This window comes from Sceloporus occidentalis, unplaced genomic scaffold (genome assembly GCF_023333645.1).
Source record: "Sceloporus occidentalis isolate IW3139 unplaced genomic scaffold, rSceOcc1.0.p SCAF_43, whole genome shotgun sequence".
In the NCBI taxonomy this organism is placed as follows: Eukaryota; Metazoa; Chordata; class Lepidosauria; order Squamata; family Phrynosomatidae; genus Sceloporus; species Sceloporus occidentalis.
This window is the reverse complement of record NW_028317023.1, coordinates 98,058-386,415: the sequence shown is the minus strand read 5'-3', so window position 1 is coordinate 386,415 and position 288,358 is coordinate 98,058. Positions and strand designations below refer to the sequence as shown.

The window sequence follows — 288,358 nt, the reverse complement described above, 5'->3', positions numbered from 1 at the left end:
GTCTAACATCTTACTTTAGCTTTAAAGACTAAATTGGCATCAAAAAGAATGCATTTATCGTAATCCAGTTTGGTTAAAAAAAATAGCATGCACTTGTATTACAGATGAGCACATATCTAAAAAATGTGAGAAGTATTATTTATGCTTTATAAGGTCTTCCATTTCAAATTAGGCAGTTTCTAGATTAAGCCTCTGAAACATTAGTTCGCTGACTGGGAAATCTGTGGGCAAATAAAAAAAACAAATACTACAAAAGTCGAAAAGTTGATTTTCTCATGCGGTTTCCTTTGTCACCAAAAATTAGGATGCATGCCTACCATATAGATGCTGAACTAAATTTATGCTTATAGTGCTTAAGTGTTACTTTTTTTATTTTATTTTTACAAAACCAGGCAAGCTACTTGCATTCCTTTATTCTGAAAATCAAATCCATTACTTATGATAGAGGTAGGTCTCATAAATAGTTTTGCTTATTCTAAAAAAATACACCTACTCTGAACAAGGGGTGAAGACGAGACAACTTCCATAACTACATACCTCCCTACAATTTCGGTTTTTGTCAGGCATTGCCATGCTATCCCAGGTAGCTACACCACTGTCCCGCAGGCAGTGGGAAGTGGGGATCATGGGCAGTTGGGAAGATCCCCTGCCCAGGGAGCTGTAAAATCCATAGAGGTCTATGCTTCTGCAGCACAAATCTCCAATACCACCCACAAAGCCTCTCTGAAGCTGAATGCCACAAGGTCGGTGAGCGGATGGCCATGCCTCTGGTTCCTATACGCTTCTGGCACCATCCATGGCCACTCCTAGCAGTGGCCCCACATACCCCAACCTCTTGCCATACACCTCAACACAGGTGTCCTGATTGTAACACCTGAAATGCTGGAGAGTATGGGCTACCATGTTAAGCTCTAAATGTAATTGCATTTTAATTAAAATACATTTATATGACTTAAAACAGGTTTTAAACATGGCTGTCATGTTGCCAACCACACTTTTGGTCTAAATTCCTTAGGTAAGTGTGCATTGCATGATGGGAAATCTGATGAGCACATGGGTGCAGAGCTGAGCAGGCTGTACATTACAGCTGTTATAATCCCTTTTCTTTGATGGCTTTAATATCAGCTCACTCTAATCTACCTCTCAATGAAGTGTTTGTCACTGCTTTTTATCTCACAAATGTTTTATTGTTTTTTGGGGATATTTGGCTAAGCAGCTGTAAAGTTTTTACAAAGTTGGTCACAGCTTTTTGTCATTATTTAAAATGTAGACATTGTTTTATCTGAAACACTTAAAACAGCATTGTAATGAAGCTTTTGGACACTGTATTGACAAATATCTATTTCCTAAAATTGCATATTTCTGGATTGTTTTATATCACATAACAGTATTAAAGAATTTAACAGTTCCAATTAGGGTTGGGTGCCTCGGAGTTTTACCGTGACAGTTCTGGAATGAAGAGGTGAGTCCCGAGTCCAGGATTTACGTGACCTTGCGGTACTAGCACAGCAGCTCGCAGCTGTGAGCTACATTGAAGACTGGCTGAGGCTTCATTGAGGGTAAGTGAATTGCATAGTGTCTGTCTGTCTGGGGTATGTTAGTGTCTCTGTGTGTCTAGATATGTCTTCTGGGTATGTTAATGTAAGTGTCTGGTTATTTAAGTGTGTGTCTGTACGCGTGTGTGTGTGTATGTGTATGCATGTTAGTGTCTCTTGTATCTCCTCTCATTCCTCCTTTCTCTCATCTCCCGTCTCAGATGTTAGTGTGTTTTTGGATACTTTAGTGGGATACTTTGAATCCTTTTAGTCTCTCTCTGGGTATGTTAGCACCTGTGTGTGTCTGACTATGTGTGTGTGTGGGTATGTATGTCTGGGTATGTTAGTGTCTGTGTCTATGTGTGGGTGTGTTTGTATCTCAGGGCTAGATCCAGAGCCTGATCTTGGGAGGGGCACTCACACTAACTAGCACCATCAGACACTAATGCACCCAGAAACTCAGACCAACACAACCAGACACATTAACTCACAGGCACACTGACACTAACACAACGACACACATTAACCTATCCGCACTAACACACAGGCATATAGACATTCATAGACACACACCCATACTTTAACACACGTGTAAAGGGAAACTCATTCTAACACACTCATTCAAAGACTCACACTAATGCCCACTGCCAGACACTCACACTAACATATACATACACACTAACATACTCAGACACTCACACTAACACATAACCACCCAGACACTTACACCAACACAACCACTGACATAGGTGACACAGACACACACACTAAGGAACACACACACACTAACATACTCCTACACACACAGACATGCACACTAGCATAGCCAGACACACACACTTTAACATACCCACACACTCAGTCACACACAAATACGCACGCACACACACTAAGCTACCCACACACACACATAATCAGACATATACTAACAAACTCAAACACCGACACACACTAATAAAAACACAAACTAACATACCCAGACACAGACTAACATACCCAGAAACCCACAAATAAGCAGACATACACAAACATACTCAAACACAGACACACATTCACATAAAAAACACAAAAATGAACATAAATTAATTAACACAAATTAACACAGACATATCATTTTGTAGATAAGGTATTGAGAATGTTTGTGAAAGGTAAATATATTTTTAAATAAATACATTTTTACATTTAATTTATCATTTTTGATTTTTTAATTCATGTTATGTGAAATATCCACCGTTGTGTTAACTACTAAAATAACAAAATTAGGTCACAAAACAACTTTTATATCTATTTGTATTATTTATGCTGACAGGACCAAATACCTCAATAATAATTCACATAATGTTGGAAGACCATTTTTGATCACTTTTTAAAGAGCCCTTTTGAATAACCACTTACATCCAAACATTTTTTAGAACATGAACCAGAAACTGTAATTTATGGCTTTGCTGATTTAGACTTAGAGATCTTTCACATGTGTGTAACTATGATTATTTGAGGTCTTTTTTTAAATTTCCCACAAGTTTGTTATTTCAGTTTTGATTTATACACTGGTTTATCATGTGACTTTTGACTAATCGAGGAAAAAAATACATCTTATACTATCAAGATAAATGTACACAAATCTACCCTTACTGAAAATCTGAGTAAACTATTTAGTCTGTCACATAGAACCCACTCCTGCAACAAAAAGAAACACACAAAACTGTTCACTGTGCATTCATTCAAATGTATATCAGGGTCAGTCATTAAAAAGATAAGCTGGAAAGAGATATCAGCTTGAGAATCAACCTTAACAGTAATTTTGTGGCAACGGAAAAATAGAGAATGCTAAAAAATCATCAATATATTTGTGTGTTGTGAATTGAAAGCACATTTATCTATTAATATGTGATATGTGGAGGACCGGAATGGCAATGGTCAGACAGCCTTGGCACTTTAAAGTGGCAGCTGTCTGATGACATCAGTGCAGCCAACAGATGGATATGCACAACCACACGCTATGATTTGTCGCTGGAGCACAAAATTTCACCCAATATTAGAAAAAAGAAGGAACACCCCCCCCCAGAGAAAGGAAGGAGAGTAGGGCAGGGCACAGGGCAGATACTGGCAGACAGAATTCCCTCCCCCATGTTAAAAAAAAAGCAATAATTCATACCAGAGTGAAAAAGCATGTTGAGGCAGGGCACAGGGCAAGCCCAGCCAGACAGACACATCTCCCCTAATATTAGAAAAAAAAAGAATTGATCCCCCAGAATAAGGATGGAGATTGAGTCACAAAGGCAGGGCACGGGGCAGGCACTAGCACACAGACACATCTAGTCTAGATCTAGACTAAATCACCTCCCCCATATTAGAAATAAAAATAAGAAGTGATCCGTAGAGTAAAGAAGGACATTGCTGCGTAGAGGCAGGGCATGGACTGCCAAACACACACATCTGGATTGTACAGGACAGGTGTTTCTTAACGTGGGTGCCTGTGCCTTAGAGTGTGCGTGTTAGTGTGTGTTCAGTCTCTCATTTCCTCCAGTGAACGTTTTGTGGACTGGAATGCCAATTCACATCCACCAGAACGTCAATGGAGGACAGGAGAGAGTCCTTATATGACGATGTACCAGAGTTTGCACTGAGTGCCGTTAACACAATGCTGGCTGCTGCTGACCGAGGGGACTCCAAGCTGTCAATAGAGAGCCTGATCTCCCATGCAGCCACCGGAGAAGCCCCTGCTGCTGCAAAAAGTGTATGACGTACAGGTCCTAAAAGTAATCTTGTCACACTTTTTTTTAATGACAACTGATGGTCCAAGCACTTCATCCAGTAACATCCAGTTAGTGACAATTGACGTGTCAGGATTTAGGTTCCCTTTCTGCATCCAAACGGTGAATGCCTTGACATCGAGGCATTACAGCAACACTGAGATTGGCATCAGGGGCCAAGTCTGGCCCCTCCCTGGGGCGTTAACGTCTGTTTTAAAAGATGGTGTCGCTGAAATGCCTCGATAGCGAGGCATTCTGTGACACCGAACTCCCACCCCAGGACGCGCCATGACCCCTCTAGAGAGCGGTCACAACTCGCCACTGCAAGTGATTTTTCCAACATGGCAGCGTGTCCTTTCAAAAAATCAAAGAGTTGAAAAAGTTTCAAAAAGGGTCTCTCCAGTCCTTGCTGAGAACTGTGGCTCCAATTGCAGGTTGAATACAGGTACTGCATTCATTCAAGCAAGTGAAAGGAGCCCAGCTTTCTAATCACAATGTGATTAGTAAAATAAATGCTATAAAAATAGTTTAAAATTTTTTTTTTTTTAAATGGTAACATGTAAAAATAATTTTTCACTGATGTCAATATCAGGGGAATCTTCCAGTTTAAAAAAAGGTAAATAAAATTAAAAAAGGCCAAAATATATATAGTCCTAAAATTATCACTTTATCTTAAAACAACACTCGCATGTAAAGAGCTAAAATACTGGCATGTTAAATGCCCATGTGGTGTCTACTTTTAAAAAAAATTTGATTTGATGGGGTATACCACATGTCTAATTTCCAAAAAAAAGCTATAAATTTATACATGAAGTTAAATGTGTGTGAAAAAGTGTGAAAACCACAAAGACTGGTGGTAGAATTAGTGCATGGAAAGAGTTAAAAATACTAACATTTGGAATACCCTGGGGTGTCCAGTCTTCAAAAATATATGATTTGATGGGGTAAATTTTATTGGCCAGCTTCAAGGATACTGGAAATAGCACATGGGAGAATAATTACCAGATTTGGAAAAAAATTGTTTGAAAAACGCTACTTGTACTTATTGCCCCATAACTTGCAGAAAAAAGCAAAAAAACATAAAAACATTGGGTATTTCAAAACTCAGGACAAATAGTAGAATCTATCTAGCAGGTTTTTTCATTAACTTTTATAGATGAGTAAAAGATTTTTCAAGAAATTGCCATTTTTTCTAATTTTTTCATCATATTTTAGACTTTTTTTTTATGGTAAATGATATGATACAATCAAAATAATGACATCTAAAGAAAGCCCTTCTTGTCCTGAAAAAAAACCAATAAATAACTTGTGTGGGTTCAGTAAATGAGAAAGAATAACATTACAGCTAAACACGGGAACCGTAGAAATGTTAAAACAGCCATTGTCACAAAGGGTACAACAAATAAAATCAGCCATTGTCACAAAGGGGTTAAATTGAAAAACAGTGCAAAATTAATAAATCAATCATTAGATAAAAAGGGGAAAAAATGCTGCAGTCACAGTAAATCAATAACATGAACTATAGACTACAGCTTCTCCGATCTACCCCATCACATTACATTTTCTACACTACACTATTGAGTATGGTACATGTGCCTCAATCTCCGCTTTAACACTGTCTTACACCCCAACTCTCATCAGTCTGTGGCTGCTACTGACAAGTTAAAATGTTGTAACCACACTTATATATCTAATGCTTCTCCCTTCTTATAAATGCTGATTGGCCAGAGAGAAAAAAAGTAAACTCCACAGGTTGTTGTCAATCAAAGCCATAACCATCAATGAGACCATTCACCAATTTTTTGGCTACTTCAACCTATCAGTAATTTATTTGTACCCTTATACACAGTCTCTTCCCACTTTACATCAGTGGATATAGAAGCATAAGGTGATTATTGTTGACCTTATTTGCATGTGCCTACCCAGAATCCCTTGTGGTTGTGGCAGCACAATGATATTTATGAGGGAAAAACAAGCCTTCTGACTTGTCTGGTGTCTGTAGATGAGTGTTTAATGATGCTTCTACTACCCACTTTACATCATGAAAGCGTGCCAAAACGTGGCAATTTTGGAGATTTTGCCATAAATATGTTTTGTGGGGTTCCTCAAAACAAATGCATGAAACTGGCAAATTTGTTAAAAATGAAGTTCGTACTAATCAGAATGCCCAAGTCTAATAGCAAAGTATAGAAAACCTAACACTTAAGGATAACCTAAGCTATTTGTTATTTTGTTCCATCTCTGTTTGTGGATATTGAAATTCAATGTCAAGCTAATGACTTTATAAAGTATACAAGGTTTATACGACAAAGTGTTATAGACAAGCCAATGGCTCAATGCCCTCTAGCTAATATTGGCCTTCAAATAGCATCATAACTATTTAGTTTGCTGTGTCCTGGTATTAAGGAAAGCTAACCTGTCACTTGAGGAATGTCTGTCTGTTATAATTTATAATCTTAAGGAATTCGAGTGTGAAGAACACTAACATTTTTCTTTACATTTCTAAGAATTCCATTGACATGATTTTTGTATCCAGTTATAACATGATCTTCATATTTATTCTTGTATTAGTTATGTAATGGTAGAACATAAAGAAACACTGCTTCCTGAATATCTGATGTATCTGAAATCCATACATACAAAAATGCCCAATTTTCCGTTCTTTATTCTTAAAATTCTTTGTATGCCAAACACCATCCTTCATACCTGTGGGTGAGTAAAATGTAAATTATTTTAGCTATTAATTATAAGGGTAAATAAACGCTCCAGCCTTCATATGCACTTTTAATGCATATGATAGCTCACTGTCACCTTGATACATTTTTATATCTGGCACCCCAGTTCCTTAGCTTGTCAGGGATGCATTCAACTGAACACATCACCTAATTGGTAGTGTACTCTTGGGGTATACTTACTGACACCCATCTCCAGAACTGGCTCACATGAAAGTACCAGAGGGTCTAATGCGACCCCCCTCTGTATGCTACAATATTTCAAGAAAGTAAGTACTAGTATACTTAGTACAGTATGTATTCAGCCTTGGTAGTACTCTTTGGGTGTTGGACTTCCCATTAAAAAAGTGTAACAAAGATGTAAGAATGGTTTGGTAAACCAAACTAATTTCCCCCAGAAGAGGACTAGTTCTAATTTAAAAACTTTAAGTACTGCCCCTAAAGTGAGGCTGCTAAATGTATTTTTGGTTGATCATCACATTGATGGACTTTCCCCTGGGGTGAATGTTGCCAACCATCCATTCTAAAGAACTTGGCTTCAAGCTGTCTATTCCATGCAATTCTGCATGGCATGATACATTGAAATAATCATTAAGCTAGTCTGGTCCTCTCTCAATGAGCTTTCTATGCAGCCAGCATGCATTGGTGTTGTGCTTGCTAAATACTTATAGAACTGTTATTTGATTGGACCTTTTGGATAGCCACTGGTACGACAGGCTGACATTTTGTAAATGTGAGTTGATTTGTGTGTTTAACAGTTTTCTTTACACACAAGTTATTTGATTTCTGAGGATGGTTATAAGTGAGCAACTGGGACTTTGATTGAGATACTCTGCAGGCAAAGCAAGACAGAAGTGGGGGTGCAACAGAGAATAACCTAGGAAGAGATACTATTTGGAATGGATAATTCTAGACAGGATGAAATGCTTCATAAGTAGATCTAAGAGGCGTTTTTTGAGAGGAGAGTAGACATACAACAATTATGTAGTTCCCACATGAAACTTAACTGTATTAGCACTACATTAAAGGGTTTGTATAATTTGGATTTTGTGTAGATTGTCTCCCACAGAAGAGCAGACATCCATATCGTGCGAAGGGAAAATCAAAGAGTTAACAACACAGTTGTTTTGGTTTGTGTTTATTAGCCTTTGTTCTCTAGTTCCGTGACTCACATGTGTATCTAACGCACATACCACTTAGACATCACAATCATTACACAGCTATATTATACTTGGAGAGAACATTACTATTTGATGTGGTAATTTTGTAGTTTAATTGAAAAAATCAAAACCTTCCTGTTATGTTTGTTTGACAGTGCCTTGCTTGAACATTGTTTTTCCTTTTCTGAATGAAGAAATAGCAAGATGGAAAGTTGTGCTTAAGGGGCATGCAAATAAATTCTTTCTGTGTATTTTTGTCATCTTGTTTGTGTAAAATGGCAAATATTAATAGGATTACCAATGCATATGTGACATCTAAAAGTTTCTCTTGTATTGAATGCATGGAGCTCTCCACTGGCATGGAGTTCTCCTAGGCTACATGAAAAGAACACAAAAATTATCCAGTCAATGTACAAATGTTACCTAAACATCTGACTGAATGCTATGGTACCACAACAAAGAAAATCGGGGCGCTTATGCAAAGTGGAAGAAAAATCAGAAAAGTGCACTTCGATTTTCCTCCTGATGAAGCCAAAGTGTAGTGAAACACATTGAGGACATTAGAGGACACTATCTGCAATTTTGCACACTATTTATTGATTTGTGTTTATTTATTTTTTGCACTTTATAGAAGTATCCTACTAAAGTATCCTGCATTTTATTGAAGAACTTTATTTAAGAACTTCATAGTTGATTGTTATCATTGTGCTATTTGCACAAATCTTTCTTGAGGCAAGTGATCATGTGATATACAGTATTTTTATTATTTATTTGTGAAGATACTCTGCCATTGGTGTTTCTTTTTCTTATGTTTTTAGTTATTACACTATGTTTTTTTTCCTTGTTGTGGTCTCATACAAGCATTGGAGAATGCTTCTTCTGGGCTGCGTTTGGGAAGTATATCAATATAAATATACATTTATTTAGTGGTCATTTTCTCATGGAATACTTCCTCCAAATCCTTTCTTCCAGAGCTACATCTTCTAGCAAATTCATACAAAGCATGTATTAACAGCCAGCAGTGTTCACTTGACAGAATATCAAGCTCAATCTGTTAGAAGTAAGGACTCCCTTGACTACAATGTTTCCCCTTTAGGCAGCCTTCAATACCTCTAGGCCAATTTGCACTTGCCTTCTAGATGATCCCTCAATAAATGATATACTCTTTCAGTTACACCAAGTATTTTAAGCAACTTGTTACAATGAGAAATGTATTTTGATGTTCTATACTCTTCCAAGCCTTTATTTGGAACTTTTAGGCTCCTGCTACCTGGATCCCTTCCTTTGCGGCCACAACTACCTGCTGATTTCACTGGGTGTTCTCACCGACGTCAGTGGGTATTCCTGCCAACGACACGGGACATCTCCCCACTTCTAGGGGAAATGGGCAAGGATTGGGGAGTGTGAGGACCCTACTCCCATAACCTGAGGATTCTGGTGTCGAAACCCAGAGAGTTCCCAGGTACATATTTCTTGATGTATAGTATCCTTTTTCCGGTGTACTCTTGATGTTGGCTGATCCCAAAATGTATGCTTTCTGCAAAGGTATTATGCTGTATTATGGTATAGTCAAAACATAAAGATGGTGTTTAACTAATCTCCTCACATAAACCATGTGTTATTCTGTGAAATATTGGCTCTTATAGAAGAAGCTCAAGTTTGGCTCTTAATAAGTCAGTTTGGTGAAAAGATGAATCCACTGCAAATTCCTTGATTAGTACATCCCTAATATATGACCTGCCTTAACAACTCACTTTGCTGTATCTAGTGATCTTTGGTATCTATGCACTCAGGATAAATGACACACTTTTACCTGGAAGCACTTGGGATATCTAGGGGTTTTTAAACCACATCTGGTGGTTTTATTTTTTAACGAGGCCTATATAACACTTTTAACACAAACACAGATTTTGACAGCAGATAAGAACCATGTGGCCCATCTAGTCTGCCCATTTTTTCTTAGGGAAGATTACACATATAACTCAATTTTAGTTCAAAAAAACCTGCACCTTTTAAAAAATGAGGTTTTCTTTCCTTTCTATATATTAAGGCTTCAGAATTTTAACAATGCAAGTTTTGTGATTTCACGTGAACATCAAGGTATCAAATGGTAATATTTATACCGCTCCTGCAAGCCAGGTACTGTATGTTCAAATTAGTAAAGTTGAAAGGGATTGACAATGCAAACATTGATTATTAATGCATGTTTTAATATTTATTAAAAATGAAACCATTTTGGACACTTTGATCACAGTGTTAACCTGTTGATGTTTTGTTTTCTTTTATATTTTTCTTAGAACCTTTGCTGTATCATTCTGAAAGCATATTATTCCTAATCTTTCTCTTCACCATGGGTGATGATGTAGCACAGATTCTTATAATCAAGGTTACCAGCAACATCTGGACGGAAAGCGTTAAACATCTGGCTGATCTATAAAAGAAACATAAAATACAATTTTTATATAATTTCAGCATTTTGTATTCTGCAATACAATGTGGGACACATGTGTGGCACTGGGAAAAATTACATTGCATGGTTCAAAGAAATCCGGGTCTGGCAGCATTTTATTGAGTATCCTATCTATTTTACCATCTGTTATGGGAACCGAGTAATTCTTTTTGGCCCTTCGTCTATAAGAGATCCAAAAGTGCCTTGAACGCATATAATGTGTAACTGTATTTGGACTTTGCCTGCTTCTGAGCTGCTCAGAATAATTGATTCATGTTTGAATGCCAATATTCTGTTTTTTTAAAGAAAACAGATACATTGTCAAATTTTGAATTTTCTATTAACATACACTCCAAACTCAATCCCTAAACCAATTTCCAATCAATTCATACCACTGGTTCTATTTTGTTCACTGCCCAGATAAGTACCATTAACTGGTTTTTAATGGCAGCCACAACCACTAAGCAAGTTCAATAAGGGCATGGATTCATTCTTCATGTGTAACTTTTTAGCTATGGTTCATTACTGTTCTTTTTTGCTGATATATATCTCCAAGTTCAATTTTTTACCCTAAATTGAGAACTTTTGACCTTTCATTGCTTTCAGAGACTTTACTGGTCATACAAATATTAGTAAAATTTACCTCTTCCTGACTGAATCTGTCTGCTTGAGTTGTCAGCATTTCTCTGATGCTATTAAACAAATATATTAAAACATTAAAACAAAAATATAAATACAAAAGTTATACATTCTTAGCATTGTACTATAAAAGTATAAAACAATGAGCTGATGTTGAACTAAACCTCCCATAATTATCAACTAGGTAATAAAGAGGGAAGTTATAGCTCTGCATTGGAGTGCGTGTTGTCTATAACTCGTTTAGAATATCCAAAAACCATTTCAGTAGGGTCCAAGGAGTAGCTTATTGAAAGCATTGGTTTCCTGATCACCATTAATAATAAAAAAAAAAAATAGTAAACAGCAATATTTTAGGATTCTACTGAGTCATAGTCAGGGTTAGACCCTCTATGATTGCGTGTTTTCTCATAATTCACAAAATAAAGGAGTCTTAAATAAGTATTCATTGGTCTTTGTTTTACCAGCCAGTGGCCTAAGTTGGTTTGCGGATAATTTGGCTAGTGTAAAACCATGCCAAGTCACACTATTCCCCCATTCCACTGATTATGGAAATTACATGGTCTTGTTCCACAGATAAATAATATACATAAGAAAATGCATCGTACTAAACAGAGTCTTCAAGACCCTGAACATTATTTGATTAGGTAGCTTAATAAAGTTATTGAAGTAATATAATAAAAAGTATTTAAACCTACTAATCTGCTTTTATATGGCCTTTTCCATCAGGGTCAAAAATCTTGAAAGCATTCAGAATTGTTTCCTCTGGGTCGGTGCCTAGAATGCACACATTTTAATTCATAAAACATCTGTAAACATTCATATGATTCTGAAGGTAAAGCAAGCAAATTCAATATTTAACAATCTGCCTCTTTATTGGATTATATTACTGTTACAAATTGTATTTTAAACCATATAAAAATTAACATTTCTCAGATAATATGTCCAATCTCACCATAGTTGAGAGTTTATGTGAGTTATTTGCTAACTAATATTGTTTCTTGGTAAAAAGAACATTTATATATAGAGAGAGAGATTGTTTATAGTCCTTAAATGTGTGAACCCAAAGATGGACTGTCATTCCTAAGAAGGGCCAAATTGAATATGCCCATCTTGAGACATGCCCAATGCTCCTTAATGTACATGATTCCTGGCAATTCTTGTTTACATGTATTTGAGTTCTAAAGAAAAAACTATACAAACATTACTATCCAGATACTGTTTAAAAGCTTGTAACAGCCACGAAGATTGATAGATTGCAGTTATATATAAAGCAATTCTGGTGCAAAGTGATGTAATCAACATTTAATGGTTGCCATTGTTATTGCCCCATCTTTACCATTTTTCACCAAGATTGCTCTTGAGTCAAGAACCTACAAGTAAATTACAGGTAGAGGTCAACTTTACACATCTGGCTGCTCTGGAATGCCAATGCAATCTTGCTTGGAAAGTTCAAGGATGGCTAACCATGATGGGCATCACAGGGCACTGTAGCTGGCTTGCCAAATTTAACCTATCCATGTGAAGCAGCCATGAACAATTCTGAAAGGCTTTACCATTTTTACTTCATTGTTCAATATTCATTCTTTGAAGCAAATGCTTTTTACTTGAATTTACTCCTTCAGTATTCAAGTGAATCATTTAGGTTTCACTTGAGTAGACTGTCAATAAGGGAAATAAAAATCTCCTGAAACATACTTAAGGGCAAAAAGATACATTATTGTAGTTTGAAGATTGTGTTCTCCAAGCCTTATAGCTTCTTTCCTTTTCAATCAATATCTCTTTACACTTAAATTTCTATTGTCAATCATACTGCCAGTGGCAAGCACCAGACCTTTCAAAAAGCTTAAGCTGCGCATGTAAGTATAGAATGTTCTACAATTGTCTCTAGTCATCTCTTTGAGCTTTTGTCTGCAACAACAATCTTGCATAACCCATCTGTTATTGATTGTTTGGTAAATAAAGTGGTCCAGTTGACGTCCCATATTTATTTCCTATAGAAGCTGGAAATGCATTTTGCTATCACTCAATAGACAACAAAAAGTGCCAAGTGGCTCATATTAAATAAATATAGCTTTTGGTACATGTAACAAACAAAATGTGAGGATGTTATTCTTAGAAATGGTAGAGTGGAAAAATATAATACGCTACCAGATCAGTTATGAAATAACAATTCAGACTTGTAAAACTGCAAAAGTATTCCAGATTCAATAACCTATTATTGTAATTATTATGTAATCTGTGTATATTTTATGTATTTTATGTCATTATGACATAATTAATATTTTAATTAATTTTATCATTTTCTTATCATATTGGCACATCTTATTACAGTGTTGTTTTATTATTTAAAGAATCCACTAAGTTTGAAGTTTTGCATTAAAATACTTTAGTCCCATAGTAAAATTGTCCTACTGGACACCTTTTATGAACAATACACTAGTTTATTGCAGTTGCACACTTGCAAAGTGCCAGCTGCATGGAAGTAAGTCTCTGGTGGGTTGACTTAGACCATTTTCCCATATTATCTAGAAAATTAGAAATTGCATTAACAACACAAATTATTCATTGTATTTTGATATTAAAAATAATCTTTATTTCTATGGAATCTGGGATTCCTACATCCAAGCGGGCCCTTACATTATACCTTAAGGCAAATTCTCTCTGGCACCTTTAAGAAGGAGGTGCCTCCTCGCATAGTGGCATTTTGGGTGAGTATGTGATGATGCCAGCTTGTAGCCCACCGGGTATCTGCCCGGTTTGCCAGATGCTAGTACGGCCCTGTCAATGACTGATCATTTTGAAAAATATTTTAACCACTTGCATCTAAATTAATAATCAATGGGGAAATAAGAATCTGCAAAGGGTTAGATGTATTCCCTCTCATAATTATCAATAATAAGAAATGTTGCCATTACCCTTTACCCATGAAAAAAATAAAATGGATTTTGTGTTATTTCAACCAAAGATTGAATCTGGCTTTGCGTGCATTTAAAATGTATGTGTTTAATTTAACTTTTCCTGTTTTATAAAAAAAAGGTTTTTGATTTCCTCTGAAATGATTAGGAACTCACTATGAGCTCTGAATTTTTGTAGCATCTGTAGTAATTAGAATACTCTAACATGACAAGAGCTTTCCTCTTTTTCCTAAATATAAGATTTTTGAAAAGAAAATTAACTCCAGCTAAAGAAACGTGTTTTATTTTCAACTTCAAAGCACAAAGCTTTCCTATGAATTAGGTTAACCACCTAAACAAAAAGAAGAGAAATATGTCTCACATATATAACTAGCTGTATATGTAATATAGTCATTGTGACTGAAAATTAGCAAGGACCTGACACATTGGGCACTTGGACAATACCCTGGTGGTGCTAGTGAAAAATCTAGTAATACATTCTAGTAAGTCCTCTCCTGCTCTCTCCCACCAATCACAGCAGGCTTTCAGTCTGTAAACCCTTGAAGGGATTTTCTATCTAAGGGGTGGATTTACAAAGGGCTGAGTTTCACTGAAAATACAAGTACCGAGTATGGGTTAATTGGTAATAGTTTATACTCGAGAAAGGACCATTATTACAATTATATTTAAAAAAAATATGGGCTCATAAATGCACATTTAACAAATATACAATGAAAAAGACTGCCCATCTTTTACATATTTAGGTCTTGAGGTTCTGTACTACTCCTATTGCCATTGTCCTTAAATTATGAGATTGGTATGATGTAAATAGTAGTGATTTTGCATTCATCCTTTACACATATACACAGGGATTGCGAACATTACAATTTAGGATAGATGAGGATAATTAATTGGAAGATAATCATGTGAAGTTCCTCTTTAATAAACAATCAATGAGTGTTTAGTAAGAGTCTGACATTATTCACTATTTAAATATGATGAACTGGATTGGAAGGACGTCACTGCAATGCTGCCATTTTGGCAGAAGTTGCCGGGTTATGTCCTCAGAGATGCAGACCAGAAGAGAGGGAAGATCATAGATGCAGAAAAAGATGCGGAAGAAGATGCAGAAGCAGAATTGGTCGACTGAAGCGGAAGTGGTTGGCAGAGAAGGTAGGCAAACATTTAGAGAGCGTGAGAGAGAGTATACGTGGATGAGAGTGTGAGAGAGAGTGAGTGCGAGTGTGAGAGAGATGTGGGCACCAGGCAACAAATTTCTTTCCCAAATGAAAAAATCTCCCGAATCTCTGGCTGAACGGAATGGGCAGGGAATAATAATCATTGCCTGACAACGAATGGGCCAAAAACAAGAACTGTGCGAGCAGCCGGACATGAAGCTGCTGCAGAGGGTAGAAGTAAGTGGGGAGGGAGGGGATATGTATGTATGTATGTATGTTTGTGTATATATATATATATATATATGTATGTCTATGTGTGTGTGCATGGATGTGTAAGTGTGTGTGCATATGGATGTGTAATTATGCATGCGCATGGCTGTGTTATTGTGTGTGTGAGAGCATGGAAGAGCATGGAGGTTAAATTTTGTGTGTGTGTGTGTGTGAGAATTGATGTGTAAGTGTGTGTGAGCATGACTGTGTAAGTGGGGTGAGATGGAGTTTGTGTTTGAATGTATACGTGTGTGTTAGTGAGTATGAGAAGGTGTGTCTGATTTGTGCGTGTTTACATATGTGTGTCAGAGTGTATGTTGAAAGGGGGGCAAAGAAAACATACAAGCTGTTTCAGGCCAATGATGGCAGATACCAGCTGTTTGGGATAAAGATGACACATATAAGCTGTTTGGGTGTACTGACAAGCAGGGGGCAAAGATGGCACAGACAGGCTGTTTGGGGGTTAGGATGAAACTGATAAGCTGCTTGGTGGCAAAGGCACTAAAGCTGTTTGGAACAAAGGCAGTAGGCACAAGCTGTTTAGGGCAAATGTGGCAATGTGGCACACATTGCTTGGTGAAGTTGGAGGCCTAGGGGAAATTTGTGCACCTGGGCCCTGTGGTTTTTAGTTATGTCCCTGGCCCTCATTTTTATTGATTTGTACGAACAATTTTCATTAAAAAAAAAAGTTCCCACCTAAACTAATGACAAGTCTAATCCATAGGTTATAGGGCTTATTTCATGGGAGAATGGAGTGCGAGTTCTTGGGAGGGTGCTTGTCATATTTAGATTTTTTTGGAATCTGGTTTTCCTAAAACTATTTCCAATCACTATCTCTTTGGAGTTATGGGGTTCAAAGCTCAGAAGGAAAAAGGTGAGATTCAGATGTGATAATCTTGGAGTGATTCAGGCTACTAATAACATATCAGCCTCTTTTCTTCCTGTGCTTAGGTACTTATGTGTTTGCTTTTTAGGTGCTTTCAACTAGATGTATGCATTAGGGAAGTTCATATTTCGGGTGTGGCTAATGGTGTGGCTGACACTTAACAGGAAGGCCTGGATGGAATGAGAATTCAGGGTCGGACAACAACAAGGTTGTAGTAGTTCTGTGGTATCTGGGACATTCCTTTACTAAGAGTATATCTATGCAGCATTCACATCTGAGGGGGTGATAATTCTATGTTTATTCGCAAGGACTGTGTGCACCTAAATAACATTGTTACTTGATAGGCATTTGAGTTTGGAAAGTGGCGGTATGGAAGAGCCATCATTCTTAAGGTGTCACACACTCTGGCTTTGGCAGGGGGTCCATTGGTTGGAAAGTCATCTAAGGTATGGCAAAATCTAGAAATTATGGTGGTTGTGGGCTAAGTCCCTAGGGAGCCAATATACCAATTCCGACCCACCTGCTGGTGTTGAGTGGCAGCTTGTGGACAATGTTGGCATGTGTTACTGTGTAAGGTTGTGCATTTTTCACGGGGACACCCTCCATCATTTGGTAAAACTGGGAAGCTAACCCTTGGTTTTTTAACCAAGCTAACCTTTGGTTTTTTGGGTTAGAGTTGATGGGTAAAAAAATGTTGTGGACCCAGGGCACCTTTTATGTTAGTTATTATAAGTGCAAAATAAAGTGTCTCGTGCCCAGTAATTGACAATACGCATCCTGTGGTAGGCAGTGTCAGGATCATGTAGCTCTGTGAATGTTTTCTTTCTTTAAATCCTTTAAAACTTTTATTTTAATAAGACAACAATACCTCAACAGGCTATTTAGTCAATAGGAACAAGCCTGCTTAACTACATTCTTTGTTTGATTGTACAAAGGTGCACTTGCAATCCTAGCATAATTTGTCATACCTGCTTCAATTGCTAATAGGCTAGCATGTATGTTCAAAAGCATGTTAGCTGATCTATACATTATTACATATAGTTTGGAGGACCATAAATACCTTTCAGTTTTTCACCAAACATGGTAAGAAAGACAGTAAAGTTAATGGGCCCAGGTGCCTCTTTAACCATGTCATCGAGCTCTTCACTCTTAACATTGATACGGCCTGGATAATAAAAAAACAAAACTTATGACATGTGTCTTCTAGCATATGAGCAGCATGTAAGATACATATAGATGTCCTAATTGACTGATCTTACACAATGTAATATGACACATAACAAGTCATAGCTATTAGTAATAAGCTCTTTGGCTACTATAATGCTGGCAGTTGCTTTTCATTAAACGGAAAATGTAAATAAAATAGTATGTATCAAAAGCATTATTAAACACCAATCAAGCCACAAGGCTTGTTTTTCCCCCAGAAATCTTGTGGTGCTGCCACAACCACAAGGGATTCTGGGCAGGTGTATGCATAAGGTTAACAATGATCACCTTTCGCCTCTATATCCACTTTATATGATAGTATGTCTCAGGTAAAAAGCAATCTTAAATTGTAAATGTAGCATAATAATGGTGTCTTGGTTAGTAGTTAGAGATAATAGAGAATACTTCTCAGATGAGTAGTACACCTTCTCGGTAAAATACAACTTCCCTACATTACATCTAAACCTCTAACTCTCTAGTTTTAGACTATGGCCTCATGTTCTAACATTTTTCTCTGAAATAAACTTCCATCCTGTACTTTGTTAAATCCCTTTATGTATTTAAATATTTCTATTACATATCTTCCCTCTTTGCTTTTCTCCAAGAGATACATATTAAGATACCTTAGTCTTTCCATACAGTGGACATTTGCTCTCAAGTGGATATAGATTTGAAAAGTGATCATTGTTAACCTTATTTGCACATGCCTACGCAGAATCCCATGTGGTTGCACCACCAACATCACAAGATTTCTGAGGGGAAAAAAAGCCTTCTGGCTTGTCTGGTGGGTGTAGATTACTGGTTAATAATGCTTCCGCAACCCCCTTAGTCTTTCTGATAATTCTTATTCTACAAACAATTTATTATTTACGATTCTCTGAACTCTCTAGTATGTAACTGTCCTTCTGGGGATGGAGGTCTCCAGAACTATAAACAATACTCTAGATGACGTCTGACCAGAGATCTGTAAAGGAACAGAACCACTCTCTTTCTCATTTTCAAACTATTTTTATATTTCTATGAGAGGGCATACCCTAAACACATTACCATGTAATGACATACTACATCTATAAAAGTAACACTTGTTATATTGTATAAAAATGTTAAGCCGCAGAACAAATACATGCAAACACCTGTCCCTGGTTGAAATATCTAGTGCTTGAGTACTTAGACATAAGAGTCACTCTTCATAGAACATTCAACAGACGTTGATATAATTTCTTCATGCAGCCTGGATATGTTTGCACTAGAATTATAAATTATTCTTTCTATGAAACATAAACTAATCTTGTATGAACTTAGAATAAGTAATTCCCTTAACATTGCAGAAATAAAAGTTGTAAGCTGCCAGTTATCCAAGATCAGTACTTCGCTATAAAATAAGATGCTGATAGAATGTAATAGAAGTTCTGTGTTTCTGTGTAAGGAAAGAGGTTTCTAGCTCATAAACAAAAGCATCACATTAAATCAGCTTGGCAGACTTCCCTCTTGGCTCACTGAGTTTGACATATCTCCTTTGACTAACGCAGCTTTAGTTTAAGTATAATAGTTTGCTACATACTTGAGCATGTGAATTTGATTTAGATATCACTTTATTTTACCCAAAGCAGCAAATGTGTCTCTCAGGTCTCCTTTATCAATGAAGCCATCTCTGTTCTGGTCCATGATAGTAAAGGCCTAACGACAGTAAAAGAGCAGAGCGTTAGTTCTTCGGCTCTGCTGCGTCTTCCTTCGTCTTTGATCATCTCTTACACTCTGACACATTTCACTTTCAGTTACAAATAAGCAACAAACAAAGCCATTATGAATTAAACACTTTAAGAATGCTAATATATTTTGACAAGGGGTTTAATTAAAATATAATTAACCCTCCTAAAGTTCCCTTGACTATATTAATACAAGGCACAATATTCTGTTGGATGAATTCCAGCACGTTCAGCTCCAGCCAATATAAACCCTCAAGGGATGCAGGCATCTCCTAGCTCCAAGGCAACCAAGTACACTATTTAGTGTTTATTCTAAAAAAATTATATAGAATATGAATTTTATTGAACCTCGAACATCTATTTTGTCAGGCTATTTGTAAAATGTGTCTTTGACATACGATCACATACATGAAGCAAATGACCAGATTAGTTTTCCATTTAACCTGTCATTTCTCTTACTAAATGGGTTAAAAAAAACACAATTTGAAATGTGAAAGTCATCTCTGCTTGTAAAACATGGCAGCTAACTTGGCTTGCAAACAGAGCTGGACTTTCAGATTTCACTTAATGCAGCCAATTTAATATTTTAAGCAAAACTAGTGGTATTTTTGTGGAGATACAATCGTTCTACTTCAATACATCACAAAGCAGGTAGATGGTTAAGGGAACTGGATGCTGCTCCTGTCCAAAGCACTAACTCTATCTACCCTGCCCCTTCTCTAACCACAACCTCGATTCTGGCAACTTAAATGTTGGGAGTATGTGATGTAAGTATGTGTAGGTAGTAGGTAATCTAGTGGGCACTTTGCCCATGATACCTGACCAAAGTGGGACAGGGGGTGTATTTTTTTTCTCAAAGGCACTATGCTAAGTTTCAATCCTATCCACATATAATTTCAAGTCAGCTCAGTTTCACAACCTTTTTTTCTTAAACAGTTGACTGTTAACTACTTTTGATGAATGGCTACCTCACATGCCATAATGACTTCTGACAATGAGAATGTCCACAATGGAAGGCTAGTTCAGCATTAAGTATACTCGCATATCTGTATTTTTGGCAGAGACATTTTAATAGTATATGCTGCATTAGTTGGTAACTGGTGGAAATGTCAATAGGAATAGCCATAAACCAATGGTAACTGATGGAAATGTCAATAGGAATAGCCATAAAGCTATTTTTTTAATATGTGTGTGGTCTTATGTAGCAAATAATGTGTAATATTTTCTGTTATCAGAATATGTCTAAATATCTAAGCTTCTTAATGAAACCAAGTAAGCTAAAAATGCACAGTAAAGTTGTAATAAACAAAGGTTTATTAGGTGCTGCACATTTAATTACAGTTCTACATCAATGTGTTTAGATTTGTATGCTGTATCAGGACTGTGTAAACCATGTTTAGGTAATGGGGTCAACTTAAGCTATGCTATATATTGGCATATTGAGTGACCCCTTAGTATGGTATCCTTTCTAGGATTAGCTGCCACATACAGAATGACATCTGAACAGGTCATAGCAATATATTAAAAGATTTTACCTCTTTAAACTCTTGAATCTGGCTTTGATCAAACATGGAAAATACATTGGAACTTCCACCTTCCACCTTCTTTTTCGCCTTCTTAGGTGACTAAAAGAAGAAATCATGTTATTCCTATATATAATACATATTGAGAAAGGTACATAACTATATGACAATAAATACACTACCTAAATAAAGGCATTTTATGGTTCCAGAGATGTCTCCTCAAGCACATAATGTTTACAGAAGACAGACCAAAATACTTTGGAGCCTCTGAAGTATTTGTCCAATTCAAGTGTGTTTATTTTTCTAATAACTGTTTAAAAAAGTACATTTATGTACAAAGAAAATAAACACTTTTTCCCAAACAAAAATCTATTTTTCTCACAAGTCTTTCTGTATTGGTAATACCCAAATTACCAAGGAGTCCAGGGGCTACTACACATACCTATCTTTGCATCTCTCCAGATATCTTATCCTAGAAAAGCATATTAATAACCTTGAATTTGAAAACACAAATTGTACATGTAAATATTAAAAATAAACTCAAGATATCCCCACTAAATGGAATATTTATTTCCTTAAATATTAATATGATGTTGTGTCCAAATTTCACAACTGTGTCGTTAAAATTCCAAAGAAAACCTTTAGAGGCTCTTAGACCTTTAGAAGAGTTACACAAGAAGATAATGACACCATCGAACAGCCACACACTCATGTCAAGAACACCCACGTTTTGTGTTTTCAGGTGGCTTAGCTTAGTACTTTATGTCAACAATATTATCTTTTAAAATAAATAATTAACTGATTACACTGCTTTGTAGGTCTTCCGCACACTATTAAAATAATTACAACATAAATACATATTTACAGCCGTCATAACTCCATCACAAACAACAATTTAAATGAGTGCAATTAAATTGGTTATGTTATCCCTAAAAGGACTGTCCTAATATTTTGAACCATAAGATAGGGCTTGTTAATTTTAAAAAATGACATCTGGGATCACAAATATAAAGGGAGCAGGACATAATAAATGATTGATGAGGGTGTGTATTTTCTTTCTGATGGAGCCTGATAGTCTGCCCTAATTATTCTTAATCTCTAGATGACGGATTATGTGGTTAGCAAAGATGGTTTGTGTTTAACTTTTATGAGTTATTGTTTTCCAGAAACTAGAATTATATAGAATTATAATTTGCAATAGTTTGGTGTCCAAAGGGAGGAGTTCTGCAGAATATCTGTTACCTAGTTAAAAAAAAGTCTAAAAATTAACATGAGCCAGATGTGTCTGTGTCTTACATTCATCAGCAGAACAGAACAAATTATTTGTTTATATTGCCGAGTTAATTCTAGAATGTTTTAATGTGTTCTATTTTTAGTAATAATAATTCTAATACTATGTTTGGGACTAACGTGCGAAGATACTGACATACATGAACTCATTCAGGTTTTCAAAAACACATCAAAGAATACAAAGTATTCCACTAACATTTAAAGTTACAATTTAGAACCCTAAAGCTGTACATTTTGAAGGACAACGTAGGCCTTTAAATAAAAGCAAGATTTAATCAAACTATATTATTCCTATTTCAAATGTTTTTACAAGGGCATGGTGATGTCTTAACTCAGGTGGTACATTCCAGACAGTTTATCAGAAGAGCATCTATTTTCAGACATATGAATCACTGCCCCAAAATCCCTTTGCATACACAGCTCACACCAAAGTGTCGCCAAGCTCAATAAACCCTCCCTGGGCTCACTGGAATATAAAAATAGAGAAATACTTTTATGTCATCCTCAGTTACATTCCAGTGTTCTTGTTAAAACAACACAGCCTCCTCTCGTTTGCCTCTCCGGTACATTTTGTGTGGTCTTTCATTGCACACGTCATTACTGTTTGTCAGTATCCCCAAGCTCAAACTAAACGTGTAATTATTTTCACTCTGCTGCTTTTGTCCCGGTTAATCCTTTGAAAGTAGATTTACCAAGTATTTGAAATATTACGATGCCTTTAACATTTTCTGTAATATTAAAGAATCCCTTCAGACATCAGAAAGAACAAATTCCCAACAGAGTTCATTTGACATAATTACTACTTGAACATTTCTAGAGGATTAAAAAATAATTATCAGCTTTTTCCACATCCTTCTAAGGCACTTATTTCATACTTGGAGTATTTTTATTATTCACTTCGATCCATCTATATGTGTCAGAGGCTATAAAGAAAATGGAATAAATAAAAAAATAATATATCAAACAGGAGAGACGCATACAGTTGGATTTCTACATGGTACTCTATATTTGTAAATTGAATCATCAATCGATGATGTATTTTGACAAGCATGTAAGCAATATCATGAAAATATATAATAGTTTTTCATCTATACCCATACCAGTTACTGGCCATATATATAAAGGGAAGTTATACAGAAAAAATTTAAATGTAAAGCAGCCACCATGCATGGAATGTTCCAGATTATTGCAGTACTGTTTTATACCAGGACAAAAAAAGTCTAAAATATCCTCACATGTGCTGTTTATTTATTAACACAGTGCAGCACAGTACAATGGACAAACAGGATATAATACACAGTGCTTTATTACAATTTGGATATGCAGAAACAAGAGGTTGGAGGATCCCAACACAAAATGCGGTAGCCTCGATTCGCCCCTTCTCTTCTACAGCTCCTTTTCCATCACAGTGATTGAGAACACAATGTTCTGTGTAATGTTCTTCAGCCATAGTCGGTCAGAGAGCAGGAGAGGAGAGATGTGTACCATCAGATCAACCTACTATCCACCAGACAACCAGGTAAAAGGATCCCACAGGAAGCAGCATCTGGGCCCCCAAATATGCTGTCACAATCCCATCTCTTGTGACCCCTTGTCAGGGACCACAAGCATGGCGACCTGAGCATGGCAAACTGTACTTACTGTCTTCACCATGTCCCGGGCCTCGAACTCTGATTATGTTATTGTTTTGCCAATTGCACCTCATCTGATTATTCGGATTTCAATCTTTGGGTTGGACTGTGATTATTCTTTAGATTACCCTTCGTTACTGTGCTATTCCTCGGCTTGCCTGACCTCATCTGCCAGTCTCCCCAGATTTGGCTGCCATCTGCCAGTCTCCACAAACACCACTGCCGTCTGTCAGTCTCGCCAGACACTGCTGTCGGCTGCCAGTCTCCCCGACACTACTGCCATCTGCCAGTCTCCACAAACACCACAGCTGTCTGTCAGTCTCCCCAGACACTGCTGTCGGCTGCCAGTCTCCCCGACACTACTGCCATCTGCCAGTCTCCCCTGTCATTCTTCCCCTGACTCTGCTGCCGTCTGCCAGTTCCCCAGTCTGTTGTCAAGCCTAAAGCTGCAGTAGACAGCTCTCTGCATCCAGGTGGATCTACACCTGCCTACCTCATGCAGGGTTCTGATCCCAAACCTGTCCCTGCACAAAGACTCCTACCAGACCCGGTAACCATAGTTGTAACACCCCTACAGATATAGGGTATGATGGCTTATGGACATACTGCACTATTTTTCGCTTTTTCTTCATTTTACATATCTCCATCCCCTGGTTATATTGGAAGACCCTTACAGCCATCATACCCTCAAGTGTGACCACCAAACCCATCCCAAAGATTCTACCTTCAAGCCAGATAGGAGAGATTCCTGGCACGGTTTGTGTTGCTGCCTACACCTCTGTTCAAAGACTACTCCCAGCGCTGAACCATTTATGTGCTCTAGAGTGTATGCTCCTTGAAGGATCTCAAAATTATACAATACCCAATTTACAAAAGAAATACATTATAAAATAATGAACTGTGTATACCAAAGACAGAGCTTAAATACAAAGTCTGCATATTCATTGTGGGAAAATACAGATAATTTCCTAGAAAGTTGTGTAGAAAATAAAAATTGCACAGTCTATTGAAATGCGAGACTATGCTTTCATAACAACAGCCCCTGCTAAGCACATTGTGAACGGCATTGTTCTGTGACTGTCTGTTACGGGTAATTAAAAAGTCTAAGCAAGCTGTCCACTTACTTGGTGATATTTTTTAAAGGTTAGGCATCAGTAGGTTATATTGTGGAACATTATACAAACAGGATCTTAGCTTTTCAAGGTTATTTGCTCTAGGGCACTATAAAACCTGCTGACACGTAACTGAATTGGACGCAGCTTGCAATATTTACTGTTTTTCAGATTCGTAAAATAAAATTCCACCAAGCAACTAGCACCACCTCACAGACAGACTGCTTTATTAAGTCATTATTTATAATTATAGGCAACGTATCTAGAACTAAGTTACAATTGTACATGACGTGTTTGTGAATTAGTACAATAATCATGGAAACCTGACCATACATAATAGGTGTTAATATATGTAATCATATCATGCTGACATAGAAAGACATAAACCTTTCTGCTTGTCATTGTTCTTAAATTAAATTTTCGTAACTCCTAAAAGTTGTACTAAACATATCTGTTAAAACTGCTAATTTAAAGAAGAAAGGGATAAATACATTAGTGAGCCAAATAAGATGAACAATTTTCTATATACACCGCTTCGTTATGTATTATAAATAGAGCCTGACTAAAAACAGCAAAAACCCCCACTGGAAAAAATCGGTGACATCACAACAGGTAGAATTTGGTCTTGAAAGCTTGCAATTAAACTCTCAGTTAGCCAATAAATGGTATTATCTTAACTATACTCATTAAATTGTAATTGCGGAGGGCAGAAATTGGCTAATTTTATTAAGCTAATCACACAAATGTTAATATTAATAAATAAAGCACATATACCAGTTATATTTAATGTGCTATAATGTTTTATACATATATCAGTATATAATACCAAAAGTTGGGAAATCTTTTTGAAATATAATAGCACATCAAATGGTGGCCGGTTAATAATGCTGACTGCATTTTGCTTGAACTCTGACATATAACATTAGCAAGCGTTGTATGGTAATTCAGTCTATAATGTGTGAAAAAGTGTTCTAATTTAGGTATCATGGCAATTTAAAGATGTTTAAATATAATAATGTATTTCAAATGGTAAAAAGCAAAAATTTGTATTTAGGCATTCGATCAGCTCCTGAGATAATTATCCTGAGAAACTACTCTGCTTTAGAATAAGGTAAGTTAACTAGTTTTTTTTAAAAACAACAGTTATTAATAAAAATCCATTAAAAAGACAGTATTGATTACTTTTATTTTGATGGATCAATTTAAAATCTTAATTGCATCCTGTGAATTTCTTGTTAGTATAATCGTCAGTTAAGTAACAACCACCAAAGAGACTTAAACACATATAATAAATTCTATTTTTCTATAGAACCAAAAAATCCCTACCATGTTGTTGTTCTTCACTCGACCCTCTCAGTGTCAAATCTATGGCCAGCCTAGACAAAGAGGCATTGCCTTTTTATAATGTGGCTCAGGATTAAATATGTTTGTTCCAAGTTTAGACAATAGATGTAAGGTCGGAAGAGCTCTGCAATTAGATCCCAGAATTATTTCAAGCATCCGTCCCTGCTGGCCTATGATTTTAACAGGAATATTGGTTGATTGTGAGGAAGCAGAGTTAAAGATTGCTTGGCACTCACTGGCTGCATGTGTTGTATGGTATGTAGGCAAAATGTCAAAGTGTCATGCATGTTGGATTTATACTACATGATCAGTGGCCCGTGGGATCATGCATTGCAGCATTGTACTCTAGAAAATCTCTGTCCTGTAGGTGTCTTGGAGTTATATTAAAAGGACATTGTTATAGCTGTACTGGTTCCAGAGAATATGTTGAGGGTTGTTTATAAACAGCAAATGGAAAAAAGAGCAATCAGCAGGAACAGTTAACCATTTGGGATGGTGATTGTACCAGTTTCACTTTATACATAGTCCTCAATTGGGTGTATTCACTGTGAGGATGGGCCCTGAAAAAGGTATTTTCCAAGGTTTTTTGTTTTCCAAGGTTTTCACCATTTCAGTGCTATTGTGTTGGACACTGTTATCCCTTGTGGTACCCAAAGTGTGTTTAGGTGGACCAGAGCTCATCAGCCGCTCTCCCAATCTCTTACCTCGGCGGCCACCATCCTCTATGGTAATCCATGCTGAGCCATCCCCTGACCTACCAACCGAAACATGGACTAATAACATGCCGGTGACCCTGATCTGTTCTTGGTTATTTGGCATAGGGGCTACTGTTTCCCTGCAGTTACTGTCCTAGTGGGCCTAGACCGCGATATAACCCTGTACTTACCTTGTTAGGTAACCATTGTTAGGCCCAAAGCAAGCTGAGTTCTGTGGTCTTCCAGGAGAGATATCTGTAGTTTGACCGCTGTTCTGTACAATTCCAATCCAAAATGTTGCATAGGACACCTCAGTGTAGCTATTGGCATTGGACACCAGTTGCTTCATGGCAATTCACTAAATGCTGCCCAAATATAAATGTTACAGACAACAATGCCCTGGTTAAAACAGACACAGCAACTGTATTACATTCCTATAATAGCAATGCAGCCCCATTTGCCACACTTGCACAGCTGTGCTGTGGTTAATCACCGTAAACACCAACCACTTCCCTCTAGAAATATTGACTTAAATAATCAGCAAATACAAATTTTGGTTCATTGTTAAGTTGTAAGACTTCATTCTTTGTGGAAAACTTGAATATGTTTCAGAATAAAATGGAAGCAGAGTCCCTACTTCTTTGTAGGGGCAAGTTTTCATTTATCAAGTCTGTACGGTTGTTTCCTTTGGATCATGTTATTAATGGGTCATGTTTCAGCAGACAATCCAACCATACACACCAACCCAGAATATAGCACAGTCATTCTGCCTGTTAGGTAGGGTATTAGCTTTCAGTGCCAGCCCGTGCCAGAACTAACTCACAAATTATCGTGGAAACAATACATTTTTGTTCTATTCTAACACATGTAAAATATGTGCGCAGTGCCCAGATAATTTTCAAATCAATTTAACAGGAATTTTGTCCAGCACAGAATATAATTACCTTAATATTAACTTTCCTCATTCTCCGATATTCTACATCCTTCGAAAATGAAGAAAAATGTAGAATGCCCACCAGGGAGACCCATAGTTTTGGGTTTCAACCCCATCACATCAGGAGTATAAGATAGCCATATTACTGCAACTCTTTATCAGAATTCAACCATCATACTTCAAAAGGCACGTCAGACATGCTGAGAGCTATCACAAACATTATATGGAAAGATAGTTATATTTTGTTAACCAGCGATGTTAGCACCCTATACGCAATAATCGAACTTGTACTAGAATGTGAGGCAGTAAAATGTATTTTATGGAGGGATGACACATTAGACCCCTTGAATTACAATACATTGTGGAAGGATTCACAGTTATATTTAAAGAAGAAAGACATGCCATGGGTACCATGCCCCCAGCTATGCTAACTTATTTATGGCACACCGGGAAGAACACTTTTGTATAGCTGGCAGACCTGGCCACCTATCAAGGGAATAGATGACCATACACCATTAACATGTTTATATATACACCTTAATCAGAACAACTGGGGTGTCTAACTGGTATCCCTATATCAATAGTAAGGTGGACTTCCTAGATCTAAAACTCTATATAGAAGAAAATAAAATTAAAACCCCATCCTACTTCAATAATGTAGATGTAAATAGTTACGTCCAATATGATAGCTGCCATTTCAGCCCCTGGTTGCCCAAGAGTCAATTCCATAGAATGAAAAGGAACTGCAGTGACTTACAACAATATGATCTTAATGCAAGAAATTTGTTTATAAAAAGGACACATACAACAATCCGTGAGCAAACTTTTCAATGAAGTAAGAACATACAATAGAAAGGACCCACTGAAAATCATAATTATAAAAAGAACACCAACACATACACAGAGCCCCCTCCCTATTATTTTAATTTTGATGCAGAACAACAAGTAGAGAAAATATTGAACAAGCACTTAAACGTATTACTTAAGGATGTAGCCCTAACAAAAAAATCCTACCAAGTAGACCAAGAATAATATATAGGGGTACCAAAGATTTAGGTACTTAATTCGTTTTTTCATGTACTAATGTTGGCTACATTGCAAGATCACAACGTGGATTACCAGATACTAATTCTCTTTTTATATTTTTTTACTTTTCTGAACGTTCACATATACTGGCTTTTTGCCATTACTTGGTTATAGTGCTTTATTTCTACAGATTGATAATACAGCCACCGTATTCTAGAACAATAATGTAATGTAAGTTATACTCTAAAGACACAACGTTTAAGATTTTTTACTAAAATATTTAGTGAGTATATAAGAGCTCAATTTCCCAATTTTTCTTCTATTTTAAAATCGGAAGGGATACTGCCTTAAGGTCCTTGGAATTATAGAACGGTCAAAGCCCATGCAAGCAACAATAAGGACCACACAGGCAGGATTGTCTAACTGCAATACATTAAATCACAAGCTTCTGAGACTGATTACCAGAATATTTTATGCTATTTCATTCTGCAAAATCTACATCCTTCATTTACAATTGCTGTTTTATTCAGCACTACTGTATATGTTCAAAACATTAGGTATTAACATGTGCTCTAGAAATATAAAACATAATTTTCATCCCTCAATTCTTTGAAATTTTACGCTCTTCTCAATTGTCCTATTAAATGCATTATGGTAGTGATTTCCTTCAAAGGTATCAGAGCATTTACTTTCAATAACGTTCAATTTATCCCATTACATATTCACTCAAGGTACTTACAACTGTGGACTTTTATTTAGTACTTCCATATACATGACCAATTTTCCTTATTTCCTTAAGAATAACATCATAAAATGCCTTATAATACACAGGGTATATTGCTTAGAACAACTAAGTGACTTCGTTTCATATAAATATTATTCTCTCATGGAACATAATGGTTGTCAAAAATATATTTTAAAGAGACAATAGATTATTACAGTAATGTGCTATGTTTGGTTAAAAGGCATAAATTGTGACTATTAAATATATTGTGTGTGTGCGTAGATTATATATACAAATTAACGTATTTTGTAAGTAAAGCAAATATTTTTTAGTGAAAGCAGAAAGTAAACATCGTGTTTTACAAATTATACTAAATGCAGTTCTTTGAGAACACCACAATCACTGACTCCGTTTACGTCCCAAAACGAGACATCTGAGACATCTTAAAACGTTTCTACAATTGGTGAAGATTTTAGGGTTTTTTCCACTTCTACCCATATGTTGGTTTTTGCTGTACTGTCAATGAGGGAGACTAGTTATCATATATATAACTAACATTGCTTAAAAGTGTTCACGAAAACTCAATATGTGCAACAAAAATGTTGAGTTAGCCCAAACAATTCCATGTATGCTGTTTTATGTAACAGGTATTCACTATTCACTGTCAATCCTAGTTTTCTCATACACTTTTAATGTATGTACTAAAAAACTGTGTAAATTGTTGGCAATTTATGAAATGGTGCCTTTCACGGTCCATTTATGCTCCCATTGCAGGTTGGTGATGGTTCTTTATTGGGTTAAATTTCATGGAATATAACGCCTATGTTAATCTAGATGCTACTTTAAAATAATTTCACTTACTGATAACTGTAGCATTTCTACTTTAGAGAGGGTGCTTTTAGGTGGCATAACCAACCAGTAGAAAAGGTAGAGTTGGGGGAATGCTTGCTGCATGGAACAGGTATAAAGCTATCGTAATCATAACACAAAGCTGAATGAGATTTTTGAAGCAGGTAGAAAGATGCCCAGAGTTGCTAAATGGTTCTCCTCTGCTGCCGATTACTATGCTTCTATGTGTCATAGGATATCATTTGGTAAAATGACACAATTACACTAATTTAACCTTCCAAAACCTATATTTTAATGCAAAAAAAACCTACACATTAACACCATGGCCAATTTCGTCTCAGGAGAAATCAATTACTTCTTTTTACCTCACATTACATTATATTTATAGAGCAGAGAAAATTCTATAGCGTACTATTGGCGGAACTGAAAATTAACAATAACATTAACCCACATTAACTTAAATTATAGTGTTGTAGAAGGAAAAAAAAAAGGCTGGGTTCTTATGAGATTACAATCTATGAGGAGACACAAGATGGAGGACTGTATTGGTGAGCATGATTTTTAAAGTAGGGAGGGTGATGTGGAGAAGACAGTGGTGTTGAGATTCTGAAGATGGTTTCTTTCAGGCTGTAGGTTGTGGGTATTAGGAGAATAGATTGTATACGTCTCAAAACATGTGGGTTTTTAGCAATTTAAACTAACGAAGTGTAGGCATTAAAAAAGAGTAAAAACTGATTTAAACTTTAACCCCTGCAATAATGGCCAATGAATCTGATGAATAAATTGTTAAATTGTCCACGTTGAACTATTTTAGATTCTGCTGTGATTGTGCTGAGTGGTTATGTTATGTTTTATGGTGGGTAAAATTAGTTTAGACCTGTTTACAAAATTTTAGACTTGCTTTTTATCATCTAGAAAATCTAACTAAAAAGTGTCAATTTAATATATGCTAAAATGTTAAGCATTCATTCAATCATTTCGGTGAGGTTGTTTCCCCCTCTTAATTTAAACTTAAACACTTTACTGTTTATGCTATAGTCCCACAGTAGTTATACAGACATTGTGATCAAGGTATGGATAGTTGGATACATTATGAAAGGACCCTGTAGAGCTACCAATATGTATAGTTACATTCAAGGGAGTCTGTAAGTGAAATTTAAGAGGGTTCTGATATTAAATCAGTGCATATTAATTGAATGCATATTAAGTCAATGCTTTAAAAACACTGTACTGCTAAGATGGTGTTCATTTGGTTTGTTTTTCAAATTGCAAAGAGGTAGCTGAATCGCAAAACCTTAATTTTTTTACCACTGTTAATTCTGTTTAATCAGTAGGTCACATTGAGTCAGCTAAGTAAAGATTACTTGAAGAGCACTACAAGGGGATCGTCACGTGACATTCACATTATCTGCATGCTGTACTTATAATTTTATTGCAAACAAGGTTACAGAACCTCAACAAGACCTCTGTATTTCAGTAAACAATTACAGATTTAATTTGCAGCATATGGCAAAAGGTTGGCCAGAGCTCATTAGCATGCTAAATAAGTCTTACTGGGCTAATGCCAATGTCACCACTAAAACTGATACATATCCATACCCATATATATAGTGCAGACAAAAAATCATAAATTCTCTGCTTCTTTTCTTGCCTCTTCTGTCTAATTTCTTTGTCCGCTTACCCCCTGTATCAGCTCTGTTATCCAGCTATTTCTGCAAAAGAGCAAAGCGGCCTAGAGTGGCAGGTCCAGGGGGTTCTCTGCAGCAGAACTGGGGCGGTAGATCACCCTCTTAGGCGATCAGGTCCCCCAGTATGCTGCTGCTCAATGGGCCTGTTACAGGGAAGATCTTTGATCTCCTCAGCCGGCTCATTTATACTATGGAGACTGCCAACTCAACACAGTTCCATAGTCTGCATTAGAAGCCGATACGTACCTTCAGACATATGATGTCATATCCAGGTAACCCGTGTCTTAATGGCACGGGTCCCAGAGAGGGACTGTCCCTCCTACACAGGAACACCCAAACACGCACACACAATATATATATATAGTTATATATATACATATATACACTACTGTTCAAACATTTCGGGTCACTTAGAAATGTCCTCCTTTATGAAAGAAAAAAAATAAATATATATATATATATATAGTTTCCTTGTTCCTTCTATCTAATGATAATAAATGCAAGCAAAAAACACTCAATTCATCAATAGGCCCATGCATTCTTATAATGGATATCATTTTACTGTGCACTGTTCTATGAGTAATAATCAGAAAGCTCTATTACCTTATAGGGTATTCTGTAGCACAGCTTACACGCACATTTCTTTACTAATGCTGTGTAGGTTTCCTCAATGTGTCAGTCCTGAGCATTGCGATCTATCAACAACTATTACTGCTGAAATCAGGAACACACCGAGCCCTCCATCTAAAATTGGAATCTGTTATCTGTATCGTGTACCTGTTATTACTTTATACTGACAGATGTTATTTGTCAGTTCCGCCACTGCAGTACAGACTGGACTATATCTGATTACAAAATTCTGAAAAATATATAATAACGCAAACCAGCCTTTATAGAAAAAAAAGAAAAGAAAGTATTTCCAACTTTCTTTTTTTTTTCATTGCTAGACACCAGAAAATCCTTGAATGGAGTTGGGATGAAATTATATGGATTATTTTAGAGAAGATGATCTGTAGCGGTTTGGTATTTCCCTTCAAACTATAACTGTTAAATAAAACAGAATGATATCAGAGGCTAGAGATTTTTACAGGCAACAGCTCTGTGATCATTCAGGATGTGCCCATGTTAGGAGCTGGATTAAGGCATGATCAAAAGGGAGGATAGCCATTAAGGTCAAGGACTAAAGAGCAAAACCACCCTTTCATTCTTCTAATAACAATACAGGTTGAAAGCTAGCCAAACACTCCATCATTATTTGATTCTCACATTAGAGAGCTGTCCAGACACAGAGATCTAATTTCAGTACTTTCCTTTAATAAACCACACTCCCAATGGAGACTGCTAGATGCTATTAGATCATTTACATTTCACTTTTAGACACTAAGCACAATATTTACTCTTGCAAAGGTCAGGTTAGGGATTCTGTTGAGACTTCATTGCCTTGTCGCCTTGAATTGTCGCAGGAAATCATAGAACTAGGATTCCTTTCTAGAGACCGAGTCACGTAAATGAAGTTGAGCATTTTTAATGCACTACATGAAATGCCGTGTTTGTGCTAACAAAAAATGTGAAAAAAAGGATTTGAAATGTATTGACTGTGAGATCCAGCAACATAACTTAATGTGTAAATGAAATAAACATTTCCACTGGTAAATAATTCACATTTTCTTAATAGTAAAGACAACATAAAGAAACACTCCTTTTTTGCCATGATAAAATGATTTGCTGTAAGTTCTTTTATAGCATATGTATACATATATACAGTATATATATTTACTATATATATATATATATATATAGTTGTTGCTGTCTACAAAGTTCTTCGAGTATCTGTTGCAGAGATAAAGTGTCTGCTAATTATTTTTTTAATTGAGAAACATGGACATATTCTTGGGATGAGAGAGCTGGTTGGTGTGTGACCAAAAGTCTTCTCAAAGATGTGTACAGATACCTTCAAAAGCAATATTCTGATGAAAGTATGGTTTTTTAACTGACTCGCTGCTGCTTTATCCCCCTACTTACTTCACAAACCACAGCTTTGGACTCAAGCTTTGCCTCACCTACTGTAAAAAATCATTTAACATACATTAGGAAGCAACATCTTTAAGTACAGCTTGGTGAGCTGACTGCCCCTTTAATACTTTGGCCCTCACATACATCTGAAGGGTATTAGGCAGGCAAGGCTATTCATCTCCAAAGTGTAAATTTAAAGTTTGCTCTGGTCCATTTCATGGGTAAACAAGGGCCAAACAAACAAAATATTTTCAGCCTAATAAATAAAGGAGAAATCGTATGTATAACCATTCACAAAAGGGATATATTGGGCGTGTCTGGGTGATTTCTTGTAAAATCCTGTAAATCTTGTAGCTATTAACAGGTTTAGCTTATTAGAAGACACTAAATTAATTACTTATTGTGAAGATGTGGCTAGGGGGGCATGGCTTGGCCAAAACATTAGCTATTTATGTAATTGAGTATTTAGAAGGTGAATTCATTTTATTTTTTTAATTGTTCCCCTTTTGCCACTATGTGGGCACTTTTGAAAGGGACAGCCCTTTTAAAAATCTACTGCTCCATACAGAAGTTTTAAAAATGATGTAATAATGATGTAATAAGCACCCGTGATATTCCCAGACATGCAAGGGTAATGGGAAGCGAGACAAAGAGTTTTCTTTCCAGCCCCATGTTTTACAGCTGGCCAGCTGAGAAGCCCTGAAATGTGCTGAACATTGCTTAATGTTTTCTACATCTTTCAAATGACCTAGTGACTCATTAACCAATATCCTTCAGGGATGCCAGAAATTATTGTAATTTATAGAGATTCTTAATTGTATTATGTTAACAAAGGTTTATCAGTAACCATTACTATAAATGATATTCAGGACATTCTGTTCCTTTCAGGATAACATTTAGCAAATGTGTGAACTTTAACACTAAATGAGATAAAACATTTTCGCATAAATATAGTTGATTCCATAATTTAATAAATAAGCATGCTGGGAAATAGCTACCAATTCTAATGAAGGATAGAGTGTAGACCACTTGCAGCCAGTGCAGTGGTGGCTTAGGGGGCTAGGGGCCAAATTCTTCAGGAGCACAGTGGGGTCAAGTACCGAGATGTTACATGACCCCATGGTTATAGCATAGTGTGTAAGCAGCCATGAGGAAAGGCTCCAGGCAAGGTAGTCTATGGAGATGCCATAGACTGAGTGTGTATAGGTGTGTGTTAGTGTGAGTGTATTAGAGTGCGTATGTATGTGTTAGAGTGTGTGTTAACATAAGTATGCTAATGTGCGCCTGTTCTGCACTTGCCATTAGCCCCCCCAGGGAACAAGGTACCATTCCTCCCCTTCCAAGGTTATAGGTGGTCCCTGGCCTCCATTAGGCTGTATGATTATACTGCTTCCATCCTCTGGAATCTCTTAGCTCTGAAAACTTGTGTTTGTTATACCCTGTGTACTCAATAAAGCCCTGTATAATTTGCTGGTTCTATAAATGATAAATAGTAATCAGTAGTCTACAGCCAGTAAATGCTTTAACACCAACCTCCCCAATTATCAAGTTTATTCTTTTCAACAAAAAACTCTCACAAACAACCACCACTCAATAATAGGTGGTAATTTCTGGTATAAATCTGCTTCAATAAGGCAAAGCTTGCACAGAAGACATAAATTTGTGTGCGTACTAAGCCTAAAAAAATGTTTTAAGTTCAGATTCTAATACTGAGAAAGTCCAAGATACTATTGATTTGCATGAATGTGCACAAGTTAAATTGGCTTTAGATATCTATGCTGTCTTCAGGATTTCTATGGTCTGGGTCTAGAATCTAAAATAGAATCTAAAATAGGGTTGAGTTGTTTAGTGCTGGGACACTAACGCAATCTTTCAATCTAATTTTTGTCCGATTATCTGTAAAGGAAAGATTATTGATACATATTAATACAATATTGATACAAGTGGTGGAGGTGAGAGTAAAACTCCTTTCTGATATTCTAGTGGAACCCCCCTCAAATTTAGGTAAAGCAGAACATATGGTGCTTAATAATCCAAAGCATGACAATAAGATCGTTATTCACAATTCAGATAAAGGTGGCTCTGTAGTTGTATAAAATAGACAGGATTATATTGGAGAGGCCTGGAGACAGCTGGGTGATACCAAATCTTATGAACAGTGAAAAAGTAACCCTCTTGCTAATTTTAAGGATTTGATTGATGGTAGGTTAGAGGCAGATATTTTTGATAACAATGTGGCAGAATTGTTAATAGTAGAACATCCCTGTTCTTTACCATGTGCCTAAGGTCCATAAATCATCCCCCCCCCCTGCAGACTAATTGTTTCACCACCACTGTTGATTTCTTTCTTTACATCTGATAGATATGGGTCACCTTTGGTCAAACATTTAAAATGTAGAGTGGTAAGAAAGTTTCATGTGGTGGACATGGCCTCACTATATATCTTGTATATCCCACCATCTCAGCATTTAGGCTGTTGTGTGGCTGCTCTAAATATTCCAGTGATACTATGGAATTCTTGTTGAGAGCAATACATTTTTTGCTTACACAATTATTTATTTGTTTCAGGGGGTATATTTTCTCCAAAGATGTGGGACAGCAGTGGGTGCTAAATTTGTTCCTCCTATGTCAACCTGTTTTTGAGTTGTTGGCAGTCGTCCCACATCTTTGGAGAGAGGACCCATTTTAGATAATCTATTGTCATGTACAGAAGATATATTGACAATGTATTATTTATTTGGCAAGTACCTAAAGTGTAAGGACCCTTGTTTAAATCACGTATGATTTGAACATCACTAAGACAGTCTATTTGGATGTTATTCTGTGAGGACAGGGACAAGAAATTATAACTGAAGTGCAGTGGCGACTCTAGAAACAATATATAGGGGGGGCACACAAGATACCACAGTCAAACTGGGGGGGCATTAATAATTTCCACCATTAAATCATACCACTGAAAACACACACACACACACACACATATATATATATATATATATATATATATATATATTGCCAAAAGTAATGTGCTATGGAATGATACTTTTGTTATTGGACAATACAATACTTGATCATTCAACATGGGAAGCCTGAAGCTTAGTACGACTAATCCTTGAAATCCTTTAAACAACACAATACCTTAACTTTTCCACTAAATGATTTCAGGGCCTAATATTAGTCCTTGCTGCCGATATATATATAAATATATATATAAATATTAGACCCTGCTGCCGATAGCAGGTATAGATCAACACATTAACACACAAACCCAGCTTTGCATGTATAGATCAATTGAAATTCACTTGTGATCTCAGCACTGAAGGTATATATCAAATAAACAGAATCAGACATACAAATCCTGTATTTGCAGGTATACAATAATAATATATGAAATGTAGCATTGCAGGTATAGATCAAATCAATACATGGAAACAGCATTGCAGGTATTAATCAACTGAACAAGACATACAAACCCTGTATTTGCAGGTATACATAAATAATGTATGGAAACATAGCATAGCAGATATGGATCTACAGAAGAACACACAAACCAAGCTTTGCAGGTACATATCAATTGGAATTCACATAAAAACACGGCATTAAAGGTATATTTAAAACCCCCTAAATTACAGGCATAGATCACAGGTTGCACACCCCAACCACGCTGCCCACATAGAACCTGGCCAGCACCCAGATAACACACATAAGATTTGCCATCTTTGTCCCATATACACCCTGCCTGTGCCATCTTGGTCCCCAAGGCTCAAACATCCTGCTAGTGCCATCTTTGCCCTTCCACAATTATACATCTATGATACACACAAACACATTAACTCATGCTCTCCCTCATTCAGACAAATCATCCACATATTAACTCATGCTCTCCCTCATTCAGACAATTCATCCATTTTAAGAAACTACACCCCTTGGAGCTTCAAATGAGGGGCTACATGTATTTCTAGGACAAAAGTTGAGTGCACAAATAATGATGGAATATGTCACTTTGGCTTGAAAATATGTTTTTTCTAACCATAACGACATGTTCATTTGTGTCTTGCGCACTCCAGGTTTGTACTAGAAACACATGCAGCCCCTCATTTGATGCGCCAAGGGATGTCGTTTTTGCAAATGTGTACTTTTTGTGCCATAATTTAACTTCCCACGTGAGCAGTAATGCCACGTCAAGGCTTCAACCCTAATTACTGATCATTCACACGCCTTTCATATCTCCATTCACTCACAGAAGCACACGCCATTCTTTCCATACATTCACTCACAGAAGCACACACCATTCTTTTCCCTTACAATCCCAAAGAAATGATGGTAAAGGGAGAAAAAAAATCACTTTTACATCAAAAATAAGTTTTGCACTAAAAATGCAAGGCGCTCCAGGGATGAGATGGTTACTCACGTACCGCACAGGCTAAATGGCTGATTTTAATAATATTTGCAGTTCATCAGGATTTCAAAATTGCCTCCCTCTACCGTTGGCTAAATTTAACCCCATGATCAAAGGGATCATAGGATTAAAAATTAGTATCGGCCATTTTTTAAAAGGGAATGTGACTTTTTATAGCTATATGATCGCTGTGGTAACATTGGCTACCACAGTGATCATTTAGATAGAATACTTAAACATTTTTTTTTTTTTAAAGTTAAAGTAGTTTATGTTTAAATAATTTAATTTGGGGGTCTCTAGGCAATTTTGATCTTTTTTTATCTGCCTTTAGAGACCCCCAAATCATTTTTTTTACATTTTTTTTTTTTTACTTAATATTTTTTATTCTTTTACAATCTATATACCATTGGAAAGGTGAGGCGATTACCTTTCCAATGGTATATGTTGGGGGTATGTAGCTGCTTAGATGCCTGAGATACAATTGTCAGTTGTTAATAAAGTTGCGCGGTGACGTCATCGCGTCTTTGCGCGAGACGTCACCGGGCAGATCGGGTGGCCCTGGTGATGCCCTTCTGTGTGAGGGGCAGATCGCCGGGGTAGGTGGTGATGGAGGTCCACAGACCTCCATCAAGGTAAGATAGTGCTAGTGACGGCATGGTGCCGTCGTTAGCACCTGACTGGGACTGCTAGCGACGGCACCATGCCGTCGTTAGCAGTCAAGGACTGTCCTGGGTGATTACAAATTCGGCGGGGGGGCAACAGGGGGGGCAAGGAATAACCTAGGGGGGGCAATTGCCCCCCCTTGCCCCCCTGTAGCGACGCCACTGCTGAAGTGTATCGCAAAACAATAGCAGGTAATACTTTAATACATGGCACCTCGTGTCATCCCCCATCACTTTCATTTTGGTGTACCAAAGGGTTAGTTTATGCGTCTAAAACCTAATTGCTCTAATTGGTAATTGCTAACAGATTCATGGGGATAATCTGACCAAACGCTTAACTGCAAGAAGGTAGCCTAAAAATAAAATGAACACAGCTAGTGGAATTGTGGGTAATTTGAATAGACAAAACTGAGTACTTATCATGTGGGTAAAAAGACCACTGTCCCATAGATGAGAAAATTAACTTTATACTAGAATTATACTAGAACTATACCCTAGAAATTCATATGATGTTTAACATTATTAAAACTAGCCTCCCTCTCCTGGCTACAGATAATAAATGACAACATATAGTTAAGCAGGATTGTAGGTTATTTACTATGGGGAAGCCAACCCTGGGCAGCTTTCTCTCACAGAGGACAGAGTGGCAGCATATCTCGGGGGGGGGGGGTGGCAGCATATCTCGGGGGGGTGGCAGCATATCTCAGGGGTGGGGGGACAGAGTGGCAGCATATCTATTAAAAAACTTTTTCTTTAAAAAAGCACCAAACTTTTAGGGTGCAGCCTATATTCGGGTGCAGCCTATATCCGAGCCAATACGGTATATATGGCTCTTTATGTTTGCATTAATTTATCTGATCATCGTTATATTGAGTGGCAATTTATTGGTCATTGAAATCTAAACAACATTAACATGATTATTTATTGTTGTCCATATGTATAGCGTCAGCTTTTTATATCTATGTAAAATTCATGTATATTGGATTGATTCTTATGAACTATGAATGCATTTATATTGTTACTTTAGTGCTACAGTACACCAGGACTTCAGCACTTTATTTTTTTTACATATGTGTTTTTTTTATAGTAATTATCACTTTGGTAACAATGTTGCGTGGATTGTGTGTAGTTCCTTGACAAGGCACTTTTATGGGTGTGCCATTGGTTTAAACCCAATACCTAAATCTAAGTAAGAAGAACTAAACACGTCAGGTGACGCTGATGTATATGGTATATTGCGGCTAAATCCATACAACTCTGCTTATTTTATAATATGATTTCTGTGCAAGCTTGGACTTCTTTAAGCAACTTTATACTGGGAATTACCACCGATTCTTGATTGGAGGTAGTCGTTTGTGATTTGGATTGTTATGAAGCACCAAGAGTGAATTTCCCATGGATTGGCAGAGGATACTATGCTTCTGAGAGACTAAGTTGCTGCACTTCTTTTTGTATAATAAGTGAACAAAAAGCTCTTATCATTTTTAATTGGGGAAAGGTTCATATCCCTATGGGAGAATTTCATATCACCAGTACAGAGTTTAACATCGCCAGTGTGGTGTTTCAACTCACTAGAGAAAAGTTTTGTATAACACGAGGAGCTGCAGAGAATTTCATATCAACAGTGACATTTCTATAAGTTATATAAAAGGATGATAAAGTTCAAGATAAAACTACCAGGCCCATATGGATTGTTGTTAATTGTGTTTAATTATAAAGAAATTGAAATGGAGAAACATGTGACCAAAGCACTGAGGATTCCTTAAAAACTTCACTAACTAGTCTGGTTGCAGCTGTCTAAAGTGAAATATTAAGTAAGTGCTAGAATAGCTTGCAATTATTTCCACTGGACTTACTAGCTAGATAAATATATAAAAAAAAGAATTTGGCATATAAAAGTTATCCCTTACTAATTATATGCTTTTTTTGTTTCCATTTCTAACCTGACAATTGTAGCTCAACTAGAAGCTGTCAACAAGAAATTGTTAACTAGCCTAAAACATACATTGAAAAGGGTGTTAATAACTAATTGTTTGACCTTTGACATTTTAGACTCTAGAAATGTAAGATGAGACTCTGCTGACTTCAGATTAAAGCCTTCCCAATCTGTAATGCATAACTCACACCATTGGCATTTTGAGTCCAAGTCAAAACACTTACTCTAAATACCCCAAGTGAATACAAGCTCGGAATTGAATGTATGTAAACCCTATAAACATCCATCATTTGGGCAGCATTGCAAATTATAAAAATATATTCAAATGGTGGATGCCAAAAAAAGCAAGTAAAGTGGCTCATAATAAACCCTCTTGCAACTAAATAGTACATGGAATACAAAGGGTAAGCAAAGCCTGTCAGAGGGTAGTAGGAGTGTGGTGGAAGGTCCATGGGAATCCCACAAACAGGAGCTGCCCAGGTATTAAAAATGCCCTTGTACGTAACCTTGGGGTAAATAATGCTAACAACTCCCAAACTGGTTCATTTGTCAGTTAAGCAAATATAGGATTAGCCCTAGTTTTATATTTTCTTTGCCTAACCATAAATATATATATATATATAGTTTCCATAAAGCATTACATCCTAAAGAATGGAACGTATTCACCAGGCATTTTGAGTCACAGGAAATATTGTTTATTTTCAAGCAGAGTTAAAGCACAGAGGAAACATTCTAACAGTCTGCATGCATATATAATATGCATATTTAAAATAAAATACAGCTCTACTGAGTTTACGGTTTATTGCAAAAATATCATATTTAACATCTCAGACCGTTTGAATTGTTTGCTACCTGATGATGTGCAGGTCTCTTTAACCCTGAAGCAGTTAATTTACTGAAATGTATCCATTTGCTAAGTGATTACAATTTTCCCTAAAGGAAACTTCAGTTAATTTAGTTAGTGACTCATATGCCAGTCTGCCAATTATAACACACACGATTATGAACACATAGAAACCTCTCGCTGTTTTCACGGTAAATCGCCGTCTACAGTGGAAGCAAACATTTCTTTTATTTTGCAGTTTCTTAGAATCCCTTTATGTCAAAGTAGCTAGGAAAACAATTGCCCACATATGCTAAAGCTTTCCAATAAATTATAACTGTCATGTCAATCAAAAACACATAGTTATTAGGAAAGAAAACAACATTTAGAAGATCTTAGAGAGTATTCAGTTTGTTTAGATGCTAATCAACTTTACTAGCCTTTTTGTCCCAAAGTAACCTATAGTATTGTCTTAAAAAAACAAGGTAGAACTAAGACGCATTTTGTTATTCATTTAATAAACCAACGTTCCTAGTTTTAGCTCAATATTTTAAATATATTATAAGATGCATCTTAGCAATGATTTGCTACAGGAATGGAAACCATTATCCACTCTTTTTTATCTACAGTAAACACTAGGTGGCAACCCTTTAGCAATGTACTGACCTTTCAAGAACAGACACAAGAATGCTGAACAGGGCCTACTGAAGACTGTTTTACCATAACTTGTAAATGTGCAGAATGGGAATGCTTATCTCATGAATGGGTAACCTTGCATTTCTCCACCTGCTGATGAACTACAAATTTCATAAGCCCTCTCTCATATCAGGGTCTCCAAAATACCATGTTGTATGAGGTTCTATGGGAATGCAGATATGTAGGTGTTTTTTTCTACAATTTATGGTCCTTCTCACTTCTTACATCAATACTATAGATATTAAGGAAAGGATAACACCAAAATAAATTAATATTCATAATTGTATCTACACTTGTATTTGTGAAAATAAGGTATGTAAAATCTACCAGCATTGCATGGTGGCACCAGCAAGTCAATGTCCACTTTAGGTAGTTGTGGCATAACACCACACATGTCGTTTCCTCTTTGCAGCAAAATAAGCTTTTCAAAGTGGTTACAACTTTTCAATTTGTTGGAAACAGATGATAAAAATGGTTCTGTTTGAGTCGATTAATATATACTTTTTGTTAGAATTAAGGATCCATTTAATTTCCATTCAACATGAGACAGAAGATACCAAGATCGAAGAAACTTAGCTAGTTACAAACATGTGTAGCAATAAGTAATCAATGAAAACTACATTACATATCTTTAAAAGCCATTACTAGGAAAAATCAATTACTTTTACGTAAACTTTTCTTCTATACGACCCAAATGATTTCTTTAAAAAGTATTGATTTCAACACTAATTAACTACTTTTCCAAAGAATTATCACTAAAAGAAAGTAAAAAAAGGTACATGTCTATGCACATCAATATGTAAGTATAACCTATTTGCCTCAAGTGATGCTCTGTTTTGTTTGCAGTAGGGGTTTCACCTTATTAAATTGTGATTAAGGGTAGTACTCTATAGCTTACTAGCTCAGGCATATTTATACGTGGAGGTTCTGGAAACATATCACCAAAGACTAAAAACTGCACATGGGAGTTGTTTTGTTTCTGCATCCATAGAAGCCATATGGTCCGTATGGTCCACTTACTAGGAAGCATCTTAAGATTTTTCAGAACGACACAAGTAAACATCTCATCCCAATCATAAGAGTCAACATGTCAACATGATTATACATAACATGTGAAAGGAAAAACTATTCATTTTCATACACCTGGATCTAGACAGTTCAGGGAGGAACACTTGAACATATGGAAAAAGGCTAAATGTGCTTTTTATAGAAAGAGAATTTGTATCCTATTGAGTCACAAATGCCAATAAAATCCATATTCAATACAATTATAGACTATTTTATGATAAGATCAATGAGTGTTACTCTAGCAGGTAATATTAACTGGCCATTACAGCTACATACATGTAAGGGATTGAAGTTTGAACCTACTAATCATTTGATTAATTTTAAATGTCAGTATTACTAAGTACATAAGATCTGAGACAATTATAGAGTAGTTGTTTAGATCTGCCACACATCGTACTGACTTGCCAAGCACAAGGCTTGTCTACGCAGTTACTAAAAATCTCTTATCATTTCTTGATACCTGTAAGTTGGGCTTTATTGAAACAAAACTGAAATCTCAGTCACAGAACAATGGGATCCAGACATGGAGCCCTTGAGGAACTACAATAAGTTGTAAATATCCAAACATCGGATACGGGGAGCATTACCTTACTGTCTCATGACCAACACTTAAAAAAGCCTATTGACCAATGGTTGCTGTATGAATACGGTTTTTCACTCGTGTACCAAAGGTGGCATGGGAGCACATTTTAATTCACTGGCAAAAAGGCATGGCTTAGGCTAATATACTCTTTTACAAAGACAAAGATCAGGTGGAACAGTTTCAAGTCAACAGTCCAGAGAACAGAGAATAATTATACTGTAGTGCCACGTTCTCCGGAACAATCATGCACCATTGTCACTCTCACACCCATACTTAGGAGCAAGCATCTAAACTGAAACTTTAATTGATTGAGAGAAGCTTACTGGGTTGGCAATTTATATGCATATTGAAATCAGACATGTAAAATGTCTACCACTCCTGCTGACTAACTCCTAGTTTAGTGAGTACACACTTAACTCTCTATTCACCTGTGCAAAACGTTAACAAGATTGAAACTAGCAAAAAGTCTCCTGCCTCAATAGCTCTTAAGTCTTTTTGAATAATTTTTATACTATTGTGATAGGAGAAGAAAATAAATAAAAATAAAATCCTTATAGTATAGTATAAATTAGCTATTCAAAAGCTTTTTAACTTGCTCTACCAAATTTATAGATTTTAGAACAGCATTAAACATATCGTTCCTAGTAATGAAATGTGGAGTTGGTATTCCATTATTTACAAGGCTAGTTTTTATACTCAGTCCAGCCCGGGCAGGCATTGATAAGCTGAGGCTTCTTAGAATGTTTTTGCATTGTTTTTATGCAATTAAATCTTCCTAGAAAAAAGGAAATGACAGATATGCTAAGATTTGTTTTCTCAACATACTAGAGTACCATTAAGGTTCAGCACTTTTCACACAAAATCAGGTAACCTTTTAATACAAACATACCTAAGTATTAATTTTAAAAAAACTTGCATTCAATGTAGGATATTCAGGATGTCAATTAGCACCAGTAGTTAAATAAAAATAATATAAACTCCATCTGGCAGGTTTGTGGCTGACACTTTTAGCATCAAGTGGGAGAATTAATTTTGATTCGTATCTCTGACATCTGCTCTCAAAAGTACTTATTGTAAGTGTTTCTAAAATAACACCAATATCCAAGGACCTAAGTCAAGTGAAGATTCCATTCTTCATTTCAGTTAGCTTTTTCTAATATTAGCTTTGGCGCCTATCGTGTAGAACAGTGATGAACAAGGCAACCCTGTTGTTCAACATGGAATTTGGAATAGAGACAGTAACCCAACTATAGTTGATAGAACCCAACTATATATCAGTCTAAAACGTAAGAAGATCCAAATCTTAGCACAAGTAGGGGGCACTTTGCCCACCCAAAAGGACAATTTAATTAGAATGCGAAAGTGAAAAACTCAAAGCACACTCCTTTAAAACAAGATCTTATTTATTCATGCAAGTATATTGCAAATGTACATTTGTCCAAAGTGTGGCCATCATGCAGATGCAATAGGAGGAAAGGAAAAAAAATCACAGGATTCAAGGACCCGGCAGATCTTTGCCCTGTAGCACCTCCTGTATACCATGGCAAGAAAATGTAAGTGATATTGACCTTTACAAATTATTTGATTTTCTGCGTTAATCATTCATAAAATGTGATCTGATCTTCTAAGTCACATGTATAGACAAACAATGATTTCTTTATTGAACACACCCATTAAACATTCACAATTCTGGTGGAAGAGCCACTAAGGGAAAACTCTGGGTCATGAGCCTGGCATTGCGGCACACCCCACTGCCCGCACACTTTACGATGAAAAAAGCATGTGTCCTGTGACATCAGTGGGACCTCCTACCCACATCCCGTAAGGTGGGGCTGTGGGTAGCAGGAGCCAAAAAGCATGGCTTCCAATAGCTGCAGATCAGACCTACATGATGTTCAGGAGGAATTTTGGACCATTCTTTCTTAGAGCACTTATTTAGTGATATTTGATGAGACATCCTCGGTGAAACAGCACCAATTTCTGATAAGGTGCCTATTTTTCCTTTGGATTTAAATCTTTCCTTTTAACCTGTTCAGAGCTGTACACATATATCGGAAACTGTAACAGGACTGTGAATGCAACATAATAATGCTTCATAACATGCAACTATCTCTAATATGAAGCATTTTGTCCAAAACTCTGCAACAAAAGTATATCTTTACCAAAATGACAGGCTAAGTGATCATTTAGTAAATGGAACTGCTAAAATGAACAAGGATTACTAATTGAAAGGAATCTTGTTTTATTGGGTGCATTGAAGCTGTTGTGAATCATTGACTTGACCTTTGAAAAATATCTAAATGTCAATTAAAGGATGCTGCTATATATTCGTCTGATTCTTGGCTATAGAATTTCCTTAAAGGGTTTGTAAATTGCCCGTGGAGTTTGGTACCTTTAAGTGGCACTATTTGACTGCAGTTCAAATCTTTAACGTTTGTACAGCTCATTGCAACTGTTGACTTAATAATACTTTGACATGCCAAATAGATTTTGCCAGGTACACTCAAAGGTCATTGTTCCTTATTTACTTTTACTGAAATGCATTTAATAAAATCAGAGGGTGGTGCTAACCTTCAGAAGAGTCACACCAGACTGACAAGTACAGCCTTGACAAGTTGCAGATAAATAATATCTGCGCAACCTGTCTGTAGATTCATACATGCTGATCGACAAGTTCTGAGCATTATCTAGGTTAACATAACTAGTCAAAATGATGACCCAATATTAAGTAAACTGTTTATACTGTAAAAATTACCCACAAAATACTTTAATTTGTCTAGTTGCAGAGCAAATGGAACACATCTTCAAAGGAAACCAAGGTGGTAAATAAAGACGTAAGGCGACATACTAATTAAACAGAGTTAATATGAGACCTACCAGTTTGTTTACTTAGTGCTGGGCCAAGTTTAATTCAGTTACTTGGTTGTTGAAACTGGGATAGAAGTTTTTATGAATTTGTAAAGTTGATATCACCAGTACATATATTCTAGCCAAGTACATAAGAGAAATTTGATGCAAACTGAGTAGTAACTGGTAAGAAAAAGTTCACTCTGAGTCAGAGGAATCAGATAGGTCCACTCATAGACAGAGAAAGAGATAACAAGGAAAAACTGAAGCTACTTGTAACTATAAAATGCCTGAAAATGATAGAAAATGATTAAATAGGTTAATAGACAGTTTATATTATTATTATTTTCAGTCACGCACTATGAATTACATTTATTTTAAAAGTAGTACAACCAGAGGTACTACAATGGGTACCAACAGATTTTTCTAGGGTGCAGCTAAGCAAAAATCAACAGTTAACAGTTGATTATTGGATTTAATCTAAATCATTTTTCTATAGAGCCTGTTCATAAAGAAACTGGTGGAAAGTGTAAGGCAGGTTTATATTTTTTGGGGGATTTTGGGTTAGTTCAGCACACTTGTATAGCATTTAACCTATTTGATTAATCACTATTCATGTAGTATATAATACAAGCCTTGCTTGCTGAGCCTTATATAAGACCATTGAGATATCTTATTAATGATATTGTTGGGTGTGTTTCATATTCTGTCATTGTTCACTTCTTCTTAAAAATAATTATGAGATATTCATTCAAGAATTCTAAACAAATTTCAAGAGGTTTTTTTTTTGCCACGTAAACTTCTACCAGTTTTGTCAATTGCTAATCAGGATAACCCAACCTTACCAAAAGTCAAGTTACTGAATCAGAAAATCTCCACTTAACTTAAGGGGGCAACAATGAAAAGGGGAGGGGGGCACAAACACTTATCAAATTGACCGTTCACCTAAAACTCATTTTGACATTAATTAATGTATTAAGTAATTTGTATCCTGCAGCCCATGAACCAGTTTTGTAGCCCTTCTTTAAACGTTCTCCAAAGTATCTACGGTATATGCTTCTAGAGATACATTGTCTACCCACCTTTAAGTCCTCTGAAATCCTTACCCATAACTCCATTTTCTCAGATGTTGAGGATAATATATGTCTTAATAATATTTATAATAGTTCCCCTGCAAGAAGATCCTTGATAACTCATGTACCAAGTTGAAAGACTTTGCACTAATTCCAGATATTCTAGGTTTTATCATTTTTATTAGATTCACATCCATAATAAAGCCTAGAATAAACTGTCTTCAAGGATTCTTCATGAATTATTATGAAAAAAACAATGATAGTGTGCCCATCAAGTTGAGAGACTGTCTTTTAATACCAGATATTGTATATTTGTCTATAATATTTTGATTAACTTTCCACTAATTATGGTCACCATGGGATCCCTGATAAGTGAGTTCCAGAATATACAAAATTCCTTTGGTCAAACTTTCTGTTAAATAATCACACCTGGGAAGTTTGTTACTGAGCTGACCCTGAGACTTTTAAAACATTAACCTTTCAATAGCCTATCCAGCATATTCTATGTAACAGAAATCTGTTAACCAAATGGCTGTAATACCTGTACACTTGGAAGCCTTGACTTGTCATTATTTAAAGATACACTTAATTGAGTCACCTGCATTCAAGCAAGGATATCAACCATAACATACTCACAAGAAGAAGGTGCCTGCTCCAGATTGTGTGGCCCTGATAATCTGCCTCTTTACCCTGAGACTGGGGCAAAAACCATGAGACAGATTCAAATCCCAGGTGTGTAGGTATGTCACCATTTAAATGGAGACAGAAAAACAAATATAGACAGAAACATGCTGCTTTCTACAGAGGGATGCTTGAAATCTTTAGTTTTATAATATGATTTTCCCAACTTAAAGAACATAAGTAAACAAATGTTTTATCTTTCATGAAATAACATACTGTATATAAATGCTCATATAAGTTGACTTGCCAAAACTGAAAACACTAAAATGGTAGGAAACAAAGTGATAAATGAAGTTCCATTTATGATGGTCTTAATTTGGTGTTTCAAGCAGCGCGGTACAAATAAAGATGTAAATTGTACGGGAGAAAACAAGTGATTAGTCATATTCAATAATACCCATTAACTTTTCTTCTTGCTGTACAGTCTTTATACAATACTGATTCATGTAAACACTCAAATATCATTTCTCTTTATCAATTATCTGTTTAGTGCATGTGATATATATATATATATATATATATATATATATATATATATATATATATATATAAATACACATACAAACAGTACTCTTTCATGCGTTCTCCAATCAACCATATATTTATTTAGATCACAACAGCAAAAACTCTGCACATCTGTTTGTTCAATTTTGGGTCTATTTTAGCTTTCTCTCCAGCAGGCATGGGAAAGTGTATTTTCTGTTTTTTTTTTTCTTTTTCTGACATCTGCAATAAACATGTTCATTGCCTCAGACAGAGAATGAGCAGCCAACAACAGGAGTGAGTAACCCCAGACCTTATTACAGTAATTGATGACAGAGGCCACTTCCGCCAAGAAGTCTGGAAAGCAACAACAATTGAAATATTTAATGACACATTACAGTGAAGCGCAAAGCACATAGGAGATGAATAAAAAGGGGATTTGTGGGGAATTTGGCAACTCATACCTAGAACATGAGATCCAGAAGCTAATGTTCATGCACTTTATTTTAACACTGGATATTATTAGATATTGACTTATGTTACCGAATCCTCAGAATCATATAAATTCCTTTGTACTTAAGACACATGGGAAGAGATAGAGGTAGAGACCAGATATGGCAAATACCATAATGTTAGTAGGATTAACCAAATATTTCTCTTTTATTCTCTTTATGATTAAGGGAATTAAAATATTTATTTCAAAGAATATTTTCCCATTGAGCTAGCATAAATGGCTATCTAACATTTTACCTCTGTCAGCTTGATAGTTTGAAGACTCAGCTTCTTGTTATAAAGATTTATTTATATATAATAGTATAACTTTCCATGAAGCTGTAGTTTTGTTGTAAAGAGGGAGCATTTTCTCCATGTTGCATTACTTAGTAGTTATTTATTAGTAGTGGCAAAGGCGTAAAAGGATTAGGTTGGTAGTCTAATAGGAGTGCAGTTTGTGTTTTCAATTGGAAGATTTCAAATTGGTTGTATTTTTACTGTCAATTAAACTATTGGAACCTGTGGCATATTCTAGCCAGCCTAGGCCTAGGGTAGCAAATTCAGGAGTACTTCCACAAAAGAGCAAATCCAGGGCATGCCCTACTGGGACAGCCTCCGCCCCTTTTGAGGAAGCGCTCCAGGAGGCCTGGTTAACGGAGCTGATACAGGGGAGAAGTGGACGAAAAAAGATGACAAAAAAAACAAAAAAGATACAGGAGAAGAAGTGGATCTGTGTAAAAGGAGACAGGGACATGGAAATAGTCTGCGGAGAAGGAGAGACATTTAGAGAGAGTTTAAAAGAGTTTAAGAGATAATATGTTAGGGAGAGTAAGTCAGAGTGAAAGAGCATGCATCAGGGATATTCTAGTGTGCATCAGGGAAGCGAGAGAAACAACCGCATTTACAGGAGACTCCTGTAAGAATAAGCAGCAATCCATGGAGTTATTTTCTGTACCAAGCTGCAAAATAGTGTTTGGGAAAGAGACAGATCCGATTAACTCAACATCAGACAGCACAAATTATGAATATGATTAATTTAGACTTAGCTTCTTGATTCATTTTTATGTTAGGCAAAAAATTAGCATGTTCACTTTAATTATCTTTGCTGTTACAATTACTGCACTTGCACAGCTCTCTTTTCAGTTAGCCTGCCAAAAACCATGGTTTTGGACTAACTAGACAGAAAAACTGATCCGTATCAAGTTTTTCCTGACCTTGCTTTATTTTAATATCAATATATTTTCAGTAGCAGTAGTTCCATAAATAGTTTGTAGAGATAGGTTTAAAGTAGATTGTCTACAGATTATTTGCAATCATTGCTACCAAAACATTAAATATTAAACATAATATTATGAGTAAACAGATAATGATTAAGCATAATAATATTATTAAACAGATAATTATTTTTATATCATGTCTCCATGCATAAAATAAAATAGTCTCACTGCTCATGCAGTCTTAAAGATAAAGTGGAAGGAAAGTGGCCACAACAACCCTACTTTAATGTAAAATGAGTATAGGAGTCCCTTTTACAATGACTCCAGCGAATTTTACTACATGCAAATTGGTGCATGTATTCTTAAGTGATTGGAAACTTCGGTCTCTTTTGTTTTCTCCCCCTAGTCCCAACTACTTACGGCACACGCTCCATAGCACTCTAACTGAAGTCACGGTAACATTAGTATGAGTAGCTTTTGCTAATCACGTGCACCAGTTTTCATGCAGTAACAGGCATTGGAGTGCATGCCAAAAGGACTCCAATATGCATTTAAAAAAATTATTTGAGAACAATTTTGGGGACCATACTTTACAATCTAAATAGAAAGACTGTACTAACAGAATTACTAAAATCTTGCTATGAACATGACGACCTCTCTTTATACAGGCTCCATGTGTGGGATTGTTATACAGGCCTGGATTGGCCATTTGGCACACCAGACAAATGCCCAGTGGGGGATGGCCATCATTGCCCCATACCTGACCTACTGTTTCAGCGTGCATCCAACAGCTGGATATGGGGGCTGCAAGCATAAAAACAAGTAGCCAGTTCTATGGTGTCCTCGGGTCCCAGATTACCCACTCACGGTAATAATCACTCAGTGAGGCGAAACGCATTAGGTGTATTTTATTTATAATGTGCTAATTGTAAAAATATTATGTCCATTGACCTTTTTATGCTAATATATTCTAAGATTGCATTGTAGTTGAATAAATTGTATACCTGTGATTATTTACACTCCTATTACTTCTTAAGCGTTCGCACCAGTTGCAATTATCCATTGTGTTTCGCTTTTCTTCAATGTTTTCTGGTGCTTGCTTAGTCTCTCCTCTTTCTTACTTTCTACATTCTTTACTCCCCTTATTCCGGGTGCAAGCTTATACTGTAACTCACATTTAGTATGCCTGCCAAATGACCTGATTTTTTGTGGGACAGTCCTAATTTTGTGCAACGATAAGCCACCAGCTCCCAGAAAGTAACTCTCAACAGCATGTAGTTTAGTGGACATTAGTAATGACAAATGAAGTAATAATAATTATTATTATATTAAAATGTTTATTTTTTTAGTGCTAAAATATACTATCATGGAGCTAATTTGCATATGATCTGCATATTGTGTTTTGCATATGGTGTGATGCATGCTGGTCGTAGCTCACCGCCAGTCTATTGAAAGGCTCTTGGAGGCTGGTGGTGATTGTTTCCTCAATAAAGTTAGTTCCTGGTTTACCTCAATACAAGTCCTGTCTTCTTATTGGGGTAAGCCTCAGTGCTACCCTTGTCAGGGTGGGAAAGCACTGTATTGCTATGCTTCTGTATACTACAGTGCCACCGAGGCTCCCAAAGAGCTATGTTTCCTGCTGTCTTGGACGCTAGTCCTGCCTGACGGTTGAAGTTTCATGTTCCCTGTGGCCATGGGGAGAAGGAAGGATCTTCTGGTGGGTTACCCAGTTGGGGTACAGGTCGCTCCTGTCACATATACATTTAATACTTTTTTTCTCACTCAATTTGGACAAGCCAACATTTCTCCTATCCCTTCTGTTTTCTTTGGTCAACCAAAGGGAGAAGGATGCTGCACACAAAATAATGTTATGCTGCATGAAAATGTTCATCACACATGTATTTATGAATCATAATCAGTCTTTGCACCCATGGTTGGTAGATCTTCCAACTGTTCTGATTTTTGTGGTAAAGTCTCAATTTTGTTGTCCTATTCCGCTTGTTCACACATTTGCAACCAGAATCACACAAGTGATGCTACAAAAAATGGATGCATACATTTGATGCAATACATTCGTCAAAGTAAGTATACCTATATGGTAGTTAGGAAACGTGGTCACCCTAGCGGCCACACATATGCATCCGTCAGCCAAATCTACACCATCATGTGGCTGCTGGTCTTAAAGTGCCAGGGGCGCCTCATAATCGCTAGTTTGTCGCTGGACACTTTCAACCTTTCAACTAAGCCTTTGGTTTACAAATTACCAAATTAATAACATATATAAAACTTTATAAAATGCTTAGGATGACATGTTGCTTGTCTTTACTAGAACGTAATTTTCTTTGGAAAGTTTTATGTGTACACTTTGAGTGTCGGTGTCATGGGTTAAACCTCAACCTTACTTGGACCAAATACTGTAACACTAGAAACCTGCCCTTATCTACTGGGACAAACTCCCATGGAAAATAAATATTTCAATAAGGCAGGCAATATTACCTACACCCCTGTGGCATTTTATTCCTAATTTGATCTGGGATCAGTAGACATTGCTATTTATTTATAACAAGCAGATGTATAACTTTAGATAATATGTTTAGGACTCATGAATTTATAAGAATCTGTATAAAAGGCCACAGCCAGTTCTAAAGGTTTACAATTACCTTCACATCATTAAAGAACCAGTACGTGTATACAGTGTGTTATACCGCATTATATTTAACCTGTGCACTCCACAATCCAAGCAAAGACCACAAATTACTGCATATAGACCTACAACAAAAGTGTTAGTAAAAGGGAACTACACGCCATTTAACTGCATTTCTGTCTCCTTAAAATTTATCATCTGTGAATCTATTGAAAAAACATTTTCTAGGAAATAAATCCCTGGTTGTCTGCTTTTGCGTGTTCTTTACTTATCCTTGTATTGATTTCTGTCCTGGAGATTTAAGCCTCTCAATTTGTTTTATGAGCAGACTGCTGCAAACCTGACAAGAATAGACGGTGATAGATATTTTCCGGTGTCATTTTATACAGAGATAAAAAGCATTTTTTTCATATTAGTCTTGCCGTTACATCATCATAGAATAGTGTTTCTGACAGAAGTCAAGAAATGATTTGCTCATCTAACTCTCTTGGCTGAAGTAAGTTGTCTTCCTTTTCACATTATATTAATGTGTAACATAATAGATCCTGAACCATGTATATTATTACCAGTAGGTTTAAGAGTAAATGTGTAAATGTTCTTTTTGTATCAGTCTGACCATTGTTTCTTTTGATTCAATTAAGTTCTAAAGTGCAGGCCCACCACATACCCCTTCTGCAGTGTATTTAAACAGTCGATAATGTCTTAGCATAAATTGATTTTTTATGAACCAGCACCCTGACAGAAATGTAAATGCTATGTAAAGGTTACAAGAGTTAAAGGAATTCATTGAAAACAAATATGTGCAGGTATTCTTTAGGATTCTATTGGATTTTTTCTCTGTTAATCCTCCCCCAGCTGCCTATTACTGAAAGCAAGGAGCATACTGTGGTTTCCATTTTGCACATGCTCAGTAGAACTTCTATCCTAGTCAATGAGAGAATAACCAGCCGCTTACAGGTATGCTATGTGAACATTGCTTACATGCACGTGGTTGGCAGCTGTTGGATTCATTCAGTGGGATTGCTGCTTAAACGCTACAAGGAGTTTACCTCCTAATTCTTTCTGAAGTCAGTAGAGGCAACCAGGTGAGTACTTAACCCCTTAAGGACCAGGCAGTTTTTTATTTTTGTACCCTTCTTGACCAAGGCTGTTTTAACACTTTTGCAGTGCTCATGTTTAGCTGTAATTTTCTCCTCACCCATTTAGTGTACCCACAGTTATATATTGTTTTTGTCAGTATAAGGAGGGCTTTCTTCGGGGTCCAATTTTTGGTCATATCATCTAAGTTACTATAAAAAAAAATAATAAAATATGGTAAACAATTGAAAAAAGCACTTTTTCTCACTTTTATTTGAAAAATATTTTACTCATCTACAAAAACCAGATAAATGGATTCTACTATTTGTCGTGAGTTTAGAAATACCCAATGGTTTTATGTTTTCTGTTTTTTCAAGTTATAAGGCAATCAGTACAATTAGCGTTTTGCTATTTCACAACCATTCTGACCCAAGTGCTATTTGGGACATCTTTGAAGCCGGCCACAATTTTCAAACCATATATTTTTAAAAATGCTGGTATTTTAACCGTTTTCCTTCACAAATTCTACCACTACCCTTTTCCAAAGTTTGTGGCAGTATTTTATTCACACAAAATGTACTTCATGTATGTACTTATAGCTCCTGTCAATCAACACCACAATATGTGTTCAGCAACATCTCCTGAGTACAGTGATACCATCCATGCATGGGCTTGTCTGGTTGTTTGGGGAATAAATGGCCAAACTTGGGAGGTGTTTTTCAGTCTGCGTCTATGCCCTATTCGGGACATCTTTGAACCCGGCCAAGTCAATTTACCCCATCAAACCATAAATTTTTTTTTAAAGTAGACTCCCCTTGGGTCATTGAAATGCTAGTATTTAAATCTTTCCATGTCAGGATTTTTTTTTTAAAAAGATACAGCGCTCATTTTAGCACTTGCTCATAAATATAAACTTTATTTTTTTTACTTCTTTAGTGTTTTTTGAACTTCTTTAGTGTTGATTGTACATGCAACTCAAAGTAAAATTGAAGCACAACTACTGAGAGACTTGGCAAAATAACATTTTGCAAGTTTTACAAAAAAAGGAACATGTGGATGATAAACTGGTTCCAGGGTATTACACTACAAAACCTTTAGTGTTCTGGGACCAGCTGAAAAGAGTAAAAAAATGTACGTTTATCATGTATCTTTTCACAATTGTATTATACACTCAAAACATGAAATATACCAGCACCTCGAATATACACCAGCAGCACCAAAGTCTTCATACTTTCCTCAATCACATACACATTAGAACACAACAAACAAAAAAATATATGGTGCGCTCCAATAGAAAATAATAATTTATCCAATTATAAAAAGTAGCTTGGTCTCAAATATCCAAAATATCAGGACATAAACATAAAAGAAAAAAGTTACAGATATGGTGTAATATTGCAAAAATACGACTGTGAAATGAAATATTACAATGCACTCATATTTAAGTTGGAGTGAAAAATATGAAGAAGTTGATCCCAGATCTCTGTAGCAAGTTGAGGGTTAAAAGAAATACTCAGGTCAGCAGATGGTATCTTAAAACCAATAATATAATACAAGTACCATCCGTGGTTCCAAAAGTATAGCCAAATATATGTGGACACAAAGCAAAATAAATATCAGAAATTACAATAAAAACTAATATAAAATCTCTTTGAGCTTCCTCCAGGCGTTTATTGTATTACACCTATTCATCTGTTAAAACAGAACTGGGATTTAATTTAGCCATACATTATCATAATCTCAATGTGCACAATTTTCAAATAATTTCTTCATAATATGATATAATTAATTTCAACCGCTTGTTAGGGCCTCACGAGAATAAAAAAATCATCTGTTGGTTGCACAAGACAAGTAGCTAATTTTGGGTTAGTTCTCAAATCTGAATTGAATGCATGTTAAGAATGGTAAATACTACAGCTGGTAGTTGTGTAATGGGACCATAATTCCCATCAACACAGAACTGCCCAATGCAGGCATAAAAAAATATTGATTAAATGCAGCAACGTAACTGAATACAGTTTAAGATAAATTTATTTTGAAAAACGCTTGCAAACTTTGAATCCCCCCACCAGAGAGTACTAATGTTATTCAATACTTTTAGTTTGCCAGAGATTCCTGCCTGTCTACTGTTAGCCAGCCTGCTAGGTCTTGTGTATATGTTTGTAACACTAAACATATGTGCAAAGACATTGAGAACCTGCATTGCTAATAGAGCATTATAGAGGCATGTACTGCATGATGCAGAAAAATAAAGGCTGCAAGATATGTCATTCCTCTCATGGCTATGGTGAAGAAACAAATCTATTATTTTGTTTATTACATACTTACTACATACTTATATACCCTCACTGGCCACTTTATTAGGTATACCTTGCTAGTACTGGGCTGGACCCCTTTTTGCCTTTAGAGCTGCCTTCATTCTTCGAGGCATACTTTCTACAAGGCGCTGTTAACATTCCTCAGAGATTTTGGTCCATATGGACATGATGGCATCTCGCTGTTGCTGCAGCTTTGTCGGCTGCACATCCATGATGCGAATTTCCCGTTCCACCACATCTCAAAGGTGCTCTACTGGCTTGAGATCTGGTGACTGTGGAGGCCACAGTGAACGCGTTGTCATGTTCAAGAAACCAGTTTGAGATGATGTGAGCTTTGTGACACGGTGCATTATCCTGCTGATAGTAACCGTCAGAAGATGGGCACACTGTGGTCATAAAGGGATGGATATGGTCAGCAATAATACTCAGGTAAACTGTCGTGTTTAAACTATGCTCCATTGGTATGTCCCCCACACCATTACACCACCACCACAAGCATGAACCGTTGACACAAGGCAGGATGGATACATGCTTTCACGCTGTTTATGCCAAAGTCTGACCCTGCCATCTGAATGTGGCAGCTGTAATCGATACTCATCAGACCAGGCAACGTTCTTCCAGTCTTCCATTGTCCAATTTTGGTGAGCCAATTTTAGCCACAGTTTTCTGTTCTTAGCTGACAGGAGTGGCACCCGGTCTTCTGCTGCTGTAGCTCATCTGCTTCAACGTGTGCGTCCAGAGATGTTATTCTGCATATCTTGTTTGGAGTGGTTATTTGAGTTACTGTTGTCTTTCTGTCATCTCGAACCAGTCTGCCCATTCTCCTCTGACATCAACAAGGCATTTAGGTCCACACAACTGCCGCTCACTGGATATTTACTCTTTTTCGGACCACTCTCTGTAAACCCTAGAGATGGTTTTGCATGAAAATCCCAGTAGATCAGCAGTTCCCTAAATACTCAGACCAGCCCTTCTGGCACCAACAACCATGCCACGTTCAAAGTCACTTTCTTCCCCATTCTGATGCTTGGTTTGAACTTCAGCAAGTTGTCTTGACCAGGTCTACATGCCTAAATATATTTAGTTGCTTCCATGTGATTGGCTAATTAGCAAGCAATTGAACAGGTGTACCTAATAAAGTGGCCAGTGAGTATATATATTTTATTTATTTATTTATTTATTTTTAAATTATTATTCTTATTTTGCTGGACATTGTTTCACATAATATTTTCCCAAGTCTTCACTTATTCTTCTCATGTACTTTATTGACCACGTCTGACCTCATTGTAGAAGGAGTTTGAGTCATGCATTTACCCTGGGGACATGAAAATGTCTCCTTTAAATGGGTATTAAATCCATTTGTCAAAAGTGCAATAAAATGCTTTCTCACTATTTGCTCCGTTATTAAACTAAAATATGCAATTTCAAGATGATATGATTCAATGATGATCAACACATTAAAAGTAAATGCAATTTGTTGCAAATGGGATGCACAGTTTTCTAAAGCAGCAGCAAATAGCCTAGAATGAATTTACAATGCCTTTTGGTCTTTGTGAATACAATTCCAGACAGGGGTGTAAGGGCTAACAGGAGAGGCTTAGGTTGGACAGAGAGGGAAATTCAACTTTTTAGCTAGGGGGAGGGAGCTTTAGTAAATTTGTTACTGACAATTTACTGTGAAATGTATGGTGGGAGGAGGACAGCAGAACCTTGGACCCACAAGGTACAAAACAGCTAACCATAATTCACTGGGTTGTTTTTTTTTTCATTTTAATGGATTGTAAGAAAGCTTTCTGTACATATTTATTAAACACAATATCAATCTATGAGACAAATTAACATTTTTCATAACCTTCTCCTTTCAAAGTCATGCCCATTAATATTATCAGCCCCAAAATGCCTAGACATTCAGAAATAGCCATCCACCTGTCCAGCTACTATAATTATATTCTAATTTTTGCTCAAGAACCAAATTGTATATAGATAAATAGCTAAAATGAAACTTCTACAATCATATATTTGGCCAGTATAGTTAAAAGCACTGTTCACAAAATTTAAATGGCTCCTTTTATTCTTTCATTTTTTCTGTAGTTCCCCTGTATATGTTTAAGACTTTGAAGAAATCAACCATCTGACTGGTTAACAAACTTCTCACGTGTCTGCCCTGGAATAACCCTAGAATTATTTCCCATTAAAAGTATGATCTTGGCAACACAATGTATGGTGTATTACATATGCACAAATCTAGCAAGAAATGTGATATAGCAAGAGATGTGATATATGTATGGCATTTCAGTGTGTTCTTAGTGGGTACAGCACAGAAAATATATGTGTAAGAGCGCTACCAGTGCTCAGTGGACAAGAATCTGATGTCAGACTTCTTAAATAGTTAAACAAGTTTCACTAAATGTAGTAATTCCGACAGGTCTGTTAATAGCAATTTAAATATCTCTATAATCAAGAATAAAACTGAGAAAGCTGTCAAAGCATACATAAATCCAGGGCTGTTCTGGCAAAATCAAGACTAAATGCAATTAATAGTTAAATTGTGGGTTAAAACTACCAGTATAGTGTTGGTTAGTCATTGTTGCAGTAGGTATTGATGATGAGTGTAGTTGTTGTAGTTTGGAGAAGGGAGATTGATGGCTGATATAAACCCTGAATGTCACCAAATGCTACTGCTGGAAGGATTAACTAAACAACCAGTCAGTAATTTGTATAACAGAAATCGCTTTGTTATATTCTAACTATAATGTGTTAGTTCATACAGTACAAACACTAATGCAGAGGCAGATATATAATCCACAACTATGCAATGTCTATACACTCCACCACTGACATGTTTAGAGAAATGGCACCAGGATAATTTATGAAACAGGACACCTTAGTTTTGTTTTGGGGTTTTTTTTAAAAAAGGACCTTCTGTCTTCATGCCCTCACTTCTAGCGAAAACCTCACATTATGTTCTCATTTACTTCCTCTCAGTCTCCTAATGCATCCCACTTGTGTAAACTGGTGAAAACTAATGTTTTGGCAGATTTGACACACAGAGGTCATACATAATTTCCTAAAGTTCACTTCTCATAAATAGGCCTACTGTAATGTCCTCTCTTGCCTAGATGAGATTTGAAACTTTGGGATTACATATTGTCTTTTCTGCCAATTTTCCTTCAAATGTAATTTTTTAGAGCTGGATTGTATATTTTCATATCGGAGTAACTGTGTTCGTACAAGCACAGTTAAAGGGCTGAGTCTTCCTTCCCACAATGTTGTTAAGCCATTATACACAGGCAAATATAGAAAGTCTGGTGTTCACAGCATTTGATAAATACTAGTATTCAATTAAATTGAAAATAAGCAATCAATCCTGGGCTATAAATAAAAAGGATACGTTTGGTGCAAAAGTTATTTTTTGGAAAGTGTCAGTAATCTCAATCATTAATAAATAAGCTTTTTTTTTTTTTATAAATAATGATACAAACAGTGGTAATCTGCTGTTATGTTACTGCCATTTGCTCCAATATTACAGTATCCTAAATAATACACTTTTACAAGCCCACTTTTTTTGTTGAGCAACATACTGGTTGTTGTGGTAGTAAATATTCTTCTTTACTGGTCATTGCTGTTGGAAGTATCTTCCAGTACTGGCCATAATAGGAGGAAGAATTACTCATTAGCCGCCGTTGCTTCAGGAAGTGTTCTGTTTGTAGGTTTAATAGTTTTTTTTCAGTACCAGCAATATTCAAATATCACTACATTGGCTTTTGCTCATTTGTTACATGAGATGCCAATAACATGAAAGAAAACATTTATTAAAATAAAACATAGAACTGGTTTGTGAATCAATTAATTACTCTTATTATATAATAAAATAGTTATTCATCGTGACACATAATAATTAGTTGCACTAATCACACAATTAATTTTCATAACATACAAAGAAAATCAGTTTTAATACATTAAACCAAATTGCTATGAACTGTTATTCTTTTTCTTGCTTTCTGTGATAGTTAATACCATTACATAAGTTATGGTGGGTAAAAGGTGATGGAACCCTTACACTTAAATTTAAGGGATAGTAGAAGTATTATTAAACACTCATCTACAGACACCAGTCAAGCCAGATGGCTTGTTTTTTCCCTCAGAAATCTCATGGTGCTTTGACAACCACAAGGGATTCTGGGTAGGCGCATGCAAATAAGGTTAACAATGATCACCTTTGCTACCCCAAGCCTCAACTATTAAGCCAGTATCACAACCTCATGCTGACGAGTCCCATGAAGGACGAAACAGCTGTCCATGAGTGGTGATCTGGCTATTGTACCTCTTCCCGAGTTCTGTCTAAAGGCTGTCTTGTACAGCGGGCAATTACTTTCAAGGGATCCATGTATAAAGTGGATATAGAGGCAAAGGTGATAATTGTTAACCCTGTGATAGTTAAGAAATATATACAAATAATTACTTACATTAATTTAAAGGAAGCAATTTTACTTTTATATATAGATCAAAGTAATAAGAATTATTTACTGGACATCCTTGATTTTGGCGACAAAAATTTCAGGCTACATATTAACTTAAAAATACACATAATGTATTGATTTTACTGTAGGTAAAATAACTTTCTCCTTTGATGATTTCCCTGTGAAAATGTCGCTAAGGCTTAATTTATTATGTTTATTGTTTTAGACGTTAAACTGTATTTTAGCTGGCAATGCGGTAAGGTTAAAGATAATTTTATGTTTATATATGTAATAAGAATGCCTCTTGTCTAGTTGTCGTTTGAACCAGCTACTTGAAAATGCACACAAGGGGAGGTGTAGAGATCTAATATATTATAAGATATGGGAAATGAGAGTAAACATTTTAAGAATGTTGTCCCAAGACTGGGTGAGTGCAGTCATCCTGCATCAGGCCCTGTCCCACTCCACTACTGCATCCTGGACTCCTGAACTCCATCTTTGGGCGCTCTGGGTCATTACAGTCGTGTGTATGGACCCAGTTCCTGACATATCAGAGAGACATAGCTGTAGACTGCAGACTGAGACAAACATAACAAACGGGTGGGGTACACCTTATAAAGGAAACAGGAGCTGAAGCAAAGAGCAGAACTGGAAGCAAGGAATCAGAAGCACTAAACAGAGCATAAGGAAATACAGGAACGGATTGTAGCGAAAAAAGAAAAAACAGATATATGCAGCTCCGCAGCCTGGATGGGGCATGACAAAACCTACTGGTGTTAACAAGGCCAGTTCTACCATATTGGCCACCTGGGTGCCTGTTTAGGGTGCTGAACTGTCTGGGGCACCACTGCCAGGCACTTTGAGGCATGGACTCCACTAGACTTCTGTGGTATCTGACACCAAGACATTAGCAGCAAATCCTTTAGGTCCTGTAAGTTGCGAGGTGGGGCCTCCATGGATGCATCCTGGTGCCACGTGTTCTCCAGGTAAGCGAAGCACACACCTAGCCATCCACGTAATGTAAAGAAAAAGTGATTCATCAGACTAGCCACCTTCTTCCATTGCTCTGTGGTTCAGTTCTTATGCCTGTGTCCCCATTGTAAGCGTTATCGGCAGTGGACAGGGGTCAGCATGGGCACCCTGACTGGTCTGCGGCTATGTAACCCTTATTTGCAACAAACTGTGATGCACTGTGTGTTCTGACACCTATCTATCAGAACCAGCATGAACTTTTTCAGCAATTTAAGCTACAGTAGCGTGTCTGTTGAATTTAACTACACGGGCCAGCCTTCGCCCCCATGACCCTGTCCCCGGTTCACCGCTTATCCTTCCTTGGACCACTTTTGTTAGGTACTGAACACTGGAGACACCACACAAGAGCTACAGTTTTGGAGATGCTCTGACCCAGTAGTCTAGCCTTCACAATTTGACCCTTACGGTTGCCCATTTTTCCTAATTCACATCAACTTTGAAGACGAAACTTTCACTTGCTGCCTAATATATCCCACCCACCATGACAGGTACCATGATAACAAGATTATCAGTGTTAATCACTTGACCTGTCAGTAGTCATAATGTTACGGTTCATTGTTGTGTGTGTGTGTATATATATATATATATCGTATTTGCTCGATTATAAGACGACCCCGATTATAAGACGACCCCCCAAAATCTGAATATTAATTTATGAAAAAAAGAAAAAGCCTGAATATAAGACGACCCTATAGGAAAATAGTTTTACCAGTAAATGCGAATTCATGTAAACTATGTGAGCAATTGTTTGTTAATAAAAGCTATGATTGAGAAAAATATTTTGTTTTTGTTTTTATTTCCTTTTTTCAACCTGCCCCCCCCAGTTATGCACATCTGCCCCCAGGCTTGCCACTCTGCCCCAGAAATGCCTTATACCCTCTAAATGCCACTGTGCCCCATGATACGCCTTTTAACTCTCTATATGCCACTGTGCCCCATGATATGCCTTTTGACCCCCCTATGTGTCACTCTGCCTCCAGAATTGCCTTATACGGCATATTATGGGGCAGAGTGGCATATAGGGAGGTATAAGGCATTTCAGGAGGCAGAGTGGCGCATAGAGGGTTAAAAGGCATTTCTGGAGGCAGAGTGGCATTAAGGGGGTTAAAAGGCATTTCACAGAGCACTCTGCCTCCAGAAATGCCTTATGCGCCCCCCATTTAACACTCCCTCCCTCCTCCAAACTTACCGGTGCTTCTGAGTCCCGGTGCTAAGTCCGAGCAGCGTGTAGAGCTCTATGCGCTTGAGCGGAGGTTGTCTACGTGAATCGCGTAGAGCTCTACACGCTGCCCGGACTAAGCACCGGGGACTCAGAAGCACTGGTAAGTTGGGGGGGGCATAACACAGGAGGATCCAGGTCCCCTGAATCTGATTCCCCGGTGCTTAGTCCGGGCAGCGTGTAGAGCTCTATGCGATTCGCGTAGAGCTGTACACGCTGCCCGGACTAAGCACCGGGGACTCAGAAGCACTGGTAAGTTGGGGGGCATAGCACAGGAGGAAGATCCAGGTCCCCTGCATCGCTGCGGGGGATCTGGATCTTAGTCTCATAGTCACACCCATTTGAGGTCTGATTATAAGACGACTCCGTTTATAAGACGAGGGGTATTTTTCAGAGCATTTGCTCTAGAAAAAACCTCATCTTATAATCGGGCAAATACGGTATATATATATATATATATATATATATATATATATATATATATATATATATATATATATACAGCTCTACTATTATTTTCTATTTCTATAACTTTAACTTTACTTCCTATTAAACTATATTTCCTACACACTCAACTCCTGTTTCTCTCAACATCTAGAAAATTATAGTCCGGTATTAGCATTCCCTTCTACAAAAGTAGATTACTTGATCAAAGCTATTTGCCTGTACTAATCAACACTTTGAGCTACACAATACAAGCCACTTATTTTCGTTTAGTTTTCATCACCGTTCTATTTTTAAACTAGATTCCTCCTCTAAGACAATTACCTTCATAAGCTGAAAAACGTGCATGTAATACCAGCCATAAAATATATAATGGCGGAGTGTTTGAGAATTCAGAATTCAACTACTGTTAAAATGTTTATTTGCCAATTCTATTTGTATTTGTATTCATCTCTGTGTGGTGCGCACTTAGGTATTTGCATCATTGCCAAATGTTTAATACAATAGTGAATCTACATTAAGGTGTGATAAACTGTGTTTTCCTGTGTGGTCCATGGCATCCACACTAAGATCAGTTACCACCCATGAATCCTCCTTAGTACACAATTGGCCTCTTGTCTTGGGTGCTGCTTGTTAATTCTCTGATGGTCCTATGAAAACCACAAACTAATGCTAACACCATACACTAACACACAAACACTCATGCGAACACCATATACAAACACACCCTCTAATATATTACAGTAAAACACTCACACAGGCTAACACCATATGCTCACACGCCTGCTGGGCACCCCGGATTTAAACATGGTTTGATGCTACCATCTTGGTTATAAACCATTAAACTGACACGATTTACAAATTACATACACAGCTGGTAGTTGTAAACCTTTCAGTTAAAGGACAACTCCCACCATAGTTTTATATCATTTTGCTATTGTCCTGTAATTGCAAGGAATATCCATGTTCAAGATTTTAACAAGTCACGCTCATTTTTCAGGGTACAAACTACATCCACTTCTTCAAAAAAACCTACAAATGTTGTAACATTAATTCTCGACTTTACACAGGAAAGAACCCAATATAAATATGTCAGATTTTTACTGAAGTCAGTAAATGGCTATTTTGCGAAATGTTCTGTCTGTTTGATGAATTAAAAGTTGACCCACAAGTAATTAAGTTATGGTCAGTCGTAAGAATTTCTAACAAAATGTCCCCTGTGAAATTTTATGACCTTTTCTATAACTAGTAGAGAAAGGAAAATCATAGAAAAGCTATTACAGTACATTCCATTAAACCAAAAGGACATTGGGAAAGAAATAAATGAATTTCTGCTATTATACAATGTTTGTTAGATCTGAAACAGTTGAAAGGGTACATTTTATTTAAGACCTTCTTTGTGTGACTGTAATGCCAAATTTAAACACATTTTTCTCCTACTAAAACAAATGTGAATTTGCTTAAAATGGCTCTCTGATGCCCACTTTAACTCTTTAGCCGTTGAAAGCAATTGGAGAATTACAACATAACGGGTTGAACAATAATTAGTGATTGGAAGAATAGACTAGAATAGAATATTGTGGCCTTTAGTCACTATGCAAGTCCTAGAATCGTTAACACACTTAAGAGAACTGTAAATTGCATACATGTCAAAATCACAATCTCAAATAATAACTATCAATCTTACAAGGCAAAACAGCACAATAAAACATAGGATGTATGTATATATATATATATATATATATATATATATAGTATACATAACCAAGTCAACAGGCTAACTAAACATTGATTACAATATTGCATTTTATATTAGAAGCTTTGTTACCTAGTGTCAGGGTACCAGTGAATCAGGACGGAGGCAAAAAGGTACTGGTCAAAATGTTTATTAAAATAAAATAATAACAGGAATCCAAAACATAAGACAAGCGGGTGGTCATAGAACAAGCCAAGGTCAGGAGCCAGAACGGGTAGTCATACGAGCCAAGGTCAGGAGTCCAGAAATCCACGTAGTTCAAAAGCAGGCAGGAGTCAGCACCAGAATGGGAGTCAGACAGGCCGGGTCATACACAAGAATCAAACACTGGCAGGAAGCACGCACTCACAGGTCCAGAACCACGAAAGGGCAACCAGCAACTGAACTAGCTGGTTAATATAGTCACAGCCTGCAGGAAGAGGAGGGGTTAACTAGGACATAAAGTTGGAAGAGGAAGGGGGCGTGGCCTAACAAACAGAGAGCCATGAGGAGGAAAGCCAGTGCAGGTAGGCCGAAACCCTGACAGTACCTCTCCCCTAACGACCCCTCCCCCGGGGGGAGGGACCAGGTTTAGAGGGGAAATGCGTATGAAAGGCTCGTACCAGTCTAGGGGCATGAACATCCTGGGCAGGCACCCAAGATCGTTCCTCAGGTCCGTATCCTTTCCAATGAACTAAATACTGCAGGCGACCCCTGGACACACGAGAATCGATGATAGACTGAACTTCATATTCATCATGACCATTAACCGGAATCGGGCGAGGGCGAGGAGCTGAAGCAGTGAATCGGTTGCAAACAAGTGGTTTCAGCAGCGAGACATGGAAGACATTCGGAATACGCATGTTGGGAGGAAGATCTAAGGCATAAGCCACCGGATTAACCTTGCGCAGAATACGGTAGGGACCCACAAAACGAGGGGCCAGTTTGTGAGAGGGAACCCGGAGGTTCAGATTGCGAGAGGATAACCAAACCCTCTCCCCGACCTGGTAGGAAGGAGCCGGAAGCCGTTTGCGGTCAGCCTGGAGCTTGTACCGTCGTGCTGATAACTGGAGTGAGTCCTTGATCCGTGCCCACATGGATCGGAGTCCGCGTAGACGGTCCTCGAGAGCAGGGATGCTCTGGGGTGGAAAGCTATCGGGTAGCATGGTAGGTTGCATCCCGTAGTTTACCAGGAAAGGCGAGAGACCAGAGGCGGTGGATACATGGCTATTATGAGCAAACTCCGCCCAAGGCAACAGGTCAGACCAGTTGTTCTGATGATCCGAAATATAACATCGAAGGTACTGCTCCAAGCCTTGGTTCGAGCGCTCTGCGGCTCCATTAGATTGTGGGTGGTAGGCCGAGGAAAAGGAAAGGCGTATCCCCAACTGGAGACAAAAGGCACGCCAAAAGCGAGACACAAACTGACTCCCTCTATCCGAGACTATTTCTTTAGGTATTCCGTGCAGCCTAAAGATCTCCCTCGTAAAGACGTTTGCCAATTCTTGCGCAGATGGGAGTTTCTTAAGTGGGATACAGTGGCACATCTTGGCGAACCGATCCACTACCATCAGAATGACAGTATTGTTCTGGGAGGGAGGAAGTTCCACAATGAAGTCCATGGAAATGTGTGTCCAGGGTCTTTCGCCATTGGGAATAGGTTGCAGTAAACCCACAGGAAGATGCCTGAGATCTTTACTTTGAGCGCAGGTCTGGCAGGAGGCAACAAATTCCTTAATATCATTACGGATCTTGGGCCACCAGAACTGATGGGTGATACCCCAAATCATTTGATTCTTACCAGGGTGGCCCGCGGCCTTAGAACAATGGTAAGTGCGCAACAAGGAATGTCGGAGGGGAACAGGTACGTAGCACTTGCCAGGCGGTGTGCACGGTGGAGCCTGATTTTGTGCAGCCAGGATTTTCTCCCCCAATGAGGAGGTCAGACTGGTACGGATGCTTGCCAGGATGCGATCGGGAGGAATAATCGGTGTCGGAGGCACTTCTTCTCTGGAAGAGGAAGTGAATTGTCGAGATAAAGCATCCGCACGTACGTTTTTCGAGCCCGGGAGGTAAGATACCAAAAAATTAAACCTGGAAAGGATAAGGCCCACCGAGCTTGCCGAGGAGTCAATCTTTTGGCCTCGGAGAGGTAGGTCAAATTCTTGTGATCTGTTAAAATCAAAACAGGTGTCGTGGTCCCCTCAAGGAGATGACGCCATTCCTTGAGTGCTAGAATTATAGCCAGAAGTTCCCTATCACCAATCTCGTAGTTGCATTCGGCTGGAGAGAGTTTTTTTGAGAAGAAGCCACACGGGTGTAGTGGGCCTTCAGGTTTAGGACGTTAAGACAGAAGGGCGCCCACTCCTGTCTCAGACGCATCTACCTCCAGGATGAATGGTAGTGTCGGGTCTGGGTGGACCAAGACGGGAGCGGACGCGAATGCTTTTTTCAAATCCTCAAACGCCTGAATCGCAACCAGAGGCCATCGTAAAGGATCACCATCTTTTCGGGTGAGGTCAGTAATGGGTTTGACTAAATCAGAGAAGTTGCGTATGAATTTGCGGTAATAATTAGCAAAACTGAGGAAGCGTAGGACAGACCGAAGACCAACAGGACGAGGCCAATTAAGTACCGCAGAAACCTTTTGAGGGTCCATAGAAAAGCCCTTATCGGAAATAATATAGCCCAAAAATGCAACCTGGTTTTTATGGAACTCGCATTTCTCCAACTTACAGTATAAACCATTCTCTCTGAGGCGTTGGAGGACACGTTTGACGTCACTGATATGGGTCTCGAGAGAAGGCGAGTGTATGAGTATATCGTCAAGGTATACAACAACACACTCCTGTAGCATATCTCTGAGTACGTCATTGATAAACTCCTGGAAGACAGCAGGGGCATTGCATAAGCCAAAAGGCATAACCAGATATTCATAGTGCCCACTTCTGGTATTAAATGCTGTCTTCCATTCGTGTCCTTGCTTAATGCGTACCAAATTGTAGGCCCCACGTAAATCCAACTTGGTGAACAGCTTGGCCCCTTTTAACCGATCAAAAAGCTCAGTGATCAACGGTATTGGATATGCATTTTTGATCGTAATTTTATTCAGACCTCTGTAATCAATACAGGGCCTAAGTTCACCCCCCTTCTTTTTTACAAAGAAAAAGCCGGCACCAGCGGGGGAAGTGGATTTACGTATAAATCCCCTAGCCAGGGCATCGGAGACATAATCCTCCATGGCCTTATTCTCAGCAACTGACAATGGGTAGACTCGACCACGAGGAGGAGCAGCGCCTGGCTGGAGTTCTATGGCGCAATCATAGGACCTATGGGGAGGTAGGGAACCAGCCCGAACTTTGTCAAAGACATCAGCATAGTCCTTGTATCCTTGTGGCAACACCCGGGTAGCATCAGTACAAAGGACCTTGATAACTTCGCAAAGACACTCCTTTTGGCAAGAAGGCGACCAGGCTAACACCTCAGACTGCCGCCAGTCGAGGGTAGGATTATGTTTTTGTAACCACGGATAGCCCAACACCACAGGAAAGTAAGGAGAGGAGATCATCTGGAACTGGATCTTCTCCTGATGGAGAGCCCCGATGGACATGGAGAGAGGAATAGTCTCCTTGGTAATGAGCGAAGGCTGTAGAGGCCTACCATCAATAGCCTGGACGGCCAAGGGCTTCTCCCTGTTAATAACAGGTATACAATGGTTAGCCACAAAGGAGGTGTCAATAAAGGCATCAGCAGCACCTGAGTCTATGAGCGCTTTAGTAACAATCGAAGGCACTGGCCATGACAAAACAACCGTAACTAGAGGCTTGTTTTTGAAAATGTTAGGGGACCGGGTAAGCCCACCTAGAGTGTGTCCCCGACCGGACCCTAGGTGCGAGCGTTTCCCGGGCGAGTTGGGCAGGAACGTAGCAAATGCCCACTTTGGCCACAGTAAAGACATAGGCCCTCCCTCCTACGGTACGCTCTCTCGGCCTCAGAGAGCCGGGTAGCCCCCAACTGCATGGGCTCAACGCCCTCCGGCAGGACATCCACAGGAGGCGCGGGAGGAGAGGGAGGAACGGGTGGGTTCAAAAAGGTTGGCGCCAACCTAAAAGGATGCCTCCTCAGGCATTCCTTGAAAGAGGGTCTCTCCCTAAGCCTCGTATCAATAAGGGTCAGGAAGGTGATTAAGGCTTTGAGGTCAGTAGGGAGATCCCTAGCTGCTACTTCATCCTTAATGGAATCGCTCAGACCATGGAAGAAAGCAGCCACTAGAGCCTCATTGTTCCACCCGACCTCTGCTGCCCAGGTACGGAACTCAATCGCATAATCAGACACAGTCCTAGTCCCCTGGCGAATGGACATAAGGTGTTTGGCAGCAGAGGTAGCGCGGGCCGGAATGTCGAAGACTCTACGGAAAGAAACCACAAACTCTGCATAATTTTGCACAACAGGCCGATTCGCCTCCCAAAGTGGATTAGCCCATGCTAGAGCTTTGTCGGTTAGTAGTGAGATCAGGAAACCAACCCTGGCCCGCTCGGTCGGAAAAGCCTGAGGCACCAATTCGAGATATATGCCAACCTGGTTCAAAAAGCCACGGCACTGGGTGGGGTCCCCTCCATAGCGTTGGGGCAGAGGAGCAGTACCACTCATGCCTCTGGGAGCCAGTGGTTCAGCTGCAACAGCTGGTGCAGGAACAACATAAGGAGCTGGAGCTATAGGTCGTGCAGGTGGTGGTTCCAAATGCGCTGTACGGTTAAGGAGTGTCTGTACTGCAGCAGCCAACTGGTCCAACCTGTGATCCTGTTGGTCTAACCGGGTGAAGACTGTAGGAACAGGAAGAGTACCAGTACCATCAGGATTCATGGCCCTTTCGTAATGTCAGGGTACCAGTGAATCAGGACGGAGGTAAAAAGGCACTGGTCAAAATGTTTATTAAAATAAAATAATAACAGGAATCCAAAACATAAGACAAGCGGGTGGTCATAGAACAAGCCACGGTCAGGAGCCAGAACGGGTAGTCATACGAGCCAAGGTCAGGAGTCCAGAAATCCACGTAGTTCAAAAGCAGGCAGGAGTCAGCACCAGAATGGGAGTCAGACAGGCCGGGTCATACACAAGAATCAAACACTGGCAGGAAGCACGCACTCACAGGTCCAGAACCACGAAAGGGCAACCAGCAACTGAACTAGCTGGTTAATATAGTCACAGCCTGCAGGAAGAGGAGGGGTTAACTAGGACATAAAGTTGGAAGAGGAAGGGGGCGCAGCCTAACAAACAGAGAGCCATGAGGAGGAAAGCCAGTGCAGGTAGGCCGAAACCCTGACACCTAGTCCTCAAGTTAGCACGATATCTTGTGTCCAAGAGTGGAAAAACCAGGGAAAGGTAGGCACTTTCCTCCCTGGAGGCAAGTATAGCCAACCGGCCCCTGTGGCCCCTTGTGTCTCACCCTCCAGTAACTAACACTAGCACACACACACTTACACACTAACACTAGAACTTCCTCACTTCATCAGTCTTATTTTTCTTATCAGCCTTTTTTTGATAGCTGGTCACATACAGTGGAGTGGCCACTCTATTACCGATAGTGGGCCCATCCTCTTTCAAGAACTGGCTCAGGGGGCATTTGCTCCACTGCCCCATGGGCCAGCCAACCCCTGGGGAGACATCAAAGCATCCCCTCCCAGTTCCCAATTCCCGGCCCCAAAGCTGAAGGCATACTCACTCCACACCCTTACCTTGATGCTCAGCATGCTTCATCAATTCCTCACAGTCTCTCACACTCACTATGCCACATACCCAGATGTGACATCACTTCCTGGCATGATTTGCTTAAGATAACGTTTTCTGTAAAGGAAGGCTTGCAGCTTTGGGGGACAGAGCACCAAAATTGGGACTGTCCCACACGAACCAGGATAGCTGCAAGGTATGCATTTCCTATTCCTCATTTCTATAGTTATAATAACTTGGCACTGGGAGAGTTTTGGAGAAGCATGGAATACTGTAAATGGTTTGATAGCTCCTGACAGTGTTCCTTGCTCGATTTTGGGTCTACAATATAGCGGGCCTAAAGTTTAAACATTTATGGCAAGGATCACTTTAGAGCTCCATGTAACCTGGCATGATATTTGCATTCTTACGTGTTCGTGTTCCAGACGCCAACATGACAGGAAGTGTTTTGTTCTTCTTTTAATAGCCTCGTCTGATTATACTTTGCTGAATAATTAGTGAACACCTATTCTCCAGGCACTTTGGATTAAGACTGTGTATTTTAAATAACACCTTTAAGTGGGAAATGCCACACATAAACCATATTTCCATGTCTGCCTGACAAAATAAATTGTTTTTTGTCTGCTTTTAATTTAGGATGCTTGTAATAATAAACATACCTTCTTAAATAATTATATACTGGAACAGTAGTTAAAAAAACATTTGTGCATTAGATCATTTGTACAGATGGGTGCTCCATAACATAGTCATAAATACTGCACATACAAAAGTAATATTACATCACTATATCAGCAGTAAAAACAAACAATAAGCTCTTCCACCCAAGGGCTCAGTAGGGTCACGTAATGTAAAGTGATGTCACATGACCTTATACTAGTAGTATTAGTAAAACAGACAATGTGAATCCACTGATTGAACTCAATTGTACAGTTCTTAGCCTGTAACTTTGTCTTCATTAAAAGGGTGTATTGTTGGCCACTGTCCCCAGAAATGGCAGTGTTTAGAATTGTCTTGAATCCTTGTCTTTGAGAAGAAGGAGAAAGAAAATACATCACATTACAGCAGTGGCAAATAAGTCTATAGTGCAAAAGTGGATTCATCCTGAACATTTTTTATTGCCTCTATTCAAATCTAAATGTGTAAACATCTTTAGGATGGACTGGGCAGTAGCCACATATCTCACAAAGGAAACTGCTACCAAAATTTGTGGTGCACATAGACTGACACTTCAGTATTGAGTGTGAGTACAAATCAAGTCGATATTCCAGCTTACTGCCTTATATTGCTTTACAGTCCTGCAAGGCTAGTTACAGTTAAACTTCCTAGCTCTCAGATAAGAGCCTTTACCCATAACACATTAGTAAGGATTAGGAGACTATACAATTATTACCAAAATATAGGTAACGGTTAATATGGTTTTCTTATTCTCAGTTTGAAGTTCACCTGTTGTTTCAATGTTAAAACAAAAAGCGGAATTGGTTCTTCTCTTCTCACACGTCACTAACTTTCCTACGCTGTGGCATACTGGAGAACTCCATTTGCTTGAACTATCATCTTCAGGAGAAATCTTGCTTCCCTGGATGTCCTGGTTAGTTTCTTCTTTCTCTGGTTTGGCCACACCTACTCCATGGCCACTTTCCTCTGCTCTGTACCAAGTTCTCAATAAAATACATTATTACAGAATGTTATAAAGTAGACTTATAACACATATATGCCCATATGTAGATAATGTGTAGTTGCTGCTTTATGTATAAATTGTGGTGCTTACATCTCTCTGCATTTATTATTTATATGACTGCACTGTTGTAAGCACATATTTGATGATACTTAAAGGGACACTTAAAGGGACATCATATGTACAAATGATAGCTAAGTGGTCCCTTTAATTGTCTGTGTGGTCCTCATAGCTAATGCATGGAGGGATTCAGCACAATCCTCCATTATGCATTTGCCCTTTTCTTCCCCCTACAGTTATTTGCCATAAGGAAGATGTACTTAGCTGAACCATCCCAGTACTGGCTCTCCGAGAATTCTAGGAGAAGGTATAATAAAACGCATATTCAATGGGAGAGTGTTACTGCCACTGATTGGTTGCTTCAAGAAGTGGCGCAAAATGTTTGACCATGGAGCTTCCACTAAAGGTAAGTTTTCATTTTTAGGTCTAATGCATATTAAAGCACTGACAAACTAATTTAATACATTCATTGTTCAGGCGGTTGTCTGGGACACTGGAGTTTCAATTTACAGAGGGCTACATCTTATACCCAAGATTTCGCAGGGCAGATGAATCATCTCCTGACCACTGACCCCTGTGGAAACTTTGAAAAAGCTTTGGCAACATTGTTGTTAATGCCTCCTTACACTTGTACACAAAATTTACACGGGCAAACAAAATATGTTTTTAGGATTATTTTTATATGCTGCCAAGACAATAACTGCATGAATTTAATATTGTACAGACAGTGAGAAAACCAGTGACTTTAATGAACCAGAATGTTCCACACATTATCTTAACATACATAGATATAGACAGTATAAATAGACAGTATAAATAAATAGCAAACAGAATGTAAGCACAAAGTTTTTTTAAATGTGTTTGTATCAGAAAAAAAATCCCACAGGCCAAAATACAATTAAAATTGATAAATGCTGTTTCAATGCACTAAAAGCTTTCATTTATTGTTGATGATGCAAAATGTCATGAAAAACCGGCATTAATGTCATGACAAGCCACACATTTTTAAATCTATTTAACTTTTTGTTAATGTTTTTTTCCCCCAGTGTGGAATGTTAATGCACTAAAAGGTATTACTATTTGTAGTGTATTCTTTTTAGCTAGAGGATCATTACATTTAAAAAAAGAGAGACGCATGCAGCTCTCACCCCTGCTTTTCGCTCTGGCTATGGAGCCTATAGCAATAGCCATAAGATCCAACCCCAATATACAGGGTTTCCAATGCCAATATATGGACATAAAAGTGGAACTGTATGTTGATGACATCATCCTAACCTTAATCTCAGCCATCTCCTTAAACTGTCCCACCAAGATGAAGAACAGATGAAGGTTTGTGCTTTTGCCGCAGGTATGGTCATCAGGTATAAGCCTTACTATGGCAATTGGGTACTCATATGCCACAGATCAGCTTACAGCTCTCTGCCTAGCGGAGCATTCCCTCTCGTATGAAGCACAACCTCCATGCTAGTAGTGCAGGGTCATGGTGGCAGTTGCAAATCAGGATTTATGTAGTTTCCTATGATAGCATTGCAGAACGTTGGACAATGTCTATAAATTAAAGACTGTCCCACAAATATCACAACAGGTGGCAACAGTGCACAAAGCTCATGTTAGAACAATGTAAAGTACATCTGTAATGAACACACAAACAAAAAGCCCCCCACGAAACTAGGAATTATACACAGGACCAGAATTCCCAATATGCACATGGCTAATCCTGTCTAGAGCACAAACTGCATTGGCAAAATGGCCAGGATTCTGCTAACTCAAGCATAAGTTTCCCTTTTTTTTTTTACAATCTCTATCTACTTCTTGTTCATTTGATGTTTCATCAAATGTTTTAGGGACACAGAGGTAGGTTGGACTAAAGCTCACAAAATCATATTACTGTTATTACTTTTGGTTTATGGGGTAGTATAAAAAATGACTAGCATGAGTTCAATTTTTAACTTGGCACCTACTACTGGGAGAGAATGCCCAAATTTCAGCATTGTCATTCTCCATTATTCAAGTGTAACTGGAGGTCACATCGGAAACCATTAATCTAACTGAGCCTGTGATCTGTATGGCAAAGTAGGTATCGCTAAATAGATAATAAAAGTATCTTTCTGAAAATGCTATTTTAATTTCAATTACAACAGATACAGTCGATTTTAGTGACAAATATACACACGGTCAAGTATGTTCTACTTTATCCCCCACTCCATTACCAAAATCCTATTTCCAAAGTAGTGAAAATTCATTATACAAATACACACACATACATATTTCAGTGTGTGGAAAGGACCGTGGAACCACACCCACTAAATCATGGTTTTGAAGAAGAATGGATTTAACTCATTAAAACAGAAATAACTATAATAACAGGTAATCCTGGGTTTATTAAGGTTTTGTGTTGATGAAATGAGCAGACACCTAAAGTTTGGGATGGTTTTATTCTAGGATTAGGAAAATTATAGGATTATATTATCACTTAAAAATTTATGTCAAGATGTATTTAAATGAAGGCAGATTCCAAGAAATAGCATTAATTCATTAATGTATGTTTTAAAATTTTATAGGTTACAAAAAAATATTTAAATGTAACAATTCAGTCCTGTACCTTTTTAATGGGCAACTTTTACAAAAACTATACCAATATATAAAACACCAGAAAAAATCTTGGGTCTAATATGCACTCATGTAATAATATTTTATGTTTAATTTAAATAATAATGTTATTTTGTACTTATAAACACCTCCAAGTATCCTTAAAAAGACCAAAATGTATTATACATGAAAACTTACAGTAATAAAGAATGTGTCCATCTTTATTACAAATGCTTTTTTTAATGCAGAGTCCTCCTACTGGCCCCAGGAATCGAGCCTCAATCATACTCATCCTTGCATGTCTATTACAAGTATAATGCAAACTGGAATGTTCTGGACAAGCAAGTGCTTCTGTGGGTTTTAAACACAGGAAAGAAGTTTAACACGTTGCTCCACTCTCCCCTAATCACGTTAATATTTTATAATTATCAAAACAGTTTAAAAAACTAAATAGACATACCGTATTGGCTCGAATATAGGCCGTACTCCCCCCCGCACACTTTAAGTCTTTAAAGTGGGGGTGCGGCCTATATTCGGGGTCTAGCGCCCGATGCCCGGGACATGCAGTCCCGGGCGCCGGGCAGGCAGCGGGGTTAGGATACAGATCCCCCGCAGCGGTGCAGGTTACCTGCATCCTACTCCCCGATACGCTTAGGCAGCCTCCCCTTCCAGCACTTTCCACGGGGGGGGTGCCGGCACGGGAGGTTGTCTAAGCGCATCGTGCGGATGGTCACCGGCTGCGGAGGATGTTTACCTGCATCGCTGGCATCTCGGAGGGGGAGGAGGAGGACAGTGGCAGCATATCTCGGGGGGGAGGACAGTGGCAGCATATCTCGGGGGGGGAGGAGGACAGTGGCAGCATATCTCGGGGGGGGGAGGAGGACAGTGGCAGCATATCTCGGGGGGGGGGAGACAGAGTGGCAGCATGTTTTTTTGGTGCTTTTTTAAAGAAAAAAACTTTTTCTTTAAAAAAGCACCAAACTTTTAGGGTGCGGCCTATATACGGGGGCGGCCTATATCCGAGCCAATACGGTAAATACAGATAATTCATAAAACATGTTACACAAACAATGGTATGATTCGCTTTTCTGCCTGGTCCCCAGATAGCTACCTACTTTATTTTCTCTCTCCCAGAGACTGGGCTCTGTCAAGTGGTTGTTTTTGAGGATAATTAAAAGTTTAATTTAACTTAAAAAATAAAAAAAATGGTAGAATGGGAGTCACAATTTTGGGAACAGATTTGCAGGGCAATTTAAGATGTCGTTGGGCATAGGGAAGAGGTTGAAACACGTGTCTCTCACTTCCTTAACCCCTTAAGGACCATGCTGTTTTTTTTATTATTTGTGCCTGTGACGGGAGGACCCCGACTGGGTACACCTGCCAAAGAGTGCTTCCTTCTGCTGAGAAACCAGCAGTGAACCCATTCAGCAAAACTAGCGCTGGCGAAACCAAAGCGGGACAGCAAAATAATGGAACCGTGCTGGCACTGTGGCTAGCCAGAGCTTAGATACACTGTGCTAATATGGTCAATAAGTTGTTGATGGTTGATCATGGAGCAGAGGCCCCTGCTGCAGTTTTTGGTGTTGCTGAATGCCAACATCGAAGCATTACAGCAACACGGTTTAAGCAAAGCTGATTTAATGGTCGTTAAGGGGTTAAATGTATCCATTTTTAAAGTTATGTTTTTTAAAAGTCCACTAAACTTTTACAAGGACGCACTGTTGGGCAATCTAGTAAGCTGTTGCCTGTTCTCAGTCGCTTCAAACCATTTTCTATGTAATTTCACACTTCTGGGATTTCTTGGGGTCCCAAGAGTCCAAATTTAAAAGTCTGCTTGGGTTTTTGTCCTGCGTTATTTTCTTGATGAAAAACGCCAGGAAAAACGCCAAGAAAACTGCCACTGCATTTTCCTGCGTTTTGGCGTTTTTTCTGGCGTTTTAGCCTTTCTGTGGAAATTGCTTTTTTGACCTTAGGCAGTTTTTCCAGCCTTTACACGTTAGAATTGTCACCCAGCTAAAAGGGATTAGGATAAATGGCAAGTATCTGCCCCCTCCTGATGTCATTTCCTTGGTAGAGTTCTACTTAAACACGCCCCGGCGGACCCTTTTGTCTCTTTTCTGTGGTTTGTAAGGCATGCTTTATTCCGAATGTCTGCTCCTCTAGGAAGATTGGCCCCAAATAATGGTGCAAATTGTTTGCTGTTGCTTTTGGCACGCAGGATCCAGTTGGGTATGTTTGTTTGTAATGGCATGTTTGTTCCAAATGGTGTAAAATTCAATATGAACTTTGTTTTGTGTGAAACTGTTTGTTTCCAGCCTATTTCTCGTAGGACACACAGATACTGGGTCCATCCTCTGCATCGTAACTGTGGAAAAAAACGCCATAAAAAACCCACATGGCTTTTTCATGGCGTTTTTTCTCTCCCATAGACTTCTATTGGAGAAAAACGCCAAGATTTCCTTGCAAAAAACGCTGCGATTCTGAAAAACTGCCACAGAGCCCAAAAAAGCAGAAAAACGCCTAAGAGGACTGAAAAAACGCCAAACAGAAAAACGCCAAGCGGATATGGCATTGTGCGATTTCCTATTGAAGAACAGCTAACATCTGGCCGCAGTGTTTTTTCACAAAAAAACGCCGTGTGGCTGAATTGGCGTTATTATGGGCATTTTTAGCGAAAAAAACCCAAGTGGAAACCTAGCCTAAAGGGGATCTTTCATGTTTTCTTTTTTTATGTATAAATAGCATCATATTAAAAAAAACCATGCCAGTTTTGGCTTCTGGAAAAGAGAACTCATAACATCTCTATGAAAGAAAAATGTTCACATAAAGGAAAATCTCAGTACAAACATGAAGTGTTAAATGCCTAAAATATTTAGCTTTCATTTCTTTCTGTGTTGGGATATAATTAGAACACATGCCCTAGAGGTCTCCCACAATTTAGGTCAGTATGGATAGAAAGGTTGTTAACTTTCTCTGCTCTTTCCCCAAAGTGCCTCAAATCATTGCCTACTGGGTGAAAAGCTAATTAATTTTGCATGTTTCATCTGGACAAATGTGTCGGATGAACAAGACCAAAACATATTATCTACTTATATTCAATGCATTCCATTTATTAATTATGAAGCTAATTATTGCTAATACATTAGCAGGCTTGTTGATAAAAGAAACACTTGGCAGTCTGTAGTACTAAGAAAATGTTTATTGGAAGAGAACAAAAAATTTAATTTCTTTCTGTTGTCTCAGAGGTGGGGCTGGACTGCTTTATATTCCAGAGAAAGAACAGGCATGCATTCAGTTGTCTTTAAAATCTGCCCTTTTATAGTTAACCATTTCAAAACAAAGGCTAGATATTGAGTGTGTTAAGAAAAATTAAAGAAGTTATACGTTTCTAGCATATACAAATTGTATTAATCACAAAAAAACAGGTCATGGGCAGAGGTCCTTAGTGACCGTATTCTTGCCAAGGTCTGGATTTCAGTAATTAACAAGTAGTTGCTGAGCAATGTGCTAAGTGCATCCTAATAAGAACTGATGTTATTGTATTAGCCCAAGACAAAATGGAGTCTTTAGTCAAAGTTAACATTTTTTATAATATTATATAATTGGTCCAACATAGAAAAAACAAAGATACACAAGCTGTTGGTACATCAAATGTCTTTTATATTAACCCAATATCTGTATATCAATTTGAGACAGTAAAAGTAAAGATATGAGTATAAGTTTTTATTACTTGCAAAATCTTTGGTGCAGAGATTAGGAACAATTGTTCATGTCCATTCGCCCCTTAAAATAAAATTGTGCCATCACTCAACAGTGAATAGTGCCACAAACCTCCTTCATTTAACGGAGAACATGAACTGATGGTCCTCATACATTTAATTTGTGTTGTCTCAGTCTGTGGTTACTGTAAAGGCCCAAATACCTAGACAGTTCCTGGTCATCTTATGTGATCTACTGTCAACATTTCTGCTACACTCAAAAAATCTACAGGAAAAGTCAAGAATACATTTTAAAAAAAACAACAGTTGTTTACACTTGATCACAGAAAAATGTTCTTAAATGAAGATTACATCAGACAGCTACAGATCTTGAGTGGGTTTAATGGACTCTTGTTCTATGTATAACATTCTTAATGAAGAGCCCTTCCCACTGTGCCAAATAGCTTCTTGTCGAACTGTAATCACGTATACTCTCTTAGTTCTTAGAAAACAGATACAAAATAAACTTCATGGTGTATTTTTCAGACTGTATTTGTCCAAAGGGGGTCTATAGATTGATAAAATGATAGAAAAAAATCAAGAACAAAAGGTAGGATAAATTTCCATGTGTCCATCAATGGTGTTGCTTATCCATCCAGCATTCATGTTTCTACTGGGCTCCAGATAAAAAGACTCAAATTGAAATTCTGCATAGGCTTATCATATAATGCAAAGCATTGAAGGAAAAGTATAAAACCTTATCACACTTTAAAAAATATATCCTGCGATTATTTGGTTGACCAAGGATGAGCTACGTGTACAAAAAAAGGTGGTTAGCCTGGCAAACGTTCCTACTAATGCCTTGAAGTTTCAGTATAGGTAAATAAGCTGCTCTGCAAGTAACCTAGAAGGATTTTTAACAGTTTAAGTTTATTTTAAAAAACGCTGCCATACTGTGGATACTTGAGAAAGAGCTAAAAACTGTAGTTTATTTCTTGTCAAGTACCAATGATGAACTAGGGTGACATTTCCTTCTGTGACCTGAAATGGAATTTACTTTTATGGGTCATGGAATGCACGAAAATATCTGTAACAAGCATTAAAATAAGAATGCGGCCAACTACTCTGGAAGAAGTTGCCATTTTTTTCCAGATGTGTTCTCTTTTAATACCATGACAATCAGTGCTTGACCTGCATGATCTCGCGTTCTTACCTGTCAGGATATAATGATGTAACCACAACTTCAGAAAGGATGTCAAACGAGAAAGGGGGTGAATTGTGACAATGTAGATTTGAATTTGCAACAAAACACCTCATAATCTGACAGCTGGATCAAAAGGTAGACCTGTGAATCAAAAATGCACAAACTATAGGTTGAATATCTTGGGCCTTATGGGCTATTATACACATAGAGGAAGGGTTTTTTCATTGGCACTTTTTTTTTTTTCTCTCTCTCAGGTAGTTCGTTTTTGGTGAGAATTGACCCATCTCCGTAGCATCTGTGATCACTGTCAATACCTCCAGATCAAGATTTGTGTTGCCATCCAACTTTACATTTCCTCCTGTCACATACAGCAGAGACACTGGCGCAGGGTAGGACAGTGTCCCCCCCAGAGAAAGCCCGGCAGTCTCAGAAGAGTTCTTCTCCCTCCAACCGGTTTCCCCTTGGGTTAAGCCTTTTCGGTTGAAGCAGCTGTGGGACTTTATGATAATCTTCCAAGATCAGGGACTAACTCTGAGGATGCACACACAGGTAAATAGAACAGGTCCTAAGCCAGGAGTCTGTGACCACGGAAGTTGGAGCTGGAGTTCATAATAGTCAAGTAACAAGCCGAAATTCAGGATAGTCAGGGTCAAGCCGGGTCAAACACAGAAGCAGAGGAGCAATAAAACGCACTAAGATAGGATACACTATGGTAAAACATAGGTACAACCATCAGAGGCAAAGTGTAGTGGTTCTCCGATGACTTTTATAGAAAACAGGAAAAGAAGAGGTGCCAATTAGCTGAGGGCCGCCCCTTGTCCCCTGAATGCTTCTATTAAAATACAATACGTTTTAGCTATTTAGGTTCAAACTGATGAAAAAGGTAAAACAGATAGATCTGGCTTGCAGTCTGGCAAGGGGTGGCAAATTGGATACTGTAGCCTGTGTAAATCCACCAGGGTGCTAAGCCTATAAGCACCAGTAAGGGCACAAAACACATTAAGCTGTATCCCACCTGTATACTCCTTATTCATCTGTTCCGGTTTTACTTTATTAAATACACAAAGCGAAGCGAGTGCAGATTCTTTTTTACTTATTTATCAAACTGATTTTTTTTTTGCATAAGCCTTATTTTTTGTGACCCATCCCAGCATTAGCTTCCTTTAAAATGACATTGCGCCATCACAGCTCATCTCCTTCCACGTTAAGTTTTACCCTCTAAGCCAGATACCATTTTGGTAAGACACGGTTCCATTACATTTTTAATTAGTAATAGGCCATATGATTGACCCCAATTTTGCCAATATCAGCTGGCTGCAGTGCATGACCAATGGTATTAATGTATAAGAGAAAACTATATATATGTATATATATATATTATTTGTGGTGGTGTTAATAGGAGAAAACTGCAAAAACACAAATTTTGCATTCCTGTTCTGTGCAGGATATTGTTTTCAGGATAATATGGTATACAGTCCTATAAGCTACTGAAACATCTAACATAATTGTTCATGTACTGATTGTTGTTGCTTCACTGCTGCAACACTGTAAAAAAAATCTGTTTCATCATAAATATTGTTAATAAATACCCATAAAGTAAGGTATATCATATTAATCTTGCCTTGAATTAAGCATGTTTTAACAGCTCTTCGAGATATTACATTACCGTAAAAATGATGGACTGCGTACAGCTGATTGAGTGGAGATGCTGAGAGTACCGACTAGATGAGCAATATCTGTCATTCATGAGATACTTTAAAGTCGACACATTAACATGATGCTTATACAGAAAACAGCAATTAAGTAAATAATTTAAAAGCCGATTTCTGCTGACTGAAAATTCCGGCCAATAAATACTTTAATGCATTACTTTGTTTTATATTATAGCTTGTTTATATACTAATACTCAATCACCAGCGAAAATGTAATCACAGATTTATGACAGGGATTTACGCGTAGCAGTAATTCATTATTACAGCCATCACATGAATAACAAAAGCAACATCTTATGTGAATGATCAGTTCTTGTTTCTGTTTCTCACAAGTTAAAAACTTTTTTTTTTCCAAAAAATGTGTTTAAAAATGAGATTTTGGATAGTAGTTTAGAATTCCCAATAATTCCTTCAGCTTCCTTGTGTAAATGATGCCTTATTTATTTAGTATGCATACATTTACGTCTTTTAGGTGCAGAAAACAAGATGCCAAAATGCCATTAATAAAAATAACCTAAATTCTACTAAATATAAAAATATTTGAAATGTTTGCACCAAATTTGTGTTTCAGGAGGTTGGCACAAGGCCACCTGCTGAATAGACGCTCCTTTCCGCGTGCAGCCGTGCAAATCCAACAGGTGGCTTCACACGTTAAAGCATGTGATCTGCTGCACAAGATGCAATAAAGGTATGCGGCGGTGCTATCAATGGCTAGTTCTGGCCAAGATCCAATCAACCAGTCCTGGTTAAGAGTGAGCAGCCAGGGTTATTTATAAAGTATTGAGAACAACCATCTCAACTAAATCGGGAGGTATGGTCTTATGGGTTGTGTGCCCTTCTTTCTAAGCATGGTTATTGTATGCTGTGGAACCCCAAGGCCCTGAGAAACTAGGAACCTGGAGCAATCTCCCCAACTTCGCACAATGTACAAGATATGCCCACTCAAGCCATCAACGCTGCTTACTAATACATCTTCGTTGCCTATTCCCATTCCACTAATAATATTTCTCAAACACAGGGGGGGGGAAAGCATCACCTCACTGATGTCCAGCATCTCACATAATCAACTTGCCAACAATTTCACTAAAAGCCATTTAAAAAGAGAATTACACTTGCTTTTCAATGTGAAAATGTAGCAATTGAAAACATTAAAAATAATGTCCCAAAACTAAATGTTAATAAAAAATAATGACCTAAAGCCAAAATGAACCAAAGCTTTCTGAGTATACGTGTTTTTCTTTACACAGATTAAAAGTTACATTTTATTAAACTTAAACTTATTTATTGTGCCATCACAAAATATTTTCAATGTCCAGATACTTACGTGCAGAGGCCAGTTATCCATTGCCGTTTACATACAAGTCAGTTAGTATATTCAGTATTCACAGAGCTTAACAAATCCTTAATTATAGAGTTCTATATAATAAATATCCCCCTGTGGGTGATAATATTATATATGTAAAAAAACTACCATCAAGAGATGCTAAAAAATATAAATACTATAAAATATAAATACTAAAAAAACACCAAAAACACTTTGCTGCCCCAATACCACAGTGTTTAAAGAAAAGTTAAAAAAAAAAAAAAAAAAAAAAGTAGTGCTGCATGCAAGGAAAAAAATACTTATTACTTGTGGAAATCCGCGTACTCCCTGGATGCTGTTTGTACTGAACGGTTGGCCATAGCTATTTTTCACACATACCTTGACTTTCCCAATTCCCGAAAATTATACTTTTTTGGGAGTTTTGCTGTAGGATCCGTTAAAATCTTTATAACATTCCATGTCGTCATGAAAAAATTGACACAAAAACCTATCATCATATCGGTACGGAACGTCATGAAGAAAGCAGCGGTGTGAGCTCCTGTTGCAGGGAACTTCTGTACACCCTTTCCATGCCAGAAGACTTCCTTTATGAATGGGTGCATTGCCTTCTCAATTTAAAGTGAGTGCTGCTGATAACTCACAGACGGATGAGGAGTCTTAGAAAAGTAAAAAAAAAAAATAAAAGTTAAAAAGTTTGCCACTAGCTGGTACAGGGGATCAGACAATATGGCACAGCCAATCTCTCCTCAAATATATATAGTGTATTATCATTTAACCCTTTATTTTCTGTGCTCTGTTGTGAAGTGACATGAGCATGCCATGTAGCCTTCCCTGTTTTCTCACCAAAAACATATACTTTTGCAGGGGTTTTGTGCGCTAAACAGTCCCAAATGAGACATAGGCTTCAGAAAATAAGATTTGAAAATGCCAGGTTTGGAAAAAGGAATGGACATGTTCGATTCTGTACCTAGCAACTTCCAAAAAATATTTCCAATTCAATTAAATTTTTGTAATATTTTAGTCAACTGAACTGGTTTGGGGACCACTTTCATAGTAAAATATTAGAAATAGTGTGTGTGGTTATTCACATTATTTGAATTTATTATTCATACTAACTGTTGGGACTATATATCCAAAACAGTATCAAAAGAAAGCTCTATCTGTTCTTGAAGAAACAATATATACCGTATTTGCTCGATTATAAGACGAGGTTTTTTTCAGAGCAAATGCTCTGAAAAATACCCCTCGTCTTCTAATCGGGGTCGTCTTCTAATCAGACCTCAAATAGAGTCTGATTAGGAGACTAAGATCCAGATCCCCCGCACCGCTGCAGGGGACCTGGATCCTCCTGTCTCACCCCCCCCCCCCCATCATACACACTTACCGGTGCTTCCTGCTGTATTGCCGGGGCAGCGGGTTGACGTCTACGCGATCCGCGTAGACAACGTCCGCTGCAGCCGGAAGGAGGTGTGGCTAGCAGCGGGGGTTGTCTGCGTCCGTCGCGTAGACCTTCCCCGACTGTCAGAGATCTCTGATCTCTGACAGCCGGGGAAAGTATACGCGACGGACGCATACAAACCCCCGCTGCCAACTCCACCTCCTTCCGGCTGCAGCAGAAGGCGACGTCAACCCGCTGCCCCGGCTGGAAGCACCGGTAAGAGAGGGCTGAGAGGGGAGAGAGGAGAGAGGAGAGGAGAGGGGAGGGGGGGGGGGGGAGAGAGTGTGTGTGTGTGTGTTAGTTAAATGGGGGCATAGGGCATTTCTGGAGTGGCGTTAAGGGGGCATTTAATAGAGCACTCTGCCTCCTGAAATGCCTTATACCTCCCTATATGCCACTCTGCCCCATAATATGCCTTTTAACCCCCTAAATGCCAGAGTGGCATATAGGGGTATAAGGCATTTCTGGAGGCAGAGTGCTCTATACAATGCCTTTTAACTCCCTTAATGCCACTCTGCCTCCTGAAATGCCTTATACCTCCCTATATGCCACTCTGCCCCATAATATGCATTTTAACCCCCTAAATGCCAGAATGGGATATAGGGGTATAAGGCATTTCTGGAGGCAGAGTGGCATATAGGGGGTCAAAAGGCATACCATGGGGCACAGTGGCATATAGAGGGTTAAAAGGCATATCATGGGCCACAGTGCCATATTGGTGTGGCAAGCCTGGGGGCAGATGTGCGTAACTGGGGGACAGGCTGGAAAATACAAGAAATAAAAACAAAAAAAATATTTTTCTCAATCATAGCTTTTATTAAAAAAAATAGTTTACATGAATTAACATTTACTGGTAAAACTTTTTTCCTTTAGGGTCGTCTTATATTCAGGCTTTTTCTTTTTTCCTAAGTTAATATTCAGATTTTGGGGGGTCGTCTTATAATCAGGGTCGTCTTATAATCGAGCAAATACGGTAATTTGTGTGGGCGCATGAAACATTAAAAAGGAAAATAATGGTTAAGGGAAACCTAGTGTACAGATGCTGAAAAAAGCCTCTGGTTTTTGGGCACAAAACACCCTCGGAAAAGAAGGGGTTAAACACTCCATCTTCCCTTGGACTAACGTTGGTTTTATTATTGTCTTCTCAGAGTACAATAACTAAGGAAACGTATCGCATATTCACCAGAAAACCTGGGAGCAGCATCCAGAACTGTTCAAAATATAACTGATTTGTAATAATTTGAATCGTTTCTTCAAAATACAATCTGGTGAAAAGATCTTGAACAAAATAATAAAAAAAAGTAAAATAAGTAAGTATATGCAGGAAAATAACATAACTAGCAGTCCTGTGGTTAAAATGGTTTCCCTTTTCTGTTTTCTAATGAGCAAACCAGCCTCGATGGGAACTCGGATCGGATGAAGAGGAGAGATGCTTGGAGAATCAAAAATTTGCTAAACACTCACAAATGTAACTTATTTCAGTATTATTATTTATTATATAACACCGACGATTTACACAGCGACGATACTCAAAGGATACCGACAGACTAAGACAAACCTATACGTTGGGTAAAGAGGCATTTCCCCGCAAGGTTTTGGTATATGTGAGCATAAGTGAACATACTGCATAACTTGGCAACTCACTGAACTATTGTACACTTTATTAAACTGCAATTTAAACCGTTTATTTACCCTTTAAGAGAAAATTTGTATCAGCAGTTTCTAGTCAAATGTGTGTCAGCAGATTCTAGTTAATTAGTTTGAAGTATAAAATAAAGATTTTGCGTGCATTGGGGGAGAAATGAAAAGTTACTCCAGATTCCATATGAGAGAACAACATAAGAGGAGCTAATACAATATTTTGGCATTTCGCTTCCTTAGCCAACACTTGTAATTAAATAAATGAAGGTACAACTTAACATGTATGTTTAATACTCCTTCATACAAATCAACCGTGCTGCTCCCAATAACATGTAACAGTAATAACACCGATCCATCCATGCGCTAATTCAATATCAAAGTGATTAATGCCACGATAATTACATATTCATTAGATCACAATAATAACGTCTGCGGAGCAAGCGCCAAAATCAGCTCCACTGTGACAGACAAGTACACAAAGGGGTCTATTCACTAAAGGGAGAATTGACATGAAGTTGTATTTCACATCCTTCACACTATACATTATAATGGGCCAGCCCTACTCAGCTTCTGAAACGCATGACAGGCCCTGTATAATGTATAGGTAAAATCCGTGAGAGCCCTTCAGTGTTACCAATTGAACTACATACTATTATACAGGACCAGCTGGAGAAGCCTAGTGTCGGCCTCTTATAAGTAATAGCGCAATGAAGGAGTTGAGACCAAGACTCTCCTGTTAGCTCTCCGTTTAGTGAATAAACCCCAGGGTTTCTAATAATTTAATTAAATGATGATTATAATATAACCTGTTTAGTGAGGCGGAGGCAGTCATTAGAACGTGTTATAACCCGCGCAGCCAGCAGGAAACGGGAGGACGGTTAGATAACCATTACCACAGACGATTCCGTAACGAGCTCGACATAAGCCGGGATAAAGTTATTAAAACCATCGTAAAACATAACAATTTAACGCAATGTACAGACTTCGCGTTTATCGCTCTATACTTTTTACGAGGCAGGGCTTTAAATATTAAGCAGGTTTCGAACAGTGCTGTGCAGCCATTTATCGTCTTTTTAAAACGTACTTCTCTTCTTGCGGAGAAAGCGGGTGTCCTTTTTAACCATAGCGGTGCCGCCTTATAGCGAACCCGCCGCACTGGAGTTGAAGCCACGCCCACTGACTGGCTCCCGCCTGTTAAGTTCTCCTCACGTGAAGCGAAGTAACAGTGAAAGAAAACAAACCTCCCCCGGAGTCCCACCTGTCAGCGTGTAAAGCTGAGGCTGCATAATTATGCGTCTGAAGCTATTAGCTCCTCTTATAGTAAATAAAGCGGAGTGTTCGGCTCCGAGATGCGTCACCTCTCTGCCCTGTCACCCGTCACATAACGATACCCCCCAAGCCTTGTGACTTGGCTCCCTGGGGAGAGCTTCCCTCCTCCCGTCTGCTTCCCGCTGACCTCAGTTGGTCTCTGAATTTATACAAAAATGAAATGAATGAGCATCGCTTAACCCTATCGAGTCCGGCCACTTCCCCAACCAGCCCCGCTTATCTCTAAAATCAATATAGGGGTACAGAGTCGAGCCTTGCAAAGGAAATAAGTACATTTGCTTAAGGTGATATCGTTATTGGGATTAGATTGCAAGTTTCGGGGACTAGCAAGGCGGATTCTTAAGGAATATTGAGAGCTCAGCAGTCTTCTGACGCGGTTTTATATTTACCAAATGTATATAAAGACTGAAAACGGGACTACCGCATCCGGCTTGCCGATATATTAGAGAATGTTTCGTTAAAAGAATTTAAATATTTTTTATGAATTCGCTCCGGATATAACTTCCTGCCCGGGATGCGGTGAATTCACCCGGAAAATATTGTATAGAAACTCAGTGTAGGTTTTGCTGCACAAGTGTCTGTCTCTTATTAACGGGTTAATGTTATTTAATAAAACGCTGAGAATTTCATCAAAACTATGTTTCTCATGAAATGACGTTTATTAGATAAATAAGGCAGACGGCGCGGCGGGGAGAGCAGTTTTAGCGGAGGTGTCGGGCAGCATACGGCCCGGGCTGCAAGCACCGAGCAGCGGCCGCCTCTCGAGTGAGCAGCGAGCGGGAGAAATGGCAGCCAATCGCCGGCTAAAATGGAGGGAGTTTGTGTGAGAAGTAAGCCGGGCAGGCCCCGCTCCGTGCCGGCAGAGGGTGGGTGTGGAGATCCGCTCCGTGTTTTGCTCTTGCTCCCTCCCTCCTTCCCTCCTTCGTTTCCCCCTCCTCCGCCGCTTTGCTCGTGAACTCCAGCCCCCTCTCTATCAGCCTCTCACTCCGTCTCAATATGTCTCAAGATGGCGGCCAATGCGGGATCGATGTTTCAATATTGGAAGCGCTTTGATTTACAGCAGCTGCAGGTCAGCTCCGTTTTCTTACTTTTTCTTCCTCGCCACCCTCTCCCGCTCTCCCTCAGCCTCCTATCCGTGTGCTCCGAACCCCTCTCCGCCGTTCCTGACCGGGGCAAAACCGCCGCTTTTCTGGCCGCTCTCATTGATAACGTTTTATCAGAAATTGATCCTCTTTGTTCAATTCATCGATCAGCCAAGATGGCGCCGGCTCTGTGGCGCCGCTCTCCTTCTCTCCCTGCTCCCTCTCTCCTATGCTCCCCTCAGCTCTTACCGGGCGCTTCTCCCGCCGAAGCCCCTCTTTTCCCGACACCTTTTGTAGACCTCTCCAAGTTTATTATTTTATTGGACTTTTTTTTGCTTCTTCTTTTATTGAACTTGTCTAATCGGCCGGTTGTTTTGCATGATGATGCTGGTGGCGCTGTGGTGCCAGGCTCAGCTCCTCCATCGTCTCCCCCTCCTCTCTCCCCACACACACAGCACAGGCAGCAGCCGCAAGCAGCCCGGCTCCTGCTCCCGGACCCTTCCCGGAGAAACTTCGATTCATATTATGATTTTAATTGCGGGGAAATAAAATTAAACACGAACACGTCTGTTACTCAGCCTTATTACGGGCGCTGCATCCTCTCTGAAGCACTCAGCAGGCATCTGTCTTCTTAGGGGTTGTTTCCCTCCTTGGATCTTTTTTTTTTAATCTTTTTGTAAATAATTTTGTGAGGAACTTCTGAAGGATCCGCTTATTAAAAATGTCCGTTTTGTTCCAATTGTAGTAATTATTCTATTGCTGTTTTTTGGTGGGGTTTTCCGTGCTGCTGTTTTGTAGAAAGCAATGTTATTTATAAGGTTGGTAAAAAGTTTGAGGAAATGACTAAAATTTAGGGGAAAAATCCTTTTCTGCTAATATGATCTCTAGCGTTAGATCGGTTTGTCTGGCTGTTGACCCTTCTTTTCTGCTTTGATCTTGTCGTTGTATCCACTCCTCGGGCTGCCTCCTCAGCTTTTTGCAGAGGTAAACTTCAAAAGAGCGTTTCTTTCACACGGCAAATAAAATGTCATTTATTTCTTTGCATAAATGGTATTTTCACAACTTTCTGCTTTTGGTTTGCGTGATTACTGTAAACGTTGAAACTCTTATTCCGAGAAATGCCCTGAATTGCTGTCGTGTTTTTGCTTTCTCTCTACCTGTATAAACCTTAAAGCCGCCTGAATGTTCAGAATACAGGAAGGTTTTATGATGAAGCTTTATTTTTTTCGCCTTTTTTTCTGCGTTTACCGTAGAAGTAGGTTATCGTGTCGCTGGCTCTTTGTTGCTACCGTTTCTGCTTTATTTGTCCCTAATCTGTAGAGCTGTGAGGCACTGCCATTATATGGATTATTGTAACGGGGGTTTACGATACATTTTGGCTTTCTTGTTGGAGATGGGAGAGAGCCTGCAGTGTATGTGATCCAAAGAGGTGACCCAGTTTCCCCAGACATAAAGCACTTGGCGTCCCTTAATGCGAGAGTCGTGCTGAATACAGCCAGCCTGAGAGTTAACTGTCTGATCCCTTGCATTGTTCTAGGAAGGTGTTAATTCAGTGAACGCTTTCTTTACGCCGCTCAGTTCTTTTTACCCTAAGAATGAGGAACATAGTTCTTTGGGGATTCTTGAGATCGCTTTATCAGATGAAAATGTATTTTACATAAAATTAATTAAGGCACTGACATCTTTTTCTTTGAGGGAAAGAGTACCCTTTGCATAGATTTGCATACAATTATAAGGCTTCAAAAGTGCGTATCTCTATTACTTTCATGTCTCCCTGAGCGTTGTCGGGTCTTAGCCGAGCCTGGAAGTTATTTCTATATTTTTAATGTTTCCTTATTCTTTCTTCCTTTTAACGCTTGTCTTCCTCAAGCAGCTTGCTTGTTGTGAGCAGTGCTGTGTCTGCCTGTATCTGTATGAAAGGCTTAAGCTCAAGTAGAGATCTTAGCTATGGAGTCATGGTTAAGATCAATAGACGTTCTCATGAACTTACAGGGGGCAGAAAAATATTCTTGGCTGCCTCTAGATTTTTTTTCCCCCCCTGCTTGCATCCAGACAGTTTATATAGGACCAAAACAAAATGGCAATTTTCTTTTTTTTTTTGTGCTCTACCAGATCATGATCCGCGCTGCATGATTTTACTGAAAAAAAATAAAAAGCCATCCCAAGCTTTAGATTTTGAAGGGCGTTTGACAGCTTTTTGTTAATTTGTTTGCCAGCCTTGTGTCTGACAGAATGCTTTATATTGATATGCGTACAGAGGTTTTATTTTTTTTTATATGACAGTGAATGCTTTGTTGTAGATACTGAATATTTTTGGTCTGTGGTTTAGGGAAATTTGCATTACAGATTAGCGGAATGCAAACGCATACATGAAACGGTTTATTCAATGTGCCGTTGTAGTACTCTGTCTATACTTTGTGTTTAATAAAATGAAACTACTACTAATCGTGGCCTCCTTCATTCTTGCACTTTAGCGACAAAGAGAAGCAGAGGTCATGTATTAATGCGTTCTTTGAATGAAATATTATTTATGCTTTTCTTGGTGGGTGGGAAAATGTGCTAATGCTTTGCAGGCATCCAAACACTTTTTAACGTTCAAGAAACGTAATTTAAAAACTATAGTGTTTCAGACAATGCCCAATAATTCTCAATACACGGAGGTGCGCGAGGGTCAACATTCAGCGTGTTTTTCTTTGTGTTTTTTTTTTATGTAAATGAATGCACTTTTTGTGTCTGTCGGTGTGTATTATTTTAAGAAGGTTCTGGGTTGCTTTAAGTCTTCCATACAGAATTCATTGTTGTGTCTTTGTTAAATTGAAACTCATTAATCATGGTCTGGATTTGCAAAGTCATAGGTCATGGATTTCATATGATCGCTCCAGACTTGTCACACTGCAAGCTTTATGTGCTTGGTTTTGCTGAAAAAAGGCAATCAAACACTTCTAATAGGATCAGAAGTCAAGACTTCTGCTGTCCGTTCATTAGAGTTTACAAAAATTAGATGCAAATTACAGAACAGACACTTTTGTACAAAAATTTGTTACCTTAATCATTGATAACTTTTCAAGTAGCTTTCTAGCTATAGATTGTGCTACTAGTTTTAACATTTTAAGAATACCTTGTGGAATACTTAAAAATAAAGTCCAGATGCACTTCTCCCGAGTGGGATGTTATTAAATTAGTAACAATATGTTAAAATAATTCCAGACGATAGGGCTTCCTGCGCAAGTTTGGCCAAAAGTACCTGCAGTTTAAGACCTGCGTAACATAAATTATAGCTCTATAGATGTTCTTGCAGTGAGTGTTACGGAAATATGGGGCAGTTCTGCTGCCCTTGTCGGTGGCTGTATGCGTTTACCGAGCTGCCATTTGTAAACTGTCACCTAGTTCTGCAGCGCTGTACGTTTAAATCAGGTTAAAAACAGGCTCATGGACAGTCTGATAAATTAACACCACAAGGGCTCTTCTTGGTTCAAAAAGTCTTTAAAGCCCCAAATCATACAAGGGCATTAAAACGTTGTTTTAGCGCTAATTTATAAGTGTGAAGATAATTTATTAGTGTAGCAAATATATAGATCCCGTAACTGTATTTGTGTAACATTCTCGTTTGGCATGGTTGTTGAGGATCGGCCCGTTAGGGCTTCCAAACCGGGGCCCTTGTTCATTGGCTTACTTTCTCCATATCCAGCCCTGAATCTCTTTTTAGGTGCTGCTCCAGTTGGACAAATCATTAATTGCGCTCCCTACAGATAAACCATAGCAGACCATCGCGCAACTCCGAGGAACTCGTTGGGGCTCTACAAATAGATGTGTGGCATGCAAAGCCGTGCAAATTAATATTTTGCTGCTGTTCGTACATGTAATGGCCTTCTGCTGTTCAGAGACTAGTCATGAGCGCCGTGTGTGTGTGTTTTTCCTCATTCTACTTCATGGACACGTCCGGTTTTACAGTCAGTATTACTGATATATTATAAAAAATAGTGGGACACACAAATACAAGTGTGCATTTTGCATAACGTTTGGCACCCGACTCCCTAACTGGGCTGCGATGAAGTAGGTGCTACGTGTGTGTAGTCAGTGCTACAAATATAGAGGTTCAAGACAAGTCATAGAGGAAAGTTAGAAACATTAACCACAAGACACCTTTCTGTTCTTTCATCTGTCCTTGTATTGGGTAATAGGGAGCATTGAAAGAAAAGTTGGCAGGCCGGTGATCTTTAGGTCATTGCTGACTTTCTGATAAGCGCAACGGTTGAGAATGCTTTATTGACATTGTCGAAACAGATATAACTTACTGAAGCTGCAGCCTTGCTGGTTGGTATTGCAGTGTCTTCACGTTATTTCTAGTGTGGCTGTCGGTGGTTGCAGCCGGATACAACGGTGTTTACCTGTCTTCTTAAACATTCAACGGAATCTCAGCGGCTCCCTGAAGCACTGCAGTGTGTGTGTGTGTGTGTGTGTGTGTGTGTGTGTGTGTGTGTGTGTGTGTGTGTGTGTGTGTGTGTGTGTGTGTGTGTGTGTGTTGCGGTGGGTCTGCATGATACTGCTGAAAGACTTGGTTGTCTCTGTGTGAATGGAGAGGAAATTATGCTTTTAGTAGAATCCTTATGAAAACTCCCTAAAGTGTTTATTTTTTATTTTTTTTTTATTTTTTTTCATTAACCAGTTACAAATATTTAAATTTAATCTGGTATAAGGAACATAATCATTTTGCTCTTAAATACATGTTAAATTCAAACACAAAATTAAGATGGTATGTGAACCTAGAAATATTCTGGAAACCTTTCAAAAGATTTGCTTGCTGCTGCATTTGAGCTTTATCTTTCATAACACCTACATCAGACGCATTATGCCTAAATGAACTCGTTCCACTATCCATAAAAATGTTTAATAATTAATCACTTACATTTATTGCATAGATGGCTTTTTTATGGGTATTTTCTTTCCTAAAGCTGTGATTTCATAGTTTTTGTTTTTTTTTTTGGTTTTTTTTTTTTGTTAATGTATGCAAGATCCTGTGAAAAAGTATTAGTGAGCGTATTTAATTCCATCTGCCCGTTATTTTTATTTGATAATTGGGGCCCACATTTTATTTTTCTGTTTAATAAACACAGGACCTTCCAAAAACTGATATTTTTTGTCTTGTTTCAACCCAATGTAGTTTGTTAGTATTTTGTCTGAATGTTGGCCCTCTAATGTACCCATACAAATGATACATCTTCTGAGGACAACTAGAGTTTTTCGATTAAGCTATATTTAAACGTACAACACAAAATTCATTAGGTTTAAAAGCTGGACTAGAGTAGAAGACGCATTTCATGCAATTTTGCTTGGTGTTTCTTTTAGAAGATAAAAGTAACCCCAAGTTATGTTAAGCAATCCCTCGTATATCTTTCCTTTTTTTTTCTTACTACTTTAGAAATAAATGTTTGGAATTTTCTTGTGTGCTTTTTGAAGCGTTTTTGCATTTAAACTTTTTAAATTACAGGAAATTGATTAGATAATGCTGGTGGCGCTGCTCCTGAGGCACTTGTCCCAGCTACTATGGGGTGAACTTTTAAAATAAATTTCTCCAAACAATTACACTGATTGCCAAACAAAACACACAAGCTGAAAGAGTTTTAACTCCTTCAGTCCCAGGGTTTTTTTTGCGTTATGCCGGTTCAGCGATTATTCTCCTTTCCTGTGAATAGCGTACCCATGTAAACTATATATTGGTTTTTGAAGAAGAAAGCGAGAGCTTTCTTTTGATATCATAGTTAGATAATTAGCTGAAAATTTAGGATGAGAAATTTAGTAAAAATTTGCAAAAATTTTAAAACAACCCTAATTTTTTTAAATACATTTTCCCTCTGAATCCGCACAAAATTAGGTAATGTAATGGAAAATCCCCTCCAAGTTTATCAATTCAGGTGTCCTGATTACAGAAATATCTAATTTATATAGATTTTCCATACTTTCCCAGCACTTATAGGGAACATACAATAAGGTGTACACTATTTGTAGAATGTTTATGCTTATGGCTTAACGGGTTTGGGGGTTGTGAACGGGATCAGGAGGGTTATTCTTTTTTAGATGTTGTGTTAGGGCAATGGGATGTAAAGGTGTTTTTTTGTATTTTTTGTTTTTTTCTTTAAATGCACTGTTATCAGTGCAGTATGGTTAGAGGTCCTCCTTTGGGACCTCTTGAACATGTTGGTAATGTCTGCACAGATCACACTGTAATCTCTATGCAAGTCTGTGGGGACTCAATGTCTGTGATCTGTGCCTCCATCGGAGCGATCGGATATCCCAGCAGGGTCTGGACAGACCTTGCAGGGGATCTCCTGTCCTCCAATGACCTTCCGCATGACGTCAGCAGTTATGCGATCAGGCATTTAAAAATGTAACGGTTTGTTACGTGAGATCGGGCAGCAGCTGCTGGCTTCTGCTGACAGAGGGGAGTCCAGGCTGTCAAACGACAGCCTGATCTCCCGTGTAGCCGCTGCAAGAAGGTAAAGACGTACTGGTACGTCCATAGGGGACTGAAGGGGTTAAAGCAACTGGTTCTGAAAGCCTTAAAAGAACAGTTAGCTGGTCTCTTCTCGCAAGAATTTGTGAATTTAAAAGCCAGCTTCATAATAATATATAATCAATTATCAAACGCACTTTACACTTGAAGTTCTACTCCAGCCCTATTTGTATGTTAATATTGTAGTCTGTTTTCCGTGCACACTGGTGTAATTCACTTCATGCAGATAGGTGCCGGCATTCTTTAGTTATTGGCGTTTCTCTCATTTTACTCCTCCCCGGCGCGTACCACAATATGCATCTTGCACATGACCAGCAGAACTCCCATTCTAGCCAATGGGAGCCAAGCTCCTATTGAAATGTGGTTAATGCAGCCAATCACGTGAATGCTTTCAATGTTTTGCTTACATACATATGATTGGCTTATTTAGTGGCTTCAGTGGAAGTGTTACTAAGCACGTGCAATAAGCTTACAGACCAATGATTCCGGTTTTCAGTGGAGGGGAAACATCATGCACAAGTCTCGTTTTCATTGCATTGCTTAGTTATTGTAGTTAGAACAATTTTTGTGTGGCCTAAAATGTATCAGTCTGCAAAATACATGACCACATGTACTACAGCATAGAAATACAATTTTGGAGACTAGACTGCAGTATTTTAACTCAAACGTGTGCCCCGTTGTAAGCCAGAAAAGAGTATTTGATTGAATATTTTGATATACCTGGAACACATCTGCACAGGGTTAGCAGGAACATTTGCTTGAATTTGAGATGTTCCTCTGCCGTGTATTATAGTGAAATTGTTAGTTTTACACTTAGACATGTCTATCTTACCAATTATGGTGTTTTTCTCCAAAGTCCCAGAGATAAACCATTCCCCTCTACCCCTTGATAGCGTGTGAAGGGGGGCTCACAAGGCGGTGTGACCAATGACTTCCCACGATTGTCATAAAATTTTATGTACGTAAGGTTTAGAGCACAAGGTCCTTCTCAGGAAATGGGACTACTTTGCATTTGTGGGCTGTGAGAGCCTTCCATAATCACATGAAACACGTTTTAGGTAAACAAGCTTTTAGCATTGCTGTCTTGTTTTAAGATGGCTACAGGAGCAGCATATATTTAGGGCAGGGCTTGACAAATTTGTTGTGAATCTAGGCGCCAGCTAAAAAAGTTAGGAGCCAGGATTTTTTTTAAAACTAACAGTTGGTCAGGCGTGATCTGATCATCATCGGCCCACTTACTAAACTCATAGCGTTTGACCTGGAAGCACCCTGGACTTTCAGGTCATTGCTGTTTGTTTTTTTTTTGTTTGTTTTTTTTTTAACTCTTTCAATGCTGATGTTCAATTGGAGCAAAGCATTGACTGATATTTAGTCCCCACAAGCTTGTGGGGACAAATGTTAACCCCTGCAATGCCACAAATGTCAATCTCATGGAGCGATCAGGCAGCAGGGGGGTGTTGGGGCTGGTCTCCACACTCATGGAGAACCCTCTCCCCTGTCCCTGAAGCTGCCTCTGGCAGCTGGGACGCAATTGCTGGTCTATAGACCAGCCTTTGCAGGGGGAGTCTTTGACTGCTGTAGGCTTCCATGCCAACAGGAGTCATCAAAGGGCTTGTGGGGGCTCGTTTTTGCTGTTGCTGGTCTGCCTGGACTTCCAGGCAGACCAACAGCAGCAGAGCCCCGTACAAAACTGGAATTAACCCTTAAAATGCAGCGATCGCGGCATTGAAGGGGTTAATGCTGCACTCATGGAGCGATCAGGCAGCTGGGGGGTGTTGGGTCAGGTCCCCACACTTGTGTGGGGACCTAATCAACACACAACCCCCTTCCCTGAAGCTGCCTGTGGCACCTGAAAACACGATTGCTGGTTTTCCTGCAACCGCGTTTTCAGCCTACAGGATCACTCCGTGGGAGGGATCACAGGCTCGGGGGCGGGCTCGGAGTAGCTGTGCAGACAACAGCAGCAGCGCCCCTGCATGGTGATGCGGGGGCAATTTTTTGTGGCTGTAAGAGGCTGCCAAACACCTAGGCGCCAGGACAAAATTCTGTCGCCATGGCGACCTGGGGCCTGGCATTTGTCGAGCCCTGATTTAGGGTTTAGGATGTCTCCATGCTCCTACCTATTCATGTTCAGAAGGTGTGGTGAAGAACCAGAAGAATGTGTTTTGACTCTTTCTTGCAGAGTCCTGTATTTTCCCAGCTTGGCTTCCGTGGCTGTGCCATAATGAGTTATTTGCTACGAGGAACTATGTAACTTTGCCTTGTTTAGTGCTATTCCTGTGCTCTACTACAGTGTGTGGCTAAACCCCGTAAGAGCCAAATTAAGTGTCATTCAACCACCTAGTGCTTTTGTACTCGACTTTAGAAAGTCTTTAGGAAGTGTATGATAGAAGCCCTGTGTTCCTGACATTGATTGGGGGCCGTGACGTTTAGCAGATAGGCCGTTAGCCATCTTAATAAAAACATGGCCTTGGCTAATTTGTTCTGTGCACAGCTTTACTGGATTCTTCTTTAGGGCAGGCAGAGGTTGGTAACCATTGTAATTGAAGTTAAATATGAACTAGATCATGCAGGGGAACAAGATGCTTTTCTCTCTAACCTGTTTAGTTCCCATACATTTTAAAAGGTGTTCTTGTTAAAGGTCACTTATTAAAATCATACATTGCGTGATCTGCTCTGCAGACATTGAAATTTGCGACTGTAAGTTGGCCGACCTCCACGTGCGCTGGAATTTCCTCAGGAAATATTCATAGCTATCTTTAATTTGGAAGCTTGCGGTCTTGTTATTTAATATTGTATCGCTAAAATAGAAGATAATGGTAGATAAGCGTAACAGAACTCTGTGTCTGTATCATGAATTTTGGTCGTTTGTCATGCTAAAAATTAATGTATTATATGGCCCATTTCCTAGAGCTGGGGGGAGGCCAGTTTCATAATTTTGCAATAGTCATAGTTGGGTGACAAACTTATAAACATCTTACACTTTATTCACATCACTTAATGCACGTAAGCACACGTTTTTATTTTAAAATGAATGTGCCTGTCTGTTTTATTTGCTTTTTGGGGGTTCCCCTGTGATATGATTATTAAACATAGAACTAGGAACGCCAGTTGTAGTACAGCTTGTTCTAAAATTACTGAAGGTGATTCGGGGTCCATTTACCAGGTATATTAATCCTGATTAGTATTCAGCCTGTGACCGGTTTATCAATATCCGCAGCCTATCAGTGACTACAGTTATACTGATCTGCCGAGATTGGGGAAATTACTGCAGAAATATTGGTCGTGCTTTGATGCAGCTTATTTTATAAATGATTTTGTTCCCTGCGGAATATATTGACAATGGTCAGAGTTACACTATTAGTTCTACTGACCATGGAGAAATTGTAATGTTGGTAACAATGTACCTGTATCAGTATTATGTCATACGCCAACAGGAGAGTTCCTTGAAAGTAATTTACATAATTTCTATATATCTTCAAAACCAGTTATGAATGTTCTTAGAATTCTTACGTGTTTTATTGAATTGAAAATGTGATGTCCACATCATTCAGAATGTTAACCTGGATCTTTGGTTCAAGCTGATCGGTTTCCTCTTTACATTTCACTTTCTATTTTTCCTTAAAAGCAATGTTTTGTTCTACCAGTGTTTCATAGAAGTCCAGTCTGTCTTCCAAGCTTGACCAGAAACCAGTCTGTCCTAACAAAGGTCTTGCTCTCATTCCCAGCACCTGCCTACAGCAATGTAGGTGAAAGCTTCTTGGACGTATCTGTGGCATGTGAACTCAAGACATTCTGCTACATAAAATAGGGGTTTTACAAGATTTTTTATACGTGTTTTGTTAAGTTTCTCTTTCTGTAATCTCTCTTCACACCTTCCCAAAATAAATATTCAAATTTTTTCATTGCCCTCAACCATATTTGTTTTTTTTCTCCCCCCAGCCCTGTTTGTGTGCACCTTTTTTTATAGCGCAATGTTTTAAGCGACCACCAATCTTCAGTAATACATTTTGTCTTCATGGATTTTTTGAAATGATTCCCAGATTCCTTTCCTTACCTTTGTTCATTCTCATAAATGCTTAACAGTCACATATTTTAATTAGGTATTTATGAGCCCTGCAAAATGCTGAGTCCATAAGCCTATTTAACAAGTGTTGTGTAAATTGACATGGGAGGGGGAGAGAAGGAATACTGTGAATGCAAAAGTGTTAGGAATTTGAATTTCATATCCGCATTACCTACTCCCGATGTCAAGTCATAACCCATATCTCGTTCTGTAGGTCAGTGCGGAATACCTGTATATAATGGCGTTATCAAAATACTTTTTGTGCCCTTTTCTTAATGGATACAGAAAGTTATTCTTTTGATGCCATTATCTTATGGAATAGACTCCAAATAATATTTTGTATTGATCTCTGTGGTCACATCCCTGGCTGCAAAAAGAAAAAGAAAATAAAATTATAAAAAGTAGCATCTATCTGGAAAAACTCCTTGTTTATGGTGCGTGTCGCTGTCTTAGTCATGTGTGATAGATACATATATGTGTGTGTGTGTGTATATATATCTATGTATGTAGTGTGCATGGACTCTGGTGCAGCCACTCTTTAGACATTAACTTTTATCTTAACTTCTCCCCCACCTGCCTCTGTTGAAGCCGGGAAGCATTCCTATGTATGCTTCCTGCACGTGTTCAGTAGCGTGCTCGTAGAAGTTAATGGAAGTTGAGCTAACTTTATTATTGGTGAGAGGGGCAGCACCTGGTATGTATGCCAGCATCAGTCTTAACACCCGCTCATTTGATTGGCTGCAATGGGAGTTCAGCTCCTGTGGACCAGCATTGGGCTTCTACAGAGCTTACATTCAGCCAGGGGAGGAGTTGGCTGACAGAAGATGTCTGCACCTATTCACATGCAATAAAAATGGATTCCGGTATGTGTTAAAGCTCATTTCTGTAAGGCCAAATTGTTAATGTCCTGTGTGCTCAGTGCTGCAGGATAACATAGTACTATATAAATAAAAAATTTAGTGCATGAGGCTTTTTTTTTTTTTTAGTCATACCTTTTTCTTGGTATACCTTTAACTGCCTTCTATGCATTTTGTAACAAATTACCTGCTTAGTGTCATTTATTTTCTGTCAAGTAGAAATCCAGCTAGGATTAGACATCTTGTTTTGTTGCACCAACAGCACATAATTGAATGAATTAGCGCTGCTTTTATAAAATAGTGTGAATTGACATTTGTATAACAAGTTGAATTTAAGAAATGGAATTAGAACTTCCGCCTTTAATGAAACTTTTTGCAGTGCTTCTGTTTATGGAGTCGCTTCAGGACTTCTCCTTCCACAAAGTCAGAGGGCTTTTAAAAGCCATTCTGCGCTACATGTAGGGGAGGTAATGCCATTTGCACGTTTGCTCACAGCTAGCATATGTATAGGGCTAAGCTGTTTATGGCTGTTTAGACCTGCGACTGTAAATGCTAAATCATAAACAGCTTGTTCAGTAAAGAGCACGGGGGGTATTGATTTCACCAGCCTCTTTGCACCACAGAGTGATTTTACTTAGGACCCACTCGCTGACATTCCCACTGGCTCTTGACATGGGATCTCTCGGGAAAATGCGTGTACTTGGCAATGAAGAAAAACTCGCTTCTCTCCAACCAGACGATCACCCAACTGCTGTACGGTGACTGTGAAAAGCAAACACTGTGTGTTGCTCAATAGAATGGCTGGGAAAGCATCGATGATGTCTACCGATGAAAATAAAATGGCTAGTGGGACAAGAAACCTACTATGGAATAAAACTTTTAACACAACTTGTTCCTGCTTTTTCGAGATCCCAATTCTTTCAATGCTGTTTTCTGAATATGCCATATTGTTTTCCATGCACACTAGCCCATTTATAGTGGGGTGCTGGGGTCTGCAAAGAAGGGGCAGCAGCCCCGCAGAGAAATCCTATACATGGCACAGGGGAGCGATTCTGTTTAATTGAAAAGATGGCTCTTCCTTTTAATCTGTTTTAATGCAGAAGTGATGCTGTTCTGCCACTGTCTGTATATTGTAGTTGTAATCTTCTGATCTATATGTGAAAGTGTCATGGTTTGGATATTCCGCTTATTTGTTCATAATCAGTTATACAGTTTATGGCATTGACTAGCTTTCTTCATAGGTACGCTGTTTAATGGACCACCTAATAATGTCCCTGACACCACTCCTATAGAAGAATGTATATTAAAGTACTCTGAACACTTTAAAATGTATTCTTCTATAACGGGTGGAAATCTTTTTTTTTTTTTTTTTTTTTTTTTTTTTCCCCCCTCCATGATCCAATTTATTTTTTTGTGCCACCGATTGGCTGTTTATGTTGTCAAAGGTTTCCAGGCACAGGAGCAATTAGTCTTGTAAATGTGTAGAATTTGTCCTCAAACTAAAGACATTTAGAAATGTATAATTTGTAAGGTTGGGGAAGTCCACTTACATAAAGTTTGGAATAAATACAGAGTAACATTAAATGCTTGCTACACCTTGAAAGTTATAAAATAAAAGGCTTACGCTTTCTTAAAATATATACCTTGTGTCCCTTTATTACTCCCCCCGCTTTCTTATGATTTTGGAACATTCCTTCCCAATCCTGGCAGTGCCGGGTAATCTGTGCAGTAAATTCGTCTTTGTTCTATTTCATATTCCAGTATTAGGAAAATAAACTTTCACGTAATTTGCTGAATTAGGGTAAGAAATTCAAACCGTATAAAACAAAGGCTTTTATCAGACACTTGCTTTGTATGTGAACCTTCTGCTTGGGTTTATTTTCTCTCCTCTACAGCAAAGGGTCATGAAGTTTCCAGTGGAAACTTTTATCAGTTTTGTTAGTCTTTGTTTTAGAAGTGTTTGCAAGCAATCTTTTTTTAGAAATCTGTATTTATCCTTCTTCAAGGACACCGTGTGTGAGAAAGAGGGCAGGGTAAGAAAGAGACTGAAAGCAAACGTCTGGAGCTTCCTTGTCAACGAATAGGTTCCAAAAATATTTTGGATGTTTTAATTCGGAATTTTCATGCAGCAAATTGCTTTTACCGGGGTTTGTCAAATTTGGTTTGTTTCTAGGCGCTCCCCCCCATACTAACAGTTAATAATGCATAATAAGTGCAGGAGTGCTCCTTTAAATTATACCTTTATATTTTGTTGGTATACCTTAAACTGCCACTAAGGTGCACATTGTACTTTCGTACGCTCCCCTGCAAAACCCTAGGTTTGTCAAGCCCTGGCTTATACCCTTAGTCTGGGGATACATATACCACATATACCACATATCCTCTTAACACATTACATGCAATAAGCAGTTCATTTGGCACACTCTGGAGTGTTAAGTCTGCACTCGCTCTTTGAAGTGATTTTAGAAATCTTTTTAAGTCCATTGCAATTTAAGTATGTTTAACACCATTGTTTCTCTAGCATGCAGAGATGAGCTGGCCCTGTATAATGCATTATTTTATAAGTAAGAATACTTTAAACGAATCTCACTGTTTAATGGTCCAGCCTGCAGCAGTAGCTCTCTGGTTAATATAGGCATAGGTATTACTGGTTAACAAAATAAGAATTGATGTTTCTTTGCAGGTGGATTTAGACAGTCTGGGATTGGGCAGGCAAGTAGCAAATGAGATTCAATACAGACAAATGTAAAGTTATGCATTATGAGAAAAAAAAATGAAACACATACCTTAAATGTTATATCCCTGGGAAAAACTACCAATGAGAATGATTCAGGAATTATCGTATAAAACAGACTTGGCAATAAGATATCGGCGTGTATAAAATGGGGTATTGACGGGAGGAGAATATAATCTTGCTTCTTTGTAAATCAATCGTAAGACCTTACCTTGAATATACAGTGCAATTCTGGACACTGGTCCTTTAAAAAGGAGATTATAGAACTAGAAAGTGCAAAGGAAGGCTGCAACATTAGTAAGGGGATTGGGAAAGAGACTAAATGGGGGGGGGGTGTATTCTTAACATTGTAAAAATATATGCAGGACCAATATAAATAGGTCTCCAGTGACCTGTTCATTAACAGAAATGTACAAAGGACAAGAGGTCATCCTCAGACTGGAAGAGTGGAGATTTCATAGACGACAAAGGGATTCTTTACAGTAAGGACAATAAAGATATGGAATTCACTGCCAAGAGGTGATGCTATCAAATACAATGGATGCCTCCAATCAGGGTTTGGATAGCTTTTTATGATTGTAGAATATATTTGCTGCCTTTTTAGGTCCTAAGCCAGAAGGATAGGTAGAAGAGTTGAACGCTTGTAGTTCCGTTCCACAGCCTTGTGTATTTGATTTGGAATTGATATCATAAGCTGCTCAGCAGTCTGCAGAAATTCATGCTTTCTTAAAAGCAAATTCCATCTTTACAAATAATGAACTGAACATTCACAGGAGACGCTTCAGAAACAAAGCTTCATAGTGCCATCCCTAGTCTAGAATGATTGTAATTGAAAGTAGAATCCGGCTTTTTGGGATAGGTTTTCCAAAAAGCTGCAAACATGCTTTAGAGTGAATGACATGTTTTTAGAAGGGATTCTGTGTGATAAACAATTTGGTAAATGGCAGTGTTTTTATCAAACAGCGGTAGGTATAAGTGTGGGTATCGCTGTCATGTTGCGATGCTACTGGCTGTTCTGATAGTTGGTACGCTGCCTATGACTGGGAAAATAGAATACAAAGTGGTGTGTGTGTCGTATGTGAATTTGCGTGGATTGTACAGAAGAGGAACCTTGTATCGAATGTTTAATGGAAAAGTCATTGTTGGATCACTTCTTGATGTTGCCGGTTTCAGGGATATGGATACAAGTCCCTCATTCCAGCTTCATGACCCACTTCTGCCCCCCCCCCATCAACTTTAGTCGTTAAACCTTTTGGTTTTGGAGACCGCATTGGGAGCACGTGCTATACCCTCAGCCGGGAAGCAGCCCCATTAGGACGAATGCGGCTTTGCTCGTGCGCGTTGGCCCTCTTTGCGTGAAAGGATCATGTTTTCCAGTTGTGACATGATTAGGAACTCAATTGTTGTCCTTGTTTCCCTTCTCACAATCGCAGTTATATTTTTACAAGCGTCTCTGTCACTTTACAAAGAAATTTCTTTCTTATGAACGATGTATAATAACATTTAATGAATTCTTGCAGAGACCTGCCGAAACTCTTACACCAATAAAATGATTTTTACTTAATCATATCTTAACGAAGCAATCCGTCTTTACCTTATAATTCCTGATTTAGTTCTTGTAACATCGGTGCCATAACATGAACGTGATTCACTCTCAAATCCTTTAACCAAATTAACTTTATGGTTCGCGCTTATAAGTGGCATTATTGGGAAAACCTTTGCAACTCCAATTAAACGACGCTGGTTTATATATGTATAATGATTTTTCTTTAAATAAATGTGTAATTCTGACACCTCCATATGTTGCCAGCATGTAACTTGTGTTGCAGTAAACTTTCTACCATTTTTAATCTTCTTTCCAACAGCCTTGCTGCTGCCATTCTCCTCCACAGTCAGATTCTTGCCAGTGATTGGCTGCTTGAACAAGCCAATCAGTGACAGGAAAGTGGCCATAATTGACATAAATAGGATTATCTGCGAATGGCGGTCTGGGCAGTGCTTTGCACATAGAGGGATTTAAAATGCATTTAAAAGAAGGTTGGAAAAAAATATGAAAGTAAAGTATGTACTATAATTACAGATACAAGAGCTTTATGATCTGAGGTGTATGTGGATTTATAGTGATAAGAGACATCATTTTCTTTCTGTTGCGCAGTTTATGGATTTGATACATTAAGCATAGCACGATAAGTGTTGCTATTAACGCAGGCCCGTCGCTTGATTAAACTGGGGTCTGTTGTGTAGATTTAAAGTTACAGGAGCTCACGTTTACTTTCCGTTCTGCTTACTATAATTAAAAAAAGGCCTCAATGATCTTAACACATGATTCAACTGACAAGCACTAATTGCTGTGTATCAAGCCAAGAGACGATGAATGTTGTCAAAAACCACAAGTCAGACAAACTGATTCTGCTTTTAGTCTGACACCATGTTCCCATGTACAAACCAGTTTTTACTGGATATTTTCCAGCGTCGAAACGAAATTGGATTTTAATTCCTTTTATGCTTTGTTGTTTTGTGTTGTAAATGAGAGGGATGCTCGTTAAAAAAGAAAGGAATTAAACACTCAGATATCAGTTTTATATATGTGTATGTAATTATTTAGTCTTGATGTAACAGAATAGGAACTGATCTCTCACTTTTTCCCAAATCATACGCTTTGATTTAGTACATTCAATAAACATGTCTTAAAAAAGTGCAGAATGAGCAATACATATTTATTATAACCAACCTCATGGGAACAACTGTCTTAACCTCGGGTTCCAGGATTTTCGTGGTTATTCCTCTTTGTCGAGGGAGCACACCAGCCCCGTTTTCATGTTAAATGCATATTGATCAAGGCAGGTTGAAGGCACATATAAGAGAACATTAAGAAAATAATAAAATCAAATATGGGGTCTGTAAAGTTGTGCAATAGGGAATAAGATACAAATAATAAAACAAACTTGGCAGTTAGAAAGTATGAACATGGGATCTGCCTTACCGGATTGTGGATGGATATATGTTGTACGTTCTTTACCATTTTATGTATGTTACCTTATCTTAAGATATGTTGTATACAGAAGATTACATATGTATAAACTTTATTTTGTAAAGAAAAAAAGAGGAAAATAAAGATTTAAAAATTAAAAAAATGCATATTGATCATCAATAAGCCTGAAGAAGAGACCGAGGTAGTCTCAAAAGCCTGCGATCCATTATACGTCGGTGAGCCAGTAAAGGTGTCATCTTTCCCAAATTTGTGTTCTAGTTAATGTAAGCTAAGCTTCTATTGAAAGCAATGAGCAGTGGCAACCAATCACATGCATGGGGATCTGAACATATGTTTTGCTAGCATACATGTGAGCATGTGCACAAAGTTTATATGCTAATAGCCGTGGTAAAGGCAGCAAGGGGAGAATTTAAATCGGAATAATTTCTATTTTTTTTTTTCTAAATCCAAAAAGTGAATAATCAGTGCTCTGTTTTGCGTGCAGTGAATTCTTGCTAAATGGACATCACCATGCATTCGCTTTCAAACTACATATACCCATATTCACACAAGTGTATACAGCATATGATGTAGGCTTCATTTTCAGGAGTTTTGTTTTCTTTCCCTTTTTACGTTAATACCTTTTTTTGCGTTTAAAAGAAATTCCATGAAACCAGCATGAATTCCATCAGAGATTCCCTTAGTGCCCTTCGATCCAGATACGGATGTCAAGGGATAGTGTGAACAGGACTGAATTTTCCATAAGACAGACTGGAATATTTTAGGGATGCTTGATGTTGACACCACCAATTGCACCACAGTTTACAAAGCTCCCCCCCCCGAACATTTTCTGCCTTTAAAGTACCGTATTTGCTCGATTATAAGACGAGGTTTTTTTCAGAGCAAATGCTCTGAAAAATACCCCTCGTCTTCTAATCGGGGTCGTCTTCTAATCAGACCTCAAATAGAGGTCTGATTATGAGACTAAGATCCAGATCCCCCGCACCGCTGCAGGGGACCTGGATCCTCCTGTCTCCCCCCCACACACTTACTTACCGGTGCTTCCTGCTGTATTGCCGGGGCAGCGGGTTGACGTCTACGCGATCCGCGTAGACAACGTCCGCTGCAGCCGGAAGGAGGTGTGGCTAGCAGCGGGGGTTGTCTGCGTCCGTCGCGGATACCTTCCCCGACTGTCAGAAATCAGAGTTCCCCGCACAGGTGCCGGAACTCTGATCTCTGACAGCCGGGAAAGGTATCCGCGACGGACGCAGACAACCCCCCGCTGCCAACTCCACCTCCTTCCGGCTGCAGCGGAAGGAGACGTCAACCCGCTGCCCCGGCAATACAGCAGGAATTTGGAAGCACCGGTAAGTGTGTGTGCGTGTGTGTGTTAAATGGGGGACATAGGGCATTTCTGGAATGCCTTATACCCCTATATGCCACTCTGGCACTTAGGGGGTTAAAAGGCATATTATGGGGCAGAGTGGCATATAGGGAGTTATAAGGCATTTCAGGAAGCAGAGTGGCGTTAAGGGGGCATTTAATAGAGCACTCTGCCTCCTGAAATGCCTTATAGAGTGCTCTATACAATGCCTTTTAACTCCCTTAATGCCACTGCCTCCTGGAATGCCTTATACCTCCCTATATGCCACTCTGCCCCATAATATGCATTTTAACCCCCTAAATGCCAGAATGGGATATAGGGGTATAAGGCATTTCTGGAGGCAGAGTGGCACATAGGGGGTCAAAAGGCATACCATGGGGCACAGTGGCATATAGAGGGTTAAAAGGCATATCATGGGCCACAGTGCCATATTGGTGTGGCAAGCCTGGGGGCAGATGTGCGTAACTGGGGGACAGGTTGGAAAATACAAGAAATAAAAACAAAAAAAATATTTTTCTCAATCATAGCTTTTATTAAAAAAAATAGTTTACATGAATTAACATTTACTGGTAAAACTTTTTTCCTTTAGGGTCGTCTTATATTCAGGCTTTTTCTTTTTTTCCTAAGTTAATATTCAGATTTTGGGGGGTCGTCTTATAATCAGGGTCGTCTTATAATCGAGCAAATACGGTATTTTTCCATCTGGGGATCTCTTCATGTAGATATTTTTCTCTCTTGCTCTAGACCACTTGTAATTGCTGCATTTTGTGACTTTAGCATTATTCCCCCATAGTATAGGACATTCAGTTACTTGTTATCCCTAATAAATCATTGCTGCTTAAACTGCCAAATATAATTATTTTGTGTGTATTTTCCTTAAGCTTCTTGAAGGGTTGCGTTTTTTTTAATTTTTTTTATTAAATATATAAAAAAAATTTCTGTATAGTGTGAAAAAATAAATCTGCAGACATAAGCTTGATTTATATACATGCTAGCTATAAAGTGTAATGATAAACTTTGAAGGAAAATGTTGTCTAGTAATGATAGTCGTATACTGTGTGTTCAGTGTGTAGGGGAAATAATATTCTCTAGTGGTAATTTCTGTGTTAAAGTGAATATTGAGCAGGGGAACAATCCATTCATTTGCGCTTTTACAGCAGAATTGTGATTTGTGAATTTCTATACCAGTGCTTTACAATCACTAACCTTAAAAATGCCTTCTTAAAGGGCAAGAATCACAAATGTTTAATGCGTGCCATTGACGGTAAAAAAAAAAAATATTGTGTACATTTGTAAAACTTTTTTTCTTAAATTGATTTTTTTATTGTTATAAATCAGATGTACTTATTTCCTGGGAATATGTGTATTTATAGTTTTTTTTTGTTGTTTTGTTCCCCCCCCCCCCTTTTTACACTTATGCGTTTTTGCAATACCCACCTATCTGTGTTACTCTAAAGTATTGGATGGTAGAATTGCAGCATTCTGATCAAATGGCTAATCTACCAGCCACTAAATGAGCCAAATGGATGGACCATTGGACTGAAAAACAGTTTTTTGTTTTTTTGTCAATGGAAATTGTCATTAAATAGTAAGCGAGCAATGAGTGTTGGCAAACGGGGTATCCACTTAACGTGTGGGTAATCTGGTGGAGTGCCAAATTTGTGTGCTTTATTGGAAGGCACTGTAAAGTATTTTTGAATCTTGCAGCTGCTGTGGACATCGTTGTTTTAATCCTTTAACCTGTCTGTCAGCTTTACATGCACTTACAGATTTACTTTTGTAATGCAACATGTTTGAGACACTTGTATTTTTAGTAAATAACATAGCATGTAGAATGTGTTCCTGGCTTGATAGCAAAAGAAAAAAAAGTTTGAATAATTATAATATTGTCAATTTAAGCAGGGGTCTTTAACCGAGATCCCTGGCTTTTGCTGATCTCCTTCTCAGGTACTTTAGAAGTGATCCTATGAAGAACCCTGAGATGAACTAGTCTTCGTGAATGAAAATAGTCCCATTCTAAGAAGTAGGGGAGACGAAAACATAACTCATTTGTAGGGACTTAATATCAGCTCTTCCTACACAATAAAGCAGATAAATGCTATACTGAGTGGAGCTAAGAGAGCGATGGTTTATTGGGATAATGCAGGACAATGGGGAGGTAATAAACAGGCAACAAATTAAAGGTTTGAAACAAAAAATGGACAGGGGTATTAAGGAACCATTAATAGGGGGGACTCCCTCTCCTGGGGAAGGCCACCAATCATGAAGTCCTGGCATGTCTCTCCTGATGGACACCATCACTCTCACTCTCCAATCACGACTTAAATAAATCTTATAAGCTTATAAATCTTCTTTCAGAGGCCTTTTATATTCTTTGGATCTTTTAGTTATTTACGCTTGAGTGCATTTGTGATTTCTGAAAGGGTGGTGGAAGCATTTACACTTACAGCTTTCCTGGACTGTTGATGCCATCTGTAGCCTTCCGTACAACTACATCCGGTGTATACTGTCATTACTTATTTTTTTATAAACATACCCATAGTAAACAAGCCAGTTCTTAGGTCTGCTGCTGCTCTCTTATAATATGCAAATAATGTGACCCTGCTGGGTGCCTCTCGGCACTCTCCTCACCATGCCCCTGCCGGGAAGCAAAGGGTGCCAGATTCACGATGGTAGAAAATAGGCAGTGGCTCCACAAGGTGAGAGGGGGGAGGGAGTCGGGGGAAGTAGTGTGTGTATGTATGCTGTAGTGTCTGGGCCGGTATGTTTATAGTGCTAGTCCGTGTGTGTATAGTATGTAGCATCTGTGGGTGTTTTTTGTGTGTGTGTACTATAGTATCAGTGTATAGTGCCACATTTAGTCTGTGTGTCCATAACGTTAGTGTGTAATCTTATATATGTGTAGTGTTAAACAGTGTGTGTGCGCGTGGATGTGTAGCGTTGGTGTTTGTTACTGTATGACATTAGCATGAGTGCGTATGCATATAGTGTTAGTGTGTGTATACGTGTATGGTGTTCGCATGTGTGTACATGAGTGTAGAATTTTAGCATCTGTGTTTTACTGTAAGGAAGGGGTCGAGAAAAATGGCTTGGATCTCAGAGCCAGCTTTATGTGACCTCGCTGGAAGCTTCACGACACTCGCTACACCACGCCACTGCAGGAGAGCATGGGGTGCGAGATTCATGATGGCAGCCCTGCTAAACCCTAGGCACCAGGAAGTGGTTTCTAGTCGCCATGTTGACGTGGAGCCCGGCTTTTGTAGAGCCTTGCTGTAAGGTGTTGGTGCTTGTGAGCATAAGATGTTAGTGTGTGTCTGTTACTGTGGTAGTGTGTAAATGTATGTTAGTGTATAGCAAGGCTTGACAAACCCTGGGTGCCAAAAAACTAATAAAATAAACTTTTTTTGGCTGGCTCATAGATCCAGACTACATTTCCTGACCCCTAATATATAGAATAGATATTCGTTTGAAAAGTGATTTAATTGTTTACAATGCTGGCAAGATCTTCTAGTGGTCACTTTTCTAAAGAACGGGTCCATAAGATTGTATTGAAGAATGATTAAAAACATCCTGAGACACTTAAAACAAAAAAAAACTACCAACTTCCAGAACAGGTAAACAAGTACTGTCCAGAGAAATGCAAGGCAGTTGGCAAATACTGAACGTTATATATAATATCTAAACGTCCTGGGGGAGTAGAGTATTTATTCAGGGAAGATAATACAGGAAAAAAGGAATGTTTCATCAATCTAAGAAGGGGTGTGAGGTTACTACTTCTATGAAAAGGTCTTAAATTGTTTTCTGTTCTCACCAAGCTACCTCGAAGCTTGCATTGTGCTAATAAATCTTGACGTGGAACTAGAGTCCTGGTGATCTGTGCCAAGTTGGCAGTAATTGGAGCTGAACAGGATGTCCGTTTTGACAGGAAGCAAACACACAACTGTTGTCAGTAGTAGTCTGCCTTCAGGTCTGCGTCTTAGATTCTCCCATACCACGGAAAAAGGAGAAGTCAAAGAGTGTAAGGAAAGCAAACACGTCACGACTCTAAATGAAGGTCTCCACCAAAAAGCACAATAAGCGTGACAAAACAAATCTTAAAAAAAAAAAGATGAATTAAAATATATTTAAAACCTTGATAGATTTTTCTAAGCTTCTATTACTAGCTAGCACTAGCTTCCTGCAGACCACAGGTTTTGGCATCGAGATCTTGTAATAAAATTCAGCAACGGCGTGCACCCGTGGTGGGCGAACTGCAGTTTGTTGCCATGCCGCCTAAACCCATGCGATTGGAATTCTGATGATCTGGCACGGGGTTCATCTCTGCACGGAGACTGGAATCTGGCAACGCAGTTCCAGCGGCCGCCCTCCCTTCAGAAGAGCACTTAGTAAAATCATTATTAGCACTTGTCCCGGGGAGGCAGGAGTTTGCCGTATGTACTGATAAGATTAGCTGTGGAGCAAGGTTGGCTCAATTAGACCAGCCGTACAGAAAACAGGTAGTTATGGTTTTTGGGCACTGTCCTGCTGTCCCAGGTAGCTAGCAATGCTAGCATCGCAAGTTTCAAAAATGTGGGCCACCTGCCCTGCTTGCTTCCGGCAAACTGAGCACTTACTCATCTAGGAGTGGGTATGCTGTATTCCTGTATGCAGAGATTTAAAGTAGAACCCCCCCCCCCTGGTTTATTTAAGTAAGTTTTTGTTACTTGGAGAGGAGCAGAAAAAAAGCACAATACAGTTTTTTGCATGGGTGTCACAACTACAGTAGAATGTCACCTTTCCCTGGCTTTGGACACTACAGGGCAGTGCCAGCCTGAGCCGATATCTGAAGCGTTATACCCGACACCTGGGTATTGTTGCAAATACTGATGCAGTTTCGTATTTTTGTGGCAGTTTGATGTGATTAGCGGCATAAATAATTTGGGATTGCATCTCCTACTGTGTCAAATATAATGGAATCAGGTGCTGTTCCCTGATCTAAAACGCTTCAAGGTCATGAGAATTAGCTCCCAAATAGTAGGGTAACTTAGAACTGTAGTAAAAAAAAAATAAAAAAAAGAAAGTATTGTACTACTTATGTAACTTTTTGCGACAAATATTGCATTCAACCATAAGACATAAAAAAGAAAATTATGGTGGGAGTTCTCCTTGCAAAAAAATATAAAAAAAAAAAATGGCCATGTGTTCACTCTAAATATACTTTATATGTTTGTGAACCTCATTTGATAAGAGAGACAGGTGCTTGCAAAACCGTTACGAGTTCCTTTTGATCTTAATGTTTGATACGTTTTTTTAACTAAAATCTTTTTTAGAAACATTTGGTTTTGAGCGTTTGCCACTTGTTATCATTACTCTGTTTGCCGAGGTTCAGCAGTCAGTGGAAACCCTGAACTACTCACAGGTGTTGTTAGCCATCCACCTAGAGTAGCACATTTCTTGGATTGAAAGAAATCTCAGGGGAAAAGTAGCCAATATCCAACTGAACTGCCTTGCATTGATGGTGGGTCGCCTTACCTGGCCGTAATGGTGGTATATAGTTAAGCAAATGAAGATTTAATTGCTTGGAACTAACAGCAAATACACTATGAAGTGTTTCATTCATCCAGTAGAGTATTTGAGAGATCAGGCACTGATGTTGGATGAGAAGGCCTGGCTCGCCCCGTGCGCCTCAGCGCTCGGTGACCCCGCTCTGGGACATTACGTGGTCTTCCACTTCGTGGCTGAGTTGCTGCTGTTCCTAAACGCTTCCACTTTCCAATAATTTCACTTACAGTTGACCGTTGATGGTTCATCCAGCAGGGATGGAATTTCACAAAGGTGGCATCCTATCGGGCACAGAACAACCCATTTTTTCACAAATGTTTGTAAATGCAGACTGCAGGGCTAGGTGATTGATTTTATACACCTGTGACAATGGGTCTGATTGAAACGCCTAAAACCAATAATTAAGACGTCTGTCCCAATAATTTTGTCTATATAGAGTAAATTTTGTAAGTATACAAACACAGTTTTATTTCATCTGTATAATGCAAGATATGTCAAATGATCACAAAGGCAACCAAAAACGCGCTTCATCCATCTCACATGGACTTATTCGTAGGTTTGGCTTCCAGTGGAGTTAAATACTCCGATCAGAACCAGGCACATGTCTGTAACTTAAATTATGTGTCAACAATCACAAGCATGATTTAAATTACATAGATATTGGTACATAAGGCTAAGTACACTAAGTATTAAAACTGTATATGATCACAATGAAACGCTGTGTACTAAATACAATGAGATTGTGTGTGATGCTGTCAGCGGGACGCTTGGCACTCCCTATTGGAAGGAGATCTACGCCTAGGAAATCGTGAAAGATATGCAAACCATAAGCCATCCAATTCATGGCTGTGTGATCGTTCTGCATACTGCGGATTACACGGATGAAACTAAAGCTATGTTTTATACCTCGGCTCCGTGATTTCTACCTACTTAAGGTGTTTTCTGTTTATTCCAAGCAATCGAATCTTCGTTCAGTTTTATAGTTTATTTCTGTAACCCTCTTAAAGTTTATTACTTCAGTCTGACTTTGCGTTACAAATTTAATTTGTAAAGTCCAGTTCTAGAGATGTGTGGGGATCTCTATTAGAGACTTTAACCCCTTCGTGACAAAGGCTGATTTTACTTTTTGTACCCTTCGTGACAATGGCCGTTTTAACATTTCTGCGCTGCTCGTGTTTAGCTGTAATTTTCTTCTTTCCCGTTTACTGAACCCACACACATTAGATATTGTTTTTTTCAGGACAAGAAGGGCTTTCTTTAGATGACATTGTTTTGATTGTATCATATTATTTACTATTAAAAAAAGTATAAAATATGGTGAAAATTTTTGAAAAAAATGACTGTTTCTAACTTTTAGTTGAAAAATCTTTTACTCCTCTATAAAAGGTAATAAAAAAACCTGCTAAATAGATTCTACTATTTGTCCTGAGTTTAGAAATACCCAATGTTTTTATGTTTTTTTGCTTTTTTCAAAAAACACCCCAATATGTGTTTAGCAACATCTCCTGAGTACAGCGATACCTCACATGAATGATTTTGCCTGGCTGTTTGGGGGCAAAAGGGCCACATTTGGGGCATGCACATTTTTCAATGTTGCACTTTGGCATTTGGGGATCCACTGCCCATGCCCTATTTGGTACATCTTTGAGCCGGGCCATTTCAGTGTGCCCAATAAAGCTATATATTTTTGAAAACTAGACACCCCAGGGTATTTCAAATGCTAGTATTTTAACTCTTTCCATGCACCATATCTACCACCAGTCTTTGTCAAACTTTGTGATAGTCATTTTTTTCCATTTGTTTTGTCACACACATTTTACTTCAGGTATGAATTAAAAAGTTCTCGTATATGTCACTATCACAAAACACCCCAATATGTGTTCAGCAACATCTCCTGAGCGCAGTGATACCCCACATGAATGATTTTGCCTGGCTGTTCGGGGGCAAAAGAGCCACATTTGGGGCATGCACATTTTTCAATGTTGAACTTTGGCATTTGGGGATCCACTGCCCGTGCCCTATTTGGTACATCTTTGAGCCGGGCCATTTCAGTATGCCCAACAAAACCATATATTTTTGAAAACTAGACACCCCAGGGTATTTTAAATGCTGGTATTTTAACTCTTTGCATGCACACATTTTACCACCAGCATTTTTTTAAAGTTTGCAGTAGTATTTTTGTGTGTGTATTTTTCCCACACACACCTACTTTATGTATGAATTTACAGCTCCTGGTATATGCCGCTGTCACACGACACCCCAATATGTGTTCAGCAACATCTCCTGAGTACAGTGATACCCCACATGCATGGGTTTGTCATTTTTGGGGGGAACTAAAAGGCCACATTTGGTACGTGTGCATTTTTCTAATTGGAAATTAGATGTGTGGCCATCCTTCCCCCCCGTGTTAATTGGGACCTTGTTGAACCCGGCCAATTCAATTTACCCCATCAAATCATACATTTTTTAAAAGTAGACACCCCATGGGCATTTAATATGCCAGTATTTTAACTCTTTCCATGCGAGAATTGTTTTAAGCTAATATGCTAATTTTAGGACTTGCTCACAAAAATATATTTTTTATATATATATTTTTTTTTTTTGCCTTTTTATTTTTTTTTTTTAACATTTTTTTTCAACTTGAAGGTTCCCCTGATAGTGACATCAGTGGGAAATTATTTTTACATTTTACTGTTTTTTTACTATTTTTTTTCTAATTATTATTAATTTTATTTTATTTTTAATTTATTTTTTCTAATCACACTGTGATTAGAAAGCTGAGCTCCATTGACTTGCATGGTTGAATGCAGTACCTATATTCAACCTGCAAGTGGAGCCAGAGTTCTCTAGAGGGTCTGGAGACCGTCTAGCGAACTTTTTAGACTTTATTGTTTCTGTATTGAATTTTCCCGGACCGCCGCCATCTTGCAGATGGCGAAGATCACCGGCAGCTGCGGCTGTGACCGCTCTCCGGAGCGGTCACAGCCCATCCAAAGGTAAGCGTTTGGTGTCGCTGGATGCCTCCTGATCGAGGCATTCCAGCGACACCATTTAAGTTTAGGAGGCGATCGTTGATCGCCTCCTAAACGCTTTTAAAACGGGCGTCCGCCGCCATACAAAGTATGGCGGATGTTGACGCCCCGGGGAGGGGCCAGAGATGGCCCCTTTGTGCCGATAATGGCGTTGCTGAATGCCTCGAGGTCGAGGCATTACAGCAACGCCGTTTCGGTGCAGAAAGCGAAAATAGATCGCTTTCTGCACCCGTTTAATGACGTGCCGGTCCTGGCACGTCATTTGTCGTTATCGACATGAATTTCCGTGACGTGCCCGGACCGGCAATTGTCATCAAGGGGTTAAACAACTTTAGCTTCTCTAGAATAAACAAAAGCCTTGGCTATTTAGGTCCAGGCTGTGTTTTCGGAAGATGTGGCGCATCTACACAGTATTTTACGGCTGCCGTACCTTGGACGGTGAGCTCGATGAGAACATCAGTCGTCGGGCGCTTGGTTTGGTTGGAAAAAGCAGATTGTAGCTTCAAAATTGAAGCTGCCTCTCCGAAGTTACACACTTTTTACAGAAAAAAATACCTGTTATCTTCACATTTTAGTGGTGCTTTGAGATGATCAGCTTACACATTAAGCGCCTATACCATAGCTCTGGTCCTGCGCATGAAGAGGCTACAGAGTATACCTTTATAATGCAGGTGCGGAGACGAGCCGCAAGACAACTGTGAAAGAAATGACTTATGTAGAGGTACATTTTACAATTACAGTCACAAGAATTAATATGACGGAGTACAGTAGAGCTGAAGATAAGAGTAATAGAGTGAATAATTCCAGACAGTCATTAAGTACTTGGCAGATTCATATGCCAGTCAAAAGCCTGAGTAAACAGATGGTTTATGTGCTTGTTTTAAATGATTCTAGTGAATAGACTCGCAGACTGTAACATAGAAATTGGATCCTGAGGACTGGAGCAGCCTGGTTAACCGCTCCGAGAACCAAACCTTTCCCCTACTTAGAATGATGGCTTTGTTAAAATAACATAAAAAACACAAAGCACTCTTATTAGTTTGTCAGATCTAAAAATGAAATTACTACAGGGAATAAAGGTTACAAGCAGATCTTGGGTGTGCGTGGGCAACTATAGTCCAAAGTCTAGTAGATCAGCTAGATCCCCACTGGGGGTGATGCTAACTCTTCAGTGCTTGGTGTAAGGATTAAATAACGTGTCGTATTCATGGTGATATTAGCTTTTTCCTGAGTTTCCTATCGATCAATAAGTAGTCATCCATTTCTCTTCGTCTGATCCCATATGCTGCCCGATCCATGCGTGCAGAGCCCAGATCCTGTGTAGAAAATGGCTGAAAGATTTGGCAATTATCCCCCAAGCTTTATTTGGTTTACTAGGTGTCGTACTGAGCCAGATCAAAGTATTTCATATATACCTTTTGTATTCTATAACCAAAAAGAAATAGGAGATGATGTGTATGGATTCCCAAAGATTCAAAATGTCGCAATACTGTTAAAATTCGACAAACATTTTTACTTTTTTTAGATGTCGCTTTTTTATTTTTTTTACTTGACTGGCCTACTTTTTAGTATTCTTTTCTTGAATATATTAAATCTGGTTCTAACACGAAATATATTACCAGTGCATTAAAAGCGCATTTTCATTAAATTCTATTGATTTTTTTTTTATTATTATTTGTTAGTATATTTCAATGTAAGCCCCCCTCCACCCAAAGCAGATGGCTTATGACCCTTTAGATTATTTAACCCTACTTTTGCATAGATTCAATTGGGCCAAATATCGGTGGTCTCCTGTGCCTGCCTGTGAATAGTGAGAACAACTTAAAACTGGAAACAAAATAATGCCACAAAATGTACCATTGTCCCCTTTGTAAATGCATCAAATGACCATCAAGATTCCAAGGATCTTTCTTGGCAAAGACTCTTCTTTTATCCATCTGTGTTTTGTCCGTCCGCTTATACATTGTGTGTTCATTTTGATAGGAGGGATGCTGTAAGCTTATACATAATGTCGGCTAAGAGTCTTGTGTAACACTATAGTATATGTTGGAACTTTATGGTTATAATACTTTTGTGTAGACTATATGAGCAGTGGAGTAAATGATGATTATATCTGATTTGTCTATTTTTTAAAATTTTATATTTTTTTATATTCTTTTTTTCTACTCGCCTTTGTTTCTTGATTCTTTAATTTTATGATGTCTCGTTTCTTTAATTTTGTACGATAACTTATATTTGATTATTTCCTTACAGAGAGAACTTGATACCACAGCAACAGTATTAGCAAACAGACAAGATGAAAGCGAACAGTCTAGGAAAAAACTCATTGATCAAAGTAGAGAATTCAAGAAAAACACTCCTGAGGTAAGTAATGTGTTGGTTATGTTAATGCTTTGTAAGGTTTTCAATGTAAGCCTGTTCCCTCCCGTTGTAGACTCTGGGATGGTCTTTGTTCTGAAATCTGGGATATAAAGTTTTTGGGGTTTTTTAGGTGAAAAAATGCCCTGAAAATAATATATTGAAAATTCTGCTTGGTATCTGGAGGGTAGTGTTTTCTTTTTATTTATTTTTTTTATATTTTTTGCAGCATGAAACAAGAATGAAAGATTCAGGGTCCTTAGCTTTGTGAAATAAAGACGATTTTCTTAACCCTAGAGAAAATTATGAAATGATCATTTTTATCGACGCCGATATGCTGCAAAATCAGTTTAAAGTCTATTAAAATCCAGGTGTAAGACAGAAATTACTAAAAATCTACACTGACGTAGGCCTAGCATCAGAACAGACCTGTGTGAAATTGTGGTATTTGTAGGTTTTGGGTTTTTTTGTCTTCCTTCCCACCATGTTGTACAGATGTTTGTACCTCGTTTTCAAGATTTTATTTATTTATTTTTTTTGAGAACCCACACCTTTTCTCTGCCCTATCCGTGGTTTTTACAGCCTATTTACCATAATCTTGGCCACGCTGCACGCGGACCACCACATCCATCTGTAGCCAATGCTTTCCAGGACACTTGCGATGGCCACTATTGCCCATGGATTTTCCGGCCTCATGGACGGCTATGAAGGGCTCACCTTAGACTCAATGGTCTGCCTCTAATTTAGGCAAGGAGTCAACCTAAAATGAAGACACCGGTGTAATCTGAACACAAGACAGGCTCTCATGTAATGTAATAACGCATGTAATAAGCAGCCTAGTGCCTCCTTAAGAAGTTGTGGCCGTTTTTCTCAGGATTTCCACTGATGTCTTGTGTTCTCTGAAGCTTAATGTTTTAAATACCTGTTAGCCATAGTTTCCGCCAGCTCAGTGAAGACGATGTTGAGAGATGGCAATGTGTTTGCGAGACCGCTAGCAGTGAACAAGTTAATATAATTAGTACCCTGGAGACGCACGCATTTTGCCCTTGGATGCACAAACTGTTTTTAGCAACAGCAGCTGGTTTCATGTTTGCACAGTTAAACCGAATATATTTTGGTGGATTGCCTCTGAGCCATTTCTTAGTAATCGCTTCTCAATCATGTAAAAAGGTACCGTCTTTTAAGAAGGGACAGCAGGAAATGATTTGCTTTGTATAGCGCCATCATGTTCCGCAGCACTGTACAATGCGGGATAGTGTATATTTCATGTTAAAATAGAAGGTATAAGGTTCACTCGGTATTGTATGGGTAAACTTAGAGATGACCTCAGATATATTTAATCCTATTATGCATATGTTGCTGTTTCTGTAAAGTCTCACATCTTGATCAGTGCTTGGTCTCATCTTAGACTCAGGATAACCACATGCCATGCGTGTGTAAATGTCCTCACTGTATTAACCTTTACAGCTGCTGAAAGGCTGTTTCACTTATCTACTACTCTTTGAAGTGGGACTCATGGTGAGTTTTTCTAGGTTTAGGCGTATGAGTGAGGCTGCACAAAAAAGACAATTTCAGGAGATGACAACGGAGAAAGGTGGTAAATGTATTGGCGTAACATACATGTACATAATCAACACATCCGGTTAACGAGCTTTAGTGGGTTAATTCCCTAAACCATCATGGTGAGCTATTTCCACTTACAGACTTCAGTATCCATTGAAGGGCTGGTTTGAAGCTGCATAATGTTTAGTTAAATCAGGCACGTCCAAAGTCTGGCCCAAGGGCCAATTGTGGCCCCCGTTCCGGACTGATAAGGCCCCACAGATAAATTGCCGAAATATAGATCTGGTTTTTTTGATATTAAAGGCAGAGTGATTTAACACCTGTTTAGATTTGTCATCCAAGTCACAAAATGACAAGTATGCCGTTTTCAATAAACTTTGCATAAAATAGTTAATTTGCATTTAATTTTAATGGTTCAAAGAATGTCAGGCAAAATGGTCGGCCCTCGCACATGTTCACTTCATCAAATCTGGCACTCTTCGAAAAAAGTTTGGACATGCCTGAGTTAAATGAAACCCACGAGAGGTCGGGATTACACAGGTGAAAAAACAGGCGGTACTGTAACGCAAGTGATGTATTTTTGCTTATTTACAGCAGTTGGTACATACCGTATTGGCTCGGATATAGGCCGCACTTTTTCCCCCCACTTTAAGTCTTTAAAGTGGGGGTGCGGCCTATATTCGGGGTCTAGCGCCCGACGCCCGGGACATGCAGTCCCGGGCGCCGGGCAGGCAGCGGGGTTAGGATACAGATCCCCCGCAGCGGTGCAGGGGACCTGCATCCTACTCCCCGATACGCTCAGACAGCCTCCCCTGCCAGCACTTCCCACGGGGGGGGGTGCCAGCACAGGAGGTTGTCTAAGCGCATCGTGCGGTTGTCTAACCGCACGATGCGTTTTACCTCTGGCCCCCCGCCTGACTTACCGGAGCAGACTCCCGGGTGTCTTGCGGGGCCGGCGGGGGACATGTACGCAATACGCGTATACAACTTCCGGTTGTATCTTCTAGATAACAAACTGTACAATGCGGGAACACTGAAGGGGCAATGTATTTCTCTATGAAGCTTTATGATGAACATATCAACGCAAACAATGCTGTGCATGCTTTCCTACTAGCAGTTGTAAATCAAAGACTAAAATTATACCCAAGATTCTTTCTTAGCAGTCTTACCAGTCATAAAACTCTGCTGCTTACGTATGATGTACATTATAATATATATCGCACGCACATGTGTTTGCCTCCTGTTTACGCAGGATAATTCTGTACGTCTGTGCTTTGCACACTCAGTAAAATAAAGCAGTGTATGAAGGTTTGTCTGCGGTTCCTCCTGGGTTTTTTTTTTTCTCCCATCGTTTCATTTTCTTTTTACACTTTAGGATTCCTTGTGCATTAACACATCCAGAGGGCTGATGAATATATGGAAAAATGGATTTGTGCTTTTACACGGTGTCTACAATGTGACAATAAATCTCGTTTTTTCCTTTTAAAACGTCTAGATGTATGATTTATGGCCGCCTAACGTTTTTACTAAATTCATGGTAGGTGTTTTAGTTGGCAACAGAAGTATCAAGAGATTTTGTAAACCTTTTAGTACCCTGCTTTTTCAAGGGCCTGTAGTCTAGTCTGATATATAGAGAAAAATATTACACACTGTCTGGTTTAACCCGTTAAAATGCTTGCGGGGTAAAGTCTTAATTTATGTTTGTGATTTCCCGTTTTACTGAAGATAATTGTAAGGTTCTTTTTCCTGTAAACCCTGTTTCTTTGTTAGTTGAAAGCGGCCATTTTCATATCATTTTTCAATCATTTTTATTAGGTTTAGTGGGTCATCAAAGAAATCTGTATTGAATACAGAATAGTGCGTAATGGCAACACAACCCAAACCCCTGTCTGCATTGCGGATTGTATTAACAGATATGCAGAAATGTATAGTAAGACGGCCTCTGAACAGACCCAGCCTGAAACATCTAACCGTGTATGTCTGAAATACACTGAATCACCTGGGTATAACATAAAACAGAAAAGAGGTAACAAGGAAGAAAAGGAAAATAAAGAGGATATATTCTATGATAGCAGCTGATCATACCTGCTCCCCCTGCATGGCAGTTACAGGGCGCGCTCTAATTCAAGGGACGCTTTCAACCAGATTCTGTCTCTCGGGATAGTCATTCCCTGGGGCTGGGAAATTCAAGTGTGTGAGCACGATTTATTTGCCGTAAGAGCCATATTTTTTTCAATGAACCCAGGGTATTTGTGGAGTGAATCATCTCCGTGATACTATGCTCTTCTGGGGTGTTGAGTATATCTGACAAGAAGAGAGGCAATGCACTTCCGATTTCTCATTAAGTTTGGAATACATGCAACATGACCTGAGTTAACCCCGATATCGGACCCCAGTGATATAGTAAAAATCTTAAACATTCCCCCCCCCCCCCCCCAAAGAGGTTGAATTTGCGGACAAGACCACCGCAAATGGGTCATGCTGCATATCCCCCCCCCACACACACACACACACTTTCTTCCGCATTAGTCATCTGCCCTTGAACATTTTGGATATATGTTGTGGGTGAACATTCCACCTGCACATCCTTTTTCTTTTGATTCTCAGTCAAGTTTAATGACACCCCTCATAGCCGCCTCTGCCATCCGCCGCAGCTCAATGGATAATTCCCACTGAATCGTATGGCTCGGATTATAGGCATAGAATAACTCCAATACAGCGGAGTAAAGGCTCCTATAAGGCATGTTAGCAGTGAATCTGTTTTAGTTTATAAACTCCCTATAACATTGCTGCAAATATTCCAATTTGAAGATAAAGCCGATCTTCATGAAATGCACTCATTTTGATTGCTGGCCCGGTATAGACCCTTCTGTTAAATTCCCATGTTTTTTTTACCGGTTACACGCCTTGGTGCTGGTCCGCAGTTTAGTTTTTCCCCTCTGTAGGCATTCCCTGCGCTGGCTTCTCTCCCTTTTCCTGTCCATTTAACTGTAAATAGATTTCAGTTCAGTTTCATTCACTTTGATTGCCCGCATGAGAAATTCACTAATGTAGTTGTGGATATCCACACTCAGCAGGCCTCCTATTGTAAAACCAGCAGTGCTTTTCAAAACTTTCAGCTATGCTGGAATTGAAACCAGAGCTATTTATATGGTCACTGGAGAGCCTATTCATACTGACAGCTTGAATGGGGTGTATCACACTTAATATGTTCAATATGTACGTATATTTATATACACAGTATACAGACCTGCTTCCCACATCAATATCAGTTGTTTAGCAGCGTATTTTGGACAAGCGGTGATTTAGTGCGGTTTGCCTGTTCTGCGGCCTCTGTTTTCAAGTTATTGATGAATAATTTTGATGTCTTGTAAGCCTTATTTACAGATTCGGTGTCTAGCCTTTCGGTGGGTTTGTTCTGCCCTGCTGATTGGACCGTTTCATTGGCTGTAGTGGCTTTGCACCAAAAAAAATAATAAATAAGAAGATAAAATTCATATTATATATAGTCCTGGTTTCAGTGGGAAGCTCCATACTTCAGGCACTGTCCCAGGTAGCTGCCCTAATGTGCCACTTTTGCAGGCAGGGGGCCATAGGCCTATTGGGGACATCGCTAGTTGTTTAATCGGGTAAGGTGGGTGAATGGCCCTGCCTCCACCCCCCCCTGATTCTGGGATTGGCCCCTCTTCTTCTTGCCACACCCCAATCACAGGTGTCCTGGATTAAGGGGTGTATTTACATGACCACGTTTGTGTTGTCTTTTTCCTCGCAGTTCTTCAAGCTCTAGGTACACCAGTGAGAGCAAGCTCTTGTGGGCAGGTTTATACGTTAATTCTGGCACTGGGTCACGCATGACTTACACGGGTTCCTTGTTACACGGAGTGCCGCGTGATGTCACTTCCTGCTGCACATCATCAGGAGAGCTGTATGTGGATGCTGCCGACTCCAGAGTGAGGAAAGTGATTTTCAGCTAAGTGCTATAAGAAATGGGCTACTTGGATGGGTTGGCCCTATGAGCCCTGCCCTCCTCTGTAAGGATATAAACAGGACCGTGACTGGACATGGTCACTAAAAAAAAAAGCTGATGGGCTATTGTAAATAATTCACAAATAGAGAAAAAACCTGAAGCTGTATTTTGCAGACATTTTCATCACTTGCTCCCTTGCTATGTCTCTAATTGCTTATAATTACTGTATCGTACATGAGTAGGCGTAATTTTCTGGTGAACTAACCATTCTGTTCAGTCTCATTATACACAGCTCGAGCCGCTTATAATCAGATTCTTACGTCGCTCGTCAGAGTTCAACAGGGATAATTTTTCTTTGGTTAACAGTAAATGCACAGGGGCTAATCCCTTTCTTGCGATTTTGTTTGAGTTGTTACTTGGACGAAGCTGAGGGTAGATAAATATCACTACATAAAATAAAATGGCCTGTTTCAAGGAAAGCTTACCCTAAAAATATCCACAAAAATGCACAAAATATTTGGTTGTTACTTTTTATATCTAATTAAATGCATTTTTAAAATAATTTTACCATAGTTTGAAAATGATTCCCCCGACAGCCCTTTTAATTCCTACTTCATAGTCAAGCTCACACTTATGGAGTTCCCTTATAACATTTTATTTGTTAATATTTTTGTTATATAGTATTCATAGTATTTATGCCACTTTGTGTTCCACTGGATACATAATGTTCTTACAGAAGTATCAGAGTTGTGAGCAGCCAGTAGTGAATAGGATCAAGACCTCCCAATTATACCAGGACTGTTTTAGGCAGCCCTGTCATCACTTTATCACACAACAAAACCTGCCATAACATATAGGCTGTTCTGGCGCTCTTCCGGTTAGCTTTTGTGGGCAGTGAGGATCATTGGCCAGTTGGGAGATCTGGTTTTCAGTGGCCAGCCCAATGAGCTGTGGAGGCCTTTGTTGCAGCTCCTACTCGACCTCTGCAAGGAGGCTCTTTGCGTAAGGTGGGTAGGTGGCCCACTTCCATTGATGTCCTGTTCCCCCCCCCCCCCCCCCACCCCCCTACAGACAAGTATCTTAATTTGGACACCTGAATGGTTGAGGGGGTATAAATGAATCCACCTGACTCTGTGTGATAGGCTATGGGCTTCGCAGTCGTCTATATTATTTGCCTCTAAGGCCATCCGTAGTTTGTAACATGAATGGACCGTGTACGTGTCAGTGTTTCAATTTTAAAATAATGAGGTTGTGGATTACTTATTGCGTGTAATTATTTGCCACGTAGAGAGGTAATACAGCATTCTTTAGATTTCCTTGGAAGTTGTTGGCATGTTATCCATTCACTAAAGCTAGTTTGGAAAAATCAACCAGTCTGTTTTCTGTGTGAGCCGTTGGCGGAGAACGTAAAGGAAAGGCATTATCTTATATGAAATAAACCACTTAATTTGTTCTGCAATAAAACAGCTTGTAAAGGTTCAGGTAATCAGGCTGCCATTATCTTTCAAAACATGCCAAATTGGATTGTCACAGATCAAGTATGTTACGTTCCATTTGAGAAAAAATGTGTGTGTGTGTGTGTGTATATGTATGTATGTATGTATGTGTAATATATATATATATATATATATATATATATATATATATATATATATACACTCAAAATAATAAAGGGAACACTAAGATTACACATCCTAGATCTGAATGAATGAACTAATCGTATGACATACTTTCGTCTTTACATAGTTGAATGTGCTAACAAAATTACACACAAATTCTCAATGGAAATCAAATTTATCAACCCATGGAGGTCTGGATATGGAGTCGCACTCAATCAAAATGGAAAACCACACTACAGGCTGATCCAACTTTGATGTAATGTCCTTAACCCCTTAACGACCTTTGCCGGTTCAGGACCGTCACGGAAAAATGTTCACTTAACGACCTTTGACGGTCCTGAACTGTCAAAAAATTAAATAAGCTTAGAAAGTGATCAACGCCGTGATTAAACAGCTTTGCTGTAATGCCTCGATGTCGTGGCATTCAGTAACGCCGAGATCGGCATCGGGGGCCATGTCTGGCCCCTCCCTGGGGCGTCAACATCCGCTATTGTATGGCGGCGGACGCCCGTTTTAAAAGTGTTTAGGAGGCGATCAACTTAAATGGTGTCGCTGGAATGCCTCGATCAGGAGGCATCCAGTGACACCAAACACTTACTTCTGGATGGACTGTGACCGCTCCGATGGCAGCTGCCCTGTAAAAAAAACAATCAAGTTTTAAAAGTTTGCTAGATGGTCTCCAGACCCTCTAGAGAACTCTGGCTCCACTTGCAGGTTGAATACAGGTACTGCATTCAACCATGCAAGTCAATGGAGCCCAGCTTTCTAATCACGTGCTCAGTGTGAACCTACTTTCATCTGTGAAGTGGCGAATATGCCAATCCTGGTGTTCTCTGGCAAATGCTAAACGTCCTGCACGGTGTTGGGCTGTAAGCACAACCCCCACCTGTGGATGTCGGGCCCTCATACCACCCTCATGGAGTCTGTTTCTGACCGTTTGAGTGGACACATGCACATATGTGGCCTGCTGGAGGTCATTTTGCAGGGCTCTGGCAGTGCTCCTCCTTGCACAAAGGCGGAGGTAGCGGTCCTGCTGCTGGGTTGTTGCCCTCCTACGGCCTCCTCCACGTCTCCTGATGTATTGGCCTGTCCCCTGGTAGCGCCTCCATGCTCTGGGCACTACGCTGATAGACACAGCAAACCTTCTTGCCACAGCTCGCCCATCCTGGATGAGCTGCACTACCTGAGCCACTTGTGTGGGTTGTAGACTCCGTCTCATGCTACCACTAGAGTGAAAGCACCGCCAGCATTCAAAAGTGGCCAAAACATCAGCCAGGAAGCATAGGAACTGAGAAGTGGTCTGTGGTCACCACCTGCAGAACCACTCCTTTATTGGGGGTGTCTTGCTAATTGCCTATAATTTCCACCTGTTGTCTGTTCCATTTGCACAACAGCATGTGAAATTGATTGTCCATCAGTGTTGCTTCCTGAGTGGACAGTGTGATTTCACAGAAGTGTGATTGACTTCGAGTTACATTGTGTTGTTTAAGTGTTCCCTTTATTAATTTGAGCAGTGTACTTATATAATATAACGTGTGTGTGTTAAGGAGTCGAGAATAAGGTTTGAAGTTTTATCGAGGCTAAAGGACCTGAACGTGGGTCAAAAAGTCTCATAAAATCATTATAAATGGTACTACATGTTAAACGCTAATCTCAATTAAATCAAAAGGTGCAAATTCTGAAATGGTTTCTTACAGCCAAAAGCACAACCTCTAATCGTACGTCTGCTTTGTTTCAATCCACTTTAACTTGTATAAGCTTTGTTACCTGCATTTTAAAGTGTGACTGTTACAGTAACCTAAGAAGGAAGGAGTGCAGTTAGTCTTTTTTTTTGTTTTTTGTCTTTTTCTAAAACAGAATAAATGTGTATAGAGCACACACTCTTATACTTTTTTATACTTCTGTCTGTTGCCAAGTCACATGTAACTGCGGCATTCTATATGTCTATATCATATGTAATAATGGCCCTCTATATCTGAATGTCTGTCTTTGGATCTAGCTGTTGATCCATAGTATTGACGTTCTTATATTTCTGTTATCCCTCTTGTGCTGTGCCATTCTATATACTTGGATGTTTATTCTTTAGTCAATCTCGCTGTAGCTGACTGTATTGATTTATCAAACTTTTCTTCCAACTCTTAAATTTAAATGCATGGAAAATTGTGAATTTCTAGATTCCTGAATGAGCAACAGATCTTTATAAATATTAACCTGGAACCTGCAAGTCGCCTTAATAATTGTATCCGCAGTTCCCCATGTACTTGCATTTGGATGTTTTTCCCCAGTGCCCCTTTATTTTCCTCTGTTCTCACGTTCACCTGGCTGACACTTTTATTGGCCAAGTAATGTTCTGCTGAATGGCTGCAATAAATATTCCTAGATTAAAACACATCAACTTGCCGAGTAAAGTGCTGGGCAGAATTTATTGAGAGAACAACTTTCTTCTTAGGTTATTAGCTGGAATGCCATAATCGATAATGTATCTGTAATAGAATTTGGATATTAATTATCAATGCGGATTGTAACTAATTGCAGTTTAATGGATCGTTGGCTTCTAACACACCGTTTCATGAAAATCATTAGCCCGGTTTCCGCATGTGTGTGGATTAGTGTGTTTTACATATTCCTGAAGTATTATATATAGTTTGTGACATTTGTATATTAAACTAGTAAACTGTGGCCCAAAGATGATGCATGAAGTGGTCTTCTCTAGAATGCCTTGTAGAGGAATGCAAAAAGAAACTACTGGTTAAGCTGTTACCATGTGACTTTTACTTCTAGGGAGTACTCTAGAACACGGGTGTTCAAGGAGGGAGCCCAGTAGACTTATCTTGACTGAATTCCCATTATTTAGGAGAAAGGGAAGCCTTATATAAAATGCTTATTGAGGCAGAGGCCCAAGCCAGCCCGTCCACCTGTTATGGACATCTCCCGGCCCATTTACTCTTTAGAATTCTATCCTATCCTGAATGGTAATCACGGTATCTTTTCTCCTGTGCATCCTTTTTGGGGTGAAGTGCCAGTATATGCCATTGTGTGTTGGCACTCAGCACAGGAGGTACCAAAGGAAGAAACCTTCCTCAAAGCAAGTAGGTGTGCTGGTCTTGTTTGGAAATCCTCATAAATACAGCACTATCTGGAGGAATGTGAAGAGAAGCTGAGGGGCCTGGGTTCTGACCGGAACTCTTCTGCTACCAAAGGATTCATTTTGGAATAATATCAAATTTTGCATTTTTATGTTTAACACCCTGATTTGAGATTGCATAGAATTAATTGACAAAAAGTGTACTTTAGAATAGGCAGATTATAATTCCAAGAACTATTTTTGATATGACATTTTAGAATAAAATGTAATGTGTTTGTTAGATGGGCAGCAGCCTGTGGCGGGGCCAGAAATGTCTGAAAACCAGAAAAGCAAATGCCCAAGGTGGTCTTGTTTGACCCCCTAGAAATCTTTAACGACTAAGCGGTTCTAAGCAGCGGATCTGTTCGGGTGGACGACTCCTGCTGGGTACTAAAGTTCAGAATTGCCATTTCCAGGTCATTATACTTTCCTATATGTTATGTTAATGTATATTACAAGTAAACCGCAGTGATTTATGGATTTGTTTTGTATTTCTATATTTCTTTTTCTTTTACATCAATATAACAGGGGAATTTTACCCGCTTCTCTGTAGTTTCTGTGTGCGTAGCTTGGATTCTGTGGGTTTTAATGCTGTTGTATAATACGTTTGTATGGAAATGGTAATGCTGTCATGGGAAGTTGGAACCTGCCATTTCAAATTAGCAGAAACTGCTAAGTGAGCATTACTGACATTGTGAATATAGTAATTGGGGTTGATTTCTTGGCACGCTGCCGACGCTGACTGACTAGCGTCTCGCAAGTTAATTATAACACAGTTAACAGTAAGAGAGACCGAATGGAGTCCACGGCACTTTGTAATAAAGAAAATGCGGGAGAATTTTGTAAATGGGCCGATAATGGTGCTTAATTTCCTAAGTGACAGCTCAGAAGTGAACCCCATTGCTACTCTTTAGTTTTGATTGTGCTCACTGCCTCTCAATAATCATAACCCACATTTTTCCTTTTTAAATGACAAAAGAATTTGCATGCCGGTGAAATGGGAACAGCGTGCCGGCAAGCCCTTGGTGTGATGGTGGGGGGCACGCTTCAGTGCTTTCGAGCGCAGTAACATTAACGCACTAAAACGCAGCCGTCTCCGTGCTGGCCGACAAGGGGACACGTTCTTCATTAGAATAATGAGGCCTTGGTAATAATTGAAAGCGTTTGGCTATTGCAGTTTTATTTTTTTCTTTCAGAGCCATTTTTTTCCATATTAATGTGTTTTGGTATTAACTGGGTTGAGGGGTGGTTTAAAATAAAATAAGCCGTTTCTCAGCCTTTTAACAATCATTTTATATATATATATATGTCAAATTGTTATATTACATACTACTTATGTCCTGTCTACTCACTGTACAGCGCTACGGAGTTTGGTGCTATATAAAACAATTAATATTAATAATTAACCCATTCTGTTGATGCTACATATAAAATACCATTAACTTTTAGAGCGGAACAACAAATTGAGAAACGCTGTTTTGGGGTACATTTAAATGGAATCTGACACTTCCCCCAAATTCTACCCACCTTATGTGTATATAACGCTGCCAGCTGTCTAATTATTCCACCCCATTTAGTTTTCTCTCCCCAATTGTTGATTGTTCATGCAGCCTTTGTAAGGGTGGTTGAGAAGACAGCAGATTTTGTCAGGTCAGGAAATTGGACATCTTGGTTGTGCTGCAATGAGCCAAATGTAAACTAAATATCCCCAAAACAGTTATGAATGCCAAAAAACCACAAGCTGTAGGTAGTTTTAATAACGAAATTTATGTTAAACGCCTACAGCTTCCCCGTTTCATTCACAATCACAGAGCTATTATGTAATGAATAGCGTTCAAGATAATAGGCCATACATCGGAGGATCAGTTCTAAATGTGGAGCAATCACCATGGAAACCACAGGAATGCACCTATTTGCACCTTCTTATGAAGCAAACTTTATTAAAAAGAAAAGAAAAAAAATTATGTTGTGTTAGATTAGTGTTGGCCTTCATCCAAGTCACTCCACAGGGGTTCTTTGTGGCCCTAAAGGGAAAAGTGTAAGAATCGTGATTGGAATTCTGGAGTTTTGGCAGCACAAGTCCTATAGAGTCCGCCAGGCTTCCGCATAATACCAGCTTTCCCAGTCAATCTGTGAACGCTTAAGGATTCTGGGTTAATAAGGATTGGTTGCATCTCATGTAAAATGTAGCAGCCAGCTCCGTTTCATAAAACGCCAGAAAGCAATACACCCGTATAGATCAATATAAATTAGCACATGAAGTTAGTTGGAAGCAGTAAAACGTGAATTACATGGACACCTGACTCCAGGGATTTGTCTACCTGGATTGTGTTTGAATGAAAGCAGATGTGTTAAGACTTTTATGTAGAGCGGGGGGGGGGGGGGGAGACTGCCCAGGAGGCACAGTAAATTAAAGATGTCTGTTAATGTTAATGCATCTGTATGTGAAACAGCTGCTCCATACCTATCCGCCATTAGCGGTATGGAAGCGGAGTATAACTATAAGGTTTAAGACTTTTGGGGGTGTATGATTGCGCAAATATATGGGTCATTTAAAAACCGGGAAGGGGTGCATCCATGGAGAACAATAAAAATGTCCCGCCAGCGATTAACAAGTGATATTGGAAATAATCACTGGCTCCAGAAATGTTTTCAGATCACCGTGAATCAACATCACTATAGTAGGCATTGAAACGACCTGCTGGATAAAACATTTAGCCCCTGAAGCATACGGTACATACATCACATACTGAAAATGCTGGGAAACACTACGTGCCTTTTAGCTGACAATTTCCATTTAAGAATATGAACAATTTTAAAGTGACAGTCCCCCTGATTGAACACAGGACCCGTATTTACTAATAATAAAGGTTGGTGTTAGAATTGTCTAGGAAACACTACGTGCCTGTGTAGCATATAAAACGTGTCTGGGAAAATCTAGGTCCATTTAATTGTGGGAAAGCAATAAAGATTATATGTGGAGCATCATCACTTGTTCCCTTTTCTTCTGTTCGGTTGCAAACATAGTGTTTTAATAACCACAGTCCGGAGGAAGGCAGACACTGCGTTCCCCACAATAATTCGCCGCCTGTGGCTTCATTGCGTTTTTTGGTACCTGCCAGCGCTTCAAACAGTCCACAGGAGATGACAAGATGGATGAAAGGCAAAAAGGGTTTTATTATAAAAGTTAACCTTGACCTACATTAAGAACGGAGTGTACCCAAGGATTCGGCAGCGAGTGTTCTGTCATCTGTCCGGCTTGGATGAAGCATTACCTGGCCTTTTATTGCATTAGCGTAAATCCTATACATAGGATGAGACTGGGAGCTGAACAAGTTAGCACCCGGTCTGCATGTAATCACGGAGATTATTCTGTACGCCAGCACCTATTGTAAAAGGAAGAAATACGCCACAAATGGGATTTAGCTACAGTCGTTTTTTGTTTCCACAATTTGTGCGGTACATTCTAAGAGATTTCTGTAAATAAGTCCATGACATTGGATGTCTTGCTTGCCTTATTACGCTCCTTAGATATACTTCATATCACTTTAAGCCATGGGAGAGTGTATATGTGCCGTTTGACGAACTAGAACAGGATGAGCCGGCTTGGGCTAATTACCGGTGTTGCAGTTCTCCACTCGTAAAACATTTGGGCTTCCTTGTGCAGCGGATGAAGTCTGTTGTGGGCTACCTGGACATGACCCAGCAACGTTGGCTTAATGCTTTTCTAACATGCTGCCATGTCTCCCACCAATAGTGTCCCCACTGTAACGGGAAGAAGTGAATATACCTTTTTTTTATACGGGTCATCGGCCACGTTCATTCACAACCTGTTTAGAGAGATGTCGGCTTTAAAATCTGCCATACGCTTGTACTTTATTTTGATCACGTGACAGACAGACAGTTAAATTCCCTAATTAAAAAGTCTCCTTACAACATAGCCATTAAACTCTGGTGAAACCTTCATTCAGTCGCTAACGATTATTGAGCGAGGCGTAGCACATTCCTCACCCTCCTTACATTAAGTAATGCCCCTTCGCTGCTTCTGCCCTGGCTTGATTTTGGGAGGTGGCTTTTTATTAACAAATTAACAACCAGAGTTTAGTAATTAGATTACATGCATGTTTTTCATTCCGGCAAACTTTTTTTAGATTCATTTAATTTCTTGCAAAACCGGTGAAGTAGTTCTAGCAAAAGAAACGATACCGGAGGCTTTCCTGGGATGGCCCTGCAGACTAATACAATAATACGGTTTACTGTGCTAACACTTTGCACATCTCCCCGGTTCAAACTGTTCAAGTTGTCAGTTTTGTCTTCCCAGACCATATGTTATGATTGATTAGCCACTGCAGAGTCAAATTAATCTCACATGGAATTGTGGTCTGGCTCAACACAGGCTTAGGTAGGAGTAGTTAGCTAATTACATGCCATACTCCCTTGTTTTTGCTTATTTATAGAAAACGTCTACCACTTTTGTGTGTATGTATGTAACATTTTACTTTTTAAAGGCGCTGCACCACTTAGGCCAAATAACAATTTGTGGACTTTTATTTATTTCATTTTTTTTTCTTTTCTTAGATTTTATTTTATTTTACAATTTTGATACAAAGAATATAGTCAGTGTATCAAGAGATCTTGTTTGATAACGATTTCCTTTTATTCCTCCCTCTTAAACGCATAAAGATTTCTGTGTTAAGAAGCCTTTCCAGGTTCTACGGCAACAGCCTGTGGGTTCCTGGTTTTGTGTCGCATAAGAGACAAATTATAAATGAGCCAAACTTTAACGTGATTCTTTCTGACAAAGCTTTGTGCATTCAGCAGTACTATGAATGATGATTTTATTGTTGCGTTTAGTTATAAAACTGTTAAACTCGGTAGAATAAAAGGAACAGCAGCAAAACGGCACTTTCTGCACCCCTGATATGGAGAAGCGGCTCTGTATCGCTCCATTCTCAGCTACTCTTATATGATGCGGGCCGGCTTCATAGCCATGAATGTCCCCATTGTGAGGAAAATCGCCTTCCTTTCTACGTCTTTGTTCAATAATTTAAGGAATTTCAGAGAAAACGGTAAAATAAACCGCAAAAGCCATTATTTTCTTTATTAGCGGCATGTTGCGGCAGATAGGCCAGAATTATGTTGGGGAAACAGCATCGCTCTTCTAAGAAGGCAGCTGCTTGACGGCAATGTTACCGGAATGCAAACGCTGATAGTCATTTGGCAATTTATTTATTTTCTAGTTATATTGCTCATTATTACTAAAAACTGACTGGTCAGACCATTTCTAAAGATCCTCGCTGTATCTGAACATACAACTGCACCTAGATTGTAAGCTCTTTGATCAGAGCCCTCCTCACCTATTTCTGTAAATCTAAATTGTTATGCACTACTCGTTGTACAGCGCTTCTACAGAATCTGATGGCACTATATAATAATAATATTATATATAATATAATATATATAGTGCCCCCCCCCTCACCACAGCCTGCTATTGGCGTTAAAGAACTAGTCAAGCCGTGTAATTACGCTGGAGGTATTTGGTTTAAATTAAGGGACTATTTTACCGTGCGGGAGAGCTGTGTCATTACTAGCTGCTTTCTTATACAAAGGTTGATCAGAGCAGGCAGATTCAAAAATGATATAATCTAAGGTTCTTTTTTTTTCTTAACACAAATAAATTTTTTGCATGAAATACAGGAAATGATAGATCACCTTTTTAAGGACTGTCCTCAGTTTTTGTACAGATTGAGGCATTTTAATGTTATCTGATCTTGGTTTAAAAAAAAAGTTCTACTTAAAATAGGGGTTTATTTTGTGGTATTTTTTTAAAATATTTTTTTAGGAAAAGGATTACACTGCACGTAGCAAGTAATGTTAGCACCATCAGGGTCTTTAGAGCCAAGAATCCGGAACAGGCCCTCGCAGCTGTAGGAAGAATGTGCCTAAATATCTGATATTTTTCTGCTTTCTGTTTATTGCATCTAGAGCATAAATGTGATGCTTAAGTAGGAAGGAAAACACGACAAGAGGCTTTTAAAATAATTTATATTCATGTTGAGACTCTTTGTGGACGGTCTTAATTGAGGCCTTAGGATTAGTCGCAGTAAAATTAGTCCCAGAGTTCTAGCCGTCTACATGGCTGTGGAAGGATGACTGGGCCTTTTCTAGTGGTGCCAATTGCACGGCGTGTTTGCTAATCTTCTGGCTCCAAGCATTATGACATCATGGGAATTGAACGCTGATCACGACTAGCTGTAAGAATACAGAACATTTACAAAAAAAATTGGTAATTTGCTGCTTCCAAGCTGCACAGAGATTCTGCTGTAAAACTTTGTAAAAAGTTTGTTCCAAGATCATGTTGTAATTAGGGCTGAAACAACGAATCGATAAAATCGATAATAATCGATAACGGAAATCGTTGTCGACGATTTCCGTTATCGATTAATCGAGTGATCGATTCGTTGTTGGAGCACTCGGCTCCTTTTACTTACCTCCGCGAGCGTTCCCCGCTTCCGCTACACGCGCTGCACTCTCCGCCTTCTTCTAGTTGCGAGTGGCTCCGTTCGCACAGAGCGGTTCGCTCTGTGCGAGTGGCTCCGTTCGCACAGAGCGGTTCGCTCTGTGCGAGTGGCTCCGTTCGCACAGAGCGGTTCGCTCTGTGCGAACGGAGCCACTGGCACAGAGCGATTCGCGGGGGTGGGGGTGGGGTTTCAGGGGATGCAGGGCAGAGTGGGGGTGGGGGGGCAGGCCAGGGTAGGAGACTGAGTGCAGGGCAGAGTGGGGGTGGGGATGCAGGGCAGGGGGTGGGGATGCAGGGCAGGAGACTGGGTGCAGGGCAGAGTGGGGGTGCAGGGCAGAGTTGGAGACTGGGTGCAGGGGCACAGTGCCAGGGCTGGGTGCAAAGTGCCAGGGCTGGGTGCAAAGTGCTGGGTGCAAAGTGCCAGGGCTGGGGCAAAGTGCTGGGTGCAAAGTGCCAGGGCTGGGTGCAAAGTGCCGGGTGCAAAGTGCCAGGGCTGGGTGCAAAGTGCCAGGGCTGGGTGCAAAGTGCTGGGTGCAAAGTGCCAGGGCTGGGGCAAAGTGCTGGGTGCAAAGTGCCAGGGCTGGGTGCAAAGTGCCGGGTGCAAAGTGCCAGGGGTGGGGCAAAGTGCTGGGTGCAAAGTGCCAGGGCTGGGTGCAAAGTGCCGGGTGCAAAGTGCCGGGTGCAAAGTTTCTTGAACAGTAATAGTCCACCTCTTTTCAGAATGTTTGGGGTTATTTTGTTTCATAAATATTGTGTTTGGGTTTTTGTACTTTGAAAATATTGTTTTTTTATTACATCATAACAAAATAAGAATGTTAATGTAAATTTTAAGTTGTTTTTTAACATCCAGTTCATTAAATTATTTTAAACAAAAAATTTGCATATTGTTTTTTTTTATCCGATTAATCGATTAATCGAAAAAATAATCGGCCAACTAATCGATTATTAAAATAATCGTTAGTTGCAGCCCTAGTTGTAATATACATCAGAAGGTAAATGATTGCGTGATCTCTCGGGTGTTTTCATGCGGTTATAACCAGGTTTAGATAACCTATTGATTACCAGATAGATGAGTTGATTTAATGTAATTTCCTATGTTTATTGCCATTGTCACATCTTATTGTGTGTTTCTTTAAAAACAGATTTTGATGTATATTTGAATGTCTGCCATAAATAGGCATAAAGAGGAAGAATAAAATACGAATGAGAATAAAGGATAGGGATTCTGAAGTGAAATGCAAAAATAGGACTTGTTTAAGACATCTGCAGGTTGTCTGCAGCCATTCTGTGTGACCCCAGATTTCTTCTTTTAATTCCATCGACCCTGATTATGGAGATTACTTAAAGCACAGAATTATGGTTTAACCCCTGGGTCATCACTGTCAGACACTCTTGTTTTATCACAGTAGCTTGTTTAATGAAGATTCTGTTTGTGCGTAATTATTTAGGAATATCTATGTGACTATGATGGATAATCCCATATGTTTTAAACTTTGTCTCAGATTTATCAAGGTACTTTAGCGTTCTCTGCATGACCTTCCTGTTCTTGGCTCGTAGGTTTCCATGTGTCCTTAAGTGTTTTTGTAGTGCGTACGACTGACTGATCTCATTAGTTAAAGCTTAGTGTAGGCCATTTGCGGAGAACTGTGGGCTTACTGGAATTATCTATTGGGCTAGGTGACGGACATTTTTCTTTTCTTTCTAGAGGACCAGTTTTAACTCACTTGTTCATTATGATTACTAATATTTAATTCGGTATACTGGGCGATACTTTTTACCATTAATATATGGGACTTCGTATCCCAAGGATTTATGGCTGGCCGAGGCACTGTATCTTAGAGCGCTGACTGCCGTCCAAAGGCGTGTGATGTTTAATGGATCGAGACACGTGTGCACGCTGATGACCCCGTATCTCTTTCTGTTCACTCTCTTGGCTCATGGTGAGCCATTCATCATGCAGCTTTTGATAAATTGCATATATAAGCTCACACTGTTCCATCATGTGGCTACATGCATATTTATACCTTCTCATTTTCAGTGTATTTAGTAAGACGGGAGCATTACTCTGTCCTCTTCAGTTTATTTTACTTCTTATTCCAATTCTTAGAACCCCTTTGCTATGTGTATCCTTAAACATTCCAGTTTCTGAAAGAAAATAAAAACAAAAATGGTCTATAGAAGTCCTTTCCTTTGAAACGCACTTCATATCGCCATTAGAAAATAGCCGTGTGTGCATCTACCCCTGAAAACCGAGGGCTGATTAAAATATATTAGCATGGAATTAGATGACTACTTAAATTCTTAATGAATTTCAGACAGTTAAATATCACCAGCAGCTATGGATAAAGCTGAGTACTCAAATTTGTGCAATTTTCCTTTTTATGGCATGTCATCTCATGTAAGTGTTTTGTGACCCATGGAAGGAGTTTGAGGAGTAGCGCAATTAGATTTTATTTAGCTAAGCAGCGTGCGTGTCCTTAAAGACAGCCATTGTTATGGTGCAAAATCAATGCAAATGCAAATCTTTGTATTAACCAGTTAATGGCTAGCGAGGCAGATGAATTTGGCTCCATCATGATGATTTCTATAAAATGTTAGCGTAAGTTCAACTAGTGGATAATCATTAATACTGGGAGGGAAAAACGTGTACAGACTAAACACTTATTGTATGAAAATTACATCCTGATCTGTGAAAGGCAAGGTTCATCTTAGATGTGTTTTTAAGAAGCCACGAAATGTATGCATAACATCTGAAAAACAGTTTATCCCCAATCTGTGTATGCATTCTTTAATTTAAGTATACTTTCCACACATGCTTTGTCGTACTTCCATTAAACGCCATTGCAATAGAAGCAACTGGTGTTCATCTGACATAAGTACCGTATTTGCTCTATTATAAGACGACCCTGATTACAAGGCGACCCCCCCCCCAAATCTGAATATTAATTTAGGAAAAAAAGAAAAAGCCTGAATATAAGACGAACCTATAGGAAAAAAGTTTTACCAGTAAATGTTAATTCATCTAAACTATTTTTTTTTTTTTTAATAAAAGCTATGATTGAGAAAAATATTTTGGTTTTATTTCCTTCTATTTTCCAACCTGCCCCCCCAGTTATGCACATCTGCCCCAGAAATGCCTTATACCCCCTATATGCCACTGTGCCCCATGATATGCCTTTTAACCTTATATGCCACTGTGCCCCATGATATGCCTTTTAACCCTCTAAATGCCACTGTGCCCCATGATATGCCTTTTAACCCTATATGCCACTGTGCCCCATGATATGCCTTTTGACCCCCTATGTGCCACTCTGCCTCCAGAAATGCCTTATACCCCTATATCCCACTCTGGCATTTAGAGGGTTAAAAGGCATATTATGGGGAAGAGTGGCATATAGGGAGGTTTAAGGCATTCAGGAGGCAGAGTGGCGTATAGAGGGTTTAAAAAGGCATTTCTGGAGGCAGAGTGGCATTAAGGGGGTTAAAAGGCATTTCACAGAGCACTCTGCCTCCAGAAATGCCTTATGCCCCCCATTTAACACTCCCCAGCCCCCCCCCCCAACTTACCGGTGCTTCTGACTTCCCTGTCATGTAGCCGGGGCAGCGTGTAGATCCCACGCACTTACGCTGCAGCCGGAAGGAGGCGTGGCTAGCAGCAGGGGTTGTCTGCGTCCATCGTGCAGACCTTCCCCGACTGTCAGAGATCAGAGTTCCCCGCACCGGTGCAGCTGCGGGGGATCTGGATCTTAGTCGTCTCATAGTCAGGCCTATTTGAGGTCTGATTATAAGATGACCCCGATTATAAGATGAGGGGTATTTTTCAGAGCATTTCCTCTGAAAAAACCTCGTCTTATATTCGAGCAAATACGGTATTATTGGCTACTGCTGAATTTGAATTGGAGTGTGGCTGAGCTTGTGTAAGAAGCATACTTAAGTATGCTTCCTTGTTTCCGTAGAGGCACCACAATGAGACCGAGGTCCACACTATTTTCCATGCAGTAAAGTGCATTGGAGTTCTTGTAAAAGAAAATTAAATATTTAATGTTAAAATATGGCTTTAGTGCTTCAATGATTTCCATAAAGTTGGACACTTGTGAAGTATACATCTATGCTTGTATATGTGCTATGCCAGATAAATCTCCAACCCAAGAATTTATGGCTTTTTAAAATTCTGAATACTTTATGTCCTTAAATTAAAACTTGTTGGCTCCTAAAACACACTGTGTGTAACATTGTGTGTGTTTGCATACAGCCTTACAAATAAATCAGACATGTAAATGATTTGGCTGATCACTGTCGTATTGTCTCGATAGTATCCTGGGAAAGCCGCCTGATCAGCACTCAGGTCAGCCATCGGTAAAAAGGTTAGTCCTATTTACTGGGCATCTAATTTTTTTCATGTAATGTGCGGATGAATAGCAGTGTTGATAAAAGAGTTATTGCTTAGTTCTCTGACATTTATATCCTTGGATTCCAATAAAGAATTGAAATTATGAATAGCTGATGGTTTAAATTGATGTTTTATGTTGAACACTAGCTGTAATTTGCCCTCTGAGGATTGTTATACCGAGAAACAGATGGTTTTTCAGAGTAACAAATTGCTTGAAGTATATATATATAGAACTGGCTTTGAAATGCTTACACCTTCGATTGCAAACAGTCTGATCCTGTTTAGAAACGTTTACTGTGAAAACCAGTCTCTGATGTTTGTTCTATGATAAACATATTTTCTGACCTGGTATTGTGTTATACCAAAGAATTAATGTTTCTGGGAAAAGACTAGTTCATAGCCTCTTTCGGAGTAAACCAAGGAAAACTGATTTTGCCAGACTCTCTATGTGCTTGTTTTGAACACGTTGGAAATAACCTTGTTTTGCTGTATAACCCAACAGCGTACGCTACCAATTTTATAATAGGGGATTCTATGTAGTGGCTTTAAAATGGGGAGAATGTCACACAGCATTATGTGCATCCTTCATTAGTAAACAAGTTCATGAGTGTCTGCTTACCGCTTTGGATTAAACGGCTAGGACTATCTATCTATAAGAATATCTGCTAAAAGTTTCCTTTGTTTGTGCTCCTAATTGCTGTGGTTATGTGTATAAATCTAATTGGCACCAATGGATGCATATTAAACAAACATATCTGTAAATTGATTTGTGACCATGGTGGATTTTTGCGTCCTTGGGCATGTGCGGCAAGCTTATAATATACACTCGCTGGCCACTTTATTCGGTACACCTTGCTAGTGCTAGGTTGGACCCCCTTTTGCCTTCATTCTTTGTGGCATACTTTCTACAAGGCGCTGGAAACATTCCTCAGACATTTTGGTCCATATGGACTCGATGGCATTGCGCAGTTGCAGCAGATTGGTCGTCTGCACCTCCATGATGCCAATCTCCCGTTCCACCAAATAGCAAAGGTGCTCTCATGGATTGGGATCTGGTGACTGTGGAGGCCATTGGAGTTCAGTGTCATGTTCAAGAAACCAGTTTGAGATGATGTGAGCTTTGTTACATGGGACATTATCCTGCTGGAAGTAGCCATCAGAAGAGACACTGTGGTCATAAAGGGATGGGCATGTTCAGCAACAATACTCCGGTAGGCTGTTGCATTTAAACAATGCTCAATTGGTACTAATTACACCATTACACCCCCACACCATTACACCACCACCAGCCTGAACCATTGATACAAGGCAGGATGGATCCGTGCTTTCATGTTTGATTTCATGTTCACTGCTCAGCTTGCCAGTCTCAGACATGACAGAAGAGACATTACCTTCAGGCTCTTCTAATCACTCTCATCTCACCTATCACACAGAAAACATCACTGAATCGCACTCACTGGTCATCACTGTAAATGTGGATCTGTAGAGCTTTGCTGTTTCCCATGCATGGAATGGCTGATGGGAGGGGCCGTAAGTCAGACTGCTGTGATGTAATACACAGGGGAGGGCTTTGGAGGAACGACAGAACTCTGTTTCTAGATCACTGTAGTATTTCAATAGACTTTTGAACATAGTTTTTTTTTTTAAGAGAAAACACCATAGAGCATTAACTAAAAAAAAACAACAGATTGAGAGCTTTCTTTTACTCAGAAGTTATCTGGGGCTATTTTAAGAGTCCCTCAATGTAAGGCAGCTCCCTTAATGCCCTTCATTCGCAAACTTCAGCTAACTCTACCAAAGGCTCAATAGCCCTATTGTGGAAACACAATATTTTGCAACTCTTTGGGGAAGGGAAGCCCATGATGAAGTACAGTCGCTAGCCATCAAGGTCCCTTTGGCTTGAAGAAACTTTGATTAGAATGATAGCAATACTCTGTATTACTGCTTCACTAGGCCCTGGCGGATACAACTCTGAAGTGGTTTTCTTTTTCCTAAATCTTTGTGGAATAAAACGGGAATGCTTTGCCTCTTGAGTGTTAGAAGCTTGAGTAATCGATGTGAAAATTAGGTTTGGCAAATGCTGCTACATTAGCAGAAGCTAAAAAAAAAAAGTTTTTCCCCTCTGAAATATACAGGGCGATTGTGTGACAGCAACAACTGAAAAATATCTTTTATTTTATAAGGTCTTGCAGTAGTAGAACATTTCTAATTCCCTCCTTAGTTTGTTTTATTTGATCATTTTTAAAGCCTACCTAATATTACAATTCTGAGCTATAATCTCGTCTTTTCCCTTTATTTCTTGTTTAGCAGTAAAAAATATATAATTTTTTTTAAATATATTCAAGATAATTAAAGTATGATGGAGGTAATGAATGTTTAAGACAATAGAATACATATTGTATATAAAATATATTATGAGCAGTGAGAAACTAATCCTCAGATGCTTCTAAAAGAAATCAACTGGCAAAGAACCATGTGGTCTATCTTTTCTGCCTGTTTTTCTAGTTGTTGCAAGACAAATATGGGTGACATGTGTGCCCCAATGGAATGAAGGTGTAGAGCCCATGTTTTCACGCATAGGTATACATATATACATGCATTGTTATTGCTATAATTATTCTGTTTTAACCAATTTGCTCTTTACTGAACCAACAGAACAGTTTCATAATTTAGTAGTCAAACCAAAATAATGTAATCGGTCAATAGATCATAACGTAAACCAGGGCTCAACAAACCCCAGGCACCAGATTAATATTGGCCACAAGAAATCACCTTTGGTCAACTAATGTATTGCTGGGGGGGGGGGGGGCGCCTGCCCAGTACCTCCAAGGGCTCTGATCTCTACCCCAGCACACTGCTAGCCCTCTCTCCTTCAGTCCCAGCACATTGAGTCTGAGTGCAGGGGGAAAGATGTCCTATGCCTCACTCAGACACAATCAGCGCGTGAGGACCTCGAGGAAGCTGTTACCTTCTCCATGGACAATGCCACTCCATGGACAATGCAAGGATTTTAATATTTACTAATAAAAACATTTTTCGCAAATTTATAGGTTCCTAGAATAAACACACGTTATGGAAGAGGAAGGTGCCCCTTAACCAATGTTTAATTAAAGGCTACATGTTTTGGCCCGTCTTCAACACATTGAATACCAGAATAACATTTCAGCACAACATCCAAAAGACTAGCACTGTAGCCTTGAATTCTGTAGTGTGTGTGTGTGTGTGTGTATGTATATATGTGTGTATATATATGTGTGTGTGTATATATAATATATATATATATATATATAATGTGTGTGTGTATATTATAATTGAAACCAATGAGTAAAACTTTACACGTCCGCACTGGGGTCTAAATAGACGTCTGCATGCAGCCTTCCCCAGAGCCAGCGCTGGATCTGGCTGGAGGTGAGTACATCACATGCAGTGAGATGCTTTCAGCCAAAAGGGGAAATTGCATTGGTGGGTAGATTCTGCATGTAACTTTAAAGTGAATATGATGGCTGGATCTGGCACTTTCCCATATTCTACATACGAGTGCTGTACATTTACTTTATTCTAGGGAAAAAAAATTGCTTCGAGGATAATGAAAGCCCCACTTAATGTATATTCCATTGGGGAGTCTTTCGGCTTCATGTTCTAGGAATCGGCATGCTAATTCTTCTCATTGTTTTATCTGTGCCCTACTGTTAAGTTGCTTATGGTTCCGGCAGCTTTTGTAATGGAAGGGTGAAACAGTATCAGAACAGGCAATTGATAACGTAGCATATAAACACCAGTAACAAATGTTAATCTTTTAAATGCAACAGTAGTGGTAAAATAGATATTCGCAATAGCATTTGAACAAATACCGGTAACTACATTCTCTTCCATTAAGCAGGAGAGTTTTTCTTCTTCTAATTGATGCAGTGCTTGTAAGAGGAAGTATATTCGTGATTCACCTCTTGGGGTCTTCTCTCTGTATGAACACCACAGAGTCTGGCCAAGCTCCCCGTGTCTTCGTAACTCACTGAGTATCGCATCATCCAATTGAAGAACAAAGATCTGGATGCCTGCCTCTCATGTATCTTGAAAAGGCCTGGCTACCAAGCACACTTAGAACACATCTTGCCGTTTCATTCTCTCAGATAACAGGTGCATAAATATTTTCAAAAACAGCTCTTTTTCCAAGTGAATTAACGCATTTGTGTTTGGAAAACACCATGATGTGCATTCTATAAATAACTATTTTAAGATATTGTGTCTTAAAGGGTGCCAAATGTTGGTGAGTTAGGAGAAGCAACGTGTACATTCTATGGCAGCGACAACTGAAATCCCACACCATTCCTAATCACTAACTCACTGGCTTCAAAACACTGGCCGCCAAGCATATTCTTGATGAGTCTGTAGATTTACCTGAAGGTGCAGTGAGAGTGTAAGAGTAATAGAAGAATCCTTCTGTTTAATCATTGGTTTGAAAAATAGGTCAAGAAGAATAATCTACATCTACTCCTAGTGAATAATTAAAGCTAATGGAATTTTCACAAGATCTGGGGAGGAGAATTTCTGTAAGACTGCAAGCTTGTGTAGATCAAGGTATTTTTTATTTATTACCACAGTGAGTATAAATGTACCTGGTAAATGCATTTTAAAGCTAAACTATTCCACACTTCTATTTTTAAAGGTGGAAATGCTCTTCGGTCAAATGGGGGAACATTTCCGTATCGATTAAATTACACAGTAGTAGACGGCTTTTGGCTCAGAGGAGAAATGTTTCAGCGGACGGACATCCAATTCGAAAACACACTATAACCCCTTGTTTGACTGTACAGTTGGCAGCTACATAGTCTGGATTGGACAAAAGCATGCCACGTTAGGAGCCATGGAGAAAAAAAGTCTACAAGCTGTCTAGTAATACATTACAAAAAAATTAGGAACCAGAAGTCAAATTCTGGAAGCCATCGTTACCCAACGCCTGTGACTGGTCTATCCCTGTTATAAGCATAGCATGATATAAATTATCTACATGGCTGGATCAAAAGATCTGATACACTCTACACATACCTTCCTGCATACCGTAATAAATAATACAATGACTGGTCTGCTAAGGAGTACTTGCATAACCTATAACCCAGGGCTCGACAAATCCCAGTCGCCATGGCGACAGAGAATTTTGTCCTGGCGCCTAGGTGTTTGTCAGCCTCTTACATTCACAAACAATTGGTAACGCGGGGGCGCTGCTGCTGCTGTCTGCCCAGGAGTCTGGGCAGACCAGCACAGCCACTCCGAGCCAGCCCCCGAGCCTGTGATCACTCCCACGGAGTGATCCTGTAAGCTGAAAACGCGGTTGCAGGAAAACCAGATTGCTGGAAAACCAGCAATCGTGTTTTCAGCTGCCACAGGCAGCTTCAGGAAAGGGGGTTGAGTGTTGATTGGGTCCCCACACAAGTGTGGGGACCTGACCCAACACCCCCCAGCTGCCTGATCGCTCCATGAGAGCGACAGTGCTGCGTTAACCCCTTCAATGCCGTGATCGCGGCATTTAGGGGTTAATTCCCGTTTTGTAAGGGGCTCTGCTGCTGGTGCTGCAGGCAGACCAGCAACAGCAAAAACAAGCCCTTTGATGACTTCTGTAGGCATGGAAGCCTACAGCAGTCATCAAAGACTCCCCCTGCAATGGCTGGTCTATAGACCAGCAATTTCATCCTAGCTGCCACAGGCAGCTTCAGGGAAGGGGGTTGAGTGTTGCTTGGGGACCTGACACAACACCCCCCTGCTGCCTGATTGCTCCATGAGAGCGACAGTGCAGCGTTAACCCAGACCAGCAACAGAAAAAACGAGCCCTTTGATGATTCCTGTAGGCATTGAAGCCTACAGCAGTCATCAGAGACACTCCCCCCCCCCTATAGACCAGCAATTGCGTCCCAGCTGCCAGAGACAGCTCCATGAGAGCGACAGTGCAGCGTTAACCCCTTCAATGCCACAATTGTGTATGATACGTTCGTGGCATTGCAGGGGTTAACATTTTTCCCCACAAGCTTGTGGGGACTAAATATCAGTCAATGCTGTGCTCAAATTGAACATCAACATTGAAAGACTTAAAAATCAAAAAAATTATTTAAAAAAAAACCAGCGCTCACCTGAAAGTCCAGGGTGCTTCCAGGTCAAATGCTGTGAGTTTAGTAAGTGGGCTGATGATGATCAGATCACTCCTGACTGTGGTATACTGTTGCTTTAAGAAAGGACACTCTGGACTGTTTGTGGGGAACTCTATGGTCAGTGGCCATTTTTAAGTTGGAGTTCAGTTGACAGTTGGAAATGTTATGTTTTGGATCTGAGCTGAATAAAGAACTGCTCTGTATAACTACTATCAAGTAGTGCTGGCTCCTGCTCTCCATGTTTAATACTACATACAGAAAACACTACATGGTGTCAGAAGTGCTGAACAAGTCACTTGCCTGAGGATATTGCTACAAGGACTTTATTTACAGCTTATACAGCATCAGCATGGAGTTTTTCAAACCACCAGACCCTCTGCAGTTCACAGGAAATGTAAGTGAAAACTGGAGGAGATGGGAGCAGAGATTTTTAATTTATGCTGAAGCAGTTGAACTTTATAAGAAGGAGCAGAAGACTCAGATTGCCATAGCCCTACATGTTGTGGGTGGGGAAGGACAAGAGGTTTACAACACACTGGAATCAGCCTTGCCTGCTGAAAGAACCTTAAATTCAGTGCTGAAGTTGTTCAGGGACCACTGTAATCCAAAGAATAATGTTGTGTTTGAGCGACACCAATTTTGGACACATCCACATCTGGAGGGGCAAGGTATTGAAAGATATATGACAGAACTAAGAGTGAAGGCAAGAGACTGTGAATTTGGGGCTATACTTGATGACATGTTAAGAGACAAATTGGTTTTTAGTGTTACTGATGCCAGACTTAAAGAACGTCTGCTCAGAGAGACTGACCTCACACTTCAAAAGGCAGTAGAGATGTGTCAGGCTGCTGAAGCCACAAAAGCCCAGGTTCAAGTTATGGCTGCAAACATGTCAGCAAGCGCTTACCAGCCTATTCACTCATTGGAGTACAAATCTACTCTCTCTAAGCCAGTAGAGGCTACTAGAGGCAGCAAGTACAAACCTCACTGTGCTACAAGGGCTGAGCATCAACATAATGTGTGCCCTAAGTGTGGCAGGGTTCACCCACCTCAAAGATGCCCAGCATTTGGGTGTGTTTGTTACACATGCAACAAAAATAATCACTTTGCAAAATGCTGTAAATCCAGGAGCCAGAAGGGTGAGATAGTAAAAACAGTTGAGACTTTATTTATTGGGGCAATACTGAGAGAGAAGACTTTTAACCAAGGAAAAGGACACAAACTAAACCACTCAGCATGGTTCTCTGAGGTGCAAATCAATGGTGCACCCATTAACTTCAAGTTAGATACTGGTGCTGAGGCAAATGTGTTACCTCTCACTCTCTTCAAAAGGATTCCTGGACAGCTACCCATCAAAAAGACAAACACTACTTTAGTAGCCTATGGGGGATCCCGGATCCACCCAAAAGGCATTGTGTATCTAACCGCAGCCACTCCCACGCACACAGCAGAGCTAGAATTCTTTATCACACAATGCTCCACACTTCCATTGTTGGGAAAAGCTGCATGTCAGGAACTGGATTTGCTTCGTAAGGTCCACACAGTCTCTGCACAAACCATCCGCACAAAAGATGATCTGATAAAATGTTACCCTGATGCATTTCGGGGAATTGGGCAATTTAAAGGAACTTACCACATCTACTTAGACCCAAATGTGGCTCCAGTCGTACATGGCTGCAGGAAAATCCCATTTGCAATACTGGGAAGGCTTAAAGAGACCCTCATGCAATTAGAAAAGGATCAGATCATTGCTAAGGTACACACGCCCACCGACTGGGTCAACAGCCTTGTTGTCACAGAAAAGAAGAATGGCACTCTGAGGGTATGTTTGGACCCCCGTGACCTTAACAAAGCTATAAAGCGCCACCACTTTAATATCCCTACTGCTGAGGATGTACAGAGCCAGCTTGCTGGCAAAACCATATTTACCATCCTTGATGAAAAGGATGGTTACTGGCAGGTCAAATTAGACACAGAGTCATCAGAACTGTGTACTTTCAATTCCCCATGGGGACGCTTCAGATTTTGCAGGATGCCATTTGGGATAAAGTCAGCCAGTGAAGTATTTCAGCAGAAGAATGTGGAGATTTTTGGGGACATCCCAGGTGTGCATATAATAGCTGATGACATGATCATTGCTGCATCATCACATGAGGAACATGATCGAATCCTGAGCCAGGTGATGAACCGAGCATTAAACGAGAACATCAAGTTTAATCCGGACAAAATCCAATTCAAAGTATCAGAAGTCCGATATATGGGACATGTCATCACACCTGCAGGAGTTCAGCCTGATGCTGAGAAAGTCCAAGCAATTAGCAAAATGCCTGACCCTGAGGATAAAAAAGGTCTGCAAAGATTTTTGGGCATGGTCCGGTATCTTGCACAATATATACCGGGGGAGGCAGAGATTACAGCACCATTGAGGAAGTTACTCTGTAAAGACATTGTTTGGCAGTGGGGCCCAGAGCATGCTAAAGCAGTACAGTGCTTAAAACAGGCACTGATTGAGGCTCCAATATTGAAATTTTTTGACCCAACAAAAGCAGTGGTGATTCAGGCAGATGCATCTAAATCCGGCCTGGGGGCTTGCTTACTTCAAGATAACTGCCCCATAGCATATGCATCTAGAGCGATGACTACCACAGAGCAGAATTATGCCCAGATAGAGAAAGAACTCTTGGCAATTGTTTACGCTACTAAAAAGTTCCATCAGTTCATATTTGGCAAAACCATTACAGTGCAGTCTGACCATAAGCCTCTTGAAGCTATACTTACTAAACCACTAAGCAAAGCGCCAGCAAGACTCCAAAGAATGCTCTTACAACTGCAGAGATATGACCTGGTGATTTCTTACACTGCTGGGCGTGACATGCTTATTGCTGACACCCTTTCCAGGGCCACTGTGGATCCCCCAGATTCAGAAAAGGATATGTTATCTGAAGAAAAGGTAATTTATACACTTTCAGCATCACAAACTATTGGGACTGAGATGTTATCTTATTTACAGAAGGCCACAGCAGAAGATAAATGCTTATCGGAAATTAAACATCTTCTATATCATGGTTGGCCACAAAGAAAAAGGCAACTTCATCCAAGTCTGCAGCCATTTTGGCAATTTAAGCACTTGCTGCGCAAGGAGGATGATCTCCTTTTGCTTGGTGAAAAGATTGTGGTTCCTCAGAATGCTCGCAGAATAATCCTGGAGAGTCTGCACGAGTGCCATCAAGGTATACAGAAAACCAAAATGCGGGCTCGGATGATCCTATTCTGGCCCAGCATGTCCAGGGACATTCATCAGATGGTAGAGACCTGCAAGATTTGTGCTAGTTATCTACCTGCGAACCAAAAAGAGCCATTACTCTCGCACAAAATTCCTCATCTTCCTTGGCAAAAACTGGCAATGGACATTTTTGATTGGAAAGGGTGCTCTTTCCTTGTGATAGTGGACTATTTTTCCAAATACCCTGAAGTGTTAAAGATGTCTGATAAGTCATCAACAACCGTTATTGGCAAACTGAAAGCCACCTTTGCTAGACATGGCATCCCAACAGAAGTAATCAGTGATCATGTACCCTTCGCCAGTGCCGAGATGAAGGCATTTGCTGCAGCATGGGGGATAAAGTTTACTCACTCTAGTCCTGGGTACCCACAATCTAATGGACTAGCAGAAAGGACAGTAAAAACTATTAAACTCATGCTCCAAAAGACATGGGAATCGGGGGTGGATCCTCATATTGGGCTTTTAGAGCTACGCAACACTCCAATCACTGGAATGGCCTATTCCCCCGCACAGCTCTTAATGGGTCGGACTCTTCGAACCAAGGTACCTGTTGTGGCTGCTGCATTAAAGCCCCAGATTCCAAAGAATGCACACCGGGGATTGAGAGACATTCAGCGCAGGCAGAAAGCTTATTATGATCATGGCGCCAAGTTACTACCAGCCTTCCAAACAGGGGATGCAGTGCGTATGGAGACATCAGTTGGTTGGCAGCCTGCAAAGATATTATTTGTTGGTCCTGAGCCAAGATCTTATGTAATTGAAACACCGGATGGCAGAAAGTACAGGAGAAACCGGCGTCATCTCAGGTTGGATAATACAAATGATCAAGACCACTCAGATCCACAGGTACTTGTAACTAAAAGTAGAGCAGAGTCGACAATCACACACGATACAGACTTGGAGGCTGAAGTGCCAGGTTCAGATGGAGACCAAGGAGACCAAGTCCCTCTAGAGTCTACAGAAGCTGCTTGCAAAACATCCCGATCTGGAAGAGTAATACGCCCTCCCGAGAGACTGAAAGATTATGTTATAGGATAAAGTATATTTAGCTTCATTTTTATAGTTTCTTTACTGTTCAGTAATGTATGTTTAAAAGGGGGGATTTGAAAATAGTTTGGGAGATGTGGTATACTGTTGCTTTAAGAAAGGACACTCTGGACTGTTTGTGGGGAACTCTATGGTCAGTGGCCATTTTTAAGTTGGAGTTCAGTTGACAGTTGGAAATGTTATGTTTTGGATCTGAGCTGAATAAAGAACTGCTCTGTATAACTACTATCAAGTAGTGCTGGCTCCTGCTCTCCATGTTTAATACTACATACAGAAAACACTACACCTGACCAACTGTTATTTTTAAAAATATCTTGGCTCCTAACTTTTTTAGCTGGCGCCTAGATTCACAACAAATTTGTCGAGCCCTGTTATAACCGCAGTTCATTTTTTGTGCATCAGAGTCTTTAAGTGTCCAATAGAAAAAAGTAAGTGTTGTATATGACACTTTACAGTAGATTACGGTGGCCTAAAGTGGAACTGCTGTTGATCTTGCCTTTTGGCTTATTAAATATGGCTTATTTCACTAAAACCCCGGCTGCGTTGTTAACAACAACTGCTTCGGCTATCCAGAGCTCACCTTTATTTTTTTTTATTTTTATTTTTGGTTTTTTTTTGTTTTGGCTACCTGGGCTTAACCATCTCCAACAAAGTTGTATAATGAATTAACAAATAATTACATTATGGATCTGGTCAGAGAAGGTTCTCCAAGCAAGAATCAACTCAACTTCAATGCCTGGCCTGAAATTCTAAGCTTGTTGTGCCAGTATAGGTGTTTAACCCCTTTTTGTTACAGGGCTAGGAGGTTGTCTTGGTGCAGTGCCTTCCATTATTCCTCTGGTATGGAAATTGTTACAGAGCAGCATTAAAGCTGTCTGCAAGATAGAGATTGTTTATTTTGTCTGTCTAGACGCCTTCCCAGTCTTGCTTTATTATGCACGCATCTATTTTGCCCCATGATATTCTGGTTTTCATGCTTGCAGTAAAGTGAATCCGTGCCCCCATCTCAGTAACGTCTGTTTGCAAGTTCACACAGGTAATGAGAGCATGGGCTGTTTGTCGTCAAAGTACCGCCAGCCTCATGAATTGCTTGTGTTTGTGATGTGTGTTTGCTGAGGCTTTATTCAGTTTACTTTTCAGTAGTGATCCAATTCCGGTGCTGTGGTTAGAATCGATATACATGAACTCCCTCCCTTGGATATTTGCTTTTGTAAAATGTTTCTTGCTGTTTCACATGAAAGGATTTCTCCTTCTTCCGATCTGTACACATAACCCGCGCTCGTGAAGCTTAATGACAGTGTCGCCTGACCATAAGTGCTAATCAAAACAATTACAAGTGCCCTTCAGATCAAATAGACATATAGACGGCATTATTTGATTTAAACGGTGTGCTGCTCTATACTTTTGTCTCTGAAAATGTACCGCGCAGCAGCCGCTTCTCATCTTAACTTTTTGAGGGTTTGTATTTGCTTTCTACAGGGTTTGCCATGACTCTGAAAACATATGTCTGTACAAATACCAGCCCGACATGTGTTGATAGAACAAGCAGCGCAAAAAAGCGACGTCATTTTTAAAGTGTAATTTTTTGTATATATTCTTTCGTATATTTGTCTTAACTACTATTGTTTTTGGCGCTCCGTGTTTTCTCTATATCTTATCTCTGGTTTCTATGAGCACTTTCTTGGGGTGCATTCAGGTATTTTGCCCATTCTTTGTGTTTAGTGTTCATCTATAGTATGGTCAGTAAGAAACAAGCGTTATGCCTTAAAAGCTTTAAAAGTCATTCATCAAAGGTCTCTAAACAGAATGTCCCTTAAATGGGTTTACTGTATAGCTGGCACACATCACTGTGGACAATGTAATCCTATGGATGCTATACCCTCTCATACGTCAAGGGGACATAACATTTTCCTCCTGTGTTTGTTCTCCTGCACAGTGGTACATCATTCTTTGTGAATCAAGATCAACTGACTTTTATTTTTGATGTACTGTTTGTGAAGGATGTGTATTCAGGGAGTCTTTATGTTACATTTAGTATTGATTACTTGCAATTTTATACGATTAATGCTCCCTTGGGCTCTATTACATAGTTAATTGGGAGCTTAAATTATGCGGAGCCTCATCTGTACTGGTTGGTATAATCACTTAAAACGGGATTCTCACCCACGCTTGTGCAACCGAGTGGTGAAGTTACTGCAGAATATATGTTTATATAATGTTTACTTTCTAAAAGAAAAGTCCCAGTGAAAATGTTTTGAAGGATCCAATAAACCGATGAAAGCTTGGTTTTATTTTATTCGGACCTAGAGCCTGCAGTTGTTGTCAGTCATGTGATATGTTGGGTGATGTTCTTACTCATACGCCACATTGAGCTAATTCTTTATTGAAGAAGTCCTACTTATCGTGTGTGACATCTAAGTTGTTGGGTTCTAAAGTCTAAGGTAGTTCTAGAAGGTCAAACAAATAGGACTTGTAAATCTCCAGATCTTCTCCAGATAGCCTGGCTAGGTAATTGTAGAAGTCTCGCAATCTCGGCACTGGGTAGCGCTACCTGCTCACCAACCACTACTCTCAGCCTTGTACTACTTTTATTTCTCATTCTGAACCTCTAACCTATGGAGACCAACCTGGAAGAGACTCGGAAAGCCTCTATAGGAGAAAACCAGCACAAAACATAAGCCATACGATAACCCGATTCTTTTAGTCCTGTACAAACCAATAAGATATGTGATGCAGCTTCCATTCCTTACTCCCCCTATAATCAGCATAACTTATAACTGCCTGATTCTGTCCATAATTACAGTTTTCATGGCTTCCTTTCTTTAGACTTATTTTCTTTTTCCTTCCGTCCTCTGAGCTGGTGGCAGTAACCAAAGCACGAGACTGTGACTGAGGTCACCATTCAGTTACTTTCCCTGCATCCTTACATACAGGATTGTCCAGGGGATGGTAACCATAGATCAATAAATTAAATCAAACACTCACTAATCCTTGTGTAATCAACTAATCTTGATATTCTCTGCTTTAATTGTAACCATGGTGTCCAACCTTGTTATTGGGGGTCTGTAGCTTGCTGGGATAATATAAATTATCCAATTATTATTCTATCAAGCAGTGCCTTATGCAAAAGAGTGTTTTTTTTTATCACCCCGATAACGTGTTGTTTGCCCTTAAAGGCTGCAATTGGGTAAATGTGGCATTAGACTGGATACAAATAAAACCCTTTTCTGTGTGGGAGTTGCATAAAAACTTGAATTAAACAGACATACTTTAGCATTTTCTGTCTCGTCAAGTGCAGAGCACTACTATCTGGTTTATGAAATAGTAGAGATCAGACATCAGGGAACAAGGTTTAGTGTGAGGATTCTCCCTTTAAGTAGTTTTTATGAGTGAGCAAGAAATGTTCTTGATGGTGGGGCTAAATACAGCCAAAATGGAGGCTTGGAGCAGGGGGGGAGTCGGGTGTTGGCTTGGTCTCTAATTTAAAATGGAACTGGAAATGAGGAACCCCACTTGGGATTCAAGGCTGCCAAATTCTAAACATGGGCCGCTATTTTACAATTTGTCTGGATTAGTAACAAAAGTAATAATTTTATTGCCAAAAGCTTATTCGATGGGGATGTTTTTAGAAAGAATGGCTTCTCCTGTGAGATCAATAATGCATAAGAATGGGATGTATTCAATAGTGAAGGACTTTTCTTGGAACGTAATTCATTAATTAAACATTACTAGTTGCAACGTTCTGCTAAGGACCACAGATCTCAGACTTTGCATGTTTTTTGGTTTTTTTTAATTGTATGCGATTTAAGTCATTGTACATTTACAGTGGCAACAAATTAGGATTCTAAATTTTTTTTTCTCCTTCTTTTTAGGACTTGCGCAAGCAGGTAGCTCCTTTATTAAAGAGTTTCCAAGCAGAGGTAAGATGACTTTTTTTAATTCTATTTAATCCTTAAAGTCTGATCAAAATGTAAAAAAAAGTAGCTTCCTAATACACTAAAAATGGTAAAGGAATGACCTTGCTTCTTTGTTTTCTCCTCACAAAACGTCTTCATATGCCCACTACTTCACACAGTTGCACACATGCCTGATGAAGCAAAGTGTCATCTCTGAAGGGGTATATGTTCTGTGTCAGAGAAGGATTCACCTCAAGGGACTCCATGGAATTGTTATTAACTCTTATTATTCTGATTGATTTGAATAGAAATTGATCTATTTTTAAACCAGGAATTTGGAGCGTTGAAAAATGTACGCTATACTTTAGAAATTTATGGCAACTCCATGTGAAATCCAGGGGCGTAACTAGAAGCCTCAGGGCCCCGGTGCGAGAATCTGTTAAGGGCCCACCCCCAACCCAATATACCCCCTTTCTCACACTATCTACCCCCTCTCCCTCCCTTCTCACTTTCTACCCTCTCCCTACCCCCCTTTGTAGGTCACTTACCCAAGCCAGACGCCTCACGCTCCCAACACTGCAATCGGGGCAGCGCTGAGGCAGGCGGCGGCAGAGGAGATAGAAGGGCGCCGAGCGGTTGCTGAAAACGACCACTCGGCACACTTTGGGCCCCCCTGACTAGCAGAACTCCAGGGCCCGGTCGCAGTCGCGACCCTGGTAGTTCCGCCACTGGTGAAATCTCCTTAGACGGTTTAACACACAGAACAAAAAGTAAACTAAGGAACTTAGTTTAGTAAAAGCACCTCTGTCTTCAACCTACTGCATTGTCCACAATCCTTTCTGTAGTCCCCGCTAGGAAAAAAAAGCAGAATTTTGATTAAGACTTAGAGGTCAAATATAGTGTATCTGCTGCTGGAAAGAACTTAGGAAACTATCAAAAACACCAAAAAAACGGTTGCGGTGTAATGCTCCCCAGGCAGTCGCATCCAATGAGAGTAAACAGGTTCCAAGAGGGTCTGGCCAGTTATTGCAATGAGCAATGCAGCACAATGAAGCCCTGTAAATATAAAATATAAATATAAAAGTCTTTAAAAAATAAAATAAAAAAAATAATAAACTCCAGTGATGTCGCCATCACATCATAAGAACTAGTTCCAAGAAAATTTTAAAAAGTTAAAAATTATAAACCAAATGTATAAATAGAAGCCCAAACACCTCATGCAAACACAAAGGAATATACATTAAAAAACCTTTGTAGCCCCAGTACAACAACAAGAAAAAAAAGTGTAGAATGTAAGGAGACACTTTACGTGCTTATAGCTTCTAAGCCCAGGATGAATATTAGAATATTTAGCGTTTTTTTCTCATTTGGAAAAAAAAAAAACAGTCCTGTTGCAAAGGCTTTAACAATGCAGAGTACTGTGAATGAATTAAGTTCTCTGTTTAGTCCTGATCTTCCAGATGCATTCAATTCAGACATCCAGTGTGTGTTTGTCTTGCTAGCTAAACGTTTACTATGTATATTACCTCCTCTTGACTGTACAGGTATTGCTTTTATACAATTAAGTGGGTTACAATTTAGTGCTACCACATGAAGCTTTCAGCCGTCATTGCATACTTTTCCAAATATTCTAACTTTGAATAATTCTCTTGTGCAAGTGCATCTAATCTGAGGTAACTCAAGCCAGTTTATCTAGTGGTGGGCCTTTGAGCCAGATGTGCAGTTTAAAATAATGAGAGCAAACCTTCACTTAACAGGAGAATATAAGAGAACAACCACATACTCTTATCACTAATTTAACGCAAGTGACATGATAGCGGTAACTTAATTGGGAGGAACAATAATGCTTATCCTGACAACATTGGGTTCAGATGGCTGCTTCCATTGTATACACGCAAGGGTGGGTTTATTTAGTATAAGGGTCTCCAACAGTTAGCTCGAGAGCTACCCTTAGCTCCCTAGCTGTTACCGAGTAGGACTTGACATTTCAGGCCACCTCACTGGACTGCCTACATCCAGGACTACAGAAAGTGGGGTGTGTGTGTCCTAATATGAACTAAACTTTAAAAAGGCACATAAAAACATCAGACTATAATTGAACAAAATGCTTATACTATGTCTTGACATAAACATATGCATCGTGACATGAACATAAGTAGCTCCCATTGATGGAATGGCACACGACTCCTGAATTCAGCATCTAGAAGGCATGACAGATCTGCTGTAAGTGATGCTAATCGCTGTGTATATGACAGTCCTTCCTTAATCTGTTGCTATCTTAGTGACAGAATGAAGCAGATTCTTGTCAAGTTGTGTAACAAAACAACCCAGTTTGAGTATAAATGCTTAGTCTGGAATGTTAAACCCGGTTTTGGCGTTCAAGGCTATGACTTCCAACATACCGAGTGACGGTAATTGGGAAAAACACAAAACTCAGGAACCGACTGCATCATGCTATCTTTTTTTTCAATGGCCGGGGCAGACTATATTCACTTGGGGCAGACTATATATCTAAATGTGGAATGGAGCGGAAAGTCCCAGCTGATCACAAGGGAAATGTAAATATAAAATTTTCTTTTTTCAGTTTTTTTTTTTTTTGTGTAAACACTACTTTTCCCTGAAGGAGAGAAAAGTAATCCTTTTTATAGGGCTGCTCGGTGCATTGGTGGTGTGGAACTTCCTGATTGGCTTTCTTCATCGCTAATGTACTTCAGAAACTCAATATTTCTTTGCCATGGTGTCTGTGTCTAAATGTCAGGCCTTCGCATATCCAATGGAGGAAGTCTGCCATATTTACTTCCTGCTGTGCTAAAGGTATAGCGTGCCAGGTAGAACGTGCTCGCGGTATCAAAGGTTCCCTGTGTAAAGCCAAACACCTAATTAATAGGATTTCGTCTAGCAGGTTCACTCAATGATGGCTCTATTAAGAGCTCTCTCTGATCTACCATTCTGTTTAGAGGCCAGCTCCATAATTGAAAACATATTTTCTTCTTCTGAGCTGCAGCTGGTTTGGTTCTGCTCATGCAGAAAAGGATATAACCTTGCATAACATAGGAAATGAACGGTTGAGAGAGAAGCCAAATTCAATTTCAGTCAGATATTTCGAGGATAAGTCCATGATCTATGGAAGCAGGGGGAATGAAAAGTGTGTGTGTGGAAAGGAGTGTATTCAGCAGTCTATTAATCACGGCTGGCCTGGACTCTCGCTTAGGAGTGATTCTTCTACAAAGACTGGAGAGGATCCAGAGCCTCGGAGTTTAACCTCTTAAAAATCATCTGCTACTTGCAGCTCGATGGATATTATATTGTGATATTACACTTGGCCAAGGCTGCTAGACCCTTAAAAATATCAAAAAACGTGTGTGTGTGTGTGTGTGTGTGTGTGTATATATAAATGTATGTATATATGCATACAAATATTTTCCTTTACACCCAGATCCACAAATCTATTCAGTTAGGGGAGAATTACAAAGTATCAAGCGTATTGGCAGTAACTGGACTAGTTAATGTGACATATAATAAATATATATATATATATATGATATACTAAGCCTCTCTTTCTAGCTTGTAGGAGCTGGCACTTTAATTTTGGAGTCTCCATAGAATGCTTCAGGGTGACGTAAGGACAGTTTGCTCTTTAAGATTAGGGCTGCCTGCCGTTTATACAATGGATTGGTTACTGGGAGTAGGTAAGGTAGGTTTGTCTAACCCGGAGAAATACTGGATATTTGTGTGGGTTTTTGTTTGCGCTTTTGGTCAAATATCATTTTATCCCAGTAACGAATGGCTGTGTGCAAAAGCCACAAACATACGCTAAATGCATATGATGAATAGGAACCCTATATGTAACGTATGATACATGCACATGTGAGGAATATAGCCCTAATACGCATTAAGATTCCCTGATCTCTCTCATCGAAATCCCGTCCTGCACAATAAGTCATAAGAGATTCCATCACCACCTGCTGGCCAAATGTATTAATTCTCCATATCCGAGAGCGACTATTTGCCCAGGTAATTTTATTTAAAGGCCTACAAAACAACACAATCCGGCTGTCGTATTATAGATATGCCCTTGCGCTAAAATACTATGAGCTCCCAGACACACTAAACTCTGTATGAGAGATAATCAAGAGCCATTAATGCTTAAGATATCACCTTATCAGTGACCTGGCAATTAGTAGATATGGCTTAATCTGACAGCCCTAATCCAAGACCAGGTATCTGCAGGTTTAATCACCCTTGAAATAAATGTTTTGCATCATTAATGGCTGCTTATGGGTTCTAGGAAAAAAAGTAATTTCCTGCAGACTGTGTAAATATATGTGTATTTTTCCTGGTGTGGAAAAAAAAATGCAGTTTGTACCTAAACAGTGGTTTAGCTCCTGCATCCTTGTTTATCAATGTTTCTGTACGGTTGCGTCCTGAAGTTGTGAGTGGATCAGGGGGAATGCGCTTTGGAGCTTCCGTTGAGCTTTGGTGTTGCCGGTTGCTGGGCTGGAGTGAGTGGTGAGCGTCTCCTGCCCTCGTGTCACCCTGCGGCTGCATATACCAGCACTGAAGAAATGTGGGCTGTCTTTCATTATTATTCCCAGAGGCTCTCTGAGAGTGTTAGGAGTTGAACAATGGGTTCGGGTTGTGTGTGTGTGAGAAATGATATATACATTACCGTTCAAAATGGAACCACTTGGGGCCACTTAGATGTTTTCACGGAAAACATGGATGTTTCTAGGTGTAACACAAACCGGTAATCGCAAAAGGGTTTTCTAATGATCAGTTAGCCTCTTAAACTTGGATTAGCAACAGCATGCCATTGAGCACGGCAGTGATGGTTGCTGGTAAAAGGCCTATGAAAGCTGTTCCCAGATACAATAATCATTTACAACATTGACAACATCTACACCGTATTTGGGATCCATTTAATGGACAAAATGTGCTTTTCTTTCAAAAACAAGTGAGTGACCCCGAACTTTACGACAGTAGTCTATATCACCAAAGCTGTATTTACTAAAGGGTAATCTAGAGCGTTTGATCTCACTCATCACGTTTCTTCTTTGATTACTAGTTGGGCGCAGATAATACATAGTTACACGCATGATACAAGTCCTGCTTCTAATGCATAATTAACTCATTGAGATGAAACATTTCATTCACCTTAACTCACCCTCAGCTCATGGTTTAGTGGATAAGCCCCGTATGTATAGAAAATATGAGCACGGTTCCGTTACATAAACATAAAGATTACTGTGTGAATACAGATGAGGAGCCGAGGAACTGTGATAAATCCAGCTCGCAGACGTGTGTTTATACAAGCGTCTTTGTACAGACATCACGTATATGAATGAACTGTATCTGCGGCATCTGAGAGCGTTAATGTGAGGGCCGTCTACTGATAGGAATCCAGCAGTTACTTAATCTTATTAATTGTATACTTTGCCAAACCTTCCAGGCGTTCTTACAATATACACTGTAAGCCTTACTAAAACATGGTCATACCTAGACTTAGAAGAGTCTTCCTTAGGTGAGTTATTTCTTCCCAGCACCTGCGGTGTCAGACGAAAATAAGATTTAAGCGATTGGCAGCATGCTTGGTTTAGTCGGTCGGCACTTTTAATTTGTACTTGAAACATTAAGTGCTTGCGTCGCTGGTCTTTAATGAAAGTCTTTTTAGTGTGCCTGGCGCATGGATAAACTACAGACTGAAAAGACTCAAGCCAGGCTCATAGAATCCACACTACGAAAGAGCCATTAGCGGCATTATATCAGTTGGAATGGCCTCCTATTTCATTTAAATTAGCGTGCACCTCGTTCATTGGCGCTTAGTGGATCGCTGTAGGTTTGAAAGATGGTCATGCAGCTGTGTGCTGTCTAACTGTTAGTCGGGGACAAATATCATTGATATAGGACAAAAGGCTGTATCTATGTAACTGGATTCTTTGGGTCGTCGTCCTGTAGTGTTGATCTTTTGTGTGTCAACAAGCTGAAGATAAATGTGACCAGACCTTCACTTACAAGAAAGGCTTATTAAATTAATTACATGCCCTAATGCTAAAATTGCTCTATAATATGCATTTTCTGTAGCGCGTATCTCCTACCAAATGGAATATCCGGTCATCTCAATTTAGGATCGGATTTGGGAGAATAAAATTTAATTTTGACACTTTTGGTGCCATAGAAGAGTCTAGAGACTGACGACATGTAATTGAGAAGTTTTAATGTCATTAGCCTGCTTTCAGAGCATGCGTTTCCATTTTGGTAAAGATGTTGCCATTTCCTTCCGGTGTACAAAAAGTTTGGGTCCCTGCGTAGGAGCAGAAGTCTTCTGGGGACTTCGCTAAAATGCCAGGGGATGCCGGGCCGGGTTACACCCACAACACTAACTTTATAGGTTGCCATGTTACAACGTGCAAACAGGTCCGTATCGGTTATATTTTAAAAGGAATACCACCCCCCAAATAAACGCCAAAACAGGAGGCAGTTGTGAAAATATCTTTAAATCAGTATGGCTGACCCTGGCAATGCTGCTTCAGCTACATGATAGGGAGCACTGGAGAGAGGTGTCGTTGCATGTAATACCAGAAGAAATAACTTTTGAAACAATTTTTTGCTTTCCATCAGATATCACAATTGTTTTGTATGATTTGTGGTGTATGCGTCTGCAGACTCTTCAGCTTAAAATGAACTGGAATCCGAGCACCCTTGCTTTTTCTGTCCGGAACCTGGAGCCTCCCAGTCCCGTGTGTTTGGCAGGAAGCATAAATAACGGGTGCACTGTTTGGGGCTGCAGATTTGTAGGGGTCACCGAGGTATTTGCTAAAATGTAAAAGGAATGGAAAGAAATTAGTATTCCTATGGTTTTTTATGTCCAAACAGCAAGACGGAGCTTATTTCAAAAAAATGTACTAAAATATTCAGCAGCAAGAGAGGAATGTAGTGAAAATGTTGCAGTAGCCATTGTTACGTTGAACCTCAATATTTGCTGGATATTTAACTAAATGGTGTTTTCTACGAGTACCCCATACTTCATTATGGTGTGTGAGTAGTAGAATTTTTCTGCTAGTGGTTGGCAATAAGATATATTTTTAATGAAAGTATCTGTAGGGGTGTATTCACTAATCTGGGCAGTATAGATTGGTCAAATAGTTCTGACCTTGCTGCCAAATGCAATGTTTCTGTGAGCTTGCAGGTACGTTGAGTTAAGCATTTCGACTCACCAAGTTGATCGCAGATAGGAAAGCCTAACACCAGTCGTCATCTCCTACAAGTGATGAGTTGACCCTGTATATTTCATATTTACCTTTTCAGTGCTCATTTATTATGTGCTATGCTCAGTGACCCTTGAAGAAGCTCCTACTAAATAATTTCTGGATGACGGGTACATTTAAATGTCAACCCATCCCTTCATCATGGTCAGTATGGAGGTTTAAAGTTTGTCAGCAAATAAAAAGTCAAGATTTAGCTAGTTTTTTTTTTTGTTTTTTTGCTGCTGCTGTTTTTGTTCAGTTCTGCAAGCAAAACATTACATAAACTGGGAAGCAATTATCAGGTGGTGTTCTCCCAGAAACATGTATAAGCTTCTGGCACAGTGCAGTGGCATATTTAGGCCTTGTACTGCACTAAAAGATGGGAGGCAGATCCCTCGCGTGGTGCCGCTCCGGAGGGAGTGGAGATTGGCCGGAATGTGATGGTATGAGATGCCAGAAGGTGCAGAACCACAGATCTCAGCTGTTGCTGTGCAAGACCACCCCAGAAATGCCCCATCGCAGGGTAAATGCGGGGCTCAGAATATGATTGGGTGGGCTCACGTACCTGACTTTTTTTTCTATTCCCGCAAAATGTAATGAAATGTAGTAACCAACTTTTCTCCTTGTTCTTGGTATAGATCGATGCATTGAGTAAAAGAAGCAAAGAAGCGGAAGCTGCCTTCTTAAATGTGTATAAGAGATTAATTGACGTCCCAGGTAAATACATTTATGTTCTGCTGTTGTATTTATTAGAAAACCTAGCTTTACTCTTGCATTGCACCCTTGGTTGTATGTTGTTCTAGTAGTACATGACCATGAATGAAAAATTCTTTATTGAGTGAAGATATAACATATTTTCCCATATCCTACATTCCATTGTTTACTATATTCTATAACCTTATGTAGTGGTGGTTTTGAGCAATGTATCTGTAATAGAACCCCACATTTCACAAAAACAGCCATTTTTACACGCTCTTACCAGAATTTACATGCTTATTCATCCACCTTAGTGGGAGCTGCCACAAAGCACTACTCCACTAAGGTAAACAATTCCCTTTAAAAACCAAGTATGTCTATAGCAATAAAGAAAAAAAAAAAGGCTCATGATTTAATTTAAAGTAGTCCTGTCACTGTGCAAAAAACCCTCTAGCAATGCAGATTTAAGAGCGGGTTTATTATGTCTGTCATAGGAATGATGAATGTAGAAAAGGAAGGCCTGCTTTCCATGATGGAGGTCTCTGGAAGTGGCATTTCATGGCACTGCCGTCCCTGTTCTGCAAGGCCCAACAACAATGCTTCCTCCTTATTCCAAATGATTTATTATTTTCGGAGGAAGTAGTATGGTACTGTAGGAACGACCTCTCTCAGCTAGAATTGTTAAATGTACATTACTTAGTTTTCAACTTTTTTTTTTTTTTTTTCCGATTTTTGTTAAATTGGTTGGGTGCAGGTACTATGCCAACTTTTGTACAAGTACGCCGCCAAATGCTTTGCTAAATCTTACTGATAGCATCCTCATTTTTTTTCTTGGAGTGTAATATTGGGCAATGGTGTCAAATATTATTTCCCTTTCTTTTAAATAATTCAGTTCCATATGAGACTGTAACCCCAAAAAACGGATGATCGCATACAATATTTAATTAAACAATCTGTCTTAAAGTAGTGTTTGCTCATTGGTTAGGGGGGTTAATTTAGCTTAAAAGTTACATAGCTTGGGTTCAGATTTCTATTAAATTCTATAAGAGTATAGTTTACTGCCACCCCGACTCTGCCCTTTCAGTGATGTACATCTGTTAATGGAGCTATTAGTACCTGAACCCTGTAGCCATCCTTCTAAGAAAGATGTTCTAGGATTTGTAGCCTTATTCTGGCGGCGTAGCGAGTGTGATGTCAGCGCCTACACAAATGCCAATAACGAAAAGGTTCAGCTGCCCTCCAGCAAGTTTGGTTGTAGCCAGAAACCACAATGTGTGCATCTATAAACTACAATTAGAGGCAGGAACTTTCTCTTCCCAAGCTAAGCTTCCTTTTAATTATAGTTATTTACCAGGTGTGGCAGTTTCTGTTCTAGTTATGTGCCTGGCTACATATAGATTAGCTTTCAGACACAGTAAACAGAGCACGAAGCACCCACCAATATTTACGGCCAGCATTTTAATTACTTTTAACGCTATTGTCTCCACGGGGCACCGATAGGGATCAGTGATTTAGTTTGTTTTTATTTTTTAACTACTTCTTTAGGTTTTACCTTGTCAGATTCTCATCAGCTGTCCGTGACAAGGAACGGAGATGTGTGCATGTGCCAGAATGATGCGTTGCCTGTGCCAGTAAGTGAACTCCCACAGGCTACGCAGAATAAGACTTAAGGTTACATGGCGCTGTACAGGTAATAGCCTGCCAGGGTCGCATCATTTCTCCAATTCCAGCATAGAGTTGCAATACCCAGCTCTATTCTTTCAAATGATAGGAGATGACAGATGAACACATCTCCTGAATGGAAAACTTTGTGGTGAGAAAAAGGCTGAATTCTTTTAAAAGGGGGGATTTAGCAAAAACTCCCCATGCAAGGGGTCCCCATGTAAATTTAAAGTGCCCTCTCAACGATGAAATCTCCTAATCTCCCTGGTCCCTTCCCCCATCTAGCCTACCTTATCTTAGTTAAAGTTAAAGGTCCGTGCGAGCGACTCTATTGGCCTCCTCTGGCATCAACCAGTTGCTTGTACGGACCTTCAACTCCTGGAGTGGGGAGACCCATTACATGCATTTTTGGCTTCTAGGAGGTACATTTCTGTGACCCACATATCTAGGGGTATTACACTAGGACCTACGTACGCTGTCATACTTACCTACTTTTGTAAGCCTTGGCATTATATGAAAGTGTTTGGTATAAAACACCTACGTGTACTCTTTTTGGTATAGCATTGATTCTAGTCCTGCCAAAACCGGGAAGCGTGCCGCATGCTAAATATAGTAAACTGCAGTGCAAGATTTTTATGCTTCTTGCAGACTCGAAAGTAAACTATTCTTGAAATGTCCTTAACCGAAGCATTCTGCCTTAAGGGAGCCGGTGATTTGCAGAGGAGATATGCTTCGGTAGGTGATCTTACTTGTCAAGCAAGGTCTTTTCCTCAGAGTGGGCCAGGATTCCCACTGCTAGCGAAGGGGACGTCTGGTGGGGTGCATAGCATTTAACTTTTGATAACTTATGATTTGTAATTAACAGCTTGAGATACTTTGGCTTGTGGGCCTCATTCTGAGACCCTTAGAGTTTTACTAATAGCTTGACATCTTTACCTATTTTCTTCTGATATTTATTACCACATGTCAGATGCCATATTACTAACACATTCCATGTAAATTATTATTTTTTTATAGATCATCTATTGCTGTAAGTTGTAATAACCACAATTTTTGTGTTTTATGGTTATAAGGATGTTACCTCATTGAAAGTATTTTGGAAATACAAAATGGCACCAAAAGATAAATAGACCTAACTTGATCTGTATTTATTCTTTTTTTTTTTTCAAATCCTGGTCGTCTAAGGATTTATGGTTTTTGGTTTTTTTTGATGAAGCTGTAATGTTGCATTTTTGCCAATATAAGCAGTTATAATTTTCTTCACACTCTCCAGATCAGACCTGTGTTTCATATTAGAGATCTCATTAATTTATTTTGCTGATTTTCCACAACAGAAACTGTCACTTTTGCACAAATTGTATGTGATGTGTCGAAATGTAAAACAAGCCACTAACTGATGTAGACAAACTTATCTGTTGGGAAAGGTCATTAATGGGTTTGGGTGTCTCTACTACTGACAGTGATATAGTGCTCCTGTGCTGAGTTTGGAAAGACTTTGCCTTTTTCATGGAGAGATTTATTCCCCTCTTTTCTTTATAATCTGCATATTACCTCCAGTCTCCCACTCTGCCTTAAACGGCTATAGAAACACTTGCAACATGGAAGAGGCTCATGGAGTTGGTTTGAATTAAATCTGCTCTACCTTGTGGGCATCTACATACACAACTGCCTTTCATGTAATATGTTTGGGAATTACCATACCTTGGCAGAAATGCTGCCCCGGGGACCTGATAATCTGCTTTGTGTGAAGTCAGGGTGACCGGTCAATGGGCACAAAATGGGCCTTCTACATCAGCCTCGTTTGCCATTGCAGATTTGAAACACAATGACAAGCAAAATTAAATTATTCTTAAACATATCATATACCTTGTGTCAGAGGGCCTTAAGATCTCATGGTATCATCAGCCCGCCACGTACATATAACTATTTTATGTAAAATTTTAATGATTTATAGGGTATCGACATATTTACCGTTGGTTCTACAAAATTAGGAAAATGAGTTCAGTGCACTGTTTACGTCTGCTTGACGGAGGTTGCTGTCTAGGCTCTAGTTTTCAACCATCGATCTCACGTTGTCATCTGTTTGAATGAGAAATAGTCAGATGTTGTCTCTCTCAACAAACTCCAGAAGCCAGGGAGCCATGTCTGCTTAAAGTGTTAGAGCTTGAGTCTGACTCGATTGAGTGTTCTCTGTGGGTGGCACCCAATTGTCTAAGTGATTCCTAAATTCTTTAAACATTTGCCAGTCCCTGGTTTATGTTACTTTTTCTGGATTCATGCTGTATTTTATTCGCTTTGGAGTTTGAGAGTTCTGAAATATAATTTGTTGATATTTAAAGAAGGATAGGGAAGAGGCGAGAAGGATATTTCAAATGTTAAGGTTCAAGTGCGAATGTTTTATTATTAAATAAAATTTTTGCATTATTGCAACTTTAAATTCATAACTTCCTTGCTGTTGGCGAGGGACACAAATGCAGAGTTTTTTTGTGGTTTTTTTACTGCATTTTGGCTTAATCTTGCCTTTGAAAATGTGCTATTTCACTTAGAATTCTGCATAGTAGGTGCCACTGTTGGACAAAGATCCGCCTTATGGCCCCTGATAAGTCATACTCCACATACATATTCTGAAAGGCCACATCTATCCATTTACCCTATCTAAGTATATTACTGGTTATTTTTTTTAAAAAAAACTAATTTTACCTGGAGTGCTAGGGTTATAGGATGTAGGGCCGCTTTTTAATTTTTATTTTTTTCCTTGGTGCAATATGGATAGAGATTGCTTTGAGGGTCTCTCTTATCTTATGAATGCCTTTGATTTCACAGTGACATCATGGCGTTCACTATATAGTTGAGTTGCACAAAGAGTCACAGAATCAATGATGGAATTTAAAGAAATATCCAACTAAAGTGAAGCAAATCATGTTTGCTGTGCAATATGTCTAATTTCTATACCATTTTTTAATAAAAATTGCTCACCGAGCTTCCTTCCTGCATTACAAGTTCATTGAACAATATCTGTCAGTCATGAAGGGAGACGTGTGTGTACCATATCTCCAGGGAACAAATTTTAGTTCGTTTTCTCGATAAGCTGTAAACATTTATCTTTAAAAAAAAAAGATAATATTCGGTATAAATCAGCACAAATGAGGGAAAAATGCAAAACCCAGAGCCTTCTATTGAACGTATCAACCCCTTGACTCCAGCCCCAGTCACTCCAAACTGTGCACGTTGTCAGATTATCTTATGGGCCATACTTAACAGGTATAAGTGTTCTTGCTTTTCAGGCAGCCTTCCAAAGGACTAACATTACTGCGCTCACAAAGGCTGACTGTGAGCTCTGAATAAGTGATTTGTGTGGGACAATAACTCTTTGAATATCTGCCCAACACATTTCCTCTGTTCCTGTTTGAGGCTTCTTCTCTGGAGACCACTTGACCAGGTCCTTGTATTTCCTCATCCTTTGCCCATTCATTTGCCAGAAAAGGTCTGATCTCCGATACCGAGTATGCTTGGCTTCTCTCCGAATCTGGAGCACATGTCACTGACCTGCTTGTTTGCATTGTAAAATTAGATCAGGTTGCTCTGTTTTGGGCAGACAGAGCAAGCAAAAGGGCTCAATTGAGAAGATCAGTTTTCTGTGGTGTCTGAGGGAATAAAACAGAAGATGTAGCTGTGTTTGAAACATAATCAGCCAGTCCAAGCCACCATGACTATGTTACCATTCACTACTCTCTGCCCACTAAATAACTGGGTGGTCCTGACACACTTGAAATGCAGGCAGCTTTTCATCAGTCTCTCATCAGCATGCTAATTGCTGTATGACTAATTAGGCCCTGAATTCCAGTTGATTTTCTATAATGAGACAGCTGGTTTAATTATGTAATCGTATGATTATATTAGCCTACAGTGCCCTGGCAAAAAAGTAACGTATGCAGGAATGTGGTGCCGTGGCATGAGATGAACACACAAGAGAGGCATTCATCTTAATTCTGATACTGTGTGTGTGTCGGGGGGGGGGCGGTCAGCGTGTAGTGTTCTTTGTGCGACTGCTGGAGTAACGGTGATTAGTTTGTGGCAAGCAGACCTGAAAATCAAAGAAAGCACACACGCGTTTTGAAACTGTGTACGTAGCTGTACATTTGTGCTGGACTGGGCGGAATTTATATAATCGACAAGGTTTCCGAAAATCTTGCTGATTGGCTTTGTCTCAATCTGCTTTGATTGATGCACATGTATAACAAGGGCTTTGAAAGGGCACTTGTCTAGTCTTTATTTACATAAAGGGACGTTCTGGTGTCTCATACACCCCCACCAATGAATAATGCACATTCATGTTCTTTGTAAGCGCTTTAATGTCCTTTATTTAAACAGGCTGGGGAAACTTTTGGAGAAGCTGCCTCCTAAGTGGCACCATGTTCACAAAACATTTAGCGTCTTGTGCCTGCCAGTGGCTGGAAAGTGTTCCCATTGAAATCAATGGGAGCGCTTTCCGCAGGTGTGTGATCCCAGATCTTCTGGGGCTGGCTGGCTCTCAGCATAGTGTGCATGTGCCCAGGAGCTGGTGGGGAGGCTCAATACATTTGCAATGGGGAGAAAAGCATCAAGGCTCTTAGCGATGATATGCATTTAAAATACACAGCATGAGTATTTGTACTTTCTCGTGGGAGTCCTGGAAGTACGCTATTTCTACCTCTTATCTATGCTAAGGAGTAAGGACCACATCAGGAAAAATGAGCATCACACCATGTCCTACATCACCTGCCGTGCAGAGAAGCTGTGTGCTTTGAAACCTGTGCCCGGCGGCTGCTGCTTTATCTACAACGGTTACCTCTTTCACTTTGTGCCGTTATTGTCATTCCGCTATCTTTACCACTTTTATTGTTTAACTGGCAATACCATCGGTTCCACAGCATTGTTAATACGTTTTTATAAAGACGTCCTGCATAATTAGCACTGTTAGTGTTTGGGTTTTCAGCAATTAAAGGGTCAAATGGTTAAACAGCTGTGTCACTTTCTAAACTCGGCTCCCAAACTAAGCAGACTAAAGTATTATTGATTACATCCTTTCTATTCCTTTTGCAAACTTCCCATAGCATCTGCCAGGAAAGTGAGCTGGAAAAAGTAAATGTTTCCACTGGTTAGAAATGACAAAACAGATTGATTGTGTACAAGAAATAAACCATCTTAAAGGGACAGTGGTGGCCTCACCAAAGAAGAATACACACGCTCGAGTGCTTTGTGAGTAGCTGCAGCTCCAAAGCTGCTCCTCTCTGCTCCCGTGATTCACACCACTGCAAGCACTCCCATTGAAAACAACAGGATTGGCTTCTGCACATGCGCACTTGGATCGTGTCACGTTAGACCCCCATTCCCCACAATGTTTGCTAAACTAGAGCTAATCGGCAATAAGTATATCACGAGTTAGGAAAGGCGTTTGGCCGAACACAAAAAATAGCAGACAAGCACATATTCTACAGAATCCCCCATACATTTGGAAGGGTGACGCCACATAAGAGACCTCTCGGCTACTATATGCCTTAACCCCTTGGCTGCTAAGCCATTTCCCACCCTGGTGCTAAGCTGGTTTTCGGCATTTTGGTGCATCTCACGTTTAGAAGTAAATTTCTTGGGAATAAACTATACAAACCATATATTGTTTTTTTCAGCACACAAAGCAGATTCCAAATATACCATTTTTATATGTGTATGTCTCATCAGGTTTGCAAAATATAGCCAAAAAGGGAAAAAAGTGTAATTTTTCACTTCCGACTCAATAAAAACTAGTTTGTAATTTTATTTTTCTAAACTCTAATATCAAAAGCTGTGCTGCTAAATATTTGTAGTAGGTAACCGGTCTAAAATAAACAGAAATTGAGAACAGTAGACTGTGTTTTTCTAATATTTTATTGCTAAAAGTTAAATTTATTAGACTATCACAAAAGACATCTTTGCATTTAATGCATGGCTGGCGTCAATTAAACAGCTCTAGCTGCCCGGGATGTTAAAATATGCCAACAAAACTATATATTTTTAGAAACTACACCCCCAGCCGCAGCAAATGAGGTCTTAATTGTATTTGTATCACAAATCTGACGTGCACAACAAATAAATGAATATCACACTTATAAAAATAAAAAAAAAAATTAAGTTAAAAGCGCCAAGTTCATTTATGTCTTGCGCACTCCAGTCTTGTGCTACGAATACATGCAGCCCCTCATTTGATGCGCCAAGGGGTGTAGTTTCTGAAAATGTATACTTTATGTACCATAATTTAACTTCCCAGCTGTCTAGAGCTGTCTAATTGCTGGCATCACCCCTAAATGTTTTAAGACAATTTTTGACAAGATTCTCCAATCTGCCATATTTGAAGTTAAAGTGGTCTAGACATCTGGGAAGTTAAATTAGGGCTCATAAAGTACACATTTCAAGAAACTACACCCCTTGGCGCTTCAAATGAGGGGCTACATGTATTTCTAAGACAAAAGTTGAGTGCACAAATAATGATGGAATGTGTCGCTTTGGCTAGACAATATGTTTTTTCTAACCATAGCGACATGTTCATTTGTGTCCTGCGCACTCCAGGTTTGTACTAGAAACACATGCAGCCCCTCATTTGATGCGCCAAGGGGTGTAGTTTTTGCAAATATGTACTTTGTGCCATAATTTAACTTCTTACGTGAGCAGTAATGCCACGTCAAGGCTTCAACCCTAATTACTGACCATTCACACGCCTTTCATATCTCCATTCACTCGCAGAAGCACACACCATACTTTCCATACATTCACTCACTCAGACGCACACACACCATTCTTTCCCCTTACAATCCCAAAGAAATGATGGTAAAGGGAGAAAAAAAAAATCACTTTTACAGCAAAAATAAGTTTTGCAGTAAAAATGCAAGGAGCTCCAGGGATGAGATGGTTACTCGCGTACCGCACAGGCTAAATGGCTGATTTTAATAATATTTGCAGTTCATCAGGATTTCAAAAATTGTCTCCCTCTACCATTAGCTAAATTTAACCCCATGATCAAAGGAATCATGGGGTTAAAATTTAGTATCGGCCATTTTTAAAAAGGGAATGTGACTTTTCATAGCTATATGATTACTGTGGTAACATTGGCTACCACAGTGATTATTTATTTAGCTAGAATACTTAAACTTTATTTTTTTTTTTTATTATTATTTTTTTTTTTAAGTTGAACTAGTTTATGTTTAAATAATTTAATTTGGGGGTCTCTAGGCAATTTTGATCTTTATTTATCTGCCTTTAGAGACCCCCAAATCATTTTTTTTACTTTTTTTGTACATTTTTATTTTTTTTACTTAATATTTTTTATTCTTTTTTCACAAGCATTATACCATTGGAAAGGTGTAGCTGCTTAGATGCCTGAGATACAGGCATCTAAACAGCATGCCCCCATACCGCTTTAACTGACAATTGTCAGTTGTTAATAAACGTGCCGTCACCGGCCGGATCGGGTGGCCCCGGTGATGCCCTTCAGTGTGAGGGGCAGATCGCCGGGGTAGGTGGTGATAGGGGTCCACAGACCTCCATAAAGGTAGGAGAGTGCTAGCGACGGCATGGTGCCGTCGTTAGCACCTGACTGGGACTGCTAGCGATGGCACCATGCCGTCGTTAGCAGTCAAGGGGTTAAAGTGCATATGATGGCTGGAGTGTCCCTGTGGTGGGGGGCGATGGTGGACGGCCGGGTCTGAGGCTGATGGTCCAGTGGAGAAGGTGAGAAAAGTTGCGGAAGAGAAGCTACATTTCTCTCTTATCAGTCTAGAATGCTAGCTTTGGTTAGGGTAGCAAGGTTTTTCAGTGTTGTGTGTATGAATATCAGATGTGTTCTTTCCTTTCTTTTACTGCTATGTTCATTGAATAAACCAAAGTGACCATTTAAAAGCCTGCCATAACTTCCACTGGAAAATCCGCATTAAATACTTTTGTTCACAACAAAGTCTGCGTTATTTGGATTGGCTTGAAAATAAGTCGATGACCTAACAGTTCAATTCAGGTGAAAGGGGTATAGATTTCTTGTTGAAACCAGCAATGTATGGAGCTGTTTTAATGCAGTATTTGAGCATTCTTATGATGGTATTTTTATTTCTGGAAACTGCCCCAGTAGAAAAATCTTGGAAACCGGTTATTTAACCCCTGTGCTTCCTGGGCTAATCCAATCAGTAGGTCACTTCAACCAATAAAAAATAAAAAAAAGATTGTTGGCTCTGCCAATTATTCTACCTCTTGTTTGCCACTTACTGCTTTTCTGTATAAAAGTTCTGTTGGAATAATGTTATATTATCATGTGTCTATATACTGTATAGCAGGCACTATACATGTGGTTTTAGCACATGTACAAGCGAGTTGAACTCCCACCTGGTCGCTTTGGATGTGGCCTTGCACCCGTGGAAGTGAGTGAGATGGGGTGCAGCACACGCCTGGGTGGTTTACTGAAAGGTGCAAGAAAACTTTAATTGCCCTCTCTTGATAAGCAAATTCACTTTGGCAAATCTGTCTTTCATTTGAATACATTTTAGGATTTTATTTTATTTTTATCTCTGGCAACCAGTGCTTACGTTTGTCTCACATGACAATTAAGTGTCCCCAGCAAAAAAAAAAGTTGTAAATTAGGTAAAATTTTACTTGAGTAAATAATTATTTCTGTGAAAGGATTGGCCATTTATCAGTGCTAGGAATGGTGTCCATTGTAAAGGTGGTAAACTCTCTAGGGTTGATGGAATAACACTTTTAAGTAAACAAAGAGAGCAAAAAGACTTGTTTTCTTAAGTTTAAAAACAAACATGTGGATTGATTTGTTGGCAGTAAAATGCACTAGACCGTGTCAAATCGGCTCCAGTAAAAGGCAGACAAATGGGACTGCATCTTCCTTTAACAGATTTATATCTGAAGAGTCTGTCTCAGCTTGTTTAGAAAATTCCCACGTATGATACGCACACAAAACGAAGAACCGGGGATGGATAAATTGTTTGCACATTCTACCATATCAGTTTTTTGTGCTGTTTTCTAAACTTTTTGTATTTCTAGTTTTTTCTAAACTAAAGGGGGCAACTTAGTGTCTTCCATCAATGAAGAACGCACATTAGAGCACTTTGTAAATATGTCAAAGAATACAAAAAAGCAAGGTGCACTGTGTCATAACCAATCTGCACTAATAAATATACATATCACAGGGATAAAGACATGTTTAAAATACATATGTATATATTAAAAATCATCCTTATAGGGTCCTCATAGTGTACAATATAGTTATCTCCTCCCGACTGGTACAAACAAAACTATATAGTGTAGTATTTCAGCAATAGTGCAAATGTAATGTGGGTGAAGCTCATTCACTTTTCTTTCCGCTCTCATGCATGCTTCTCACGGGCTGCTCCCGTCCTCCGCGGAGGGAATTCCCTCCCCAGCCTATCCGTCTTTCCCGCTGCCTTCGATCTTTCTAAAAATTCCTTAAAACCCACTTCTGTAAGGACTCCTAGAACCTTCCACATTAATGCCCTTCCACGTATTCCTTTAGCTCACCTTCCCTAGTCCCTCTCTTGCTATACATATACTAGCGTGTCTTCCCCATCCCTAACATCGGCACTTCTACTTCTAGATTGTAAACTTGTTTGACCTCGCCTGTTTCTGTAAGTCAAATTGTTATGTTATATACTGCAATCAATAAAGTGATTAAGCTGCTAGTCTCTGGGCTGCAGCGATACCTCAAAAGGACAGTGCTAAATTACTCAATTCCACAATATACTTATTTTTTTTATTTTGATTAATTTATGTCCTGTTTACCCATTGTACAGCGCTGTATGAATCAATAAATCAATAAATACGCCTAGCCACAAGGGGTAGGGACGTGCATCCACATGCAGCAGCTACTGTCATCTCACTTGGAAACGGCTTGAACTACTCAGACAGGAGCATATTATCCCTGAAAAACACATGGATACGACTACCCCATTTAGCAAACATATGCTTTTGATCTGTTTTGCTGTGTGTTGTGGGTATGATTATCATCGCTATTTTTTCCGCTGCCCTGGAGTTAAGCAACAGGATCTTTTATTTTTATTCTAGGACAATGGAATATATTCTCATATCCTCAGACCTCTTTATTTCTAGGGTTGATCACTTTACTCCTATTCTTTGGAAGGCAGCTGGATGTTCTGTATCGCTGCTGAGTTTCCAACTTTAATCACTGCTGTCATTCTCTAATAATCACAGACGTCACCAGTCTTTTCCTGATCTTTAACTGGAGTTTAGAAGAGTCGACTGTCTGTCTCCATCCCTTTTTAATGTGAATTACTGCTTATATTAGGGAGCTGGAGCCAATCCATCTTATATGGAGATTAAACACAATACCCCTTTGTTTAACCTATTCATTGCAGAGCTACAGTAAGCAATTCTTTAATTCCAATTTGCAATTAAGAGCAATCCAGTGCCTTCTTATTCCAACTCCTCTTGGATAGCTGAGAAAAAGCATGTGTCCATGCCTAATGTGTTAGCAGATACACAGTATGTTCTTAAAGACGGAGGGTGGTCCACTAAATGAACGGCTGTGATACTTTCAAGTTAAGTAAGGTAGCTAATGTACACTGTTGTTGATCCATTTCGCTTGATGTTTACCATTCCTCATGATGAGACTAAATTTTGCTGCTGCCATGCCATTACACTGGCGCCCTCGATAGAAATGTATCCAATAATCAGTTTGCAAGACAGAAGTGTAAATCCTCAGTTGGACGTCTCCCCGAGCATTGTACAGCAAGGCCAGGTCGGTATTCTAAACCTACGGTAGCTCTACTCCTGGGGTGCTTCATAAGCGACATTGGGGAGAAGGTGCTTTAAGTCATCTTCATAAAACAGGACTATCTAGTTGTCAGAAATGATACTGATGAATGCATAATGGATGTTTCCGATTGGCATTAATGCTCACACCTGATAACGTTGTACTTCGCTTTGGCTTTTTTGATGCTGTGTATATGTGAGAGAAGGTCTTCAGCCTTCTGTACAATATTGATTACCAGAAGAGGGTATGATGTCAGAACTAGACTATATTTAAGCTCGTAGCTATTATTTGTAGTATTTACATATTAAAAATGCAGAATAGTTGGTCCCTTGGTGAAGTTTTAGACCTTGTCTCACTGAACATAGGTTGAAAAAACCAAAACAATATTTTCAACTGGTGTTAAAGCAATATATATTCATACAGATACATCAAACGCTCAAACTTAATTGCAACATTTGAAAAACCAAACATGTGCAATGCGCTTCATGCATAGATACTCCAAGGTGCGAACTGGCCTGCTCTGCAATACATGGTGAAGTAGATCAGAGAACTTGTGTTAAACAGAGAATATGCATTATACATTATTTTGTAAAAAATAAATAAAAATACTGCTTTTATTACATACAACATGGCTATTGCATGAACATCTGCAGCCAAACTTGGCATTTAACTTGATTGATCGCTATATTCTCTGTCTTCATCCCTTAGATCCAGTTCCCGCTTTGGAGCTGGGGCAGCAGCTTCAACTGAAAGTTCAACGTATGCATGACATTGAAACAGAGAATCAGAAGCTCAGAGAAACGTTAGATGAGTACAACAAAGAGTTTGCTGAAGTAAAAAACCAAGGTAATTTTCTTTCTTCATGCAGTTGATAAAACTTCTTAATCAAGGAATTTATCTTCGCAGATCACTGATTGGAGAGTCTTATTCCTATTCTAAATATTGCTATTCTAAATACAAGGGGCTTAACGTGTACGTAACAGATATGATCACACGTGCATGAGATAAGGACCCTGTCTGTGAGCTTTTAATATAGACTTGTTCCTCGCAAGAATGATGGCCTTATTAGGACCCGCTCAATAGCTTACAATCAAAAAGGTATTATATATGTAACAAAGACAAAAGGAGGGGTAAAAAGAGGCAGTGGTAGCAATCTGGAGGAGTAGTTTGGGGTAAGTGGTCGCAGGGCGAAAAATAGAATCCATAAAGTGGACGGGAGGTGGATGGGTTTGAGCTTGTGGCAAGATGGCGACTTGTAGATACTGTTACAGGAAAAGCAAGAAGGGGAAAGAACAACGACGAGAGTAGAGACTAGGCATTTTAAACTAAAGGGCTTGAAGGTGGGAAGAATATTGTCAGATTTATTGTTGTATGATGCTGTAACTTAAAGGAAAACTGAACCCTAATCAATACGACCTTAAAAAAGGTTGGCTGCTGTTTTGACAGTTTTGCAAATCGTTGTAACATTTTTTTTTAAACTGTTGCAGAAAAAATTAAAATGTAAAGGGATTCACATAAGTGCCCAAAGCCTTACAACATATAGCATGTTAAAATGTTACATTGTGTGTTGGCATTTTTTGATTAATGCCAGGTTTTTTGACAGACGTTTTAATCTGAAACGGATGAGGTTATATAGACAAGACAGAGAATAGGAATCCTATTAAAAGTTACATATGACTTGTTTGCCAAGTTTCAAAACCAGCATTCCAGCGCTTCTTTTATGTGATAATTGGAAAGACATAGTCTTTGATTAGCACTGATTTTAAGCCTCTTTGAATGGATGGTTTTATATTGTTAATCCTTTCAATGGTAGTCCCTGATTTCACGGTTTCCGAGATATATATATATATATATATATATATATATATCAGTCAATTTAAATACGAAACGGTTGTTTTAGGAAGGGGTTTGTCACATAAATGGCTAAACGAAACCTATCGTGGGGCATATGCCGGTTGGTCTCTCGCAGTCTCTCTGTGCGCCTACTTATCTATTATCCAAAGCACCATAAAAAAGACACAGGAGGTATTTGAAATGCTGCCAACATCTGGAAGATTAACCGATAAATCCAATAACAGGAATGATCTCATCAAAATGTTTATTGCTCACAAAGCTCGGGGTGATTAAATTCTTGTTTACACAGAAGCTTAAGTAATCACCGCCAGCTATCAAGAAAGCAAACTTATTCACCTCACTTCAACTATCATTCCCAATACTCAATTCTATCGAGTAAGAAAAAAAAAAAAAAAAGAGCGTTTGCACCTTGTGTAAGTGCACTTGAGCAGGGCCCGTTTTACCCTTTTGTTTCTGTAAGTGAAAATGATGTACTATTTGTTTTGTTTAGTACTTTATAGTTTTAACTTCTACAAAGTGATGATTCTGCCCGGACATGACAGCAGGGTTTGTAGGCAGTGGGATCAAAAGCATATCTCAGCCTCTTCCACCGTAACTGATTTAGCACCATACCTGCCAAGGGCAGATAGAGCTTTCTTTTGATATGAATAATACATTAAATAATAAAAATATTGTCACCGAACTAGTTCAGTTGACCAAAGTGATTTTTTTATTGTTTTGGGATGTTTAGGGGCAAAAAGGGAACATGTCCATTCCCTTTTCCGAAATTGAAAGTTTAAAATTTTGTCTCATTTGAGACTGTTTAGCAGCCCATCAGCTGAAAATCCCCCCATAAAAGTAGCATCTGGTTAGTGGTGTGCACGGGTACACACGCTGCTACTTTATTCAGTCTTTTATTCAACAGTTTCAAGTAATTATTTCACGACCAGATCTGATATTTTGGAGCCAGGACCTTGACTAATTAAAGTACTATGGAAAGAAGTGTAATTAGTGAGCTACTCCAAAACTATTTACACGGTGTATGCATTTCTCTTTCGATTGAATGTTTGAGCCCCAAAGAAACATCAGAGCTTGATTGCAGTTAACCCGTCTCAGCCGAAACACTGGAGATATCCATGCGTATAAGCGCTGCGTAAACTGTTGGTGCTATATAAATAAAGGATAATAATAAAATAATAATAATAATGCGATAGTCTGTTTCCTATCGCAGACTCAACCAGAAAGTGTCCTATGTAAATCATTGGTTTTTCTCACCGTGACCTGGTGCAGCTTAACCTTAAAAGCCGAGTGGCCCATAAAACACAGAGAAATCTGTTCCTTACTTTGCGCTGTGCAGCGGGGTCTGAGTTAGAGCCCTGGCAGCATGCAACCCAGGACTGGCTCCCGACCCAAAAACTGACAAAGTAAACGATCCCTATACATATGAATTAGAACATACCATATAAAGGAAATCCATCTTTCCGGTTAAATGTGTATTTTTTCAGTCTAGACTGTTTGTGCAAACACAGTCTGTCTGCAAATTGTCCAAATATTTTTTGCCGAGCTTTTCATTGTATTTGGAATTGGTATCTTGAACATTGTCGCAGAACATTTTTATATATATGTCCTTTTTTTATTGCCTTCTTATGACAGAGTGCTCCACTCTAGGGTTTGATACAAAAAACTATATTGTTAACATTTTCTTAAATACGGTGGTGAAAGTGTGTATACTCACAGAAAATACAGAAAGGGCAGAACACATCTACCCAGCATAAAAATACTGCTGAAATAATCAGTATATACTTAAACAAACCAAGGAATCCACGCACATCCAGTAAATACATACTGTATGTCCTATAAATACTACTTAAAATCTATTTTAGATTAATTATATGGAAACGGTAACCACTGTAATTTTCTTTAGGCTTCAAAAGTCTAGAGTGTGTCATCTTTTGTACAGACCTCCGTTGAAATGAAGGTTTATGTGAATACATGTACCCGGAAACAATCCGGCAGAGTATATTGGGAGTATGGCCTCCCTGGATCAATAGTATTGAGCGAAGCAAACGATAAGAGGACATATTAACTAATGTGAGGAGGGGGTAAATAAAGTTGTGTAAGTAAAGGCTCGAGGACCACCAGGTTGACCTTAACAGATGAGGTCTATAATTTGCCTTTTGCATGACCCATAGTAGCATTGTATGTTTCATTGTGAATGGATGATGTTTTCTGTTCTTTCTTTGCCATTTGTATTTTCTAATTCAATATTTGCCATAGCGCCATCAATAGTGCCATCAGATGCCACAGCATTGTACAAAGGGATCGTTATGATACGATGTCATCCAACAAATGTCATAACTATATGTACGATACAGTTCATTTGGCTGTAACAATGTCAATGATATATTTTGTTATGCAACAATTCAGAAAAAAAATAATTAAATTAAGGTTATGTTAAAAAAATTTTTTTTTTAAAAAAAGCTCTAACTTTCCTTTAGCCATTCCATCTAAACGTTCGTTGTATGCGTGAAAGCTATAGGAAAATGAATGCATGACAAAACATATGTACTACTCTCAATGTAAATTCATTCTTTAGTCTACACTGAGACTTTATTAATCCCAGCTCAACAGAGAGATAATTTGAAACTGTTCAATAAGGTGATATTATGCTTTACAATTGATTTTTCTTTTCAGGCATGTTGCAGAAACCCTGGCTCTATTTCCCAGCAAAATCCATTGATCCTGCTCAACTGAAACGTTTAAAGTTCAATTTAACATTTAGGGAGTAAAAGGTCTCCAAAGGGACTCATATCTATTGATTTTGTGTCAGAGTTGAAGAGCTGTAGTTTAAAACACACCGATTCTACAGGGTAAAAAGAAAGCCTTGTATTATGTAACCACATGAAGCTATGTAAACAGATTTTCTCCCTATTGTTTTTTTTCTACAGAGGTTACAATAAAAGCACTTAAAGAGAAGATCCGGGAATATGAACAGACACTGAAGAATCAAGCGGAGAATCTAGCTTTAGAGAAGGAACAAAAGTTACAAAATGACTTTGCTGAAAAAGAGAGGTGGGTACCGACATTAGAAAATTTGTTCTGGGTCCGTATATCTAACATATTAAGTGGAATGGAGTGGTTATCACTGATAAGAGGTTAATGCATTCCATACAGTCCCAGGACGTCTTTAACCCCTTCAATCCCATATAGACGTACCGGGACGTCCAAAAAACGCCCACTAAGAAACCCCTATGGACGTCCTGGTACATCCAGCCCTTCGTGCAGCGTCAGGGACTCATCCCTGCCGCTGCACGGGAGACCAGGCTGTTGTTTGACAGCCTGGACTCCCCCCTGGCAGCAGAAGTCGGCATCGCCGGCTTTCTGCTGCCCGATCTCCTGTAACAGCTTCCGGCATGAAAGCCGGTAAGCTGTTACAGTTGAAAGTGCCCGAACGCGCGATCGTGCAGTTGCAAACGCGCAATCGGGCATTCCCTTCCGGGTTGCGTCACTGCTGACATAACCCGGAAGGTCATCGGAGGACAGGATATCCCCTGCGGGGATATCCTGCCCTCCGATGAGGCACAGAGACGCTGCGATCTCTATGCAGGTCTGTGAGGATCTGCGTAGAGATCACAGTGTGATCGGTGCAGGGGGATCGCGGGGAGGGGAGTGAGAAACCATCTCTCTCGCTCCCCCTCCCGTCCTGAAAGAGAAAAGCAGAAAAAAAAAAAACATTAGTCCATTTAAATATGTTAAATAAATCATTAAAATAATAATATAAATAATACAAAAAAAAAATGTGAGCTGTGATGTCATTGTGACATCACTGGCATGTTCAGGAGGTCCCTAGGAGGACCTCTAACCATTTCTGTGTAAAAATAATATATAAAAAATAAAAAAAAATTAAAAAAATTAAAATTAAAAAAATATATATAAAAAAAGATAAAAAAATTATTAAAAATCCTTTCTTCCCATTACCCTAGCATAACATCTAGCCAGTATAACCCTCCTGCCCCCGTTCACAAACCCGTTAAGACATGGGCATAAAAATTATACAAAATTGTACACCTAATAGTATGCTCCCTGGTGCTGGGAAAGTCTGGAAAATCTATATAAATTGGGTATTTCTGAAATCAGGACACCTGAATTAATAAATTTGGAGGGGATTTTCCATCACTTTACCTAATTTTGTGAGGATTCAGAGGGAAAATGTAAAAAAAAAAATTAGTTTATTTTTCTAATCTTCGCTAGTTTTTACTCTCATTCTAAATTTTCAGCTAATCATCCAACTATGGTATCAAAGGAAAGCTCTATCTCTCCTTGAAAAAACAATATATAGTTTATATGGGTACACTACTCACAGGAAAGGAGAATAATCGCTAAACCGACATACCCCAAAAATGGCAAAATTGCTCTGGGCTTTGAGGTACCAAAAACCCCTGGGATTGAAGGGTTTAAATTGGAAGGATTTCATGAAATTTTTGAAGTTTGGAAAATCTACAGGAACTCCAGACCTGTGTACTTAATTGGTCATTTCTATAACCACAGCCAACAGCTCATGACAAGTGTAACATTGGGGGTAGGTGCGAAAAAGGACTGTGGTTTGTGCCGTGGTGATACACGCAGGGGGAGGTCTGGCTCTGACCCCCCCCGAGCTAAAATACACACTAGTGCACACACTTACACACTTATATGACCAAAAGTATGTGGACACCTAACCACCACCCTCTTGGGAAGGCTTTCCACAAGATTTTGGAGTGTGCCTGTGGGATTTTGTGCCCATTCAGCCAAAGGAGCATTTGTGAGATCAGGCACTGATACTGGATGAGCAGGCCTGGTTCGCAGTTTCTCCACAGCAAACCTGTCAGACCTTGTCTCTTTGGACCTTGTTTTGTGCACAGTTGCACAGTCGTGCTAGAACAGGAAAGGGCCTTCCAGTGTTGGAGCCGCAAAATTGGAAGCATGCAGTTTTCTAAAATGTCTTTGTATGCTGTAGCATTAACATTACTTAGGGGCCCTAACCCTGAAAAACAGAACTATGCATTCCAGTAGGTAGTGTTTTCCTGGCATCCGCCAAACCCAGACTCAATCATCAGACTTCCAGATAGTAAAGCCTGATTCATCACTCCAGAGAACACATTGAACCCACTGACGTTGCTTCCAGAGGCACTCTGTAGTGAGTGATGCTACAGAGGACAGGCGTTTTTTCCACATCCCCGCTCAGTGATTCTGTGTGGTCTAATGTTCCTATGTTCTATGTACTGTCTTGGGGCATTGTATATTATTGTGATTCGTGGAGCCTCCAGGGGCAGTCTTGGACTGTTACTAGGTGTGATGACCAAAAACACATCCAAATTAAAACTAATCAAAAAAAAAAAAAACAGACATCAAGTAGCACTGTCTGCTCACACGAAACTCTTGTGGGAGAAAAATCTTGTTTCTGCAGCTGAATTTCAATCAGTGGGTATATAACATGACCACTCAAATCAAGACATGCATGATGCTGTGAGTGGGAGCTGCCTATTTCTGACCACTTTGACACTCCTCAGTGCTTTTGATGGTTTTAAATCTATTTTACTCAGCTCTTTATCTTCCTTATTTTTTTTTAGAAAGTTGCAGGAGACACACATGTCTACGTCTTCCAAGCTTGAGGAGGCTGAACACAAAGTTCAACTTTTGCAAACTGGTGGGTAATAATGGATGAGGACACGTGCTTTTGGAATTCTATAAATTTGAACACAAAGAAAATATATGTATTTAAACTTGTGAATTAAAGTTTATATTGATTTTAACAATGGGAATACCAGGCCAACCTAAATCATACACCTGATTATACCTAAATGTATTTTAAGTTTTTACTAAATGCTTTGTCGCACCCATTTCTGGTGTTGCACAAAACTTCCCAAGAAAGTTAGCTGTTCCCCTGTACTGTTAATATTTGAGAGGATTTTGGATCAGTCAGTGTAGACTTCCAGAATTGTATGTGAAAGATTTGTTCTTGATATGCAATGGCAGAGTAGTCTAAATGAATTTTGCTGAATTGTTATGGGGCTTTTATGAAGGTAGTTTGGCTGGGCTACATTAGATCTACTTTTGTTTTTTAGGAAATGAACATTGGCACTTTTGGATTGTTGTTTTTTTTAATATAGTGTTTGTTATGTAAACCGTTTAATAAGCATTCTCTTTTGTCTTCTTGTAGCCTTGGACAAGTCTCAAACAGCATTATTTGACCTAAAAGCAAAATATGATGAAGAAACATCAGCAAAGTAAGCATCCATTGTTTTCCTTTTTGTATTTCTTTTCTGTACTATATTGGCGTTTGTTTTTGCAACAGCTGGTATTCCAAATCTGATGTGTTATGCTTATTTTTATACTGTAGTATGTTTTGGACCTTTTTGGTGGTAAGTGTGTGTGTATATATTACACATATTGCCCACTGAGTTGGCAGTTCACACTGACAAGAGTCTGAGGAACCACAGTAGATCCTGAGTGTCACTTCTTGAGTTTAGAGTGAGTAGCATCATCTTGGTCTCCGCGTGCAGGAAGTCATGGCACCGGCTGTCGGTCTTCCAGCTTATTCTCCTCTTAAGGATGTTCCTGTTTCAAACCAGAGTTCATTGGATAAATAGTCCAACGAAGCACATTGTGTCCTACCAAAAAGATTTTCAGCACTTGAAACAGGGCCATAATGAGTGTAAAAATGCAGTATTTTAGCATGTGCATTCACAAACAGTTATTTATAAATTGGCAAAAAACATGCATTTTCTTTCCAGATGTGTATTTCTGGGATAATCAGTACTTTTTTCAGAGTTTCTCTGAGCCTTATACCATTTTTGTAATAGATTTTGTAAAGTAGTGACCTCACCGGCTAACCTCTCCTGAATAAAAACATGCTGGACTAATTCTTCACTGTTGCCGTCTATGCCTCCCTTGCATGGCGTACATTTTCCATGTGCTTACACGACACATTCTGCAGAAGTGCTCATTTTTTAGAGATGTATTGCAGGCTGATTGGAGCTGGTTAGTATATTGAGGGTACATTGTCCTGGTTTTCCTAACATTTATTTATGACTAGAAATGCCCGTGTTGTGTTATAGCTATGACTCCCAGACCAATTGTATTACTTTCCAGTGTTGCTACGCAACCATCAGATATTTAATGCCCCGTCAGATAAAAGTGAGTGAGACGTGATTTTGCAGGCGTCGCGCCGACTAATATAACGTGATTATCAGCATATTGCTTAGCAATTTTCAAATTGTGCAGCAGGATTCCCAAGCAAATGTTTCCCAAGTATACCATTATGCTGCGGATAGCTGTTTTTAAAGCTGTACAAAACTATAAATTACCCCAAGCTTTTATTTGCAGCCATCCCGGGTTTATAGGATAACACTTTCATTGCCATGAGACGTTACCTTGCTGAGTTTTAGATTTGTTGTAAGTTATACAACTGAATGTCTAATTTGCATAAGTTATATGGCATCTTGTTAAGTAACATCAGAAGTTATCATTTTTCCATATCGTTGGTTGATGGGGGATGTGTTATGTGCAGCTTGCCTGTCGATGTACGTAGCTGGAATATCCTGGCGGGAGTGGGGCCAGACAAAATAGTGGAAAGGGCCAGGACGAGACCACCCATCCAGCTCACCTGCAATGGAGGTCTGCGGTGCTTCAGGGGACCTCAACCAGACCATTATCCCCACTGCTCCCAGAACAGGACTGTCCCATGAAAAACAAGACCCTTGGGATATGTGTTTGTGCCTCTAGTGCTTTGATATCTAGGTAGGGCAGTGACCCTGAGTTATCAATCTCCCCCACTTGCTGCAGGCCACCCCTTCTGACTAGTATGGAGTAAAGTATATATATGAACGTATTGAAATGTGCAGACATTTACATTTCTGTGCATCAATACATTCCTTTGATGGCTGCAAAACCGAACTCCGTTGACTCTCACTTTTCTTTCGTCTCCTGTTCTTGAGTCTCTTACCCTTAAGCTTTGCAAGATTCTCAGTCATGGTGTAACGCACACTTGAGTTTTCTCATTATCTTCACCGCTTTAAAAGATATATTTTGCGAATCCTGTGTCCTGGGGGGATATAAATATAAAATGTATATCTACAGTTTAACCCAGCAGCCATAAAAAACGGCATTGACCTTTATTAAGATCACATAAGTTTTTAATGTAAGAGAGATTTTTTATTTACAAGCCATCACGCATGTAGTGGAAGGGAAACGGTTCTGCGTTATCTTTCAGTAATCTCACTGAAAATGTCACTAAAGCCATAATAACAGCAACCGGCAAGCAATAATCATAAAAATAATGCATTGCGCTTTCAGAACTCGCATTATTGCTCAAGGCCCAAATTCTCCGGCTTCAAAAGTAAACTCGGCCAACACGACATGATTTACATTTTTGCTGTGTATTATACGTACAGGCCCGGGAGTTGTTTGCACGTACCTTTATATGACGCTGTGGGCTCTAGAATGTCCGTGCAGCAGGGTCAGTATCCCTTCTGTATGTGCATTGAAGCAGGTTAGAAACGCACATCGGATAAGAACCATTTGTCCCATCTATTCTGCTGTAAAGCCTAAACATTTAGTTTATCCTTTGTCTTGAATTCAGCCATACCATGTGTGTTGAAATTCCCTCATTGCACTAAGCCAGGGGTGTCCAAGTTTTTTCTGCAGTGGGCCACTTCATCAGAATTGTATACGTGTGCGGGCCGCACTCATTTTTCACTGTGACAAAAAATATGGCCTTTAATAAAATATGCAGATTAAAATAAAGTAAAATGACACAAAACCTTTACTCTTCCTCTCACTGATTTCTGGGCCTTGAAAGTTTTGCGACTACAAATTCAGGATTCCCTAGATTTATTCTAGGGATGAACTAAAATGAAAATTCTGGACCAAAACATTCAGGGTTCACTTAGCCAAAACCGAAAATGACCCCCACCTTTAAAAATACTAATAAAAACTCACATGTTTAATAAAAGTAGGTAACACGCAATTGGACAAAATTAGCAATATGACTTGGAATGATAGGAGTGTGATTGCTGTTAGCCTAGGCAACCAGTAAATGCTGGTACCTAGGCATGATGGGACTGTGCTCGCTGTGATTGCTGTTAGCAATCACACTCCTATCATGCCAAGTCAGCCAGTACATGCTGGTACAGGGTGGCTGTAAGTGATGTGCAGACCCCATACTGCTGTCAGCATCACTACACAAGGGGGGCAGCTAGCTAGGTTTCAGCATGTACTGGCTGACTTGGCATGATAGGCGTGTGATTGCTAACAGTAGTCACAGTCCCATCATGCCTAGGTTCCAGCACTTACACATCCATCCAGTAAATGCTGGAACCTAGGCATGATGGGACTGTGATTGCTGTTAGCAATCACACTCCTATCATGCCAAGTCAGCCAGTACATGCTGGTACAGGGTGGCTGTAAGTGCAGACAGACCCCATACTGCTGGCATTATCACTACACAAGGGGGGCAGCTGGCCAGGTTTCAGCATGTACTGGCTGACTTGGCATGATAGGAGTGTGATTGCTAACAGCAATCACAGTCCCATCATGCCTAGGTTCCAGCACTTACACATCCATGCTATCACACACACACACACACACACACACACACACATTTATTCATATAATCATTAATTCACAGATTCATTCCCTCAATCACACACACTCATTCAAACACCCTCCCCACCCCCTTACCTGTACTGCAGCTCCCTCGATGCCGCTCACAGACTTCAGCAGGGGGCGCGGCCTCCCTCTGCCTTCTCTGCTAAAGCACAGAGGAAGTAGGAAGTCACGTGAACTCCACTTCCTCTGTGCTGTCCAGAAGACCCTCCCACAAGTAAGTAGCAGGGCTTGAGGTGCGGCTCGTGTAAGATCGGTTGCCCTGGCTGCCGATCTTACGCGGGCCGCACCTCGAGGTCTCGCGGGCCGCATTTGGCCCGCGGGCCGCATGTTGGACGCCCCTGCACTAAGCTCTATCCCTTCTGCTGGGAGGTCAATGTCAACATCTTTTTGACTGATTACGGTATGGCTGGTCTGATGGAGCTTCTTTGGGGTTTCTTTTTAGCTAAACTGTCCCATTTATTTAAGCCTCTAACCTGCACATTGAGAAACTTTTCTATTTATATAACTAGAAGCCTAAAAATACTTTCAGCGTTGGCTTAGAGATGTCATTAGAGTTATCACACAGTACTAGGAACAGGCAATCTCTGCTACTTCACCAAATGTGGAGTCTGTCCTTGAGATGGTTGGCCAGCTTTCTGTACGCAGCATCATGTCAGTTGTCCCACCAGCCATTAGAGGTCCAGTGGCCAGTGCCCCTGACCAGTACACAAATGCTTTCAAACACAAAATCTAGCAGATTTTACGTCAACCTTAACACAGTGAACTTACTCCAAATTGGAGCCAGGATAAAGCATTGCCAAGGATTGAGATGTTGTTGATCTGATTGCCCATGGAAGCAGACCATTGATGAGTTTTGGAGATGGAAGCAGACGTCATGGCTAGACACTTAATTTTCCGTGTCATTGAAGAGGAAAGCGGTATGTTAAATGGTTGCGTTGCTACTTGAGGGCAGAATCGAAACCTAAACCAGTTTACATCTTATAGGCAGCCCAATCTTTGTATTATTCGTTTAGTGGCTGCAACAGCTGCCTATGTGAATAATTTATTAAAATGTGTTATAACCACAAAATAAGTAAAATGAAGTATCAAGTAAAATGTAATAAGTAATACCTCTATTACCGGTTACCCCAGAATATTGTATTTGAAAGAACGAGTAGTCTTCATTGAGGGATCATGAGAAATGAAGGGGAGATTTCACATAAATAACCCCTCATCTGTTTACTCGGTGGAGTTAGATGTGATCTTAGAGCTGGAAATAATAGCTGGCATAAATATGGTTTATTTGGGTTCATCTCAGATGTGACATTTGTAGGATCCATGCCCCATTATAACCGCTACCTTCCCATTCACTACCTAATTGTGGCTTTATTGTCATCGCCTGTCCCGAGAATAGTCGGTTTTGAGTGAAATTTGAATTTCATAAATTTCGATGACCTAGAGGCATATTCCTATTAATATTTTTTATTATTCTGTAATATTGAAATGGCTTTTACAGCTCTCAAGCAGGCCACGCATTAAGCAATATGTTATTTCAGGCTGGAATTTCTCTGGCTGTACTCCGGTGTGGGGAGGGATATTAGAATATTTAAAAAAAGCATAAGGGAGCCCATGTGTATACCGTAACTGTTACCGCGAAAAAGGAACTGTTTTCTTGTTTAAATCTGAGGTGAGTTTTAGAAGAATAATAGTTCATGGGTTAACCCTTTAAGTAATTGTTAAACTAAATATGGTGCTCGGAGCCAGGGGCGTACCTAGAGTATTTGGCACCTGGGGCGGATCCTGTATGTGGCACCCCCCCCCACACACACACTTTAAAACTGCATAGCTTCTACCGTTATATACCGGCGCAGACACTGAAGGTGGTACAGCATTACTGTTATCATTATATACTGAGGCAGACATTGACGGTGGTACAGCATAACACTTATCACTATATACTGAGGCAGACAATGACGGTGGTACAGCATAACACCTATCACTGTATACTGAGGCACGCATTGACGGTGGTGCAGCGTAATCCCTATCGCTATACATTGAGCCAGACATTGACAATAGTGCAGCATAACTCCTAAACCAAACATTGATGTGGTGTAGGCCTACCACTTCATAGTCTGGCTTAGGGATGCACCGAAATGAATTGTGGCCTGAAACCGAAAATGCAGCATTTACGAATATGACCCCCCCCCACACCACATCTAACACTTTTTTATTTAAAGTAATTAACACACCAAAATAGGACAAAACAATTAAATAACTATATATATATATATATATATATGATTAAGAGCAATCACATTCCTATCATGCCCAGGCATACCCAGATTCCAGGATGTACTCGCAGACTTGGCATGATAGTAGTATGATTGCCCTACCTACCCCTTCTCACTCCCTTCTGCCCTATCTACCCCTTCTCACTCCCTTCTGCCCTATCTACCCCTTCTCACTCCCTTCTCCCTATCTATCCCCTATTCCTGTCTTACTCCCTTCTCCCTATCTATCCCCTATCCCCGTCTTACTCCCTTCTCCCTATCTACCCCCTTCTAACTATCTACCCTCTCCCTCTTTGAAGTTCACTTACCTTTCAGGAGTCCTGCGGTGGGGGTGCAAGGCCTCTGTCTCCCAGCTCTGCCACTGTACGGAACAGTATAGAGTGATGGGAGTTATGATGTACTTTAGAGCATAATTATATAATGAAAAATACATTGGAAATTGTACAGCATAACACCCATCACTCTCACACATATACCAATCCACACATATACCAATCCACACACATACCAATCCACACACATACCAATCCACACACATACCAATCCACACACATACCAATCCACACACACACCAATCCACACACACACCAATCCACTCTCGCTGTCACTCTCACTGAATGCTTTCCTACCTTTCCTCTTTTCTCCTTACAGCTCCTTTTCCTCCTCTTCGCTCCTCTTCTTCAGTTCTTCTGTCTTCTTCCGGTTCAGAGGGCACGGACAGCGGTGGGCGCGGCTTCAGTGCTGTGCGCCGGGATCTGACAACAAACCCCGGCGCACAGCAGCTGTTGCGGCGCGGATCGCAAGGGAGCCTGCTCCTCCAGCGTGCGGACCGCCCCACCCCCCTCCCCCTGCTAGGTACGCTACTGCTCGGAGCCATCGCTAGACCCCAGTGCCACCGACGTGGTTAAATATATGCGCTATGATGGTATTAGGGTATTATTGAACCCATACAGGTTTTCCATTAACCCTTTAAGTGTTTGCGTCTTGAGCACTGTATTATGGCTCGGGACACACAAGCAAGTCAACGGATTAAGGCTTTTTAATTATTATTTATTCTGCAATGAAAATGTGTGCGCATGCAGTGTTCCCGATGTGCCGGATGGAATATCAGGAAAGCGGCTTATGGCAACCCTAAAGTTTTCCATGTGTAGGCTCAAAATAAAATGCAATTAGCCTTTATGCTTAGAACAAGGATCCATTGATGAATACAGCTGGTCTTTGTTTTATTCTGCTCTTCAGAGTGGGAGGTAAAAGCGTTCTTCATGTTTATTAATGCTGCAGTTTCTAGACCGATGCTCTGAACCGACTATTTCTATTGGTTATAAATTCGATATGATATATACTTCAGAAAGCAAAATCGGTTAATAATAAATACTGCCGCCAAAACTAAATGTGCTTTTTGTGCAAATCACACAGTTTTGGGTTTTTATTTTTTCTAAAGCTTTGTCGCAAATTATTGGAAATGTTAGGAAGAGATTGATGCTGTATCTTTAATTAAATACTTACCTTATTTCTTAAATGAAAGTTTGCCTGGTCACATCATATATGCGCTCTGCCCGAGTGTGAATCGTCACTTTGTACGGATTACGATCCCTGTGATGTATAGACTTATCCCGGCAATATGCTAGCGCTTTAAGAAATGGCAACAAAGCACATTCTATCATTGTCTCAGAATACTTTTCGCATAAAGCATTTTATGCTGCTATGGCACTAAAGCCTTTCGATATGATTACGCTCACAATGTATCAAGACTGCAAGTTAAAATTAACGGTTCCGTGAAAACCTCTGAGTGGACGCAGTTTGACTTTAAGGATTTATAGCTGGGCAGGGACTCGGGTAATGCGGATGTTGCCTCCAATGTTATATTTATTTGGAAAAATGTTCTAATCCAGCAAACTAGGTGGATCGGTTTATTAAATTAAGTCATTTTTTCTGCTGCCGCAGTGGTTTTCCAGACCCAGCTAATAGCTATCATATAGTTTGTATCCCGTTACACGGCACCTGTAGCTTCCCAACCATGCAACGTGGATGTGATACCTTCACGCCAATGTTTTTCATTTTATGTGTTTAGAGCTTGGGGACACATTTTTGTAACGTTTTATTTGTTCCAAATGCGTCTTTTCACTAAAGAGAGAAGATTTTCTCTGTGAGTTAACTTCACTATCCGTTATGAAAAGCCAATCCCAGAAAGGGCTTGGATGGCCCTGCACAATGTATAATTTAATCAGCAAGATTCCTCAACCATTATACAGGGCCAGCTCAGCGCTTCTTGCTGGAGAAAAGTGCCGGTGTTGGCCTTTAATAATACATAGTGAGCCAAAACCACAACTCTTCTGCCTGAATTAGTTTAGTGAATAAACCTCAATCGGCATGGCAGTGTTGATGCTGTAATTAGTTCTAAGCACCCCTAGGTATGGTGTAAATAACCATAGGAACATGCTAGAGTATATGTGAAAAGTAATGTATTTGAATGTTCTCCATGCCTCTGGTACTCAGAGGGTTAACATGAAAATGTTCCTTTTAGTTTTTCATAATTTTTGCTGAACGCACCACTTGCGTTTCATGCGCTGGTGTTAAAGAGTAAACCGCGTTTAAAGCAAGACCAATGTTTTTGTTGTGCACGCTTATTCTGAACCGGTGCCTGGATTCCTGGAACGAGTATAAAAGGCGGTGGTTTTATGGTTGTTACATTTGGTATTATGCTGGGTCTATAATAAAAGTTAATTCGTAATTAAAGTTTCCGATTTCCTGTTCAGTTAATGACTCATGAACATCTAAAGCATGTGTTTAGAACTATAAAGTAACTTGCAATTACACTAAGAGCAGGCTTTACGTTTTATTCAAAGCAGACACCGGCGCGCGGTGCATTTGGAAACTATTGCGCAATCGCACAATGTATAGCCCTTCAATATACATTCTAACGTGCAGTGCGTAGAATGTGCGTAGAGCGCTCCACGAAGGAGCAGGCTGCAGGGAGGCTGCCCGGAGAGGAGCTGTATCGTTATCAAGAGGGTAACCGAACGTTTCACAAAACCCACGTATACTAGATGCGTAGATTACTGTGTGCGGAAAACATTCAGCTGCAAGCCAGTTCAAAATCCTTTCTGGATCTCTCTTGATGCTAAAAGTGAAGCGAGGATGTCGCCTCCCTGGTGAACAAAAACTTGGAAGACCCTACTTGTCACTTCCTGAGGGGGTCCGCGTCAGCTGTGTATCACTTAGGCAACTTGAATGTTTCTTTGTGCGTTTAGACAGACACCTCCCTTAAATAGATATATACAGAAGCGTTCACTAAGGCAAGGGCTTTTGCTTCAGCTCATTTCTGCCCCTATACATTAAAAAGGGCAAACCCCGGTGAGCTTCTGCTGCAGGAACAGCTTGGCTGGTCCTGTATTGGTTCTTTACAGTTGAAATCCCTGCCTGAACACAGGTTGGCCTTATTCAGAATATCAACAGACAAGTGAAGGGCATGTGGCTGGAACCATTTGGATGTATGCATCACATACATCATTGTTATGTTCGTGATGTCCGTTGTATGCTTGTATGCAGCTTTGGGAGAATGTTTACCGATTTTGTAATTCACGGAGCATAATAAATTGACGGAATTGCATTTCATTATTTATTGATTTATAAAACGCCATCATATTCCACAGAGCTGTACAATGGGTAAATAGGACATGACAAAGGTGCCTTGAACTAACAAAGAAAAACTGGAACCTAACAATAGGGGAGATGTAATGTAATGGGGAGGAATAATCATGTAGATCATGAGAACAGAACGTTTGTTGAATAGCAATTCTCAGTCGGTTTCTTCTGTATTGCTATAGTTTCATGTTTCTCGCCCTGTGTGTTTCCAATCAGTTTTGCATTGACCCCTTTACACTAAATACCCACGAGCACCAAGGTGGTTCTGATAGAAGTCCTCGGATTTCGCTAATCCACTGCCTATTTCCACATCGCGGTGGGAAGTAATATCTGGGATTGTGTGTTCAGTCCCTGTCCTAGCGTTTTGTTGACACGTGTCACTTTATCTTGACAAGACAGAATGTCGAGCCCTCCAAATGGAGACAAGTGTCCAGAAGAGGCGATTTTACGTGTTTTCTGGCATGGATGAATACATGTGCCAAAAAAAGCAATCCAAAAGAGACAGATGCAATCGTGCAGACTGAATGCAGGAAAATGTGCAGTCCCACAAAGAAAGTGAAATTACACTGGGATTCAATCTCTACACCACAATCAGAGGCTCAGAAAGGATGAATACATTCTAATATCTGGCCTTAGCAGAAAGATTGGATGGAGACTAATGCTCAGGAAGAGACCAAACGCTGCTTGATGCCGAGCTCCAAAATGTTATGGCTATTAGTGATCTACAACCCCAAATAACTCAAATGTTGGTAAAAGTAGTGAAAATACCTTTAGAAATGTATATTGTACAAATAAAACGCGTATCTGACCCAATTACCTAACAGCTGTCAATAAATCGGTCACATTAAAAGTTGCAGTAGAGTAGACCTCCTCGCCCGGCAGACTCTCCTGTAACGACAGTGTCCTTTGGTTATTTGAAATGTTGGGCGCTATGTTATGATAAAATTAAGTGCCTTTTTTTCCTGTCAAGAATATGTGATTTCCACCCCAGACCCCAAATACCCCTGAAGACTATATACATCCCATTCAAATTATAAAACTGTTTTCTGCAAAAACATTGATTTCAAAATCTGCCATACATTTTTTAGAGATTAACTTGGAAATAGTGTTTTTAGAAGAGAATCACAAGCTCCCCCACTTGTAGTGTAACGTGTTAATTTCTGCGTGAGCTGTATTCTTTGGCCAGTTTCCGGTCTGTACAGATGCATCCTCTTTTCCCCTTAAGTAAACTTCTGGAAGGCTTTGGTTTTTCAAAACTATGATATACCGCTTTTTCCAGGTATGAATTCAGGGCCAATTCCGTGTGGAAAGCAAGTCGATTTAGCACGATTGGCCTCACATAAAAACACAATTCATTCTTCCTATAATGTTATCAGTGGTGTTTGTAAATAATGCCTATCCTGAGCTAATGTTGAAGGGGCTTAAAAATATTAAATATTGGTCTTATTTATTTTAAAAACCATTCTAGTTTTTGCATTATATGCAATTTTCATACAACCACATGTTAGCCATTTGTACGTGTTCCAACTCTTAGACCAATATTCTAGACTAACATGGTGACTCCTGTGGTTAAGATTAGAGTAGAATGGCTCAGCATTAATCAGACTTGTGTTTCTACAGGCAAAGTCACTCAAAATATCACGACTGACAACAATGGCCGCCCCCATGTCTGTAGATAAAGGAAGTTGATTGGCATTTGTCTGCGTTAACCTGCATTACTGCATACACACGATATTCATGGAGGAAAACGCTTTTCTCATAGGACTTCCCTTCAAGCTTATGAGTCCACAGGCTGCACTCCTACTCCAATTTGGAACAATAGTGCTAGATATTGGTTTCCTTCAGTTATCCAGCACCGTGCCAGAGATTGTTCTTTGATGTTTAATAATAGCCATCTAGCTATTTCAGAGATTACTTGACAAAAATAAATTGAAGTGCGTTCATGATCCAGTGTCCTAGTAGCCTTACTTTTTTTTTTTTTTTGTCATTTACAGATTTCCTCTTCTGTTAGCAACATATTCACACACTTATTTTCATTATTTAGTAATCTAAGAATAATAAAACTTGTATTGTACATTCCTAGGAATGATCAGATTTTTGTTTCCGGTTTCTGAGCTCATTGCCATGTTTTTGCCGCTTTGGCCTAAAATGTTTCTGTTGTCCGCCCTGGCTCATGGTGTTGGGCGCCATTTACAATGATCTGTTTGGGGATTCTAGAATTATTGGTTTTAACATGATTTGTCCGGCTGATCAATCTGAAGTAGCCTTCATGCCATGTATGTGCCTAAAATTTGCCAGCACTGATGCAGTGTGTTGCCAGTCCTGTGGCTTATGACTCGTGTCAGAATGTTGCCACTTTAGTAAAACCCTGCATTATAACATTTTCGACAACATTTTTATTTGTACGTCAAAGTTTTATTTTGCATCACAAACAAACTTGGTCTTTTAAAATGCCTTATTCATCCATTTGGGCTAGTAATTCAGTCATTAACGTAAAATAAAACACTTATAACAGCCGCCGATAAAACCATTTCAGCCCATCCACACACACACACACACACACACGTCATTGGCGAGCAATGCAGGGCTTACTTTTCTGTATCGTTCCCATCCATAAAGTTTTATCATTAAAAACCAGACTATAAACCGTGTCCTTTCCAAGCAGCCATACATATACACACTCGTATAAGCGGTCAGGGATTTTGTGTCATGAGCTGTCATTTAAAAAAAAAAAAAAAAAAGACATTTGATGAAATCGCTTCAAAATCAAAAGTTTCCTTTACGATCGGGAGAGAGATAATTGAACTCATTGATTTGTTTCACGGTTTGTTTGCCCTTTCGTTCCCTTCCTGAGGTGCTGTTTGCTGAGAAATGTTTCCAATCACCAGAAAGACAGTGGGGTGTGTAATATTTTCCCCGCCAGCTCTCCATTCAGCCAGACAAGGGGACTGTGGCGAGCCTGCCATATGAATTTTTAATGCAGAACTTCATAACACAGCCCTTGCAGCTCGACTGCTCTGTTCTCTTGAGCTTTCAGATTTAATGCTCTGATGAGCAGAGCTCAGGCCTGGGGCGTTCTACATCGTTCGGGGTTAACCCTTGGAGCACCAATCAGAAACCTTCCTTCTCACGCCAGATAGCTCTTATTCAGTGAGGCTTCTAGAAACGCCACACTGACACTACTCTATTTTTTATGATGTATTTAAATTGGTATTTTTTTTTTTTTAACATACTGATGTTTGCAGGTTTAGACAGAGACAGTATTGTGCTTTATAACCTGGATTTCATTAAACCTCATAAGATCTGTAACTGTATTAAAGGGACCGTTTACTTTCCCTGACAGCCCCAATAAATAAGAATGTATATTAAAACTACTTTATATTATGCATTCTTCAAAATGAAAGAAAAAAATAAATCCCTTTACTGAGGTAGAAGCTGCAGTTCCCCGGTCCGAAGATTCTTGCTTGAAGTAGCCAATCAGTGGCTTCCGTTGAAGGCTACAGAAGTGTTTGCAGCTGGAGCTGACTGGAGGTAGATCACGTAAATGGAGATGTTTTTAGCCAAACACAACTTCTGCACAAAAATGGCTGGGCAGGTGGGGAAAGGGACCCCTGAGCTATTGTATACAGTAAAGTGTATATGACTCCTGGAGTGTCCCTTTACTGCCTCATTTTTATTGTCTAATAATTTATATGGATTTTAAGGAGTATTATGTTGCACATATTTGTGTGGGGGTTCCTCTGGTTCTGCCTTTGAGTTACTCAATGTTACTCTTTTCAAGCCATGCTTTTTTTTTGGTTGTTTATTACCCGCGAACAATGTCCTTAATTTACTGTATTTCCATATTTTTTGTTATAGGTAACAGAAAATGTTTCCTATTGCCTACTTTAGCTAAATGGTTTTAAAGGTTTCAGACATTAAAAAAAAATATATAGCTTATATTGAGTGTGAAAATCTACCTAGTGTTATCTAATTTTTTTTTTAGAAATACATTATTTACCAGGTAATTAGGAAGCTGCGTTTAATGCCAGTGATGTCTCCATTGATACTTACACGCTCCAGCCACATTTATCATTTTTTTTTTTTCTTTTTCTATGGCAACATTTCAGTGCCTGGTTTAATGTCACAGGACATGAAGTCCATGATAAAATATTAAGGCCTGAAGCAAAAATGTACTTGATTATGTATGAGAAGGATTCTGGAATTTAGCAGTAATAGCAACAATATCTGTAATGCTGCATTTTGCCATAAAAGTATTCAATTCAGCAGTTTAGCTGGAACAGCAACATTAAGCCAGCCACTGCCATCTTATTGTAAAGGTGCTGCCATTAAACATGTAAGTAGATGTTAATGGCTGGATGTATGTTGTAACACTTTTTTTTGTGGAATGAACGACAAAAGTACTAAAAACGCAGCAGTTACGTTGAAAAGTATTTGCACCGTATCTGATTTTCTCTATTATTGCATATTTTTGGTAGGCTATGAAGAGATCATTTTGTGGTTTGTAGTAATATATAGTCAAGAAATAAATGGCACCTAAATAGTTTTATTTTTGTTAGTTTGATATGATAGTAAAGCACTTAATATTTGCATTTCAATATTCTATGCTTAAACAGCTAGAAGAAAAAATCTCCATGAAAGGGCGAGGTATAAAATAATCCAGGAATTCACAAAGACTGGAATGGAGCATCAAGGGATCTATAGGTGCCTCTCACCTAAGCTAAGGCCAGTGTCTCCATCACTAGAGTCAGACACTGGGCATTCATTCACTGCTCTCCAGGAAGAACATGAAAGCTTTTGTAGAAGAATGAAATATATATATATATATATATATATATATATATATATATAATATATATATAGCAAAAGTGCATGTAGTAACTGATATGGCACAGGATAAATCTATAATCCATATTGATTTGTAAGAAGTAACTACCGGTGTTTTCAAAAAAACAGTCTATAGAATACATTGTCTTGTGCACTTAATAATTAGGTCCTTTAACATCCCCTGGAATGCCCGAGGGAATCCTGTCCTTCACTTCTTTGTGAAGGTGAGACATCTGAAAATGTACCTGCTGCTAGAATGTTATATGCATGGGGATTTTATTTTGGGCTTTTTTCTGTTGTAGAGAAAACAAATTTGTGAATTTAGCATATACCCTGGTTTAACGCATTTAGAAGCCTAGAACCACAGCATGAGTGGTTGCGATCATTAACTCCTTTACTACCAAGTAGCATTTTGAATACTGATCAAATCTATATTTTGATTCAGGGAAATGCAAAGTAAGAAATTCATGTGATGTTGGTAAATTGTGACATACTAATGTCATTAGTATGTGTATGTTGTACGTGTTGTGTTGTGTATGTTGTACGTGTTGTGTATGTTGAGGGAGGGGAGATATTTGTTTTTGGTGGCTTAAGTGGCACTGCAGAGGTTATAATTCAGCACCTAGGCCAGCAGTTCTCAAATACCACTAACAGGACTCCAGGCCCAACCACAGGTGGATAAATACTGCCTCAGCCAGTGAAATCATCTATGAAAAACATCTGTTTTTGATAACTTTTTTTTGTAAGCTTGCAATTTATGTTGTTAACCGTTAATATGATACACAAGCCCGTAAATGGCTTCACACATACCTGGCATATTAAAAAGGCAGCAATATAGTTACATTGAGCTACTTCGTTGGCGGCCATTATACTTGCTGCTGTTGCCAAGCCGTGACAGTGTCAATTGAGAGGCCTGGTGCTAAGAAGGCATCAGTTATACCAAAATAACACCCAAATCCTGCCTGTATCCCCCCAGGAAATATGCCACCACACGTGATTTTGATACCGGATTCATGAGATATATATATATATATATATATATATATATATATATATATATATATATATATATATATACATACAGATCAATCCACCCTGGACAAACAACATATATATATAGATATGTATATATTTATATATATATATGACAGATTTGGATAATATTTTAATAACAAAAATACAAATGTTACACAGTGCCACAACTAAAAAAAACAAACCAAGACATGCAAAAGAAAAACAAAACAAGCTAACAGTTCTTATAAACAATGGGACTTAAACACAGGACCCTCTCTCACGAGTTTCTAGAATAAGTAGGCCTGTGGAAACTCCTTAAGTTCAGATGGTTTCTTATGATGTTCCAATCGGAGTCAATTGTGGAGTTCTTCTTTGAGGTCCCTGTATTGTCCCTAAATCAGACTTTTGCAATGAAAACACCCCTCTGGCCACATGACACCTTTTCCAAAAATTGATTCCCATCTTTGATCTGCCAATAAATTATGGTGGGGTAAAGGTGATGGAAAACCCCTCCACTTAAGCTAGGAATGGAATTCTTATTACTCAGGATCCTTATCAATCGGGCCATGAATCATCACAGGGGTCCTCTGGGAAGATGACACTTCTAGCCAGAACAGATACAGAGGGCATGCACAAAGAAACACATTTAAATCAACATCAGATTAACCCATTGAATGCTAACACATAGAAACTAACCACCTCTGCTGGATTACCCTTCCATGCATCCACTATATCCCATGAGTTAATTATGACACGGGTCGAAAAATCTGGTTGGTATTTAGGAGCTAGCCAAAAAACGTAGGAACCTATGATACTAATTAACACACACATACCAACATACTTATACAGTAGCATACTTACACACATACTAACACACACACAATAACATACTTCACATATACAAACACACACTCAGTATGTGAGTGTTGCACAGTAATGTACTTTCACACACATACCAGCACACACATTAACATACTAACATATTATTATTATTATTATCCTTTATTTATATAGCGCCAACAGTTTACGCAGTAACATACTTCCTTTTAAACATACAAACACACTGTAACATGCGTACACACTTGGTAACTTAACATACCAAGACTCTAACATATTTACACATACACAGTAACATGCATACTTCTACACATACTTTTTTCCCCTTTACCTTTGTTGTCTCCGGACAGTTCTTTTTACTTCCATGTAAATGCCTTGGTTGGCACAGATCTCCCTTGTGACGGCTCATTGAGCAGCAGACCAGGAGGTCTAAACACCATGTAGAGTGATCTGCCCCCAGTTTGGAGGTAAAGGGGCTGCCCTACCCCAAGGCCAACTAGAATGTCACTTCCACAAGGTCACTATAAGTGAGTCTACTCAGCATTCTGTGTGCCCCTCTTAATTTAATGCATACTTCCCAAGTATTCTCTTTGAAGCAAGAAAGTTCTGGGTTATGGGCAGTGTCCTGGTGACCAGTCAAGCTGTGCTACCATGTCCAGACTGCCATTCTTAGCGGTAATTATGTGTTTAAATGTTGGTGATAACATTTAACAAGCTTATGTTAATATTTTAGCAGCCAGTATGAGCTTATGTTCTAATTAAAAGTTGATTACAATTAATTAGACCTGGCACCGTTGAATGTCAGCTAAGCACTGCCTAAATAGACTGCATTAGAAACGACGAGTGCCATTAAGACACAGAGAGCTGGGATATGATATACCGATGCTGGGGGAGCTGCACTAGGTCAGGCATTGGGGCAAAATGAAAGGTAAGTCCACCACTGCTAGGCTACTCAGAGAGAGGGGGGGGGTGTATTGCTTTATGAAGACGCAGCACTAGCCCCATGCAGCCTTTAGTGGGTCTGAAGTGAGTGGGAAGTAGGCAAAAAATGAGTGGCGATCGGTGTGCCCAAGCCCCAAGGCCATGCCTGGGCAAAGAAAACAAAACCCATAGAGCCAGAGCTTCACCCAGACACCCCAGGTCAAACCCTTGTATGTTCCTGTGACACAAAAAGCAGACACTAATAGGTTATTAGCCCAGAAACCAAAAAAAGCTTCTTACGAGTGTGTCTTGTATTGGTTATTACAATTTCACATACAAGTTATATTTTGTCTAACTAGAAAGGCAATTCTAAGGAGAAAAGACACATTTAGTAGCCAAACTAATTTGGTGTTTGTTTTTTTTATTTGGTGGAACGCAAAAGAAACTAAATAGGTTTGATGTGGCCCTGTATAATGAATAGCTTAAAGTGGGAGGTTTCTTAAAGCTCCCCTTATTTAAATATTAGTTATACAGGGCCAGCTCCATTGTTGAAGAGAATAGAATTTGGCCTTTAGGGTGATATCACGGAGCTGAAATGTTCAACCCAAGCTCCCTCTTTAGCGATTAGACCTCAATGTTTTTAAAAGAATTATTAAATTGTAAAAAATAAAAGTTAAAGGGGCAGGTTTGCACCAACAAAAATGTATGTGACAACTACACTTTTATTGCGTTGAAGCCTTTCGTGTGATTTTTAGCGGTTTATGTATATATTTCAAGAAGGAACACTTTCTCAATATCCTTCCCATTGCTTAATTAAATGGCGAGTTTCAGAGCTTTAGATGATTGTCAAGATTTTATTTGTGTTGTTGCTATGACGATAAACATGTGCTTTCGACATTTAACATTAACAAACAATTACGCCACGGTAGGCAAATATTTACTTGAACCAAACAGACAGTTGCTTGAAAGCAATAGACAAAGTGTCCTAAAGACCATTTTAGTCATCTCTACACAAACTTGTGTCTCTGGTACAAAAAGACAGATTAAACAAGTCCCTCTGGTTACGGTAAACTGCTCATCAGGCATAATGTGTGGCAGTCAACATTTATAGGGGATCAAGAACAGACACAGCCACCCATGTATTTCTGTAATGGCATGTAGGCCTTCTTTAAGATTATTATTGCTACAAATTAACCGCTCTGTATCAAAAATCTATCCTGCCGGCAAAATTGGAGCTTGGAACTAGATATCAAATGCACAACGGATCACAATACAGACTACATTTTTAATCAGAGATTGGCCCAGTACATGCCCCTGGCCCCCTATGCCCATCCCATCAAACCTCTACAAGGAAAAGCCAAAGGTTAGTGGCACCTGGGTGCAGTATTTGTTAAATCCCATTTACTCTACCACTGTACACTTACACTCACACGCTTTCTCCTCTCCCAGCCCCCACTAACCTTATGCTCACCCATGACATTCCAGCACCATACGCTGACACCCAGACACACATGCTAACACCAAATATAGACACATACACACTCATGCAAACACCATACTGTAAGAAACACACACATGCTAACATCATATGCTCACAAGCTTTAACACCTTACTTTAAAACACACACACACTATAATATCAAACACTCATGTACAACCCCATACATCAATGCACACTCTAACATTATCCACTAGTATACACACTCATGCTGATGCAGTACAGTAACACACACACACACCATAACACCACACTCTAATATACGTGCACCCACTCACTATACACACACACGTATATATACACACACATATATATATTACATACTTACACGCATACAGCAACGTACTTTCACAGACTAATACTTTTTTACACGTACTTACCTTTTTTTGGCTCAACCACTGCATGTTTTGTGACCTCTCTGGGTGCTTCCCTGCGGCCAGTGTATACATTTCTATAAAGTGTGTTCCTGTTTTTAAAAGGGAATTGATGGGGTTGAGAGAGCCTTTTTCTAAAGGGTGGAAGCAGTAAAATCTGCAAAAAATCTAAATATCTTATCACTGCATTCTTTCATGTATATATTTATGAATGCTACAATATGTCTTCATGGAGGACAAGCTTTTGTTTTAACTAGACTGGCTTGAATGTGAAAACTGCTTGTCCGTTACTGAGGACAGGGAACATTCATCTCGGAGATTAATCTCGCACCTTAGACAGGTTTTCTGGTGCTTTCAGAGAGCGTGCTGGGTAATGAATCTTAAACTCAGGGTAGCAGCTGAATAAGCCTTTATTATAAAAAGAAATCTGCATCCCAGTACTATGATTTTAAGGAAGCAAGACACAGCACACACCATTTAGTATTCCATCTTATCTCTTTTGTAGAGGGCATGCTATGGTTGGCCTTCTGTCTTTGCTGGGGGATGCTGACCTTTATTCTTCTTGTAGAAGACTTTTTTTTATGTTTGATGGGTCAGATGTTCTCTAACTGAAATACCCCACAGGACAAGATTGTTCTTGCAGCCAGACTGCAGAGCTAGGTTTTATTAAGCCCAGAAATCATGCTTCTCATCGCGATAGCATTACTATTAAAGAGTGTGTGTGAAATGTTATGTAACTTCTCATCTGATGTGTGAGGAAGCTGGGGATGCTATATCTGGATGTTTCTGGTGGATAGACCATGCCATCAGGCTATAACATGCTTTTGATTTTCTGATTATTTTGATAAAATCCTTCAACAAGGTTCTACGGCAGCGACTGGCCGATCTGTGGCCTTGTGTTATTGCAACGTGCATCATCAGCTGCCCATTGCTTATAAAGAGTTGACCCTGCAAGTAGGGAAGACCTCATAAGACAATTATGTTTGGTGTTTTATCCAAATATATATACGTTGTGCATGGTGCACGTCCGCGTTTGGAAACACTCCAAAAATCAAGCCCTGTATTAGAATATATTTCCTTAGCTGGCACATTTTAACATCAGTTATTTTTACAGCAGAGCACAGTTGACATATAGGGTTTTGAGTTTTTGCACAGTGATCACGTGTTCCCTAGAAATCCTGAGTAGTAGTCAAAGTAGACATTTTTAACATTTGACAACGGCTGGCGATGATATTGTGTTATCCAACGGTGACGGTATTAATCTAATCTATTGCAGAAGAGCCTATAATGCATTTGTGAGCACAGGGCATTCTCGCACCGTTCTTTTCATATACACAAAATGAATCACGCTGTACACTTAATTCTTTGAGCCGCAGCTGCTCAATTTGTCCCACACTGAAACGATTGAACCTTGAGTGACAGTTCCAGGCAATGTCTCTGATTGCACAGTGGGTCACATGCCGAGGGGTAACCTGCATTTCAGATGCTGTCTGCATAATGGTTTATTTGTCATTTTTGTCATGCACACACAGGTTATTTGGACACCGTGTTGGGCCACTAGAGGCCAATCCTGGTGTAATTCCCTACATTTGTAGGGTTTTTTTTATAACTTGATTAGATTTAAAGACAAATTCCATCCTACTGTTGGTATTCTTTGGAATGTATGAATGTATAGATCAATGGTATCATTACTAACAGCAGTCTCTAACTAGAGACTTGGCAGTCTTCACAGCTTACCAAGATTGCAGAAATCATTCATGTATTAAAATGCTTTATTTGCATTAATATATTGTGATTTTTAGGTCTCTAGAACCCTTACACACTCAAACCCAGCACACATTCTGAGTTTCTAGAAACCTGAATAGGGGTTTCATTAGAATTTGAATTTCATTGATGAGAATGGCCACTGGTTTGAGGCTGCAGATCAATTTGGGAAAGACAGTGCTGACTACAGCTTTCGCCTTGGTGTTAAATTTTCTTGTTTTTTTTTGCAAAATTTTATTGCTAAAATAGGGCATGTAGATAGGCTAGCATATTTCTGTCAATCTCAAAATCTCTTAAGATCCTTACACGCAGTCTGGATCTGGTTTGAACAAGCAGTGTCACTGCAAATATTTATGCATGTTAGTATTAAAATGAATTCATATTTACAGCGATCTATAATTAGCAGAGGTTTGGTTTTTAAGAGTTGAACCATGCATAATATGGATGTTGCATGGGAAAAAAGTATTTCAGCTTTAAACACATTGATGTATACAATAATGTAGTTTAATTTTAAAGGAAACCTGTTTTTTTGTTTAAAATAATCTGTGGGTGGCACCACACCAAGATGATTCTTTATGGCAGTGCTAATGAAGTCATCACTCCCCCCCATAGACTTTCAGGAGCCAGAGGGTCTCTTTGGGTGGCTGAGATATTCCACTTACCGCAAGGCAGTATGATAAGGAGCTAGAGCACACACAGTACATACATACAACAAATATGCACGTCTAAAACATATGAAAACTAGAATTGTTTTCAAAACGAGAACTACTACGAGAAGTATTTTTGTGGTGGTAGTAATGAAAATACCCTTTTAAACGTGTACTAGAATGTAAACATTTACTATAAGGCCTAAGGCAGACACTATTTATTTATTTATTTTATCGGTGTATGTATTTTGAATATACAGTTCATAATATAGTTTGGTTTTTTTTTCTTGTTTGGTGTCTTTTGCAGTAAAATACTTTGAATATTAATATTGGCCAATCCAACAGTTTTAAATGATATGTTCACTGTTAGCATATGCTCTTGTTTAGATTAATTTTCTCTGATATATGTTTCTTTGTTCCCATAGGGCAGATGAGATTGAGATGATCATGACCGACCTTGAACGAGCTAATCAGGTAGAAACCTATGCTTTAATAACTTATGTTTTGGAGGCATGTAATTGTTCAGTGGGAGGGTACAAAATGACCACCCTTAAAACCTTGTAGGACAGCAAATGTTCTCAAGAATAAATAGATTTGGGTTTCAGCCGCTTCATGGTGCTTTGAAGTCGTTTTGGCCTCTTTTTTCCTCTGGTTGTTTTCCCTGTGTTTTAAAAATCCTGCTGAAATGTATAAACGGAAAAAAAAGATAGCACATTGTAACATATATTAGTACCGTTTCGTACGGAAGAGTGCTGCTGTTTTGTTGTAAAACAATCAGTGACTCAAACACTCTAAAGAGTTTGTAGCAATGCATGCCGTTATAACATTTTGAGAAATTGGTCTTGGAGTATATTCCAGAGGAGAGTTATTTGCCTCCGCTTTGGCGCATATGCTTTCTCTTTAGTCCAAGAAAGATTTGTAGTTTTAATGAAGGGATTTTGGCAAGCATGTACTGTGCATGGCTTTTTGATTAAGCACATCTTTAGGGAATGTCAGATTACATTGAAAGGCGTTTAGATGTAAGCTTTCCGTTAAATGGGTTTTTTCTGTGTGGGTGCTGTGATATTGTCTAGGGAGACATGTTCGTCTCTTTTGTGTTTTATGTTTTGTCTTTGTGATCAAAAGTGTGCTTTAATGTCGCACGTAAGAAAGTGTGACAATGGGAATTAAGTACAGAAAGGATCAGGCAAAAAAAAGAAATAAAATGATGTCCTAAATTACTATTTTGTCCCTTCCTAATGGGCTTCACCACTTCCTTCCCGGGTAAAGATGCCTGCGCTCATCTTGTTTCCCATATCATGCATGGAAGGGAAGTCGGTCTTCCAGCAAACAGCATAAAAATGAATTGAGTGCATAGTTTCCGTTCCGTAGTTACTATATTTGTTTGTCCATAACATGTTCACCAGTTGTACATAGCTTCGGCTCTTGAAAATAGCCACACTTCAATCAGAATACATTCCTGACAGCCTACTCGCAGTAACTAATGAATATGATTCAGTTTCATCATTAAATAATGGTCCCCAAGCTTTCCAGACTTCAGAGGATCCCATAAGGGAGATGAGATGGAACAAGCTAATCGGGTAGAAATGAGGTGCCTTAAGCATTGGTTTACAATGTTCTATACATATTTTATCAACCTAAAGTATCAGAAAAGTTGAAAGAGTCTATTACACATATAAAATGTTCGTGGTTGTCTGGTAACTGATCATCAGCCACTGTAAATGAGAACCAGCGGCTGGATTTAGTGATAACTGTCAGCGACTGATGTATAAATATGAAGGTACCGTAGAAGCCTGTAGTCTAGTGCAGAGCTGCAAACAGGACAGGGATTCTGTCTCCTTGTCTGAAACCCCATAGTGTAAAGAATTTTAAATTAATGTTCCTGTACCCAACCTGGGATATCCAAAAATGTTGTTCAAGGTGCTCAAGTACTGGCATTGTCTACCCGTACTCTAGTCTATCAAAGTCTGGGAACTTGTACTCGTGATCATTTTATTCAATTTCTTTGGGTTCTCTTATTCATAAACAGAATACCATTCAGACTGATGCATCCCCCTCCATTCAAAGCTAGTCCTGTTCTCAGACATTATGGCTGCATCTCCGTTTGTTCTAATAATATCAAATGATTAATAGACAGATTTGTAATGGCCGTGTTTTCATTAGTTATATATGCAAATGGAATTCCAATGTATTGACAAGTTTAACCGCTTCATCGATCACTCTGGCAACAGGGAGCCGTTACAGATATTCATGCCTTTCCAGATTAAAAGATTCAGACTGTGTTTTCTCCAATGAGTCATTCCCACAAGTGATTCTGAAATGAAATCATTCTCGGCATGAGTATAGAAATAAATTGAATAAAAAGATTCCATTCCTACTCATATTTATTCAGTCTGATAAATTCAGTGGGCTGCAGCATTAGCAGCAGCAGGGGATTCCTTGCTCCTAGCGTTAAATTACTGTCATAATCGCTCAATTATTTCTTCCTTGTACTGTTTAAAATAAAAATCCATCATTTTCCACGTTTTTTTTTTTTCTTCTTCTTCTAACATTTATTAGGTTGAGTGTTTAGGAAAATCAATTATAGTCAGCCGGGCATGAATTGATGAATGTTCTCAGATTAATTGTCAGTTGTTAAAATGAATGTACTTTCTCAGTTCACCTTTTTTTTATTATTTCTTTCAGAGAGCAGAGGTGTTTCAGAGAGAAGTAGAGGCCTTAAAGGAACAGCTCTCATTACTTAACAAATCTGTCCAACATGCTTCACAGGCTCCAAAGACCTCTGACACGGTGAGATCCATACTTACAGACATAGCTAACAGTCTCATTATAAGTCACTATCATCAATATTTATTAGGCCTATATTACTATTAGTTTCAATAATACAGATGGACTTTTTTTATTTTTTTGCTGTCACAACTTTGGAGCCCCACAGCTGCTCTTACCTCCAATTTGTAACAATACATATTACATTACCTATGTAATGTATATGATATCTTTATACAGTATATACTATTTGTATTCATGCAGCTTTAGTGGATTCCATAGAAGTATACATTGAGGTTATACATTGAACAAATTCTGAAGGTGTAAATGGCATGCTCGCCAGTGATTAACATTCAAAACGTTGGTGAACTTGTGGCTAGTTTGTGGGTTTCATGTTTCCCCGAGAGCTGGAAAGCTTTCTTCTGGCTGTCCATGGGAGCTGCATCTACAATGTGGGCCTCTGCTGTTAACATAGTATTTAGAGCAATCTAGCGAACAACCAGGGGGTGAGCAGAGCATGCGTCGCTGCAAGGACAGTTCCTTTAAAGAGCCGTTCAGCTGCTCTTGACTTGGGAGCCATTGGAACTCAAGCTGTATCAGTAAAAAAGACTTGAACCTCCCTGGTCTTTTTAAGGGATAACTCAGCTATAGTTTTAAACTGGCAAGAGGAACAACCAATGCATCCATCCAAGTTAACAGGTTGTGTGTGTTCTTTCTGTTGTGTTAATATAATCGCAGATGATGTAAAGTCCAAATACGATAAATAAATAAAATGAAAAGTTGTTGTGTCCCACACAGGAGCAGGTAACGGAGGCAGTGACACGTTCTAGCATGGAAGTAGAACTTACAGCAAAGGAGAGAGAAATTGCCCAGCTTGTGGAGGATGTACAGAGGTTACAGGCCAGTCTCACTAAGCTCCGTGAAAACTCAGCCACGCAAATATCCCAGCTTGAACAGCAGCTAAACACCAAGAACAGCACACTCAAAGTAAGTATGCAACACGATGACGAGGTCCATTAGCATAAAATGGGTGGGGCACGCACTGGGTGGGGTTTGTTAAAGTGGTTGGTCAGAAGTGGGAGGAGCTACTTTTGCTTAACCCCTTCAATCCCAGGGGTTTTTGGTACCTCAAAGCCCAGAGCAATTTTGCCATTTTTGGGGTATGTCGGTTTAGCGATGATTCTCTTTTCCTGTGAATAGTGTACCCATGTAAACTATATATTGTTTTTTCAAGGAGAGATAGAGCTTTCGTTTGATACCATAGTTGGATGATTAGCTGAAAATTTAGAATGAGAAATTTAGTAAAAACTAGCGAAGATTAGAAAAAAAACTAATTTTTTTTACATTTTCCCTCTGAATCCTCACAAAATTAGGTAAAGTGATGGAAAATCCCCTCTAAGTTTATCAATTCAGGTGTCCTGATTTCAGAAATACCTAATTTATATAGATTTTCCAGACTTTCCCAGCACCAGGGAGCATACTGAAAGGTGTACAATTTTGTATAATTTTTATGCCTATGGCTTAATGTGTTTGGGAGTTGTGAACGGGGGCAGCAGGGTTATACTGGCTAGATGTTATGCTAGGGCAATGGGAAGTAAGGTTTTTTTAATAATTTTTTTTATTATCTTTTTTTATATATATATATATTTTTTTATTTTTTTTTTATATATTTAGTTTTTTTACACAGAAATGGTTAGAGGTCCTCCTAGGGACCTCCTGAACATGCCAGTGATGTCACAATGACATCACAGCTCACATTATAATTTTTTTTGTATTATTTATATTATTATTTTAATGATTTATTTAATATAATTTTTTTAATGAATTTTTTTTTTTTTTTTGAGCTTTTCTGTTTCAGGACAGGAGGGGGGGTGAGAGACATGGTTTCTCACTCCCTTCCCCGCGATCCCCCTGCATCGTTTTGAAGGGGTTAAACTATGTAATGAGAAATGCTGCTCTGCTAATCGGACCAGTATGTAAATTCTCAGTCCCCGCATTTTTGTATGTTAAAAAAATTCTTAAACAAGACCATCCAGTGTCTTGGCCAGCGAGTTTTATGTTAACTCAAAAATATTGTTATATCCTTTGTGTGAATGGTGTTGTGTATGGTATTTTGTAATTGTTTACATTTTTTTCATGATGCAGGTAGTTTATGCTTCAGGTCCCTTTGGGAACTGATACCAAGAACAACAAGATCAATTGTCTGCATGGCTTTTGGGGACTGATGTACACTGAATAGTGATATTAATCACTGCAGGGGAAACTTGATGCTTGTGTGAAATTATATCAACCTGTTTCCTGCTACTGGAACATGTAGAGCATTGGAGACCAGCCATTAACCTCTTCCTGCTCTCTGAAATGCATATATTTTACTTGCATCCTAAATAATTTTAGACTTCATCAAACGGTGCTCAATGAGCCATCCCTAATAGACTGCGGTTTTTGGATGCACGCTCAAAAGCAAAGCCTCTTGATCTCCGCAAGTCATTTATTCATTCCGACATGCCTTGCTACCCCCAGCTTTGCGTACGTCCTCATCATTTGATGGATGATGTCACCACAAATTTGTCTTGTGTACAGAACAGGAAAATAGATTACAGCTATGGCATTATAACATGCCTCGGTAGCATTACAGCAAGTGTAACTGGGAAACTCACGAAACCAGCACATCAAGGTTCTGAATGAACCTCTGTTGATTGATTTTTTGATACAGCAGCTAAAGAATCCTCGTCATGCAATTAAAGGGGCAGACAACATAAAAAAATCAAATTTAGATTTTTCGTTTTTACTGTGAAAGCTGTATATAGCATCCATCTCTAGGCAATATCCCCCATACAAGAATTATAACTGTCTGTCTACTATCATTTCATGGCCGGCCTGGCTATCTCAATTAAGCAGATAGAAAAAAGTAATCACGAAGAAAAAAGCACTAGCCACACTAAAAAATTACCATTTTTAACAGTGTCAGCATCGCTTTATATCATTACACTTTTCATGGTGTTATCAGGCAGTTTTATATATAGATTTATACAAAGGTTGTTACTTTTTTTCCCAGTGATGTATAAAGACGTACATTTAGAAGGTGTGGGACCTTTTAACATCTCCAGCATCATTCCAGCATTCTTAATTTGCACATTGCAGCCAATACCAGCAGGGAAATAAAAGTGGCTGGATGGTATGCAATCTTATTGATCTCCCCGGACCTCATGTTGGGGTTAACCAACAAAAGCACAACTAGAATAAATCATGTTTTGCTTTTTTCAAAGAAAGTAGCAATCAATATATTTCTTCTCCGTTTGATAAATATTGAATATGTAGATTGGAAAAAACAGAACAGAACTCATATCTACTTGCGCTCCTGTTAACCTTACTTTTTTGGTATTTCTGAGGTGTGTCTGATATTTTACAACACTTTATGACCAAAGAGCAGTGTTGTGCTGCAAATCCAGATTCTGAGGGGATTATTACTGTGATGTTCATGTACGATAGACGAAGTCTCCAAAGACTAATGTATTCATGTTGTTTTGCAGCAACTTGAAGAAAAGCTAAAAGTGCAGGCTGACTATGAAGAAATTAAAAAGGAACTTAAGTAAGTAAATTACATCTGTGTGTATTCCATAGTCTAGCCTCATGAACCTGAGCAGCATGTAGCTACATTTTTTCCACACAGCCATTGTTTTCTGCAATTGCAGTTGCCTTTACCGAAATAGTCCTGTTGGCACCTTCTTATGGGATTTCTGATGAACATTCGTTTTCTTAATGTGCCACATCTACATTAGGACAGCATAAGAATGAATGTGTTGTATTAGCTTTGCAATGCTCTAAATACCTGCATGAACACAGATATTCATGCAGGGATATCATTATAGTCTTCCCTGTCTTGGACCATTGGCAACCATTTCCATCAGAATAGCGCTGGAATTGGTTTGCCCCTTTTAGATGATTAAATACATGTGTACACATGCCTCGTTACTCCTCTGAGAACCCAAAGCACATGGGGCAATATATAGGAGTCCTTTTGTCCTCCTTTTTGTAATCCACATAGCCTTGTATCAACGATAGAACCATCATTTAACATACAATGTTTCTTTAGTAAAACCTATGCTTAGTACATCATAAATTGTCACCAAAATGTATTTTCCATAGCTGTTAAAAGGGGCACGTTTAATTCCATCTGCAGTTGATCATATTGCTTTAGGGATCCTGTATTATCTTGTTTATGCTGCCTTTGTGTAACTTCTGCTACACATATTTCCCATGTTCCTTTCCCTTCTTTAGCTGTTCTTGTTGTTTGTGCTGCAACCATAAATCATATTGTCAAAGTGACATTCTGTTACAGTTCTGGGAGAGCCCTTCCCCTGCCCACGACGTCTGAACAATCCACTGAGGTACATTGTAAACATTCAGCACTCTGGATTCTGTAGGGATATTAGACCAGGAGACTAAAAATTTGGTTTGGACGTAGGAGCCAACTTTTCTTTCTTATTTGAATCTGGCACTACAATATGGTAGACATACTGACTCTGGCACTATACATTTACAAACACACTGACTCTTGCACTATACAAATGCACACTGACTCGTATACACATACATCAACTACTCACCCCCACCTCGTAGAGATCTGCCATGCTGCTGCCTGTCTTCTGCCATTGTGAATCTGGCACCCTATACTTTTCTGTGTGGGCGCAGTGAAGCCTTGAGGCGCACAGTTGGGTCACGTAATGCACGTTATGTGACCATGCTGGGTGCCTTACGGCACCCTCTTCCCTGCACGAAAGCATAGGGTGCTTGATTCACAATGGTAGCCTTGGCCAGATTTGACCCCCTTGTCCCGCAAAGCTTTAGGCGCCAGGGGGTGGTTTCTAGTCACCGGGGTTTGTTGAGCCCCTGTATTAGTCAATAAAGGACCAATAAACTTTTAAGATAAGTTTAACTTTTCTGATAGAACTATGTGTTTCTATTGAGATACCTGTCATTTACTGTAGCTGTACATCTAGCTTCAAATGATATCAGCAAGCACCTCAGCCAGTGTGCCGAAACCAAGGGCTGACAAAACAAATTTCCGTCATTCCTTCTGGAATCATTTGGAGTAACAAACAATGGAGGGAATCTAGTTAAAATCCCCTCTACTGATCTATCACATCGCTGTCTGCAAACAGGCTTTGTCACCGAGAAAACATCTGGTAACTTCTAACGGATGCCTTTTCAAAACGTTGGTAACGTTAAAAAAAATAATAATATAAACCTTGGTGTCTTTTGCAAAAAATGTTTAAAATTACACCTCAGTGAATGATAAGAATTCATCTGCCTGCACATTTTGTATTGGATTAAGCAAACTTTTCAGATGGCTCTATGAAGCAGCATTCAAAGGAGAAAAAATACATAGCTCTGCTGCCCAGGCTTGGTCTACAGTCGATGCCGCACTTCATACCCATGTTTATTATTATTGTTTTTGTTGTCATTATTGTATGCTTTTCCCAACCTTCACCTACATGTAACTTTCCATGATTCGTGATCGGGTTGGGAATGTTTTAGCAGTCGAAGGAGACAGGGTATCATTTTACTTTACGGGTTGCTAATAAAACCACACCCTGTAATACAAACTTCAGTTCTATATACTAAAAAGATTATTATTGAGCTACCAATAAAGCCTAACCATTAATTGGTGGAAATATGGAATCTTGAAGTTTTATTGCTGCTTTATTGTCACACCAGTCCTAACATGTAATTCTAGTTCCCTAAGGCCTCCTGAGGCTATTTAGGTTAGTTAAATAACCAGAATCGGAGACTAAAGTTTGTTTTTTTTAATTATTATTATAACATTCGGTTAACCAAATGTCCCATTTGACCAGGGATCCACTGAGGATGGTCCGTCTCAGGTTCTGAACTTGCAGATCTCAAAGTTAATGAAGGACACATCTGGCAAGTTCTGTGAATATCCATAAGCTTCAGACTTATGAAGAGGAATGTAAGAAGAACAGTTTAGGATAAAAAAAAAAAAAAAAAAAGCACATGAGGCATGATCCCAAATCCTTATTTTTCTGGAAATAATGATAAATATATGGAAAGGATTGCAAAAAGTTCATGTGATCTTTACAGTAAGCAGTTAAGATGTTCTTAGAATTCCAGAAAGATCAGATATTACTTTGAAACGGAAGGCTTTGTGAGCCAATTGGTCCTTAAGCACTGTAACTACTGTGTTTTCTAACTAGCTCTAACCACAATTAGTGATTAGCATGATATGGCAGAGAGGAAAAAAATACATTTCTGGGAAAAAAGGTGGTTTTTATGCTATCGAGAAAAAAAACCAAATGAATGTAACGTTCTCCGCTGTTAATCTGTTTAAGTATAAATGATAACTGCTAGTGCTTTTTCAATAGGATGATTATGGTAATACAGCCTCCCTCCCAGCTACATTAGTGAATGTATACACTTTGTGACAGCTTCAAATGTTAGATCCTTATTAACATTTCATTTTATGCAGTGATGTTGCCTGGTGGGAATAAAGAATGCGTTATTTAAATGACCCATAAGAAATATGTATTTTATCTTAACAAGGGGGTGGTCCATTAATATAACATGGGACCATATGTAAAGTATTGTAAATGTCCAAAACCAGGATATTTGTTATGTTATTAGACAAAAGATGCCCGAAACTAACAGCACATACTTCTTCTTTACAGTATCCTGAAATCTATGGAGTTTGCCCCGTCTGAAGCATCGACTGTTCAGGTACAGTACATATTTTACACCCCTGTCATACCATTTTGCTTTTAGAACAGTTTAGATGGGAGTGCCGTTCCCTTTAATTTTTAACCAACCTTTTTTCCTTGAACATGCAATAGCCTATTTTTCTAGCAAGAACAAGGTGGATGCGCTACAAAGTACATGATTTTGATGCTGTAATATGTTTGAATTATTATACCTGAAGCATCATTTGCTAGCTTGCGCTAATAGTCCTATTTTTGATACATTGTCAAACTTTACAGTCTATGTAAGCTGCAAAAAATAATACTATAGAGGTTTCTGTGTCCTTACAGAAAGGGTTATATAAATCAACAGGTGTCCTTAGGGTTCTAGGAACACCTTCTTCAACCACTCCGTGATTCACCTGTTCTGAATACATGAATCCCAAATTGAATGAAGGACGAATCTGACAAGTTCTAGCTCAGACTTGGAGTGCTGCTTAAATAAACATTTGAACATATTAAGTTGTATGAAGGAACTGCGAGCTAGTGAGTAGTTGCAGTGCTTGTCCATATCTCTGTTTTAGTATTTGGAGATGTATAAAACACTGCAGATTCTACAGGTGGAATACTTTAAACATGAAGTGGCCAATGCTTTAGTCTGTCCCCACAACCTTCATTGTGGACTTCAGTATTGACGTCTCAAGTTTGCTTTGTTCAGGACATCTGTGGGAGTCTTCTTTGATTTTGCGGTATAGACATACGCTATCAATTCCATAACTGTACATTTTTTTGTCTTTAGGATGCAGCTAAACCGTTGGAGGTTCTGTTACTGGAGAAGAACCGCTCTTTGCAGTCAGAAAATGCCACATTGCGCATTAGTAACAGTGACCTGAGTGGTAAGTTTGTTTTGCTTACTTTAAGTGCCAAACTGCAAGAACACAAATAAAAGAAAAAGCTGAGAAACACGCGGAGAAATATTGTGTAAGCGATAAATGACAGCAAGATTAATGAATGTCGGATGAGAAAGGGAGTGTATGTTGGATAAAAAAGAATGCATGTTGACGTCTGCTTAAAAAAAAGACTAATTACCTGGGAAAATGGCAGTTTTGTAGGCTATTATGTTACAATGTTATGAGCTTCTTCTTCTCATTCCTCCACCTCCTGGCCAATGCTACCAATAGAAGCATGATGCGAAGGGAAAAGGGGTTCTGATCGAATATGTTTTCCTAACAGAATTTACTGAACCTGCTTTGGCTGTAGCATAGTCTTCATTAAGTCCAATAGAGTGCTGAGGTTCCTGCTTTCTTATTGTTTGATAATGAACTGTTACTCATTCTGAAAGTGATAAGATATGCTGTATGTAGACGTTTTCCTTAAGGTGCATTCAGTAGTTTTAGTGATGCATCCTCACTGATGTGTTGGGTTGGACGATCTTCAGCCCTTTCCTCAAGGAATTCTAGGCTAATCTCCAAATGTAAATGTTTGCTGTGTGGGCCACATTTTGATTGACTTGAAAATGTATTGAGGATGTCCACATTCAAAATTGCCAAGTATGACACTGTATGTTTCAAACCGTGGCTTCTATAAGAGATGAAGTGCACTTGATTGTAATGTGTATTCTCCAGGCTGCAACAAACTGTACAAGAAAGGTGCAAACATGAAATGCATGTTGTTTGTTTTGGGGGCCTAGTTTGGCTTACTGAAAATTCAATTTAAAAACCTAATTGGCCCTCAATTTAAAAAAAAAAAAAAATGCACTTTTTCACTTTTGTGGGGCAAACATTGCGTTTTTATCTTGGTTTTTCCCTTGTAATCCCCCATAATGCATTATGTTTGACCTTTCTTGTAGGGTCAGCCAGGAGAAAAGGGAAAGACCAGCATGAGATTCAACGTCCTGCAACCTTGCCAGCCTCCCCTCCCTCTAAGTTGCTTCGCAACACAGGGGAGCAGGCTTCCAATACTAATGGTACACACCAGTTCTCACCAACGGGTTTAAATCAAGACTTTTTCAACTCATCCATTGCAAGCCCTTCTTTACCCCTGGCCTCCACAGGAAAATTTGCACTAAATTCACTACTCCAGCGACAGCTAATGCAGTCCTTCTACTCCAAGGCAATGCAAGAAGCAGGAAGCACAAGCATGCTTTTCTCAGCAGGTCCCTTCAGCACAAACTCCATATCTTCCCAAAGTCCTTTACAACAGCCAAGCCCGGACATAAATGGCATGGCTCCCTCGCCCAGCCAGTCGGAGAGTGCTGGGAGCGTCTCGGAAGGAGAAGAAATAGACACAGCAGAAATTGCACGTCAAGTCAAAGAGCAGTTGATCAAGCACAATATAGGGCAGCGGATTTTTGGACATTATGTATTGGGACTATCACAGGGTTCCGTGAGCGAGATACTGGCTAGACCAAAGCCATGGAATAAATTGACTGTGCGAGGAAAGGAGCCTTTCCACAAGATGAAGCAGTTCCTCTCTGATGAGCAAAATATCCTGGCTCTCCGCAGCATACAAGGCAGGCAAAGAGGTGAGTGACATTCACGTTCCTTTTTTCTCTCTCATACATTATGTGCATTTCAACTTCGTCACTGTAATCAGTCTTTCCGGTAGTAGTCATTGTTTTCTTTTCCACATGGTAAACGTGTTCATTCATTGAAACAATTGCTCAGTGCATCCAGATCCCTGACAGAAAGTGTTGCATCGTTATCATGAATGATTAAAAGTGTGACCAATTTGATGTGTCCACCAAAAGTCCGACAGAATTTACAGTCTCGCTGTGCTTACTGATTTCTTGTTCAATGAAGCTTGCATCAGTCTTACCTAATCGCCCAGCTTAAAAGTAAACGTTAAGAGGCAACCTGGAAAAGAAACTGTTGAATGTTTCCATATAGCGCTGTTTCCATTGCCCTGACATGTACGTCATTTTTTATATATAGTAAAACATTCTACATCCAAAATATATTAGGATAAATTTTTGTGGCTTGCTTCTGGTTTTGGGAATGCTTTATTGTGATGTCGCCATTCGCTCTCCAGAGGCTCACCGCCTACTGATCAGGTTTCAAGATAACTTTCTAAACTGGAAAAATATGCAGGTTCATCAGTTAAAATCAGGAAATTATACAGAGAACTATTAAAATTTCATATTCTTTTTTTTCTGTCTTATTTCTAATGTGTTATATATATAATGTTCTACATTCCCAGTAAAACAGGATGATTTTATTCATGCCAGGTTGCCTTTAATATAAGCAAGAAACACGTGAAGTAGACACCTGCAGAGTATAAAGCTAAAAAGAAGACATATTGGTTGTTCCGTTGATTATTTTGTTACTTTAGTTCCATTTTCCAGAATTTGGCCTAACTTTCCTGGAATTTGGAATGCTCAAACAATTAATAGCACGTTATTCCACACATATCTGGGAACTTCTTGCTCTGGAGCTCTGTGTGATCTAATGGGGGGCTGATATTTAAGCCACATAAACCTCCAGATGAAACCCTGCGAGTCCCTGACGTAAATAATGCAATTGTTGTTTTTCTGATTACGGTATTTCTAGTGTAGGCTCGGAAAAGTACGTTTAATTTTTGGCCACATCAACATTTATTTTCGTCTACATTAGTAAATTAGACCATGACATCATATGTCTCCCGATTGTTTTGTTCTTACCAAACTTGTTTTTCAACAGAGAATCCAGGCCAGAACCTGAACAGACTATTTCAGGAAGTCCCGAAAAGAAGAAATGGGTCTGAAGGTATGTCTCAAGGTGGGGCTTTGGGGTTTGCAGCCATCATTTGAACTTTTCATGTGTCCACTGTGTAAATAGTAGCTTTTGATTCTGGCCTGGAATCTGATGGAAAAACATCTGTAGTAAGTATAAAACAAAGCATGGACTTGCAGTAATTGCTTCTAGACCAACAATAAAGTGAAAGGTATTTGATCTCTCTGAATGAAGTATATGATAGCTGGGAGATGCTGTCGGAAAATGTTGGAATTCAATTCTGAGCATTGGTATTTCAGACTTGAATTTGTTTTTTTGTTTTTGTTTTTTAAAGCAGGTATCTCCATCAGAATAAATGTAACTTTTTTTGGATGGGCCATTATTAGGACCATTCAGCTGCCATCACCGAGTAGCTGCATCCTCTTTGCTGGTGCTTCAGTCTTTAGTGAACTAATCTGATTTAGTAATCAAATGCAAATATAGATGGAAGAAGAAGTCAGACAATTGAGTGTCTCTATAATCCCTTTCTTAGCAAGGTAGTGCTTGCTCTCGGGGTTTTGTGTGAGCGACATTATTATTTTCTTTTGATTTTCATTGTCACGGGGTCTAGCATCTGCTTCATGATCATTAACATATAGCAAGAAAAGATTTTTTTCAACAGTAGAACTGCTTTAGCATCTCTGGAAATCCCAGTTGGTGCTTTTCTCGCTGGTATATAATTGATACCCTGCCTGAATACAGGTGATTTCTTTTAGAAAATTGCTTGTTCTCAGAAAAGTTAAGGGCTATAATTGAAACTGTTTTGTTGTCGCTGTTAGCAGTTCCCTACAGTGGGAGCTTTTGGATTGACTGTTAAAGGATTAGGTAGTTGCACCGACGTAAGAGAGAGCGTGGCTCTGCATACAACACATGAAAAAGGCAAACACAGACGTAGTAGTTCCATGTTTGTTCTGAAGCCTTTGAATGAATATTGAAAATTGTTTTGGTGTTTGTATGTATCTATATGTATGTATACATTTATGACTTGTTTTATATAGCGCCATCATATTCGGCAGCGCTGTACAATATATAACAATTAGACTTACAGAAACAGGTTAGGGGGGTCCTGCTCAAACAAGCTTACAATCTAGAGGATGTGTGTGTGTGTGTGTGTATATGTATATGTGTATATATGTGTGTATATGTATATGTGTATATATGTGTATATATGTATGTATATATGTGTATATGTGTATATATGTATGTATATATGTGTATATGTGTGTATATATGTGTATATGTATGTGTATATGTGTGTATATATGTGTATATGTATGTGTATATGTGTATATGTGTGTATATATATGTGTGTATATATATATATATGTGTGTATATATATGTATATGTGTGTATGTATATGTATATGTGTGTATGTATATGTATATGTGTATATATATGTGTATGTGTGTGTATATGTGTATGTGTATATATATGTGTGTGTATGTGTATATATATGTGTATATATATGTATATATATGTATGTATATGTGTATATATATATATGTATATGTGTATATATATATTCCTCTAGATTGTAAGCTTGTTTGAGCAGGAGTGGTAAAATATTACTTGAAACAACCATTCCGTTTGAAATCATCTTGGTATAAATATATGTAGATATCACTCATTCACTGTTGTACGTTCTTATGGTTTTGCCAAGAAAATATACTATTACAACTCATTAGTGTTTCCAGCAGAAAGGCAGAGTTGAAATCCGTCATTTCTAAAAATAGTTTTACTTGATCGAAACTTGGCAAGCGTCCTTAACCGTCTGGCCAAATATCCTGCGTTTGTTGATTCGTTTAATATCCTGTTTCCAAAAAAAAATCTAGTTCGAAAGAGAGAAGGCAGTTAGATCTCTAATCATCTTTGCTTGACTGACAAAAGCAGGCTTACAAACATCACTGGAGCCAGCGCTGAGCACACTGCCGTCTTTTTCAGTGTCTAATGATTTTAAATGTCTTATTTCAGACTCGGTTTGTGGGAAAATGTATCAAAGCAATCTAAGCTTTAATCAGATGTTTAAGGGCTTTTATAATGGCTTACATTTTTTACAGTATGTATCAATTTTGACAAGTTTCATAATTTTAGTGTGTTTCCCCTCTTTTGTTACACATGATTTAACCTATTTATTTATTACTGTTTTATTTCAATTTTAATGTCAGTATATTTTTTCATTTGCATTTCTTCTAGTTCCTTTTTCAAATTGTGTTATTTGCCTGTAATTACATTACTTTAATTCATATTGTCTTGTTGATGTTTTTAGGGAATATCACGACGCGGATCCGGACCCCAGAAAGTGGCTCTGATGAAGCCATAAAGTCTATCCTAGAGCAAGCCAAAAGAGAGCTGCAGGTGCAGAAGACTGGTGAGTCTGCGAGCTTTGTACGGCCAGCATATTGAGAAGTTTGCCCGTGGTTTTCCGTTTCATCTAGCATTTGGTTGTTGCAGATCGTAGAATGGCTTTTTTGGCCAGGAGAAACGTTTCTTTTAGTAGGGCCTTCAGCACCATGTGCCTTGCTGGACTGTGGCATTAAAGGCTGCTGATACTTTTACATAAGCTTTTAATTACTAATTTTGAATGCTCTAGCTCAATCTTAAAAAAATATTAATGCAGGTCTTGTCCCTTGCCTAATTTTGGCATATATGCATGTGCCGTACCGAGAGGACATGGATAGGATGGAAGGCTTTGGAGTTTACATTACATTTCTGGTTTTATTTTTCTGTCCTTAAAGCTTTGGAGTACTCAGATAATATTTTGTCTGTGTGATAATACCTAAAAGTTACATAAATCTATGCTCTCTCTATTAACATAATATATGTGTACAGGTTTGTATATACCAACCTAAATGATTTATCTGGAAACCAAGTTAGGACAGGCATAGCAGCAATGAAGTGGCGTCTAATAATAATAGTAAAAAAATAAAAAGCTTCAGGCGTTCTTTAATTGTGTTTCCATGTATTAATTTCTCCCAATAACTCCGTATGTTTCACACCCATCTGGCACTCAGATGTTTTTTGTAATACAGTCTCTGCCAACTTTTCTGTAATACTCCTTTCTCTTTCAAGCCAAGACGATCTTTGTGGGTTATGTAGTCGTAGCTTCCTCCTTACTTGTTATACACATGTATTTTCTTCATTCTTCTATAGAGTACACTTAACCTCTCGTATTGAATAAACAGCCTCTCTGAAGCTTTCTTCACACTAACCACTTGACTCAAAAGTTTGTAGACTGCTCTGTCCCAGAATCTAGGCCATTGTTCGATTTCTCACATTGCATATTAAAGTGTGCCTGTTTCCTTAGTCTGTTGTTTCCCCTTTAACACGGAGATCTAGGTGGAGAGGTATTGAAAACAAAATGTCACATTTATAAGGAAACATAACGCCAAGGTATTTCTTTTCTTTGCAGCTGAGCCGGCTCAGCCCCCTTCTGCGTCAAGCGGTGGTAATTCCGATGACGCCATTTGGACCATACTGCAGCAAGCACGGCGTGAAATGGAAGCCCAGCAGGCCGCCTTTGAACCTGCCTTAAAAACAACATCTTTAATCCAATCTGACCTTTCTATCATTTCTCCTAAACTTACCTCGACATCTTCAGTTTCCACGGTTTCTAGTTACTCTCCTTTAACCATGACATTAAAGAAACACACATCTATTTTGGACGCTAGTACTTCTACTTTACAGAACCTCTGTGTAAAAAAGGAGCCTCAAGAAACACCAGGGTTAGAACTTCATAGCATATCAGATACATCCCAAGGCATGCTGCGGCATGTGAAAAATGAATTAGGTCGGGGCGGTGCATGGAAAGACCACTGGTGGAACACTGTCCAGCACGACAGACGAAATCCTGGTTCTTCTGAAGACACAAAACCAGAGGAAATGAACTGTGGGAAAGAAAAGCTTATCGCTCAGAGCAGGACAGAACGTAACCAACTTCAGGGGCCTTCCTCTTCTTCTGAGTACTGGAAAGAGTGGCCAAATGCTGAATCTCCATACTCTCAAAGCTCAGAAATTAGCATGACTGGAGCCAGCCGCAGTGAGACTCCACAGAACAGCCCACTGCCTTCTTCTCCGGCGGTCTCGATGACCAAGCCTACCAAACCATCTGTCCCTCCGCTTACTCCAGAACAGTATGAGGTTTACATGTATCAAGAGGTGGACACTATAGAGTTAACCCGCCAAGTGAAGGAAAAACTAGCAAAAAATGGAATCTGCCAAAGGATATTTGGAGAAAAGGTAATTCCATATATAGAAATTGATATTTATAGAGTTTTAGTTGTTGTTGCAGCTCTCCAAGGAAAATGTTGGCACAAGCTTTTCCTGATAAAGCGATTCCTTGATTTCGGCATTCTCCTATAAATCATGTAGCTGCTCCCAGCCTGTTTTGGCAGAAGGGAGATGTTGTTCCTGGACTGTCAAAACGTGTTCTTGACACAGATACGATAAATAAATGTTTGGGTTGGAAATTCAGAACACCGTTACTGAAAAACATTGCTGAAAGATGCTTTTTGTAGTGGATACAAAAAATTAGATAACAATGTATATAAACCTCTGGGGAGTTTGCGGTGGATTCTAAACCAGAAAGCTCTTTACAACTGACAGCTTCTGTTATAGGTCTGATTGCCTAGCTAAATTTAGCGCAGGGGATCAATTTACATTTGTTTTAATTTTACACAATTTTTTAAAAATGGTTGGTGTCATGGACGCTCTGAACAGGAAGAACCACCACCACCTGCCGGTTCTCACCATGACGTTAAGGAGGAACATAGAAGTGAAAGGGTTAATGGGGGGGGCCAGCAGGGTCACTCGCCGCTACCCTCCTCGCAGGGCCCAGAGCTTCTACATCTTAACACCAAACCTGTTTACCCCACAACCCCAAAACTTTATTCACTGCTACCACCAAGGTCGATTTAACGTTTTAAAAATATCTAAGGAGGCTTCGGCAACCCCCTGAGCTGCTGAAAACCCAAATTGGTAAAATAAAAAACTTCCAGGTTATAAAAACCTGGAAAGTTCAGAATTCGAGTACAAAGATACAACTGATTAATTTAGGTTTAATCTGGGTATGATGGTCAGTGTTTTAATACAAAAATAATGATGGAAAATCATACAAAGCTGTATAAAAATAAACAAGAATAAAACCGCAGAAAACTTACTTGATAAATTTATAAAATAATCTGCGTAAATCTCAGGGTGTTAGGTCCCTTTTCAGAATGATGTTACAGGAAATTCAAAGTTTTCCACCCAATTCCTGTTCTTATAGGAATCTACTTCCTTTGTCTCCAGGAGACGCCCATTTGCTGTCACATGGCAAGGAAGTGTGTTGCCCAGGCGCTTTACAACACTCCTAATGAGCTGGGACAGCAAACTCCTTCCTCATATTTTAATGCCATATTTTGTTGCGATAATTACAATAATAACTCTAAGGTGGTCACACTCCCCATATTATTACAAGCGTACATGTAACAAACACCTCCTATCTACCTGTCAGCTAGGTAACCCATTCTTATTTCTTAGGCCCTGCTTAAACCCCTTCCTATCATTCTGGAGCCCTGACTGTCAGCACATAGAACATCTTCATGTTGTGGTTACGTTTCCATAGTAGAATCATCTTTCTCAAATCTTAACTCTGGAGGATGCCGGGTGCTGTGTGACCCCTGCAACCCCAGTGCCTGGTCCTCTGGAAGGACAGGACATCTGGCATTCTTTGAAGATGCCCTGCTTAGATACTCTTCATGTTCCACTAACTCTATAGTGGGGTCTGGCTAGGTTTCTGAAAAAAACATTTATGGCCTAAAAAATAAAATGCAAGATGCCTTGTTAACCCTTAACCATAGGCATTTTGCTTGACAGTTGGGTTTACTATGATGAGTACCGATGGTCCTGATGTCACTCCAAAGTGATTTGTGTATGCGTGTCTAAGAAAAAGGGTGAAAGGTCCGGGTCATTGCAACTTTGACTTATCCCTGTCAGATTTGAAGAGGTCCATTTTCCTATTGTAAATTGTTAAGGCTGTCTTATTTTTGGGTGTCTCCTTTGCCGTCTAAAATATTTAGAATTCTTATGGAAGGTTATGTTTGGACACGATCTCGGTTCCACTTAAGTTCTTTCCCATTGCACTAATATCAGTAATAGTCCTCAGTAAAGTCAAAAAAGGCAGGCACTATACCATTGTAAATGAATGTGTTTTTTGTTCCAGATTCCTAAGCACCTAAGTTAAAAACCTTCTGTATCAAACAAGGTCAGCTTTTACATACATTAACGTTTAGAAAAGAATAGAGGCGCTTACAACAGGCTCGTAATTAAGTACCAGTGACCTACTTCTCATAATTTCAATGGGTTTATTGTTAGCAGTACTGTTGTTTTAATCCTAAATATGTCTTGGCCTATTACTTTCAGGCCGCAGCCGCCTGGCACTTGAAAGGAGTCAATAGAATGGTTACAGTGTGTGGCTCATGATGCACACTAAGGGTTAAATCCAGATCACATGGCTTTTTATGCAAATACATGAATGGATTCATCATGGGCTGTTTGATTGGGGAGCTAATAGTTTTCCTTTTACATTTACAGGTGTTGGGACTCTCCCAGGGCAGCGTCAGCGACATGTTGTCAAGGCCGAAACCTTGGAGCAAGCTGACCCAAAAAGGCCGTGAACCGTTCATCCGAATGCAGCTGTGGTTAAATGGTGAACTGGGACAGAGTGTCTTACATTCACAAGGACAGCAGCAAGGGCAAGGTACTAAAAATAATGGATTCCTAACGGTGTGCTCACTTTACAGTACTGGTTCTTTTAGGGTCTAACAACAAGTTCCCATTTACTCAGAATATGACCTTGGCTGATACAGATAGAAATGGCACGATGATGCGGAGCTCTTGTTGTCATTTAGTTGTGAGCAGAGTAGATTTATTATGCTGATGGGCACTACGCACCATGTGTTTTAGTGCTTTGTAGCAAAGAAAAAACAATTGATGTATAACCATACTTCCAATGTTGTCTTTCACACATAATCCTCTTGCTAAACTTCCTTTTGTTTTTATTTGTAGCTCCGCAGTCTGCAACGGCTCAACAGGACCCTTTGGTTGAGGGATGTCCAAGTTCAGGTATTTTTTCTTTCTATTCTAGTAACTGAAACCAGATTAGCGAGGGTGCACCTGTATTATTTGATCTAGAAACAGAACTGGAGTCCGACTTGAAGGCATAGCAACGCCTGTGTGACCGCCTTGAGTATTATACCAATATCAGGGTTTTGCAGGTTTCCTGGTCTAACATGTAATTGTAAACCTGGCACCTTCAATAGGAATGGACATGACTCTTTAATACAACTGAGATCTACCATTTTCAGTGATGGATGAAATGTGGCCACTACCTATGCTCACGATTGATTTTAAGGCTGAGCAGTCTACTAGGACTCCGAGATTAGTCCAGCTAGTGTCTCAGAAATTGTGTTTACCCACTTGTGTTCACTCAGTATGGCTTAGTTAGAAAAATCAAGACACAGCCACCTTCACATTAAAGATGCAAAAGGATTAGGATGCAACAATGTGGCTTTCAGGGGAGAGGTAAATAAAGCAGAGCCGGGGTCTGTGAACATTTGGAACAGTCTGTTGGTTTGCGAGTAGGGAATAGTCTACGCTGTAATGTCCCACGCTCAGCATGTCTTGGACTATTTTTCTTCCATAGCTCCTGTGTCCTGTATGTTTGATATACATTGGCCAGGGTAGCTCATTTGATAGAAGTATAGAAGTTTCAAAGGGAAGATATTTTTTTCTTTCTTTAAATGGGTCTGTAAGAGAGTTTATTGTAAAATAACCTCTTTAATGTCCCTTAAATGTTCTATTGTGTATACAATACCCGACCATCAGATGCTACACAAACTCTTTTTGATTATATTGCTATCAAATTCTTGACCCATGACCCAAGTTTGAATATTTATCCTTTAGATTTTGAAGATTATGAGACGTGACTCGTTTTTACCCGTGACCTCAGGTTATTTATATTTATCTCAGTGGAGGTATGCATAGGAAATATTCTTTTTTTGTTCGTGCCCGCTCATTATTTAACTGGAGCTGTAAAACTGAATTTGAAGTTACAGCTGTGGGTCATCCCCAGGGATACCATCTTTTTTTTTTTTTCTTTGCTCGTCTATATTCTGAGCGATCATCCATCATGTCTAACCTCATGCTGCTTAGCAAAAGACGAACCCAAAGGAATAGAACCTTGTACAACAACAAAAGACAATAGCTAATTAATGATTGGGTTTTTTTCTTCAACCAGAACATACCTTGCATAATGGTTTCTGCATTAGTGACTTAAACATCTACAATATGTTTTGAGGATGCTTAAAATAATGTCTAACACAAACAACGTCACTAGGCGATTAATCATCTGGGTCCCTTAGGATGCAACAGAATGAAAAACAGTCTGCAGAGACACTCGCTTGGTGTAGGTTGTCATTGTGTTCTTGGTAAACTTGAAATGCGTTTCAGAACAAGGGAGTTTTTCTGTTCTTTGTAATTTCATTTGTGATACGTTAGTTTGGGAAAAAAAACAGGAATTAAACTAATGCACAGCCATGGCAATCTGTCAGTTTAACTTTCTTTACGTGGCAAGGCAGTATTCATAGGTAAAACATGAAGGGTTCTGGACATATTATTATTATCTTTTACTTAAATGGCACCAACGATTTACACAGCACTTCTTACAATACATATATTCAAGGGGTATGACAGACTAAGACAAATTGATACAATAGGTGGAAAGAGCCCTGCTTACAAACTTACAATCTTGAGGGAATGGGGTGACAAACATAAGGCACAGAGAGAGGGTGAGAGGTAGTTTGGGTTTGTATCAGTGACAGGGAAGTTCGAGCAGTAAGGCTTCTTTGAAGAAGTGGGTTTTGAGATGTTTCTTGAATGTTAGGAGGGAGGGTGAAAGCTGAAGGTTGGTTGGGAGTAGATTCCAGAGATATGGGGCAGCCCGAGTGAAATCTTGTAGACGGGAAGAGGTGATGAGTGAGGAGGAGAGCCTTAGCCCATGGGAAGAATGTAAAGCTCGAGTGGGGGAGTATTTACTTATGAAGGCAGAAATGTATGGAGGGCCTTATGTTAATACCAGGATTTTAAATGTATCTCTAAAGGTAATAGGGAGCCAGTGGAGGATTTCACAGAGTGGGGAAGCAGAAGAGGAGCGGCTTGCAAGGAAGATTAGCCTAGCAGCAGCATTTAGGACAGACTGTATAGGAGAGAGTCAGGACAGTGGAATGCCAACCAGAAATGTGTCACAGTAGTCAAGATGGGAAATAAGAGAATAAACCAGGGTTTTTGTAGATTCTTGGGTAAGAAATGGGCAGATGCAAGCAACAGGATCTGATGAGGGACTGAATGTGAGGAGAGGTTTGAGCCAAGGCATCAGGCCTGGTTAATAGGAGAGATATTCGTGTTAAAATATCAGTTAATGGAAATTAATAACATAAATACCAGTTAACTTGAGCTTTTAGCTGATCAAGCATAATATCTCGTTCCACAACTTATTCTGGTGTTTTGAATTGGAAAGGAAAGCACATTAAACATGAGGCCCTACATAAACATTTTATCACATTAACAGAAAATATATAACTTTTCATGCAGTGGTTTTCTAGTCCGTTCTGTAGTGGAAAGCAGCTGATTACAGAAAATACCACACAGATTACCTCTAATAAACCGAGAAACTCCTGATCCAATATTCACCATCTTAGTTCAGGGATGTGAATATGTTGGTGTTTGGGGTTGTATGGGTGAAAGAGATGCTTAAGTAAGAAATATTAAACTGCGATTGCTGTTAATGCCTTGCGTTCAGAATTTTTATTTGTAAATCTACATATGACCAGAGGGGCATCATTTCTACCATGACTGGATTTTTTTCTGTGCATGATTTCATCGTGATCATTCTGGACCCCTAGAGTGCTATTGGCTAAGCACAAAAAGTTAAATTGGCTAAGCGTGATACAACATCTTACGGTGATGCTTCAGGACAACTTTAATTTAAAATATACAGAGAACTAGAGTTTTCCTGAGAGGGTTATTACGCAATTCACGTTTTGTGGTATTGAGGGGTAACACAAAAAAAACAGCTTAAAGTGATATTTTAAGGAGATTGTCCTCAAGAGCATTTTTCTTGATGGCTTAGAGCAGGGGCGTCCAAGTTTTTTCTGCAGTGGGCCACTTCATCAGAATTGTATAGGTGCAAGGGCCGCACTCATTTTTCACTGTGAGAAAATATGGCCTTTAATAAAATATGCAGATTAAAATAACGTAAATGACACAAAACCTTTACTTTTCCTCTCACTGATTTGTGGGCCTAGAAAGTTTTGTGACTACAAATTCAGGATTCTGGATAAGTAAAAATAAAATAGTTCTATTTATTTTAGCGATGCACAAAAATGAAAATTCTGGACCAAAACCGAAAATTCAGGGTTCACTTAGGCGAAACTGAAAATGACCCCCCCCACACACTTAATGAAAGTAAGTTACACACCAAAATTGCACAAAAAATTATATATTATGATTGTTAACAGCAATCTCAGGCATACCCAGATTCCAGCATGTACTGGTTGGCTGGGCATTGTATTTTTTGTCCAATTTTAGTGTGTAACCACACTTTTATTAAAAGTAACACACCACAATTGGACAAAAAAAATCAACAATATGACTTGGCATGATAGGAGTGTGATTGCTAACTGCAAACACACTCTTTTTATACCCAGGCAACCAGTAAATGCTGGAACCTAGGCATGATGGGACTGTGATTGCTGTTAGCAGATTGCTGTTAGAAATCACACTCCTATCATCCCAAGTCAGCCAGTACATGCTGGTACAGGGTGGCTGCAAGTGCAGACCCCATACTGCTGGCAGCATCAATACACAAGGGGGCAGCTAGCTAGGTTTCAGCATGTACTGGCTGACTTGGCATGATAGGAGTGGGATTGTTAACAGCAATCACAGTCCCATCATGCCTAGGTTCCAGCACTTACACATCCATGCTATCACACACCCATTCATTCATTCACAGATTCATTCCCTCAATCAGGCATACTCATTCAAACACCCTCCCCCACCCCCTTACCTGCACTACAGCTCTCTCAATGCCGATCAGACTTCAGCAGGGGGCGCGGCCTCCCTCGTTCTCCCCACAGAGGAGGCAGGACTGGAGCAGAGAATAGCCCCTCCCACAAGTAAGCAGCAGGGCTCTTGTGATCCTGGCTGCCGATCTCACGCGGGCCGCACCTCGAGGTCCCGCGGGCCGCATTTGGCTCGCGGGCCGCATGTTGGACGCCCCTGGCTTAGAGTCTACGACTGCATGTTACTTCCTTGCTTTTAAGACATCAAAACGCAGAAATAAAGTATTCCTCATAAAGAATCTAATGTGAGATTGCATAATGTATGCAAAGTGCATAATATAGACTCATTAGAACCAGTAACACGATCTAAACATTGTAGAGACCTATAAAATGGCGATCTTGTGGTCTCTTTAACCAGGGATCTGTGTACAACACATCAGGCAGTGATATTATGCATGTCTATATAAAGAAAAGAATCTATCATCTGATATAGGGAAGCTTGGGACTGACCCACAATCTGTCTCACTCGCTGCAAGGCAAAATCTCAAGACTGCTGTTAGATTTGCTGCCGATGCTCTTTTTGTAGCTAATAACTTATATTTTTACCCTCAGCGGTCAACATATAACCATAAGCATTTTCAGGTTTATTTCAGACACTCTCATGCTTTATGTATCTATTTTAGCTTCCTTTTCGTTTAAAGATGCGGTTCAGGTGAGGTACGAGCCTTCGGTGCCTTCCCCAACCCTTGTGGTCAGTTTTGGCATGGAGCCAAGAGGTGTCCTGTCCTTGTCATTAGGTTTGTATTCTGCTAGATAGTGTATGGTGGCTGCGTAAGGAAAAGGGTGCCCCGGGTTTCACTCCGCAGGGACGGTTATGTATCATGAATGTAGAAAACCGAGAATATTTGGGGAATGCAATGGGTGTTTGAGCCCGTATAGTGTAAAGATGAGCTGAAACATTTATTAGTAGTTACTCTTTAACTATGGGAATCACAGCTAGTCGGGTATGCGGAATGTGTGTTTAACCTTTTGAGTGCCAGAATGTCAAGCAGTGCCATGCTTTGCTATCGTTGGCATACACCTTTGAATCTCAAAGAGTTAAAATGTTACACAAGATATGTATTTTAATGATTAAAAAAAACAACTAAATTAGACTGCAGATTTAAAAAAAAAATGAAAAATAAAAAAAGAAAGCTACAGCAAACGCCTGAAGCTGCATTCGGAGTGGGACTCCCCAGGGGCTACAAAAAGATGTTATAATCAATTACCACATCATAACACTGATGTATGATAATTACGGAGTGTTCCTCCTGAGATAGTGCAGCATTTGGCTGGGATGCAGTCCTTTCATGGTCCACTGCCTGATTAATATGCAAATAATAGGCTGATTGCATGATGAATGCAGAAAATGAGTTCGCTGATAACGTGAGCAGCGAAGCGAGAACATGATAAATTACTTTTACTGACTGTCCTACATTAAGCACCCTTTCCCAACATTTTATCTGAAATTGAATGAGGCAGTATAGATGTTGTAGGGCTTGTATAAAATAATGTACCTTAATAGCTGCTGTTATATCGCTGTGTCTAATATGTGTCGCTTGATTTCAGCGCTTCGCCGTATAAACGGAAGGGGGGGGTGCACTGACGGTCATGATAACAATTAAAAAATGTTGAGGGGAGAAAGCATGTTAAGGGGGGCAGGCATGGACTGGCCTGACCCAGTAAAAAAGGCTCATCCATGGCATGGAGGGGGCAAGACAACGTTAAACCTCCCAGTGCCTGTCTGTACTCTTTGGCGTTTGCGTGTTTAGCTCCGTTCGCTGGCGTCTTATAAATAGTGATGTAATTGTACTTTCTCCTGACGCTCGGATGCACTCTTTGGGGCTGCAGAACGTGTCCGTGATGTTAGTTGCGAAGCACACTAGGAAGAATGTCCCAAAAGATTGATGAACCAGCCTCGCATTTCATATTGTGTGAATTCTCAAGTGAATGAGGGAGGTCACTCGTTGTGACAGAAATGTTGGTATAGCAAATTCACCTTCTGATTTTCCACATATGTGCTCGCGAGAGAGCAGTTCCTATTGTTATCTGCAGCAAAGTCATGGGCTTTGTTTTGTTGTAATGTTGTAGACACCCCACGTTTTTATTTTATTTTATTTTTTTTTAGGGTACACATTCTTCTCCATTGACACCTTGAATGACTCTTATGCGTTTTAGGTTGTCTGTTATGGTGCCCATTGTGGGATTTATTGATGGTTAGATACATGTCACCTAATGCAACCTGGATATTTTGACCTTTCGGACTACTTTCGATACAACTGGGGATTTAGAAGTAAATTCCGTGTATACAGCGGGAGTTGATATTTTGTTTCTCTGCCCCCCTGTAGCTTGGTAAATGTTTCATTTTTAGTTTGTATCTTTAGGAACAATATAATTTAGGACATGTTTTGCATTGTTACATTCGTTAGTCATTGTCTTAACTACCATTAGTGTTATCCTATTCATAAGCTCCTTGGAATAACATTAAGAGGTTATTTTTCCCCTCATATTTTGCCTCCTGGCAATCCTCCCATATGGTAAACTCTATAGGACCCTCCGAGTATTTACCATGATGACTATTGAAACCTTCGATCTTACTTCTGTGGTATTCTGTATTTTTTCGTGTAGTAACCCTTGTTATCGGTAGCGTATTGATCTATAAACTCTGTTTATAAATGAACGTTTCTCTGAATTCATCGGACTGTTCATTCTGCGCAGAGGCTTGCAGATCGCTGGTTTCTCTAACCAAGGGCTACGTAGATGACAGCATGTGGTGGCCGAGTGATGGATCACATTTAACGCAGGCTCTTGTTACCGCATTCATCACCTTTGGAGCGTGCATGTAAATACGAATAAAATAAATCCGAGTATAAACAAATAAAATCGATTTGTCTGGGATTTAAGAACAATAATTGTCAGGAGGCACCTGTTTACTTCTGATGTAGAGATCATGCATCAATCTGATAAATATTTCTTGATATGAACAGCTCAACAACCTTTTCTTAAACGCTTTTGATTTTTTTTGCAGTTCCCAGATTAACGTCTCCCCTTGCCATTTTTTGCATATCTGTGCAAATTGACTATTACTATACAGTTGGTTTAAGAAAAATATAACTAATTTTATGAAATCATTATTGATTATGTATATGTATCGCATTCTAGGCATGCCTGTGTCTGCTAGATGAAACATACAAGTCTTTATCACTCTTCCCTGCGGTAAACAGTTCAATAAGAGCAGGGCCCTTTCCGCCTTCTGTATCAGTATATTTCGATGTGTCCTTTTGTCAGGTTATATATTGTTCGTTTTAGTGTTCTTAATGTTTATTGTGCCTCTATTGTAATAGGGTTATGGAATCTGCTTGCCCTGCAAATGAATGTAATATATCTATCAAAAACTCCAGGTGTCTTGAAAGTACAATGGTTCTCAGAAATGTGATGAAGACCGTCCCCAAAACATCAAGAGACATCTTACTATGATTCTCTTTTATGGGTCTGCATAGAGCCCTTTCACGAGGTGGAGGTAAAATCAGCATTTAGTATGTAGCCAAAGAGAATGCTCAGCCGTTCTTTCTATACCTTAATACCATCCAATTAAATATATAGACACAAATACGTAAAGATGCTCAAATGTTTAATTCATACACGGCCAGTGTGACGTTTTTAAACGGTACCTGCTGCTCTTATGCCATGTATGTATGTATGTTTGTCTTGTGGCGTGATTAATGTGCCACTTACAAAGAGGTGAGAAATATGGCTCTGGCAGTTTCAGTTCTAATAGACGAATAACCGTTTAGTAAAAATCCATTTGTTTCTTGCAACCATGATGGATTCGGGCAATGGATGTATATTTTGAGTTCACTTGACAGCAAACCCTGAATAAACAGGGAAACTAGGTGAAACTTTGCTAGAATGCTGATTTTTACCATCTTCTACTTCGTATGCTGGTGTTTTTCATTTCCACGAGCTTTTGGGTGTTTTAATGGGCTGTCATGTCAACAATCGCATGGCACAAAATAATCTGAATCCTATCTGGTGTCACAAGGCGCACGACCAGCATAATCGGTGCAAATAAAACCATTCCCTAGATGACCAAAAAATGGGGGAATAAAACCAAAACGTACTTTTAAAGAGAAACAAAAAAAGAAAACAAAAGCTCTGAGGCCGCAGTTCAATATAAACGTTTGGTCAAAGCCGTCCCAGCTGTGCACCTTTATTTTTGGAGTGCCCAAAAGAAAATTATTCATGTATGCGTGTCTGTGTTCTCGAACAATGCTCAGTGTGTCTGATTAGGTGCCTTGGGAAAATCTATTTCTGACCCATTAACCTTCACTTAGCATAGAATCGTGGATCTACCCACTATATATGTGTGACAATGCTTCTTTTGTTCACACAGATAATACTTTCTTGAATCTAAGCAGTCATCGATCATGGAAGCTATAGGCATGATGTTTTTTTCATTCTTAGAGTGCTCGATTCAGCAAGTTATCTGTGCGTTATAACATGTATATTGGAGTCGCACACATATATATATATATATATATATATATATATATATATATATAACTTTTTGTAGTCATCGATGTATTGATCACCTACTTATAAAACTGCTGCTCACAAACGCTGAGCAATAATAATATAAAAAAAAGTATTGAATGTCTCTTCTCCTAAAAATTGTAATTTACAGAAAAAATTCTTGAAGCCCAAATAGAAGTCCTGTGTGTGTGTCACCTTGTGTAAATAGCTCACTGTAAAATAATAAAGATTACTGGAATCTTTTCCCATTTTTTATTTTTTTTTTAAAGAAAAAAAATACTGGAATTCATGTTTAATTCCTACATTATAAAAAATTCCTAAAACAATATGTTTGTATACGATGTACAATAGCAGACGATGCAGGAGTGCGACCTTCACTGTGTCTCTGTCAGCGCGCGTTCTTAAAGCTTGTATCGGGAACCTTTATTATTGCCTTGCTTGCCATCCTCCTAAAATGTAATGCAAGTAGATCTAAATGTATTGGTAATGCTACATAAAATTAAGCATTTTAATATGTCCTTACTATGGCCGGAGTTCAGGAATATTATCAGGCCAGCCATCAGATGAATAATGTTTGGGTTCTTGTCAAAATGTCACAGAGCACCCTGCCATTTCATTTCAGCAACGTGTCCTTCTGAATGCGCAGTACGCCTTATGGCACGCCAGCAGTAAAAATGTCACTTACAATAATTACTTTTTGGTGAAAATGCTTGCTGACTTCCTACCTTCAAGCTGTTTTTTACACAGCAGGGAGATAATAAGAAATGACTTTATCCTGACTGCTCAAATAAACACTAAATGGAATTTAGGTTATTATTACTGAAGATAGAGAGCAGTGTTTGTAAATTTAAATGGCGGATCAGATGAACAGGAGATTTTTTGCAGAAAATTATAGTCCATGAGATATTTTCTATCCGTTCTGTTGAGTCTAGCACTTTCATTGAGGTTTGAAGACCTTTAGTAAAATATGTTTAATGACCCCCTTTATTAAAAGAAACATATAGAAAAAATAGATGTTTTATGTAGTGGCTAAAATAAAGACCATGTTAACCAGCCAGCTCACTCAGTATGCAGGTTTATTTAAACCTGAGGCCACCACCCCACCCAGCTGGTGTAGATTTTTAAGCTGATGTAGTGCAATTTGAGCTAGACTTCTGGCTTTTGCTTGTATGGCCATACAAAAGCGTATCTGGACTCGTCCCTCGTGTAAGGGGTGGATTTGAAAAGCCGCTGCTCCGGCTGGCACTCCTCCACGCTTGATGTGCCAGGTCGTGTGAGAAGTTTGACCTCGTGCTCAAACAGTACAAATCTGGTGTCTTCATCAGGGCACAAAAAAGAAATAAGCAAGCCACCCTTTTCCGTTTTGCTCTTACGTATTTTTCCCTGAACAAGATCCCCAAATCATGTACTTGATGGTTAAACATGTACACCTTTGCAGAGGTTTCTGAGTCCTCCAATTTATGTTGGGTTCTCTTTAATTCCTTGCATGGTCCGACATGTGAGGTTTACAGGCTTGCCTGCAACCTAATTGTCCCCGTTGATATTTTATTTTGGAGCGTATGCTTTATAGGTTTGTGTCCTAACCAGCCATCTGGAGAGTGAAATTGTTCTGAGGTCCATTGGAAGTCATTTAACGTATGACAGCCGAATATTTTCTTTATGGATGGAGTTCTGTAAAGTCTCACTGAGTTACATCTGTCTGATGTTGAATATGTTCAAAATAATATCTCTTAACGACATCAAACTCTATATTCCCATGTTACCGTCTTGAAGTTGGCTTTTGATTTTGAGCAATAGGACGATGCGGCTGGACGTTAGAAGGTCATCTTTGTCACAACAGGGCTGGGAACGTTTTAATTTGGGGATTATGGAACTTTTTCCTTCTTTTATGATCTTTGACTAAAATCCCCAACAGATCAGAGTTGTGCCTCGAGGAAAACATATCATTGTGTCAAATATAAAACTTTTGAATTAACAAGTTTCTTATAATTGAGCAAGTGTATGCATAGTCATTCTTCAATGGCGTTTGATACATGACGCTGCCCTTGTTTCTTTTACAAGCTGTACATTATATTGAGCAAGTATCTTATGGCTTCCTAAAGGAAATTTAGTAATCCTCTCTCAAGCAGATTGTGGCTCCAATTCCCTAAATTTACCATGCATTATAAAGGGCCATCTGTGGTAAACGTGTCTGCAAGAAGAACTGAGCTGAGCCTCTATAATGCATAATTCAATCTCGTTGATTTAGATGCGCTATAAATAGGGCCAAGTAGACAGACACTGGGGTTTGCCCTTCATAACATAATGTAAAGTTGGTGTGATGAAATTGCAATTCTTCCAATTGCCTCTTTAGTGAATAAACTCATATGTGGTCAATATGTAAGAAATCTTAAGTACGGGTATAAATTAAATCAGGGCTCGACTAAGTACCAGGTTGCCATGGCAACTAGAAACCACTTACTGACGCCCCATTGGGCAGCTCACTTAACCGCACCCATGTCTAAATGCATGGTGCTGGAGTCAGTCTGTGTGTTTATACTGTTGTCAGAGTGTGTGTTTATGTACAGTACTAGTCATTGTGTGTGTAAGTGTATAGTGCCAGAGTCAGTGTGTGTATGTATAGTGCCAGAGTCAGTGTGTGTGTGTGTAAATGTATCGTGCTAGCTGGAGCATGTGTAAGTGTATGCTGTTGTGTATGTTAGTGTGGCTTTGGCATGAGTGTGTAAGTGTTAGTATAATGATTAAACATACAAGTTTGAGTCTTTATGGTATAAAATACCAATTGTCATGAAGTGGTTAGCTGCAGAACTGAAGAAAGGTGTATTTTATGTTGTTTTGCCCCAATAAACATCCTTTATCTGCAGACCATGGGAAGGGAAAAGGCCGGCACATACTTTTTGTGGCTGGCTTCTAGATCAACGCTAAATTTGTCAACCCCTGAATTCAACCAAAAAATCTCTTTTGCAGAAGATTTTCTGCGGTTTTCTCTATAAAAGGCCTTGCACTGTAATTGATTTAATTTGGTTTCAGCTGTTCCAGGTGTCTGCTTTACACTATTATTTGTGACAGTAGAAAGATTATGCACAGTTCTAATGATATCACACGAAAATGCGTCTGTAGACGTTTTCAGTTACTTTCACTGAGATCACAAGCAGACACATCATTTCTGAAGCCAAAGTACGCTTCCAAGCTGTCTCTGCTTATTTTTGCTGTGCAATGAAGGTAGACTTCTTTAATCATTTTCCAAATGTTTACATTTTCTGCTTCATCTGTCATCTTCCTTTTAATAGGAGTACCTTAGGAAAAGCATGCTCTCTTCTGGAGGTGCTTGGGCACCGAGGTCTAGCAATTAATCTTGCTGTTCTTTGAGGTTTGTTGAGACTGATGCAGGGAAGAAAATTAGAGGAAACTTAGAGCGGCCGTGTGTTCTCTATCAGGCAGGCGGCCATGATGTCGACCTTGCTGTAGGTTAAAGGACGCAGACCTGGAAAGAAGTCTGTTAATCATGTAGGGAATTTATGCCATCCCTGACAGTGTACAGTGAGCAAGATGGATGACCTGCCAATTTGCTCCTACGCTTGGCTGAATCTGGGCAAATTTACTGTACAGTTTCTCAGCTGCCTGCAACACAGAAATAACATTCACTAGGTTATATATTCTGTTTACGGTGACCTAAGGGTTTACAGAAGAGAAGCAATAGGATTTGTAAAGTGCGTCTTGCCTTATGGGTATTAAATGGTTATTTTTTAAAGCAAGTGAGGAAAAACTGGTAGTGGGGGGGGAGCAAACATTTCTAACCCATGTGATCTTTTTATTTTTAACACATTGCTAAATATATGTAGTATAAATTTAAGAGAAATTAATACTATGCATGTGTATACATTCTAGTAAGCCAAAGATGGTCCAACCATTTCTAAATTGGGCATCTTTGACTATTTATAGGAAATATGTATCTGAACTTAAAGTATTTTATTTCAAAGCGATTTGGATTGCAATGTATCTTTATCTTAGACTAAATATAAGTTTAAGGAAAAAAAAACTCCAGTTATCATATGCACTTTAATACATATCACCAACTTGATTGAATTGGAAGTCCAAATGAAATCTACCTCCCAGTAGCTCTTGCAAATATTAGCTGGCTTGCTAGTTTAATTTACGTTTTATTAAATATAATAGTACAGTATAGTTTGATGAATGGAAATGAAATGGTATGACTGAGAATTTCTCCAGTACAGCAAAGGTATTTATTTTAAAATGACAACGTTGTATTTTCCTCTTTACAAAGTAAAATAATGAAAACCCTGTTTTAACGGTATTGATAGCTGTTGCAACACAATCCTTCCGATTGTTCGTTAAAGTTATGTTGCACGTTCAAAATGATATGTTATATAATGTGTAAAACATAAAGCACATCAACGTAATGTATTAACGAGTGATATTATTGTCTTTGTACAGAAAGCACTCCAAAGACCTCTACTAGCTGCAGTCCTGCCCCCGAGTCTCCAATGAGTTCCAGTGAATCTGTTAAGAGCCTGACAGACTTGATCCAGCAGCCGTGCCCTGCGATTGAGACCAGCAAAGAAGGCGAGCCTCAGGAGTCTAATGATGCATCCGCATGCGACTCCCAGCCAGCAACTCCTCTGCCATTCCCTGGCCACTCCGCTCTGAGCATCCAAGAGCTGGTGGCCATGTCCCATGAGCTGGACACCTATGGTATCACCAAGAGAGTCAAAGAGGTGTTAACTGACAATAACTTAGGTAACTTATCTCCCTTCCCCACACAACTTTACATTATCAAGCGTAGGATAACCTCTCAACCAGGAGAAACTAGTCTGCTCACAAATATCCGCGTGTTTTTTTTAAGTATATTTGTTGCTTTCCATATACATGTGGACCGTTGATTATAGTATTCAATATGGTTTGTTGCTCGTAGTTATTCTAACGTGTTAGAATGTAAAAAAATATTGGTGGAATTTAAAATGTACAAGCTGTCTGTTTCGATCCGTTGCAGATCATTTAATTCCATTTTCTGTGTCTTTTGTTAATTAAACACGTTCTATTTTTGCAGGTCAGCGTCTGTTTGGGGAAACCATCCTGGGTCTAACACAAGGCTCGGTCTCTGACTTGCTGGCACGTCCAAAGCCGTGGCACAAGCTGAGTTTGAAAGGAAGAGAACCATTTGTACGCATGCAACTGTGGCTTAATGATCCAAATAACGTGGAAAAGCTCATGGACATGAAACGTATGGAAAAGAAAGGTATGTAGAGCCAAGGAATTCTAAATGGTTTTAGCTTTCTGTACTTTGACCCATGTGATTAAGGTTGTTGTGGACACAGCGGTTAATAACCAGCAGAACACAACACACACATCACCAAGCACTGTGAAAGCGTGCACAGGTTGGAAAATGCATATAGTAATAACATAACTACATATTTCTAATTTAATCAAAAGAACGCTTCATGCAGTCATAGCCTATACCGAAACTCTTGGCTACCACCAAACCAATGCTGGTCCTTAATGATAAGAATAGAATCTGAATCCAAGGTTGTGGTCGGGTTTTTTATGTGCCACCTTAGTGCACAGTGCTGTATAACTAAACAGTGCGTTTTCGAGGCTTGCGCTAGTGGAGCAGGAAGAGTGTTCGCTCTTCAGAGTCGGTGCAGCGCACATAAATTCCTGCAGGCAGAAATGTGAGAATTAGGTATAAGTCAGTAGAGCAAAAGTATAATGTGGGCAAAGGTGGCATTTGAGAGGCCTTTAAAAGTAAATATATTAATATTGGTTTCTACTAGGGCTGCAACAACTAATCGATAAAATCGATGATAATCGATAATGAAATTCGTTGGCAACGAATTTCATTATCGATTAGTTGAATCGATTTTTATCCATTATAAAATGAGGGTTTTTTCAGAGCAAATGCTCTGAAAAATACCCCTCGTGTTATAATCCGTTTAGTCTGACTCACAGGAGTCACAGCAGCAGTTGCTACTTACAGTTCCTCCCTGCAGTCACTGCCGATTGGCCCGCCCACTTCCTTTTTCCAGTCCCTCCCTGCAATCGCTGCTGGAGAAAGAAAGGGGCGGGGCCAATCGGCAGTGACTGCAGGGAGGACGCCCATTTCCGCCCATTTCCTTAGAATCGCCATGGCTGTGACACTCATCTAACTGAGTATAAAATTAATATTTGGGCTGCTGAATGTTAGGGGAGGTGGGGGTTAATTTAGGGGCAGTTATAGTTAATGGGGTGTTTAGGGTTAACTTAGGGACAGTTATAGTTAATGGGGTGTTTAGGGTTAACTTAGGGGCAGTTATTGTTAATGGGGTGTTTAGGGTTAACTTAGGGGCAGTTATAGTTAATGGGGTGTTTAGGGTTAATTTAGGGGCAGTTATAGTTAATGGGGTGTTTAGGGTTAATTTAGGGGCTGTGGTGATTGATGGGGTGTTTAGGGTTAATTTAGGGGCAGTTGTGGTTGACGGGGTGTTTAGGGTTAACTTAGGAGCAGTTATTGTTAATGGGGTGTTTAGGGTTAACTTAGGGGCAGTTATAGTTAATGGGGTGTTTAGGGTTAATTTAGGGGCAGTGGTGGTTGATGGGGTGTTTAGGGTTAATTTAGGGGCAGTTGTGGTTGATGGGGTCTTCAGGGTTAATTTAGGGGCAGTTGTGGTTGATGGGGTCTTCTCTTCAGGATTAATTTAATGCTGAGGACTGAGGGTTAATTTAATTAATTTAATAAAGTTAACTTAAGGTGCAGTTAGAGGTAAAGGGGGGCAAACTGAGGGGAATCTAAATCCTGGGGGCAGTGAAGATTAATCTTGTATTTATTTGTAAAAGTATTGTGTTTGTGAACGAGTCTGCAAATCCTATGAGGGCACTATGGCATATCAGGGGGGTATACGGCATACCTGGGGAGGACGGAGTGACATATCTGGGGGTATAAGGCATATGTGGGGAGGGCAGTGTGGCATGTCGGGGAGGGCAGTGTGGCAAGCCTGGGCTCAAATATGCATAACTGGGGGGCAGGTTGGGGAAATAAAAACAAGAAAAAAAATGTATTCTGCCGTTTGTTTTTAACATCCTATGTTACTTTATTAAATAATTTAAAGCAAATGAAAAAAAAATTTTAATCGATTAATCGAAAAAATAATCGGCCAACTAATCGATTAATAAATTATTATTTATTAAATAATTTAAAGCAAATGAAAAAAAAAATTTAATCGATTAATCGAAAAAATAATCGGCCAACTAATCGATTATGAAAATTATCGTTAGTTGCAGCCCTAGTTTCTACCTGTCAAATATGGAATGCTGCTTCCAGTCACGCGTTCCAATGCCACCACCTAGTGTGCGTATCGCATGATTACATCTGTAAATATAATTTTATCTTTATTATTTCTTAACTAACTTTGGTAGTTCCAAACTTCCGAAGGTATTTTAAATGAAGGGACTATGTAGAGATGTATACAGATTAAGTGAAAGAACATAAACGTGCATAAGAAACAACCCAAATGAAAATGCTGAAGATGCTGATCTTTCTGTTGTTGTCAGATGTTATCCATCTGGCAGCTTTGGGATAGATAGGATGGGAGGGGGGTTATAACCTCACACTCACACACCTTATTTAAAAACTGTTAGGTGTCATTCAATTGTGCCCCACTGCTAGAAAGATATATATACACACCACTCTCATAGTGCTGTAGAATACTATACATAAAGTCAGACTGATATCTTTCAAAGGTACATTATCATGTTCCTACTTGCTTAAAAGTACTCTTTAAAAAACGTTTATTAATTTGTATTCTCATGTTTAAACCAGCTGCGTTTTCCGCATTGTTCCTGGTTATTTTGTATTTCTCCAGCTACCTGAACTCGTAGTTTTCTGCTATGTTGTATGTGTACTATTTCTAACCAGGAGCAAGTCCTAGGCAAACACTGGTCATATCAGTCTTAAACTGACAGTTCAAAAGGGAAAAGTAATGTTCTCCTCTGGTTCGTAACCAGACAGCTCTGTCTGCGTCTCTCTAACCACCATTCAGAAATTGCTTCCAACTAATGAGCATTAACCTGTTGTAAAAGCCGTAACGAAAAAGAAATCATTGAGAAAGTATCTCGCAAATGTGCAGACTGCGTCACTAACCTCCTGAAAACCATGTTTATTTTTGGTTTTCAGCATACATGAAACGAAGACACAGCTCAGTAAGTGATAGTCAGTCATCTGAGCCTCCTTCAGCGGGCATTGACTACAGCCAAGGCACCAGTCCCCAACCACAACATCAGCTGAAGAAACCCAGAGTAGTGTTGGCACCTGAGGAGAAAGAAGCTCTAAAACAGGCTTACCAGCAAAAGCCATACCCTTCACCCAAAACCATTGAAGAACTTGCCACCCAGCTTAACCTGAAAACTAGCACCGTCATTAACTGGTTCCATAATTACAGGTAAGCTTGCACTTCATAAAAGCAGAGTGTTAAGATCTGATGACTCTTGTGTTGTGACCATACCATGGAGCGCATCAATAACCATTATTTCAAAATGAGTCATAACAATGTAAACATTTATTTATAGTATAAGCTTTGGATCTACAAAGTCAACTCAATCCACAAAGGCCCAACGCACACAGTGTGCAAAACATGGCAGAGAATGATGTAGTTTACACAAAAAGGAAGCCTACATTAGAAATGGCAGAGTTTGCTAATATGTGGGTAGCTATATTTGAGAGTGGGCAGTGTGCCCATTGAGGTACTGTTTCTATATTATGGAAATCAGACTCGGATATACTGACAAGTATATGCTGGGAACCTTTGAGTTAAGCTACATTTTAAGGACGTTTTGTGTATGTCGGTGTGTTCTTATGAGTAACATTTATTTTCTTATGTTTTTTTCTTTTAGGTCTCGCATACGCAGAGAACTATTCATTGAAGAAATTCAAGCAGGTAGCCATGGACAGATTGGTTCCAGTGACTCCCCGTCAGCCACAAGCAGCAGGGCAGCTCACAGCTCTGAAGGAGACAGCTGTGATGGTGTAGACATGGAAAGCACAACAGAAGGGAAACATAGTGTCCTTGAAGCAGACGAAATCAACGGTGAGAACAAAAAGTCTCAGGGAGGACAAACTGATTCAGCTTTTGAAGAGAATGAGGATGCTAGATCTACTGAGAAAACAGACACCACACACTTAGGAGTGGACAGTCCAGAAGATACAGATGAAGAAGGCCGGAGAAAGCTGCGTGGCCGGCGTTCCTTTTCTGGATCACAAGAAGGTTTGGAGACAACCAAATCTGCTACTGAAAAGCATGCCTCTACCTCAGCTGCCTCAAACTTGGTCCCTGCAAAGGAGAGTTCCCACAAGAATAAAGAAGATTCTGAAAAATTATCCAGTGTGCCAAGTACAAGTTCGCAAAAAGGAAACTCTATTCAGAGCTTATTCAACTTTTCAGAGACAGCAAGTTCCAAAAACACGCGGGACAACACTTTGAGGAAAAAGAAAGCAGCAAACTTGAACAGCATAATTCACCGTTTAGAGAAGGCCGCTAGTAGGGAAGAGCCCATCGAATGGGAGTTTTGAGATTATGTTCACCCTGGCTCCAGAGAGCTGGGGAAACAAAACTGGACCTTTCACTGATTATATCGTGTTGCGCACTTATCGCCCTGCAGGCCACAGGGCAAAAACGCCATAGGCCAAGGTGCATATAGCAAACAAAAGGAGCATTAAGCCCAATTTTATCTTGTGTTTTCGAGGACGAAAACTGAAATATGTAGTCAAGCTTTTTTGTACCCTGGAGTGTTTTTAGTATTGCCCTAAGTGGTTTTCACACTTTCTGGAAAAAAAACTCTTACAGCTTTGCCTTGTGCCCTCCATTTTCAGAGTGGGCTTAAATAATTTCAAAAAAATAATTTAAAAAAAAAATAATAATTAAAAAGATGGAACCCACAGAGTTAATGGGGCTTTTTATCTGCCATGTAATGGCCGCAGAGCGATAATACACTATAATCTTCTTATACCAGGAAAAGGATGAGAATTTTTTCAGGAAAAAAAAAAGTTTGTTTTAGTTTCTTTTTTGTAGCTGTTTCAGTTGCCACTAAGAGATTGCACAGTCAACTGACTCTAAACACACTAGTTTGGATTCCTATTTTCAAGAAGAAAAAAACCTGCTTGGAACTTTGCAATGAAACAAACACATCTACTCCACTTATTTTCTAACAAAAATCACATCAGGAAAAAGAAATCTTAATTTGTGGTAGCTGACGTATTGTTTTCTTGTTAGTGGAATAGAATCTAGTGCACATTGTTTCATAGCTTTAACGATTCTGGTCTTTTCCAGACTGGAATTTGTTTTACACTCCATTTAGGCCAAATCAGGACAAAAGATCTGAATTTAGGTATTTTATAATCTGCTTTTTAACCTCTAACCACAGAACACGCTGATCAGACCTCATATTTTTTGGGGGGGTCAGAGGGTACAAGTTGGAATGGTACTATGTACTGCTTCAGTTGACCTGCGAGTTCTTCCTTACAGTATTCGTTTTTCAGAAAACTTGTATTTGTTGATTTCCATGGCCAATGGAGCCTAAACAAACACATTTAGATACCTAAATATGCTGTCAAGAAGGATGCATATCCAAGTGACATTTTCTGAAATGCAGTCTGGTCACTCACTTTTTTTATGTTAAAAAAAAATAAAAATAAAATAATAATGCTCTTTACTCTGAGATAGTACAATGTAAATAGATAAATATAAAAACCAAAATGATCATTTAACGGAATTGCATTTGTAGTTCTGAACGATATTTTATATAACAGTCAGTTCTCTGTAAAGTACGACTTCCATTCCAATTTGTATCCTATCCCTCCTTGCTGTCAATATGTGTGTGTGTGAGAGTAAGGAGAATGATGGGAATAACTGTGTATGCAATTTTATACGTCTGTGTATTTTCTTATGTACTTGTGCACACGTAGAGTGCATTACTGCCACCTTTTTCAATAAGCTGGTTTATCTGTTTTGGCTTCTACAAGTTTTGCTGAACTAGACTCCTTTATTGCCATATCTTAAAAAAAAAAAAATAACTAACAATAGATGATTTCAGTATATATATATATTTTTTTTGCTTATTTATAGGTGCCGTATTTTATTATCTGATTGATAGGAAGGGATGAAACGGGGGCAAATATTCTTTAGAGGGATAGACTGCCGGCAGTATTGGGTATAATTTACAAGATGTAGTTGTCATACTGTATATTATTGATTTGAAGTTGTTTTTCTTTTTTTTTTTTTTTTACCTTATTGTGTATCATTGAAACATTTTGTCTTAGGTCAGCATCTTTTTGATGACGTTATTTGGTGCATTTGTTACTTAGGTTTTAATAATATTCCTTTTTTGTTTATTCGCCCCTCTCTAACGGGGATGTGGGGTGGGATTTTTTTTTAATTATGCTCCCTATGCTAAACCTTTCTGTATTATAAGGTAGAACAGTTTTAGGCATAGAACCACATTTCTTTCTAGGTTGTAGACATAACGCTCTTCATACGCAGTAGCACTTCTTCAGGATGGAAACTTAGACTCTTGAACAGCAAGAAGGACAAAAATGGCTCTAGGAGGCAGAGGCAATAATTTTAAAATAATCCAACAATGTTACTGTTTAACTTGAGATAAATTCTGCAATATATACTACATAAGCATCACTGCTTATTGTTTTGCAATAAAATTCTGACTGTTCTCATTCTAAAGTATATGTTTGATCACTAGATCACTCATTTTTGGATAATTTGTTGGAAGCAGGTCAAGTTAATGCTAAAATGATTCAACATCTGTATGGGTTTCAGGAATTGGTTTGCTCCAATCCATGCTTTTATTTATGAAGACCATAATAAAAGAGAAACGAGCACTCAAGCTAGAACCTGAGTTCCTACAGCATCGCCGAGTTTCTAACACCTTAATGTCTCCGGTTGCCTTTTCTACACACACTTGCTTTATAGCGTAGGAATGAACGCTGTTGTGGTGACCCTCACCAGCTTACCTGCATACATACAGCCCTGCTCTATGGCAGATAGCTATACCCATGCCATTATTTAAAATACACTATTTGTATGTGTAGGTGTTTCATTTTGTGGATATTTTTTATTCTGTAATATGTCAGGAAGAAAAATAGGTGGGGGGTTTTTTCCCAGTAGTATTTGTACATAGGTATATTGCTATAATTTAGGGTAGTGACACTGTCCCCAGAACACTCTTAATGTTTTTTCTGTGTCTAGGTATCTCAAAGTTTTCTTTGGATTCCCAACAATAATTAATAACATATCAGCGGGATCTTTCAGTGGTGATATTATGCCCAATCCTTAGTGCTAATGAAAGCTTGTGCTAAAAAAAGTGGCCTGTTTTGGAGTTGATGACTATTTTATGGAAACTCGTGTCTATAATTGGTTTAAACCTTAAATTCCTCTTTAAAGAGGAACCGTCACATTCCATGCTATTCCTGATAATAACTCTTCTATAAGACATACTGAACATGTTCTTTTTTCGTTCAACGACATTTACTTTTTATTTTATAGCTTTAGTGGTACAGGACTATGCAGAGTCTTCTAAAACACACCAGATAGATCCAAGAATACATGGTACCACTCCCTGAGATATCATGGGATGTGATGGTTCCAGCTGTGGAGGCAGATGTGATGTCAATGGTGAAAAATATAAATCAGTATATTACTGTAAACCATAATAATGCCAATGGAAGATGTTTTAAAGTGCCCATATGGAGCCCCACCAACAAAGAATACATATTCAAGTATTTTTTTTTTTAAATCCCTCTCCAGGTTTCCGGGGGGCGTAGAATGACAGTTCCTCTTTGAAATTCATTTATATATTAAAAACACTTTTTTTTCCCCTAAGTATGAAAAAACTAATATAATTTTTGTTGCAATCCACACATTTCTGAAGATAATCATCTTTTTTTTTGGCTTTCTTTAGTTGGGAAGCACAATCTAGCACAAGATAATGGATATGTAACAGGCACCGAGCATATATGTTCTCATTTCAGTACTTACTGCTTTACTCCATTATCTTACAGAGAAGAAACTTCTATTTCAGTACATATGTTTAAATCTTTATTTTTCAGTGCATGAAAAATAATTTCATAAGCTAACAGTTTTTAATATTAACAAATTCCCAACATGTAATAACCAACATCTACACATTTCTGGAACAAGTATAATTTGCAGACACTGCCTGTTATCTATTGATCTTGGTAATTAATACTAAGCAATGTTTTTAACACAGTGGTTCTCGCTATAGACTTCTAGTCCTTCTGCATTTTATTTTTCCTTCTGGTATATTAAAAATATTTTTCTACCCTTTTTGCTTCTAAAAGTCTTGTATATCTAATGACCAGGTAGATGTTGCATTTTCAAAAATGTTCATTTTTTTGCAGATGATATCATCATTTGAAAACCAAAATTAATGAATATTAAAAAGTGTATGGTTTTCTGAGGAGCCAATGTAAGCAGATGTCTCTAATCCCTTAATAAATCATGCCTGACAGCTGCAAATTTTAAAAGTTCTAATATCAATACACTTTTGTTCAATAAAGTCCCAGTACCACTACTTTTTTAGCTCAAAAAACAGCAGTCCTCCCATGAATAGGTACTTAGATCCCCAGCTTTTAGCCCTTTTATTTGAAATACATAAAATATTCTCTAAATGTCATCCCTGACTATTTGGCCTTGCACAGAGACCCTATCTTTGGTATTTCGTGCATAATACAAACCAAAATAACAGAAATAAAACATTGTAACCCCAAACGTTGGGTTGTGTTACTTTTTGTGGCAGTTAAATTGGCATTACGTTATTAGGCTAATGAACTCAAGATTTACAAAATACTATATGATTGTGTTTGCTAATTGCTTCAAGCTAAAAACACATGGCTTTGCTGCTGACGGTCACATTACATCCACTTAATCCCAAAAGCAAAAGAATTGGCAGTGCTTTTTATATTTATTTAGCAATTGCTTTGAAATTGAGTACAAAATTAAATGTCCCAATAATTACACTTAGTCAAATTCCATCGCAATCTGGAATCGCACAAGCGGTAATAACAGAAAAGCCTCTTGTTTATTGCCTGAGCTTTATATAATGCAATATAGGTTAAATAAATTGCACTTTGCACAAAACATGCAAGTGTCAACTCAAAAGATTGCATTTTGGCTTAGCAGAAAAAATACTGCATTACTGCTTGTGATTATCCATATTATATGTTTTCTTTTAACCAACTGCTATAATAGTGTATATAATCACACACGTTGCTACAGTTCTGTGTGTTGCATATAACCCCTTAAGGACAATGGTTTGTCCTTAAACCCTTTAAAAACAATGCATGGACAGGATTTGTCATGAAGGGGTTAAGTAAAGGTGGAAAAGGACATTAGTAGTGTAATATTTTCAGTATGTACCTACTTGAATTGATCTAGGTGATTTAAACATAATTTCTTTTCCTGTTGGAACTGCGGCTCCTTTAATGGTTATAGGTTGTCTCTTGTCTGATCCTCCATACGCGGTGGAATAATGTATAGTTTGTCATTTATAATTGCTCATTTAACACTACAAAACATTGAGAAGGTTACCGCTCAGCGTGATCGCAGTGCTAAAGAGGCATAGAAAGAAGGCAGGTTTTTAATTCTATGAATGTTTTTCTTTCTAATCATAATGGGATAATCTCTGCATATGTTTTACCTGTGGCTGGGTTACGCAGAGGATATTACAGTGGAAAACCCGAGTAAATTGTCTTCCTAATATGAAAAAAGGTTAGCTCCATCACAGACATCAAGTTTTTGGCATACGTGGGTGACCTTTTATAACAGAGTTATTGTAAACTTTTGGCTTTCCCTTTCAAACATGGATACTAGACAGCTTCCTGGATTATTTTATATTAAATTGGACTCTAAACAAGCAATATTTGTGTAATGCCAGCATTTAATTGATCAACTTTAAATTCTGGGATGATAATTATATAAAAATAGATTTGCATGGTTTTGTTTTCTCCCGATGAAGAATTGCTAAAAATTCTTTGGGTTTGCCAGCACTCTGTCGACATGTGAACGGGCCAGTTGTGTATAAAACGTGCGCTTTTGCCTAGAAAGTGATTACCATATTTTATGTTTAATCAATTTTTTTTAAATATTTATTTGTAATTTTCTTTGCTGAGAACCACTTCACCAAATAACAGAACCATAATTTAATTCACATGGTATCATTTTTAAATTAATATAATGCTATAATTTTATAGATTGGGTTGTATTTTACAATATTAATTTTAAGCCAATTATCTATAAACTGGGATAGCATTTTAATATTTCAATCAAGTGAGTCTATTAAGTATATCATTATTGTTTTAAATGCTATTAATCCATATAAATTTAGATTTTCTTTAATATGGATTATTTCATGGTTCTTTCATTGTATTAAAATGAGCTTTTGCTTTTACTATATTATGCGTCAATTTTTCCGGTAACAACTAGGACTTTCTTGCCAGCCTAAGAATTAGTTTTGTTTGACTAAATCTAAGTAACTGTCTGAAATAAAAGTAAAGCAGCTGGATATTTTCCCACAATACTCATTTTAAACACTACAATATCCCATCATATTTTTCAAGCTGTGATGTAAACCGTAATATACGACCTCAGGCTTTTAAATAAAAATTAATCCATTAAGACATCCACAATTACAAGTGGCAGAAAGCTGTTACTACAATCAGCTTTATTTTTTGTCAAAAAAAAAATTATTGAACTTTTATTTTTAAAAGAAAATCTTAATGGTCACTATATTTAAATACTGTTACACCTTAAATTATTTAACATCATTTGACTTTTTCTAAATGCATTTTGCAGCCGTACGGTGGCAAACTAGAAGGATCGTAAATTATTTTCAACTTAATTCACACAGATAATTGAGATTTACATTAAATGTAAATTGAAAAAAAATATATTTAAACATTTAATCAGTCTACTGATCTGCTACAATTACCGTATTGGCTCGGATATAGGCCGCCCCCCCTATATAGGCCGCACCCTAAAAGTTTGGTGCTTTTTAAAAGAAAAAGTTTTTTTAATAGACATGCTGCCACTCTGTCTCCCCCCCCCCCCGAGATATGCTGCCACTCTCCACCCCCCCGAGATATGCGGCCACTCTGCCCCCCCAGAGATATGCTGCCACTGTCGTCCTCCTCTTCCACTCAGCGGATGTGCCGGCACCGGAAGTTGTATACGCGTATTGCGTAGATGTCCCCTGCCGGCCCCGTAAGACACCCGGGAGTCTGCTCTGGTAAGTCTTGGGGGCAGAGGTAAAACGCATCGTGCGGACGTTCACCGGCTGCGGCAATGCGCATAAACAACCTCTGCTGCCGGCACATCTGCACGATGTGCTTTAACAATCTCCCTTGGCGGGACTCCCCCCGTGGGAATTCCCGGCAAGGGAGATTGTTAAAGCACATTGTGCAGACGTGCCGGCAGCGGAGACTGTTTACGCGCATCGCCGCTGCCGGTGAACGTCTGCACGATGCGCTTAGACAATCTCCCGTGCCGGCACCCCCTCCGTGGGAAGTGATGGCAGGGGAGGCTGTCTGAGCGTATCAGAGAGTAGGATACGGGTCCCCTGCACCGCTGCGGGGGATCTGCATCCTAACCCTGCTGCCTGCCCGGCGCCCGGAACTGCATGTCCCGGGTGTCGGGCGCTAGACCCCGAATATAGGCCGCACCCCCACTTTAAAGAATTAAAGTGGGGGGAAAAAGTCCGGCCTATTTTCGAGCCAATACGGTATATTTTGCTACCATTAAAGAAATTCCAATGCAAAAATCTTCTACAGGCTTCTACTTAAGCAAAATCACAAACTTGGGACCTACTGCATAATTTATAGTTCTTTTTATTATTTTGATGTAATCCTTAATTCATGACCCAAAATGCCATATAGTCATTCTTCCCAGAAAACCACGGACTTCTGTCCAGTAATATTGTGCCTTAATGCATTGTTTCTTTTAAATTTATGAAAACTTGTGTTTTTTTAACAGTAAAAATATACAGAAATTGTGGCATCGTTTGCTTGCAAAATCAGTTTCTATACTGGATAATTCACATTGTATATTGCAAGTACTATTGACTTACATGAAGTACCACTTAACAATTTAATAAAAAGTAAATGTCTGGAATGACAAGAACCATTAGTAGCTTGACAGGAACCAGCCCGCTAACCTTTTTGCCATGTGTTGTAACTTTTGTTTTATGTAGAAAAATATTTTATGTACTGATTATGCATTTTAATAATCCGTTTCCGGCTTTTTATAGCTTAAATAAACTAAGCCAGTTTTGAACAAGTGTGGATGCATGTAGGGCTATTTAATACATTTCTGAATCCCTTTTATTTTTTGTTTAATGTGTGCGATTTTACATTAGAAATGCAACGACTTCTTTCCAAAAAGGAATGAATGGATTGTTTTATTGCCTCATGCCTCTTAGACCCAGTTATATTGTTCAGAATATATTATGAGAAATTCAGTGCAGGGATGGTATTAATGCAGGAAATGGAATTATCCTCATCTGTATCCTTTTTGATCAGTGTGTGTGTGTGTATGTATATATATACATATATATATACATATCACATTTTTCCCATTCTGTTGAGGTGTATGAATTAGAAAATGGCACTTTTTGTTTTCTGTACTTCCAAGTGTTGACTTCAAAAGAAAAATGTTTTGGTATTTTCTCATTAATTTTGTTTTATCAATTTTGATATACAAAGTTTCCATTTAAAAGTGTTACGGTGGATTACAATCTCATTAGGCTGTAAATGTCACAGCAGACTAACCTTGTGTCATCTGACTTGGATTTTAGCTCTGGAGCAGAATCACAGGTTTGTGCTATAAAAAATTTGCTACAAAATTCTATAGTCGTACTTGCTTTGCCCTATTTTAAGGCAGTCCCATTAGAATTTTGAGTTGAGTTGTACATTTACTATCAGTACCAACAAAAAATACAATTATTAAATAGCTATTTAAATCACAATTAAAGTCTAGCTGTGTCTGTTGTTAAAGAAGCCCCACTCTGCTATAGAATAGATATTTTAACACTGCCATATCGTTAAAACCTGTAATTCTGCTTCAACGGCATAAAATTGTTCTTCCAATGTTCTTCAACTGCTCTTCAATACATGCAGTTGAAACTTGGACATGTGAGCGCGTCTACAAAGGCAAGGTTAGCCATTAACATCGAAAAGGAAAAGATCATTTCTTCATGTCCCTGTTTATGTAGTTGAAAGATTAAGTCTGTATATTTGTGCAATAACTACTTGCCATGAAGATGGGTGCAGCTGTTAAATACCCTGACTACTAACACAGCACAAGATAAACTCAGAAGTGATGTACTTTTTTCCCCCCATATTATTTTTCTCTTTCCTGAGAATTTATGAATAAGCTCAGTTCCCCAGTGTATTGTGGTGTCCGACATTTTTAGCAGTATTTTATATATTTTATTTTTTTTTTGCTGTATCGCATTAAGTCTTAGGCATTTATAGAGCTTATTTGTTATTTGCAATCACAGATAAAAAAAAAAAAGAAATCCTCACAAAGACCCAACTGACCAAAAAAAGTGTCATTTTTGTACACGTAGTTTTGAGAAGCCTATGTTGTGTTGCTGTGATTCCTCTTTTGTAGGTTTTGCTTTCTTGGTTCTTGTTAAGACATATAGTAGAAGTTTTTTTTGTCTTTTTTTTTTGGCTGGCAACAGTGGGAATAGAGGTCCTGTCAGCAGAATGGCATTGTTCTGTCTTTGTTTGGGTAGCCATAATGTTTGTTCTCAGCACTGTACAACGGTCCCTATATGATATGGAGAAGCAATATCACTGTATGAATCTCACACAATGTATTATTATTATTATTATTCACTAGCACCCTAGGTGTGATAATTGAAGTAAATATCTTTTATACAAACACACTCTTTGGTGGTCCTGTCGTTATTTTCAAGTCTGTGGTCCCAACAGCAAACATTTACTACTAAGACCTTGTATATTCAGTATCTTTTATATGCTGCATGTAGTGTATTTAACTGTAAACTCTTTTCCCAGACAACACAGGTAAGCCAAGTCATATTATTTATAGAATTGACTATAGTGCTTTAGGTTGTATGCTTAAATGAACAGTATTAAAATGGCTCATAATCAACATGTCCGCTATGCTATAATGAAGCTGATCATCAATTTAAAGTGGATTATCTTGGGTTTGTGGGTTTTTTTTGTGTTATGTTGCATGCTTGTAATGCGCAGAACAGCAAAACTTACATCGAGTTTTGCATGGTGTCCCTTAGTTCTGGTTTTCCTAGTGTGATATAGACGCAATGAATCCAGTTTTGGATACAGATGAGTGTCGCATTTCCTAGATGGACTTCTGACACAAAGGGTTGTCCTGAGCTGATCTCAGAAGTGAAGCCAGAGTATTGTCATAAATAAAGAATATTTGCGACAATAATGGCATTTGCAGTATAAATATTTACCAGACTGCATTGCACATTGTATTATGTGTAACACAGTGTCCAGGAGGTTTCCAGGCAGGTGAGTACACGTGTGAACTATACACCCCCTCACAACCATAGGACAATAACTAAAGCAAAGACAATTATAGTGTAAGCTCCCCTCTAAAGAACCCAATGTACAGAAACCTTATATATCATTCTTAACAGTGTGCGGCAAATAGCTATGTAAAGGTTCTCTTTCTGTGTGCGTGAAGTAAGTTGACACACGTAGTTCATATCAACAGTCGCAACCGTTTTTTGTTCAGATATCAGTCTCTGGCTTTATCCTACCTTATCCCAGCACTTTGCCTATATATGCGGCATTGGTGCATAACTGAACTTTGACGGTTGTGTCGACTCGGCGCTGACCTCCATAGTGTCATTGAGACGGTTGGGGAGAACCGCGATCTCCTTTTTAACCAGCTCGTAGATCAGCGGCTCTCTTGAAGCTTCTAGTTATGCCGCGCCCTGAACCTGCTGTCCAAAACTAGAATACACCACTGTCACAGTGAGTTATAAAGGTTTCAATATTAAATATATCAAATGCTGGAAAATGTAGGTATTGTGAGTTATATTTTTTTCCCTATTACAATTCACTCTTTAACCCAGAAAGGTCAAGTTGTATTTCCTTTACAATAATTAACGAAAAGTGTACTTATTAATGCACCCTGTAATTATTTCACAGCTGTAAATCACGACAAATCTACTTAAAACTTGTGGCTTGGCAAGTCAGGGTAGCTAGGAGGTATAAGTTGTACTAATAAATATTAAGATTGTATGGCATCCCCAAAGAATATTTTTTGAATGGTCACTACTGTTAAAATAAAAATGTAGCATCTATCATTATTTTACCACTGAGATGGTGAATACTGCACAGAATACGATTGAAATTGCATCAATAAATTATCCCATAAATACATTTATAAATTGGTACTTATTGAGTGTAATTAATATGTCCTTACTGTATGTCTTTAAGCTACTTATGTACCCAATTGGATTTTTGAAGGGCTAGTTGGATACTAAATTTCTTACTTACCAGTTTAGTAATGTTTACATTTTAAAAATTACTTTTAAAATGTTTTAAACCTTACTTCTGGTTATCACAAAATATATAATTTTATTGTATACACTTAGATTGAAATGGACGTTGTATAAATGTAATGTATATATGTCAGTACCAACATGTAGTCTGTGTTAACATTTATTTTGCAATGTATCGACATGTATGTTTGTGTCTTATATAAATGCTTTCACACTACATTCAATTTAACAACCTTGCACAAACTCGTAGGTGTAGGGCCTTCCATGCAGTAGATACATTATCACATATCTTTAAAATGTTTAATTAAAGTTGAATAAATCAAATAGGGATGATGAAGAGGGGTTCTACATGGAGTGTTGGGTGCAAAAGTGAGCGAGGAGGAAAATCAAGATGGATCAAAGGATTTGTTAGAATAGAATCTGTAGGAAGCTAGGACTGAATTAGAGTGGATTAGAGTTTAGATGTTGAATTTAAGGGAATGAGAAGGGCAGCTAAATGGATGGAGAAGAGACCTATAGGAAGACAGGGTATCTAGTGGGGTGCAAGGCATCTATAACAAATAATGTTTGGGGCTGGTGGGATAGGGTGGAAAGAGTGAATCATAAAAAAATGTCTGTGATGCAGCTCTTTATTATTATTATTATCTTTTATTTATATAGCGCCAACAATTTACGCAGCGCTTAATAAAATACATAAATTCAAGGGGTCTGACAAGACGAGAATTGACAAACTAAGACAAACCGATACATTAGGTGGAGAGAGCCCTGCTCGCAAGCTTACAATCTTGAGGGAATGGGGTGACAAACATAAGGCACAGAGAAAGGGTGAGAGGTAGTGTGGGGGTATCAGTGACGGGTAAGAGGTAGTGTGGGGGGGTATAAGGCACAGAGAAAGGGTGAGAGGTAGTGCGGGGGTATCAGTGACGGGTGAGAGGTAGTGTGGGGGGGTATAAGGCACAGAGAGGGTGAGAGGTAGTGTGGTGGTTGTCAATGACAAGGAAGTTCTAGCTGCTAAGGTGGACTGCTCTGAAGAAGTGGGTTTTGGGATTTTAGTTGAATGTTGGAAGGGAGGGTGAAAGCTGAAAGTTCAGTAGAAGTAAATTTCAGAGATATGGGGCAGCTCGAGTGAAATCTTGTAGACGGGAAAAGGAAGAGGTGATAAGTGAGGAGGAGAGCCTTTGTTAGGGCACAGTTAAGGACTGGAAGGAGTTTATGGTTGGAGATGATAGGAATAAAATTGGTTAGGTTGACCATGTTGGTTAGGTTTGGTGGTTGAGAGTGATAGGAATAGGGAAGAATATGTGGGGGACAGAGGTAGCAGAGCAAACACAGGCAGGTTTCACATATAAAGGTTAGTGTAGAGGTACTGGGATAGCTGTGATGGCAGAGAGATGGAGAGGGATGGGATTTGGAATGGTTTAATGGGGAGAAGTGGGTACTAAAGGGATCCAAAGAGTTGGTGCCCTCTACTGGCATGTTTAAATAGATCTGGTAATTAACTGTCTATTTATTAGGACAACACTGAGGCGGTGGGAGAGGGGCAGGGAGGGCGGGCACAAAGTCAGTTGTTGTGGGGAAGATGGAGGAGTGTAATGCTTTAACTATAACTTTGCTGGTCCTAGGCTACAGAGATGCATTGTTTATTTACTGGGTGCCATTATATAGAAAGTACATAAAAGTACATAATTAACACTTGGCTAAAGATTTCTATTGCTATCCATAACTTACAATTACATTGTTAGCCCTTATCAAAGAATTACAACAAGAATAACATAAATGCACATCTCCTTTGTGCCTATGCTGCTAAAAGATTATCTGCCTTTGTTCATAGAACCTTAATCCTAACATAAAAAAACACAAATTTACATTTTGAAATCCCAGTGAATTATATATACAATTTACATAGTGATATAACCACAAACATCTTGCCATAACCCACCTGATTTGGCAGACCAATCATTTTGTTGAATATTAAAAATCAAAGAAAATATTTCTATAATTCAGTGCCCTTCATAGCTACAGCAGAAGCAGGGCAGGGTCAACTAAATACATGTATAAAAATGAACACAGAATTGTATTGAGTGCCATAATGCTTTTTCAAACAGAATACACATTTGGCAAATAATATACTTACATACTCACTATCCTGTCCTAAAACCAAAAATATAAAAAAAAAAATCCCTCAACACTAGCCACTGGATCAAAATAATGCATTGGTTTCTAGCAGAAAAAAATTGCTTGAGGATTATATAATATACTCCCATCATATGCCGCTGAAAAAAATGAAAAGCATTATTTTATTGTAAATAATGTGTATATATGTATGTATATATGTACATAAAGGCTCTCTTTACCTAATGTAACATGCGCCTAGTTCTAGTTTTGTCATGCCCTTGAATATATGTATTGTAAGAAGTGCTACATAAGTTGTTGGCGCTACATAAATAAATGATAATATAGATATGTAATATAGTATTGCATATAAGGGAAACAATCCACAAAAGTGAATATAACATATTAGTACCCCAAGCATGCGCCTCATAACATAAGGCACTATTGCTACTTCTATAGTGCTGCCATTGAAGGTAGCACCTCTAGCTACGATTACAAATTTGGTGCGAAAACCACAGCATGCAGCCTGCAAACTTAAAGACCACAATGGGCTCTATTTATGGGGCAACATGTTCAGTATTACAAGACGTTTGCATTCATAGTACGGTATAGAACGCATATGTTGACAGTGTAGATAAGGTTTCCAAATATTCAAAAAAGTTTAGCGCAACAAGATTTTCAGTTGAGTGTTCACTTCACCAAGACTGCCCAAAAAAGGAAAATATATACTTATCCAGATGATGTGTCCATATCTTATACATGCTCTTATACATAAGAGTAACAAAACATACAAGGTCATAGAGCTTTCTGCATAAATATATATGTATCCCATATATATTTTTTTATATAAAAAAATATATATGGGATACATATATATTTATGCAGAAAGCTCTATGACCTTGTTGTATGTTTTGTTACTCTTATGTATAAGAGCATGTATAAGATATGTATAAAATGTATAAGATTTGGACACATCATCTGGATAAGTATATATTTTCCTTTTTTGGGCAGTCTTGGTGAAGTGAACACTCAACTGAAAATCTTGTTGCGCTAAACTTTTTTGAATATTTGGAAACCTTATCTACACGGTGTGTGTATATATATCCCCACCTTGGTAATGCACTCGCATCTATAGGACCAATTAAAGTTTGCTCCAACATGACTGCTGAGGTAGCACAATCCTGTTCGACACTTCAGTCATAAGGGGGAATATCTTTCTGTTTAAGCTCTAAAATCTCCTTCGAAAATATTCACGGAGAAGAGACGTTGCATAATTATATTACAAGTATTTATTAATAAATAACAATTGTTTAAGTAGACTTTCTCACGCTCCATGCAGCACAGTCTGTTGTGTATCACGATCAAACTGCAGGGATTACAGATTTGTTATATCTATTAAATTAGGTCCAATGTCTAAAATTGGTTAAACATTCCAAGGATCATATTTAAAGGGGAACTATCACTTTCTAAATTCTAACCGATCTTAATTGTATACATTATATAGCGATATATGTTCACGGTGTTTCCTTTTCACAAGTATTAATTTAAATATGCCCTTATTTTCTGCTGTGCTTTGTTTGGCTACGGTCTGGTTTTAAAGAGCCTCATGGAAAAGGATATGTTTCTCTTTAAAATACCATATTGTATACAGTAATGTATTTTAGCATTGACAAAGACTTTGTTTAATCTCATTTTGTTTTGATAAACTTCTGTTTTCTGCAGACCTGTGATGTCACCACATCCTCATGGGTACCATCTGATGTCAAGAGATATCTTTGAGGTCCATAAAGACCCCTAACAGATCTCTAGTCAATAAGTAAAGACAAATGTGTAGAAGTGCCCAAACACCTTGTTAGCCCTCCTTCTAGAAATACAAAAAAGGAAGCATTTTGCGTATTGTGTATTACTGTATATGATGGTTGGGGGCTATGTTGCAAAGCACAAATTGTGCTTAATTTTTTCAGCAGTGTCAGAAATCATAGGAAGGTTTTCTAATGTTTTTACACATTGATAAGAGATGTTATATGGGTGAATATGGTTGAAAACAAAAGTCATACCTGTTTTTAAATATTTTTTTGTGTTTACACAAAAAATGAGAAACAGAGATAACATGTTTAAATCTCATGAAAGCTCTAGAGTACCCTTGTCATGAAGATGCTTATCTGTCTCATATCCCAGAAAAAAGATGGTTTCCCACATACAACCAGTGACATCTTGTGGTGTGTACGTGCCACAACCAGAAAAGTAATTCATTATTGCAGTTTTCTCCATAGTAAATTTTACTTAAAGTGTAAATAATCTTTAAATAAAGCAACTATGTAGCTTAATTTACAAAGGAATTAAGTTATATTTTTGCATCAAGGTGTATAACTGCTGGTTTATACATTTTATAAAGGCGTAATATTAAAATATATTTTAGACAAAAAGGTTTTTAATTGTACCTGTGCATACGCTGTTATGTTGAACTTTTTTAAATTACACAATTATGTCTGGATTTTCTAGATTGTAATATAATTAAAAACATTTTAAAAAAGGGTTAGATGGTGATATTGACCAAGTGTGCAAATTTATTTGGTCAAAAGACTGAAGGTCAAAAAGGGCAGCCTTACATATTTCATTGCCACCTGGAAGTATTTAATTGTGTTTTTATTAAGTATTTCAGTGTATTTTTAAGCATCATTTAAATCATGAGGGTCTTTGATTTTGCTCATTCTCCATATCAGTGGAGGTTGTTGGGGGGACCTTTACCTTTAGAAAGTCTAGAAATAAACCCAGTTTTACTTGACTGTGTATTATCACTTATTTATGTCTGCCATGTTCCACTTGTTTTCCCATGCGTGGGAAAATACAGCCTCATTTCATGGATTGTTTTTGCATGCCCACATGACAGGTGGGAGGAAGGGTGAAAATGCCAGATGTCAGAGATCATGATGTGGAAAAAATGTGTCTAATGCACACATTTTTACAACTTTGAAAAACAAGCACAAAATAGTCCAGTACTGGCCACCAGGCCATTTTTATGCTAATCAGGTTGACCTTTCATGTACGAGTACATTTGTAAGGATTGACATGAAAGGGTCAAGTTTTTTTTTTTTAAAGGAATAAACAAATGGTGAAAGCAATACTTGGCAGTTCATCAAAGAAGTAATGACAGATTATACATTAAAAAAGTCACAGCCACAAATAGTCTTATTATATAAAATAACATGAATGTGATGCGCAGCAAAAACAACATTCCCAGAGAATTTCCATTAGTCTGTTTTTATGTGAGTTATGAAGTATGGCCTCATCAATGGTTAGAAGTCCATGTCGCCACTCCCCTAAGAGCACCCCAGTCACCCTCACAGTTTGCAAATACATAAAAAGTATTGTTCAAAATGTTGCTTTAGAGCCTGTCAAAATTTTCTTATTGTCTAGGATACACTTTAGAGATATTATTTTTCATGAAGTCTCAAGTCACTTCATGAAAGCCTTCCTAGGTTCCACACATTAGAGGGACTCGCGGAGCTTATTTTTAGGGAACGCTCTTAAATTAGATAAAATATTTCAGAATTTGTATTTCAATTTTTGTTTCCAGCACGCTGTGCAGAATTGCAGATGCAGTTCACTGAAGCGGTTGCTACAGTATCTGAACAGAAAGATCTAATATCAACGTTGGAACAGGACCTCAGCACCATCCAGTCTATGTCTTCTGTTCAACGTCCAGATGCAGAGGTATAATGTTTGTCATGCATTTTGGTACCCTACAGATAATTTAGCATTGTGGATTTCACAAGTCTTTTGTGGAAAAAAACAGAACAAACATAAATAACATTTGCTATACAGAATTGCTTTTTAAAGTGTTTTTGTGGTTATCAAACAGGGAGCTGCTATCACCAGCAGCATGGAGAAGATTCCAGAGCCCATCAAAGAAGCTACAGCTGTGTTCTATGGTGAGAGACCTTTTTTTTTTGTTTTTGTTTTTTTATGATGAGCAGATTTGGAAGCAAAGGATCTTGATAACCACATTGGAAATAAATTGAAAAAGCATTGTATAAATAATGGCACAAGACCTTAACTGTCAAACTGTTTCTCCAGTTTTTTTTTTTAATTTTTTGATCATGTTGCACTTTACTTCCATATGTGATACATACAAATTGTGATGTCAGCATTCTAAATATAAATCAGTTTTTTATAAGGCACACTAAATGAGTCTCTACACAGAGCAGAGGTATGTGTCTGTCCACGCAATAATGTTAAATCCGGTTGGTATTTTAATTTTAGGTTATTCCGCAAATGCGACTCTACCAGAAGGTCAAATGGATTCACTTCTATCTATCATATCCAGCCAAAGGGAACGTTTCCGAGCCAGAAACCAGGAGCTGGAAGCGGTAGGTTAAAAGTGACACCTCTTTCATGAGTCAGTTATTCCAAATGTCATCATTTCTTTTCCACATTCCATTTGTTTCTGTTGGCCTTTTTTTTGTTCTGTCTTTTTTAATATATTATACAAGTAAATAAAAATTCTCTCCACATTGACAAACAAAAGAGATAATATAAAACCACACAAAAACAAGAGACGTTTCCACAATTAATAGAATTACGTTGATATTTTAATGTATATAAGGAAATCGGTCCGTCCTATATGTGTTTAACCAAAGGGTAGAGAGTCTATAGTCTGGGCAGCAGTGAGTGACCCTGTGCAATAAAGTACAGAAAGAATAACGGGGTATATTAAAGTAAGGGAGTTTGGGGGGGGTGAGAAACTCTCAAATCTCTTTGTGGTTGAACCACCAGTCAAAATCTTACAGATAACTTTGTATTGCATGTTAATATATAGTTAATAACGCATATACCAATGCATGTGTCCTAATAGAAAGCAATCACTAGACTGTGCTTTTTTATTTATTTTTTTTATTTTCTTAAACATTTATTTGAAAACAAATAAATCCAACATGCGTAAAGCGGTACAATACACATCGCGGTACAGAGACAACGATACATATAATAGCTTGAAAATACTGCGATATATAATTTGTGTCATAGTATTGCATAGAAACAATAAAACAAAACGTTAAAAAAAAAAACAGAACCGCCGTCTCTGAGTCGATGAGTCGAAGCGAGCCCCTCCCAAGTGGGTAAAGGGTCATTGCAAGGTACGGAAGAAATAAAAAGGAATAACACATAACAACAAAATACACGGTACTTGCCATGCAAAAGAAAAAAAAAACCACGTATAATGCCCTCTGCTTTATCGCAAAAGATGCTGACCGCGAAACATCAGTTCCCCCCACCCCCCACATTGTCACGGAGCCACACTTTAACATGGGAGTCCAAATGATTCGAGGCCTCATGAGCTGCATACTCATATTGTTCATTCTCTTCAATGAGAAGGAATACGAGCCGATCTCCACAGTCTAGCTATCAGCGTTTTAGCCGCTATAAGCACGTGCATAACAAGCTTACGAGTCAATTTCCCGATACATTTGGGAAGCATATCTAACAAAGCTATTTTCGGATGAGGTAATACTCTGTGGGGGAGCAAGCTATTAATGACATTGAAGACTATGGACCAGAAAGGCCGAAGTTTGACACAATCCCACCAGACATGGAGCATGGAACCAGGAGAGTTGTGGCAGCGCCAACACAAGGCGGAGGCATCTGAAAAGATGCGACCCAAACGGGAAGGAACCAGGTACCAACGGTAGAGAACCTTCCTATTCACTTCCCAGTGCGATACACAGCGAGATACACCCTGTAAATTACGAAGGGCTTTGTTCCAGTCCCCCAGATCTAACGACATGCCCAGCTCCTTTTCCCACTTTACCATATAAGATAGTTTGGATCCTGGGCCAAAAAACGTACGGTAACATACGGAGATGGTATGTCTCAGATAAGGGGAGGTAGAACAGTGCTTTATTAAGGGGTGAGTTTGAAGCACAGGTATACCAGTGGGCAACAGTTGAACTAGAATATGTTTGACTCGAAGATAAAGAAACAAATCGCTGGGCGGTAGAGCATATTGGGCCTGGAGAACAGCGAAGGTGCGTAAATTTAATTTGTCATACAGATTATCAACCGAAACTATCCCCTTGTCCTTCCAACGGTTCAGAGACAGATTAGGTGAGAAGAAATGGAGAGAAGTGATCGGCATACGGCGCCTAACCCAGGGTGCATGTAAAACAGGCAACAATTTCCTGTCCCAAATACCGAAGGTATGTTGGAGAACAGGTCCTGGACAGGGAAGCTTAGGCCTCTCTCGCTTGTAACACCACAAGAGTTGACGATAATTATAAGGCAAAAGAATGTCATTTTCCAAATCAACCCATTTTGGGGCGGGGTTCGCAAACACCGTCTGTAGGGCCTGGGTCAGTCTAGCGGCATCATGATAATATAGCAAATTAGGGGCACCCATACTGCCGTGGAAAACAGGCATATAGAGAGTGCGCCTCGCAAATCTGGGCGGACGGTTCAACAAAATGTGTGCATTAAAGGTTCGCTGATACAGTAACAGAAGATGTCGCGGAACCGGCAGCGGGACAAAGGAGTTTGAGAAGATACATCATTTTAAGGGAGACAATACGCCCCCACCACGAGACCTCAAATTTGCCCCACCTGTGTATATCTTGCGTTTTAGTAGTATTGTTTTTATAATAAGAGCATCGACCATAGTCGTCTAACAGGTTCTGAAGGTGGGGAAGGACTGCAGTTGGATTTGAAATGGCCAAAAGAAAATCATCAGGAAAACAACCCCAGTTTGAGCTCGAGAGATGAACAAAAGCCACGAATATCCGGGGAGTTCCTAATGGCTATGGCCAGGGGTTCCAGGGCAAGCACAAAAATCAAAGGAGACAGCGGGCACCCCTGTCTCGTACCATTAGTAATGGGGAAAGGGGCAGAGTGGAACCTGGCATATGACACCTTAGCACAAGGAGAAGAGTAGAGGGCCAAGACAGCTCGAATAAAGGCTATAGGGAGTTGGTAGCGAAGGAGAACTTCCCGCATGTATGCCCAATTCAGGCAGTCGAAAGCCTTTTCGGCATCAAGGGAAAGTAATAGCATTGCGGCTTTGGATTGTTGTACTTGTGAAAGAATGTTAATGAATCTACGAGTATTGTCCGGGGCCTGCCTCCCCATAACAAAGCCCACTTGGTCTGGGTCGATTATGGACGGCAAGACCTGATTTAACCGGTTCGTTAATATTTTTGAATACAATTTAATGTCAGAATTAAGCAAAGAAATTGGCCGAAAGTTTTCACATTTCGTTGGCGATTTGCCTGGTTTGGGAATCGTTATAATATGGGCGTCTAAAAGCTCGGTTCGTACCGTGCCCTGAGAGAAAATAAAGTTAAATAGGCAGGTAAGGTGAGGCGCTAATTGTGGACAAAGGCTCTTAAAGAAGATTGTGTTGTAGAAGATGCGCCTGTAGTTCCGAGCGAGCCTTGTGCAGAGCCTGCGCAGAAACAGTGGTAGGGTTGGCCTTATGCTGGGATTCCAGAGAGGTCAACGTATGCAACAACGAGAGGTAAGACTCCCTGCGAAAACACCTAAGTCGGGAGGTATGTTGTAGGAAATGGCCCCGAATAAATGCCTTATAAGCAGACCAAACCGTCGGAACATCTACCTCAGGGGTATAATTAATAGCCGTGACGAGGGTGGAGACAAGTTCCTTGTCGTTAAGCAAAGATTCGTTTAAACGCCCCGTTCCATATCCCCTAACCGCTGCCACCGAGGGCAAGTCCACGAACATCGGAGCGTGGTCCAACCACGTGATATCACCTACAACGACCGATTTGACATCTTGTAAAGTGAGCTTATCTACAAATATAAAATCGATCCTGGAATAACTATTATGGGCCTCAGAAAAAAACGTGTAGTCCCTCTCTGTGCCATGTAGGATGCTCCAAGAATCATATAACCCGTGCTGTAACAAGAGGTCCTGAAAACCCGAACATAATCTACGTAGGGGCGCACTTCGAGCCCTGGGAGCCGAAGAGGATGTATCCCACACTGGGTCTAAGGGGAGGTTAAAATCCCCAAAGACCAAGACGCGACCCTGTTGGACCTTAGATAATTTCTCAAAGCACATTGACAGGAACGGGAGTTGGTCAGCATTAGGCGCATATATACACGCCACGGTAACAACCTGTTGATTCAAGCGTCCCACAATAAAAAGAAATCTCCCTTGTGAGTCGGAAACCTTTTTAATCAATTCAAAGGGCCAATCTTTGTGGATAAGTATCGATACCCCTTTTGTTTTAGTAGAGACCATGGCTGAGTAGTGCGTAGGGTATTGGCGAGAAGAAAAGGTCGGCGGGTGAGTATTTGAGAAGTGAGTTTCCTGCAGGCATACGACAGCGGCACGGGCCTTGCGGGCCTCAGATAGTGCCAGCCGACGCTTATGAGGGCTATTTAGGCCTTTTACATTCATAGACATAACCTTAAGAGTATCCGGAGCCATAATAGTGAACACTGAAGGGACAGCGAATTATGTGTAATAGAAACATAAGAAGAGGAGCTGGGAGCGGGGCATAACCGCAGGCACCGTGTAGAACAGAACATAGAAAAATAAAAAAACAAGAAAAACCAGAACAACCAAACCAAAGCAGGTGGTAGCCACCTATGTGTTCTCCATATAGCCCCTGTCACCGGAGAACAGGGCACTAGCCCCGGAGCATGGCAGCCCATAAGAGTGCAGACGTCGTTCTATAACCCCCGAAGCAGACAGGGTGTATGTAACATATTAGACGCAATGGTAGAGGTACAAAATGAAAAGGTAACAAAAGTTTTGTAAACCCCGTGCCCACCTGCACAGCATAGAAAATAACTCACAATCGCATTAGAGAAGAACTGTCCCAGTGCAATCAGGTGACCCATAGGGACCAATGAAAGTAGCAGAAGTCCCGTGAGTTGCAGCAACGGTCGGCGGTAAGAAAAAGGGCAGGGTGGGCGACCTATGGAGGCGTTTTTTGGCTGGAGGGACCAGGCGTTTCTTGGCTGGAGGGATCGACACGTCCTGTGGAAGGAGGACCCCCCAGGCACGCAGCTTCTCATGACAGGCAGAAGGAGAATGAATCGTATGCGTAGCGCCGTCGATAGTAACCAATAATTTTGTGGGATAACCCCACCTGTAAGGGATCTTATTCTTCTGTAGAGACTCCAAGATCGGTTTGAAGCTTCGCCTCCTGGCAAGCGTGTATGCAGAGAGATCAGCAAACAAAGTGATGTGCTGAAATTCCTCTGGAATTTTCTGTTTCTGTCTCACGGTCCCCATGATGGCTTCCTTTGTTTTAAAAAAAGTGCAGCCGAACTATTGCATCTCTAGGGACTGAAGCAGGGAGGTCCCGAGGTTTGGGCAACCTATGGATCGTGAAATCCAAAGCAGCATGCGTGAGAGGGAGAGCTTTGAAGTAAGAGAGCACATAAGGCTCCAGGTCAGACGGTTGTATTGATTCAGCAATGCCTCTAAGCCTGATATTATTCTTGCGGGAACGATCTTCTAAATCTTAAGAGGAGTTGGGTATGGTCATCTTCAATGGCACTATATTTATCAATCAAATCATTATGGCTTGTGCAAAATTCCTCTATTTTCTGCTCTACATGAGCAGTTCTCTCTCCCAGCTCCTGCACATCCCTCCTAATCTCTTTAACAGCATTCGTAAGGTCAGCATGTAAGGACTTACGGAGTTCTTGAAGCAGCTGTTGCATGCCTCTCATCGTCACAGGGGCCTCCACATCCTCCCCTTCACTATCTGAACTGCGATCACGAGACGGAGACGCAGAGCGGTGGGCGCCCATCTTGGGTCGGCATGCTGCGTTTCCCAACTCGCGGGGAAAAGAAGTGTGCTGGCTTGTCCTGCCCTCGTTTGGGCTTCTGAGACGCCATGGTCCCCTCACCGCACCGTTGGCAAGGTATAGTGGAGCTTTAGAACCTCCCCAAAGCTATGTTCAGCCGCTTAAACACCCCGTTTGAGCGGAGCTAACCCGCCATGCGTCCGCTCTCCTCCGTCGTTCGGCCACGCCCCCCCTAGACTGTGCTTTTGAAGTAAATGAATCCACTCAGTTCATCTCATGTCCGTGGGGTACTTCCTATTCCACTGTCTACCAAACTTCAGGATTGCGTTGTTATAGGGATATTGGGACGATAGTACAAAAGAGAAAAGATATGTGAATGGGTCCACCTCACACTATGCTTCAAAGCTCATCTTCTCTCTGAATATGTTATGTTTGTCTGTGAAATTGAGACGATATGAAAATATGAGTAATGGTCCTGCAGATTCATTTCTATGTGAGTCTTTTTAGGTGGATAGGGTAAAGAGACAAGTGAAGTCCTGTAGTCTGTCAAAACAGCAAAGAAATCTGGACTGGCATCAGAGAGGGGGAAACAGTTGGTATTGATTGTGTAGTTTAAAGAACATTATTGACATGGGTGGTTTTAGCCTCCAAAAGATATGTGGTAAAGCCAGGGAGCTTGTTGCAGAAAGGAAAAACATTAGCCTCAAGGGTAAGCCATAATTTTGCACGTAGGGAAACTACCTAAGTGATTCCCCTGATGATAAATTGGCTCCTTATCATAAGTTTCTATACAAGGTGACCTAACACATTTTGAATCAAAGATACGGGTCTGTTCTGCCATACGGAAGCAGAAATATGTGATCTTAAAATCTTGAAGAACCAGTATGAAAGTCTGGCTAAAAGGAACTCAGTTAAGTCATATAATTTGACAAAGCTGAGCTAACGTGGATCCCCAAAATATTTATTTATTTATGAGCATCATCAGAACAGGAACAGATTGTTGAAGCCTTCTGTCTGGACAGGTTGGGATGTCGTTTGACAGTGACATACACCAGGAGCTGAAGTAAAATGCGCTAACTTTGACAACAGCTGGTGGTAAATTGTGTGCAATATGCTACTTGTACTTTATGCCCTATAACATGCTATAAAACACTGGGTATTTCTAAACTCAAGACAAATATTAGAATCTATTTAGCAGGTTCCTTCGTTAGCTTTTGTAGATGAGTAAAAGTCAGACAAAATCCTTTTTTTCTCGAAGTTTAATAACTTTGATAATTATTAATAATGTTTTGCTGAGAAACATGCATATCATCCATGTATTCCAGGATTTTATTTATGCTTCCCAAACAGGTGTGTGAATGTCATTAAATGATTCTGAGAGTATGAATAGTAGGTGGGATAGTGGACATTCTTGCCTGGTTTCATTCACTTCAATCCTAGCAGATGGTATCTAATAAATTATAACAGTCATCATATTTGTCGATGTAAAGAATTTTATATATATATATATAACGTCTTTAACTCTCGCACAATTCTGGGTCATTACCCTCCTTTTTGACAAATTTTCTTCCTACTTGAAGTGTACTACTTGAAGTGAAAAATGGATTTCCAAATGTAATAATATAAATGTATATGTCTTTGCATAAAGGCTTGAATCACCTTTGTGCACATAGTATTATTTTAATATATTTGTATATGTAAAATTATTTGTGTGATGAGAAAGCTACTGACATACTTTTTTTAAGCACTCAGCAACGAAGACAAATTATCCAAATAAATATTTGCTTTGCCCTCCAGTCAAGGACATAAGTCCATAATTAGGAAGAACGGTTTTGGAAAAAGCTTTAAATGTGAAGCATTAACCACGAAAACCGATGGAACTGACACGTTTAACATTTTGTGCAAAAAACACGTGTTTTTATGGCCCACATGTTCTTTATTTGCCTTATATGCACAAGCAAGGACACACACATTACTACCATAATGAAAGGTTCAATTTAACCAGGTAACTTACCGTATTTGCTCGATTTATAAGACGAGGTTTTTTTCAGAGCAAATGCTCTGAAAAATACCCCTCGTCTTGTAATCGAGGTCGTCTTCTAATCAGACCTCAAATGAGGTCTGACTATTAGACTAAGATCCAGATCCCCCGCATCGCTGCAGGGGACCTGGATTCTCCTGTATGGTAACCTCAGCTGAGGTTGCATACGCGCGTACCTTCCTACTCCCGGGATAGCCCGCCCACTGCGGGGAAGCAGAGCCGGTTGGGGAGATTGCTCCAGAAGCAGGACCGGGACCTCGGCGGCACTGTGCAGTCCCAAAGCGGATCCGGTAGACCTCTTCAATTTTCTGGAGGAGGCGGGGCCTAGTGGGGTCACACAGCGTCACGCCGTAATCCTGTGGGAGCTGCAGCAAGCGCCTGCTGAGGCATCGCGGTGACGCCGGTGAGTGAAGTGCCTGAGTGGGTATATTAGTGTCTGGGTATCTAAGTGTCAGAGTGGGTAGGTAAGTACGTGTCTCAGTGGGTAGGTAAGTGTCTGGGTGGGTATATTAGTGTCTGCGTATGTAAGTGTCCCCCTATAAGCCACTCTGTCCCATGATATGACTTTTAACCCCTTATATGCCAGAGTGGCATATAGGGGTATAAGGCATTTCTGGAGGCAGAGTGGCATATAGGGGGTTAAAATGCATAACATGGGGCAGATGTGCATAACTGGGGCAGATAGTTTACATGAATTAATACCGTATTGGCTCGAATATAGGCCGCACTTTTTTCCCCCACTTTAAGTCGTTAAAGTGGGGGTGCGGCCTATATTCGGGGCCCATACGCCTGGGGCAGGCAGCGGGGTTATGATACAGATCCCCCGCAGCGGTGCAGGGGACCTGCATCCTACTCTGCGATACGCTCAGACAGCCTCCCCTGCCAGCACTTTCCACGGGGGGGGGGGGGTGCCGGCACGGGAGGTTGTCTAAGCACATCGTGCGGACGGTCACCGGCTGCGGAGGTTGTTTACCCGCATCACCGCAGCCGGTGATCGTCCGCACGATGCGATTTACCTCTGCCCCCAAGACTTACCAGAGCAGACTCCCGGGTGTCTTGCTGGGCCGGCGGGGGACACCTACGCAATAAGCGTATACAACTTCCGGTGCCGGCACATCCGCTGAGTCCCGGCACCGGAAGTTGTATACGCGGGGGGGCAGAGTGGCAGCATATCTCGGGGGGGGGGGGGGACGAGGACAGTGGCAGCATATCTCGGGGGGGGGGGGGAGGACAGTGGCAGCATATCTCGGGGGGGGGAAGACAGTGGCAGCATATCTCGGGGGGGAGGAGGATGACAGTGGCAGCATATCTCGGGGGGAGGACAGTGGCAGCATATCTCAGGGGGGGGGACAGAGTGGCAGCGTGTTTTTTTGGTGCTTTTTTTAATGAAAAAAACTTTTTCAAAATCAGTGCTATATCACATCATCTGCACCATCCGTTAGCCATATGGCATGACAGTATTCTGACCACCCTAGCTTCTTCAACAGTGTCATAATTTATATTTTGCACAATGGAAATTATAGTTTTCAGTTTTGCATCCTTTGAGATTGTCAGAAGGAAATTACGTGATAGATGGACATGTCTGAATAGAGTGTAGATTGCAACAAATGGTTAAGAAAAGTAGTATTTTTAGTTGATGAGTAGGTTTAAGTTGCATGTTGCTGAGACCAATATCTCTCTAGGTTACAGTAGATACATGTAATTATTCAAGCATGTGAAGCATACCATTACTCGTAAGAAAGGCTTACAGTCACATGTATTGTACAGCTTAAATGCGTAAGCTGTAGAAACGTGGTCTAATAAATTATTTATAGATTTAGTCTCCATGTAGTTACCCAAGTGTTTTGTTTTTTGTTTGTTTTATTTAGGAAAATCGTATGATGCACCATACAATGAGAGCCCTGCAAAGCGAGCTGGATAATCTGAGAGCCGACAACATCAAGCTGTATGAAAAAATCAAGTTCCTGCAGAGCTATCCAGGCAGAGTGAGTCTTCATTTCCCATACTCATTCTTTAGCATGAAGAGACGATATAGCAAAAGATTAATATAACAAAAATTATTAGAAACAATGTCATCAGTTTTATGATGTTTATGAGCTGGGCCAAAGTTAAAGCTCATAGTGTTGTGAAAACTCTAAGGAAAGGCTAGTGCTTGCTCTGGAAGGCATGCTGTGTCCTTGGTTCATTGTAGAAGATATCACCAAGAAAGGATATACCTGAAAGCAGTTATAAATAATGTTCCCTGAAAACCTGGTGTACCTGTGACTTTGGAGTCTGTAGATCTCTAGGTTCCTTCAAACAACTAGTGTGTCATATTAAATAAATGGTATCTTAACAAAGGAGATTTATGTTCTCATGGGGGAGGAGCTGGTCAGTCACTGCAATAAGTTCCTACATACAGGAATTTGGAATCGATCACATTCCCAGCAATAATAAACCTAGAACTTTAGCTTAGCATGACGTGACTTCATGACCTCACGGTGAGTCCTATTGCCACAAGCAGTGCATTCTCTGGTGCTGCCCACTTTTTCACCTTTACATGAGTTTTATGAGTTTTAAATGCTGAATCATTTTCATTGCACACAGTAGTTATTTGTAAGCTTGCACATATACCATGGAGTAAGTGGAACCTGAATTATTAGCACGTATTTATTGTACTTTATTACACAGTCCTTCATTTGCTTCTTTAGCAGGCTGCACTAAAATGGCTTAAGTAAATAACTGCACGCGTGCAAATTACTCTGAGCCAGTGTCTTCCCATAAAAAATATTTTAAAAAATGATGTGCGCATTTCCAGAATGTTGGCTAATAACAGCTTAGGAAGCGTAATCATTCAATAAGACAGATCTTTACAGCAAATGAAAGGAGAACAATAATACATCTTGCCACCAGGTGATACCATTCACCTCTGTTTAAATCTCAAGGACACCGTAGGAAATCTTAAAAACATCTTAAAAACAGAAGATTGGAAGTCCAAAATGTAGACCATATGTATTTATCAGGTGAATGTGTTTGTACAAATAGAAAAAAACAGGCTAATAGAGATACAAAAATACATATAAAAGGAAATACTCTCCTTAATGACAACTCTTCAATTCCTCAGATCCCATTATACAAAATAGTAGCAAAAGCATGTCGCTAGAATGGATAGCAATATGAATCAGGCAAACTGTTGTCTCAAGAAATGGAGATATATGGGGAAGAGAAAAAGAGCACATAGTGTGAATCCGTAATGCACAATAATACATGCTTTATATATTGACTACAAAATCTATAGCTATACATTTTTTGAACTTCTGATCATATAGGAAAATATGGGTAGGTCATGGATCTGGAGTACTTCTTCCCCACATGATAAAACCATCATATAGGGATTAAAAGTACTCAGCCCAGAGTTCTCTAGAGAAGAGACAATATGCCTGGGCACTTTGGAGAGAAAAGATGGCTGCTCCCAGTGTATTATTAAACTGATCTACAGGAAGACACCCAGTATACTATATTTGGGGCAACCATCAGAAATCTTTGGCCAGCCCCAGAAAAGACTTTCATGCGTCTCATGGCCTCTCTCCTCCTTCGCCAACGGCTGCCCGCCCCTGCTAAGCCAGGACTAGTACTGGTTCTACCCCCCCCCCCCCCGATGGCGGACCTGACTATATATAAATCTAAAATATGATGCATTTTTTCTAGCTATGCCCCCCCTCTGCAGGCTAACCTTTAATTAAACCATTGTCTTTGATGTGCCCTCATTAGACTTTTGTTGCAAAGACCATGTGAGATGTTAGTCCTACAAATGTGGATTTATTCAACAAACAGGAATGTTCATGTTTGCTTGTTGGAGAGTTGTGGTTTCACCAATTGATCTGTGCATTCTGAAATATATTTTTAAGGAAACAGGCTATTCTCATAATTGGGAAAAACAGAATTTTAAATGAAAAAAGCCTTAGTCCTATTCCATTGTGCTTCTTAGGAATGGGTTTCCAATTAGTAACTTCTTCCTTTAACCCCCTGAGACTTTCTGTCCAGGTTACAGGTGACCCACCCTGAAGCTTGTCACATGTTAATTTTAGGCTTAGATATGAAAACTCTAGTTTCTCAATTGAACTTCACTGACAAATATACATATTGCTGATCAAAAGTAATCAATAACCATTGTTCTGTCAGGGTAGCAAAAGCGATGACACAGAACTCCGTTACTCGTCCCAGTATGAGGAACGACTTGATCCCTTCTCGTCATTTAGCAAGAAGGTAAGGTCTTGGTATAAAGGAATAATTGAACTTGCTGTTACAGCCAGATCCCAAGCATAAATGGCAGATATGGATATTTAGATATTTGTGTTAACTCAGTTGGATTTTTTTTACAATTACATATTGATTCTACTACACATTGGCATAAAAAATACTATTTTTAAAAAAATAATTTCACACCAGCCCATGTATCATAGCTCACATGATATAGTACACATAACTCATGTTTCTCCTAGCTCCACAATAAAAATTCCACCAACTTCGTTATCATCTTCCTCCTCCTCGTTACCCCACCTGGGTCCTTTTGCATTGGTGCAGTAATGGGTGTGTTATCAGCAGCCATTCCTTAATTCTGAAGTTCATTTGAGGACATGTTTTTGACCAATGTAGACCTGCCCAGAAGATAATTAAATTGATCGGTTAATGTTGAATTTTGATGGTGGTTTGCTGGCTAACTCATAAAATGTGCAGTGGTTTATAGGTTTGTTTGGGTTTTTTTAGTGGTATTAAACTTGCAGATTTACTTAGGCGTACCAATATTACCAGCCTGAAACCGCAGGACGCTTCCGAAAAATATTGGCTGGAGTGCATCTTCTAAGATTTATGCATGGAAGACGTTTGTCTTTCCATATGCCCGGTAAAAGCCTTTGCTTTAACCTGTATTGATTGTTGCACTTAAATAGTTATTTACTAGTTTCCCCAATCAGCCAATGAATTTGCTTAATGTTACACTGGCACTCACAAGGCTTTTGTTACCAAGACAAAATCTGCTTGTGGTTTCCCACAAATTTCTATCAGAATTACGGAGTCTTTTGACTCTTTGTGTGCCGATGCATTGACCCTCTAACATTAATATTACCTTTTGGTAATGTCCTCTACTACTACAGCGACTGCCCTTCCTGCTCGGATAAGATGCCATATCCCAAACGGTAATCCGTCAGATCAGGGAGGTAGGAAGTAGGGTGATCTCCCCTTGTGTGGCACCAGTGGGTTTGGTATCGCCTGAACCTGATGCCCTAGGCATAGTTAGCCGAAGCCAAAATATATCACTGTTTACATTGTAAAACAGTGTTTATTTCTTGCTTGTTATATTTTTTTATACATTTAAAAGTTGAGAATCATTGTACAGGTTTTTATAACAATTTCCTGCTTCACCATAGTTGATAAGCATGATTGTGCAAGTAATTTGCGTGGCCAACAACTTCCTATAAGCCAATAAATATAATAATTATAAAGAATCGGTTTCATTAAATATACCCAAGCAATATAATTTAAGGATTTACCTTAATAAACATAGAAGGCTCTTTTTTAGAATGACTGCTTTATAAACATGCAAATTTAGTGCATTAATTAATTATTTGCGCCATGCCTGGATCTTTGCTGTGCACTATGTTTTGGAGAATGTATATTGGATAGCACTCGATACATGGGTGAGATTAGCTCCAGAACGCCTTTAGTGGAGTGGGAGGAAAGTGAGCCATGGCCAAATGCCTCTCCCCTTGCCCTGCGACGTAAGAAACTGAGGTATGCAGATATGCGTATAACACTTAACAGGAACCAGACAATATTCACAAATACACATCTATGCCCATTCAGTTTCTCCATACCTACTAAATTAAAATGTCTGTTATGTACCATTATGAAGAAAAATAAGTAAAGCGATATAGATGTTTTGCAATTTTGTTTTTATTCTCTCTCTGAATAGTAGGACACTTTTTCAGATTTGTGTTTTCTTTTTCAGGAACGCCAGAGGAAATATCTAAGTTTAAGTCCTTGGGATAAGGCAACCCTGGGAATGGTAAGTTCTACACAAACATTTGTTAAATTCTTCTAATAAATAAAGTGTTAATACATCCCGACAGATCCAAACTATTCTAGATTAATCTGAAACTGAGTTTGTGGATCATGGTATCTCAAGATCTAAACTCAAAGATACTTTGACAAATACGGTCAAATATTTTCAGAAACACCTGAATTGAATTGATACTAGGTCTTGTCTTAGATTCAGGATAACTTTATGACTTTCTTTCTGCATGTTAAACATGCCCTTTTTGTATTGGCCTCAAGCTTTTCTGATGGGAGCCTGTTCAATTTATCTATCAACATCTCCGTAAAAAAAAAAAAACCCTTAATTATTTACAAGCCTCTGATCCTCTCGTTTTAGATTATGGCCTATTTTTCCAACATTTCTCCGTCCTGTACTTTATTAAATCACTTTAAAATAAAACCCACTCTAACTTTTTTCCTCCAAACTATACACATTAAGACCCTTAGTCTTTCCTGATAACGTTTATCTTGCAAACCCTTTACCATTTTAGTAGCCCTCCTCTTAACTCTCCACGATATAGTAAACTGTACTCAATACTCCTAGTTGAGATCTGACCAGAGGTGAGTAAAGTGGCAGAACCACCACCCTTTTCTTGTTACTAATGCCTCTTGCTATACAACCCAGCACCCTGCTCACTTTCCCCAATGCTTTGTTAAATCGCCTGCTTAGCTTTAATTTTTCTACTCCCGTCATATTCTCAATATTACACTGTCGCTGCCACTCTTAACCATTAATTAATTTATTAATTCTTCTAAACTGAAACTGTTGATTCAACTGTAAACTATAAACAGCTTTTTTTCATTTCTTTTGAACCGTGTTTTGAGATTGTTGAAAGAAATAGCTAGGCTTGAAGAAACATAAAAAAATGGTCATTAAAATAAATGGGAACTTCTAATCTTAGCTCTTTTCAGTCGTACTAAATCCTTGCGGAAATTTAGATTTCAGTATAAATTACTGTATATCCGGGCAGTCCTTAGCAATGTTGCAGCGTTCAAAGCTTTCTGCGTTTGAAGGGGCAGCTATTTTTTGGGGTTCCTTTCTCTTTCATTGGTTATAACATTTATTTCAAGTACCTGGTTAACATTGATATCTGTGAAGTTTTTTTGTGTGGCTTCCTTCATATATGTTTGTTTTGAACCTTTACAAAATTCTTTATGATGCATATAAATATTGTTCCAAAGTTGTAAATAAAGTTTAAAAAATGTCAAAATGGAACAGTATTAGTAAGTGGAGGCTTTATTTAGTTTTTTAAATATTCAGCACTGCTGATATTAATAGTGTTTCAGTCTCATGAGTAAAACTAAATTGAAGGTGTTTAAATATCTCTTTTCTAGGGAAGACTAATTCTGTCCAACAAAATGGCCCGTACGATTGCATTTTTCTATACATTATTCTTGCATTGCCTGGTCTTTCTGGTAAGTAAAATGTGTATAATATTTCATAACATAAGAAATTAAAATGTATATATTTTATAAACATACATTTATATACCGTATTTGCTCAATTATATTTGGGTTGTCTTATAATCAGGGTCTGATTATAAGACGACCCAAATTTGAATATTGTTTAGGAACATACTTTGTTTTTAACATACATTTTTTTTAATTCCCCAGAATTATTTGGCAGGAAGTTGTGCTTTACTTGACATCTCTTATATGTATTTGGAGCAAAATATAGTTGTTCTCCATGACTTCATGCTGATGAAGTAAACTAGAGCCCTGCGCAGGACTGTTTTCTTAATCCCGCTCCTGCTGAATTTCTGACCCCCGCTCCTGCAACGTGTGTTCCACTCCCGCAAGCATTCATTCCCTCATTCATTCCCTCAATTATTCTCTCATTCATTCCCTGATTCACAGATACTCATTCATTCCCTCAATCATGCATACTCTTTCATACAAACTCCCCCACCCCCTTATCTGAACTGCAGATTTCCCACGCACTCCCGCAAGGCTGCCTTCGCGTTGCTCGCACACAGCGTCTCTTTTCTTGTCCCGCCGGAACAGAGCAGAGTCATGTGACGTGACGTAAATTCACTTGACTGCTGGGTTCCTGGGCGGAAAACAAGAGAAGAGACGATGTGTGCGAGCAACGAGAAGGCAGCCTTGTGGGGGCGTGCGTGGGATTAATGGGACCCGCAGGTTCATTGTCTGACCACCCACAACACCCGAAAAACCGCCCACACCCACAAGTTTTTTAACGGGTCCCATGGGACCCGTATCCCCATGCAGTACTCTAAAGTAAACTGTTTAGTGATGTAACCTGTACAGTAAAATTCCTTTTTATGTAAACTACTAATGAGCAAATATACTTTTTTTTTTTTTACATTTTTTTTTTTTTATAATCTTTATTTTCATTTTTAGTAAGACAAACAATTAGTCTTTACATGTAAACAACATAACAGAAGTAGAAAGAATATGTTCAACAAATATGAATAAAACAATACAGCAAAAAAAAATAATCGATTGCATATGTTTCTTCCTTTGTTCATATAACGAACAAGAAAAAAAAAAACTACATAAAATCGGAGATGGCGCTAGGGAAAAGGGTGGTACTTGGTAGGACTTATAGTTATTGCTGCTAAGTGAATTTATAATAACTACTTTTTTGAGACATGTTTCCCATATTTGTGTTTTCTTGAAAGATGTGTGAAATGCGCGATACTTCTTTCTCCATTGTAATCTGGAATTTTAGTTGGCTTGCCACTTGAGACATATTAAAATGTCTGTTTTGTTTCCATTTTTAGCTATTAATTTCTTAACTGCTATGCAAGTGTGGATGGTTATATTTAGTTGAGTTTGAGTTAAAGGAGGCCAGCCTAAGTGGAGTAATAAACATGCTGGAGATTCTGGGATAACAATATTGTCAATTCTTTTTAAGTAGATAAGAGTTTCTTTCCAGAGAGTATTAACTTTAGGGCATTTTTACATTTTAAGTATAATAGATGGGACTGTGGGTTCAATTAAAAGTTCCTAATAAAGTAATTAAAGTAAAATATTTTTACTGGGTATTGTTTTAGGTAATATGGCACACATACTTTCATTTGCAATTTAAAATGCTAAAAGCAGGAATGATATTTGGTAGTGTATAATACATCATGATGAAATAAATAACATTATTTTGTTCTTTCATTAGGTGCTGTACAAAACAGCCTGGAGTGAGAGTGTGGAAAGAGATTGTGCTGCATACTGCTCTAAGAAGTAAATATTCTCAAACTACATGGCCACCTTGATCCCTCAGTGTTTCTTCTTTTATGTTTTTTTATACTTATTTTATTGTAAAATTGCAAAAAAAATTAAAGGTGTATTTTATATCTCCACTTAACTTTTTATTGACAGTGCTGTGTTAAGGTCTAGGTAGCAGGTAGTTACTTGGGAACTGTGCCAATGGTGCACAGATCACTGCTGGACAATTAATACAAGGGATAAGAAGAGAAGTACCTTTGGTGTAATTTATGTTGGGATGAGCGCTTTAGTGCCTTGAGAAGTGGAGACATTGAGGTGTCTGTTGGGCATTTACTGAAATGTCCACCTAAAGGTAGTTGAATTGGTTGTCCAGCAGCTGTTCTACATAACAACCTGCTATGAGGACCAGAGAGTTCTGCTTCTCTGAAAACAGAATTCACACTTCGCTCGCAAATGATTACATACAAATTAAATGAGGTTAAAGGGAAGTTGTATTTAGTGAAGACCATAATCTCCACACAACTGATTCTTCATTTTGACACAGTGTCCCTTTCCTTGAAGAACTGCTCTTCTGTTTGCAGTCCTCACTTAGTTTGTTATTGTTTGTCATTTGGAAATCTAAGAACAAGATTAACTTATTTTCTATGTTTATTTTCTTTCAGGTACTCTGATCACATGCATAAGTTTCACGAGAACGGAGACAATGGAGCCATGTGGCAATAACATGTAAAATATGTCCTCGGAGACCAGCTGGGGACATCTTACTCTGTCAGGGCCAAATGACAGAATCTGCCTGTGCAGAGAGCTTTTAATGATTCATATGTTACGCTCAGCTCCTTAACCTAGACTCAATTATCTTTACTATTCAGGAAAGCGGTAGACACACGTGATAACATGCATTTTTAAAAAGACAAAGATTTATTTTCTCATAGCAGTGACTTGCCGCTTTCAGGCCAACAGTAAAACCTAGCAAGTATTCACCAACCTTTCTATTGTTGGATGGATCTTGTACTTTTTTTTGAGGTGTTGATCAGACAAAATGATTTAGGGACCTTTCTGTTTGATTTTTTTCTTGTTGTGGTAATAAGTAAATTCTAAGATGGAAAGGTTAAGGGCAGGCATTGCGATTAAGAATATATACATACAAAACCTGCTTATACTACCATTTCCCAAACATATCCATGTGAATATCTTGCCATTTGTAGTCCAGTAAAAGTGTAATCCATGTAACAAAAGCAAAAGTAGAAAATTTAATTTCAGCAAAGAAACACATTCGTGTTTTATTGTGTATGTGCCTATCAGTGCTGAAAAAATGGTATCTTAAAAATACCTATAAGCAAATAACTCTATAAACTTGGACTGCTTGAAGCGCAGACTTCAGTTTTATAAGCAATCATTGTTTATCTAAATATCTATTGTTTTGCGGTAGGTATTGGCAGTGGCTTAACCCATCTTGAGATCGGCAGCTGAAGGCGTCTGCAGAAATCCAACTCTATTTAAGTCTGAATAATATGTAACAGCAGGATCTTCCTTACTTTTTAGTGTATTCTTTTCCTGTTGTATGAAATGAAACCCATTAATTTTTATTCTATTTTTGGATATCTGCACAAGGAAATGTTTGGTTTGGTTTGGTTTTGTTTTTTTCTCAAATCCTAACAGCGCTGACCAATAAGATTATTCCTGCAGCACTGGTACATTAGTTTGTTTGGTGAAATGGGTTTCCAATGACAATAGTCACTTACAATGCTATTTAGTTAAGGATATGAAAGGTTATGTTTTTTCAAATGTTGATTAATAATCCATAAAAACTGTGATTCATTTCTATGGGTTAAACATGTTAATTGTATAAGAGGAGATGCCACCAGCTTCATTATGACTCAGGCGATACATCATATTTAATACAGAGGATTTTTCTGGGTATGATGTGAAGCTCATTATCTAAACATAATGTTTAAAAAGTTATGATAGCTTTTCTTAGATCACAGGCTCCGTCACTGCAGAACTGGGGAGCTTGTAGGGCCCCTGCTCCCAGAATCTTTAAAGTGTGCATCTTTTTAAATCCCGAGAGCCTGAAGGATGCATTCAGCAAGAAACACAGGATACTTTACTCTGCTTACCTTGCAATAGAAATTCACCGGGGCTTGCCTTTTGTAATGAAGTTAAATTGGTGAGGGAATGATCCAACTGAGCTACAGTTCACTGTTTAGTAAATACCTTGTGATGTTCTTTCACTAAATGTATGTTTCCCCTTTAAAATACTAGTCGCCTTTGGTGCTGTTAAAAGATGAGGCATTGTATTACTAACACATAATGAAGCCGGTGGTATTGCCAGAATCAATGTGCTGAGGATTGCGATCCAAGTATATACCAGCCCTTCTTCTTTCAAGATCAATTGTCTTTGCATGAAAATACATCCGTCGCATCATTAATTTAATATGTATTTTTACTCCCCTGCAAAAAGTAATTATGGCACTGGATGCAATCATAATGCTATTTTAACCATTTGTGGGCCTGCTTTACAATTGCTAATCTGCTACTTGTTTTACTGGAATTAATAGGTTAATGATCTACACCTATAGAGATATTACATTGTGCACCTTCACTTAAAGAGGAATTGCACGGGGCTCACTCTTATCTCTCTGTAAAGGTTGTGTGATTTTGACAAACTTCAATCCTAGTTATAATTACATATAAATTTGGAAATGTAGAAATTTATTCTTTGAATTAAAACAAAACATATTGGAGATTTTAGCATATCTGATTCTATAAAGCCTTGATTATATATTGTTTCTGACCTATGCAAGTATGGTATTAAAGTTTAGACATGAAAGTGTTTGCGTGTTTTTGTTTGTATTTTCAGTAAAGTATGGTCACCTCCCCAATAAATTCTAATCAGGAAGAATATGATTACATTGTTCAAGGAATACTTCAGCCATCATATGTACATGCGACCCCTTCCTACCTGCATTCAACCTGCAGGAGGAGCTCGAGAGTTCTCAAGAGGGTCTGGATAGACCCTCTGTGAACTCAGATCTATTGTTAATGGCATCCTGTGAATGACGGCAACGTCATTTACAGGATGGCACTTGTGGTTTCTCTTCGGAGCAATCACAAGGCTATCTGGGTAGGTGGGTAGTGTTACTGACATGCCTCGATATCGAAGCATGTCAGCAACACAGTTTATGCTTAGGAAGCGATTCCGATTGCTTCCTAAGCTGTTTTAGCCGGCCGCCACCGCGATCTTTGATGATCGGTGCGGCGGCGGCCATTTTTCTTCCTCACTTGTGAGGCTTCCGTGGATGCTGCAAAGCCGATCGCGGGGGTGCAGCTATTTAACAGCAGCCCGTACATGTACGTGGATTGTCGTTAAGGGGTTAAGGACCAGGCTGCTTTTTTTTTTTTTTTGTACCTTTCATGACCGAGGCTGTTTTAACATTTTAGCCGTGTTTTTGCTTAATTGTTTTGATCATAACATCTAATTTCCTATAAAAAGATTTTTTAAAAAAGCACTTTTCTTTGGGAAGTGTGCATTTTTCATCATGGAACTTTGACATCTGGTCCTTCTGCCCCCATGTCCTTTGTGGGACATATTTAAAGCTGGCTAACTCAATTTCCCCTGATAAGACCATATATTTTTAAAAACTAGACAAATAGTAGTATTTAAACTCTTTCCATACACTAATTCTACCACCAAGCTTTGTCAAACTTTGTAGTAGTCATTTTTTGTGTGTTTTCTTTCCCACACATTGTACTTCAGGTATGAAGTATTGCTGATAGCCTCCTAAATTCTTTTAAATTAGGGATCATCCAACATATTGTATATGGCAGGCGTTAAAGCCTTGGGGAGGGATCACACTGGGTCCCTGGAGCAGATTTCACTGTTGCTGAAAGCCTCGACACTTTGGATGCTTGCTAAACTCATTAAATGCCATAATGTGCCAGGCATGTCATCGTTCGTTAATTGACAGTTTTCTCATGACGTGCCTTGCCTGTCATTGGTCAGTTAGGGGTTAAAAGCTGTATGTACTGGTATTTTTATATGTCTCCTTTTCTATGCATTTTTGTATAAATAGCACTGTGACCTGATTAAATATTAATATATTTCCCTCTTATGGATCTACAAGATCAGACTAAAGTTATGTGACAAAAATAGATTTGAAGACAAAGCTTCTGGAAAATGAGGGACCCTATGGTGCAGTCGCCACCCCAGGAACCTTATCTGTCCAAATCCTACCTTTTTAACCTGATTGAAATTATTTTTCTTTTCAACAAAGGATTCAAACAGCGTTCATTTTCTCCATAACAGTTCGTATCTATTACTATTGCGTAGAGACCTACAAGTATATTATGTGTGTTTAAACTGTGTAGGATTATGCCTTTGCGACTAAACAGCTTGTACTATAAATAAACCATTCAGGACTAAAGATTAATGAACTGAGTGATCATTATAGTAGAAGACTATAAATAGTATGTCTAAAAGAGCACCGTAGCCTAACAAAGCACTTGTATTTTCATTTTGAATATTAGTAGTATTGATCATTTTAAAACATAGTGGTTGAGATCACAGACTACCTTAAGAAATTAGTCTAAAAAAAACTCTGCTGATAAGCAGGAACGAGGATTACGGCATTAGTTACAATCTGCTTATGAGCAGTGCAACATATTTCATAATTGTGATTACAGTTACAATCAAAATGGCACACAGTATTTTAGGGGATAATGGATCGCTGTTGGTACTAATGACATCCGCTGAATTTTGTAATTTATCGCCAGGTGTATGCAAGGTTTGTTATCATATCACTACCCTATTATGTGAAGATCTGGCACCTAGGTTTTATTAGCTCCATAATATAACTGCACGTAACTGAGTTAAACTTCACCAGTGGCATATCGCAGAGACGGGGGCATTCAGATCCACCATGGGATAGATACAAGGAAAGGGTGAGGCTCTTCAACGCAGCTTGCAGAGGGGGCCCCATCGTGTTATGTTTTAATTTCTATAGAGCTGTTAAGAGGGACCAGCATCAGACATATGGTTGCTGGACCCTCTAGTCACATAAGAATTTGTAATAAGCGCCTAACTTTTAAGAGATCTGAAGGTCACATAAAAGAAACAAACATTTAAGAATAATTTTCACTTTATATTTTTGTGTCACATGAAATTAAACAAAATTTGACAAAATTAAAGAATTACTTTTGTGAAGGGTTTGAGCTAGAAATGACTTCTAATTCTGTATTTAGTTATTCAATTCAACAGAATAGGCAGAACTCCACCTTTAACTTCATTATTTGCTATGTGCTAGTGCTGGGAAAGTTCAGTGTATTTGATGTTGTGGTCTGGTTCAGCACAGACAGCCCTAGGTAAGACTAGAAAACAGAATAAACACTGCTCGAAGATAATTACAATGTGATTTCTTTTTATACATTTGTTATGGGAAAAACTGCAAGAAGAACAGATTAGAAAGCTCAAACACAAAGATACGTGTAGTTTAGCTGATGCCTGACACAAGTACAGGATGTTTACATGGATTGTGACCTCTTTTTAATCTGGATGTATTTTTTTAGAATAGAGGAGGAAGCAAATTTAGTTTTGTGGGTGTGTATTTTGTTTTTGTTTAAAGTGCAATCTTGGGCATCGTGTATTAATACATTAAACACTTAAACCGAGTTACCAAGAAACAGACTAGTCGAAAAGCAATTATTAGTCACAATGGTCTATTTGAGCTAGGTGAGAAAGATGTGTAAATAAATGCGCATGTACAACTGCATACATTTGGTGGTGCTGCTTGCCTGGAGGTGGCAGTAGGTGGCTAAACGTAACTAGGAGTGTTTATCAGTGAAATGCAGGTAATGGCACTGAAATAAAGGAGTCATTGCAAGCACTGATGTAAAAAATTGGTATTTTTTGCTCTTTTAAAGAGGAATACCACGTAGTTTATTTGCCTTATAGCATTTATCTGCCCCAATCTAGTTTATATTTAATTTTAGTCTGATCCTGGCACTAGCCAAATGCACAAAATTACCATTAAATGCTCAAGTTTTTACCTGTAAAATTTAAGAGAAGAAAATTCCCTTTTTAAAAAAAGAAAAGGGGAATTATTACAATCACCGTTTTATCATAATTCATTAGTTAATATTGGAGGAATAATTGGACCGGAATCATAAGGAAGTGATCTATTGTAAGACTCCCGGAGCCTCAGAGTGAAATCCTGCTTCCCAGACTTCCATGTTGGCATCTTCAAGCTGTGGGTAGGGGGCAGCATATCTTCACACGTCCCCCTGATCAGGTTCCACTCACTCCTGCCTACTCCCCCCACTTCCCAGCCCATTAAAGTCTAACTAGGGATAGCACTGTCCCCATTGCATGGCTAACTTGCTTGTTTATCAGGACCGCTTCCCCTTCCTACCTCCTATATGGAGGAGGATTGGGGGAGCTCCTGATGGTCAGCTTTGTGAAGCTCACGCGTAGTAGGGTTTTTTTAATTTTATTTTAAGCACATAAGTATATATACAGTACATATTGTCTGGTAATACAACTGACTATGCCCATAATAGGCGGGGTTTTCTTAGGTATGTATTGCCTCTGCTAATGTGTAGATACTATTGCATAGGTTTATTTAGTGTTCAGAACTGTAACATGTAGAATTTTACAATAGCGACAGCCTGTTTGTGCAAAATGATGTTGCAATAACACAGAGCGTTGCTTTGAAAACATACTTTCAAGCCTCTATGGTCAATGGTTTCTGTTAGGTCTCAGTACAGCGGTCTGATGACTGGTTGAGATTTTAGGCAATGACAGCTTACATGACAAAGCCTATATTTACAAACGTGACGTTTTATTTTCCCCTATTATTTATATATGATTAACAGTGAATGACAGGTTTGTGTCAGTGTGTATATATATATATATAATATATACACAGTATAAGAAAGAAAGATAACAAAAACATGTTTGTGAGTGCTTTTAAAATGAAACAGGGAAATTGTGGTTGAACAACCACTGAGCAAAAATGCCGTTGGGGCTAGCAGGTGCAACAAATTCTTGATTATGAAGGGTTAAAGAGAAACTCCCACCACTCTGTCCACGGTTTTTTTTGTTTTTTGTTTTTTTTTAAGAATTATGTAGGTAATACACCTACTGATTACGCAACTATACAACCACAAAAAAGTAGGAGTTGCCCTTTAAGCAAGTTGTATAAGAACCAAGCTGCCAACTAATGAATGTGGTGGACTATATTCCTAATTCCTCCAAATACTTGTACCATAAATTGTGTCCCATATTTAAAGGTGCTGTGTGTAAATTTCTTTATAACTTTCTTTTTAAATATTTTCCTTTGAAGGTAATTTCGCATCTATGACAATACAGGTATTTAGATGACAATGAGAAATGCATCAATCATATTCTTAGACATGCACAGTAAAAATCCTTAATAGACAAAGATCACCAAAATCATGTGTGCATGCCAAGAAGTATTATAATAAATTGTTGTCAAGCGACAGTATACATGTGTCAAGTCTTTTCTGGTGAATCTCCCTAATACAAATAATCTGGCTTCAAAATTTGCCTGCATAATTTCTGTATAAAAGGATAAAAAAAAGAAAGTGCACTACTTATAGAACCAAACAAAACAATTCTATTCCTAAATACTAAAGCTGATCCAAGGGCCCCAACTTAATATAAAATTCCCCAACGGACTTCGTTCTCGCACATGGGAGAGAAATAGTCCTCTTGCTTTTAGCCCTAGGTTAAGAATCATTTTAAGTAAAACATGAAAGAGGTATTTTTCTACCCCAAATCCCCAGACCTTATCAAACGCTTTTAACGAGTTGGAAATTGAGTGTGACATTTTCTCCATTTCTCTCTCACACACACACACACCGATCAGGCATAACGTCATGCCCCCTGACGAGTGAATAACACTGATAATCTTCTTCTTATGGCACCTGCGAGTGGGGGGGGGATATATTAGGCAGCAAGTGAACATTTCGTTAGAAGCAGGAAAAATGGGTGAGCGTAAAGATCTGATTGTGATGGCAAGACGACTGGGTCAGAGCATCTCCAAAACTGCAGCTCTTTTGGGTTGTTTCTGGTCCACAGTGGTCAAAAGCGGTCCAACGAAGGAAAAGCAGTGAACAGGCAACAGGGTCATGGGCGGCCAATGCTCTTAATGCCCATGGGGGAAGAAAGCTGGCCTGTGTGGCAAAACCAAACAGTTGAGTTACTGAAGCTCAAATTGCTGAAAAAGTTAAAGCTGGTTCTGCTAGAAAGGTGTTGGAACATACAGTTGCATATGGGGTATGCTAACCCCTGCCCACTGCCGAAAGCAACTACAATGAGCACCTGGGCATAAGAACTAGACGATGGAGCAATGGAAGAAGGTGGCCTGGTCTGATGAATCATGTTTTCTTTTACATCACATGGATGGCTGGATGCATGTGTGTCGCTTACCTGGAAAACACATGGAGGCCGCACCTCGCTATTCTACAGGACTTAATGATCTGCCGCTAACGTTTTGGTGCCAGATACTACAGCACCCCTTCAGAGGTCTAGTGGAGTCCATGCCTTGACAGGTCCGGGCTGTTCTTGCAGCAAAAGGGGGACCTACACAATATTAAGGCAGGTGGTCATAATGTTATGGCTGGTCAGTGTATAAGCAACACTTTTTTTTTTATCCTTATCTGTTGGCTGGAGCCTCAGTAATTTCTTCAATTTCAAGTTATTTAGGGAAAATATAGAATACCTATTGATCAGAGCCGGCCTTAGGTGTTCTGGCGCCCTGTGCGGACTACTCCTCTGGCGCCCCCCATCCCAAAAAAAGAAAGGAATAAAAACTTGTAACAAAACCCCAATCACTGTATACTACGCCAAACATTGATGTGGTGTAGGCCTACCACTTCATTGTCTGGCTTAGTAGTAGGGATGGACCGAAACGAATTCTGGACTGAAACCGAAAGTGCAGCATTTACCTGGCCAAAACCGAATATGACCCCCCCAACACCATAAAAAAATCTAACACTTTTATTTAAAGTAAGTAACACACCAAAATAGGACAAAACAATTAAATAACAATATTATATATATATATTAACAGCAATCACATTCCTATCATGCCCAGGCATACCCAGATTCCAGGATGTACTTGCAGACTTGGCATGATAGGAGTATGATTGCCCTATCTACCCCTTCTCACTCTCTTCTGCCCTATCTACCCCTTCTCCCTCCCTTCTCCCTATCTACCCCCTCCTAACTATCTACCCTTTCCCTCTTTGAAGTTCTCTGCCTCCCAGCTCTGCCACTGTATGGAACAGTATAGAATGATGGGAGTTATGATGTACTTTTAGAGCATAATTAGATCATGAAAGACATTGGATCCATCACTCTCACACACTTACCAATCCACACGCATACCAATCCACACGTATACACTAATCCACACGTATATACCAATCCACACGTATATACCAATCCACACGTATATACCAATCCACACGTATATACCAATCCACACGTATACCAATCCACACGTATACCAATCCACACGTATACTAATCCACACATATATACCAATCCACACATATACACTAATCCACACATATATACCAATCCACACACATACCAATCCACACATATACCAATCCACACACATACCAATCCACACACATACCAATCCACACATACTAATCCACACATATACCAATCCACACATACACTAATCCACACATACACCAATCCACACATATACCAATCCACTCTCACTCTCACTGAATGCTTTCCTACCTTTCCTCTTTTCTCCTTACAGCTCCTTTTCCTTCTCTTCGCTCCTCTTCTTCAGTTCCTCTGTCTTCTTCCGGTTCAGAGGGCACGGACAGCGGTGGGCACGGCTTCAGTGTTGTGCGCCGGGATCTGACAACAAACCCCTGATGAGCGGCACCCGGTGCGGACCGCCCCCCCCCGCTAGGTACGCTGCTGGCGGCAGCGGTACGCTACGGTGGCGTCGGACCCCGCGGTGGCGCCCCCTGGAGTGTGGCGCCCTGTGCAGTCGGACAGGTCGCACACCCCAAAGGCCGGCCCTGCTATTGATCACTGGAGCCTTTCTCAGGATGTGCTCCCCCAACACTCATGTCTACATCCCAAAATCTTGTAACTTTGTACTATGTGAGCCATCGTATCCCTCTGTCAGCACACCCATCCTATGGAGTCTGGCTGGAACCAAGTACCAACAATGTAAAACCTTCCTTTCTAAATGTGAGATGTGCCTGGGGGCCTTTGTAACATAAATGAAAGCCTTTTTTCTAATTCTTTTAATAATCTAATTCTAAGCCTTTTTTCTAATTCTCAACACTGTTTTGTAGACTAGTAGTTGTGGTTTGTATATCTTGTTTTATGTGTTCCCTGTCATTGCTGGGAGTAATACCTGGATTCCTTGTGCAGATGAAGGAGCACCCTCCATTTCGGGCTTCAAGTCACGCATGGCAGCCGCCATACTTTTTGTACCGGAATTAATTGTGTCTGTCATCGCGTCTGATTTTTCTTGGCCTGATCTGGAACATCTTTGTAGCGGAGTAGGTACAGGATTTCCTGATGAAAACGACAGTTTTTATCGAATTGAACTGATTTGTGAAATTTGTGAAAATATGTAGGTTTATCAAAAAAATTAAAGGTGGCGTTCCACATATTCAACATGTTCTGCATATTCTGCTAAGTTTAACAGTAATATAACTAAATGAAGCTTTGTAAACAACATTGCTAGTACTGTTGAATTCCCAAACCTTTCACAGAAATCAATTTTTAATCATGTTAAATTTGATCTCATTGATCATTTTAGCTGGAAACACTTTTCATGTGATACATAAGCAGGACTTGATAGGGTGTTGCTATAGAAACTGAAAATATGTTTTTATGTGATTAAGCCTCCAGGGGAAAAAAATAAAATGACAGATCTCCTTAACATACTAGATAACACAATTAATGCAGTCTAATTGTCTTTGTGAAACAGTACCTTTAATTGATAAGGGCTAGAATAACATAACTAAAAATAAACATTAGCTGTATTCATTTATATAATTCCCTTTTTAGTTTAGTATTAGGAACTGGGCTAAGTTATGTTAATATTTTTTTTTCTTTGAAATTGTAATTATTCTAATGCAATTCATAGCTCACTTATTAATGTCTACAGGGGATGCATCAATTTGTAATACAGTAAGTTTCAAGTTGTGAAATCAAATTTTTTTTCAAGTGTGCTTAATACATCAATAAAACATCAATAAATAATAATAATCATACCTGAGAACTTCTGGGCGGGACACGGCCAGGACTGCACACTGATGTTCCTGCTGATACCGGGGGCGGTCCTGCTGATGGCAGTGGGAAACACCCCCATTTAAACAAAAAGGGGGGGCAAGGCGCATTACATTTAATGTCTACCACATTTTGCTTCTTT

The 288,358-nt window shown here is 39.1% G+C and overlaps 2 protein-coding genes across 3 annotated transcripts; one reads left to right on the top strand and one right to left on the bottom strand.

The window, feature by feature from the left end:
- Positions 1 to 10,512: 10,512 nt before the first annotated feature.
- On the bottom strand, positions 10,513 to 21,027 carry LOC149289646 (myosin regulatory light chain 2B, cardiac muscle isoform). Its single transcript, XM_089490197.1, has 6 exons — positions 20,944 to 21,027; positions 19,304 to 19,379; positions 17,557 to 17,661; positions 11,964 to 12,042; positions 11,273 to 11,321; positions 10,513 to 10,611 (listed from the first exon to the last, which is right to left on the bottom strand). The coding sequence occupies exons 1-6, from the start codon at positions 20,977 to 20,979 to the stop codon at positions 10,513 to 10,515; spliced, it is 444 nt and encodes a 147-aa protein (XP_089346323.1). The 5' UTR covers positions 20,980 to 21,027.
- Positions 21,028 to 89,529: 68,502 nt separating this feature from the next.
- LOC149289645 (protein CASP-like) lies at positions 89,530 to 277,640 on the top strand. Of its 2 annotated transcripts, XM_089490353.1 has the most exons (24): positions 89,530 to 89,592; positions 118,955 to 119,065; positions 154,582 to 154,629; positions 162,488 to 162,566; positions 175,714 to 175,851; positions 179,787 to 179,910; positions 182,448 to 182,524; positions 183,038 to 183,104; positions 204,708 to 204,756; positions 206,968 to 207,072; positions 207,847 to 208,035; positions 210,579 to 210,637; positions 213,735 to 213,783; positions 214,540 to 214,636; positions 215,590 to 216,264; positions 217,418 to 217,483; positions 219,757 to 219,858; positions 220,900 to 221,726; positions 224,061 to 224,226; positions 224,535 to 224,591; positions 237,614 to 237,916; positions 238,227 to 238,415; positions 241,326 to 241,590; positions 242,042 to 242,717. In XM_089490353.1, exons 1-24 carry the CDS (start codon positions 89,530 to 89,532, stop codon positions 242,715 to 242,717), a joined length of 4,581 nt encoding a protein of 1,526 aa, XP_089346479.1. The 2 variants fall into 2 exon arrangements, with proteins under 2 accessions (XP_089346479.1, XP_089346480.1); XM_089490354.1 differs by lacking the exons at positions 215,590 to 216,264; positions 217,418 to 217,483; positions 219,757 to 219,858; ... (5 more) ...; positions 241,326 to 241,590; positions 242,042 to 242,717 and adding exons at positions 259,425 to 259,561; positions 259,710 to 259,779; positions 260,111 to 260,217; ... (4 more) ...; positions 276,868 to 276,932; positions 277,580 to 277,640.
- The last annotated feature ends 10,718 nt before the right edge of the window (positions 277,641 to 288,358 follow it).

Coding starts and splice junctions, on each gene's coding strand:
- LOC149289646 (XM_089490197.1), bottom strand. CDS start 20,979: ATGTTTGATCAAAGCCAGATTCAAGAGTTTAAAGAG. Junction 12,043..17,556: donor GTTTGGTGAAAAACTGAAAG/GTATTTATGGTC, acceptor TGTGCATTCTAG/GCACCGACCCAGAGGAAACA. Junction 10,612..11,272: donor ACAGATTCAGTCAGGAAGAG/GTAAATTTTACT, acceptor TTTCTTTTATAG/ATCAGCCAGATGTTTAACGC.
- LOC149289645 (XM_089490353.1), top strand. CDS start 89,530: ATGGCGGCCAATGCGGGATCGATGTTTCAATATTGGAAGCGCTTTGAT. Junction 175,852..179,786: donor TGCTGAAGTAAAAAACCAAG/GTAATTTTCTTT, acceptor TTTTTTCTACAG/AGGTTACAATAAAAGCACTT. Junction 217,484..219,756: donor AAGAAGAAATGGGTCTGAAG/GTATGTCTCAAG, acceptor TGATGTTTTTAG/GGAATATCACGACGCGGATC.